Consider the following 288,358-nt stretch of genomic DNA (forward strand, 5'->3'; position numbering starts at 1 on the left):
AGGCATAGATTGTAAATTTACAATTAATACATTCCCCCGTTTTTTGTCCAAAATCTCCCTTGTTTAAGTTACATGTTGGCATTCACAAACTTTCTACTTTTGTTTTTAATTCCTGCCTCTTGACGTTGGAGCTTGGGAGGCAAGCAGAAGCCAGATGAAAGCCCAGTTCGTTTTGAGCCTGCGGGTCCAACAGGACCTCGAGCTAAACCAGAGCATCCATCTGACTCGAGCTTTCGGTGATTCGCCGATCTCTTTCTCAGATTAGTATGTAAGTAAATACATATTCGGTGCTTACTTTTGTGGCTTCCTGCATACCACTCAATATATTCTATTTGTACAGATAAAAACGTATGATTTATTAATGCATGCTAAAGAAAAATTAATTCTTTTTTTTTTTAAATTGACTTTCCCGTTTTATAACATTCTTCGTGATTTTGAGGGCTGGGCTTGTTTTCGGCCTTTTTTGGTGGGACTTGCGCTTTTTTCAAACTTCTTTTCAAAGGGAATGGTGCTTGTTTTGGTTCTCAGACTTGGCAACTTGGCTCCAAACGAAGATGGCGCCGCTGCTGCCACAGGGGCGGGGGGACACATAGACAGTATCGGAGGGGCCGTCTGCTTCCGGGATGCTGGTCAGGGGGGAGGGGGGAGAGTGGACCTTCCACTTCCGGCACGGTGTGTTCCGGCGCTGGCCCGTCCGCCGAGACCCTACAGGTAGGGGGCAGCAAAACCGGGTGTAAGGCGGGGGTAATTCGAGGCCGGATGTGACGTCATTAGCGGTAGGGCAAGGGGAGGGACCTGACATAGACCCTGGGGTGACAGCAGGAGAGGACCCCATAAATGCCCCAGGGACCTGGTACCTTTGGCGCCAGTGTATTCTGGGAACTGTAGTCATGTGTGATGACAGCAGGAACCCCCTAACTCCTGCTGACATTGACCTAGTACCATTCCCCAAAATTCAGAGACCCATGCTCCGTTAAAAGGTGTGACAGCAGGCAAGCCACAACACGAGCCTTGCGGTCGTCCCAGTGCCACCAGTCGCGTGGGATTCCTGGGCTCTTGGCCTGTAAAATGTGTGACAGCAGTGGAACGCGTACACCCTCCGCATAAGCTCATTAATGTGGTCAGTATTGATATTATAGAGTAACAGGAACCATGGGGTGACAAAACCACGTGTTGTACGAGCTGCTGGGATATACCCCACACCTTGTCCTACCCTAAAGGGGGATGAGGAGGCATGTTACGCAGTTGGCCGCAGAGTATTTTAATCACTTACAGCGACAGACATTCAGTGGTTGGGGTGAGGGCATTCGATATACTGTACATCCTTTGAACTCCAATCCAGTAAGAAGGGAGGCTTAGTTTTGGCCGTTAGTTCTATGTAGTCCGAATGTTGATGGTCACCAAACTAAGGCACTTTTCCTTTTCTTGTGGGACCCTGTGTTTTATCTTTGACGAGTCTCTGACTTCGGCTCCTCTATTAAAAATAAATAAATAAGGTGTCGAGCATCTATATCTTCTGTCTGAAAATGCCGAGAAAAATGGTCTTTGCTTTCATTCCCTTTACCTTTGCGGTATGTCCATCATTACGTCACGCCAGCATTTTTATCTCAATCTGCCTGTTTACTAAATAAAGATCATGCAGAATGCTGCTGTCCGCCTACAGTTTTTTGTAACTTTATTTACCACGGGTATTAGAACACAATAATTAGAGCTCATATCTACAGAAGACAAAGTTACTCTATGGGGTAGATATGGTCTTCGAGGATCCCAAAAGTGCTAATGGATAGTGTGGATGAGTATTTATTTGCTAAATCATATCAATGGGTTTAATCTTTCAGGCATTGCTGCAATGGCGCGCATCCTTGGTATTGCAAGTCTATGTTTGGAAAGAGCATTGCAGCCAGTCTTCTAAACCATTTTGGAATTTTACGAACGTATCATACAAGGCAACCGTTTTAGACCTATTGTATTGCACCATTTATATAGCCCTTAATATGCCGGGGGGAGGGGATGCACGGAAGCACTTACTTACATGTGTAGCAAGCTACTTCCTGTAGGGGATGTGGCTGGAATGGTGTTGTCTTTGTTTTGTTATCCTATGTGGGAAGTGTTTCCATGTTATGTGGGACCAACACTTAGGTGTGGTGGATGATGAGGTTTAAGGGACACGCAGTTTTATGGGTTTCAGTGTGCTGGCAGCACTGAACAGCTCTGCAGGTCCCTTCAGGCTATTTTTTAAGATTGTATTCTGCTGAGCTGGTACTGTACTGGATTGTCCAGGCTGAGATTGTGTGTACAATTTTAGTCCTAAAATGGCATGGCTGGTGGGAGAGATCTTATAAAATGGCAGTTTTTACTATCATCCCATATCTGAGTGTCATTGTGAGATGTAAGGAAGTGGTTAGAATGTATAGATATTTGGAACCTGCAGAGGTGGACTGGAATAAAGTTCTCCAAATTGTCCAGCAGTGTGTTACATATCTCTTCAGTTATTCCATGTTTAGCAGATGTGTCTTATGTGAGAGTAGGAGGTGTAAGTTACGATTGGCTGCTGCCCGCTGAGTATAATGGCCTTAGTAATATTGTGGGCCATAAATGTTCCACATGAAATTACATAAGTATATAATTCCCCAGCGAACCACAGGCCAGCCCTTCTTAGCTTACCTGCATATCTAAAGGAATGTGCTGGTTGGATTGTTTCCAATGTGTGGGTTGTAAGCTGAAGGTTCTGCTGTCTTTTCTAGGCTCTGTTGCTGGGATTTGGGGTGGTGTAGTTATCTTAGAAATTGCCGTGTGTTCAATTGTTATTTGAAGTGTATATGCTCCTGAATGCATCCAGGGCTGGCTGGTAGTGAGTTCCAGAGCTTTTTGGCTTTTCCTGAGAAAAGTGTCTCCTACAGATTTCTTATGTTAAGATGGTATGATGAGAACTGGAACAAGCCTAGAGCGCAGTAATCTGTTTTGTTTGTATTGCTTGAATTTTACTTGTAGGTATAGCTGTCTTTTTCCTTGGGAGGCTCAGTATAAAATACCTAAGTGCCTTGAGCATTGCCCTTCTAGCCAAAGTTAGCCAGTGAAGCGATTTGCAGGACTGGAGTCCTGTGTTTTTTTGGGGTTAAGGCTGAGGAGAACCCTTTTGGTTGAATTGTATTTTGCATGTAATAATAATATTCATAATAATACGGCCATTTATAGAGCGCAAAACAGCTACCTCCCAAAGAAGGTGTCCCGGAGCTATAACAACAAGTGACAGCGAATTAAAAGGTCAGAGACCAGCCATCCATCGGAATTAATCCAAGTTAAAAAGCCAAGTCTTAACTGCCTTCCTGAATAGGCATTCTGATTTAATTTGTCGCAAGGCTGGCGGCAAAGAATTCCAAAGCTTAGCCACTCTCACCACAAAGGATCTGCCACTCCATCGCTCCTTCCTAACTCGTGGGGTGGCAAGCAGATTCTGATTATTGGACCGCAATAGGCGAGTCTGTTTGTACGCACATAATCGTTGATTCAAATATCTGGGACAAAGACCATGGAACGGCCGAAAAACTAAGGTTAAAGCTTTAAATTTAATTCTGCTGGCCACCTGTAGCCAGTGAAGTTCCTTAATATGCGGAGAAATATGTTGACGCAAAAGTATGCGTCTAATCAATCTCGCAGCCGCATTTTGAACCAATTGTAGTGTCTTAAGCATGTAAGCAGGTAGGCCCAGATAAAGGCCATTCGCATAGTCCAGTCTGGACATTACAGTTGCATGAACTACGGTTCAACAGCAGTTTTCTGGTAGCAAATGTAAAAATGTCCTCTTGTACCTCAATTTTCCAAAACAGGAGGATGTTACTTGGTGGATTTGAGAGGAAGAAGACAGATCTGCCTCCCATTGTACTCCTAGATTTCTAACAGTGCCTGTTGGGGTGGGTGGTATCCCCATTTCCTGTGGCCACCACAGGTCCGAGTCTGGGGGCTTGTTGGTCCCAAAAAACATCACTTCTGTCTTTTCAGCATTTAATTTAATTTATTATTATTCATCCAAACTGCAACATCTTTGAGGCAACTCTTGAAGCTCTTAAAGGATTTAACTTTTACAGGAATCAGCCGACTGGTCTTTAAAAGGGAACACCAGCTGGCTGTCATCGGCATAAGATATTGCCTTGACCCCCAGTTGGCAATAAGTGAAAACAGGGGGGCCAAATAGATGCTGAACAGCAGTGGGCTTAAAGCTGATCCTTTGGGCACCCCACACCACAAGCGCTTCTGCTCAGACTGATAAGGTTGTGAAGCCACCCTTTGAGTTCGCTTGTGGAGGAATGACCTCATCCACTCAAGGGCGGTTCCCCTAATGCCGAAGTCCTGAAGGCGTCGAACCAAAATATCATGGTCCACCGTATCAAATGCGGCAGATAGATCCAGGAGCACCAGCATGGCTGATGCCCCAGAGTCTATCGCCAACCTCACTGATTCCGCTACCTCTACGAGGGCCGTCTCTGTACTATAGCCGGCGCGACAGCCAGATTGAATGTCGTGCAAATGAATGTGGGGTGCTATGTTAAAGGCTGTTGGCATAGTAAGGCTTGGAGATAATGAGTGTGAGGCTGGCTTGCTGTTTTGTTGGTTGTAAAGGCTATGGGAAGATGCAATGTAGTGTTTTCATTGTGTAGAAAGCGCTTTTTATGACATTGTTAACATGCATTATCAAGGATTGGTCTGAATTCAGGGTTACCCCAAGGTTTCTAACCAGGTTCATAAAGCTTTATTTGATTTTTACAATCATAAAAGCAATGTGCAAAAACGGCAAATACATCAGAATCCCGCTTAAAAGACATGTATCAAGGTATACATTTTAAGCACATCCCCTTGAATAAAATACAAACAATAAAACCATTAAAACCGCAAGTTAAAAAGATAAAACATTAGAACATGTGCACATACCACATCATAAAAAAATCATTCTTTCTGATATCAAAGACACTATGTAATTAGGCGAGCCCTCAAAGTCCATGCCCAGCCTAGAAATTTCGTCATAGCTAATGCATTGGGTAAGTGTGGTATTGGTACGCAAAATACGTTCAGCCTTCGCCGCCACCCTTGTGCCTAGGAGCCTACAGATTGATGTCAACCAAGCCCGACGTGGGGCAGCATAGGTATCACAAACAAAGAGGATATGTGCCGTAGACTCAATTATGGCACTGCACCCGGACACCTAGTTAGCGATTGAGATGACCACTTTATTGTAAAAGATCTTACTGGGAGTGTCCCCACCCTATACTGAATGTACAACTTGCGATCCTTGGGTTTGGTGATTGCGTCCCAATATGATTCCAGCTTCAGGGCGACTTTATGATCCATAAACCGGCTGGCAAGGGAAGTTGACACTTGTTCCCTTGCGTTTTTTACTCAAAGCAATTCCCAATACTTAGCCTTCAGCACGGCTTTTGATGGAAAGATGGAATTTACAGGATCAGTCCAAAATGCAATCAACCCTAGCTCTCCTAAGAGGTTTCGGACTGCCCCATGACATTTAATGTGATGCAATGTGTCAGCCTTAATAATATCTAAGAAACCCTGAGCATAGCCAACAAGTTCAGGAGTAGACCATAATCTCCTCCAATACAGGAGGGGGCGCAATTTGGCTACAGCTGCAATGGGTCTCTTACCCAGATCCAATAACAGCGGACACATAGGGGTACTCTGGGGAAGTGCATTAATATTTCTTAGAAACCTATTTTCAGAGATAGTAAGAGCTACAAGGTTCTCACAGCCCCAAACCTCCGAACCATACAATGCTGAGCTGACAGCTTTCAGATTATAAATTTCAAGGGCTTGGCTGATAGGCTTAAAATGGGAGCGATTATACTCCTGACAAAGAGCCCCTAATATCTGTCTAAGTTTAAGTGAGGCTAAGTCAATTTGCCGATCCCACTTCATGCTACCTTGGAAGTTTACTCCTAGATAGGTGAACTCGTTAACTACTTGTAGGGGTCCATCCTTCATGTTAAAATCCCTCATATTTGCCTTCCGTGCGTTGAACGCCATTAGCTTTGTCTTAGATACGTTGACCTCCAAGCCCCTCTCGCATCAAAAATCCTCAAAGATTTTTAGTGCTTTGTTAGTCCACTAGGGGTCTTGGAGAGAATCAACGTGTCGTCGGCAAACATCAGGATGGGTACTTTTTCTCCAGCTAATATAGGGGCATCAGTTGGTGTTCTACTCATGCAATCAGCTATTCCATTGATATATAGCGTGAATAGCGTAGGTGCCATCACACAGCCCTGTCTAACGCCACGTTCCACTGGGAATGATTCAGTGACTTCCCCGTGCCCCCCATCTAATTTGGGCCTTGTTATCTTCATGCAGTCTACGAATCAAAGTTAGAAGGTCCAGCTTAAGCCCAAGCTGCTTCAGGACAAGCCATAATTTCCAGCGGGGGACTTAATCAAATGCCGCCCTGAGATCTACAAAGGCGGCATAAAGACTACCTTTGCCTAAAGTTACTAACTTACAGTAAATTAGAATGAATCGAAAAACCAATTATTTTCTGGGAGCAGTCAATTAGGCTAATTGGCCTGTAGTTCCCCGGACAGTCTTTGTCCCCTTTTTTATAGACGGGATGATTTCTGCATTTTTCCATGATGTAGGGATCGAGGCCCCTTGTGCAATTGCGTTGGAGAGCAGAAGAATATATCGGCTCCAGTTGGGTTTGTCATGTAACAAGGTATCGCCCGGGATACCATTGGGCCCAGGAGCTTTCCCCGGTAAGATCGAGTCCAATGCTGCCTCAACTTCCCTCATTTTGTTTGAATATTTTTATTGCATTTTTGGCAGTGTAGCTTATTTACACATATGAAGTAATAACCAAGCCGTAATGCAGGGTATGCAGTACATTCTGCAACAGTGGTGCATACGTAGAATTAAACAGTACAATGAGGAGCGAAAGGAAAAAGAAACAACTCGATTAGTACAGCCTGACAGAATCATGGGCTACAGTCACGCTACAGTAAGAACATAAGTCAACAATAGCAGTTCGCAGGATAAATCAGCTGTTTCCTCACATCACTCCAGTGAGTTGTTCAGTTCGGGACACTTGCTATGTCATGGCCACAAATCAAGGCTAGTCCAGCCTGTCGGCAATGCAAATAAAACATATTCAGACCTTTTATATCAAACCTGAAAGAGAGAAGAAGAAAAAAAAAGGAAGACTGTAGCGAACAACCTGAGAGCACAGGAACAATAGACTAGGTGGCAACAAACAATGACTGTATGTGTATTTGTAGTGCCCACAGGACAGTCAGAAGGCAGGCACGTGCGGGATCACGGTCATAGTGGGGGTCGCTCAGCGCGACCAGCCAGACACGCAGCGGATGGAGGGTGGGGGGGAGGCGGGGGGGGGAGCAGCCGGAACAACGCCCACTACAGCATGGGGGTCTAAGTGATGCCCCTCTGTAGGCACACTTGGTGGTAAACTGCCAGGGCATTATCCCAGTCCTGCACTATGGGGTACATGCGGAGTCCCGCCGTCTCCTCTCTATGCAGTGCCACACTTTCCGCCCATGCCCAGTTATCAAATGAGGTGCGCCAGTGTCGCGCCTGGGGGGGTGCACTATTTTTCCAGCGCTTGGTTATGAGTCGTTTCGCAGTTATCAGCCCTAAGTCCCAGAACCTCGCCCGGATCTTCGTCTGTTTTGTTCGCTTAAATAAGCCCAACAGGCAAGCTTCCCATGTGCGTGGCAAGCTACCTCCCGTCGCCGCTGCCAGTGTAATCGTCACCGAGGTCCAGTAATCATGCAGGGAGGGGCACGTCCAGAGTATGTGTAGTAGTTGTGCGTCCACAAGTCCGCATCTGGGGCACGCCGATGAGTCAAGGCCAAAGTAGCGGCTGAGTTTATCTGGAGATAAATAAGCTCGGTGCACTATATAATACTGTATGAGCTTGAAACGGGAGTTGCGCTGTACATTCTGCGCCCCAGCTAGCACAAGTGCCCATTCTTTATCGGTCCAGTCCTGTCCTCTATCTGTTGTCCACTTGTCTCGCAAGCGCTGTGACGAGAACTGCGTGTGCATGCGTAACGCCTGGGCGAGCCAGTGCACTATGCTGCCTCAACTTCCCTCATAGTAAAGGTTTCGCCCTGATACATCAAATTTGTGAATTTGACTTCCCCCACTAGAGAGGTCGAAGCATATTGGGGCTTGAAGTGATTGACCCAGGCTGTTACTGAAACATGATTCTGGGGGCGCTCAGCATGGCCTCCAATAGGCCATTTGTAGATATTCCAAAACAGCTTAGGGTCTTTGGAAACGCATGCCTCCCTCAAATCCTGCCATCTTTTGACTTCCCAGGCTTTCTTGGCCTTTAGTTGTGTAACCTTATAAAGTGTTCTCATTTCCCGAACCTTAGATGGAACACCCCCCTTGATAGCTTTCCCTAAGGCCTCATGTGCCATCCGGCATTCATCATTATACCATCGACCCTCTATCTGGGCAGGCGTTTTGGGCTTCTTTCCCTTCTTTTGTATGTGCGTAGAAGATTAAAAAAAGCGGTGTGGGTACTCTCTATTCTGTCATGGACTCCTATCTGTAATACCCAGCCCTCGAGCTCTTTAGTAGTGAGTGGCAGACTTTGCGGTATATTATCTAACAGAGTTGGGAATTCTTTTACCTGTATCCACTTGAGTCTCCTTAAGTCATTGGTGGGGACAACCTCCCCAATATGATTGCTATCCCTTAAATGTGCGTCTGACGTAAGACAAGTCAAAAACACAGAACAACAAAGCGGGTTGTGGTCGCTTTCCAACCTGTCGGTGATCTTCATGTCCTCCACCAAAGACCAGAGACTCAAACTTACCAGGACATAATCAATTCTACTAGCAAAGTACCCGTTGTTAAACGTTGATGCTCTGCCCTATCTGATTTAGTGCGCCCATTCAAAGCCCTGAGGCCTCGTTCCATACAGATGCTATTTAACTGGATAGCCACATCGGTCCACTTCCTAATAGGCAACAACTCAAGCGATGGAACACACCACATTCTAACTTCTCTTGATGTTATTGGTGGGACATAAAGTTCCTTAGGCCATATGGTGATAGGCTAGTATTTTGGAAATTGTCCACAGGTCATAATCTCTGACTTTGTGGTATTGAGCTTTTAGATGGTTATTCTTCACTGGATGTTTGTCACAAAGGCAGTCATTACGTTTTGAATTGTAGAGGTCTTCCTGGTTATTCATTTTAGGTTTAAAGCATTTTTATTGCAGTTTAAGAAACAGGGAGAAACAATACATACAATGAATACAGTCATCGTAAGAACAAAACGCGCAATCTTTGCTCCAGAAGCGCCATCAGAATTCCATGCAGTACCATCTGAGCAATTGTAGAGCCTCAGTCTAGGTGGAAGCGCCATGATGACCAATTCCAAAACTAACTCCCCCACTCAACTCCCCCCCCACCATGCCCTCCCCCCAGAATAACCATCCCCCCTCCCTCCCTTGTGCCGAGCAAATGTCTTACCCAATCAGCACCAACGCAAAGGATCTAGGCCTCCCATCGCGCCCTACCTCCATTTCAACTAGGCAATCGGGGACGTCCGTCTTAGCAGCCTAAGGTATCGGGGACAAGTAATTTCTTTAAATTCCGATTGTAGCAGAGTGTGGAAAGGTTGCCACAAGTCCTCAAAGCTGTCCACCTCGCCCACCACCGTGAGGGACAGTTTCTCCATTCCCAGAACGTGCCATAACCTGTGCAGCCAACCTATGGTGGTAGGGAGGGTGGTGGAGCGCCAATATATAAGTATGTTTTGGATCGCCGAGCCCAAAGCAATCGCTATCTGTCTGCCCCTCCTGGACCGTAAAGGGTACATCAAGCCATTAGGTAACCCTAGTAGGACATAGGCTGGGAAACGGGGTAATTTAATGTTAAAGCACTGGTCTATTTCGTCTAGAACCTCCTTCCAGTAAGGACTTAGCAGCGGACAATCCCACAAGATGTGTGTAAGCGTGCCAGGCTGTCCGCATTCGCGCCAACAAGTGTTTGGGATGTTATGGTTCATGTCATGCAACCTCTGAGGTGTGTAGTACCAGTATGTGGAGATTTTAGTAAAGGTTTCGGTGAGCCCAGTGTGGTATGCTGAATGACGTGCCCGGTAGGAAATATCGTCCCATTCCTTGTGACTCAGTTCCCTCCCCAACTCCCGCTCCCAGCGAACCCTCCCTGGGTTATGGATGTGGTATATCGTCCCATTCCTTGTGACTCAGTTCCCTCCCCAACTCCCGCTCCCAGCGAACCCTCCCTGGGTTATGGATGTGGTAAGTGGGGGGTTGTAAGAGACGGTACAGGTCCGAGATGAGCTTGGCGTCCGATGAACACGTCGCCAGCCACATCTCGTATGGGGTAAGTTTCCGGTCAGCCAAAACCCGTATTGGCGGTTGGAGCGCCCAATGGCGTACCTGTAGATACCAAAGCGGGATTTGGGATACGCACTCTCCGTTTACTGATTTGTTCAAAATGTCTTTGTAGGTAGGTGGTGCCCGTGGGGTAAAAACCCCTGTACTAGGATTGCGATACAAATGTGTTGCTTGCGTTGCTCCCTTGAGAACCACGTCTCCCCAGAGCACTCAAAAAATATTTCAATAAAGTTTTACTGCTTGTAATCAGAGTTCATTGTATTTTTATTCAAATTTTCATTTTATCTTTTCTGAACATAATATTGGTCTTCTATTTCATGGTAATAATAGCCCATGTGGCCCAATGCATTTCGGGCGTAGCCCTTCCTCAGGGGCCTTGTAATTCCTTGTCTGCCGAGTTGGGTTCATTAAAAGGACGATTGCCGTGCGTGTAGACGAGTCATGAAATGGTTCGATGGCGCGTTCAATGCTCCTCGTTTACCGGCGTACCTGTAGATACCGCATACGCTCAGTCTCGGGCAGGTGGTAGTCCCGGCGGAGGTCTTCAAACGACACGGCTCCCTCCGGGCCATATACGTGAAACAGAGCGCAGCATCTGGCTGTCTGCCAGAGCGCGAAAGCGCCAGGCTCCATCCCGGGTCGGAAGTCAGGGTTCCCAATCAGTGGTGTAAGCGGAGACGGGAAGGTGGTAAGTTCATGCGTAACATTCACGGCGTCCCACACGAAGCGGGACCTGCGTGACAAAAGACGCATAGAGATTGGGGGGGCGGTGATTTCTGCGCATGAAGGGTACCTCTTGTAGGGTCCTGCCCGCCACAGCCTGGTCCTGAAATAGCCAGTGTCTGTCTGATTCCCATTTGCTCCACTCCACCAGATACCGTAGCTGCGCCGCCTGAAAATATTTATGCAGGTCCGGAATGCCAAGTCCACCAGACTCGGGTGCCAGCGTGGACAAGGCCCTCCTGAGTCTGGGCTTGCGGCCCTGCCAGACAAAGCGGGCGATGTCGGACTGAGCCTGTCTTATCCACCCCTTCGGTGGTTGGAGCGGCAGGGCTCGGAACAAATATAGCACCTGCGGCAAGAGAGTCATCTTTACCGCAGCGACCCGTCCCAGCAACGACAGCGTGCCTTTGCTCCAGCGGGAGAGCTCCTCCTTAAGTTTCTTGCCCATGGCTGCGTAATTAGCGGTCACCATGGCAGGCAAAGAAGGTGCCAGGAGTATGCCCAGGTACGGGACCAGATCCCTAGACCATTGCATAGGGAATCGTCCTTGCAGCTCAAGTCTCGTGGCCGTGGTGAGAGACATCCAGGGCCGCCGACTTTCTCATATTCATCTTGAAGCCAGCAACCGCGGCGAAGGCGTCCATCTCGGCAACGCAAGCGGGGAGCGCCTCCTTCGGATTGTCAAGCATCAGGATCACATCATCCTCATACAGACTAATGGCGTGGATGTGGCCCCCCATCCGGACGCCGGTCACAGACGGGTTTCGGCGAATTCTCTGGGCAAACGGCTCCATGTATAGAGTGAAGAGTAGCGGGGACAATGGGCACCCCTGTCTGGTACCCCTCCCTATCACGAATTGGCCGGAGCTGCACCCGTTTACCCGTACCGTCGCGGCGGGAGATTTGTAGCAATTAAATATGAAGGTGCGAAATTTCTCTCCCACACCCAATTTGCAGAGCACTTTCTCAAGGTAAGGCCAGTGCACCCGATCAAACGCTTTCTCCGCGTCAACCGAGAGCAGCATGCGTTCCCCGGGTATACGGGAGGCTTTTTCTAGGACATGGACCACCCTCTTAGTATTGTCTATCGTTTGGCGGCCTGGAACAAACCCGGCCTGATCTGGATCCACCAGGCCCGGCAAATATGGTGCCAAACGTGCCGCTAGGATCCCCGTATAAAGCTTGAGGTCAACATTCAGTAACGAGATCGGCCGGTAGGAGTCGCATTCAGTCCGGACCTTCCCCGGTTTGGTGATAACTGATACTGTCGCCCGTAGCAAGTCCGGGGGGATAGCTCCCGGCTCAGCAAAGGAGTTGAAGAGCCGTGTCAACAGTGGCGCTAGCTCCTGACAAAAAGTTTTGTAAAAAAGGGGGGTGTAACCGTCGGGTCCCGGGGCTTTTCCATGTTTGAGTCGCGAGATGGCCGCAATCACCTCCTCCGGCCTAATGTCACGTTCCATGTATTCCGCCTGTTCCGGGGTAAGGACAGGGAGGTCGACCGACGCTAGATAGTCATCCTCGGCCAAGGCCGAGGAGGGCGCGCCCGCATATAGGTTAGCGTAATAGCGACGGAACCCGTCCGCAATCTGGTGGTCCTCCGAGGCCAAAGTACCGTCAGGAAGGGACAGCTCTTTAACCCGTTGGAGTTGGTGTTTCACCCGGAGTTTGTTCGCGAGTAGCCGGCCGCATCTGTTGTCGCCGCCAGTGTAATACGCGTGTTTCAGGCGCAGCGCCGCGTACTCCGCCCTGTCCATATCGAGCGCGGAAAGAAGCTTCCGGGCTGCTTTGAGTTGCCTCCAGACTCTGGGGGCCCCCGTCCTCTGATGCATCCGTTCCAGTTCTCGTACCATATTCGTAAGTTCGTCCCTTTTCTGTTGACGTTCCCTATTCTCCGCGGAGGAGATGGCGATAAACTCACCCCGTAGCACCGTCTTTAGGGCAGCCCATTGCGTCGCCCAAGAGGTATCCTCATTCTCATTATGTGTCCGGAACTCAGAAATCGCGTCACGTATCTGTTTCACGACCGTCTGTTTATGTAAGAGGGTATCCCGTAGACGCCAGACCCCTCGTGAGGGAGACATCGGCGGTATTTGGAAGGAGCCTGACACTGAGGCGTGGTCAGACAATGTAAGGACCCCCATATCGGACGCTGTCGCCAGCGCGGCGACCGGTCCTGTGACCAAGAGATAGTCTAGTCTAGCGTATGTTCTGTGTGCGTGAGAGTAGTAAGAATAGGCCTGCGTGGTGGGGTGTAGGCGCCTCCACAAATCGTGCATATCAAGATCCCGTAAGCGAGAGGTACTCAGCTGTGAAAATTCCCCTGTGTGTGGACGTCGCTGCGCAGATCTATCTAAGGAAGAGTTAAAGACCATATTCAGGTCCCCCCCCAATGATTATGTGCCTGTCCGGTGTAATCGCGATATCCTCCAGGGCTGATTGTAGAAACAAATCTTGGCGATCATTAGTGCTATATATTGAGCCCACCGTGAACAGCAGTCCCCCCAGCCTAACCCTGTAAGCTAGGAGCCTCCCCTTCTGTTCCGCCACTTTGCAGAGGACCTCCCCTCTAAACTGTCTAGACACCAAAATTGCACCCCCTGCCGTTTTAGTAGTCCCTGAGGAAAAAAGCTGTATCGGGAATTTGGGAGACCTCATCCAGAGACAATCTCGGGCCAAAAGATGAGTTTCTTGTAAGAGGCAGATGTCTGCCTGGGTGTTTTCTAGGAGGGACAACATTGCTCTACGCTTGATCGGGTTGTTTAACCCCTTCACATTAAGGGTAACAATCTTAAGGGCCATGAATATACCGTGAAGTATCGCTTAGTGAACCCAAATCAGTAGGGAAAGCGGGGCAGACAAGCAATACGGGTCGGAACAAATGCGTTAACCGCGCAGCATGCCATTCTGAATTCTGTACCTGTTGAGGAAGGACATGGCAAAAACAGCAGCAAGAAACGAAAGCACAGCACAAACCCCAGTTCCCTCCCCAAACAATCCTCAACCAACCCTGAGAAAGAGATGCGAGGATAAAGCATGCACAGCAGCAAGACGATTCAGCCCAGCAGAAACCCTGTACCCCTCCCATCCCCACCCTCCAAACATCCCCTGAACTTCCCAACTCCCCGCAACCCCCCCCTCCCCCCTCAACCCCAGCCCCAACTGCTCAAAAAACTCCATTGTCCCAGTCTGGTCCCTAACGGACTAGTCCGTGGAAAAGTATTTGAGTGGACGTCCAGCCACCACCTAAGCCCTCTCTGTCAAGTTTCTTGCCCATGGCTGCGTAATTAGCGGTCACCATGGCAGGCAAAGAAGGTGCCAGGAGTATGCCCAGGTACGGGACCAGATCCCTAGACCATTGCATAGGGAATCGTCCTTGCAGCTCAAGTCTCGTGGCCGTGGTGAGAGACATCCAGGGCCGCCGACTTTCTCATATTCATCTTGAAGCCCGCAACCGCGGCGAAGGCGTCCATCTCGGCAACGCAAGCGGGGAGCGCCTCCTTCGGATTGTCAAGCATCAGGATCACATCATCCGCATACAGACTAATGGCGTGGATGTGGCCCCCCATCCGGACGCCGGTCACAGACGGGTTTCGGCGAATTCTCTGGGCAAACGGCTCCATGTATAGAGTGAAGAGTAGCGGGGACAATGGGCACCCCTGTCTGGTACCCCTCCCTATCACGAATTGGCCGGAGCTGCACCCGTTTACCCGTACCGTCGCGGCGGGAGATTTGTAGCAATTAAATATGAAGGTGCGAAATTTCTCTCCCACACCCAATTTGCAGAGCACTTTCTCAAGGTAAGGCCAGTGCACCCGATCAAACGCTTTCTCCGCGTCAACCGAGAGCAGCATGCGTTCCCCGGGTATACGGGAGGCTTTTTCTAGGACATGGACCACCCTCTTAGTATTGTCTATCGTTTGGCGGCCTGGAACAAACCCGGCCTGATCTGGATCCACCAGGCCCGGCAAATATGGTGCCAAACGTGCCGCTAGGATCCCCGTATAAAGCTTGAGGTCAACATTCAGTAACGAGATCGGCCGGTAGGAGTCGCATTCAGTCCGGACCTTCCCCGGTTTGGTGATAACTGATACTGTCGCCCGTAGCAAGTCCGGGGGGATAGCTCCCGGCTCAGCAAAGGAGTTGAAGAGCCGTGTCAACAGTGGCGCTAGCTCCTGACAAAAAGTTTTGTAAAAAAGGGGGGTGTAACCGTCGGGTCCCGGGGCTTTTCCATGTTTGAGTCGCGAGATGGCCGCAATCACCTCCTCCGGCCTAATGTCACGTTCCATGTATTCCGCCTGTTCCGGGGTAAGGACAGGGAGGTCGACCGACGCTAGATAGTCATCCTCGGCCAAGGCCGAGGAGGGCGCGCCCGCATATAGGTTAGCGTAATAGCGACGGAACCCGTCCGCAATCTGGTGGTCCTCCGAGGCCAAAGTACCGTCAGGAAGGGACAGCTCTTTAACCCGTTGGAGTTGGTGTTTCACCCGGAGTTTGTTCGCGAGTAGCCGGCCGCATCTGTTGTCGCCGCCAGTGTAATACGCGTGTTTCAGGCGCAGCGCCGCGTACTCCGCCCTGTCCATATCGAGCGCGGAAAGAAGCTTCCGGGCTGCTTTGAGTTGCCTCCAGACTCTGGGGGCCCCCGTCCTCTGATGCATCCGTTCCAGTTCTCGTACCATATTCGTAAGTTCGTCCCTTTTCTGTTGACGTTCCCTATTCTCCGCGGAGGAGATGGCGATAAACTCACCCCGTAGCACCGTCTTTAGGGCAGCCCATTGCGTCGCCCAAGAGGTATCCTCATTCTCATTATGTGTCCGGAACTCAGAAATCGCGTCACGTATCTGTTTCACGACCGTCTGTTTATGTAAGAGGGTATCCCGTAGACGCCAGACCCCTCGTGAGGGAGACATCGGCGGTATTTGGAAGGAGCCTGACACTGAGGCGTGGTCAGACAATGTAAGGACCCCCATATCGGACGCTGTCGCCAGCGCGGCGACCGGTCCTGTGACCAAGAGATAGTCTAGTCTAGCGTATGTTCTGTGTGCGTGAGAGTAGTAAGAATAGGCCTGCGTGGTGGGGTGTAGGCGCCTCCACAAATCGTGCATATCAAGATCCCGTAAGCGAGAGGTACTCAGCTGTGAAAATTCCCCTGTGTGTGGACGTCGCTGCGCAGATCTATCTAAGGAAGAGTTAAAGACCATATTCAGGTCCCCCCCAATGATTATGTGCCTGTCCGGTGTAATCGCGATATCCTCCAGGGCTGATTGTAGAAACAAATCTTGGCGATCATTAGTGCTATATATTGAGCCCACCGTGAACAGCAGTCCCCCCAGCCTAACCCTGTAAGCTAGGAGCCTCCCCTTCTGTTCCGCCACTTTGCAGAGGACCTCCCCTCTAAACTGTCTAGACACCAAAATTGCACCCCCTGCCGTTTTAGTAGTCCCTGAGGAAAAAAGCTGTATCGGGAATTTGGGAGACCTCATCCGGAGACAATCTCGGGCCAAAAGATGAGTTTCTTGTAAGAGGCAGATGTCTGCCTGGGTGTTTTCTAGGAGGGACAACATTGCTCTACGCTTGATCGGGTTGTTTAACCCCTTCACATTAAGGGTAACAATCTTAAGGGCCATGAATATACCGTGAAGTATCGCTTAGTGAACCCAAATCAGTAGGGAAAGCGGGGCAGACAAGCAATACGGGTCGGAACAAATGCGTTAACCGCGCAGCATGCCATTCTGAATTCTGTACCTGTTGAGGAAGGACATGGCAAAAACAGCAGCAAGAAACGAAAGCACAGCACAAACCCCAGTTCCCTCCCCAAACAATCCTCAACCAACCCTGAGAAAGAGATGCGAGGATAAAGCATGCACAGCAGCAAGACGATTCAGCCCAGCAGAAACCCTGTACCCCTCCCATCCCCACCCTCCAAACATCCCCTGAACTTCCCAACTCCCCGCAACCCCCCCCTCCCCCCTCAACCCCAGCCCCAACTGCTCAAAAAACTCCATTGTCCCAGTCTGGTCCCTAACGGACTAGTCCGTGGAAAAGTATTTGAGTGGACGTCCAGCCACCACCTAAGCCCTCTCTGAGCCACCCCTCCCCCCCCCCCCCCCCCGAACCCTCGCACCTGCAATGATGATGAAGCTACTATGATCTCCCCCCGGAGTCCGCTCAGGCCGTCAAGGCCACTTCACCAGACGACGTATCTCTGGACGCCTCCCGTATGGCGCTGTCCATCTCAGCCCTAATCGTAGGAGAATCCGGTCGCGGAGACGGGAGCGCAGGTCGCCGTCGTCGGACCGTCTGCCATCCCTCCCTGGAGGCGCGGCGGCGTCGAGGCGTTGAGACATCGTCGTCAGCCACGGTGAGACCCAGCACTCCGCAAGTGTCCTGGAGGGACGGAAGCTGATGCAATGTTCCGTTCCAACAGAAGATGAGCCTGAAGGGGTGTCCCCATGAGTATTGCGTGTCGTGCTCCCGCAGAAAATCCGTGGCGATCTTGAAGGACTTGCGTTTCTGCAGTGTGATCGTCGATAAGTCCTGAAACAGGGCTATTTGATGACTCCGGAAGCTCACTGGTTGCTTCCATCGTGCTTTGCGCAAGATTCGTTCTTTCAGGGGAAAATCCGTTAGATAGGCCAAAATGTCCGGGGGGGGGGCGCCGAAGGCCGGCGTGGCGGGCCCACTCTGTGCGCCCTGTCAATTCTCACCGGGAAGTCCGCGGGCTCGCCTAAAATGACACGGAACAGGTCCCCTAGGTAGGCTGCAGTGTCTTCTCCCTCCTCCCCAGATGGAACACCGCGAACTCTGATGTTGTTGTGCCTGGACCGGTTCTCGAGATCCTCGGCGTGGGACTGGAGGTCAATCTGCTGTTCTTGGAGCCGCAGGACCTCCTGCTGCAGATGCGCAATCTCCTCGTCCCGGGATTGATTAGTGTCTTCCACGGTGGATACTCTTTCCCATAGCGCGTCGACCTCTCTCCGCACCTCCCGGACCTCCCCGGCCACCTCCTGCTTCAACGTCTGGAAGTCCTCTCTGAGGGTGCCGAACAGCGATTCCAGGAAGGACCTGGTGACCGGGGGCTCTCCCCCTTCCGCACCCCGGGAGCTAGTGGGGGGGCTCGGGGCTGGTTGACTCCGGTCCTGTCTCGGTGCCCCTTTGCCCAGCATTTCGGGTAGGGTACGCTCTCCTTTCTTGCCCCCTCTGTTGTTCGACATCATAGGAGTGGGGGTGCGTCGCGGGGGGGTAGCCACAAGATTCCGCTGGGCGCGGTGGCACCGAGATCGGGGGTCGTGCCTTCTCGCCTCTCTCGGCGTCTTGTTCAGTTCGAGTCAGCGGGACTCCGGGGCTCTAAGGCGTCGGAGGGGGCGCCACGGTCCCCCTCAGCAGGTGCCCAGCCCAGCTGCGCGGGAAAGAGCAGAGTCCAGGAGTAGCAAGTGTTCCCCCATTCGTCCAGGGCCGAGTGACCACGTCGGTATGGCCCGGTGCTGGACTACGGGCCGGTGTCGGAAGCGCCTCACCACGAGGGCTTATGAGAGGCACACTGCGCCACAGGGAGGGGCAACACGGGCCGGACCCCTCCTGGTCGAGCTCGCCGTCTCAGGCTGCTGGGGCAACGTGCGGTGGGTCCCAGGGCGCCCCTCGCACTTGGCGATGCGTCCGGTGGGGGACCGGCTCCACCGCGCGGTCCCGACACCGGGAGGGGCCGGGGGGACGAGGGCCCGACGCGAGTCTGGGCCGCCGGCACGTAGGTCTGCTCCGCTGCGCAGGCCGGGCACTAGTACTCCGGTTCCGGGTAAGGCAGGCTCCCGCACTGCACGAGGGGGCAGCCGGGCCCCCCCGCCGTCCTTTGCTATCGGCAGTCCCACCTCTGCACGGGGGCCTTTGGAGGAAGTGCAGGAGCGCCGCTCATGGGTAGGCCTCGCGGGCCGTTCAATCCCTGGAGTTGCGTGGCGGCCTCTCGCCGGCTCCTCCCCCGCCGGCTCCTCCCCCGCCGCAGTCCGGAGGGGAATCTTCGCTCCACTCGGAGCCTCCGCAGCAAGCCACGTCGGCGGCCTGGGAAAGGTGCGTCGTCAGGCCGCCGGTTCTCGTCAGCGCCCCAGAATGCCTGTGGCTGCGTTCGCGGGTCGCAGTTTCCGGTCTCGGGCCCTCGCCGAGTCCGCAGCTCACATCGGCCCCAGGGATGTCCGAGGCGGGGCGCCGCGCTGTATTTACGGGGCCACCAGGGGGTCCAAACCGCCCCGCCGCCTCCTCAGCCGCGCCGGGTCTCTCCGCACTTGATCCGGGGGAGATCGGCGGTGTAGAACGGCTCAAGGGCTCCGGGGTCTCGGGAGCTCGAGACGAGAGCGTCCGTTCAGCCCTCCATCTTGGCCATCTGGTTATTCATTTTAAACATGATTTTGGTGTCATCTGCACAGTTGTTATAGGTGAAGTTGACTGATTCAATCAGATTTGGTATCAGGGTTTGTTAGATGTTTAATAATAGGGGGATGTGATAGACCCCTGAGGGACACCACAGTGTTGTTTCGGAGGATCTGTTGTGAAAGGTGGTAGGTAAACAGCACTGTGCCTGTCTGTAAAATAAGAAGCAATCCATTTTATAGTATTTTCTTGGACTCCGAGATAGTGAAGCCTTTGTAGTAGCATGAGGTAGTGGACTGTAGCAAATGCAGCTGATAAATCAGAAGCAACAAGGCAGCTACTCTATTCTTGTCCACTGTGAGTTTTAGATCATCCCAGATGGACATGATGGTTCACTCTATGTCTCTGCCTGATCAGAAGTTGGACTGTTGGTCTGGCATATCTGTCTGGCAGGTAGTTATATTGCTAAGAGTCCCAAAGATGGATTTCCAGAACTCTTGTATGTTGGGGCAATACTAAGCTCGATGAATAAAGTCAGTCACTAGGTCTTAGCAGTGGCAACACATGGGGGCAATATTTCGATCTGTCTTACTGAGCTTCCTTGCTTGGAAATGATATAGGAATTTATGTGTCTCTAGTTTATGGAATTCCGTCTATCTGCAGCAGTAGAGCAATGTGTAATAATCAGTTGGGAAGGTAATGTCTTGGTGCAACTGCTCTGCAACTGGACATATCACCAACACAGTTCTCAGTAAACATTAACTATAGCCTGGGCACTGAGTGTTTCTAGTTGTTTGATGTAATCGTGCTTTGCAACGGGACAAAGGTGAGTTGTTAACAGATGAAGGATGAGAATGAACACTTGGCTGATGCATATAGTCGGTAGTATAGGAAAGTGTGATATAGTGAATCAGATTCTCTGTCAATAAATTATTCATTAGTAATGTATTGACCTTCCTTAAAACAGTCATCCACGCACCTTAGGGTTTTGGCCATCAGTATTTCTTTGGCAGCTTTCTCCGTTGTCATGGACAGTAAAACATTATCTGCTGGTTGTTGATTAGGGGCATTTGCAAAAGCCCGGCCTTTCTACTAGTTTCCCACATGGCCAAATATGTGGTTCGTACTATGTGCATTTGTTGTACGGGTCTGCGAAGTGAAATGAAAAGTAAAGTTTTTAATTTACCAGGTGCAATTTCTGTCCACCTACTCTTGAACCTTCCTCAACAATTAACCATTTCTAGCCATCTCGCCACACTTCCTTGGCTCCCTGTCACTTAGCTAACACTGTCTAAGTCTTTGCGTATGTCATTGGCTATAAATATCATGGGCCCTACACATCTGTTATCCCACTTTCCGCTTAAAAATTGCTGGAAACCTAAGTTACTGCATTCAGTGCTAGAACACGCTAATGGGTAACCATGTGCTCTTCAAATATCTAAAATAAATTCTTGAAAGCTAATACTGGGATTATGTACCCTGTTTCTTGATGCAATATATTAACTTTGCTGCTGCATGTGGGTCTGCTTCGAGCGCTGAGCTGGATCCTAAGGATGCCCATGAGAAGTGACTTCCCCGTAATCAGGCCAGGAGATGAGTACAGCACCGGCTGCTTGTTTTAGAGCATCCTTCGGTTTGAAGCATTAGATGAATATTGAAGATTTAAGCTTTTTCCAGGATTGCTATTGAATTAGTTACTAAAGGTGACGTGACTGCAAAATAGAACCCTTTTGTCATAGGCTGAATTTTTTGCAGGCAGTAAAATAAGGATGAGGCGACTATTGCAGATACTAGCGATTGGTTAAGGTTTGTCTGATAAAGATGAATTCAGGCAGTCAAATGTGAGTCTTGTAGATTTATTCAAGGAGATAGGTCTCTTCATGAAAGGGGTCCTGGAGCAACTGCTAACAATCAGAATGCAGAGCTTCAGTGACTTCATGACACATTCTAACTACTGGACATTCTAAGCCAAAGGCTTACATTACCACAGTTTGTGACAAGTGGTTTTCAGAGACGCAAGGTAGGAGTTTGATAAGTGAGATGCTTTTGCTTTCCAGACAAAAGATGACAAATTCATGATGGAGGATTTAAACGCCATGGCAGAACGAGCTTCTCTAGGCAGTGTGGTGAAGGGAAACCTGGCCCAAGCTGTTGAATGTTTGGAACTGATGTGTGAAAGGGTGCAGCAGGGTGCAAAAGGCAAGTTGATACGTGAACTTTTAGAAATGCACAGTTATTTTAACCAAACCAATACTGAGTTGTCATATCATTTGGTCCTTGGTTTTCAGTTTGTTTTCCACCCAACTTGATTCAGGTCTTTGCGGAGAGGTGTGTTTTTTTTACATGTGGAACTATTATCTCAAAGTACAGATGTATGCCAGTTCTCCATGAGAATAGGGCAGAATGAGAATCCGAAATGACAAGTTGCCAAGTCTCAGGTGAGCGCCTTGGCGGTCTGTCAGAGGCTGCGAAGCGAGGCGTTGCTATTAAAAGCCATCAAGCACCTTGCCTAGCTTTGAGCCATTGAAATAAATTCACTCTAACCCTATTATCATTGTGTTTTACAGCCCGTTGGAACTGCATCCTACAAGAAGTTTTTAGCTGTTGTTCCCGAGTAGCTGGATGACGTTTGCTTAAAAGTGTTTCTCTTTTGCTCATATTCCCTTAGGGTTCTGAGCCTGAAACTGGCGTCGCCATGGAGAAGAGTGGGAACATTCAGCTGGAGATTCCCGAATACAGCAATTCGGTTCTGAGCCACTTAAATCAACTGCGCATGCAGGGACGTCTGTGTGACATTGTGGTGAATGTGCAGGGGCAATCGTTCCGTGCACACAAGGTGGTGCTAGCGGCCAGCTCGCCCTACTTCCGTGACCACATGTCATTAAACGAGATGAGTGCTGTCTCCCTCTCTGTCATCAAGAACCCCACCGTGTTTGAACGTCTCCTCTCCTTCTGTTACACGGGCCGGATCTGCCTGCAGCTGGCGGACATTATCAGTTATCTGACTGCTGCCAGTTTCCTGCAGATGCAGCATGTCATTGACAAATGCACGCAGATTCTGGAGGGCATCCACTTCAAAATCAGCACTGAGGACACAGAGCAAGAACTTAGTCACCCAAAACCTGCAGAGCGACTGCCTGATTCTCACAGAGTGAGCCAGAGCTTGAGCCCACGTCACAGCACCCCACGTGGCAGCCGGCATGGTCAGGTCAGCACAGTGCTGGACCTCCGGGAGCTGAGCCCCCCTGAGGAGTCCACCAGCCCTCAAATAATTGAACAGAGTTCGGACGCAGAAAGTCGTGAGCCAATATTGCGCATTAACCGGGTAGGACAGTGGTATGTTGAGACGGGGGCAGCTGATCGCAGTGGGCGGAGTGAGGACGATGTGCAAGTAGTTGATGGGATGAGAATCAAGAGTGAGAACATGGAGGAGTGGCTTGGAGTGGAAAACCAACCATCTGGAGAAGATGGGAGCAGTGCTGAGGAGGTGACGGCTATGGTGATTGATACCACGGGCCATGGATCTGGGAGTCAGGAGAGCTATGGACTGGGGTCATCTGGAATCAAGGTAGCCCGGCCAACTAGCAGTGAAATGGACAGGTGAGTGTGCATTAGTTTTTATCCACACACAATATTGACTTCCGTTTGCAACTGTGTTCTTTCATTTTAAAAGAGGAACTATACGTCTGCGTTCATTATACAACTTACTAAAAGCAGTCCACCGCTGGTTGTACGATCGAGTTTCATGTAGCTTGATAACATAGTAATGTAGTATTTTGATTGGAAAAAATCATGACGCTATTAGACTTTTATTAATTGGACAAGTGTACAATGGGACCCAGTCCTTAATAGGACTACGTGTGAGTGAGTCATCTTCTCTGAATAAATTAGCAAATGAGCAGCTCTGCTTCTTGTGAGTAGATAAAAAAAAGCGTGTACATTCTGCCATTTTGATATAGGATAAAAACCATGTGAGATTGTCCTTTGATTGGATGATAAGTAGGGGTGGGCGGTAAACTCTGCTCCTCAGGCGGAGTTTTGCCAGCTCCGCTTAGAGCACAGAATTCTGGAAAAACTCCGACAACTGCAGCGTGGCAGAGTTTCTTCTCGTGCATGTCTCGCCGACGTTAAGTTGGTGAGCGCGAGCGGGAAAACTGCGCGCTTATCCGCCTCCTGGCAAGATTTCTCACCGTGGCCTGCCACTGAAGGTTGCTACTGCTTGCGTTGAGAAAGCTGCAGCTCGAATAGAAAGTCAAGTTGAGCGTTGGAAAGAAGCACCACCCTCTTGCTCGCCACGTGGTGCCATTTGCGTTAATTGTACAACACGGGACAAGCTCCTGGAGCAAAAAATTATTGTGAGCAGCGCGACGGACCCAATTCTGCCGCACGCAGAACTCAGCTGAATCTCGCTGGGTTTTTAGGTAGCTCTGCAAGTTCCGCCCACCCCTAATGATAAGCTTGTGTAGGTGTATATTCTGTGTTTTTATCGAAATAATGTGTGACGGCGCATCCTACGGTAGACATAGTGATGTTTAGTGTGATAGGATAAGAGGATAGATAATGTACGATTTTCACATGATTGGATATAAGCAGTGTGAGTGAGCAGTGAATGGTTAAGAGGAAGCCATAAGTTTATTATTTGTTTGGATGTGCTATATGTAACTCAAAATAATGTAATCCTTTCATCTTTTTTTATAACAATATATTTTTATTAAGTTTTCATGGTACATACTGGGCCATGGCCCTATGTATACATTTTGAAGACAATATATATCAGAAATATCATTACAAACACAAAATTGTAACCCCTGCATAGCCTGCAGGTAAAACAGCGAAAACATTGCGCGGTTGGTCTCAAATCCCACAAGTCTAATTGGATGAACACACAAATGATTTTATATTGTCGTCCGGGTTGTTCAGTGTCCAATAATATCAGGGGAACGTGTCCTATCAGGGGTCCGGAGATGGAAGGAGGGTAACTCTATGCCCCTGTAAATCGAATCCTTTCATATTTACTACTGAAATAACAGAGGGCTATTCAGTTTCCTGAAAACCAAGAGACTATCGATGTTCCAAGGTAGGAAGTACTAAAGCAGAAATAAGAAAAGCCCTTGCTCCCTTTACTAAAATGTGACATGATCACAAGTTATTGTTGGCAAGTTTGACAGTGCAAGAAGGAAGTCCAAAATTGTAATTTAGAAAGAATAATTATAACTCCATGCTGTGTATTTCTTTCAGGATTTCTATTGACTTGATGTTAGCAGCACCTCCCTGTACAACCTATGTCTGTGACAGTAACTCCAAATCCCACTTTTTACATTCTCATGATTCACCACCTATCTACTGTAACCTTCCTCTTCCCTTTCCTCACACATTTCATCACAATGCGGTTTGTGTAGACTCGCTCATGTGCCTGATGGATGTTTAACAAAGGATGGTAGGACACGCACAACCAGATACTATCAAACTATCAATGTTATTAACAGTGTGGTGTGCTACTGGGGATTCACTTTCTAGTCCCAAAAGTGTAATCCCCTCAGGAGATGTCCCCCAATGCACAACCTCAGGGTCCAAATAAAATTGGGTAAAAGTTTAACCAAAAAATATAATAGTCCGCCACTTAGGCCAATTCGTACAAGTTGTGATGTTTATTCACATCAACATGTAGGTTTCATATCACATTCCATGTTCAAACCAGAATACATCAATCCCAATGCATTTCGGGCAATTTAGTGCCCTTCATCAGGGAAAAACATCTGCAGTGAAAACAAAATGGGAACACTCTTATATGACATATTAGAAAATAAAACCCCTTTATCAGTATATACAAATTTCCCAGAAATGTTTCATTAAAAAGAACCAATCATGGTAGTTTTTAGTCGTTATGTGATTTTATAGAAATTGATTCTCGTTACTGCTTAAAAGTGGTGAAATTAACGCACCATGTACTGCCTGTTGCTTTAAGTATCGGTCTCTTTAATTTAATGTTGGGCGCATAATGTTAGTTAGGTACATTAGAGAATAAAATGATTCCAATTTTGTGCAACAGTATTTCTCCAGGGCAAGAATGAGAAATTTCAAACTGTGCCCAACCTTGAGAAAACGTAGAATGTGACACCTCCGAAAACTGAATAATGTGTGAAGCTTATTCTCTCTCATTTTTTTCTGAAGGTTCATTTGTTCATCAAAACACAACATTTATTTCATATAACAATTATACTGTACAAATTAAGTATAGTATATACTCTGATTATAAAATGATAGTTATATAATATTAATAGGGTTGAGAAACCTTAAATAAAATTATTAAGAATCTGATTCAGCATATATCCTGACTGTAGGCTGCCCTCTCAGTTGCCACTGGGTGGTCTAATAATTGACCTTCAATAAAATCCCCCTTATCCTGAAAGTGAATGCTTCTTAGTTTTTCCTCTCTGGTTATCAGCTTTCTAGCAGTCATGTCCGCATACAGTGTAAAAGTCAGTTAACCAGATTTGTCATAAATGGCTGACCACTATTCCTGTAGAGAAGGGTTCCTTGCTCTCTGCCAACAGTGTTGCCCACCTGGTTCATTCTGAGCATTCCGATCTATCCCACTTTACTCCTCAAGTAGGTGTGACATAAAAGTAAAACATGTGCAGTATTGTTGGGGTGTAGGATGCACAAGCATCAGGAAGTGGTGCACGTCAATTTTTTCCCCTGTTTTAACCTGTCATCTACCTTCTAATTAATTAAGCACTTAAAACAACCTGTTAAAATTGGTGATGTATCCTTCATGAATTCAATTAACAACTGAGAATTAATGCAAGATATCCTGGATCAGTGGATCAGAGGATCAGAGGGTGTTTTGTGAAATTGTATGAAATCTGTAGAAATGTGAAGAAGGTTGAACGTTTGAGATTGACAACTCTTGCTTCACTACTTCAGATGCCTGAAAGTTGTGATCAGTTAAAAAATAACCATCTGCACGCTGTGATTAAACCGTGCCCCAAGGATTACAAAATGAGCCAATGAAAATTTCTGGAAAGTTCAGGGGTTTGGAATTTAATACAATATCTACGTGCCCATGGGACAGGTTTATTTTATTTATTTATGAAATTTTATATAGCGCAAACTTGACCCCGAAGGATATCTGGCTTCATAAATGGACTTGTCCTCTAAACAAACCTACTTGCCCGTTTGGTGCCAGGTAGTATGGTGAAAAAGTATGGCAGCAATCTCATTAAAGAGCTCTGATAACCTCTCTAATTATGCCAGCCCTGATGTTTGAATACCAGCAAATCACTGATTTAGCTACCTTCCCGCAGATTTACATATTGGGGAGGTAGCGGTTAGCAATGGTTTTAGGGTTGGAATGCCCTATTGAGTCTGTGCAAACCTACTAACTTGCATGTTTTAGGGGTTTTCACCAGCTCTCCTCTACTCATTTCTCATACTGAGAAAGTTTGGAAATGTATTCCTGATCAGGGCAGAAGTGGAACATATTCCAGGGTTGTGAAAAAAAGAAGTTGGAGGAATAGTGAATTTGTAAGCGTTCATCAGATTTTCGCATTAGCAAATCTACACATGCATATTTGCTTGGGCTAAAATGTAGCTCACAGATATTTTCTATGAGGACCATTTCCTGGTCTATTTCTGTAAATTCATAAAATCCGTACATCTGCACTAATGCAAGGACTTATACCATGGGGCAGTTTTGTGACTTTCTTTAAGACTTGGGCCCCTAATTAGGTTTGGCATCAAAGAAGACATTTTTTTAAAAATTAATATTCTCTCTCTAGCGGCTAGCTTCACTGCGAGTGAAACATTCTGCTCTTTCACAAGGACGATATTGACACACAAAGTAGTTTTTTTTTCAATATCGGGGACTACTGTGGCAATGGGTGCATTTTAGGACCAAAACATATTTTTGCCAATGTTTGTTACAAGGGTGAGTACCAGGCAGCTCCAGCACCGTTATAGTTTTATTGTAACCAAGGCAAAAGACGACATATATTGACAAAAACTAAAAGGCTGGCCAGAAATGTCAGACCTAATGTATTTGCCAATGCTGGTTTATTTTCATGTTTCCCATAATCTTGTTGAAACTGGTTGTACTGATTTTCCGTTCTGAATATTTTTGGAAATATTTTTGGAAATACTAGCATGTATCAGCACATTTTACTATATGATGCTTCAAAAAAAGTATTCCAAAAATGTTGCAGTAGTTTAGCAAAACATTTTATTCCTAGTTACATTTTTGTTGTGAACATTTAATTGTGAAAGCAAAGAACCAGCCATCTTGCTTTCAAGCTTCTGCAAATGTTTGCATCTAATTCTGAGAGCATTATGTGTTGCCTCATTTAGTTAATCTTTGCAAACGTGTGCACATATTTTTATACTGGAACCAATGTCAGTAGTGCAGTCCGCGCTTACATTTGCCTAGAGTGCTTACCATAATAATTAAGAATCCAAAGATACACACACTGGCAGTGAGGGCTCAAAGCAAGGGTGCACTGATGTATTGGCAAGACAAATTATGTTAGCACACCTACACTCTCTACTTTCTGTGGTCCCCTTGCCCCAGGTCCACGTCAAAAGAAAGTCCAACTTTAGAGGAAAAAAAAGGAGCATGGCTAAATTGGTCAAAACTTTTTCTTTCAGAGATTCCAAGAATAGTCGTTTTCATTCCAAAACTCATTCCATCCAAATAATTACTTGGGAGTCTTGCGTTTCATTTCAATCCAATTGTTTTATTCAATCAATGTTATTCATCAAAAGTTGTCAACTTAGCCCAGCCAACGCGTTTCGTCCAAAAGGACATCATGAGGGCTCTAGATTCACGATTTGAGTCGCTATACTCTATTCATCCTCCAATTTAGTATGTCCGGGTGCAGCATACTCTAAGGCCATGTGTGGCTTCGTGTTTCCTTGGTATTCTTTGGAAAGGATGGACACGAGATGAGCAGCGGTTAGGAGGCCAGTATGGACTGGATGTGGAGACTTGAAGCACGAATACCAAGGGAACACGAAGCTGGCAGTCAGAGTGTTAGTGCTGCAGTAGGGAGGGCCTACTTGACCCAAGGACAAAATAAGTATGAAAACTTGTTGTCTTTGTCCCCAAGCAATATGTCCTGGGCGTCTGGATATAGGAATTGAACACCCCTGCATGTTGGAGGTTTTCCCTGTGTATGTCGCTAGTTTGAACTGGAGATAGCTTAAAATATCTTGTAATTGCAGCATAGAAATGAGAAAAGCGATTAGTGTAAATTAAATTTCAATATAAAAAGTAAGATATCTCAATTAAATAGCATTTGGCGACGGCTAGGTGCCTAAGAGATGCCAAAAATAGATGGAGTTCAAGGGGGGTTGTGAACGTAATCAGTCTTTTCACTAAGGCATCTCAATAGTGAAGCTGTCTGCTGAGAAGGGCAGCACTTCTCTTAACAAAGCAAGCTACCGCAAACAAATGTCTTATGTGGCTGCTTGTCACCCCAAAAAAATGCCTTGTTTAATTCGCTAAAAAAGCAATTAGGGACATAAAGTGGTTGTATGTGAAACAAATAAAGAAATTTACATAGGATGATAATTTTTATCATTTTAATACAATCATGGAGTTGTCTGCATTCCTCATGAGTGTGCAAAAGCTACACAGTTGGTAGCAGTTAGCTTTAAAGCTGGATGCCATTAATTTGTAGTAAAGTAATTGTTTACATCAGTGCTTCCCAATTGGTTTAGTACCAAGGCCCAGTTTTTAGAACGACAAACGTGCGCAATCCACCTAGGTTTAATGAACATGAGATGGAGGAGATTTTTTGATGTAATAGTAGACATGCCTTAAAAGTTATTTGAATTACCAAAATAATATACTCTTTACAGTTGTTTGTGTTCCTCTCTTAACAGCAATTGTCTGTAAATGTCACTTCCTTGACCACAACCTTCAATGTGTCTTTATCTGACTGTGGCAAAGTTATTGATCTGCCCATAAACGTGGCAGATGGTTAACTGCACTGGAGGTGGAAAACTTTTCTAAGTGGAGTGGTGGACTGTGGAATCTGTTATCTAAAATCACAAAGATTCTAAAAGATCTTTGCCTTTGTTGGGAATTGACTTACATAACAAGGCGTGTCTGGGTTTGTTCACTCTTTTATTTCATAGTGACTCTTAACAGTGCATATATACAGAGTCTCGTCTATCTTTGCTCCTTTTGACTGGCGTCGCGGGTCGACCTCTGAAATCTTCCACGTGGCGGGAGTACCTCAGGAAAAAGATACCTGGGTGAATGGCCTCTTCGTTGGTCTTGGGGTCGCTGGGTGGTTAGTGATGGGAGGGGTTTACACCTTAGTAATCCTTCACCAGTGCCAGGGTGTTTTTCCGTCCGAGCTCATAACTCTTTTCCTTCTCCTCCCCCTCTAGTTAGGTTTTACGTCGCTTTATAAGCCCACCTCCACCTTAAATCCTTTAAGCGGTCCCTTACCTGTCTTAGCCACGCTCCTCCTGGAACATGGCTGGCTTCTGTGTGGGGTCTTGAGTCTGGTCCCGTTTTCTCACCCACTGCTGTGGCTTCCACCGTAGTCTCCTCTTGGACTGAGCCGGGCCTGCTACTCCTAGCGTCCCTCTGACTGGAGTCGTCTTTCCGGATTCTATACCAGGTTTCAGCTGGGATGTCTGTTTCATGCCACGCGACTGGTGGCATCTCCTCCGGAGGGGGCAAGATGGCAGCCGCTCAGTAGTGGCTGAAGCGGAGCTGCGGTGAGGCTCCCGACTGAAGGAGCGAAAACGGACGTGTAGCGGCAACCAAAAAACGTCGAAAAACGCCGACCTGCTGCTCACCTCACTTTGCAGGATCTGGAGGCAGAGAAACAGTTGGGGACCCCCGGGGGCATGCTAGCAGCTTTGTCCTGCCGCGGATCGGCGGCTCGTGTATTGCAGGGGCTGGTGGCTGCACTGACTGCTCTCTCTCCCGGCTCGAAACGCCGCGGCTTCAGGGGAGGGCGGAGTCATCTACAGAGACCGCTGTTGCTGCGGGAAAGCCGGGAGAGGAGACTAGAACGCCCGAAGTTGAAGCCGTTTGGAAGCTTGTGCAGGCGGCAGAGGGGAGGCGGAGCGCCCAGCCTGATAATGGCCCCAAAAATAAATCAAAACTCTAAAGCGGCATCAAAGAAGAAAAATCTCTGTGAGGATGGCGCTGTAAAGATGACAGCTGTGCAAACGCCGGAGAACCCCAAGGAGAAGCACAGCCTATGACCCGGACCCGGCAGGCCACAGTCTCAATTGCGGAGATGCTCGCAAAAGCCGGTAAGGGGAAGGAGGCAGCCGGGGGTACGCCTGAATTGGCAGAACGGACTTTGGTTGTGACTGAGACTGCGGCACTTCAGGTACCCCAGGTTGTGTGCAGCGAGACGGCCAATTTGGGAAATGATGCAAAAAAAGCTGCTATTAATGCTAATAATGCTAATTTGGAAACCGATGCTACCCATATCGAAGTCGAGGCGTCGACGCAGGGCAAAGTGGGGGTGCTCGAGGGGCCAGAGAAAGGAGGGGGGGTCAGCGCCCTCACCGAAGTTCAAGCAGTAACTCTAGGGGTAACATCTGACCCCCTAAATCAGGCGCAGGCACAAGCTCAGTCACATAGACGGTATTGAGGCTGGTGGAAAGGAGCCTGTGCAGCTGAGTCTGGGTGAGCCCACCGAGGTAGAGGGAGCCGGTGCAGGGGAAGCGGCTCAAAGCGAAGCCTTCTTCTCAGCCTCTGACGGCCTGAAATGGTCTGAGGAGGAGGAGGAGGGGGAAGCTCCCTGGAGGACTCTGAGAGTGAGCCTGAGACGGATCATCCTGCAACCGCATTGAAAACATCAGTAGCTGCAGCGAAGGACTCGAGAGACCCCCGATGTGAGCTGAGCTGAGGTCACTCCGCCTCTGTCTGTACAGGACAGCCCGGGCATTGAGAGAGCACAAATGTCATTATTAGAAACAATCCATCAAGAGATCATAGCCCATAGAGAATAGACACGCCAAGAGAATCGCAAATCACAAGCAGCTATGAGGAAAATGAGGGGCGTGGTTAGGAAGCTGTCTAAGGCCTGCATTAATACCGGGGACAGAGTATCAAATTTGGAAGACAGGATTGTCTCAACTGAAGCTGAGGTGGAGGTGGCTGTGGCCAAGGTTAATGCGCAAAGCTCTCGGGTTGTACACATTCAATGGAAGCTCGAGGAGATGGAGAATAGGCTACGTAGAAACAACCTGAGAGTTCTGGGAATCCCGGAGGGGTCAGAAGGGTCCGACATCAGGTCATTTATGATTAAACTTTTCGAACAGGCCTTCCCCGAACTAAAGAGCTGGAACTGGTCTAAAGAGCTGCAGAGAGTCCATCGTACCCCCTTCAAGGTCAGAAAGAGTATGAAAGAAGGGGACAAACCCAGGGCGATTTTGATCTTTCTAGGAAATTTTATTCTGCGACAGGCTATTTTTGATTTAGCAAGACCTAATGCCAAACGAGTTTGTGAGGGGTTTTCATTCTTCGTGCGGCCAGATTTCTGCCACACGACGGTAGAAAGACGCTGGCGCTTAAGCATGATTAAACAATTTCAGGACAAAAAGATGCAGGCATTTCTAATAAATCCTGCGCAGCTGAAGATTATTAATGAAGGGAGGACATTGTTTTTCTCATCCGAGATCAAAGCAAAGGATTATTTGGACTCCATAGGAAGATAAAATGACTAATATCTGTTAGGACGACTGCCGTACTAATAAGCGTTGGAATGGGCTGCTGGCTTATGGTTGTTGTTGCTGAATTTATTGTTTGCCTTTTTGTAGACTTATAATTTTTTCGAGCTCCAAATGTTTGCTAATTTTTCGGTGTAATGAAATGGTAGCTCTCCCCGCACGCACCGTAGTCCATCACACGCTCAGACCGGGTCTGAGCGCCTCACAGAGTAGGGTGGTTGGGGGGTGGCAGGGCAGGGGTAGGGGCCGGGCTGGTTGCAGGGGTGGGTGGTTGGGTGGGGGGAGGGATGGCGGGGATGGGGTGGGAGCTGGGGTGGAAAAAAAGGAAAGGAGGGAAGAGTGCAATATCAAAAAAAGTACAAAAAGAGCAAATGAATGTAAAAAAAATACTTGATCAGTTTCTTGATGTAGAAGATTATGTTCAATTAGATGTTGAACATTAGAATTTGTACAATGAATGTGGGCGGTCTAAATGATTGGCAGAAAAGGCAAAGATTAGAATATGTGGTGAAGCATAACAGAATAGACTTTCTCTGTCTTCAGGAAACCCATCTCCCCTGGGCTAAGAGAAATCTATTATTTTTAAAAGGATTCGACCTGGTGGCATGCTCCACTCAATCCTCAACAGTTAGGGGAGTGGCCATATTAGCAAGAAGCGCCCTGGGTAAGGCCAAGAAAGTGAGAACTGACAGTAATGGTAGATGGGTAATCGCCGAAATGGATCTTGGTTTTACCATTTGTGTTATCTACGGCTCGAATGATGATGAGCCCAACATCTTTGATTATTTAGAGGTAGAGCTGGCTAGCTGGCCTACCCCCTTAGTTGTAACAGGAGATTTGAATATTTCTTCAGATTGGGGTGATGGAATATTTTACACAGGACGGAAACCTAGAGTTTTTAAATCAGTCCAGGCTCTTATCAGCTCACATGGGCTTTTGGATGTTTGGCGAACTAAAATACCCCAGAATCCTGGCTACACATATTTCTCAAACCCAGCTCAGAAGTATTCGAAACTAGATTACCTCTTCATCTCTTCTTCAGAAATAGAGAAGGTAGAGATTATTAAACTCCCAAGAGCGATCTCAGATCACAACCCGCTGTTGCTCATATATGATCTGGGAAGAGTGGAGAGGTCAAAATCTTCCTGGACATTTGAAAGGAGATTGCTGGCAGATGTTAGGTTTGTAGATCACTTGAATAAATGGGCGGGAGAATACTTTGCAGCAAATTGGTGGCATCTCCTCCGATACTCGCAGTCTTCCTAGTCCTTAGGAACCTCCAGGATTTGAATATCCAGTCCCTTCTTCATCGGCTCCTATTGGCAGGAATGCGGGGGCCATCTTTGTGGGCGTCATCTTTGCGGGCTGAAGGCAAATCCAGGAAACCCTCACCCTTAAAGGAACCGCCGTAGCTCTTCCTGTGTGTGGCAGAAGTAGTGTGCAACATAAGAAAAGGCACAGCATGAACCGGGAGGAGGTCGGGCTCCACATCCTCGGGCCATCATTCACAGGGAGATTAGGGACCTCGTGACACACCTCTTCAACAGACTTTTCCCGATCAGGGAAAAAGGGTATACGGGACAGAAAGTCAGCATTACCATTTGCAGAGCCTTTCCGATGGCGGACCTAAAAAAGGAAGGGCTGATGGGAGAGGAACCAACGGAGGACCCGGGGATTATTCCCCTTATTCTGACTCATCTATAGCAAGGGCGCAAGATCTGTAAAGCGCGTAAAGGAGGACCCCCCCAAGTAATAGCAGAGTTTTTCAACGGCCCATTTGATTGCCAGACACTCCTTCTGTATAATGTGGTATAACGTTCCAGAGGAAAGAGTTTCCAACTAATAAACAAAATGGGGAACCCAACGCCATAGTCAGAGAGTTGGGAAAGAACTGCTCCCAGTCCCAAATCTGATGAAAGTTTTGTTGAAATTTGAAGATGCCAATATGGAGCTGGATGTTATTGCTCTATTTAACTCAAAGAATGCCCTTCTGGCTTCCGGAGGGGGTTTTGTCAGATCTCTGTTCTTCACCTCTTTTTTTAGATGGTCGGTTATGGGAGTTGTAATGTCTGAATAAGCTTGTATAAATCTATGATAGTAGCCCCAAGAATGCCCTGACTTCTGGCTTAGTGGTAGGAAAGGGAGTCTTCACAATGGCTTTGATTTTATCCTTCTGGTGTTCTATGACTCCCTTCCCCAGGAGATATCCCAGGTTTCTCACCTTTTGGAAGGCCATTTGGGATTTCTTGGCATTAATGTGAAGTCCCGCGGTTTCTAATGCTTGGAGCACTTGTCGACAATGTGCGAGATGCTGCTTCTAAGAGGGGTCTGGATATGCAGAGGTATACTTCTGGTGTTCCTGAAGGATTTTGTTCATGAGCCTCTGAAACGTAGCAGGGGCTCCGTATAATTCAAAGAGGAGTACTGTAAACTCATAGAGACTATTGGGTGTGACAAAGGCGTTTTTTTCTTGATCTTCCTTCTTTAGCGGTGCCTGCCAGTAACTTTTGGTTAGGTCTATGGTAGATATATATTATGCCTCTCCTAATCACTCAATCGGTTCGTCTATTCAGGGAAGTGTATAAAAGTCTAATTTGGAAATGGAGTTGACAGCTCTGAAGTCAATACAAAATCGTATTGAGGCATCCGATTTCGGTACTATGACTATGGGAGACAACTAATTGCTCTGTGAGGGGCATATGACATCCATTGCCAACATGTCTTCTATCTTGTCATCAATAGCCTTCCTTCTGGCATCGGGTATTCAGTAAGGTCATTGCTTTACCACCTTGGTTGGTGACTATCATGTGTTCCACCAGGGAGGTTCTACCAGGGAGGTCTGAGAAGATGGCAGAAAAAGGATGTTAACTGTCCTGTATTTGGGATGCCTCTTCCGATGTTAAGGTCTCGTTGATGACCAACTGTTCTATAGTAGGAGGACTATTTGTGGGAGGGGTTTAGACTAGGTTGGTGGACCTTGGAGGGGGTCCTATCCATTTCTTTAGGTTGTTAATGTGGTACCTCTCGGTTCTTCTAGGAGTCATTTGTACCAAATAGGATGTCCTTCGATTTTCCCCACTGTTTTATACAGACCTCTCCATTCTGTTTTTGCAATAACTTCTCCTCTTCTCCGCAGCCAACGCCCATAGTCTACCCCTTCAAGAGGCCTTGTAAGCGTCCCAGGTCACTCCAGAAGCTGTGGATCCCCAATTGTGCTTGAAAAAAGCTTCTGTCTCTCTATTTAGTAACTCAATAACTCCCTCGTCCTGCAATATCGTGCGATCGAGAGTCCATCTTGATTGTGTGCCCGCCTTACTGATCTTTAGTTAAAGCATCACTGCCGAGTGGTCGGACAGATGAATTCCTACATGGTCAATCTGCTGTACATCATCTTTTATTTTGCAATCTATGAGGAAGTAATCTATCCTAGACTGATGTCGATATTTTTTATTGAAAAAGGTGAAACCTTTTTGTGACCCTGCTTTTTGCAGCCATACATCATGCAGACCTAGTTGTTCCATCATTTTTTTATTAATCCAGACATTTTAGGATTAACCAGTGCTCTGCTGTGTGAAGACTTCTCTAAAGCGTAGTTTAGCACCACATAAAGTCTCCGGCTAAAATAATTGTGTCGGAAGAGTGTAAAAGTTCGGCCATCAATTCGCATAAAGGTTTCACTTCGTCCTGATTTGGACCGTAGTAGCCTGCTAGAGTGTAGGGGCGGGTTAAAATGTTCACTTTAGCTACTATCCATCTTCCTGCTTTGTCTGATATAAAGGAGTCTAGGTTCACTTATAGCCCTTGTTTAATTAAGATGCTTCCCCTTTTGTTACGGCTGATTAGGGCTGTGCATGCCACGTGGGCAATCCATTTCTTTGACCTAAACAGTTCCGTTGCCTCTTTCTCCGTTAGATGAGTCTCCTGAATTATTATAATTTTTGCTGGGCAGTCTTTAAGATACTGTAGTATTTTCACCCTCCTTCCACTTACCCTAAGGCCATTTAAATTCCATCACAGAATTTTAATAGTTCTCTCCTTCCTCTCACCCATCATTGGTACCAACTAAATAGATAACTAACTTCTGAAAAATTATAAGAGACTTCGGAGAAAATATTTTTTTCCTTTTTTCCCCACTGCACCCCCCCCCCCCTCCCATGTAAAACCCCCTCCCTACCTCTACATGGCCGAAACCCATATGGGTATGCCCTCAGAGCGAACTATGCTTTAAGATGTTTAACATCTGAGTAAGCTTATAACCATGTTTAGAGCTATCAACTATGGGAAAACATAGATAGGAAGAAGGAAAAATCTTTTATTTATGTGTTTTTTAAAATTTATTATTGTTGTTTTTATGTATGTATATTTTTTAATATATTTTTTTCCTTTTCCCTCCCTCCCTCCCTTCCTCTTCCCTTGTCTTTATTTTTTCTTAACCTTCACTCCCATTGATTTCAGTGCACTAAGCCGAGTAAGTTGAGATTAAAGACCACCTGCTTGAAGGTCTTTAATGAATACATCTACCTTTTTGCAGGAGTGAAAAATGTGCATTTTATTATCATGCATCACCTTTAAAAAGGCCGGGAATCTGAGCTGAACCACTGCATCTAAACTTTTAAGTTGATCCATCCTTTTTCCTAAATCCCATTGCCTATTTGAGGTAGCATTTGAAACGTCCAAACTAAACTCATATTTAGCCCACTCAACCTCTATCTTTTTCAAACTGAAGGCTTTTGATAATATCTTCTCCTTTAAGGTGAAAGTTCAAAAGTTGAGCAAAATCTTTCTGAGCTTTGTCCTATTTGCATTTAGCCTGTATGGGTCTCTATGCACGTGTTGTATATCTCTCCCTATTTCCTCTCCGGATTCTTCTATCTGTAACTCTTTTTGGATCAGTCGCACTACATGGGTTTTGATATCTTCGCCCTCCCTACCTTCAGGCACCTTCAAAATCTTTATATTATTCCTTCTCTGCAAGTCCTCCAACTTCTCGACTCTGTCGATGTACTCCTTCTCTGCAGATTTGAATTTTACGATTTCGGCTGAATTTGTGACTACCTTCTCTCTGAGCTCTTTAACTTCGCCCTCTAACATAATTGTTCTATTGCTGAGGTCATCTATCTTTTTCTCTAGAGTGCCACACGCCTGCCTTATTTCCTACTGGCTTCCTTCCGAAGTCTTAAACCTACTTTTAATCTCAACAGTCAGAGCCCTTAAAAGCATAGCTAAAGCTGAGCCCTCCCTCTCCACTTGCACTGGAATGTGCTCCGGAGTTGCTGGCGTAGCCTTTCGCTGTCTCACCTCTACCAGAAGCTGATCCTTACCAATACATTCTTCTGTGGGGAGCGTGGCAAGCACTTGGTACCTATTTGGAGATGCAACTTGACTCCAGTCTGACGCGTCCTCTGATCCTGTTCCTGCAAAAACTTCGGCCTGCTCTGTGTGAGCTTCCTTCTCTGTAATTATATCTCCCTCCATTCTATTGTCCGCCAGTATTATTGTTTGGGGCAAGACTTTAAAATATGTTTTTAGGGATGGATTGACCTTTATGTTCTGATCTGCTGTTTGCTTTCGTACAGATTTCTTTTCTTTAAACTTGCCTTGCTTTTGGTTATTTCACCATTGTTCTCAACCCCAAGTACTTGCGAGTCCCCAGTTAAGCTTATTACATGCCCTTGCTTTTCCTCCTTGTCTTGCCTCAATTTCCTAAGGGCATACCGTGGGGGTATCTCACCTTGTACAATCTTCTTGTTGCCTCTGAGAGCTTTTACCTGGGTGTGAAGCTCCTTGCCACTAATGTTCCGTATTCTCAAGTCTCCCGTTGCATCAGATTCTAACTCTAATGCCGGTTCTTGGAGAAGGGGCCAACTTTGATTTCCTGCTGACGCCCCTCCACTCTCCTCTGGCTGCTATTCCAGGCTGTGGCCTCTTGCAGTCGCGTACCCAAGCCCGCTGGTGCGGCGTCCTCCCATCCCCCGGAAGGAGATCCTAACAGTTGCCCCTCTGCGGAGCTCCAGGGCCGCCCTTCTCCACGGCCGCTCTGTTGTTGCCGCTGCTCACACTTCCTTCATTTCCTTCGCTCCTCCACAACTATCCTTGATCCGAATCACCGCACCAAGCTGCTCCAAACCTTATGTAAGTGTCGATTTTATGTTGGTTTTGTTGCTTTTCACAACCTCCATTTTACTCAGATTTCAACGCATTTCCTTCGCTCCGAGGGTGCTCCCACGACCGGCTACACACTGGCCGCCATGTTTTCCTCCAGGCTGTCTCTGGTTTTCCTTTTGCTAGAGAAGGGGGAATGAGTACCAAGACCCAAGACCCAATCATCGACTTGGAGGGGTCTCCCCTTCTTCCTTTTGTCATTGAACATTTTCTGCTTTCTTTGCGCTCGCTCTAAATTGGAATAGGCTAAGTCTCTCAATTTCCCCAGGCGGGACCTTAGGCCTTTCATATAGTCAAGTAGTTCCTGTGTCTCCTCCAGCTTTCCTGTTCCCAGGTTTTTTTTGTCATTTCAAGAAGCATCCTGAGTTGCCGTCCATACAGCAACTCGAATGACGAACATCCTAGGCTACTCTGTACATGTCCTCGAATGATAAATAGGGCATGGGGTAGGAGTAGGTCCCATTCCTTTCCTTCGGTTGTTAACATCTTTTTAAGCGTTAGCTTAAAGGTCCCGTTATACCTCCCACAAAGACCGTCAGTTTGGGGATGATAGACAGAGGTCGCTATGTGTGATATACTTAAAGAGCGGCATACCTGTCGCATAAGGCATGATACAAAAGGAGTGCCCTGATCAGTTAAAATACTTCACCAGAGTTTGTGCTATGTTGGTTGTGGTAGGGGCTCTTAGTGGGAAAGCATCGGGATACCTGGTTGCATAGTCTACAATTGATTCCCTTTTCTTGATCTAGGGAGGGGACCTATGAAATCCATACCTACTCTCTCAAATGGTTTCCCTATAATAGCGAGGGGTTATAAGGGAACAGCTGGTGGTTTATACAGGTTTTGCTTCTGGCACACCTCACACTCTTTGCAGTACCTAACGATGTGTTTGAAGATACCGGGCCAGAAGAAATGCTTCAGGATATTCTGTCTGGTTTTCTCCCCTTCACTGTGACCTGTGAGTAGATGAGAGTGGGCGAAAAAAAAAAAAAAAGACCTGGAAGCTCTTTGGATCGACCAGCTGGGGAGGGTCATCCCTTTTCCGTACACGATATAGAAGGTCATCGTGGATCTAAAAACGGGGATATCTTTGCAGATGGTTGCTTTTCTTGGCCTGTTCCCAAGCGGATTTGAGTGTAGGATCATTGGATTGGGCATACCTGAAACTAGGTTAGAGGACCAGGGGGTTTGGGTCAATAGGTTTGAGGGAGGGACTTTGTCCTTGATATGGTCTTTAAAGAGAGCAATGAAATTGGTGTTATCTGTCCCTATGATGGCTTCCTCGGGGAGCTTATCCATTACCCCTACTCTAAGTAAGGAAACACGACCATCAGGATTTTTTATGGGTACCTCTTATAAGGGGTAATATTTTATATCCCCTTGAACACATCGTATTTGGACTCTCAATCCCGAAATGAGCTGTGACTTCACTACTAAGTGGGACTGGATAACGGATTGGCGACAACCCATATCCAGTAGTGCTACTACCTGCTTACTGTTTACCCAGAGGCTTACGTAAAAGCTTGCCCCAAGTTCTTCCGAGAAGAGGATGGAGCTAGAGAGGTAACTAATGTCCATAGGCTCTTCTGTTCCTTTCCTTTGAGGGCAGAACCGAGCACTATTGCTCCAATTACCTCACTCAAAACATTGGGGCCCACGTGAGGAGATGGTCTCTGCCTTCTGTTGATGTGTCTTTGCAGATTCTGGGATGGCTTTTGTCCCTTCCTCTCAGGTTTTGATGTTGGAGCAGCCTTATGGATTTCCACACTGTCCCAGGGGAAAGTGTGAGGTTGGGCCCGTGAAAACGTGGTGGCCATGTCGACTGCCTGTTCGGTTAGGTGGATGTGTTGCCTTAACCATCATGTGTAGGATAGGGGAGGGCCTCCAAATACTGCTCCTAAATAAATGAGATCCATTATCTCTTCTTTCGTCTTCTCATGGGGTTTTAGCCACTTATCAGCAGCAGCTTTTAACTTTTAAAAAAGTGTTTTGGGGTTATCTCCAGGAGTTCCTCTCTCCTTTCTGAACTTAATGCGGTATGCTTCTGCATCCATACCTAGATGGTCTAGTATCAACTCCTTCATCGGCAACCTGATAGACGGACCGGGCTTCCCCAGTCAGGAGAGGAGCTAAAAAGAAAGGCCATTTTGCTATGGACCACCCAAATGCCCTGGCGGCCCGCTCAAAATTCAGGAGGAAGGCATCCAGATCCTCCCCTGGAACGTATTTTCGCAGATCAATGTTTGGTACCCCTGTAGTCTGTTGTGGGCTCCGTAAGCGGGTGGTAAGTTGGACATGGTCCTTCGCAACCTTGTGGATGCATTCGACACGTTAGGCCAGCGTATCCATGAACATGTCTCTGTCCGTCTGTGCTGAGGACATCCGTCTCTCCAAAGCCCATTCTAATTTCTCTTGTCCTTTTATTAGTTGTTGGATCAGGTTTTCCATTATTGTCTCCTAATGGTGTTCTGCCCACATTCTCCTCCACTTGTTGGGGATTGACTTAAATATCGAGGAGTATCTGGGTTTGTTCACTATTTTATTTCATAGTGATTCTTAACAGTGCATATATACAGAGTCTTGTCTATATTTGCTCCTTTTGACTGGCGTCGTGGGGTCGTCCTCTGGAATCTTCCACGGGGCGGGAGTACCTCAGGAAAAAGAAAGACCTGAGTGAATGGCCTTTTCGTTGTCCTAGGGTCGTTGGGTGGATAGTGATGGAAGGGGTTTACACCTTAGTAATCCTTCACCAGTGCCAGGGTTTTTTCCGTCCAAGCTCGTAACTCTTATCCCTCTCCTCCCCCTCTAGGTAGGCTTTATGTCATGTTAGAAGCCCCCCCTCCCCCTTAAATCCTTTAAGCGGTCCCGTACCTGTCTGAGCCACGCTCCTTCTGGAACTGGCTGGCTTCTGTGTGGGGTCTTGAGTCCGTTTCCCTTTTCTCGTCCACCACCTTGGCTTCCACCGTAGTGTCCTCCGGGACAGAGTCGGGCCTGCTCCTCCTAGCGTCCCTCTGACTGGAGTAGTCTTTCCAGAGCCGATACCAGGATTCGGCTGGGATGCTGGTTTCCTACCACACAACTGGCGGTGTCTCGTCTGCTACTCGCAGTCTTCTTAGTCCGTAGGAACTTCCGGGATTTTAATATCCCGTCCCTCCTTCATTGGCTCGTATTGGCAGGAACGCGGCTGCCACGCCATCTTTGTGGGCTGAAAGCTAATCCAGGAAACCCTCCCCCTTAAAGGAACCGCTGTAGCTCGTCCCTTGTGCGGCAGAAGCAGTCTGCAACATAAGAAAAGGCACAGCATGAGCCGGTAAGAGGTCGATCTCCACATCCTTGGGGAAATTAGGGACCTTGTGGCAACCTTGATGCCAGTGATTTTATCACATTTGAAAAACCCCTTCTACATCAGAGTTTGGGTCAATGCCTTGTAAGGAAACCGGCCATTAGGTGTGTGACCTGCACAAGGAAAGGGTCCACATTTGCCCTAAATTGGTGTCCAAACATCCCATTGTAGGGCTTGACTCTCTAAGTGTAGCGAAGCAGAGCAGTCCAGGGCCTATTCAAGGGAGGTGGTATTGGCTATTAAACACCATTCACTGGCACGCAATAATAACACTCAATAAAGGATTGTCCTGTCTGTGCATTTTCTTTAAAAAAAAGAAAAAGTGAATTTATTATACACACACCACTCAATATTACGCAATAATTTACAAATATACAGAAGGCTGATGGGAATACCTTTTTAAGACCTCATTTAATCACCTCTGAACCCCTAAAGGAGTCATACAACTACATCGGGTAAGTACCTTGGCTTGGTCAAAGGTTCAAGATCAACAAACCACATATCAAAATATAATTTTAGGAGAAAATGCAATAATTGAAAATAACTATGAATGAACTGACTTATTACTGATAATGAAGCATATCCATTATTATACGTAATCACTCCACATTCTTATCTAAAAAAACGCATTTTAATAAATCATTTAAAAGAATGAACTTCACATCTGTCTGTGCTTTTTAAATACTGCCAACCTTTGGAAACACAATTTTTAAAATAGCCCGTAGAGGGCATCACATGTTGATCACAAATATGTAACCATAAACTTCACCCGTAGAGGGTGTTGCCCAATTTGTACATTATTTTAGACACCGTCAGGCCTCACCGATGGTGACCATACTTGCCTCCTAGATGGCATCCGATTTCGATCACAAACATGTAACCATAAACTTCACCCCTAGAGGGCGCTACACAACAGTATATTTCTTTAACCACCGTTCAGTAATTGCAGCCATAATCTTAGTAGCCCCTAGGCATAGGTCTTCAAACTGTGGCCCCCCTGGGGGGGGGGGGGGGGGGGGGCGCCGCATCCCTTGGGAGGGGGGGGCGCGCAGTTCACCCCACATTGTTGCTTCCAGGTGCGAGACGAAGACGTGCATCTCAGCCCTGGCTGCTGGGGGCTCGGCTGAGAGTGTCAAGGGAAACGGGTCTTTAAAGGCCAGAGGCCCGACGATTTCGGGGGGTGGGGGGAGGGGGGCTAATTCTCATGGTCTTGGAGATGCAGGCGCTTAAAGAAAGGGTGCCAAACAACAAAGCCTCATTAAGCGGTAAATGGTCTTTTAAAGACCTGGGAATTACTCTGCTGGCAGCTCCAAAACTGACAGTGTGTGTGTCCGGGAATTTGTATCAGCCGACAGGTGGGGGTGGGAGGGAGGCATGCTGAAGCCTTTTGAGCACATGGGCAGTGTGCGTCTGTTAAAAACCATGGGGCTTATTTACAAGCCCCTTGCGCCACTTTTGCGTCACTTTTAACATGGAAAAAGTGACGCAAAAGTGGCGCAAGGGGCTTGTAAATCTGCCCCCATGTGCATATTTACATACCTTTGTAAACTAATTAAAGAGGCTGTTTGTTTTCTGGTTCCAGTACCCCCTGTGATCCCACTGCCTATTCCTGCATTTTACTTTTTACTGCCTAAATGTGAGAATGCATTTCATGAAACGGAATATAAAGTAGGGTTACCAAAATAAAAATGACAGCATGTGCTGTTTAAAGAGCCTGCAAAGGCCTTGTCTTGCCACTAAATAGGGTTATAACTAAAATAGTATGCATTCCTTTGTAATGTGACGTTTCAATCTTTGTTCCCTTTAATTATACGTCTTAGATTATTCAGGCAGCCTTAGAACACAATTAAAAATGCTTTCTATGTATTTTTTAAGTTCTAAGTGTGCACCTATCAGTGCTGAAAATCGGCTTTAGGGGACTGCTTACTTTTGTACCTTCTTGGACATCAATATAATAAGCTGGCAACCCTAATCGCAAGACTGGAAGTTTATTGCAGGATGAGCACAATATTTATTTCCTCCACTCTCGATCGCTGGACCTTGCATAATGCCTTAAAAGCAATAATTTAACTTATATCTGAAACCCTATGCCAAGCCTCAATGACATGCTGAGTAATTTCAACTGTGTCTGGGAATGCACCCTGCATTCAGACAACTCACTCCTCATTCTCGCCCTTCACTTTCGCACTCACCCTGCACTCACAGGAATCACAATGTACTCACACTGATCACTATGCACTCAACCCATCCTCTCACCCTGAACTCACAGTGACCACACTGCACTTATGCCACTCACCATGAACTTACACCATTCTCCCTCCACTTACCCTGCGGTCACATGAGCACACCGCACACTCTGCACTCACAGTGATCACCCTGCACTCACAATACTCTTGCGCCGTTTACCCTGTACCTCACCCTGCAGTCATACAAGTTCAACCTGTACCTTACCCTGCAGTCACACAAGCACACTACTCACCCTGCTCATGCGACACTACACTCACCTGTCCCTCTCACATGTGCGATCAGTGTTAGGGCCAGCCCTGTCTGAGAATCTTAGACCCCCCCCCCCCCGAAGTTCTGTCCAGTTGCACCCCACGTCCGAAGAACGTTTCACTGCAAGGACTTTACAACGGTTACATCCTTCCTGAAGATTCCATTCTCTGGCAGGTAAGAGTGAAGATCTTTTTGTATTTTTTTTAAAGCCTCGCTCCTTTCCCCTTCGTCCCAATACTAGTGGGAACGTTGGATATTTCAAGGAGGAGTGGATTTGGCATTAATGCCATAGGTGCTGCCTTTTGTTCTGGAGACCCAGGTTCGAGTCCTGGGTTCGGCTCAACATTGTGTGATCCTTGGTAAAATCACTTAATTTACCAGTGACTTACAAAGAAAGTATAATTTGACCTTGATTAAAGTCGCTGGTGCTTGTTTAACATGTTCCAATCCCTAGAGCTGAGTCCACAAGTAAATATAACAAATAGTGTGAAGTGTGCCTACCATCTGTCCTCGCTTCTTTCGTAGACCAAATTTAAAATGTTTTCTTGTGCAGCTATTTCTGAAGCTTTGAAAGGCGATCTTCTTTATAAGCCAACTATGCTAACAAATTGACTCTTGATGCTGCTAGAGAATAAATATGTCTATATCCTCTTGAATCACTTATATCACATGTGTATGATGCAAATGTCCCCTAGGCCTTCTTGATAAACTGTGGCTGGCCTCCTACTGACATGGCAAAACCTGACCATACTCCACATACTCATAGATTTTTGAACTGTGTCAGAAAGCATGTTTTGTGGAACTTCTTTTTCTGATATCTTGTTTAGGGGCAAGGATGTGGAACAACAGCCGGAGCTGATGACTGTAGAGCTGGGGAAACCAGGTTCAATTCTTGTTGTCTGCTCAACATCCTGTGATTCTGGGCAAATCACTTAATCTCCCTGTGCTTACAAAAAATGAATGTGTGCTTGTGTAATGTAAAAGATGCTCCTGTAAAATGCTCCAATACCTTTAGGTCATGTTCGCCCTATATAAAACTACAAAAAATATATTGCAAAATGTTGTGAGCATTCCCGTTTCCAGGCACTGCTCAAGACTGAAAGTGGAGCACAGTCTAAGGATGGCAGAAGTAAGAATCCATCCACACATTGTCTCTGTGGAGTAAAACATGCACTCCCACACCTATATTTTGGGAGTGTTTTTGCTAATCTATCCTACATTTTGTGTTTTATGTGAAAAATAAAGCACCAATGTGTTTTTTTTGCTAATTTTTTTACTTGGAGACTTTTCATTTGAACTTTAGAATAAGCACATGCACTTCAAAAACTTCAGTTTACTAAACACTCTTACTTTATTTAATAGTATTTGCCCTATACAACCTGGGCTCTGCAGGAGGGAATGGCCATCAACGATGCAAAGTACCAGCTTCCAGAACTTTTTTGTCAGGTGGTAGTGGCAGTGAGGGGGCTCGACGTGTAAAAAGTTTTAGATGGGGGGCTCGGCCGACTAAAGTTTGAAGACCTCTGCCCTGGAGGGCCTAGCTGTAGAGCACATGATTCGGCCCTAGGAATGCTTAAAACTTGCAGGAAATCCTGGATTGGTCATCCCTTTTCTGGCCCTGCTGACTTGGGGTCAGTACAGTTTCAGTTTTGTGGTGGAGGCTGCTCCACTCCTGCAGCTCCCCCACACTCTTGAGTGAATGTTTGGTGGTGGCCCTGCCGTCCTGGGGCCACTACAAGGGTACTAAAGATGGAAAATCAAAGAGCCCCGCAGGGCATTATGGGGCGCTCCCTCGGGAGCAGTGAATATGATGAGTGACTCTCCCGCTGCTTGGGGCAAAGCTGTCTCCCCTGTCTCAGATTTCACCACTGTGCTGCCTCACCTTTTTTCTTTGGGGTGCCCGGTCCCACCTAGGCACCTGCGCATTGCCCATGATGGGGGGCGGGGGCGTCCCTTGCTGCCCCCAGCGGCTCCCCGCATTCTCAGCACTCTTCCGTTCTGCTGTGGGAGCAGAACCTGATCCTGCGGGCACGTTGCTGGTGGTTGTGGTGGCCTTCCACTCCTCCCGGACACAGGCAATGGGAGTGGCGCGGGCCAGCCACTACTGGGGGAAGCAAGGCAGCGCTTCCCTGGCAACTCTTTGCTTTTGGGGCCCACAGATGGGGTCCTGGGCCCCTCCACCTCTGGTCCTTGGGGGTGCGCAATGGACCTCCCTGATTTCTTCAGTCGGCAAGGGTCCAGGGATGGGGTCCCGGACCCCCTTTTCATGGCATGACCCGGGATTAGAATCCCCTGGTCTTCCGGGCTGTAGAGAGGGGGCTCCACGAACACCGCCTCCCAGGACCGTAGATTAAAAAAAAATTCATTGAGGCGACTTTCGGGCCATTGGACTGTTTTGCATGCTTCTGGGCTCATTTTGTTCCTGGTGGCGATCCCTAGCCACCTAGAGCACTTTCCTTGGGTCTCCTGGCCTCTAAGTTGACAAACTTTGCAAGGAGCTGGTTCCACTGGCTCCCTGCACCAGCCTTTGTCCCTGGATTCCTTTGGGCCTTCTCTCATCCTTGGCACAGAAAGCACATGCTTTCCCCAAACTAGTTCTCAGGGGGTGTTAAGGGACCAGCTTCCCTGGTCTTAGGGAGAGCCCCACTGGTCTTGGGGTCAACTGATGTCAGAGTTCTTAGTCCAAATGGCCGTCTGTGGGTTCTTCCTTCTAAATGTTTATTTTTGCAGCCTCTAGTCCCAGAGTCCAGCAGACAATTATTACTAAGAGAGAGCTCTCCCCCTCACGCAAAACCGTTTAAGTTGGGACAGGAGGTTCCATTAGCGAGGTGCCTCTGGCCGATCCTGGGGTGCCACATCACCTCTCCACCCCTGTCCCAATCTTCCTGCACAGCTTGCTGGGACATTTGAAAATAACGTCACCCAGGAGTCACTTGCAACATCTGCTCTGGAGGCCTCAGCTCCGCCCTTTCTGATATCACTGCCAGGGCTTTTCCCAGCAAATCTTCACGGGGAGCCCCTCATGTTGGCTCCAGAGGTCTAGGCCCCCTCCATTGTTTAGTGGGCTTGGGTAGGCCCATCCTTGGCTCAGTGTGACAGCTGATTGATTGATTGAGATCCTTCTTCCCCACCCCTTCTTTCCTCGGGAGCTGAGTCAAGTACTGTTAATTGCTCCCTTTGTGTTGGGAGGCCTTTGTTCCTGCAACTGGTAATACATGTATCTAACCTAGCACAGAAGGGCGACAAAAGGCCTGGACTTGGATCCTGAGCTGAGTCAGAGAAATATTGCATTCCTGGATGACCCATAAGCTATACAGAGATCTTTTTGGAACTTAAAGAATTGATTTTCCCACACAGATTACACCCTAATTAATGTTTCTGGTCTCTGTGGGCCAAAGGGAAGCGAAGCTGCACTCTAAGGCAGACCTCTCATAGGTGTGTAATGGAGTGTCACTGCAGACAAGATGGACAGTAAACCACAGTGAATTCCCTGTGAGTGTACACTAACCTTCTGAGGCTTATTCCAAGTCAAGTTCCAATCCTGCAGAGTCTCCTCTGTTACTGTGCTGCGCACAACAGGAATGCCCCCTTACCACATCACTGCAGCCTTATTCTAAAAGTTGGACACTGGTGATAAAAACGCGCAGTCCATTTACCATAAGCATGCTGTGTGTGAGTCACAACGTGGTGAGGTTCGGGCACAGTAAAAAGGTCACATACCAGGTGGTCAAAAAGCAAAAAATCTGGGATGATTTAATTGGCAGAACCCATTTCCTTACATGCCTCGTATCCATTTTTGTGTTAAAACAAGGCTGAGTGGAGCATTTTGGACTCCACATATATGTGTATTTATATTGAAGTTTTATATAGCACGCACACTGCTCAAGGGCTTTGAAGCACTTTACATGAGCAGCAGATTACATTATATTAGGTCAGATCAATTTTATTTTAAGCAGTGGAGATCAGGTGGTGTGCCTGGAGCCAAGGCCATGACTCTAATATGGTTCCCCAATCCAAAGACGGCAGCTCTGGCCTACAGGATACATCTATATTTCTCAATTTATGTGTGAAAGTTTTACACACAAGTGGGATGATTGTGTATGATCTCATATAGTAAGCACGTTCTCCGTCGAAATTGCTTTGTGAAGTACAAAAGCAGCAGCAAAAAATCCTGAGAGGATCACCCATAGTCTTGTTCAGGAATATTTGCAAGGGCCCGTTTTAAAACTGGACTTAGGGTCATAGTTCTTTGCACTTATGGTGCTAAAACAATTTTCAGAGTGGGGCTGCTGATATCAATATTACATTACTGGCTTAAATAATTATGAAAAATTCCAGCTTCACACTGTGTAGCAAGTGTGTTCAGCAGGAAAGTGGGAGAGGTGTAGTAAGTAACTGGGGATGTATTTTGGCGCACACTGTCGCAAGTGTTCTACTGAAGCACTGTGCGGTAGCGCACTATCATTTAGAGACAGCACATTTTCCATTTTAATGGGCACTAAATTTGCAAAGACATAAAGACTTACTGATAAAACATTATAGCAAACAAATGATAATGCGTAGAATCTGGTTTCAGTCAATATTTATCAATTGCATGTAACCAACTAAAAGTGTCTAGATTTGCTTTGATCCTATTAAAGTCTTTGTTTCCATCACACTTAAAAATTACAAAAAAGTGCTTACCACCTGCTGATATATTCTGAAATATGTGTACAGTTAATTTGCAGGTATTTAAATTTTGTTTCGTGTTACAAAAACAACAGCCTTTCCTTTCACACAAGATTGGAATTGTCACGCTAGATTGTCACTTCGTTCACTTAGAAAACTCCTATCATAGTCCATGAAAGAAATGTAAACCAACCCCATGTTAAACAACTAAGCAGCAATCTGTCAAAGACCTAGCCTGACTTTTGACCTCTGACTTTGAAGCACAGGAGGTGACAAGATAAATACAAATATAATGAGGTCTTCCTTTATTGCTGTTTGGCAACCCAGCAATTCAACTGGTGTCTCACGAGTGGGTCACGTCCTACAGTTTAAGACACAGTTGTCCACACCTTTCATGCCTGGTTAGCATAGCATTGGGTACAACGTTAATTCTGCCAAATGCCCGGTTTCTTTTTCAAATCTTGCCTGTTCAGGACCCAAGGGGCTATTTAGTCTATTGTTCCTGAAGTAAGGAGGTCCAAGCTACACCCGTTATGACTTATTACCATAGGACCGCTCATTGATATATGTGGAAATGGTCAAGGAAGAAAACAGTGGTGATTCTTCGACCAAGGACTCGCAGGCTGTTTCCTTGTGGGTGCTCTCGTACATCCGGGAAAGAGCCAGGGCAACAATTGTGCTGGTATCCTCTGTTTAAGGTACCATGTTCGACACACTGTTACCTGTCTTCTTTCATTCTCCATTCTTAAAAATTAGATTGTTGCCCATGACTAGCTAGAGAGGGCTTCAGTAATTTGGAGACTAACAGGTGCCTGGAACCGGGAGATCTGTTTGATTAAGGGGAAAGTGAAATCTGTTAAACTAGATTGCCTTTTAGAGGAAAAGGAGCTGTTTCCCTACACTTAATGATGCTGGGCCTTACGTAATTCAATCTGGGAGTGTCTTCTCCAGGATGTCCGCCATCTGACACATGATGGACGATGAAGAGACAGTAGAAGTGTATTGCATGCATTCAGATTCGAACGGAGCAGACCACTACACCGAAGTAAGGGTAATTGAAACAGGACTGCCTTTAGAAATCCTATGAGCCCTTTATAGGTCTCGCCTGCGTTGCAGCGCATGCTCTGCTGACCTTGGCGAGATCTTTAGTTGTTGGTTTTCTGTCCGGTTTCTTTGGAAGTGGGGTTTGTGTCCGCCCTGTCTCCCTTAGCCCCCGCCCACCCGGACTGGAGATTTAGCTCGCACACGCCGTCGCTTTTGCTCGCGCACGGCGTCTCTTCCAGACACGCGTGTCTATATGTGCATCACGCTTTCACTGAAAGTGAACGCGTGATGCAAATATAAACAAGCAGCTTTCGTTGGCGTAATGGCGGCGGAGACAGCATTATTGCCACACGGCGATCGCATGATGAGAGGTCCGAGAGTGCATTATCAGTCACACTGTCTACACGCGCCAGTCGGCTCTCTCAATGATTTCTTATCAGTCACGCTGTTTACACGGCGCAGGAGTGCTGAGAGAGAGAGAGGGGACAGGAAACCACACAAAAACTTTCAATTGTCATTACTAAGCGGGACAGACATCGCCGTTTGTGCATCCCCGGAGGAGCCCTTCCCCAGGCACACATAGATTTGAGTCCTGGCTTGCCGTCTTTGACACCTTTTGCTCTTGCACACGCATCGGAGCGGCCTGCCGGGGTTTCTCACAGGGGAATACCAGGACGGGTTCCCTAAGCAAGCGCGGAGATGCCCCAGGGTAAGTCCTGCGCTATATAAGTTTCATACATTTACATCTATGCCTCGGAGTTGCCTCCTCGCTTCACGCGGGATTTGCAACCATTCTCCTTCCCTTATTAAGTATTTGTGTAACATTAATAGTCATGAATATCTGCTATTAGGAGTCAAAGCTGAGCAGCCGGCTCTACAAGACTGGGAGCTGCGCCAGGAGGGAGAGAGCAGCCGGCTGTCTGCACAGGAGCACACAGCGCAGGAGCGCTGAGGAGAGAGAGAGGGGGGACAGGAAACCACATAAAAACTTTCAATTGCCATTACAAACCGGGACAGACAACGCCGCTTGCTCATCCCCGGAGGAGCCCTTCCCCAAGCACACATAGATTTGAGTCCTGGCTCGCCGTCTGTGACACCTTTTGGTCATGCACACACAGCATAGCGCTTGGCTTTCTTAATATACAAATATAATTTTGTTTTTATTTGTGATTGCCTGACACTGTTTATGTTAACTCAGTGCAGACAATTACCTAATGTTGTTGACTGTGTTGAGGTAGTTGTCAGTTACATCTGCAGCCCTTCGTGGTGGTATAGACTTTATCCAACTGTGTGGGCGGTTGTGCGTCTGCGAAGGCTTCCAAGATTCATTGTGTCACTTGCACACGGCTTTGTGTGTGAGTCAGCCCAGGGGCTGCCGGTCTGGTCGGGTGTAAACCTAGAAAGACAGGGTATATATCTGGGCCAGGGAAGCAGTTGTGTGACCCAGCCACAATTTAATTTAGTGTAGTGCATTCGGAGGTGTTCACTGCCTTCTGTGCACACTCAGGCCCTGGCAGACGGTGCACACACACACTGGCGCGTGCAGTGGCGAGCTCCAGAACAATGCACAGATTTTATTCAACATTAACGCCATAGTATTGAGCTTAAGTTTTATTCACGTATAATTCAATGCTATATTTTACAGAATAAATTTGGGCTTAGCTGTCGAACTCCGTGTAGCCTCTCCTACAAAGATTAGTTGTTTGACCAGATCATAATTAAATGACATTAACAGCGTATTTATTATATATATTATATATATTATATCTCCCCATGAAATAGGCGCACACTTCTAATGTAAATATTTCAGGAAATGCGAAGGAATTTAAGAGTAGAACTATTATTGTGAATACGTTGAAGGTTTGGAGTACATATTTCGAAAGCCATATTGAGTAATTATTACACAGAGTATAGTGGCTGGTACACACAGCCTAGCGATACTAACACTATGGTGCAAAAGTAGCTGGGTGAAGATCTCCCTTTTGTGTGTCCCTGATTACTCCTTCAGTTGGACTGATGACAGTCCGGTACAGAAATCTCACACCTCTTTGTTTCTCTGTTAGTGATTGAGGATGGAAGCAGCCCCAGTTCTCCATGTTGTGAGAAGCATCACTTTAGACCAGAGCTTTCCAAACATCTTAGAACCATGACCCAATTTTTAGGACCGCAAACTTTCGTGACACACCTAGCTTTGATGGGCATGAAGTGAATATTGTTTTTAATGTAACTAAAGCATCGTGTGATTGCACAATATCATTTACACATCACATTTTCCATTGAAATAGACACTAAATTTGCGCAGAAGTCCATTTTTACTGATAAACTATATTGTTCATAAATAATAAGCAGTGGAAATCTGGTTTCTGTGAATATGTATCATTTGTAGAATTCCAAATAAATTATCCTGATTTGTTTTGATCCTATTAAAATCTTTGTTTTTCTCACACTTAACACCTTGACCGCGGCGCCGATTCCGCCCCTGTGCTGGACATTCCAGAACAGGGCGCGGTCGTGACGGAACCGTTCCGTCATCAGCACAGCTCAGCCGTGACTGATGACGGAACGGTTCCGTCACCAGCATCGAAGGGGTTAAAAGATGTGCTTAACTTTTCATTTCCTAACTGCTGAATGTGTACTGTTCATTTACAGGCATTTACATTTTTTTAGTGGTACAAAAAATACATCATACAGCCTTTCACTTCACTTTTCTTTCCCTGACTGCAAAGTGAGAGGAGTTTAACACCAGTGTTCAAGTACAAAAAAACGAGCAGCAAGTGGTCAGAAGGTGTAGCCTGATATTGACCTATGTCTTGAAGTACATCAAATGTGACAAGATAAATACAGAATTTAAAGGCTTTTTTATTTATTGCTTGGATTTTCGCAACCCACCAAAAATCAGCTTGCGACCAACAGTTTGGCAAACTGCTCTACACAAAGGTGGTGTGCATAGAGAACAACCTGTAGAAAACAATTGAAAGGGTAACCGCCCGAAACCGTTCCTAAAAAATTGAGATACCAGATCCACATTCCCTGTCTAATAGTTGTTTTTAAAAGTGGGATCCAACGACCTCACTTTGTTCCAGTCGTTTATGAAAAAGAAAAAAATGCTCTGCAGAGTACTCAGAGGACTGCTGGGCAAAGAGGACTGATGTCTGCCTGCGAGTCCATTTCCCAGTAATGTGGGGAAATCACCGGAAGTATGAGCTTCCTACTTAAAAAGCTTTGAACCTGCCCAGAAGTGCCCGAAACCCTACCTACCTGATGAGAGAGGGAAGGAGTATGCCTGGCCCTGCAGAAGGAAAGACTTTCTAGGAGGAGTGAGGCCATGCATATCCCTGCAGCTGTGTGACATTCAGGGAGAGCAGACTGCTCGAGAATTAACTAGAGAGAACCCGGCTACAACTGCCTGATTGACATAAGCCGGGACAAAACCTACAGCTGCCTGATTGCTATAGGCCCCCTTCGGGCCTGCACCTACCTTCGTCCTGTTGAGACTGCAACCCCTAAAACTACCACCACCCGACCTATGGCTCTCTGCTCCCCCTGCTGGTTTTGCTGGTGGTCTGCCCTCATTGCAAGGTAGCAAGAGAATACTCATAAAATATTACCTATCCCGGGGAGTGGGTAAGCGGGGAAAAAAGATGAGAGCAATTGACTGCGGTCTCATACAAACTCACCGGAGTCTGATTCGTGCTACTCCTGAACTCGCCAGAATTGGAACCCAGAGCTAGTGGGATCACCAGGTCATGAGTAGAGGGAAAATGGGAAAAGGTTAGCACCTACAAGGACATCACACTCCAGAATAATGGCTTATGTGATCATTAAATGATGTAATCTTTAATGCAGCTGTGTAATTGAAGTGCTTTCTTTCCTGTAAAGGCAAGCTTTGAGCAGGGCATTAGGATAGTGCCTGTTGGTTTATTTTTGAGTGTGTTATTGACAGTGTATTTCAGATTAGTTGTGAGGTTCCCAACCAGTCCTGCAAGTATACCCTTGCTGTGGGTTCAAGAGAATGAGTGGGCAGCATCCAGGGATTCCTGTAGACTGACCATGCTGTTACTCTTGATGGTTAAGCATATACTAGTGGAAATGGCTAGGTCCCCTGCTGTGCTGGAATGGTGCCATAGACTGTGGCATACGCCAGAGAGTAAAAATCACACAGCAGGGCAGACATGAAGCAGGAGTTCATTGAGATTTGGTTGCACGTCTTGGACGTCTTCACCAGGGACGCTAGCTTGTTTACTTTTGCAAAGGCTCTGTGGACTCTAAGCACATTACTACAAGAGTGGAACATTAAAGTGAACTCATAGATGAGGGTGGAGTGCTCTGTATCATCCCCAGGTCAGGTATATGGAAACATAAAGATATTCTGAGAATTCTACATCTGTCGAAAGAAGCAGCACTCTTTGGGATGGGCTTCGGGAAGTGGAGCCAGAAGTTATATGCGTTCATCTTGTCACGTTAAACCTAAATACCAGTCAATATCTTATTGAGTCTTTGTTTGATGCAATATTGCCAATCAGAATTATACCCACATACATTGTAATAGAGGTAAACTTCTGTAACTCACTGGTCCCCTAATTACATGTACATGGCAAAAAAGATGTGTGATATAGTTTGGCTATGTTGGCTGAACTCAATGACATTTGTATTTTTATATAATGATTAGCATTTCTTCCAAGTATTTAGGATACAAAGGTTTGTCAACAAATTAAGCAGTGACTATAACGGATCAGCCAGGGAATACATCTGGAAGATACTTGCAGCTAGTTACAGCTAGCTACCTTACTAGTGATCCATATATATATATATCTATCTATATATATCTATATCTATATCTATATCTATATATATATATATATATATATATATGCGCATCAGGTCTGTCTTCTATGTCCACACAACTATGACCCAATGCAATTACAGCACCGGCACTTTAAATATTCACCCTTCACTACGACACGCTGTCATGTGATCAAGGCTCAAGCGAGCCGAAACGTTATGGCGACAGTAATGAAATAAAATACTCTTCATCCGAAATCAGTGGTCCGTGTCTGGTTCCTGTTCGCAGCTTCATGCAAGAAGGCAGCGCGAGGAAAAGGAGGTCTTTATATATATATATATATATATATATATATATATATATATATATATATATATATATATATATATATATATATATATATATATATATATATATATATAATACATGTACATATGTGTGTATATGTGTATGTATGTATATGTGTGTGTGTGTGTGTGTATGTATATATGTATATATATATTCACTGAAAAAACCATAGGTTATAGACCATATATAGTTAGGAATTAGCATTTACAAAACCTTGAAAATTCACTGAAAAAACCATAGGTTAGAGACCATATATAGTTAGCTGGACATTTTATTGACATAAAACCAATGAAATTCCATATATAGTTAGTTGCACTAACTATATATCGCGCACCCGCAATCCACTGCTGATGATGTCACATATTACATCATTCATGACATGGTCAGTGACATCACTGATGACATCTCAATTGACATCACTGATCACAACACTGATGATATCATTCATGTGATAATACGATGCACGTCCTCACACTCTAATATTACCTTTGATACACCCAGTGTTAAACACAGACAACCATTCTTGAAGTCATTGACACACCAATACCAGTTACTACATATGCACACACTGATTCCTAGGTCTATACACACATCCACTCATTTACCCATAGAATTACTCATACATATAGTCACTCATCAATACAACACTATCATCTGCACTCAAACACCTATACAGACACTCACATTCTGCCACTCATCCATTGAGTTACTCACACATCTAGTCAGTCATGCAAAGATTCAATCACACTTCCATTTCCTCAACTATACAGTTATACACAAAACACCTTACTTATTAAAACATATACTAACATATACTTACTTTGGTATACAATTACTGATACAAGTACACAATGATCCATACATCCACTCGCACAATTAGTGGCTCTTATGTATAGTCATTTATATATGCCAGCTACCTACACACACACTCAGTCTCCCATACAAATACTCGGGCAACCAATCAATAACACATATAGCCTGTCATATAGCTACTGATCAACACATGCAGTAGCTTACACACCAGACATACTGTTGCCCACATTCAGACAGTTTAGTCACTAACCCATGCATTCAGTAAGACACATTTAATCACTCAATCATACAGTCAGTCACGCACCTACTGAATCTTTCATCCAGACACTTATATATCCTCTCATTCTTCAATATGTAAAACATATTTAAACTTTACAGAAACACACAGTCACTGGATGATGTCATCAGTGATGTCATTTGAGATGTCATCAGTGATGTCACTGACCATGTCATGAATGATGTAATATGTGACATCATCAGCAGTGGATTGCGGGTGCGCGATATATAGTTAGTGCAACTAACTATATATGGAATTTCATTGGTTTTATGTCAATAAAATGTCCAGCTAACTATATATGGTCTTTAACCTATGGTTTTTTCAGTGAATTTTCAAGGTTTTGTAAATGCTAATTCCTAACTATATATGGTCTATAACCTATGGTTTTTTCAGTGAATTTCAATGTTTTTTTAATAGCAAATATCAAAACCTTTAAAATGTATTCTTCTTTAAATCGAAAAATATATTTTATATGTTTTTAATAAATTTTTTTAATGTTTATTTTTAATTATTTTTTTTGTTTCGCTCCCGGTATGCGAACCGGTGAGCTTCCCGTTAGCTCAATTTCTTGCCGCGACCCGGTCCGCGAACCGGTAAACGTTCCGTTTGCGCAACTGCCGCGTTAGGAAACAACATGGTGACGCGTCGCGTAACCGCAACGTATCGCGTTGTCGCGTAATGCGTCATATGACGCGTCACGTTAGCGCACCCGGGAGTGCTCCGGTACGCGAAGCGCAGCTTCCCGGAAGCGATCCGGGACGCGGCGCGGAGCGCGTAACGTAAGCATAACAGGTCATGTGACTTGTTAATAACACTTTTCATTGGTTCATTTCACTTTTGGTTTCCTAATGTTGTTAGGCTAGGTCATGTGACCTAAAAATAACACTTTTCATTGGTTTAGAACTATTTTTTTTTCCCAAATGATGAAAACCCCTCCTTGTTTTTACCTCATTCTTACTTTATACTTCCAGAGAGTAAGACCTATTTTTGACAATGGCTTCTGTAATAGCTGCAGCTTGTGCTTCTCAGCAACCACCACCACCACCACCACCACCACCACCACCAAAAGGACCACCTCCAACACTGGACTTTGGTAGAGAGGAAGATAATGATGACAATGAGGAGGAGGAGGAGGAAGAGCAAGTAAGGCAGTTCCTGCCAGAAACACCAAGGCAGAGCCATATTAAAGAGCACTACATATGGCAATTTTTTAAAATTCTACCTGGACAAAAGAAGGTCAATGCACCCCAGGTGTCTTGTTTGATATGTAAAAATATACTTTCTCGTGGCAACCCCAAAAAGAAATACAGCTTTGGGAATCATACAATGATTCGCCACATGGAGCGATGGCATCCTAATAATTTTTCCCAAGCACAAGTAAGGGATCTTGCTGCCAACCCCCCAAATGTCATCCCCAGCACCTCCAGTGGACAAAGCTCATTCGCCGGACCAGAAGGCCGAGAAATAATCCCCAATATTCAAGCTCCTTTTGAACACTACAAAATAGTTTGTATATATTGTGGAGGAACTATTTGTTATGGAGAGAAGAGTATTACTTTGATTAACCGAGCTGGAGAAAATCATAAATGCAACAAGATGAGAAAACAATGAATCCTTTTTATTTTTTTTTGCTCCTGTTGAGACATGTTCAAACCCTGCTTTTTTGTTATTTCCCCTAAAAAAACACAAAATAGTTTTCAAAAATAAAAAAAATAAAAAAATTGTTCAGAAAATTAATAAAAAAGAATAAAAAAACAGTTCTTTTCAGAACTACCTTCCATTTATAACAAAATTGCTAACATTTTTATACCCTGTCTTTCTTTTTTCCTCATAGTACGCTCCCCAGACTGCTTTCCGGTGCGCGTACCGGGCGCTCCCCACGCAAAAAAAACATTTTTTTTTTTTTTTGCCCCGCGGGGCTCTTTTAAAGCCTCCACATCAAACCTAGGGGGTCAGGGAGGATCTACTATGCCCCCTTATGGTCATTTCCCCCTTTGTTTTGGCCTCCTCTTGTCTCTCGATCCTACCGAGAGACAAGATGGCGGCCGCTCCGGACTGTTTAGAATGTTGACAGACACCGGAGAGCCAATCAGCTTCGCTTCGCGAAGTTCCGTTATGCGTCGGGTACGCGAACCGGGGGGCGCTGCCCGGAGCGCGCTTACAGATATATATATTTTTTTGAACGTTAATTTCTCAAAATCCACTGGAGCACATATATTGAGACCTAGCAAAGGCACATCGGACTAACAGTCCCTACAATTTTGCCAAGTTTCGTGCAAATCCATTCAGCCGTTCGGGCTAAAAGTGAGGCCAACCGCCCTATGGAAATTAACATGGGAAAAACGCGTTTTGGGAACCCCCTTTTTTCTCGGCCCCCCCTTGACGAACCCCCCCCAAATTTTCAGGGGCTGCTCAGAAACAAAATGTTCCATTTTCCTGAAAATTTCAGCCAATTCCGTCCACAAACGCCAAAGTTATTAGACATAGAATTTTCAAAAATCCCATAGAGAAAAAATCCTAACTATATATACCTACTGGTGACCGCCAGTAGGTAATATATATATTATATATATATTATATATATATATATATATATATATATATTATATATATATATATATATATATATCCACCAAGACAGGAAACACAATTCGAAGAAAGCCGCTCGAGGTATTATCTTTTCACATGATTTAATGGCAGCATGCTGACAATTCACAAGACGGAAAGTCACATAAACAGTATTCCCTCGCCAGACGCGTTTCAGGAATCAAAAGTTCCCTTCCTCAGTGGCGTTGTGCTGTGACTGAGTAAAAGCGCTGTTCATCTCACACAGTTCATTTAAGCCACCTGTCGACCAGGGCGTGGCCGGCAGCACGGCATTCTGGATATGATAGTCCTTAAGTTGATCCCCAGTGGGAGCGCTATTAAACTGAAAATAAAACACATTTCATTCCCAGTGGTAGATGTGAAAAAAACGTCAGTTCGTTGTCCTGCTTTACTGTTACCATTGTGAATTGGGCAGGCGCTACCCTGCATAGACGCCTGCTCACCTCCCTTCCGTGTAGCTAGACACCCGTTTGGGAGCTAGCATGGACTCTGCACTCCCGCGGCGGGCTTTCCTCCCGACCGGGAACAGCCGGTATACATCCACCAAGACAGGAAACCCAATTCGAAGAAAGCCGCTGGAGGTATTATCTTTTCACATGATTTAATGGCAGCATGCTGACAATTCACAAGACGGAAAGTCACATAAACCGTATTCCCTCGCCAGACGCTTTTCTGGAATCAAAAGTTCCCTTCCTCAGTGGCGTTGTGTTGTGACTGAGTAAAAGCGCTGTTCATCTCACACGGTTCATTTAAGCCACCTGTCGACCAGGGCGTGGCCGGCAGCACGGCATTCTGGATTATGATTGGTTCCTTTCCTGGGAACCGTTGGCACTTCTCCCCAGAAGGGCAGAAGGTTGTCTTGTGACCAGCAATTGTGAATGGCCACTGGAAAACCTAGGCAACAAAGTCGCATGTTCCTACAAGTTGCATTAATTCCAAAGCTATATTAAATTTGACTTGGCCATCAAGTCATATTTAATGTGATTATTTTGATACCTTGAAGTACCAACTTCAGTAGTCCCGTTCAGAAGTTAGCATAGCCTAGTTGTCAGCATGTAACCCTGCACTCACCAATAGGGCAACTAGCCTTTCCACAAACAATTTGGGTTTTTTACTGTTGGGACATATAAAAATGCATACTGTAGGGGTGACCTATGTATTAACAGGCATTGGCATAGTCAATAGGTCTCGTCTATGGCTTTGTCAATATGTTTGTCATGTTGTACAGTAGTGTGGCTGCTATTCAGTATGGATAAAAGTTATTGGTGTAAAGGAGTGTGCAGTGAAGTGTTGTAAAGTGGAGAAGAGTGTAGTGTTATGGAATGGTGTGGCATAAAGTGGTGTAGAGTTGAATGGTATGGTGTATTTTGAAGTGACGTGTTGTGGAGTGTAATGTAGGGAGTACAATGCCTTCCAGTGAAAGGGCGTGGAGTGGAGTGGAGTGGAGTGGAGTGGAGTGGAGTGGAGTGGAGTGGAGTGGATTAGAGTGGAGTGGAGTGGATTAGAGTGGAGTGGAGTGGATTAGAGTGGAGTGGAGTGGATTAGAGTGGAGTGGAGTGGATTAGAGTGTTGTGGAGTGCTATAGAATGTTGTGGAGTGGTGTAGAGTAGAGCTGAATCGCATAAAGGGGTTCAAGTACATTGGAACAGAGTATACTGACCATTGGTGTTAATGGATCCATAAAATATCAAAATCTGTGTAAGCAAACTCCATTTAATCTCAGTAAGCAGATTAAATGAAAGATCGCAGCACTTAAAAGTGAATGAACGTGTCATTATGCCTAATGTGCATTCATGTTAGTACTGTGTGGTGAATGCCCTCTTTATTTTAATAAAACACCACTATTTGTCAGTAAAATCGGACTGTGGAAGGTGTTGTAACTTCTTCGGTAAAAGGAAAGGAGGGTGCATTGGTATAAAACAAGGATTTCTCTATCTAATAGTGATAAACTGACTGAGCTGTCAAGTGAAACCTTAAGTTTGTCACATTCATTTTCCTCGTTACTGCAAACTAATATTGTTTGTTAAAACGAGTCCACGCTTGATTGCAGCTATGATGAAAAATAGATCAACATAGTTCATGTGGCTGGTTACGACTGACTGATATTATTTGTTGAAACAAGTCCATGCTCTATGTTCTGCAGGTAATGAAAAAAATATTGGTGACAGCGCCACCCACTGGATGAACAGGGCTTGCTAAAAGCCCCTATATGTAAGTAGATTTTATAATTAATTTCAGTCAAATGCAAGGCCATAGCTAATGGCCGACCTGAAAACGGACTTCTGAAGGCGACTGGCTGCACATTAACCATTCAGTCCTAGAAAAAAAAAGCTATCATTGACAAATTCAATAGGTTTGTGTTTATGTGGTGGATGCTGAGAACGTATTCAAGCAAACAGTCCATCCGGCATAAAGAAAGAGGAACCCTTACACAGACCAAAATACCTATGACATGGGAGCCCACTTAACAAAGCCTCAGAACCTGAGGGCAGTGCTTACTGAACTGCGATCCGGAGCTATGCTCTGTACAAATGAGACCCCGAACCATGATCACCACCACTTGTTCTGTGGGAAGTGTCATAACACTGGCCTATCCCGGAGTGACAGGTCCGGAGAAAACACTGTGCTCAGCCATCGCACACCAACCACAAAGTACACGACCTGGGCAGGGCCGGGGGGAGGATGAGTGAGGAAATGGCGCTTAGGGCACATACTAGGGTGTAGCGGAATGAAGGGTCGACAGAAAAGGGGAGAAACAAAAGATCAATTTTAGATCTTGCGAGAGCAGGTCAATGTAGAGCCAAGAAGGCGGTGTATTTAAGGCAAAAAAGGGGGCGAGGGAAAACCAATACCTAAAAGAGATAGTAAAAAGCTATTGTGCAATGAAAGAGAGGTAGGTAGTGAAGTGGTGGGACAGTTAAAGGAAGACAAGGGAGCAGGCAGTGGGCGGCAGGACAAATACCGAAAAAGAAGGAGGCACACAAGGTAGAACAGAATGGGAGGAGGAAGCCAACAGGGGAGTGAAGGAGAGAGAGCACATATAGAGGAGAGCAACTGCCAGGATAGAAGGTAACACAAAACGAGCATAGATCAGGAGGAGCGTGAAGATCATTAACGGGACTGGAATGGCAGATACAATGGGAACAGCAGATACAAAGGCGGGGGATAGACGAAGAAGAGTAAACAGCTTCACTATACAGGAAGCAACAGTAGAAATATAAAGAAATGAAACATGAACACAGGCGCCGCGCTGAAATATGAAGCGCAGCGGCTGTGAATCGGGTGCATGCGTGCGCTGTGTAGATAAAAGTTAGGCGAGCGGCCGCCATGCTGAAACATGAAGCGAGGGGGTCATGAAGCGGGTGCCTTGCTGATAAGATAAAAGGAGTGCAGTCTCCTGATGTGGATGCAGTGGTGACACATGAAAGCTGGCGCCTTGATGATAAAGAAAGGCACACAAGATTTACAGGGCCGTCGGAGCTCGAAGTGACACGAGCGCTCCTGTTAAGAGCTCAAAACAAGAATTACAGCCCTGTTTACAGAAAAGTAAGTCGGAGAGACTAAAAAGATAGAGTGCTTGTGTGCAGTGCTCTTGGACAAAGGTAAAGGAGTCCCTTTTAAATTTTTTTAAACGGGACAAGTGGAAAGCTACAAGACTAGAATGCTACTCCATGGTAGTGAACAACCGATGAAAAGGAGGGACAAATAGAAAAGATTAACCACTTGAATTTTTAAACGACACTGAAAGAAACAAATGAAATGCAATGGGCGGGCTGTAAGCCCACAAAGTCTATACAACATGTCTCGAAGAGACCGCACAAACGCTGTCTAGGCTCGTCCTAAAAAGGAAGATTTGGCTTTGTCATTAGTTTAAATGGCAAAGTCGAGTTAGCAAATCAAAACTGCTCTTCCAGTCTGCAGTGGTAGACCGGGAGACCTGTTTTACCTTGTGGCACTCAAGCTGGCACATAAGTGCCGTCAACCCTGAGGGGCACATTAACTTTCAGGCCCTGGGTACCCCTGCTACCATTTACTGGGGACTTATAAGCAATGTAACTTATTCCAATTGAGTATAAGCCAATCAAACATACACTTTATGGTTCAGAGCACAGGCACAGAGGTCTGATTAGCAGGCCTCAGTGCAGTCGGAGTCAATACCCCAGCGCCTAACAGTCAACAATGGGTTTGAACCTAAAAAAGTCTGTTTCCTCACAGTCCACATCTAACAAGATAACTGCTATAGGTTCCTGGATTATTTGTATGCAATTAATGAGGCATGTCACAAGATTAGTGTGGGAGGTGGGACAAACCCATGTGGAAAGCATCAGACAAGAGTATCTAAGATCATGGTCATTCGGTGTGTCAGAAATTTGGAAAATATGTTAAAATGGTAGTTGAGCAGGACCAAGAGTTGCCCACATCTTTCTTGTTTGTTAAGAATAGAGTAATGGGTGCATTGGTCCCTTGTTTGGGTGCCCTACCAGTCTAAATGCCTCTCTTGAAAACTTTCAAGGACAAAGGGGAGATTTCTGCAAAAAATGCTTTTTATATCATAGAAGGAATTAAGTAAAACCATATTGATTTCCGGCAGCTAGATTTTGTATGTCCGTCTGACCTAAACCTGCCCCTGGGGCAGCAAACTCATTTTTTATTTTGCTCTTTTCCAAAGTGGCATTGAGCTCAGCAGGCACTACTTTTTTGTCAGAATTGCTAGGCCTACCTCATCACTTGCCCATGTGCCCTACGTTACGTGGGAATGACAAGTAGGAAAGTTAAGCAGAGGATCTGCGAGCACAGATCAAACATCAGGTGCAAAAAAACTACTACCAAAATGAGTAGACATTTTCTGGAGAACAATCACACCACCAACGACATGCGGTGGACTGTAATTGAGCAGTTGAACATTGGCAACAACATAAGTAATCGTCTGTTTGAAAAGGAGCAAAGGTGGGTTTATAGACTGGGGACCCATCAAACTGGACTTAATGATGATATCCCTTGGACCTCTGTATTAAAGTAATTTTTAACCAAATTACTAGACCATGTCTTAACATCCACTATTAATTGATACATTAACAGCCCTGCAAGGTTATACAGTGATCAACACCTCACGTTAACCTACATCAATAATAATTAAACCTGGCTACTAGCCCCCAGCATACCTTGGATCCACCACGAGGGGCTACTTCACCTTTGGCTTATGAGTGTCATTGTTCCAACCTTCTTTAACAAATGGTCCCTTATAACCCACCTCCGTATTCCAGTGTCATTTGCATGTCATCGCTTCAAACCAATCGATGCATAACAGTCTAGCACAAATATATGCGCATCCCGCATTTACAAGCTTAAGTGATCCCTCTAACCTCTCCTGTAAAATCAAATAACACGCATCACAGCGTTTTAATTTGGTCTTCTAATAAAGTTCTTCCTGTTTCTAAAAAAAGCCCGGAACAAGTTTTGCCCACGCTTGCCACGTGACTACTCACGTCACGCGACATGCCCTGATTGGCTAACCTTTCCCGGCCCCATGCCCTGATTGGCTAACCTTTCCTGGCCCCGCCCCCTCACCGGCATGCCGTGACCCCTGAAGACACCGGTTATATTCCACTACTCCGTCCCCGCTCACCATCGTTGGGGTCCGGCCAGAGGGTTTTTGCAGGTACACTGCGGGTGCCGAGCTTCAAGGGCGTAAGTGGACTACAACAATAAGGCAGTGACTACCGTGTCGCCATTTCTTTGAGCTAAGTACCACCCTATGTCTGTGTCTTTCTGAGTCTGATTTTATGCCGCTTTCTCTCCTTCAAAGGGTGTGCCAAATACGCTCCCACCCCCCTCCTGTGACCCATGGTGTCCCCTCGTTACACCATATAAGTGAGACATTTTAATTTGTGTGTTTAGCGATCGCCATGAAAATTACGTTACTCCATTGATCGCTATTAGGAAATGATTTTCCTTTTTAACATACCCAGTATCACCTTTTTTACTTCACCTTTAGCACCGCGCACATCCCAGTGACTAGTGCGTATTACCCCGGGTATAGAGGTGGTGTTAAACATATTGTTATGCCGCTGCTCACTGCCCAGCCACCATATATGGAGCACCAAAAAACCGACCTGTATGATCAAGACAGCCCACTAATTGTTTGTTTTGTCCTACATGTTTGTCCTTGTCTTTTCCTTCTACAGGTGCAGAAACCTAATGTGTAGAAGCCTCCTAAACCAGGAGTTACCTAGGAAGATAAATCTCTCTATTTTTCTTCCTTTTTGCACTTTTTTTACACCAATTTTTCACTTTCACGTCCCTAGGTAAGGGTGGGCCTTAGCGCGTCCATACCACCAGGGTCTAGTACACCGTTTTAAAGTCCTGAAGAATGCCTGGTAACCTCACACCGTTTTATAGGCAGAAACATGTTGACTGACGATATTTATTGGAAATAACCACACAAATAATTGTGGACGATTTTCCCAACACATAATTTTAAATCTATGCTCTAAGTGACCACATAATAAATCATTTTTTGGTTACACTTAGACTTTTTTATACCCCTCACCACCATTTAATTTATCTTCACTACACGCCCTAAACTCACAAATCCTGCTCCGCAGTAGTTCTGGCGTCGCAGCACACTAAAGAGGCACTCTGCCTCTTTAGTGGGGCCCAATGATGAAGCATGTCACCACTAGGTGGTGAGTGAGGGCCTTCCTAACCTACCTAAATGAGGCCGGTTCCCCTCCTCTTTTGCTCCTATGTGTGGTCTCACATAACCATACAACACTCTTTTGTTGTTTGATCAGAATTGCTAGGCCTCCCATGATTGATTGCAGCCTCGCCAGCTTTTCCATCCAAAATGCCTGAATCTGGGGCAGTTTAATTATGTAGTAATCCGCGGTAAATCCGCCATCTCTGAGACAGTTATATGAGTGCCTGGGATAAATCCTCCTCTGTGTCACTGGAGCAAGGTAGGTATTATGTTAGTAGTTAAATCGAACCAATTTGAGCCTGACGTTGTTGGTTGTCTTCTTTACCTATATGCAGCCCCTGTCCCACTCTTCCCACATAATAATAAGCTCATTGTAGCCTATCTCCCATTTATTTTTCATCTTTGAAGCGGTGTTTCTCCCCACACCCCCTAGCCTTAAGTGCTCTATCTGAAAAGGCCAAGCCTTTGAAAGCAGTATGAATCTTAGAAAGAGGCAGCCCATACCTTCTTATTCTCCTATCTACTCAATCCCTCCTCTCATCAATAAAACGTAGAAGGACGAATGGGGTTCACTTCATTCTCTCTATTCTCTCTGTCTCTATATATCGCAAAAAAAAAGTTAAATGTGACATTATAGTTAGTTGCAAATGTCAGTTTTACCGTAACATTTTAAACAAAAAAATACCAATTCACCATTTACAGTTAACTAAAGTAACTCGTGCTCCCACCGTGCGCAGTGTTGTTGTCAAAGATGTAATTTTCGGTGTCGTATTGATGGTTATCAATAATGTCATAGAATATGTCACAAGTGATGTAAGGTCATAAGCAGTGCATTGCGAGAGTCAAAGTTACACTGAATTTTCATCTGTTTTTTTTCCAATAAAATTTTTTTTTTCTTAACTTAAAGTAATATGTTATTGCCATAGGTAACTATACCAACCCCCCGCTGTGCATATAGCCAGGGCCTGCACCCTACATCCAACAATCAACCAACGCCCTGCCACACACAGCTGTCGGATGTGTGCAACGTGGGATTGGCCGCAAGGCTTGGCCTGTGGGTGGCCACCCTACCACACACAGCTTTTGATTATGTGCTGCGTGGGTTAGCCGCAGATCCAACCACCTGTATGTGGCAAAACCCACCACAGACACACCCTCTGCCTCCCACCTTTTTAGGACTCGCTGAACCAACGCGCATGCGTTGTTCTGCGAGAGTATAGTAGGGCTTTCAAAAATGCTCCCAAAGTCTGCAGAACGGACACAGTGCATGTGCGCCGGGCGCGCGCATCATTTGTCCGCCTGCAGGCTTTGGGAGAAATTTCGCAGCCGCTTTGATGTTCTCAGTGAGCCGCTCGGCCACTGACAACATTAAAGCGGCTGGGAAATGCTCACCATTTGTCACCCCATCCCTTCCTGCTGGCATTCCCACCTCCCTTCTCGCCCAGTCCTTGTTTCCCTTGTTTTCTCAAGAGACCGGTCAGCCTACATCTACGACAAGATAACAGGCCACACCTAACGCCCCCTCTGATATCAGAACCTGCTCGTTAATCCCCAGTCCAAATGAATTGTTAGAGGAAATTGGCCTGTTGTACGTGCCTAGAAACCCTTTAAGAGTCTCATGCCCATACCAGATGACACAGGATTTCCTGAGCTACCTCTTTCCTAAAGCTGTCGTTTTAGTTATCCCCATCGACATTAAGTTCCCTTCTTCCCACTTGGTGTATGTCCTGACCTTGCTGTTTCTTGTAAAGCAGTGACATTTAGTGTTCTCCGCAGAGAAGTCACTGCCGCACCAATGTGTAATAACAAACTGTTTACCTCAGTCACTTTCTGGCTGCCAAGCCTTGGCTTGGTTCGACAATAACTGCCATACCACGCAGGGGGGAAAGGCCAGAGGACACATCTGCACGATCGTTCGCGGACGATTCTGCAATGTTTTAAAGGCAGCAGTGTAAAGAGGTGTGTTTGTGTGCGCCTGGTACGTGACTTTTTACATCTCCTCGGCGTTTTTACTTTACCAAACCGCGGCGCTATATATGCGCAAAAATTTACATCACGGCGCTTTAAATTCTGGTATGTGACTTTTTACATCTCCATGGCGCTTTCACTAGCTTTACCCCGAATGCCATACCACAAATGTGGCACGTAATGCCCCCATCCCCGCCAATTTACGACCTATTTGAGGACATTCTTCTTAAATGTATTTTCGAATTATTCATCAACTATTTTTTTTATAGGCTAGCCAGTAAATATTATAGCTCTTTACTAGGAGGTGCTACAAAAAGGAAAATGGAATGCAAGTTCTGACAAGCACACGGGGTACAGATGTACGGAATACGAGCAAGCCACTGGTCACTTCATTAAACCGCAGCGCTATGTTTGCGCAATGATGTAAGCGCTATAGTTCAGATATATATCAATGTGGAAAGGATCACTGGTCCTGCATAACCAAGGTCTGCAGGTGGATCGGTAGGTGTCTCCCAAATAAAAGACCCTCATACACGTGTTTTTTTTTCAAAGTCGTGTAGCGGTATATGATGTGTCCCCGCTTCTTGTAACACGTGTCCGTGCGTAATCCTTGGGTCAGTTTTTGTTTGCACCCTCCGCCAGGAGGTTGTACCATTGGTTAAAACAGTAGTGATGATAAGTGAAATAGTGCTATAAAGGTGTTCTAAAATACCCGGACAGCCAGAGGTTCAATTTTAATATTTCTGGATTCGGGTAGAAGGTTAAGGCGTGTCGCTATGGAATTATTTAGGAATTCTAGCGTACTAAACTTGTGAGGTTAAAAGTGGTCGACATGTTTATTACTGAAAGGAGATTGAAAGGATCTCTACTCTCTCTTCCTCCACCAATTGATGATACATAGTTCAGATATAGACAATAATTACCATACCACATAGGGGGAAACAGCCAGAGGCCACTTCTGCCGGATCGTTGCTGGACGCTTCTGCAATGTTTTAGAGGCAGCAATGTAAAGAGGTGTGTGTTTGTGTGCGCCTGGTACGTGACTTTTTACATCTCCTTGGCGCTTTCACTTTACCAAACCGCGGCGCAATCGGTGCGCAGTGATGTACATTGCGGCGCTTTATATTCTGGTTAGATAGCTGAGCGTACTAGTGTGCCTACGAATTGCAGGAATATGTGCCACACCCAATAGTCACAGGCTCAAATTTGTGCCAGTCCGCTTGGTTTATCAGCCTCCCAATGCCCTGACTCTATCTATCTATCGCCCTGACTCTATCCATCTATCGCCCTGACTCTATCCATCTATCGCATTGACTCTATCCATTTATCGCCCTGACTCTATCCATCTATCGCCCTGACTCTATCCATCTATCGCTCTGACTCTATCCATCTATCGCCCTGACTCTATCCATCTATCGCCCTGACTCTATCCATCTATCGCCCTGACTCTATCCATCTATCGCCCTGACTCTATCCATCTATCGCCCTGACTCTATCCATCTATCGCCCTGACTCTATCCATCTATCGCCCTGACTCTATCCATCTATCGCCCTGACTCTATCCATCTATCGCCCTGACTCTATCCATCTATCGCCCTGACTCTATCCATCTATCGCCTTGACTCTATCCATCTATCGCCCTGACTCTATCCATCTATCGCCCTGACTCTATCCACCTATCGCCCTGACTCTATCCACCTATCGCCCTGACTCTATCCACCTATCGCCCTGACTCTATCCACCTATCGCCCTGACTCTATCCACCTATCGCCCTGACTCTATCCACCTATCGCCCTGACTCTATCCACCTATCGCCCTGACTCTATCCACCTATCGCCCTGACTCTATCCACCTATCGCCCTGACTCTATCCACCTATCGCCCTGACTCTATCCACCTATCGCCCTGACTCTATCCACCTATCGCCCTGACTCTATCCACCTATCGCCCTGACTCTATCTATCTATCGCCCTGACTCTATCCACCTATCGCCCTGACTCTATCTATCTATCGCCCTGACTCTATCCACCTATCGCCCTGACTCTATCCACCTATCGCCCTCACTCTATCTATCTATCTGTCTATCGCCCTGACTCTATTTATCGCCCTCATTCTATCTATCTATCGCCCCTCTCTATCTATCTATCGCCCTCACTCTATCTATCTATCGCCCTCACTCTATCTATTGCCCTCACTCTATCTATCTATTGCCCTCAAAACCAGTGAAATTCAGCAGTTAGAGTTATGTGAGCTAACTATTGCTTACGTCCCCGCAAGGTACTACTTATGATCTCACATATTATATATCACTCTTGACATGGTCAGTGACATCATGGATGACATCATTCAAAGAACCACTCACACACCCATATAAGTAATCACAAACCCACTCACTTACCCACACACCTACTCACACACCCAGTTCATCATCCATACAGCCTCTCATCAGAGCCACTCCGACGCCTATGCAACTACTTACATGTCCATTCACACATCCATACAGGCACTCGCACATCTACTCACTCACCCATACAGCCACTCATACATACACTCAATTAGCCAAACAGCCAATCACTCACCTATACAGCAGCTCACACACCCATTCACTTACCAATATAGGTACTCACAAAGCCACTCACTCACACGTACAGCTACTCAAACACCCACTTATTCACCCATACAGCTTCTCACACCGCCACTTATTCACCCATACAGCTTCTCACACAGCCAGTCGTTCACCCATACAGCCACTCGCGCGCCCAGTCACTCACACATCTACTCACACACAAATATACATAGTCACACAGCCACTCACATGATATTGGTTAAAAAATTGAAGCACTCAAAGTATACTAATTTAACTGTTGTGGTACCTTAGTATATACTTTTACACTCTGAAACTTTTAGAAAATACTGTTAGACCTGGCACCATTGGCGTGGGTCTCCTTTCCATTTTTGCTGTTGCCTCATGGGTTTTTGCTGGTGTTAGATGCTTTGAGCACTGTGCCACTGCTGTCCAGTGCCACAGTGCGAGTGCTCTCTACTGTAAATTGATGTAATGGTTGGTGATTCCATGATTGACTATTTGGTTTACTTGTCAGACCCTAGTACAGTGCACTGAGTGTGCCCAGGGCCTGTAAACCCAAATGCTGCTAGTGGGCTTGCAGCACTGGTTGTGCCACCCACAGAAGAGGCCTTGTAAAACGTGTCTAAGGTTTGTCATTGCACAGCCTGCGTGCAGTCTGGTACTGTCATGCTGACTGGGCAAGTACACCCACTTCCCAGTCCCTAAACCTTCCCTGTTCTTCATATTAGTCACCCGTATGGTAGGCCCATGGGCAGGGTGCATTGTAAGTATAAGGTAGGACAAGCCCTGATGTGTGTGGCATGTCCTATAGTGAATTACAGCCAATTTCGTTTTTCACTATTGCAAGGCTATCTGTTCTCCATAGGCCAGAATGGGCTGTTAGATTATTACATGTTTATAATCCTAACAGACTCCGAGAACAAATTCGAGTTTAGTATGCCTGGACTCAGAATGATAAAATACATATTTTAGTGAAGTTTATTTTAATATTCTGTGTTTGCAAATACTACTTTTAGAAAGTACGTATTTGCTTGCCTGACCATTTCAGCCTGCCTCTGTTAGGTAGTGTATTCCTTTGTCTCGGTTTGTGAGTGACAGGGCTGGGAGATTCCAGGAGATAGGCTGGGGCAGCCCCGTGGTGAATAGAGAGATCTGCATCTAGATGGGAGGGAGGAGTTGCACCTGAGACCTGAATATGGCTGGGCCTTCCCTCTACAATGCTGGCTCCACCCCCTGTGGTGCGTCTGATGTCTCTGCCCTGCACACTGAAAGAAGAGAAGGAAGACTGTCAACAAAGTGCTCCAGGACTGTACTTGCCTTCCACAATGCTGGCTCCACCTCATGTGGGGCGTCTGATGTGCCTGCCCTGCGCTGTGAAAGGAAAGGAGACGTCTGGTAAACCGAGTGCTTCAGAACTGGTATTGACTGAGCACAGGCCCCTCTCCCCTCAGAGAACAACGGATTTTGGGGTATAAATATTGGGACCCTGATCCCAAGAAATTAGATCACTTCTGGACTTACAAGACGAAACCTTTGCTGAGGAGAGGAACCTGAAGAAACTGAGGAGAGACTATTCCCAAGCTGAAGTGCTGCTTGGAGGATTGGCCTGCAGTGGTTGCCTTACTGCCAAAGAGAGGAGAAAGAACTTTGTGGACTTTACTTTCAACTTGTACAAAAGATCTCCAAGAGCTTGGAAGAGAGCTTGCCCCCCTGACCGAAGTCCCTGGACCAGTGGACTTCACCAGCCTTTGTGAATTGCTGCTGGAAACGCTGTTTCAGTGGCTACAGAGGCAGGGAACTGTGACCGACTCTCACGACCGGCCTGGTGTCCTGTAGACACCGCATCAAACAACGTCCGCCTCGAACAACGCAAGCTCTGAGCTCACCGAGCCGTTGCCAGCACCGCGACTGGTGGACACCACGACATGCAACGCCTTGCTACACCGACTCGTACTGGTCTGTCTGACGCTGTCACTGCTGCTGACTTCGAGTCCTGTGAACGCACCGGAGTTGGGCACCGCCTCGCACGCTTTGCGCCGCACCGCCCGACTCGCACCGCTGTCCCGACTGATCGACGCCAGCTCCCGAACTCCGGCTCTGTCGCCGCACCGCAAGCTGAAGGCACTGCATCGAAGCACCGTCTCGCCCTGCAACGCACGCCTTGGATCCACTGACTCCATCAACGGGCCGCTGCCTGCACCGCATCGAGGGACAACGCGTCCTGCAACGCTTTCTTTTTTGCACCGCCCCGGAACCGGCTCGCACATCCGTGCCGGCCGCTTCAAGTAAAAGTTACTGTGACTGAGTCTGTCGACATTTGAGTGGGCCCGGACCGACGCCATCCACTGGATTAGTTAGACTCTGTGTTCTTTCAGCAACGCTGTAGCCGGACAGGGCTACCGACTTGCACAGAACTTTGATTTAAGCCTTTTTAACCAGAACTCTTGAAATCTAATAGTAATAGTTTTGTCGTTTATTGGTCTTGTGGTAACTATATAAAATATGCTTATTTTTGATAGACAACCTTGTGTGGTGTCCATTTGTAGTGTTGTCACTGGGTTACTGTTTGTGGGCACAAATGCTTAACTTACAACGCCTCTGAGATAAAGCCTTGCTGCTCGTGCCAAGCTACCAAGGGGGTGAGCAGGGGTTATTTTATGAGTGTAATCCCCTTAACCTGACTAGAGGAGAGGGTCCCTATTTGTCACAAGTATCTACCTGTGCCAACTAGAGACCCCCAATTCTAACAAATACTCACATTCACTTTTTTTTTTTTGTCCTCATTGTGCAACAGATTAAAGTAAGGAGATTCTCGGGGTCCTTTCTCTTTTTCCAACCTTTCCTTGTTTGTGAGTTTAGGGCAACATCCCTCGAGGATTTCAGAGAAAAGGAACCCCTTACTTCCATATACTTTAAGAAGAAGGTTTCTTTTCCGGTGGGGGTGAGCTAGCCATTATGGCTACTCTTTCAGGCCATCATCTGATGTTGTGTTGCTCACACATAATCATTGGACTTAATGGAGTTATTGACTAAACCAGAACCGATATACACTAATACTTTTAAATACGTTGTCAGACCCATTGTGTTCAAATAAGTTTACCCTTCTGAAAATGTTCCCACATTCACTGCATGATGTCATCAGTGATGTCAAATTAGATGTCATCAGTGATGTCACTGACCATGTCATGAGGGCTGTAATTGTAGTATTTCTAGAGCCCATGAAGCCCGCAGACATCGAAGCGCTAAAACCTAGGAAACTGTGTGAAAGGCGAGGACCCAAAGGAGAGAAAACCTCCTCTATCTGACAACTGTGAGGGAGGACTAGTACGCAAATAACCACTTTTTCACCTGCTTACGAAAATTCAAGTAGGAGTTTAAGCTCCTGATGTGTTCCAAGATGGAGTTCCACAGCCTTACGGCCCTCACTGTGAAATCCCCTCCCCACCTTCCTGGCTTTTCTGTACCTAGGAACCACCACCTTACATTGTCCAGCTTATTTCAGAGGCCTCAACGGACAAAACCAAAAAGTCGAGCTCTGAGAGTGGAGCGCCTTGTGAGCCAAACGAAGATCTTTAAAAGACACATGTTTCTTTACTGGCAGGAAATGAAGGGATCTAAATTCTTCCCTGACCGATGAGTGTTTAGGTAATTCCAGGACCAAAAGTGCTGCGAATTTTGAATGATTTGGAGCTTGTTTAGTGAATACTGGTTCGCATGTAGACACAGGGCATTGCAGTAGTCTAAGCGAGAGGTGATAAGTGCATTGACTACTGAGATACTAAGCTCTTTCAGGGGAAAAAGCTGCATTTGATTCAAGATCTTAATAACCCAGAAACAGGAGCTCACTGTTCTATTAACCTGGGCATTGAAGGTCAAGGTATTCTCAAAAATCACACCCAGGTTTTTGGCCACAACCGCCGGAGCAAGTATCGTACCACACGTTCTGGTCACCAACAGTGGTCCAAATTGAGCCATCCATTCTAAACTCCATGATCTCGGTTTTCTTCCCATTCATTTTGAGCCAGTTCTCCCTCATCCACCTGCTGATCTCCATCATACAAGTTTTGTACCTGTCAGCCACCTCTTCCCAGTCACCAGAGATGGAGGTGATGATCTGAGTGTGATCCGCAAAGGACGATACCTAGAATCCAAAATAAAGCACCAGTATCGTCAGAGGGGCGACATGCAAAATTAATAAGGTAGGGCTCAGGGAGGAACCCCACAGGGGAGCTGAAAAGTATTGGCTCTGAAGTCACCACATTTGACTGTAAGCATCCTACCCCACAAGAAGGACTCCAGCAACTTAAGAGCCACGTCCTTCAGCCCGTCCAGATGCAGCCATTGCACCAGTAGACATGGTGATATGGTGTCAAATGCTACGGACAGGTCTAGCAGTACCAGGACGGCCACACCTCCCTTGTCAACTTGCCTGTGAATGGAATAAGCAGTCGCTATAAGTGCCGATTAAGTGTTGTGATTCTTCCTGAACTCGTTTTGAGAAGGGTCCAGGAGGTCTTGATCTAGGAGATACTGAGCTAATTCCTGGTTAATATGCTTCTCCAGGATCTTAGATGGAGTAGGCAACAATGAGATTGGGTGCAAGTTTTTTAAATCGCTAGAATCTCCTTCAGGCTTTTTTTTCACTGCCTCCATCCAGCCCTATAGGTACACCCTGGACTCCAAGACCTGCGAGTAGATCTTCTCCAAGGCCTCCGCCATAAGGTTATGGACCAACTGCAGTACTAGGAGGGCAAGGGTCGTCCTGTGAGCCTGAGGTGGTATCAGCTAACAGAGTCTTGATTTTTGCTGCCGGCGACGGGGAGAATCTAGCTAAGCAGCTGGGGTTAGGCGGTTCAGACTCGCCCCTCCCCCACCGGAAGTTATATGTCTCCTCTTTCCTTCTACCATCCCAGAATCCCAGGGGCTATTAGTGAGAGCAGGGAAATGTGCAAAGATCTTGTCTTCAAATAACTCTGCCACCTTATTGCAGAAAACCTGTGATTTTTCTACCGCCCGATGTATAGGAGGTGACATAAGGGTGCGCACTGTATTAAAAAGTTCTTTCGGAATATTGATAGCCAACCTAAATTTCTAGGTGAAATACACAGATTTTGCCTCTTTGATCGCACTTTTATATTTGAGAGTAAGCTCCCTGTGTTTGATTTTCTTTTCCAACTTCGGAGCTAGTCTCCATCTCCGTTCCTGCCTCCTGCCTTAGAAGCTCCTTGAGCTCCTCAGAAAACCACGGGGCAGAGGGTTTCTTACTACTCTTTTGGAAAGGTCTTGCCAGGGTGGGTAACCTCCTTAACTGCCGACCAAGCCCACTTATTAAAATTCTGTGTGAGTAAGCTGGGGCCCCCAAGGTCCTTCTCTTTTGAATTTTACAAGCGCATCCTCAAACTCGCCAACTGTGATTTTCTTCCCTCCAGTTTCTGATGCTTTCCACCACACATGCCTTGTGTAAATTAAACAATATCAAACTGTGGCAGGACCAGCTTAATGGCAGACAGTCGCGTATAGTCCGGGTCTCTTGATTGGAAAAGATCCCATCTAACATGTGTCCGATTTTGTGAGTCAAGATATTGACCGTTGACTCAAGCCGAAACTGAGCATGAGATCCATGAAAGCCCTGGAGTTCCAGTCCCTCCTTTCTTCAAAATGAAGGTTAAAGTCCTCCAGAATGGTGAGGCTACCACCAGGGATAAAGGGTTCAAACACTTGGTGCCAGATCCAAATAAATTGCTTTTTAGGACCAGGTGGACGGTAGGTCACATGCCCTGCCAAAATCACTGAATGTTTATTTTAAAGTGGCCCACCTCGCAGCCTTTGATAGCGGTGTTAACGGGCTGTAGTGTGCGGTTGAGCTGTTCGCTAAAAAATAATGTCTAGGCCTCTTCCCGCTCTGTACACTCCTATCAAGTCTCACTGCCACATAACCTGGTGGATTGGCAGCTGCAAAGTCCTGGCCGGCGTCCTCCTTGCCCCAGGTCTTAGTGACAAACAAATAGTTTAACTGTGCTGTCCTAATCATCTTGCTAATTTCTAAGCTATGTTTTATGAGGGAGCGGGAGTTAAATAATGCACAGCGTAGGTCCTCCTCTATCCTTGATACCCCCCAAACCAGTGTTCTTTTCCCAGAGATTTCTAGGGGGTACCCTCTCTGGAGCCAACATCCCCCTAATTTAGTTCTCCCGGTAGTCCAGTTGCACGAAGAGCAACACCATTGTCCCGCCATCCTAGGGTCCAACACTTCTCCCCCACACCTCACCCTCTGCTCAAGGTTAATAAGGGCCAGCCTCGTGAAGCTCAACCGGTGCTTAACTGTACCCAAACCGGCAGCGATCCTGGCCCCTGGTCCTGTTCGGTCGCAGAAATGCTTGTCTTAGGTGCACCTGAATAAATCAGAGGTTCAATGACTCCCAATAATCTGATTTTCTGGTCATAAGCAGTACATTGCAGGGGGCGTAAGTTATAGTTAGCTCAGGTAACTATACCTGCTGAAATTTACAGGTTTAGTACCAGTGTAACCAGAACCTAACTAGAACGTCCCTGTATGTTTTATTTTTTTCTGTGTGTGTGTTCAGATGCTGGGATTGAACCGGATTGAAGTATAAAAGCAAAGCGGTCTTTGCCTCAGACTGTTAGATTAGCATTGGCTGCAGAACGTGAGAATTGTGGATGCACTGGCAGAGGTGTGTGTTGTGGTCTTAATGCTGGAACTGCATAGGGTGCTACAGGTCCAGACATATGGTACATTGGTGTTTCCTAGTCCAGATATTGGAGGATTGGTTGTCAGTCTGAACCACAGAGGTGCATGGAGCAAATCTGGTTAGGACTAAGAAGAGTTTAGCTGTGTTTTACTGATAGCAGGAGGGACTGTGGGCCATAGTGTATGCATTTTACAAAGGTGTAAGTAATTGATGTAATACAGATACCAATAGTTACTATGTACAGTGTAAATTTCACAAGGATCTTTCTTCTCCACCATTTTTGATGCAGTGACTGGACAGATGTTCTTCCTACTGCCTAGCTTCCATTGCACTTATTTTGGTTCCTTAACTCTCCCATCACCCCTTGCAGGTTCAGCCCATCCGACAGTGTGGTGACCAAGACAGAGAGATTTCGGGCAAAAAGCGAGTCACCGATCCCCACGGATGAGCCCAAGCAACACAGCTCTCAGGTTTGTGAAAAGATCAATTGTTTTATTTTATATTCATTGTCAGAGCCCCTTTCAGAGGACCATGTGGCAAGGAGCGGATCCTGGGCCCAACCCCAGAAAATGTGTCCTTTTTAGGTTGAGCCTCGCTCTGAGAGGCAAGCTGTATTGGAGTATGCTCTTAAAGCCTGCCCACTCTCCGCCCATATTTGTCATTGGCTTATGTCATTGCCGTTCGTAAATGCTGGCTTCTGATTGGTACATAGGCTTGTTAGCCGCTACATAGTACCACCTTGTCTTCATTGTAACCCCCCACAAGGACTGGTCCCTTTTACTTCAGTTGTTACACGGTCTGCTTTATAAGTTGGTGAGCACTATTTTCTTTAATGCTCTTCCCCCTATTCCACCCACTGCATCGGGGCACCCGTACCGGCATCAGAGCCCCTGCCCACTTTGTTTTAAATAGTAATATATTTTTATTCAAATTACAGTGCGATCGGCTTTATAGTGGCCACGCTTATTTAATTATTTAATGCACAGTGCTGTCTGCATTCACTTTAGTGGCAGCGCCTATCAAATTATATAATTACCAGCGCAGGCCATGCTACAGAACTTTTGAAATAACTTTTTTTTATTTTTACTTTGGGTGAAAGCACCATACTTGCTTTCACTATAATGGTGGCCATGTCCCTCCGTTTAGACGCTGCTCACGGTAACCTGAATATGCGAGCAGCGTCTAAGAAAAGGGGCGTGGCCACCATTATAGTAGTCTCCCATTTGCGAGAGTTTGAGCTCTTGGCATTAAAAACAGTGCTATATATATATATATATATATATATATATATATATAATATATATATATATATATATATATATATATATATATGTGTATATGTATATGTATATATATATATTTTTTTTATTAATGTATTTAAATTATTTGCAACACAAGAAAATGCAAAATAGAAAACAATACAAAACAGAGACCATTTGTCTAGGATATCAAAGCAGGCAATATAAAAAAAACAGAATATGTAGCTGCAATTTATTTTAAGAGTGCTTTCAAATTATGACGGTATGCAATCACGTTTTATAGCAGGCTACCTGGATATCGCGAAGGCCGAAAGAACCTTACTCAAAGCGGCCTGTAGTCACTTACTACGCACGTGACCCAGTCGATTAGTCTACGCCTGAGCCCCAGTCCCACAGGTAATAGCAACTAGGAACATTTTCTGTACAGCCGCCCCCTGCCAGCATCTGCATCTCAGTGTACAGTGATCTACCTATCATCTATGCAGTGGCCTCAGCGCCCCCCTCTTCCTGTTCCTTACGTGGGGGAGTAGGTTCGCTGTAACTCTCCGTCTGGGTACAACAGTATAGCATGTCTCTTGACCAGCATGCGATGGTAGGAGTTGGGCCCCGGAACCAGCATTTGGCCACTCTGCGTCTCGCTATTAACAGCGCCATGTCTACCAGTCGTCTAATAGTTTATAGTTTTAGGTAGGTATTTGGAGAATCCCATGAGCGCTTTGCGACACTGTAATATAGGTCGAGGTCCGGGGCACCTAGTCCCCCCATGTGATATGGAACCATGAGTATGTCCCACTTTACACATGCCTGCTTCTCAGCCCAAGCTAGCCTTATAATTAGGGAAGATAGTTGTCTTGAAAATGTGTAAGGGAGTACCACTGGCATGTTGGTGAACAGGATCAAGAATCGAGGGAGAACCACCATCTTCATAAGATGACTCTACCTGCAAGGGAAAGGGGCAACTTAATCCAGCGATCGATATCATCTTCTAGTTTGCTGATCGCGACCCCATAGTTCTCCCTGATAACTACCTCAGTGTCAGTGTGAACTTGAATACCCAGGTAATGGATCGGTTCAGTAGTCCATTGCAATGGAAAGTCCGAGGTAAAGGGGATATGGCGGGGGTGAGCGGGAAGATGGTCGATTTAGTCCAGTTTAATCCTGACAGCGCCCCTAATTAAACAACTTTGCCGAGTACGGGAGAGAAGATTTGTTCTGGGTCTCTCACGTATAGCAATGTATCATCAGCGTACATTGATATGATCAACTTGTATCCTTTAATACATATCCCTTTGAATCTATGATACTCTCGCAACGCGCAGGCTAGTGGTTCCGCCACGATCGCATAGAGCATTGGGGAAAGCGGGCACCCTTGTCTCGTACCTCTAGTTATTTGGATCTGGTTCATGACCATATCGCTCATTTTTATTCTAGCTGTGGGGCTGTTATATAGGATGCTGACCAATTGCAAAAATATCCCCCCTAACCCTAGTCTCGTCCGGAGATGCATCATTAATGGCCATTCGACTGAGTCGAACGCATTTTCCATATCCAGGAACACTGTGACAGCCTGCGCTTCCTGCCTCGTGTGTTGGATTGCACCGATTACCGTTCTCAAGTTGTAGGTCAAGTTTCTGCTCGGGACAAACCCGGCCTGTTCTGGAACAACCAGGAGGGGGACCAGAGGGGCTAAGCTATTAGCCAAAATATTGGCATCAATTTTTGTATCCACATTTAAAAGAGATAGTGGATGATCTGATGCGCATGAAGTCGGTAGCTTATCCGGCTTGAGAATGAAGATGATTAGTGCATCCCTCATAGAGGGTGGCATCTGGCCGCTCTCACTGATTTCTACGAAGAGCGTGCTTAAATGCGGAATTAACATATCCTTAAACTCCTTATAGAAGTAGACCGTGAGGCTGTCCGTACCAGACGTGCTGCCAGATTTCATGCCGGCCAGCGCGGCCGAGATTTCCTCTGCGTCCAATGACCGCATAAGGTATTCGCAGTGGGTATTTGTCAACCAGGGAAGATTGATGTGCGCCGAATAGTCTCATATTTCTACGTCCAAGCCCGCACCTCTGGAGGTGTATAGAGACTAGTAATACTGCTTAAACCTGTCAGCTATTTCTGTGGGTTCCGACAGAGGGGCACCCTCAGCATCATCCATCACCGCCACTCCAGCTGACTCCCTACGCTTCCTCAACAATGAAGCCAACACTGAGCCCGGCCGCTCACCCTCCCCGTACGCGCAGGCCGTGTCATATTTACCCATGTGTTTTAATTCAGAGTCAGCCATTTCGTGATATTCTTGCAGTAGGGCTAGGAATATTTTGTTCGCACCCTCATCTGTGCCTGACTGTAGCCTGCCTTCAAGCGACTTCAAGTCTCGTTCCAAATCAGATAGACGCTTACGCAACGCTCGCAGCACGCCCAAGTGTTTAGCCATAGCTATCCCCTTCTATATACTTTAAAAGCCTCCCAGACCACCGCAAATGTGTCCACTGATCCGATGTTGCACTCAAAGTAAGTGTCAGTCGCTTAATGATTGTTCATGCTCCCTCTTATTTGTACTACTTGCATTGATGACCTACCTTCCTAACTATGCTCCCTCGTGTACCCACCCTACCACTCACCTACCCCTTGCCTTTGTAAAGCGCTCTGTTATCTGCAAAGATCTTGTTCGCGCTATATAAAACTTTCAAAATAAATAAAATAAAATAAATTAATCTAACTCCATTTTGAAGACTGTGTCAAGGAGTGAATAAGCGGGAATCGCCATGTGAAGTGGGGTATTCGCTTATGAGGACCTGTCAGAACCAGCAAGACGTGTGAATGGTCTGAGAAAGTGTGAAGGAAGACAGTGCAGTTACTAATTTGGGCAAATAAGTCCCTGGAGGCTAGCCAGTAGTCGATCCCAGTGTGCAGGTTATGGTAAGCCGAGTAGTGAGTATACCCTCCCCTACCCGGGTTCCGCATTCTCCTCACATCACAGAGTTACTCCTGTATTGGAACTTTCACAGATTCCCATAGCTTGTATCATTCCCCGTCGTCGAAATGGGAGTCTCGGTAACCAAAATAACATAGCAGTAGGTACAAAAGAGAAAGAAAAAAGGCCTAGGCCTCATTCCCTTTTGTAGCATATCCACCCCTTTTTGCAAAAGAGACCAAAGTACAGCAACAACCAATCAGATTAGCCTCACCCCATAGAACCCTCCTGAGAGAGCCTCAGATTTTCTACCGCACATTAGGCTAAGGGAGTCTCCTCTGAGCTCTGCTCACTTCAACTCTAGTTGAATATTTTTCAGCAGTTTTTTCTTCAGAATTGTTTAATATCTCATCTTGGAATGTCTGACAAGGAGAAGAAAGCCCTTTTTAAGGCTTGTTCCACCTGTGACAAGAAAAGGTTGTATGTGGAGGACAGGCATAAGGACTGCATTTATTGCCTGTACCCTGACCACAAGGCAGCGGACTGCAAGATCTGCCGCACCTTGTCAACAAAGACTCTCCGGGACCGTGAGTGTCGCCTCCACACCTGACTCCAAGAGCTGAAGTCGAGGAAGGAAACTCTGTCAAGTGACAGCGAGATTCATCATCTGCCACTTCATCCAGAAGGTCAGTGAGGAGGGGTAGGGCTTCCCCTTCACCATCCACAGACTGTCCTGCAAAGGCCTCAAAAAAGACCCCCCGTGAGTCTGAGAGCCGAGTCCTAGCAAATCTCCTCACCGTGGTGCAAAGGAGGGGGAAGGACTATCTTCAGCTACAGCAGTGCTGGAGTCTGCTAAAGCTTTCAAAAAGCCTTCTTCTCTAACATCTGAGAAGTCTGATAAAGATGCCGGGCTCGTCAACGGTTCCTTCAAGTCTCCCCTTTATAACGTCCGTGTCGGGTGCATCGACAACAATTATGGCGACGTCGACGAAGATGTCGATGAGAGTGTTGACGACAGTAGCGGCCACGACTGTGTCGTCGACGAAGGCATCTACGATGGCGATGACAACGACGACGGCAGGAGTGTCAACGGTTTCGCTGACGGCAGTGTCGACGACGACCATCTCTTCGTAGACTATTCAACCGTCGACAGTGGATCTCCCATCGACGACCTCGTCATCTATGATTTCTCTTTCACCGCCAACGGTACCGTCAACGACATCTTCGTTAACGGAGAGAATAACCATTTCTTTGAAGAGAATAACGCCGGATAAGACATCTCCAAGGAGGGTTACCCCCTTGCCTTCCGCACTGTTGCTTGAAGAAGAAGAGGATTCTGAGGGAGATTAAAATTATTCTTTTGGCTATGCCAATAGTCCTTCACAGCTTCTGGTCAAATGCCAAGACACTGATTCTAAAGGCGAATACCTTCACGAGCATTCACACCAGCAGGAGATCTTCAGGGCATGTTGCTGGACTATAGGAAGAGATTCTCACAACGTCCTCCTACATTTTCTGCTGTGCAAGAAGTGACTTCCATCAGCTTCTTCGGTGGTTTCGCCAAAAGCACCAGCCCAGATGGTGTCACAGCTGCAGGTCTCCAGCCCAGGTATCTCCAGTGGTTCCAGAGATATAGGACGATTCCTCAGACGAGGATCAGGATGATAGCAGGCCTAACCAGTGTGTGGAGTGGGATGACTATGTGATTCCGGATCCAGCTTCTCATACTCCGGATACAATTGATTCTCCCCCGGCAGACATTGGGAGGTTTCACCAACTGATGGAAAGAGCCTCCAGTAGATTTAAACTTCCCATTCCTTCTGTTCAAACAGAGTGTTTTCTTTATGATTTTAAAGAACCTTATTGGAAAACAGTCAGTTCCATTCCGATTGTCAGCCACGTCTGGGACGAAGGATTAAAGGCAATGAAGAATCTGGCTACTGTCATTCCAGTCTTGCCACGACTGGAGAAGAAATACAAGGCCCCTGATGATAGTCCAGCATCCTTAATAGGTCAACCGAAGCCGGATTCGGTAATAAAGTCCTCTCTCTGCCCGTCCACAAAGGCACGATTCCTGGGGGCCATCCTTGACACGTCTCTCAGCAAGGCTTCTCCATCGTTCGAAAGGCAAGAGAAACTGATGTCCTTGGCTCATCTATGGCGAAAAAGAAAGTATCTTTCAGTACGCCTTTACAAATCCCTGCCAGGAGTGATTTCTTTGTGCATTCCTCTAATACCCCACTGCAGGTTGAGGATGCAGTCACTTCAGGAGCAGCTTGACATGCAATAGCAGCAAGTTCACGGATCGTTCAACGACAAGATAGTAGTCACTATGGCAATGAAGAAAGCAGCCTTGTGGTGGACAAAGGAAGAAAATGTATCCCAAGGTCTATCCTTCGTCATCAATCTAGCTCCTTCAAGTAGTAACTACAGATGCCTCGCTGGAAAGCTGGGGTGCAATGCTTCAAGACTTGCATGTAAGCGGACACTGGTTGCCTCTGCACGTCCTTCTTCATATCAATCTCCTGGAACTCAGGGCGATTCATCTGGCACTGCAAGCCTTTCTTCCACGGTTGCAGGGTTCAGCGGTTCTCGTCCGCACGAACAATACCACGGCCATGCACTACATAAACAAAGAAGGGGGTACCAGATCTCTTCCGTTGTCGCAGGAGGCCCAAAAGATTTGGAAGTGGGCGATCCTGCATGGAATATCGCTACAGTCAGAACACCTTCCAGGAGTGCTAAACGAAAAGGCGGACATGCTCAGCAGGCTTTCGTCAGTCAGCCACGAATGGGAACTAAACAGGCTGTCTTGGAGGAGTTTTTCCACCGGTGGGGCAAACCCTCAATAGATCTCTTTGCCACCCCGGGGAACAAAAAATGCCAGTTTTACGCCAGCAAGCTACACCATCGCGGATCACTAGGGAATGCGCTTTCAATAGCCTGGTCAGGCGCATTTGTCTACACCTTTCCCCCCATTCCGTTAATACCGAGAATACTCAGGAAGATCAAAACGGAGCCGTGCAGGATGATTCTAATAGCTCCAGCTTGACCGAGGCAGTTTTGGTTCACAGAGCTTCACCTCCTCTCTCTGGACCCTCCACGTCCTCTACGGACAGTCCCGGATCTTCTCACGATGTCCCAGGGCCAGGTATGGCATCCGGACCCTCACTCCTTACACCTGTCAGCATGGCTCCGAAGCAGCCAGAGTTTCTTGGTCTCGATCTCTCTGGAGAGATAAGACGAGGTTCTCTCTCAGGCTACAGCTCCGTCTACTAACAAGACATACCATTTAAAATGGAAACTATTTTGTATCTGGTGTCAGCAGGACGACATCGACCCCTTTTCCTCTCAGCCTCACCAGGTACTTCTTTATTTCCTGTCTTTGGCTAAGGCGGGCTGGCTCATTCATCCATAAAGGTTCATTTGGCGGCAGTTTTTCGCTATAGGCGCACTGCATCTGGGCCTTCCCTTTGGTGAGCCAGGATTATTAAGCAATTTCTCAAGGGCCTATTTAGAGTCTTTCCTCCAGTAAGGCCTCTGCCTCCCACGTGGCATTTAAATCTGGTTCTCACCCAGCTGATGAATCATCCCTTTGAACCGATTCATCGGGCAGATATGAAATACCTCTTGTGGAAGATGGCCCTCCTTCTGGCTCTCACTTCGGGAAGAAGATTTGGTGAGTTACAAGCTCTAACGAACCAGGAACCCTTCCTCTAGTTTAAGAGAAATACAGTGATTCTAAGGACTAATCCAAAGTTCATACCTAAGGTGCCATCGGACTTGCATTTAAACAAGCCGGTGATTCTTAAGGCTTTATTTCCTCAGCCTTCTACGCCCGCGGAAAGGGCACTCCACTCGCTGGATGTGCAGAGATGCTTGAAGTTTAATGAATTTCTGAAGTCTTCTCAGTTGTTCATTGCTTTTAGTGCTTCCCGCAAGGGCTTATCCCTATCCAAGCGGGGTATTGCTCGATGGGTATCCAGTGCTATACGATTCTGTCATGCAGCAGCAGGCAAGCCTCTAGAGGGCACACACTACAAGATCCATGGCTTCATCTACGGCTCTCTTTGCGGCAGTCCAGATCAAAGATATCAGCAGGGCTGCAACTTGGAGCAGCACACACACCTTCACAAGACATTATTGCCTGGAGACCTCGACACAAGACGGCACGGCTGTTAGCCAGGCATTACTGAGGAACCTCTTTCATTGAGTGGTGAGCTTTCCTTTCTTCCCTCCTTCCTTTCTTTGTTATGACTATCACATTTTGCTATGTGTTTTTTAATATTATTGCATGGTTGATTAATGTTTTGCTTGATGTAAAAAAAAAAAATTAAAAAAAGAGGGTGAATAGAGAATGGTGAAAAGAGAGGGAGAGATGACAATGAGGGAGCAAAATGTGCTTCTGACTGCTATCTACTGTGATACAAGCTATGGGAATCTATGAAAGTTCCAATACTGGAGTAAGAAAACAAGTTACATACCTGTAACTTTGGTTCTCCAGTATTGGTTACTTTCATAGATTAAAAAAACAACTTTCAGAGGAGGGTCAAAAGGGAATACATTTAAAGACCATTCAAGTTTAAACCCCCATTTAGACTATAAGAAACACTAAACAACTTGAAGGTCTGGAGTGAAGCTGAGTCTGCTAGGTCCTCAAAAGAAACAAAATAGACTGAACATGCATTGAGCCAGCCCACAGATGATCAGAGGACACTGTGGAATAGACTTAGATTAAAGTCCTATCAGCCCACCCTCATGGCGGAGCATCATCATTTAGGACATCAGGAACCAAACCGGTGTCTCCATGCCCAGATGTATTGGCTAGATACCACACGATTTAGGGTTCAAAGTTGATGAAAGTGTCCTCGCCATTAGCGGTGCTGGTATAATGCAGTGCAGTGTGAATATAGTGAGTGAAGTTAAAATGACGGTCAAGGCAAAAACATTTTTTATTCGTATTCACCTGGACGTCACATTAAAAAGGGTGAAAGAACAGTGTGAAAAAATCACTGTAATCTTTGCTTAAAGGTGAAAAGGGGCCAACATGTTTCTGCCATAAGGTGAAAGTACACCGGCATTCTTCAGGGCCAATGATGTATGCTACTGCAAAGATACACTCTAGATTTGAGTGACATAAAGAGTGAAATATGACACTACAACAAATGTTGGCGAATGTGGTCACTAGACCACCCTACCGTATCCTTACGAGTTCTGTGATAAGTGAAGGATACCGTCCCCAACTATTTGTGGGAATCCAGCCTCACCTCACCCGGCAACGGCTCGGAGGATGAGGCCCCGCTCTCTCCGTCGGGTGCCTTGTGTGTGGACCGTGTGCATGTCATGAGCCAGCCTGTGTGCCCTTTCGACTCGAGTACTTACTTACTTGATGATCAGGTATTTTAATTTAACTACTGTCTAAACAACAACTGTAGTTCCGAATCTGTCCCCAGTTTCTGAGAGGGCCGTGTAACTTAAGCCTGTACAACACTACGATCGATGTATGTGCAGGTTCACCCTACTCTCCGTTAAAAACTGGGACATTTGATTTTAGGAGGAAGTCTGCAGAGGTTCCGTTACTGCCTTCATGGCCGGCTTTGATTCTCTTCGAGACCAGCTCGGCCTTTCATCCTTCCTCGGTTGCCGTTAGGGTACCAAGAGATGGTTCCTTTTGTGAAGTTTATACAGTTTTATGGATCTCACCAGCCTTGCCTGGGCCCCTGGGGGCCCTGGTGGAACCACAGACACAGGGGGGCCTTCGGGGTTGCCAGCTCCTAGAATTAACGCTTGGAAAGTTGGCGGAAATTAACACCTTTAAAGACAAATAACACTGAGCGTTTGTTTGCTTTGAGAGCCTGGAAGGGATTGCAGTCGGTACTTGAATACCATTTTTGTAAAAGTATTTGCAATTTTCAGTATGACAACTGTGCCGCTGTTTGTTTTAATTATAGTAAAGGAACTGTTTAGAGAACGCTAAAATAATTTTGAACTAATTTCTTCAATAAAGGCATTATTTGAAGTTTATGTTCAAAATGAGGGAAATCCCAGTTGTTATCTGGATTTACCAATATTTTTACTGCCTTTCACATAAATATATTGCCTATGGGTAAAATATAGGGCAAGTAGCAAGGGCACGAGGCATTGTAGACCCCCCCCCCTTGTGCTCACTTACCCCCCCACACCCTTCCTGGCCCCTTTGTCCATACCCCCCTGCCTCTTGGCATTGCCCCCTTCCAGAAGCCCCCCCTGCCTCTTGCGTGTCGCCCCCTGCCCTGTCCGTGCAAATCCGGGACATCTAGTCACCACACACCTGCCTCTTTTCCATTTTGGAAATATGTCTGTCTAATCGAGTAGTATGTCTGCCTGGTTTAGACCCCGTTGGTGGCGACTACAGCAAGAAACGTGGGTGCAGCAAGGCTGGAGTGGAGTGCAGCTCCAGTTGCCGGGGCGGATCTGTTGCTTCCCTGTGACACTTTACGATCCGAGGAATGCCGTTCAGGAAAGGGAAAAAAACATTCCTCCGATATATGCATTTTGTAAAGGCTGCTTGTGACAGTGAAGGAAAGTGGAACAGGGCCCAAGTGAATACGAGAAATAAATATTGGATAAGAGGAAGGGAAAGGCAAGATCTGCCTCACGGCACCTGGCTGCTGAACCAGGGGGTTTCCGCGTTTCACTTCTCCTCTTCCCACACGATCAGCTGCAAAGTGCACCAGGCAGGAAGACGACTCGAAATGAGAGCACTGGGCTTTCTTTCTTGTTTTAAATTGTTTATCTGTCATTTACAGTAATGTAACAATGGATTCAAATGTAAGTTGTGCAAAGTACTAAGAAGGGGCAGGAAGGAAAGCAGGGCCGCACTGAGTACGTAAACTTGTCCTGGCATTGGGCGTCCGCGTTACTTAATTTGAAAATGTAGTAGAATACGATTTAGTTGCTTTGGGCTGTCCAGCTTGAGTACATCTCTCTCGTGGGCATCTCTTGTTTACTGGATCCTTCCGAGTCCTGCCTCTCTGTAAACAAGCCTTTAAATCTTATCTTGTCACATTTGCTGTGCATTGAAGACAGAGCTCAAATGTCACGCTCTGTCTTCCAAGGGAGCTTGGTGTTTAATTTCTTTCTCTGACTTCAAAGTGATAGAAATGTTTTTATGTGACAACCCTGCACAGTGCCCATATGAGACTAGAGGGTGTAGGATGTTATTTTTTCTTGCACACAACAAAAATTATCTGTGCTGATGTTATATCGGAATTAGGAAAGTACAAATGATGTACATTTTCTTTGTAATTCTGAACTGGGATGAAAACAAATATTTGAATATGATCAAAACACATCATTACAGTAGGTGATGACATTTCCACACATTATCGTTTGTGCGCAGTAGAACTGTATGTTGGTGCAAATGTAATGGTCATTTCAATTGATAATGTGTTGTCTGTAATGGCAGTGCACCAATCCAATGCTTTGTGAAGGCTGTTTCCCAACTGCTGTGCAACTTCTTCTACTCTTAGAGCTGAGATTTTCATGAAAGTCTTATAGTCTGAATTCAGCACCTTACTGTAATAGGACGGAATGTATGAAGCTCTGTGGTTATCCTGAATAATCAGCTACCTATGTTATGCCGTCTATTAATGTAATAACTGCACTTTCACAATTGCTTTATTAACCTTCCTGCTTTTTCAAATTTGCTTGAAAATGCACGATTTTTCTTCTTTTTTTTCAACATTTTCTTGGGGGGGTAACCCCCAAAACTCCCCTTTTGGGGTTCGGGTTCGCTCGCTGCGATCGCTTGCTACGGTACTGTATGCAAATCACTCTGCGCCACACCACTTTGAAATGTCACCAACCGCCCCTGACTTTGAATTCTGGGATTTGAAGTCATGTACTTATAAAGGGTAAAACACAAATAGACCACCTGAAGACTCTTATAATGGCACATGGGTCTTCAATCTCAACACCACACAAGATCAGTAAGAGTGTCGTCATGGAATCTTATTGCACAAACCGCACACCACATCCAACTGCAAAGCTAATAACAAAAGACGCATTTCTCAAACACGTGGGGCTGCTGTAAGTCGCAAGACCAGCCATGAGTCCGGAGGCGTGGCTTCCGTTGGTGCAACAGGTGCATGGGCACCGTGACTCAATGAACCATGATTATTGCTGTATTTCACAGTTTAAACATCGGCGTGGGTGGTAGCCGCTGGGGGTGCATGCAGTCTCTGGGGCACACAGAAAATGGTTTCCTAAGAGGCACACGTGTGCACTCTTTTTCATACTCAGCCACACGTGCATACATACAGACAATCTTTCCACAGACACTCAGAAACACACACATTCACGCTGACTTCACACGCTCTTCACTCACTTCAAATACACACTCACACACGCACAATTTCTTCCACAAACCTGCCTTTCCCAGCTGCACGTCTGTGAATGCACTTTTTACCCCCAAACATTCATTACTACAAAAAGACATTGAACAACGTTTTCAAAGACACCGACGGATTGCACTTGTGGGAGCCGCGGGGGCTTCTGCCTGCTTAAGTTACTGACTTAAGCCCTGCGTTCCCAGCCGTTCCTGGGAAATACTGACTGCCTATTTAAGCAGCACATCCCCTTTATTAACTTTGGACAGAAACTCAACACCTTGCTAACTCCTATAAAATGTGATTTATATTTTTTGTTTTATTAATATTATTTGTATACTACACAGTAAATATGGCTTCTAGGCGCTTTCAAGAATAGATTTCGTACAATGAAAGAGGTAAGCTCGATGCACCTCCTACACGCAAATGAAGCAATCTGAAACCCAACCTACTATACGAACTGTCAAGCAAACACCAGTCCAGTGTGTCTTTTGATTATGAACAGCACCCTGATGTCCTCGAAATGTGTTTTGTGTTATGATACGCAAGTGAGTGAGTGAGTGAGAGAGAGAGAGAGAGTGTGTGTGTGTGTGTGTGTGTGTGTGTGTGTGTGTGTGTGTCTGTCTGTCTGTCTGTCTGTCTGTCTGTGTGTGCGTGTCTGTGCCTCTCGGTGTGTGTGTGTGTGTGTGTGTGCACGCGCTCTGTTCATTCTGAACAGCATGGAGTCACCACTAATTGGCATTGCTGCTGCCGGTGTAATTGCAGCGGGGACCAGGCATATACAGGCTCACCTGCCCTCCAATTTCGTCCGCCTATCACTAAATATCCGGTGGGCAAGGGTGGTCCATTCCCCCTGATTTCACTCGGGCCCATGTCAATTTTGCTGGGACTCTGTAAACTGTGTAAAAGACCAACAGAGAACAGAAAGCTCAGAGGCTATGACCAGTTGCTGAGTTCCGTGCGTGTCCTGTAGTTTACACTTTCAAATGGCGTCCTCTCTGAAATAAATTGTGGGTTCGATAAACTGAGTACCACACTTTTAGTTAATAGAAGGCTCTGACATATTTACGGAGCTGCAGGATGCATACATAGAAGCATACATAGAAACACCTGCACACACTAATAATGTGTACGTTATTACATATATTATCACTCCAAAAGTTGTCCACCTTTAAGTAGCACACGACCAGCAGCATGATTTATGTGTAGGTAATGACGGGATCTGCTTGTAGATACCGCTCCGTAATGGATTTGTCTGACGCGTTTCGAAGCTCCATATGCTTCTCTTCAGAGGCTTTAACGAAGCGGTGTGCGCAATCGCTGACCCACTTCACCATTTTCCATATGACACACCCACCAATTGGAGGCTCAGATGAGACTGTGTATTATGGGAAGTGTAGTGCGGAGAGCACACAATGAAGTCCTGTATGGACCCTGCAAGTGGGCCCGTCCTGTATACGGCTGCTGTTTCACTTTCGTGACCCCCAAGAATTATGGGGTGGTGCATACTCCACGGCTGGACGACCGCGTGTTAATTATCGCTCCAAAAGTTGTCCACCTTTAAGTAGCACACGACCAGCAGCTATATATATATATATATATATATATATATATATATATATATATATATATATATATATATGTGTTTTTCCTAAATGCGAGGCAATGAGCACCCCTAAATGTGTGTGCAGTGACAGGTGTGGTTGTCAATTTATGGGCGATTGGTGTACTTCAAGGCGTGTGAGCTAATTATTTCGAAGCAATGTCTGCACTGGGAGGGGGGGGGGGCGAGGCCCAGGGAAATCACGAGTTGCCCCGAATCACACGAGGCGTCTGGTTACTAGTGGAAGCAGGGAATAGATTGCCCTCCTGCAGGATGATGGACAGACCGAAACACTGAGTTACCCTATGCTACCTTGATGTAGCTCGCCAGTCCAGCTTTTTTTGTAACAGTTTGTAAGCTTGCTTTTGCAGCCCACCAGCTGTGAAGAAAAAATCAAACCAACCAGTGTCAGATTGAACAGAAACAAGGGGTTGCCATTGTCTTGTCAGGGCGTGTGAGCTAATTTTTTCGAAGCAATGTCTGCACTTGGGGGAGGGGGGGCGAGGCCCAGGGAGATCACGAGTTGCCCCGAATCACATGAGGCGTCTGGTTACTAGTGGAAGCAGGGAATAGAATGCCCACCTGCAGGATGACGGACAGACCGAGACACCGAGTTACCCTATTCTACCTGGATGTAGCTCGCCAGTCCAGCTCTTTTTGTAACAGTTTGTAAGCTTACTTTTGCTGCCCACCAGCCGTGAAGAAAAAATGAAAAAATAAAACCAGCCAGTGTCAGATTGAACAGAAACAAGCGCTCACCATTGCCTTGTCCTTCCCGTGAACTTGTGCGCCTCTGAGCTCGATCTCTTGTCTTTATGGGGCCATGTGTTTATACACATGGCCCCATAAAGATAAGAAACCTTGTACGCCAGAAGGAAAACAGGAAAGCCCGTCCAAGTGGGCCGTCTGAAAAAGCCAAAAATACACATCATAAAAAGCTCTTTTCCAATGGCTGGCCATCGTTTAGCATAAACGGTGATGCCAGCCAATGGAAAAGAGGGGTGGGGCTTAAAGCCCTTTACTGAAGCTACTCAAAAACATTAAATCTTGCCGAACGAGCTGCGCATGTGCGCAGCTACGCTAGCCAAGACCTAAAAATAGGAAAGAAAAAAAACCTGACAAAAGCAGGGTTAAAAAGCACTTGGAGCACTGAGATGAAAAGATTTGTGGCTCAGTTGACTAATGCATCCACCCCAGAAACCTGTATGTGGCATCAGGGGCACAAGTTCAAATCCTGGCTGGTTCGTTTAGCCTTTAATCCTACAATTGATTTGGGTAACAATAAACACCTGTTATTCAGCGCTAAGATACCCCAAAGGGACAACACATACTTCACAAACACATGTTGGGTTATGTCATGTTATGGTATGGGATTTTATGCTGTGAAAAGTAAGGTGAGCTAATCAAGACTAGGCAACCTTGACATTCGGCTATGCTGGCATTCAGGTGTACTCGCGGCAGACTCCTAAGAAAAACTTGGACCCCTGCACACATGTTTTGTTTACATATTAAGCACTTGCTTAATGTACCCCATGTGTAATCATCCACAAGAACAACATCTCTGTAATGGAAACGGACTCCTTCAAATATAACTCATTTGAATATCTAACATCCACCATTAAGACGACCGACAACAAAACGCTATAGTGCCATCTTCTTTACTATCCGCTGGGAAACACCCCTGCATTTGGAGAACACCTCTCTGCACTGATAACACACTGCTCACTATCGGACTTTAACAACATTAAGCTAGGTGACCTCAACCTTCATTGGAATGATGATAACTCCCTGTTCCTAATCATGAAGGAACTTCTACGCACAACAATTTTAGCCAACACGCCACAGAGCAAACACACAACAAAGGCTCAATACCAGATGCCCTAATAGCTCATAAAGAGATAGTCACTATTGTCCACATCCTTCCTGTTGACTGGTCAGACCACCACATCATTCTATTTCACATCAACGAAAAGATCCATTGCTTACCCCGCACACATTAACCCCTACACTGGGCGAGAAATCTTAGACAGATTCCCCTTACCAACCTGGAAGAAAACATAAGTTCAATCCTTCCCACCACCACATGCGTCCTATCTACAACAAAACTTACTTCACACTACAATGCAACTATGGCCCACATACTTGACCAAATAGGCCCCTTAAAACAAAAAAGAATCGGCAGCATTCCATCAAAATCCTGGTTCAACTCAGACCTAATCTCGGAAACAAGAAGACTAAGAGCTGCAGAAAGACTCTGGAGGAACAACCCATCCACAACCTACCTCGACCCACTCAAAACGGAACGCAGGAATTACAAAGAACACTTAAAAAACGAAAAAAAATATTTCTTCCAGGGGGCACTAGATAAATGCCAAAAACCACCCCAAAGAGCTCTTTAATCTCATTAGGCAACAAACGACCAAGCCCCCCTCAACCTCCGTGCAGGCTTCCAAAGACCTATGTGATAACTTTGCCAACTCCTTTAACAATAAAATCACCATGATAGAGCTCTCCCTGGACGACCACCTCGGTCTCCCCATTGAAAGCCCGCCCCATGGCAAAGTAGGGAACTACCCAACCAGGCACCCTCCTACCGAATGGAAATTGTTCAAACCCATCTCTGAAACTGAAATCATCTAAATGATTACCAGAACCTAACCCTTCATCACACTTCGAGAACCCCATCCCGGCCCAACTGGCTAAAAAGCTCAAACACACCCTAGCCCCAATCTGAACCAAGATCCGAGATAGGGTTGTAGCAGAAAAGGTGGTCTTACAGTGGTTTACCTCCTTTCTACAGAACCGCTCCCAAAGAATAAAAATTAAAAACTTCACGTCTGACCTTCTCCCCATAAGCAGAGGCGTCACCCAAGGCTCAATTCTCTCCCCATCACTGTTCAACATCTATATGGTGCCACTCACCACCATACTCAAAAAAGCCAGCATCCCCTTCCACCTATATGCAGACAATACACATATCTACCTAGAAACTTCCTCAATTGGTGACATTCGAAGACTAAACAACACTCTAAGAGAAGTCCAACAATGGCTATCACACAACCACCTGAAACTCAACCAAGATAAGACGGCAATCCTTCTCCTTGCCAACAAAGAGCAGACCCCCCTTAATCACTGAATGGCTTAAAACCATCGATGCTCTAAACTGCAATCTCAGTAAAATCACTGGGAATCATTCTGGATCCTAACTTGGACATGATCAAACATATCAAGAACACCGCAAAGAGCGCTTTCCTCAACCTAATACTTCCCAACAAAATAAAGCCCTTCATCCCTCCCAATGACCTCAAACAGGCCACACAATCCCTAGTTTTAGACAGATTGGACTACGGAAATGCAACCCTCACAGGCACGGCAAAAGCCCACTTAGCTCCCCTCCGATCAACTCTAAATGCAGCAGCCAGGATGGTCACGGGAGTAAAGAAATACGAACACATCTCTCCCGCTCTCAAGGTGCTAAAATGGCTCCCAATTGCAATGCGTGCAAGCTTCAGAACTGCCTGTCTCACACACACAGCGCTGCACACTGGCATACCTGCCTTACCTGGTATCCAAACTCAACAAGGCTGGTCAGAAAAGGAATCTCAGGAGTATAAACACTCTACTTCTCATCCCTCCATAAACTCACAAACAAAAACCATTATCATGCTCCTTCTCTGGAAATGCACCGAAAGTGTGGAATGCCATCCCAGTCCACATCCGGACAAACCTCTCCTTCATAAAATTCAAAAGCCTACCCATTGGAGTATATAATCACGTTGATAATAAAATCTTACATCACAGTCCTCTTGATGCGCCACTCTGTCCCCTCTCTCTGATCATTATTCGTCACGTATCAATGTGTTTTCTACTGCTTTTCTTTGTATTAGATTGCTACCTTTGTTCCCCCTCCCTGAATAGGATTTGTCACGAATCAATATATTACTATTGTTCCATAGTATTTTACTCTGTACTCGACTGCTACATGACTTGAGGCTGTAAAGTGCTCCGATATCTTCGGGTATGGCTAGCGCTATATAAAACCCTTAAAATAAAATAAATAAATAAATGTGTCTTGTCCTAGTCCAATCACTCCAGAGGTAATGGAGGGGTCCTTACCATCGGAGTTGAGGCTTTTTACTCCTGATGTCCTCGGGTCCAACCTACTATAAATTATAAGCAGCTGAACCCAGTACCCATTCAACACTTGACTCTCAGAAATAACGTGGTCCGAGCAGTCCAAGACTACCTCGGGGAGGGTGGATACAGGGCGGTGGACACCGGCTCCCAACTCAAAGCACATGCAATAGCAGCAATACATTATTGTCCATCCAAATACTCTTTCAGGATAAAATAACTGTTTTATTTTACCGCTATCAACACAAATGGAAATGGGACATTCACAAACTACTGCACAGTCCCCCTGTGTTTTCGTAGTCAGTTCTGTGTCCCACTCCCTCCTCCCTTAAGCAATAATGGTTAGCACCTATTCACTGAAGGCAACATCCAGGGTAAACCCCACTAGTAGTCCGAGACTCAAGAGCCCGCTCCAACTCTATTTTAAAATCAAAAGTGTACCAACGCCGAAGCACTATCTAGCAACCAATTTCCCCCGGGCCCGACTGATGGAATTCAGTCTTGCCTGCACCAAACGTTCCTAAGCGCGCCCCCTTTGCGAGGTGCAGAGAGTCTGGTTCAGGTGAATTCACTGCAAGCACCCGGGTGGGCCCGAAGATCCCAGAGTTCCTTACACACTGTCACGCACCCACAGCAACTGGAGGTTCCTCCTGGCTCCTCCTTGCAGAGTAAGTCTTTGGTCTAACCCTTGTGGGGGAGAAGGTGGTGCAAAGTTCTTGATGCTGACTCGTCATCCTGTGATAGGTGCTTAGGAGTTACTACAGGGGCCTCACTCTGCTGTCAAGGTTCTGGGTCAGGTCCCACTCCTTGCTAGTTCCAGTGACCCCCTCTGGCGTACAGGGTCACTCTATCTCTGCTGTACATGGGCAATGGCTCGATCGGCATAACAGATGCCTGCACAGCATCCCCTCCAGACACACGTGGTCACCGGTTCTTCGCCGTGCAACTGTCTAGGGCTCACTCTGCCAGGCAATCCATCAACGGCAGCCCCTCTTGGCATACGGGGTCAGCGCTCCCTCATTGCACATTTGGCACGATCAGCACAGAGATAGTAACACACCGTGGTGACCCCTCCTGGTATCCGGGGTTGCAGACTTCTCACTGCCACACACTATGTGGTCCGATCAGCACAGCGATATCCCAGGCTCACGTTACGGCTGCCCTCCTCTGGCATACAGAGGTCATTGATTTTGTCCTGCACACGGGCAATGACCTGATTGGTGCAGCGTCTGTTTCCTCATGCTCAGTGAGTCAACTCAACAGGATTGACCACTGGAGCTTGCTCTCTCAAACGTTATCCGCTTCCTCACAGGGCACACTGATCTTGGTAAGCAGGCAGGTGCTGGTGTGCCAAGCTCCTGGCCAGGTGGTCATGGACTCCCTGGGTGATGTCCCCTCACCCAGCAGGGAAACTAGCAAGCCTTGGCCTCCGTCTGGTCTCAGGTAGAAGTCTTGCAGAGCTTCACCTCCTCACAGTCCATCTGGCTGTTTAGCAGTTGCTGATTTTTAGGGTCTCAAGCTCCCATTTTCAGACATCGAATGTGATTTCGGGTCTGAACTTTTAAGTTTATGTTGGGTGTCAGCTTCTTTTTTAAGTGCCCACTCCTCTGCCTTCTCTTCCTCTTAAAAGCAGTCTGTCACAACAGGAGCAACTCCAAAGCTGATAGAACCACACCACAGGTCATGGTAGTGACAAGAGCTCACGCATGTTTGTCAGTCACAGTTATATGTGTATCAAAAGTTTAGCCCAGGGCCTCAACCCTGTGCTTTGATTCTCTTATCAGCCTCATCTCCTTTCTGAGGTGTGCCAATGCCCCTTCCCTGTGACCAATCTGAATCAAAAACCTCCATTTGAGTGTACAGGGGAAGCTTGGTTCTACCCTCCTCAATGTGTCCCACCCAGCTTACAGGAATGCAGCAATAGTCAAATCTGTCTGGGGAGATACCTCTGCCTTCTCTCCATGTTTCACCATGCAGCCCTAGGTCTCCCAAGATGGAAACTATTGGACCATTCATAGGCACACATACACCCTGTCATACGGCTTGTACCTGTCTGGTAAAACTGTGTTTGTTGGACAACATAAACGTCAGGATTGTGCCAGACTGAATCCGTGCACACTCTCAGGATATGTTGGCCTATAGTCCTGCTAGCTCACAGTGCACCGTTCTCACCCATAACCGTAGAGGGTAACTAATGTGTGTGCAACCTAAGAAGATGACAACCCTGATACCCCAAGGAAATTGTGATAACAGATCTAGAACCCTTTAGTTTGGACTTCCATGCATAACTAAAGAATTTTACAAGAAACACTCAGCAAGGCGTTTCAATATTTATTGAAAGATTGTGATTCTTGCATATAATACGTGCACTGCGATAATCAACAGATTGAAACCGATTTAGCGAAATTAGCATCGCAAGAACAGTGAAAAAGATGAACATTTCCACCAAGCTGCTAAGACAGTGAATATAATGCTGGCATATGAGTACTGTGCTGTGGTGTACTTTTGCCTAGCGCTCTCTAAGCTGTTCATGCATGGGGTGGGTATTCTGCTAAGTCCCTGCCAGGTGCACTAACTCCCTATTACCTGTGAGTAAGTGTCATCAGGCTGTCCGTCATGGTGTAGAGCTGGACATCCATCATGTCGGTAAACAGAAATCAGCTGAGAGCTGGAATTCCGGCAGGTAGTGACCTGGCAGTGTCATCTGAGTGCTCCTTTCCGTAACAAGGAATTTGTTCTGTATATGTAATAAACAGCACCCATGTGGCCATGTCGCAACCCCTGTCAGGCCGCAATTGTTTATTCTAGTTGGATAGCGTTGTCGTCTACCGGACAATAACTATGATGACATTTGCACAGTGATCTTTATCCCTTATACTAAATGTTCAAGGTGTCGTGATGATGTGCCTACGAAGTAGAAATGTAATCAATGCTGATTCATAGGATGTTATCCGGCATGGTCGCACATGTATGTCAAAAGTCATTGTGAATAAAAGAGTAGGCAACTTAAACATGAGCATGTAAATGGCAGTGTTCCTTACCAGGCCTATCGTGACCACTTGACCACCCTGTACATGTATTTTACATGTACGCACGTCACAGCGCTCTATCCTTCATGTGCTGTTTGACTCGCAGACACAACCACACCCAGTATATGCACATGAATGCATTACACAGTACTGCATTATCCCTGTATTGTACCCTTACCAGGCACATATACACCCAGCGCAGATACACCACTAGTGCCAAGAGCTGCAATCCAAATCAATCTGATGTAGGCCAAGGGGTAAGTTAAACACACCATAGCTGAACTTTGAGCGAGTGAGCCTGTAGGCCTCACTTCAGTGGCACAGGTTAAAAAGGACCTTTTCACTCTTGCTGATCACTACACGGTATGCTGCCACCAACGCACCTGTACTGATAAACTCCTGATAAAGGCTATAGCCTATCACCACTAAGAAGGCAGTTTTTGGGCACCCCTCCTAGTCCAGCAAGATTGCAATCCGTGAGACAGACCTATGTCATGGCGCACACCCTTGATCCGTGTTTGTATATGATAAGCAAAATCACTATTGGGGGTCAGACATCCGTATAGTTGGGGCACTCAGAGTAGGGGTGCATATCTGTTACCATGCAGAGGAATTTCCGTCCCAATAGGGGAAATGCTTGCTATAAGCCTAATCACTGGCAGTCACTTGAAGTAGCATTCCAACACATCGTTCCTTTGCCCACCATGCAACCTTAGATGAGACCCAGCCGCATGCAAATCAGTCATCTTCCTGCTCCAAAAAGAACAGTCCAGCCTAAATTGCCAAGCAAGGTCCTCTCTAAACCTGAACCCAAGCAACCCATGACCCACTCCATAGTGTGGAGAAGTGTGGCTCAGGGGTTAGAGGCAGCAGACCCGGAAACTGAGATTGGTCCTGGACCAGGGTTCAATTCCCCGCCTCGGCGGGTCTTGGGCTAGAAATTCCACGGACTCGATAATTCTCGCCCCGGTGCCTCCTCGACTCATGGGTTCACACTCTGCGACTCTGGGCAATAGCTTGCTTAATCTCCACAACGGCCCCTCGCGGCGGGATGCCTGACCGTAATTTGTGCTTGTTCTCTTCTCTTTCTCCCCGTTTTGCCTGTTTTTACCGTAATTTGTGCTTGTCTTCTTTTTCCCCGTAATTTGGGCCTGTTTCTGTGACTTTGTATTTCTGTGCCACGCCTTCCCGTTTCCCGCCGCCCTCGCCGCTCTCCCTCCCCGCTTCCCGCCACCGCCAGTTACCCCGCCCCTTTCTCTTTTGTTCCCTCCCCGCTCCCGCCTCCCAGCTGCTCCGCCCACCCGCGCACTTGGCCTTATATGGCGACCGTGCGACACAGGTGAGTGTGACCCACTTGTGGGACACCCCCCGCGCCGCACGGCCACCAGCTGCTGCGTGTGCCCCTCTGCCCCGTTGTGCCTGACTGCCGAGCCGCCGGCCGCCTTGCGTCTCCCTGTGCGCTCGGCTCCAGCTGCTCTGCCGGAATCTGTGCTTGTTTTCTTTTCCCCCTAAGCGTTGCCTGTTTTCACCGTAATTTGTGCTTGTTTATTTTTCCCCGTTTAGTCTGTTCTTGCCGTAATTTGTGCTTGTTCTCTTCTCTTTCTCCCCGTTTTGCCTGTTTTTACCGTAATTTGTGCTTGTCTTCTTTTTCCCCGTAATTTGGGCCTGTTTCTGTGACTTTGTATTTCTGTGCCACGCCTTCCCGTTTCCCGCCGCCCTCGCCGCTCTCCCTCCCCGCTTCCCGCCACCGCCAGTTACCCCGCCCCTTTCTCTTTTGTTCCCTCCCCGCTCCCGCCTCCCAGCTGCTCCGCCCACCCGCGCACTTCGCCTTATATGGCGACCGTGCGAACGCGCAGCGGTCACGCGCAGCGGGCGCGCCGATTGTGCGCCGAAGGCGCGCCAAAGGTAAGCCCGTCTGCGCCCGTCCGCGCCTGGACCGCGCCCAGTGCCAGAACCCCTGGTCCCCACCGACGGAAGCCGACCCGACGAACCTACAACGCCGCGGACCTCCTCGCACTCAACGCCGGCCGCACCCCAGGATGTCACCAAGCCGCCCCGAAGCACACCCACGGACCCTTCAGCTGCCACGCCTGCAGGTTCACCTGCATCCGGACCTGCCCTGCACCAGCACTCGCCAAGCCGAACATCAGCAGCAACCACCTCAAGTGCTTCCTGCTCAACACCCGCTCCGTCCACAGACACGCCGTAGAACTCTGGAACCTCCTCGACACCACCGCCCCTGACGTTGCCTTCCTCACCGAGACCTGGATGAACGCCTCCTCAGCCCCAGACATCGCCATCGCCATCCCGGAGGGCTACAAGATCATCCGAAGAGACCGCGACAACCAGACGGGAGGAGGCATCGCCATCATCCACAGAGACACCATCCGCATCACGACCAACACCGACGACACCCTAACCACCGCTGAACACCTGCATTTCCAGATCCACACCGACCCGAAGACCACCCTCAGAGGCACCCTGATCTACCGACCTCCGGGACCACGCACACGATTCAGCGAGGACATCACCGACTTCGTCAGCCCGCATGCCCTCCCCTCCGCCGACTACATCCTCCTGGGGGACCTCAACTTCCACCTGGAGAACAACAGCGACCGCAACACCATCAGCCTGCTCGACAACCTCGCCAACCTCGGACTCAAGCAACTGGTGACCTCCCCCACCCACCTCGCCGGACACACACTCGACGCAGTCTTCTCATCCAGCAAAGACGTCACCTTCAGCCACGCAACAGGACTCCACTGGACGGACCACAGCTGCGTCCACTTCACCTTCAAAAGAACGACGATCCACCACCACCAGCAACAGGCTGCCCGAAGAAGCTGGAACAAGATCACAGCCGACCAGCTCACCGCTTCCCTGAGCCAGCACCCTCCCGCCAGCTCAGCGAACCCCAGCCAGGCCGCTGACAACCTCACGAGGTGGATCAACAACTGCGCAGACGAACTCGCCCCTCTGAGAACCCCACCCAGCGGACCCTGCAGCAGAAAAACACCATGGTTCACCGAAGAACTCAAGAGCTCCAAGAAGAACTGTCGAGCCCTCGAGAAAGCCTGGAGAAGGGAACCAACCACGGACAACATGACCACCCTCAAGCACGCCACCCGGAAACACCACCAACTGATCCGCGCCACCAAGAAAAATACCTACAAGGACCGGCTGGACAACAACGCACACAACTGCAAGGAACTCTTCAACATCGTGAAAGAGCTCTCCAACCCGAACGCCGCTAACAACGACATCACCCCGTCGCAAGACCTCTGCAACTCCCTCGCGTCCTACTTCCACAACAAGATCGCGGACATACACAACAGCTTCAGCAACCAACCAACGGAAGCCACAACCGCAACAACGCCACCCACCACCACCCTCCGCACCTGGACTCCGATCAGCACCGAAGACACCATCCGCACAATGAACTCCATCCACTCCGGATCGCCGACCGACCCCTGCCCTCACCACGTCTTCAACAAGGCCGACGCTGTCATCGCACCCCACCTGCGGGACATCATCAACACCTCCTTCAGCACCGCCACCTTCCCGGAGAGCTGGAAGCACGCCGAACTCAGCGCCCTTCTCAAGAAACCCACAGCAGACCCCACCGACCTCAAGAACTACCGTCCCATCTCGCTCCTCCCGTTCCCGGCCAAAGTCATCGAGAAGACCGTCAACAAACAACTGGCCGCCTTCCTCGAGACGAATGGATCCCTCGACCCCTCACAGTCTGGCTTCCGAGCGAACCACAGCACCGAGACCGCCCTCATCGCCGCCACCGATGACCTTCGAACTCTGATGGACAACGGGGAAACAGCGGCCCTCATCCTCCTGGACCTCTCCGCGGCTTTCGACACAGTCTGCCACCGCACCCTAGTACAGCGCCTCGGCAACATCGGAATCCAGGACAAGGCACTGGAATGGATCACCTCCTTCCTCGACGGAAGAACACAGAGAGTCCGTCTACCACCGTACAAGTCAGAGGCCACCGAAGTCATCTGCGGCGTACCCCAGGGATCCTCGCTGAGCCCAACCCTCTTCAATGTCTACATGAGCCCCCTCGCGACCATCGCACGCCAACACAACCTGAACATCATCTCCTACGCCGACGACACCCAGCTGATCCTCTCCCTGACCAACGACCCCGACGCCGCCAGAGCCAACCTGCACGAAGGGATGAGAGAGGTTGCCGAATGGATGACGACCAGCCGCCTGAAACTGAACGCAGACAAGACGGAGGTCCTCATCCTGGGCTCCTCGCCCTCCGCCTGGGACGACTCCTGGTGGCCCCCCGCCCTGGGCACCGCACCCACACCGACGGACCACGCACGCAACCTGGGCTTCATCCTGGACTCCTCCCTCTCCATGACCAGACAAGTCAACGCCGTCTCCTCGTCATGCTTCAACATCCTGCGCATGCTACGGAAGATCTTCCGGTGGATCCCCACCGAGACCAGGAAGACTGTCACCCAGGCCCTCGTCACTAGCCGACTGGACTACGGCAACGCCCTCTACGCCGGAACCACCGCCAAGCTCCAGAAGAGACTCCAGCGGATCCAGAACGCCTCAGCCAGACTCATCCTCGACATCCCACGAAACAGCCACATCTCCGGACACCTGAGAGACCTGCACTGGCTCCCGGTCAACAAGAGGATCACCTTCCGCCTCCTCACCCACGCGCACAAAGCCCTACACGACCAAGGCCCGAGCTACCTCAACAACAGGATCAACTTCTACACTCCCACGCGCCCCCTCAGATCAACCAGCCACGCCCTCGCCGCCGTCCCCCGCATCCGAAGAGCGACAACAGGAGGAAGGTCCTTCTCCCACCTGGCTGCAAAGACCTGGAACTCACTCCCGTCCGACCTGCGCCTGACCCAAGACCACCTCTCCTTCAGGAAGAAGCTCAAGACCTGGCTGTTCGAGCAGTAACGGCACCCCCCCCCTCCCAGCGCCTTGAGACCCTACGGGTGAGTAGTGCGCTATACAAATGACTTGATTGATTGATTGATTGATTGACTTTCACCTTGTGGATACCCTGCTATCTCACAGGGAAATACCAGGAAGGGTTCCCTAAGCAAGCGCCGGGAAACCCACTGCGGGTAGCTGTGCGCTATATAAGCTCAACTACATTTACATGACCCGTTTTAACCTGATTGGGTCTCTTAAGTCGGGTGTAGCTTGGTTAGCAAAGTCTGGGTCCTTCTCCGATAGGAATAATCCAGCCCGAACTGCCAAGCCAGGCCCACTATGAACTGAAACCCAAGCAATAGAAGACTGGTTTTGGTGTGATTGGGGCTCTTGAGGCTAGGATAGCTTGGTTCCAGTGGCACAGTGTGCCAGCGACACACATCTCAGTTTACTGAGGTCCACTTAGGGTGTTACATCAAACACATAAAAGGTTTTGAAATGAATGTTTACATCAAGTCTAACCACTTGTAGGCAAACTATTGCCAATTATTGCAACATTGCTTTCATCATTTTTTGTGTGTTCGATGTAACGCCCTAAGTAGACATGGTTATGCCCAGATGTGGGTCCCTTGCTCACTGGGCCACTGGAGCCAAGTTACACCTGACTAAAGAGACCTAATCAGGACAAAACTGGTCTTGGGTTACTTGCGTTCTGGTTCAGAAAGGACCTGGCTTGACCGGTATTATATAGCAGGACAAAGACGGGTTGCATATGGCTGGGCCTGATCTGAGATGGCACGGTGGGCAAAAGAACAGTGGGTTGTAATGCTACCCTGAATGATTGCCAGTGGTTAGACTTATTGCAAGCATCCTTCTCAACATTTGTGTGTTTGATGGGACTCCCTAAGTGGCCAAGGATATGCCCAAATATGGGTCCCTTGCCTTAGGATCCTAGCTATACCTCGCTGACGAGATCAAAACTGGTTTCGGGCTGCCTGCGTTCCCCTCTGGAGTGGGGCCTGCCTGGCATTTTCAGATAGACTTATTCCCATGTTGAGCAGGTCCAGCTGCAGGATGGTAGTGGTCTTAGTCTAGAGTAGCATAGTGGGAGAAAAGCGATGGGTGAAGATGCTCCCCCGATCGACCGTCAGTAGTTAAAATATTTGCAAACTTTCATCCCATCACCTTTTGTGTAATTCTTGTCCTAGTCACCACAATCTGAACCTATTAAAATTGAGAGCTGGTATGCTAACTTTGCTTTCTTTGTGGCGCAAGATTAAAAAGAGGGTCTAATGCAGTTGTCTCCAACCGGTTCAATAACGAGTTACTTTTGTTCCACGAAAATCATACTGAGCTACCAAAAGTATTAGTGTGGTAGACATAAGACAAGAGTACATTAGTGCAAGATTACCAGTAGTGATCACCCCCGTACAAGATTGCCAGCAGTAAAAAAGACTTAGTCAGTTTGGAATACCTCTACAAGGGTAATGCATAACCGCCACAGCTGTAATGCACCCTAGCACAAAGGGAATAATGTTAGTAAAAAGTCTCCAAATGCTGCATGATTTATGATTCAAATATCAGCTTTAAATATATTTTTGAAACTATGGGTTCTGACAATACACACGTTTTCATCTCATGTACACACTTTTCAATTTTGACATACACATATTGATTCGACCAAGCAAAAGGTTCTAATTTGGTAGGCTGGGCTGCACACAGGAGAGCTACTCTCAGGTAGTTGGAGAGCTACCAGTAGCTTACGAGCTGCTGGTTGGAGAAGTCTGGTCTAGTGTTTACATGTTGTATTAGTTGACATGTTTTTGTGGTCCATTTATACAGGTGTCTTGGTCAGGAATGTTGGCATTAAGTCTTCGTGTTTGTAAAAATGGTTAGATGCCTCCATAATATGCAGGCTAAAGGATTTAGACCATATTTATTCAACCATATGGCATCTTAGATGTTCTAATGCCATATTTTATTCAAGTTAAAATGATTTGCCTATTTTGTTCAGCAAGCCAGGAGGACCCAACAGGGTTCGGTATTTATAAAAACCTTTCCTGTTAGGTTGAAGACATCCTTGCTGTCTCATTTAGAAGAAGTCAAGCAAGAGGGCTTCATTTCTCATCATTCATCTTCACAAGGAAGTGACATCACTGGTTTTCCCACCCACCTTACCCTGCGCTCCTTCGAAGACCTATTTATTAGCAGCTGCAGTGCTGACTGGCAGTGGTTGCAAACTATTTGTGCCTGTTTGCACCTGGATCACAACCAATGCCAGGCACCCTGGTTCACTCCCACTCACCAATACCCTGTTGTGCTTCTCTATGCTGTTGACCCTGGCTGCCACTCGCTGCATTAGTGCCATACCGCACCACAGAACACACAAGGAGCATTCACTTGCACCCCTTGCAAGTTCTCAGGCACTCTCCCACACCCTACAACCAATACTCGCACTCCAACAGCACCCTGCTGACTCACACTCACACAGAACAAACACTGCCCTGCCAAACGGCACACTTACATGCTCCACAACACCCTTTCTCTCACCAAACAGGCCACAGAGATATGGGAACAACTTCGACCCTCAACCGGACCCCATTACTGTTAAAACTCAACTTCCCATCACAACCGATTAGCGAGTCCTGACCTCATGGCCTGCTGTCACCACTGTCAAAATCACTGCCACTATGAAGACCATCCACTCAGGGGCTCCATCTGACCCTGTCCCCCACCACACCTTCACCAAAGTACTACCAATCAGTGAAGCACTAACACCCATCTTTAATGCCTCCATCAACTCAGCCCCATTCCCAGACACCTGAAAACATGCCGTCATTCCCCTGCTCAAGAAACCATCCACTGACCCAGGCACACTTTCCAACTACAAACCCATCTACCTCTTACCATACCTGGCAAAGGTCTTAGAGAAACTAATCAACTGATGCTTCACTGACCAATGGAGCAACTACCACCTCCTCTATGCCACAAAGTCTGGATTCAGGCCCAACCACAGTATAAACAAAACACTACGGTAGGGGGGGACCTAGGGGAAGTTTATAGACCTGGCTCTGGATACAATCCCCAACAAGCATATCAACAACAAAAGGTACCAGAGGGTCTCGGGGAGTGTGCCCAAAAGAAACAGAGAGCCAACCTTTCCCAGCAGACCAAAGTGATACAACACAGAAAATTCTCAACAGGATGAGGAGAGTACCCATCAGTCACCATACGGATCCGCCCTTCATCATTTGGGATTTTATCCGTACCACCCGTCTGAGAAGCTCGGAGCCACACTGTGAGGTCAACCCGGTGGTAAGGGGGTTCCTCAAAGGAGAATGGCAGTGACAGTGTGGTAGACCACTCGATATAGGTAAGTGGCCCTGGATGTGGGACTGGGGTGTGCAGTGCTAGAAAAGGTGATAAAGTGAAAGAAACCCATAAAGTGTGTGTTTAAAATTGGTTTGAATAGGCACTTGAAAGAAAGTTTATTCCGTATTTGCCTAACATACCAAAAGTATAAAAACAATATAACCTAAGGCCTTCTCATTAGGTAGACTGCTCTAGGTCAAAGTAGGTCGACTAGTTTCTGCAATAATGGGACTATAGTTCCCTTGCATTCTTCAGGACCAATATAAATAAAAACTACTGCACCAAGTGAATTAAAAATAGTAGGTGAAAGATGACACCAGGGTAACAGTGCAAGTGCTAATAAGTCACCTGAACGCTCCCGGTGCCCTTACAGTCTGTGTTGATCACTAAGGAGAAAAAAGGTGGGTTAGGTATGGTTAACAGTATAAACTGGGCTGACCAGAAAGTCCAATTTATGTGGATCAATTCTTGCATCACATTAACTATGTTGACATATAGGCAATAAATGATCAAATGACCAGAATTAGAATTTATTCGGAAAGACAATTTCATAAGCCGAATATATCGTCGTCCTTACCTAGATCTGTAAGGATGACTAGCCTCACCCCACCTGGCAGCGGCTCAGGGGAAAGATGAAGCACCGCTCTATAAAACATGCAAGGAACACGTAAAAAACACACAACACACACACCAGACATAAAGCATTTCCTCTGAAAGATTGCCGACAAAAAGTGGTATCTGTATCTCTATCTCATGGATATTTATAGTATCCATCATTCGCGGAGCCAGGACTGTGTTTGAAGGCTGCTGTCGTTTTTTAGAAAAACGCGGCTCTGCGCGTGTAAGGGCAGCAAGCGCGAGATCTGAGCTCAGTTTCAGAGTTAAGTAACATAAAATGAAGTAAAGGGAAAGAACGCGGAAAAGCGCGTGGAACAGCGACATGCTTCTCCTACCTCTCCGTCGGTACTCCGTGCCGGCGTCCTGGCCGACTGGGGAGGTGACGAGAGGCGGGGTGGCGGAAGTATATAAGCCGCGCTCCTATCGGTCGCCAGGTCACATGGGGCGACTAGCGGACCTATAAGCATCTAGCAGAGTTGGACGGGCCCTCTCTTCTCATTGGCTGATGCAGCATAAATCGTGAGCGTACATTGGCCAAACCCGCGTGAAATAGTCATGGTAACGCGGGTCCGCACCAAATGTAAACACAACTCGAGCCGGATCCCACAGGGAGGGTGAACTACAAAACGTCATAGAGATAGTCTAATATCTTTCAAAAGAAGATGAATGAATTAGTTTTTTGTGACTGTCGCCTAGTCAGGCGTCCACGGAGGAATTAGACACGATGGTTACTGCGGTTAAATCTAACCGTAGGTGCATCTAATGAGGCATAAGAGATACCTAACATTACTGTTTTTAGTGAAATAACCTAGACACAGTGATCCATACATATTGCTAGGATCAGTATGGTCTGGTCCTGTTTATGGGGACTGCATCCCAAATAGGGTCACGTGGTGATCAGGATGGACAAAATCAGCCACGAGCTGTGGCTTAGCCAAACTGGCTACATTTAAAAGGGAGAGAGATAGAGTGACGACAAACTTATCATTCGTCATTGCAAGCCAATAATGCGGGTTGGAACAAAGGGCCCTACACTATTATTATGGGCAGAGTCAAAAAGAGGACCAAGGGATATCATCGTTCAGACCCCCTCTGTGTGTCTTCAATCTCAGCACCCACCTTTGCTCTTTTATCAGGAGGTACCTTGTCACATCAGCTGTATGTTTCGGAATAAATGGTTGCTCCAAAATTGTCCATTGGAAATCCGTGGCTGAGTGCTTAGCTTCAAGAAAGTGAGCAGTTAACTTAGTGGCTTGTCTGGCACACCTGATGGTGCTTTTGTGTTCAGATATGCGTATGCGGACCTTACGGGTAGTCATGCCCACATACCTGTAGCCACATGGACAAGTAATCAAGTAGATCACATGATCACTGCTGCAACTCGTAAATTTGATTGGTTTCCACGGTCTGGCCGTGCCAATATCTATCTCCTGTGATTTACTGGTTTGTGCACAAGCCTGGCAATTCCCGCAAGGATGATGCCCCTGGACGGGCGGAAGGTTCCAAAGTGACCCTACCGGCCTTGGTGGTTCTTCATGTGGCCTCGTGTGTACCAATCTGTCTCTGAGATTTGGGCCTCTCTTAAAAGACACCAAAGGACGAGCGAGTGTAAGGCTACCAGAGTTTAGGATAGGCCAGTGTTTCTTAACCAAGCTTTGAATGTTGTTAGAAAGACTCCCAAAAGTCTGGACAAAGGTGAGGCGTTCTAACTCGGGCTTTGGAGGTCTGGGCTCCAACAATGCCTCACGATTATTATTCATCGCCCTTTTCAAAGACCTCTTCACAAGTTTAGGGGGGTATTTCCGAGCCACCAGTTGCATACTCAAGTCCTTTGCATGTTGTTTGAAGGCTGTTGTCGTGGAACAGTTCCTCTGAACCCGTAAAAATTGGCTGAAGGGTAGACTCTCTCTCAATGCTTTTGGATGATTGCTATTAAATAGCAGCAGAGAGTTCCTTGCGGTGGGTTTCCTGTAGAGCTCTGAACGTAGTCCTTCCGGGCCAGCAGAGATCAATAAATCTAGGAACGCCAGTTGGTGGTGCCCGATTTCGATGGTGAATTTAAGATAGTTGTTTCTTCCATTCAACCACTCCAGAAATTCAAGGCAACTCGCACTTGACCCTCTCCACACCACAAAAATGTCGTCGATATACCTTTTCCAGGTCATTAGGTTATCGACGAAAGGATTCTCATTGTTCAACACGTGACTCTGTTCGAAAGAATGAACATATAGGTTAGCCAGGCTGGGGGCATAAACGCTCCCCATGCTGGTCCCCGATATTTGCAAGTACACCTGTTCTTCAAATTGGAAGAAGTTCTGTTTCATGGCCATGGTGGCACAAGCCATTATGAATCTAACGGGAGTAATGCTGTCCAATTCCCTGGATTCTAAGAGTTGGTGCACTACGTCCAACGTCTCATCCTGAGGGATGGAGGTATATAGTGCCTCCACGTCAAAAGACACTAGGAGGTCCCTCTCTGTGTCGAATTCAATGGCAGGTAGTAGCCTCAATAGGTCGGTGGTGTCCTTGAGATAAGTGGGCATCTCCAGTACCAGAGGTTTCAGGAAGTGGTCCACGAAGGTGGAAAGGGGTTCCAAGGCTGATCCTATCCCCGAGATTATGGGGCGCCCAGGGGGCGGTCGTTGCTCTTTATGAACCTTAGGTAAGGTATAAAAGTAGGGCATTTTAGGGAATTCCGTGCACAAGTAACGGGCTTCAGCTGGTGTGATCCATCCCTCAGACGAAGCTTCTTCAACCATGATTTTGATGTCCCGTTTCAAGCCTTCTGTAGGATCATGATTCACAGGAGAGTAGGCATGCCGGGCACTCAATTGTCTCAAGCACTCAGCTCGGTAGACCTCAGTGTCCAAAAGGACGATTGAGCCGCCTTTATCCGCTGGCTTTATAGTTAACTCTTTATTTTCTGTCAGAGATTTCAATGCCAAGTGATGTGACTTAGGCAAATTCTGGAAAGTCTTATGCTTGGTGCTGAAGAGCTCATCCAACTCCTTCTCTACTGCTTGTTCATAGGCTAACACCTGTGGAGGCATCAGATGAGTGGGGGGAGTGAAGGTTGACCACAGTATAGACACAGCACTCATTGCCACCACAGTCGACATTCGCATGATCCTTGACAGAGGAGACACTGCAGCCCTCATTCTTCTGGACCTTCCTGCAGCATTTGGCATTGTCTCACACCTCCTCCTCATCAGACGCTTACATGAGATTGGCATCCAAGGACCCTTACTTTGCTGGATCTGCTCCTTTTTTTTTTATATAGCACGATTTTATTGCAAGTTTACATGTTAACAATAGAACAATGCCTTGCTCGTCATTAAAACCAAAACCCATTATATCGCTATCTCCCTAAGATCCCGGAATTAAGTCTGGCTCCATAACTTTCCCAATACTACGGGTCATCCCTTGAGGTTCATCTATTCGATAAGCCATCGTAGTCCCACCATTGTTTCCGAATTCTATCGAATTTGCGTGGGCATCCCCAAGCTTCATAAATGGTTTCCTCTAATTTACCACACCAATCCATGCCCAGAGTCAATGCCTTTATCGAAGGGGCCGTTGGAGAAGTCCTACCTCGGGCAATGTTCAGTTTGGCTATTAACGTGCCCACCCCCACCAGTATTCTGTCCCCCCTGGATCCTCCCATATCATAAAGCATACCAAGCAGAGCAATTCTGGGGTCAGCAGCCACAGTCTCACCCACCACAGCAGACAACACAGCAAAAATTGCACTCCTGAATCACTGGCCATTGCCAGAAAATATAGAAAAACTCCCCCAGAGTGTTGTTGCACCTATAGCACTCTGGAGAAGTGATGAGACCTGTTTTTTGCATACGGAGGGAAGTCATGTAGGCTTGGTGTAAATACTTAAACTGTATAAAGTGGAGTCTAGCAGAGATCGCTAAAGTATGATGGGCCATACAGGCATCTCTCCAATCTGCTATGTGTATCTGTGGTGTCCCTCGAGTTCATGGCTCAGCCCCACTCTCTTCAATGCATACATGATCCCTTTGGCTTATGATATCCGGGCACACAACATCAACATCCTCTCCTATGCAGATGACACACAACATCTACTCTCCCTCTCATCCTCTCATACAAGACCGCCAGCACAAGAAACCAGTTCACCGCCTGGGTGACTGAAGTCGCTAACTGGATGAAAGCCAACTGCCTCAAGCTCAGAACAGACAAGAGAGAAGTAGTGATCTTCTGCAAGAACTCTTCACCATGGGACTCCATCTGGTAGCCAGCAGAACTCAGACCCACACCCTAACCCACGCCAGTAACCTTGGATTAATCATTGGCAGCAAACTGGACATGACTGTACTAGTCAATGCCATGACTGCATCCTGCTTCGACACCCTTAAGATGCTGAGGAAGATCCTCAAATGGCCCTCAAGCAACACTAAAAAAAAAACCTGTCACTCGTGTCCTATTTACCAGCAGGTTGGACCATGGGAACACTCCATACCGGGATCACCAAGCAACAGACTAGAAGACTACAGACCATCCAGAACTAGGCAGCCAGACTCCTCCTCAACCTCCCACGCAGATCTCACATTACACCACACCTCCGTGAACTACACTGGCTTCCAATAAACAAAAGCATTCAATTTAAACTCCTCACACACACACTCAAGGCACTCCACAACTCGGACCCCACCTACTTGAACAGTCATATCTCCTTTCCCTAACCAAGCAGGTAATCGTGCACTTTACAGATACACATAACATTTACATGCATTTCATAAAAATATGCGTATAGATGACTACAGTCTCTCAGTCTAATTCCATACCTCTCACTCCCCCATGATATTATTACAGGTAGTTTGCTGATTTTATTAAACTCTGTAAGCTTCTGAGGCGTAGACTATTCTGGGCCATCCATAGACCCTGAGGAAAATCTGCAACTCTTGGGTAGAATTAATCTCTCTGAAATATACAAGACTACCACTTGATAGTCTACCAGTGCCTTCAGAAGTAACAGTTCTATTACCCTTGCAGTTTGACCAATGGATCAGACTGCTCCGAGGCTGTTTTTGCGATAGTCCATTTTTACTTCATCCTGCTATCTTAATATTTATGGTACCACTAGACACTTGACTTAAGCATCTGGGAAAGATCCAACCTAGATTGTAGAAAGAATATTACATATTTTAACACCGGTTCTTCAGTAAAGGCATCTTTTTCAGAATCTCATGCACCCGGTCCTTTCTGCACAGAGATTGACTGGAAAAATAGAGGGCCTGATTAACTGTGTGAAAACTTCACTGATGTCTATTAAGTACCAATTCCTTCCTTGTACTGTTCAGTTTTTTTGTGATGTATACGTATAGTTTTCCACATGTAAGATGGTTACATAGTGATGTCATCACGCACCTCCCTGCGACTTGTAGATGCAGTTGGCTGTCACTAAAAAAGGAAAGTTGTGCCATGTGTTAAACAAGAGACCTATACATTTGAATGAAAATGCTGTAGTCAAAAAGGACACTGACAATGTGCATGTCATAGACACAGTTATGTAACCTCACCTAGTGCAGGTCCAAAATAATGGAACCAACTAGATGTTTCTGAACTGACACCCAAGTGACCACTTTATAATGACCTAGAAGAATGGAGTGGGTGAACCTGGCAAATGCATAAGGGTGTGGCAGGTGCTCCAGTGGACCTGTATATAAAAATTCACATAGGATCAGTACAACCTTAATCCATTTGAACAAGAACATGTTCCCATTATTCTGTCTTCGTATGTAACGTGTTAATATATTGCATATATTTCTTTAAATCTAATGTTTAGCATATTGTGTGTATGTCTCAGAACTAGTGCTGAGAATTATATTTTGAAGGGCAGTGTTTTTCGTGGGGTATTTAAAATACAAATTAGATACAATTAATTAGCAGAATGGCAATCTCCAGATATACCTTGTTACACTTAAAGAACAAGTGATCAAACCCCAAGCTTCTATGGAAGAACGCCAGGTGGGAGCTTTAGGTAATGGCTCCCTTAGCTGAGCTAAGCGAGGTAAAACCAGGAGTGCAGAATTTACCCCAACTTCAAAACCCTAAAACATAGAGAAATATTTTCAGCAGTTCAATGTCATGCGGTCGAAATAATTAAAAATGCAACATTGTTTTTACAGTGGCGATTTTTGGCAGCGGCTTCCCATTGCATTATACACACTGGAATAATTTAAGATAAGACCGAGTTTGTTGAGGAGTGATTCGTTGGTGGAAAAACTTTGTCGAAATGGTTAATTGTTTTACTTGGTTCCTCTTTTTCCTTTCACTCAGTTTATCTGTGACTCTAAGGCACATGCAGCAGAGTATTGGGTCTGTTCAGCAGGTATGGCAATAAAGAAAGTACCCTAAGTTGCCATGCTGTTTGAGGCAGATCATGAATATCAAGATCTTTAATGATTTAAGTGAAAGGAGCGTCTTCTCAGTATCCCCAATTATATCAGTCCATACTTAGCATATGTCCGTAGAATAATCGACAGGCCAGGTTCCAGTTGTAATGAACCTTTTTTCAGTTTAATTCCAGCAATCTTAAAAAGACAGTATCATGTTCAATATAAAACGATCTTGACAGCCTACGCGTTTCATCCTGTGCTGGACGTCATCCGGGCTAGATTTAAATTCTGCATTTGATTGTTCCTTGATATGATAACACGTCTTCCTCTGATAGGTTTAACTCATACATTTTGATTTCTAACTCATAAATTTTGATTTCTAATTCGTTACATTGTCCGTATTTATGTTGATTCCCATATTGTTTTACTTAATCTCCATTCTTCACTGTATTTGATTCCAATGTGGCAGTATATATTTTTCCACATGACACTTAATAATCTTCTTATGAGAATATACTTCTACAGAACTTTCTTTATCCTGAATATGTGCTCTTCCAGTCAAAATCCTTATTATTCTTTGCAATCATTAGAACGCAACTGCCACAAAGCGCTCATGTCCACGAACAGCCAGTCCGATAAATCCCGCTGTGGCATGAGCAGTTGCGGACTAATGATTGCAAAGAATAATAGGGATTTGGATTGGAAGATCACCTATTCAGGATAAAAGAAAGTTCTGTAGAAGTATATTCTCATAAGATTATTAAGTGGTGTGTGGAAAAATATATACTGCCTCATTGGAATCAAATACAGTGAGGAATAGAGATGAAGTAAAAAAATGTGGGAATCAACATAAACACGGACAATTTAACAAATTAGAAATCAAAATGTATGAGTCAAAACTATCGGAGGAAGACGTGTTATCATATCAAGGACCAACCAAATGCAGAATTTAAATCTAGCCCTGATGACGTCAGCACAGGACGAAACTCTTAGGCTGTCAAGATCGTTTTATATTGAACAGGATACTGTCTTTTTGAGATTGCTGGAATAAACTGAAAAATGTTCATTACAATTGGAACCTGGCCTGTCGATTGTGCTTTGGACATATGTTAATTATGGACTGATATAATTGGGGATACTGAGAAAACGCTCCTTTCACTTAATTCATTATTTGTCTTTTGAATTAGTGGCCTGAAGCGGTGGACCACTGAGAGTAGAGCGTCAACACAAACTACTTTAATAATTGAAATTGTGACTAGTGCACACGTGGTGTATGCCCTCATCGCTTATGTTGTATTATGTTATAATATCAAGATCTTGTCTGTCTCTATTATTACACCCTGTATCACACCAATCACAAGCCTTCTTTAGTCACACATGTGGCAATTTCAATTCCTTAACGTCTACCTGTAACAGTATAATTATACTTTCCTATTGAATATAATTGTTTCTTTTGGTTGTTTTATTATTGTTCTAGGGTGATGAGTCTGCTGTCGGCGGAGTGAGTGGCTATGTGGAATACCTACGTGAACAGGAAGTATCAGAGAGATGGTTCCGTTACAACCCGCGTCTCACTTGTATCTACTGCGCCAAATCTTTCAACCAGAAGGGAAGCCTAGACCGCCACATGCGACTGCATATGGGCATCACACCCTTTGTGTGCCGAATGTGTGGCAAAAAGTATACACGAAAGGATCAGCTGGAATACCACATCCGGAAGCACACTGGCAACAAACCGTTCCACTGCCATGTCTGTGGCAAGAGCTTCCCTTTCCAGGCCATTCTCAACCAGCACTTTCGGAAGAATCACCCAGGCTGCCTACCTCTGGAGGGGCCTCATAGCATCTCTCCTGAAACCACAGTAACCTCGCGAGGGCAGGTGGAGGAAGAGTCACCACCACAGGAAGAGGTTGCTGTGGGGGCATCATCTGCTGCTGAAACATACCCAGCAGAGACTTATAGTGGGGAGACAGTTCAGGGGTCCGTGTCCACAACTGGCCCGGATTGAAAAATAGCCTTGTGTAAATTTAAACAGAAATGAAATGGTTCTATTGTCATTTGATTCACTGTGGCAAATATCCCTACACACAAGAGCTGGGGTAAAAATGTTCCATGGAACAAGAACTCTGAAGATTTTGCCAAATTGAGGATCAAAAGAAAAAAGTGGTGAAAAGCCGTTCCCAATTTCATACCACCCTCCATCATGTGATCAACAATTGTGGAGTTGAGGACAATGTTCATTTGTTGGGGCCTCTCTTTTTTGTTTTTAATGTTCAATGGATTTTGTTTTTAACATGGTCCAGGAAAGAGTTGTTTTTTTTATTTGGTCATGAAAAGAAAGACGTTTTCTTTCCATCTCCAAAGCACACTGAGCAGATGGGTGGAGGCTCTGGTAGGCGGCTATAGCCGATGTTTGCTTCCAGAAGGTGGCACATGAATGCGAGTTGTAACATTAAGGATTACGCTCCCGCTTACCCTGAAAAATGTGACGTCCTGACATCTCCATACTGATAAGTGCACATAGGTTGTGCTGAAAGGTCATCTGCCCTAGTATTGTTTTTAATTCCTTTTTAGCTTCTGCCACCCCAGTATTCTTCATTTTTCACATTTAAAAAAAATCCTGATTCTTTTACTTTTATTTAAAATCTTCCCTGGAAAGGAGAGAGAATACTTTTGTCTCTGTATGTAACACTTTTAGAAAACAAATTGCTAGCAGAGATGAAAAAGGTACATACGCAAAATCCTTAATCGTGTATTTGAGGGGGCAAGAAGTAACAATGGGGATAAATGAGGATTAAGTCAGCAAGTGGAAATGCGGTCAGACTATCACTGTTGCCATTAGATCATGAGATGCTTATGTAACCAAAGGATAGTTTGGTGGCATTGTGTGACAGAGGGAACTTACCTTTGGGGGGTACTCAAAGCATGGGGCTAGTGCTATTCGCTCTTGTTAATTTATTCGAGCAATGCTCTCGAATTGAATGGTCTCTTTGAGAGTTCATTCTCAGGTAAAGCTTATTTGCCATGTAACAACTAATGTCAAGGTGATGCGTTGCAGTTAGAAGTCCATCCTGGAGGATTTTCTTTCCTTCATTTGCACACGTATCCAGTTATGAGAGATTCTCCCTTTTGGACAATGCATGGGTAGTAGGAGGGAGGATTTGGGGTCAGGATTCTGCAACATAGACACACCAACACACTAATCATTTATTTTTTGTGGAGTTGGTTGTCTTTGTCTCTTGTCAGCATCAGTGCATCTATGTAAAATAGTGCATGTTACTTGGGTCAACATAAGCAGTTCATTTTTGATCAGTATGTCCTCTACAGCATCACTGACTTCAGTTGTAGGTCATTTTAAAGCGTGGTCTTCAAATAAGATGGAGCAGTGCACTTCCACCTGTTGTTAAATCTAACGTTTTAATTTCCATATTAGCCCAGGCTATGAGTGAGAGGCTGCATGTTTAAAGAATAATTTGAAGGCAAAGAGAGTCTAACCCAGCTGAGTTTGTAGGTACTTTGGTGCAATTTTACTAGAGCCTGTAGTTCTCTTTCTCCACTTTGGGCCTGTTGCATGTTATCTGTGTAGTGGTGGATAAAGTAATGAACCATGTCCTGTACTAGGCTGCCATTTCTCAGGTATAGACAAACTGATACAGACATCCTTTTTTTACTCTTCAGTGGGCTGAGGACAAGGCCCTCCATGTTCATATTTCTCCAGTTCTTTACAATCAGAGTACTCTTCTATGGGCAGCTACAAATCTCCTCATTGACTTTGTGCTATTCTCTGTTGCATGGTATTTCATCCTATTGATATTTTACATTATTTCCATGCTTCATTGAGGACAGTCATCCAATCTCCTCAGATTGCATTCTTGGGCAATTAGTTCGACTAATGTGTCCCTCTTTTTTTTCGCTCTCTTGGTTGAGCTACTGCTAGATGTAATGCCGCCAGTTGAACTGGCAGAAGTGCCTCTCGAAATGGCTTCTAATTACGTGGAGAGAGAATGTGGTCTAATTTGAGTCCGACTGCCCCTTGTGAGGGCATATTGGATAGATTTGCAAATGATTAGTCTTTTCTCTAATGCCAAATCCCATTTGTTGGTACTGTTTGAATATAATGTATTGCTGCATTTGTAGGGAGGTGTGCTATGAACAAATGTGGTAAGTATATTCTAGGCAAGCAGTCTTCTCATTCTGACTTTGGCAACATGAGCAGGATGATGTCTCTTATAATAAGAGCTGTCGTCCCCCCACTGATTATAAATCCTTCAGGGCTGTGAGGTCCTCTTTGCCAGAAGAGCAGCCTCTTCATGCTACATATAACATATAGTTTCATAATTATGCATTGGAAGCGATGGTCTTTTTGGGTATAAAAGAATTTCACTCCCCAGCTATTATAAATTGCTAAGCTCTGTCTAATGTTTCTTTTAGTACAAAATCAATCTTGTTTTTTTATAATCTTCTATAGGCTCTGTGCACGATGCCATCTCTTGCTGCTAATGTGAAGCTTATAATAAGGGGTGCTACAGATGGACGCCTCTGACATAAGAGTTTTTAAATTACATAGGTGCTGTGAAAGAGGTTTTTTTAATGGAATTATGCATTATTACTTTGTGTTGCTAGTTAACTTTGACCCCATGTGTCATTAACTAGCAGCATGGTGGTGCTAAATAGCTTCCCCAGTTGTCCCTTGAGTGCCACAGGTGAGCTGTGTTCCAGTATGCTTTTCCTGCTATCGTCTAACACTGGCGTGTCTCATCATGGCTCCCATCCCACCCACTTTGATCATCCCAAATTGTTTGATTTCTTTCACTTTGCTGGGAAGTCAAAAGATGGGATTGGCACTTTTGTTACTTAAGTTGTGGATTATCTTGTAAATGCAGATGGCAATGTTGATCATGGACTGTACCTGCGTGTGGCCTCTAACTGTAAGCTCTATTCCTTCTGATGATGTTAAAACAGTTGACATTAGTTCTCCAGTTGTCCCTTCCTTTATAAAACTATAAAATATTGCCCTGCTGTTCTCCTATAAGGTATGGTCTCCAGTACCATACTGTTAGGTTAAGAGCAGTGCTTGTCATCAACTCACAGACTGTGAATGCACGTACCCTAGGCAGGCACATTAATTGAAATTGAAGGTAAACCAAGGCTAATTCTTTCAGATGCTCGCACTTTTGATGGTGTTTGTATTTTTAAGGATATGACTACTACAACCTTTCAAATAAAATGGCTGGATGGTTGTTTGCTGTTATTAAACTGTCAGTTCCACTGATCACCCCAGTGCTACATACTCCGATTCAACACATTGACTTGCAGGGGATTTTGCCCTACATACCTCAGAAGCTGTTGCCTTAAAACATCATCTTGACACTTCTATGATCTGGCTGCCCGAAAACTTATAGACTGCGGTGTCTCCGTGCCAAATGTAATTGTCTGTAGAGTGCTCAGAAGAGCGAGGACTGGTTCTTGTAGAACTTCGACTAATAGTCTTTGATCCTGGCTGGGACTCACTTCTTCAGCTTCATGCTTTGGAAATGTAAACACCTGTTTTAAGGTCCACACATCCTTTCTTCTAAATCCCTTGCTGAGGAAAATCACGGTATAATTTAGATGGAACACAGCTGCATGTTGATCAGCGAGATAGTAAAGTTATGGAATAGTAGTGGGGTTTTCCTCTTTACATGGCTGACACTCCGGATTGGACTTGCACATGCTTAGTCAGGAAGGTAGTTGCCTATTTTGTAAGAAACTGCTTTAGACCTCTGCCTTTTAGTGTAAAAGTTGTGCTGTCAAACTGCTTATATGAATCCCGCCTCTGAAGGAAGTTGAAAGAAATGTAATTAGCGAGACTTAGTATGAGTAAATATTTATAGTTGGCATGGTACTCAAATGTACTTCATGTTAAGCTTCAGTGGGGCATCCAGGCTGTGTAAGGAGGGGGCACGTTTGGTGTAGATTTTGCCTTTCTAGGTTGGACACAAACAAGTTAGCGTTGTGCAAGCCCTTTAGGCTGCAGGATGTTCATTAGAAATGACTCCTTTAGGGATTTAATTGTTCTTCTCTTACTGGTTATTCATTAAGTGCCATGAGTTTAATCTTTTATGTTGTAGTGAGATGTTCTCTCAAGTGGTTATACAAAGTGCATTATGATTAATGACTGGTAAATTAATAGGGTGGACATCTTTGGCTGGTTTGTGAGTTTTGGCTGCCTTTAAGACAGCATTAGTCTTCATTGCTCGCTGGATGGTAGATAATGCTGACAATGATGTCCCAAGTATAAGCAGGCCTCCTTCAAACATTATAAGATACTGGGTCATGTGACTGATGTTTGATACCATGGGATATGTCTTCTTTCAGTGGTTGTCTGTTAATTGGTGCTTGGAGTGATGCATCTTGCACAATATTAGTGGTTATAGCAGTGGTTGTAATTAAGTCTGTGGGTGGTGAGAGTGGGTTTTCTTATACAATGTGAGAGGTCATCTCGATGGCTGTAAGTCAATAGACCATGAAAGTGATGCCTCTTACAGATTTTAAAATTGTGCAGCTTGGATTGTCCAGTGGTTGCTATGCTTTTCGTTTTCTTTGCCCATTTGGAAGGATCCAGATGTTGCAGGAACCTAACAATAACTTTGCCTGTTGAAGCCATCTTCAGATTTATGTTCATGCTTTCACAGTCAAGATTCAGTCTGATTATGTACTCTTAGTAATTGGGACTAACCATATATTCTGTTTCTGGTGTCTGATCCGGTTGACTGCAGAGTGTTGTTATGCCATAGGAAAAATAGCTATTTAAACCTTTTTTGCTGATTATGATCTTTATTTCACATATCGTTTCAGGGACTTGACATATAGTGTGCTTCTTTCAAGTTCTGCTTAAAAAGAAAATGGGCAGCTATGCTGTCCATGAGGATGAAAAATTGTCTAGCAGACGCGACAAAGAATTTTCAATTCTATTAAGGACACGGAGGCGAGGATTATGCTTCTCTTTGCTTTACTGACAAATACAGCAGCCAATAAAAACTTTAAACTGGCATGACCCCGGAAGGACAACCCCCTCCAACAGTCTGCACCAATCACTATCAAGTCCATGATATAATTGTCCATGTTAACCATACGACCTCCTCTTTCTTTGCGAGTACATCATCCGTCCAACAAGACCGGAGGCCAACGTGGCAACTATCGCATCCAATGTCGAGGAAATCACCTCCTGCACAACTGCAAACAGTCCCAGATCATAGGCTGGCCGTCTCAAGTCTGCTTCTGCTGATCACCTGAAACAAGAATATATGTCGTAATGGCCATTCCCCAAACTGGAAATACAATCAAGCCATCATAAACATTCGGGTGGGTACAATACATCACATAATCATCCAATAATGCACGAAATCACAGTTCTGCAAGCCCGGGTGGGATAATCCTCGCCTCCGTGTCCTTAATAGAATTGAAAATTCTTTGTCGCGTCTGCTAGACAATTTTTCATTCTATGTCAGTCCACGGAGGCTCAGATTATGCTAGTTTAAAGTTTCTCCACCACCACTGAGGCCACATCCACAATAGGCTTATGATAAAACATCTTAAAAGTGGATTCAGATGACCAATCTGCCGCAGTCATAATATCCTGAAGCCGAGAACCGGCACCAAAGGATTTAGAGGCCATAGCCCCCCTCACCGAATGAGCCCCAAATTTAGAGGTATCAATACCAGCAAGGTCCAACAACCAGGTAACCCACCTGTCCAGAGTCGCACAGGCGACCGGGCGGAAAGGTCTCTGCAATGAAATCAACAATTGACCAAAGCCAGTCCTAAATTCTCTAGTACAATCCTCATATACCTTAAGACATTTAACTACACACAATTTACTGTGATGAGGAAATGCAGGATAAGTAATACATTTTGTATGTGTCTTCGTACGTTTAGAAATCGTAAAAGAAACTCCCGTGGGAGTGAATACTCTACCTGCCAAATCCAGGGCCCGAATATCCGACACTCGCTTGCACGAGATCAAACAGAGCAAAATCGTAAGCTTCGCTGAGAGTTGTTTGCGAGATAGTCCCTCATTAGCCGGCCAGGCCGCCAAAAAACGCAGGACCACTGAAACGTCCCAAAGCTCAGAGTACTTGGGTTGAGGGGGATTCACCAAACGGATCCCCCTAACTACTTTACACACCAGGGGGTGCTCCCCGACAGGTTTGCCCTCAACATGCGGATGTCCCGCCGAAATAGCTGACCGGAAATTATTCACCGATCTATAAGCCATTCCTGACCGCGCCAATTCAGATAGAAAATTCACTATCACAGTGATATCTGGTCCCATCGGATCTCCCTGCCGTTCGTTACACCAACCAACCCATCGTCTCCAAGCTGACTCATAACGCTTGTGTGTGGAAGATGCCCATGCCTGTGACAAGAAAAAGAGAGCGTCTTGCGAAACTCCCGGCACTTGCCAACGGCGCCGGAAAGTCTCCACGCCATGAGGGACAACTGCTCTTGAAGGACCAACGGATGGCGAAGACCCACCGGGTCCGTAAGAAGGTCCGGAAATGATGAGATCCGCACCGGCGATGCACAGGCGAGACTCATCGCCACCGGGAACCACGCTTGTGCTTTCCAACACGGGGAGATCAAGACCACCTCCGCCTTCTGCCTCCGAACCTGAGCCAGAACCCTCGGGATCATGATAAACGGAGGAAACGCATATAGAATGCCCGTCGTCCATGACTGAAGAAAGGCGTCCGAGCTGATCGCCAAAGGATCCGGAAGCCAACTGTAAAACTGGGGCACTTGTCTGTTGAGCCGTGAGGCAAACAGATCCACCACACACGGACCCCATCTGCGGTCCAATGCCCTGAAGATCCTGGGATGCAACCTCCAATCGCTGGCATCCCTCAAATACCGAGAGTTCCAATCCGCCGTCACATTGGCGGACCCCGGTATATACTCCGCCGTCACCGAAATTTGATGGGCCAGGCAATAATGCCAAAAGTCCTTGGCTATCTCCGCTAGGAGACGCGACCTGGTGCCTCCCAGGCGATTTATATAGCGCACCGCGGACACATTGTCCATGCGAAGGAGAATGCAGCACGAAACTTTCTGAGGGAACAGAGTGCGAATCGCAAAAGAACCCGCCAGGAGTTCTAGGCAATTGATGTGGAGACTCAGCTCTTCGCGGGACCATCGACCCCCCCGTCTCCACTGAGCCGCAACGGGCTCCCCAGCCCCAACGGCTGGCATCAGACTCTATCACCACCTCCGGGGTGGCCGCGAAAATGGCTCTGCCATTCCACGCATCCATATGGTCTAACCACCAGTTTATCTCTGTACGAGCCTCCGCCGAAAGGGAAACTTGTTGGGCATAAGTCAGGCCTTTGCGCAAATGCAAGGCTTTCAAACGCTGCAGGGCCCTATAATGTAAGGGGCCTGGAAAGGTCGCCTGGATCGAAGAAGCCAGTATCCCTACCAGGCGTGCCAAAGTCCTCAATGAGATTGTCGGAGAGGCAAGCGCTCTCCTCAACTCCTTCCTGACCGCCACTCTCTTCTTGAGGGGCAAGAGTAACTGAGCTTTCACCGAGTCGACCTGGAAACCCAGGAACTCCATCACCCGAGAAGGTTGCAAGATTGACTTCTGTACATTCAGAAGGAAGCCCAAGTCCTGAAGGAGGTGGATCGTCCATGACAGATGGAGTGACACCACCTCCGGTGACTGTCCTAAAATCAAGATGTCATTGAGGTAAATAATGAGGCGAACGCCCCTTTCCCTCAACCTCTGCACGATGGGTTTCATCAGCTTGGTGAAACACCATGGGGCGGATGACAGACCAAAGGGCATGGCGGAAAACTCGAACCACCGGTTGCGCCACTGAAATTGTAGGAACCGCCTGTGTGGAGAATAAATGGCCACTGTCAGGTAGGCGTCTTTTAAGTCCAGACGCACCATCCAATCCTGCGCCAATAGGATGTCGCGCAGGAGGTGTATCCCTTCCATTTTGAAGTGTCGATACACAACCCAGCCATTGAACTCTTTGAGGTTTAACACCAGTCGATACCCTTGGTCCTTTTTCGGGACCACAAAGACGGTGCTGACGAAGCCTAGATCGTGTGGGGTGGATTCCACTATCGCTCCCTTCTGGAGCAAGGAGCATATCTCTGCGTCGATGAAACTCTGCTCTGTTTGGGAAAAATAAAGGGGTTCTGGCGTCCGCCGCTGTACTGGGGAGGCATAGAACTCTATGTGAAAACCCTGTACTGTTTGTAACACCCAAGGGTCGTTCGTGAGTAGGCGCCACCTGTGGAGAAAAAGAGACAGTCTGCCTCCCACCATATGTTCTGACGGGCATAGAAGCCGTACCTGAATAGGGGTAGTCTCCTGAAGTATTCTGCTGTCCACGATAGGTTCCTCTCTGCCCCTTGCCTCGACCTCCTCTATCGCGGGAGGGGTAGAAATTGGAGCGTCGGTTGCCTCTGCCTCTCTGCTCTGCTCCACGCGAGGTCTGTGCATAACCTCGGCCGGACCCTCGACCTCGTGGGCGTCCGGCCCTATCGAAAACACCACTGTGGAGTACTCTCTTGATGTTGGACTGCGCCTTGTCCAGCGCGGAGAAGGTGGCAACGTACTTGTCCATTTCCTTGACAAATTTGTCTCCGAAAAGCATACCATTAGCCAGGGAACCTGGTTCGGAAGGGGCCATCTCCGCCAGTTGGGAATCTAGTCTCATAAGAAAAGAGCGTCTCCGCTCTGTAGATAAGGCCACATTCGCATTCCCCAAGAAGCACATGGCACGTTGTGCCCATTCTAGAACCTCCGATACATCCAGTGGCACATTTTTATCCTTCGCCATAACTGCTGCGTCTAGAATCTTCGTGAGGGGTCCGGTGACATCCAACATTTTGTCCTGAACACCCCGCCACGCTCTATCCAGCCCCTTCTTTGGATCCTTCGCAAACTTCCTCATAAACGCCGCCATTGTGGGATCCAAATCCGGTGTATCTGCTACCTTTCCTGTCAAGGATGGCCTGGGGCATTCAGATCGCAGTGTGGCTCTCACCCCGTTGTCGAAACCCTGTCGCAGGTTGTTACCCACATAATGTGCCACCTCCGGACACGGTACCCATTCCGTGGACCTAGGGTGCACAATATTGTTAGGATTAAAAAGAAGGTTCTTTGGCACCTGACTATCGTCTGCTTTATGGGTGTGTTTCACCTTCCTAGATCTCTTTTTGGCAGCCACCGATTCCACCTCAGAATCAGAGGAATCAGGCGGAGTCGGGGAAGAATCCCCAGACGTGTCGTTCGCCATTGAGCCATGATCCTTCATGACATTCCTGGCCATCCGAGCCAATACCTGGGCCGAGGAGTGAGAAGAGGTACCGCCCTTTCGGGCTGATTTGAACTTTCTCTTGCCATAATTCTGAAGGGGTTTAGCAAAAGGCTTGAGGGCCTTGATTAGCGCACTATTCACTGACCCTTGGACATGGGTATCCAGGGCCTCCACCAAATTTTCCTCCAAATGCTCTTCTTGAGGCTCATACTCTTCATACTCGTTATATTCTGCCCATTGGGTATCCTCCTCGGCATAGTACGCCATAGCTCTAAAGCAGGGAGGTGTGGAGGAACTTCTAGGGGGGAGTAGCCCAGGGGTGCCTCTAACACACACACAAACACTGCAAAACTCAAAGCTCAACTTTCAATGAGGCTAATTTTAAGGTGGAAGGAGACCCCTTTATGCACACAAAAGACTCCCCTAGAGCTTAGCTCCAATCCGGATACGCTCCGTTAAGCGTTAAATGAGACCAGGATTTATGCAGTGCAAAGACGCGCGATGTGCGAGGAGCCGGTAATGCCAGAAAACGAAAGTCGGCTCCTCGCGCATGCGCGTCGCGTGTGGGGCCGAACTCGACTGCCTCCAGAGCGCGAGCGTCTCGCGTCTGTCTCCTCCTGCTCCACCGCCCCCTACCGAGCAAATCGCATGCTCCGGCTCGCGCTCCGACTGGAATAAAGGGAAAACAAACGCGCGGGCATAAACCACAAAAACGAGGCAATTACGTCGATAAACGAACAATGAAAGTCACAAAACACAGTAACAATAAGAGCGAGGACACGCTCAGCAACAACAAGAGCACTGGCACGCGCGCGCGCCGTCAATAACCACCGCCCTTATAACAATCACCCACAATAAAGTAGTAATGTAAAGGGCACTTAACTCGCTGCTGCAGCAGCAAAGAAAGAGGAGGTCGTATGGTTAACATGGACAATTATATCATGGACTTGATAGTGATTGGTGCAGACTGTTGGAGGGGGTTGTCCTTCCGGGGTCATGCCAGTTTAAAGTTTTTATTGGCTGCTGTATTTGTCAGTAAAGCAAAGAGAAGCATAATCTGAGCCTCCGTGGACTGACATGGAATTGAATGCATCTAATCTAGCTGCTTTATGGAATATGCAGTGTAGGCTAATGCTATAGTTTAGTGACCCTGAACTCCAATAAAACTGCTTAGCTAACAGAGAAAATTAAGGGAATCATCCAGGCAATGACCTTGCATTTCGAGCTACCTCCTGCATCTTCTAAATTGAAGACTTTATTGTTGAAAAAAGCAGCAACCCTATCAGTTATCACATTTCAAAAGATGATTCTTAAGTTTCCAACCAATCTACTACCTCAAAGCTATTAACCTCAGTTTGCATTGGTTGTATCATATAGATGTCTGCTTTCAAACCATTTCTTGTGCCAAGATAACTAAACTTGACAATACTAGAACCAACAAAGAACTTTCCTCTCATGCATTGCTTGACAGCTTCGTGCCTAATGTCAAAGCACATAGGTGCTGGTTATTTCTTTGATATTACGCTGTTTGAGCTGTGTTTTACAGGATAAAGTTGTAGTGAAGCCCACGCCCCAGATTTAGAACATACTGAATGCATGCATTACAAAAATGTATGGAGATTTGTGTCTTTTTTTAAGTGTAAGTTCTGCCATTAAGCCTTTGCTCCTTATGATTGCATTCAGAAGCATAATAAAAAGAGCAGCTCCTAAAATATAACCTTCTGTTTTGATAACAGACAGAAACACATTTATTGTTGGAATCGTTGAAGCCTCTTCAGCAGCAGCCATTCTGTTGCTGGAAAACTTGCCATAAAAAACATGAAATCACTGCATGCCTTTTGACCAGAACTACATGATCCTGCCATTCATTCGCTATTACCCTGATCCAGAATATAACGTTGATTGTGCAATAGAAAAGCTACTGAGGGAATCTTAGGACATGGGGGAATCTTAGATAATTAGTGCACATTCCACATGCATTCATAGTAGAAGGGACATAATCATGTGTACTTCCATAGGTCTCTTTATTCACTGGATCAGCAATGCCAGTGGCTTCCACAACTGAGTTGTGGATGACAGCAACAGCCCATGGGACTTTGCTTTTGCCTACGAAGTAGTTAGATGACACAATTCTGGTAAGCTCATTCCCAGATAGTGTATATTTCATGAGTCAATTCTTTCCCCCCAAGATTCAAGATAGATTGGAGACTAACATTTTGCCTGCAACAATAGGAAAACCTTTCTACCATGACATAGGTGTTAATGAAATTCTGTATCAATCGCCTTAAAGTGAATATACAAGGTACACTTAGAGTGTGAATGTATTTTTCTTTTGACTTAATGAGTTTATTCCCTTTATTTCCTTCTACTCTAGGAGAATGAATGATTATTTCTTACCTTGGATCTCAATCAACTTAACAGTAATGTTGTTGGACAAAAAGTCAGTACCCACACTTGGCAAGGGATTATTAATTTGTTCCAACAAGATATCATGACTGTTAAAGATTTCAGAGATGCTTACTTCCAAATTTCTATTTCAGACCATCACAAACGTCATTCACATTTGTGATGGAAGAGGTTTTCATTTCCGTAAATCATTGAGTGTATAGTTGTACTCAACATGTACCTTGGGCGAGTAGGTGTTCAGGCACCTGGGTCAAGTTAGAGTGTACACATTGGGGCAATATGTGCAGGTTGTGTAAGCAATGCTTTTGTTCCTACACTGAGAATTTTCTCTAGTTTGGTTTGTTCTCAGAAGGCAATTTCTAGACACCTTTGAAAGTTACTGCTGTTTACTTTAATGACCAGCAGTACATGACTAGCATCGTTTGAAAGACTGGATATATTCCACTGTTTGTCTTGACAATAAACTGATCAAACCATTGTTTGACTAGGAATGCAGGTGACTTTCACAAATACCTCCACTGACCCTTCAGTTATCAAGTGTTATATTTACTATGCCTGGCATACAATAACCTTGCACACCCATATATTAGAAGTGTTTAAATTCCTTCAACTACTTATTGTATGAGACCTACTACGTTCCATTAGTTATGCTGCCATTAGTGAAGGGATTGAGACAAAATACCTCTCCTTCCACCTTCTGGTTTAGGCAGTCATGGTGTTTCTGGAAGACCTTATTTGCCTGCATGTGCAGCCGAATCTAAGGTTTGATAGCAAGTTTCTGACCTTTAAATTCAAGTTGATCGTAGCAAATGGTTAGGCTTGTTGCGGATCCCTTGACCGTATCAGTAGTCCACGAGGATGAAGTAGGGTCCATTATTTCCACTCAATACAATTTCATAGTTGTTAGTCTTATTTACGTGTTAATCCCTTATTTAACCAGCCATTTTCTGCCAAGACATTAAAGGGTTTTGTAGATCGAACCTAAGATCTAATTTGTGTATTTTTTATGCTACTTATCAGTTCTTAATAGCAGTGGAACTACCAGGGACCAAGGAGATCCTCCTTAAGAGAACTGACGACCGCATGACTGCACTCATTAGAAATATATACAGATTTGTATACATTTACTATAATCTTCAAAGCCACAGAGTGGTGTATGCTACACATCTTCACAGAACAATGGTACTTTCATTTGAATGTACATCAAAATACGTATCATTGAAAAAACAATGGTCTACTTTAAGTCTGTCCCATCTCCTCGGAAAGTTACCCAGACAGGTGAAACTCCTGTAAATTCATGTTACTTATCTGAAATAAATTATTTGCAGTTTATTATATTTTTAGATTAACATACAGCACACAGTTCCACCTACATGCAAAGGAGCTAAAGTAAAATTAATTGTTCCCTAGGTGCTATATGTGCGACATCTGAAGATGGTTTGGGAGCTAAAAATATCCTTGAAATCTCAGGAATGTTATTTTGTCTGCCTGAAGGCATTGTCTCTGTTGATGCTCCCAGGGTATTTTTAATTTTATGTGACAGTTCCACGTCCGGTCTCAAAATAGCAGACCTATGATTAGTATGCCACATCGTTTCATAGAACAAAGCATTAAAACCGATGTTATCGATAAGTGATGTATCGTGCTGATTATAAGTCAGCAGGTGCTAAGTAATGTCTCTTCAATAAAAAGAGGTCACACTCAGTTGATTTAAGTTGTTAAATGTCTTGCACTTGCCAAGACGTGGCTGTGAATTTTCTGTCATGCCAAGTGATTTTTGGTGCTCTTGTTTTAGAGAGTGATGGATCATGATGATGTTCTCACATCAGAGAGCTCTTTCTTTGCTGGGTAGATGGTAGGCCATTTCCTTCGTTGTATTGGATCATAAGAAATCTGCAAATGGAGGAAAGTATGAGGGAAAGAATTATTAGTGTTCTTTACATATTACTTCAACTCTAAATGGATGCCCCTCGTAATTGTAGGCATCAGTATTTTTCCCGTCCTGTGGGCCACTGTATCCACACTATCCTTAAGCACTTTTATAATTTATGCTTTCAGTGCTATACAATAGTAATTAACCTAACCTTATGTTTCGTGTAGAGCTGTGATCTTCTAAGTAACTGAGCAGAAAGTGTTGCAGTAATGTGATCTCTGTGTTATTTTTGTCTAGTGTTAGGCGGTTGCATTCGCTATAAACAATCTTTTTTATTTTTTTGTATTACTGAATAGTAACTGAATTGAACTATTGGTATACCGAAGGGATCTGTGACAATGCTAGGGATTAAGGTGGGAACACGTATGGTCTGTGTCATTTAGAATAGGCAGAGAGTGGACACACTAGTAGAAATTGCCATCATATAAGCGAAGTTAACTTTACAATAAGTTATCTGCCATGTGCTGTGCGCCAAAATATTTTGTTTTACCACTACAATTTCTGCCACAAAAACTCGTTGATCTAACTGCAAACATCCTCACGACTTGAAAAACAGACATCCCCCATTGGTACATAATATAATTAAAGTTATACAGCTGGGCTAGTGCAATGTTAGGATGGGTAGATATTTATTTAAATGTGTCCTCAAGGCACTGTCGAAGCATGTCTTGGAGTACTTTTGTATTGTAAACTTTTAGTGACTTTATTATTGAGTTGAAAGTAAAAAGCTTTTTAATAATGTGCCTAAGGCATTTCAATGGTTAATGCTTTATGTCCTAAAATGATTTTTCCGCACACGATGTTTGTGCGATGGACATTAAATGCTTTACGACTTCCCCTCTAAATCATCCTTTTGGGATTTAGGAGTCCCTCAAATGAGTCAAGGTTTATCCTCAGTTGTGTTTAGGCCTTACCTACCAAACAGTGTATGGTTTGTCTGTTGTAAGACTATTGTCCACTTACAGTGGGCTTAGAAGCCTGACCGTTGCTTACCATTGGTTGGCTTTATTGTCACTTTTGCTTGATAGCTTGTATGGGCTTTACTTTCTCTTCGTGCATGTGTCCCTTCCCTTGAGCACTGACGCATTACTTGTATCTTGTCACTGCTCACTTTTCGGACAGTACTTTTTTTTTTGTTTAAGCACTCTATAAGTGTTTGTGTTTTTCTAGCTGTCTCCCTCATGCACTAACCCCGTTGCACTTCTTTTGCTCTTACTCCACTCATTTGCTTCTCCCCTCCCCTCCCCATCCGTGATGCGATCGCCCTCGTGTTCTTCTCCCCCTCTTGTTTTCTACTCATGTGATTCTCCACCCCAGCTCCTCTTTGCGCTTACTCTCGTCCACTTGCTTTCACTGCTCCACACTCCTCCCAATGTTTGCTTCCCTCCCAATGCCCTATGTGTTGCTGCCCTCACTCTGCCCGTTTTGCCTACACCCACACCTTGCTGCTTCTCCACTCTCCAGTTGCTTCCCGAGCTCCCTATCTTGCTTTTCTCACCTGTGATACTTTTTCTGTGTTCCTTTTTACTGATCCAACACAGATCATTAACCCCTTCGATGCTCATGACGGAACGGTTCCGTCATGAGCAACGGTTGGCCTGTGCTCATGACGGAACCGTTCCGTCATGAGCCCGTTGGCTCATTAGAACGTTCAGCACAGCGCAGGAATCTGCGCCGCGCTGATGTGGTTAAACAAAAAAAAAATGTGTTTGCATCATTTTGAAGGCATGCGTACACGCATACAAAATTACTTTTTTCCCCTTTTTTTTTTTTGCAATGGCCGAAATCCCTGCTAACCCTCCCTGATTTTCAAAATACCTCTTCCAGACTTACAGAACTCAGGTCAAACTTTACCTAATTAAATGTTGGTTTAATAAATATACATTTCTCATACAGTTTACATGTGAATCAGGTGTGCTGTAATGTTAGGTGGATCGAATTGCTTTGAAAGCTTTGCCGAGGAATCAACTCTCTCCCGATCTTTTGTGCTTCCTACATTTAATGTTAAAACTGCTGTACTCCTACTAAACAATAAACACCACATGCATATAAATGAGAGAAGGGTCAGGGTATCTTCGCTTTTGCTGTTGCTATGCTGTGAAGGCAGTGAGCAGTTTTCTCTGTCAACTCTATCTATTTACACAGTTAATGTGTTTCTTTTTTAGTGTTGAAGCACTGTATTTTCCAAAGTAGATGTTTTGTTCCGCGAGTCAGCCACAGTGGCCTTCGCCTCTATTTTCTGGTAAACCTAAATGTGGCAGATTTGATTATGTTGAAGGGATCTCAGAGCAAGAGTGTCTTGAAAAAAGCTAAGACATCAATTAAAGAGAAACGTGTGCGTTATTTTAGGGTGTCATGCTTAGAAAGTTTAGGAGTTAGTTTGATCCATGAAAATGGAGGGACGCGAATAAATTCACTAATCCCAAAATTTTTAAAGTAATACTATCATGATCAATTTCAAGTGATCTATCTCAGAACTGAGTGTTGAAATAATGCCCTGAATTACTATGCTCGCTTCAAGGGCAAGTCCTAGCTTCATGCTACTGATAATACTTTGTTGGTGTTAATGTAGTTTTAGCTGTATGTTCTGTTTTGTTACATGGTTTTTGTATAGCTTATGATTGCCTATTAATCTGCATTTTGGAATGGAGCTTGTCTGTGGTTTTAGGCGTGCCTTCATGGTGTGGATCAGTGGGAGCAAGGAGGGTGAATGTCCATGGACATTCCTTGGTATCATGCATCAGTATTATTTGAAATGACTGTAAGGCTTTCCCTTTGGATGCGATCTTAAGGGTTTTGACGGGGAGGGGTGACCATAAGGCTGGGGAGAATCTTGCAGTCTGCTGTCCAAACACTTGTCGATTTGGTATGTTTAGATTGTCTCTGCTGGGTGTATTGCAGTGGAGAGGGGAGAGAGGGTAAGTATTCTAACCTTCTGATCAAACCTACTTGAAAGTTCGTCTTTACAACCTTGTGTTTACATAAGACATTTGCTACAATTTCAATATTTACTTCTCAGTTTTGTCAGGATTTAACCATTTCCCGTAGTCGAGATCTGTTTCAATAATGCTGTAGTAACAGATTCTCAAATTGCCCCCTAGGGTTCTAAGTGCTCGGATTGCACCATCATAAAATACCCTCTCTGTGGATTAGTAAATCTGTTTTCTGTTTTAAATAGGGTTGTATGCCTTGACTGGAATGTTAGTTTCATTGAGTCCGGACTTGTCACAATAATGTTCTGCACTATGTTTCATAAATGTTTCCATTGTGTGCTATTCCAAGTGCCTGCATCGCACCAATGATAGTTATGCTGTGACATTTAATGACAGAAAGAGGAGGACCATAGCATCTAAGAAATGAGGACTACATACTCATCGCAGACCTCAACTTCTACCTCAACAGGCATACTCATCGGAGACCTCAACTTCCACCTCGACAACCTCTGTGACTCCAACTCTGCCACCCTCCTGGACAACCTCGGACTGAAACTGCTCATCCCCACCTCCTCCCGCAAGGCAGGACACACCCTTGACCCCATCTTCGCAGGAGGGAACAACATCCGCTTCAGCCACACCACCCAATCCCCCTGGAAGAACCACCACTGCGTACACTTCTCCTTCAACAACGCCACCGCTCACAAACCAACACCATGCCCACCGCGAAGGAACTAGAGCAAGGTCTCAGAGGAGCACCTCAACTCCACCATCAAGAACGATCCCCCTCCATCGTCGTCCAATGCCAACTCTGCAGCCAAAGAACTACACCAATGGATCACCAACTGCACAGACAAGCTCACCCCCCTCCGCAACCCTGACAGACAGTGCCGGATGAAGGCCACTTGGTACACTACCGACCTCCAAGAAACCATACGCACCTGCAGATGTCTCGAGAAGCAGTGGATTAAAAGCAAAACCACTGAAGACTAAACAGACCAACAAGAACGCTGTGACAGAATACCACCAACTTATTAGATCCACCAAAAGGACCTTCATCCTGAACAAAATCCTCGCCAACTCCAGCAACTCTAAAGAACTCTTTGGCATCATGCAGGAATTCACCAAACCCCCCAGCGGAGCCACGGATTTTGCGCCCTCCCAGGACCTCTGCAACAAGCTTGGCTCCTATTTCCTTCTGAAAATCAAGGCCCTCTACGACAACTTCAGCGAACAGACTCCAGAAACCACACCTTCCCCAGCTACGACAGCCAGCCTACCATCACCACCTGCACCCCGGCCACCACCGACGATACCGCCAGGACCAGAAAGAGCACTCACTCAGAAGCCCCCATGAACCCCTGCCCGCCGCACATCTTCCACAGAGCCACCGCCGCCATACCCCTCGAGCTACAATGCACCATCAACGCCACCTTCGAATCAGGCACATTCCCTAATGACTGGAAACGTGCAGAAGTCCAGCCCCTCCTCAAGAAACCCTCTGCAGACCCGACAGACCTGAAAAACTACCGACCCATCTCTCTCCTTCCCTTGGCGACCAAAGTCACCGAGAAGATCATCAGCTGACTAACTTCATCGAGGAGAACGCCATCCAAAACCCTTCCGAATTCCACAGCACCGAGACCGCCCTCCTCGCCGCCACAGACGACATCTGCCGCTCCTTGACCTACACCACAACGCGGCCCTCCGCAGCCTTCAAAACCATCTCCCACCACACTCTCACAACCAGACTCCACAACGCCAGCATACAAGGAACCGCCCTCGACTGGCTCCGCTCACCGGAAGAACTCAAAGGATCAGACTCCCGCCCTTCCTCTCTGAACCCACAAAGATCAACTGCATCGTCACTGAGTCCCATGCTCTTCAACATCCTCATGGCCCCCCTCGCTGCCATCGTCAGACCGCATGGACTCAGCATGGCATCCTATGCCGACCACACCCAGCTCATCCTCTCCCTCACAAAGGAACCCAATGCCACCAGACTCCGCTTCCAGGAAGGAATGAAAGACGTCGCATCCTGGATGAGCAGCAGCTGTCTGAAGCTCAACTCGGAGCAGACTTAAGTCCTCGTCCTCTGACCTACCCCCTCAGCTTGGGACTACACCTGGTGGCCCACCGCCCTCGGCAACCCAGCCACCCCCACGGACCACGCCCGGAATCTCGCCATCATACTCTACTCCTCCCTCACCATGACCCGCTAAATCAAAGCTGTCGCCTCCACCTGCTTCAACACCCTGCGCATCCTTTGCAAGACCTTCAAATGGACGCCCGCCAAATCCAGGAAGTTCATCAGCCATGCACTCTTAACAAGCAGACTGGACTAGGGAAACGCCCTCTACGCTGGAATCAACTAATCCCTGCTACGCAAACTCCAGACCATCCAGAACACTACGGCCAGATTCGTCCTCGGCATCCCACAACATGAACACATCACCCAAACACCTGCGAGACCTCCACTGGCTCCCCATCGAGAAGAGTGTAACTTTCAATCTACTCACCCACGCCTACAAATCACTCCATAACACCGGACCCAAATACCTCAACGAAAGAGTCTACTTCCACGTACCCAGAAGAAACCTCTGCTCCGCCGACGATGCCCTCTCAGAATCCCTGCGCATCCGCAGAACCAGAGCGGGTGGAAGAGACTTCTACATCGCGGCAAAGACCTGGAACAAGCTCCCAATCAACATCAGACGCTGCCCTACCTTGCACACCTTCAGGAAGAGCCTCAAGACCTGGCTCATCGGCTGACCTGGAGCTGCACGTCCCACCCCCCTCCCCCGGCGCCTTGAGACCCTCACGGGTGAGTAGCGCGCTTCACAATTCCCTGATTGATTGATTGATTCATACTGTCACTGTTCTACATTTGGATTTTCTCTGGTATTAAGAACTCTAGTAAACATTATTCAGCCTATACTAGAAGGGCCCTATCTGAAAATACCCAATTTGTTGTTGCTTAGTGATGGTCTAAATGAGTTCAGTGTATCAAGAATAAAATAAGTCTCACTGGCAGTGTTGGTCCCTCTTTAATTTTTTGAGGAATGGTGGCGCACTATGGTAATTTGATTTGTTGCCTTTATGTTGATGAGGGACTCCTTTGGAGATATAAAAGGCTTGATAACCCATGCATGTGAAGAGTAAAAACATTACACCATACCGATGGATAGGACCAATCTCTCTGAAACTTTTGCTGCCTTTTTTGAAAATATATATTTTATTTGAAAAGTTTTATATAGCGCTGGCTAGACGCGGAGGTATCAGAGCGCTTTACATGAGGAAGGACATTGTTTCAGAACATAGTTACAGAGTTGCATCAGTTGTTGGAGCGTTGCATGATATAGAAAGGGAACAGTATAATGTAGATACATGAGTTACAAAAGCATAGAATAAATGTTAGAAAAAAAACTGCAAGTGGGAAAGTAGTTCAGGAGAAACAGGAAAGTCAGGCTGGAACAGGGGAGGCAGACCAAGAATCATGGAGGGAGGTGGTGGGGAGGGGGAAAAAACTCAACGGGCAGATGAGGAAAACAATGTCCGATGTCCGGCTGGATAGGTGGCGGCCGAGGGTGAAGCAGAGCCAAACTCTTCTATAGCTGCAAAGGACAGCTCCACTGGTCATCGGCCAAGGTTGCTCGGGCACCGCAGTAAGTAAAGAAATATTTTTGGAGAGTAATGAGAAAGTGGCAATAATACATGTAAGAAAAGTCTCCATGCTTTACAAATCCTAAAGGCAACCTCCCGCTTTCCTGAGTGAACAGATTGTGCCATCCTCTGGCCCCATGTATGTTACTGCTTTCTAATCACTAATCTCACATGTAAACGGCAGGACCATGACCTGCCATTTTGTTTAGGAAGAAGCACAGCATCATACTGTTTTAGTGTGTTGTCCTGTTTAGAGAACTTGTGGATGTGCTGCAACAGTTTAGAAATATGGTGCCACCATACATCATGAGTGACTGCCTCAAGCCAAAGTTATGTTCCTATGTGAGGCTTTGTTGGGGTTCAGCACCGGACCCATCCCCCCCCCCCTTCTCTAAATTGGCAGATGCTGGCCGCTACAGGGGTACAACGGACAACAGGCGCAGCAGGGGAGCACCGCGGGACGAACACCGGACCCCGCCTCCACGCATGAGCTGAAACAACGGACCCCCCTCCACCCAGAAGCCGCCGATTGCAACGGACCCCCTCCCCCCACCCAGAAGCCGCCGTAGCCGCCGAAGCAACGGACGCCCTCCCCCCCCCAGAAGCCACCGACTGCACACCGGGATGAGGACAGCACCCCCCTCCCCGCAGTAAAGGAACTCTCCCACCCGCCCCGCAGTAAAGGAACACCAACGGACTAGAGGGCTGAGAGGAGCAGCTGACGCCGGCATAGAAATAATTTGCAGTCACTGGTGAGCACATTAGCGTGCAGCGGACACAGTCCTTATCTACAAGAGAAGGTATTTATGTACATTTTCTTTGGCTCTGAACTTTGCTGTACTTGTACAAAATGGCGGGGGTCGGAAAAAACAAGAACCTAAGGCCATAAATCACCTTACTGTGCCCACGAGAGTCCATCGGGATGAGTCTCCCCCACAGAGGGAGAAACGAAACTTCTCACTGCTCACAAGCATGGAAATAGAAAGAGGACTAAATGTCTGATCTCATTGCTCACAAAGCATGGAAATAAATAGTGGACTAATGTCTCTTCTCCCCATATGTGGTGGCCATTTTGACACAGTCTCCCCCCTCGGACCACCATCGTGGCTAATCATTCTTTTGCACCTTATGTACTAAGATCTGGTCTCCTCAGGCTATTTCTAATCGTATTTGACACTGTCCCTGTAACCCCCTTTCCTTCACCTGTGACACAACGAACGCTACCTCACACCCAGCTTGGAACTGGGCTTGCTTCAAACGGAACCTGGAACCTCTCCACTCTGCTCACAGGCAATAACAACAAATAAAGGACTAGCGTCTCCAGGCGGCCATTTAAGACTGACCTCTCTCTCTACTCAGCGGCCATCACGGACTAGTCATTGCCTTTTACCGCAGGCTCCAATTTTATTTCAAGTATTTTATCTTACTGTCCTATTACTTACTGGATCATCCTTAGGCTTTAGGCATTGCTTTCACACTGCCATCGTATATTCTAGTGTTATATTGTTATTGCTGCTATATATATGCACTCTTATGGGACTTAGTAACTCATTAGTAGTTTAGCCCTATTACAGCCTGTATGTTATTGTATTTTTTATTGTAGTGCTATATTGTTATTACTGCAATAAGTATGCACATTTAGGGGACTTAGTAACTATTTAGTAGTCTAGCTCTATTCTAGCCTGTATTTTATATGCGACAAGCTGCACATATCTCACCTCTATCCCCATCATTCACTGTCCGCTTCCACATTTATTTATTTTCTTATTGGGTTTTCATTGTAAGCTACGTCATGATATTGCACTGATTATTACTACCTCATCCAACTCTCTCTGGTAGGCAAACCGCGCCCAGCCACTTTCTAAGCCCAGACTACATTGCTGCTACCATGTACACTCTGATATGTAACTAAGCCTCCACCTAATAGGCCTTACCTCGCATAGCTGGTCATACGGTGTAAGTTGACTGCTACCTTGTATATAGGATACATCTGATAAGATGCTCCCACGCACTGGCTGTTCGGGGATCACACTGACCTCCACCCCCTACATCTATGCTCACTCACAAGTGTCCTCCCTGGCCTTGTAACTAGCGGCTGACAGCGTGTACTATCGCCCTAGTTCAGACACCTAACACCACAGCCTCTCTAAAATGGAGCTCAACGGCAAGCACACTTTTAGAATTAACTACCCCTCCACCCCTCTCTCCAAAAATGCCACTAAACGTTTCAAACACAACTTCTTGAGGGCGCACCCGGAAACACCCTTTGCCGACACCTACTTCTCATCGGGCAATGGAGCCCTGAATACTGATTTCATCTTCCACACCTCACGCAGAGCCCAATGGAGAAAAACTTTCCTATCTCTACTCACAGTCTCCATCACCAAGAGAACAGCCCATGGCTCAACTCTCACCATCACACCTTCCCACCTCTTCCCTGGCAGGTCTACCATTACAATCTATAATACCGGGATTGTCCTGATCCAAGCCACGGACAAGAACCTGGAACTACTAGACAACCTGTTCCCCAAGTTCAAAGAGCACCTCTCCAAGCTGCGGACCCGAACCCAGAAGTCCGCCAGCGCTATCCCCCCCGACCTCGCAGCCACCACCTACTACACCTCTACCCCCAGCACCCCAGTAAATGGCCCACCTGCTGTTAACGCACGCCACTCCCCAAGGACAGTCACGGATATCCCCGCCGCACATACTAGTAGCCCCTCCAACACGACACTTCTTATCCCCACCCACACCCCCTCCATCCATCTCCCCTCGGACAGATCATCCCCCACCCACAACACTCCACCATTTGAACAAGCCATCGCCCAAAGTTTATCCACCCCCTCTCATCCCCCCCTCGACAGACACCTTTCCCTCCCCATCTCTCTCTCCACTCCCACCCACGTATCTCTCACACCCGACACAACAACTCCCACCCACAACACGCCTACATCTGCACACACCATCACGCGGAGTTTATCCACCCAACAACCCCATCCCCCCCACGGCAGACTCCTCTCCCTTCCCCGCTCCCTCCCCACTCCCACTCATAACGTCATCCCCCTCCCAACACAAGATACAGAACATACCTCCTCCCTTACCCTAGCACCCCCCTCTCTCCCACCTCCTATTCTTAGCCCTCACTACCCTCCTGTCTCCCCCACTGTCTTCAACCTTCACTCACTCTTCTACTCACCTGTATCGTCTCCCACTGAAGTCACTATCTATGCTTCCCACCCACCGCCTGCCTCACCTTCACCACTCACACCCCTCGCCCACAAACACGTCCACACCTTGAATACCATCCCACCCATTAGCACCGCGGAACGCCTCAACAACCCTCCTGACTTGACCTTATCCACACTCCAACAAGTCAAGGAAGAAATTTTACAAATCAAAAAGGACATCCACGCAATCAAAGACCTTCTCTCCTCACAGCCCAGTCTACCTCCCACCATCCCATTACCCTACAAACGACGCACCCTTCCTACATACACTCGCCCCCGACGACTCCAGCAATGGTCCACTATCCCCGTTCGCAATAACTCCCACCGCCCCCGTCGTGTTCTCAGCCCCTTGTCGGACCTCGACCTTTGCTCTCTCCTACACTCTTATGGCCCAGGTCCGGTAAAAGGTCTTTCCAATTCCCACATCCCCATACCCACAATTCCCACAAACGCTCTGAGGCTCCCAACACTCAACAACAGAGGCTCCGTCCCTAACAACCTCAGGAAAGTTCCCATCACACTAGAAAGCTCGTCCACCCTTCTCTGTCCCAAACTCAAATGCATCCTACTAAACTGCAGATCGGCCCAGAGACATTCCTCCGACATCGCGGATCTTGTCTCAAATAGGGAGCTAGACCTAGCCTTTCTAACGGAAACGTGGCTCACTGAAGCCTCCACCCCGATTATGGACATACTAGTCCCCCCCAATTATCACATCATTAGGTTGGACAGGTCTCCTGGCAAGACGGGCGGGGGAATCGCATGCATTGTTAAGAGCAACATCTCCGTTACTCAAGTCACCTCCCCCTCCCTTTCCTCCTGTGAACTTCTCTGCCTTGACATCATCAGTGAGGGCAAACAAGTATGTACTTTACATCTCATTTATCACCCGCCTGGTGACAATCTCGTATTCACCCAACAAGTCATGGACCTGATCTCTTCCAACGCCGGTCGGCAGATCACTCAAGTCTACCTGGGTGACTTCAATCTCCACTGGAACGATCAGAAAGACACTGCAGTGAATAGTCTAAAAACTTTCCTCAACGCGCTTGACCTCACCCAATTATGCGATAAACCAACACACGACAAAGGCGCGATACTCGATCTCATCATTGCCAAAGAGAACGCTATTCTATTGGAAGCGATTCTACCCTGCGACTGGTCAGATCACCACATTATCACCTTCTTTATCAACGAAAAAGTTAAACCTAACTCTACTCAACCAATCAAATCCAAAACATTGAAAAGGGATCTGAAGAATCTTAACCCCTCCACCCTACCTCCCCACATCGGCAACCTCCTCCTTCCCCCTTCAGGTGCCTCAGATGTTCAATCACTGACTGACCACTACCTTGACTCGATGAATACAATAGTCAATGAAGTCGCCCCTCTGCAACTGAAGAGAGTCTCCACCAAAACCTCTAACCCATGGTATGATGACAGTCTCAATGACGAAAGGCGTAATATGCGAATGGCAGAGCGCACCTGGAGATCGGTCCCTTCAGCACTGCATCTCAAAAAGCTCAAGAACAAGAGAAATGCCTACTTTAGGAAAATAAAGCGCACAAAGTCGGACTTCTTCAGCCGCCAGTTGGACCAAGCGAAGAATAGGCCAAGAAAACTGTTCGAGTTAATCAAGACCCAAACAAAGGCACAACCCACACAAGCAAATAGCACAACAAACGACACTCCACACTGTGAAGCCTTCTCTGCTTTCTTTAAACATAAGACTGACAACATAAGAAATGGCCTCATAATGGATGTAAATAGATACTCCAACTACACCAGAATGGCTGACACTCAACCTAAAAACAAGGCATCTTGGCAGTACTTCGATACCTACTCGGAAGAAGCTATACACAAACTGCTCTGCACTTTGAAGCCCTCTAATCACCTCACAGACCCTCTACCTGCTAATGCGGTAAAAGACTTTATCCCCTTGCTCCTCCCTCTCTGGACCAAGATCATTAACAGCTCGTTGCGACAAGGACACATTCCAGACTCCCTTAAGGTGGGGCAAGTCACGCCTATACTCAAAAAACCTACAGCTGATCCGTCTGACCTAAACAATTATCGACCCATCACCAATATCCCCACCCTGGCCAAACTGTTGGAGAAATGTGTCCAACTCCAACTAACAAAACACATTGATAAATTTGACCTCCTCAACCCTCATCAATCAGGTTTCAGAGCGAAACATAGCACGGAAACAGCTATGACACACATAATTGATGACGCCCTCCAAATTCTGGATCGTAATGAGTCCTGCCTCCTCATCCTTCTTGATCTCTCGTCAGCATTTGACACGGTCAAACATGAGAACTTGTTGGAGCTGCTAAGTACTAGGATGGGGCTATCGGGAACTGTTCTCAAATGGTTTTCGTCTTTCCTTCACAACCGGTCTCAGAGGTTCAAGATCGACAATGTACTATCTACACCGGTGCCTGCAGATCTTGGGGTTCCACAAGGATCCACCCTCTCTCCTACACTGTTCAACCTCGTTATGGAACCCCTCGCCACCTTGCTTCAAGCATCCAATGTTCAATTCCATATGTATGCTGATGACACGCAACTCTACCTAAAGTTACAGTCCCCGGAAGATATCAAACAGCTGAATTCCACGCTTATTAACGCCCAATCCTGGCTGGCCGATAATCACCTCAAACTAAATGCTCTAAAAACTGAGTTCCTACTCATCTCACCTCCGGCGAAAATCTCCACCACCCAAACCTGGCTCAACAACCTAACAGCACTCAATGTCCAACCTACCATCGTGGACTCGGCGAAATCCCTAGGCATCACACTCGACGCCAAGCTCGACATGCAGCAACACGTCAGCAAAGCCACAAAAGCAGCTAATTTCCAAATTAACACGCTGAGGAAAATTAAACCCTTCCTCCCTGCCAAAGACTTCCAAACTGCTGTACAAGCTCTAGTCATCCCTCGAATAGACTACGGAATTGCGACCCTCAGCGGTCTCCCGCTATCCACAACAGCACCCTTAAGAGCCTCCCTGAACGCTGCCGCGAGACTCATTACTGGCTCAAGAAAGCACTCGCACATATCCCCAGACCTAAAGTCTCTAAAATGGCTGCCTTTTGAAGCCAGAATACACCTAAAAATTGCAACTATGACACACGCGGCCGTGCACCACAAGGCACCCTACTACCTCGCTCAAAAGCTGTCTATATCAGGAGGGTCGAGATCCAATAGGAGTACTAAAAATCTACTCCTGAAACCTCGTAGATTTCGGAAAGCGAAAACTTACAAACGCTCCTTCTCAGGAATGGCACCCAGGATCTGGAATGCGCTCCCTCCTGAAACAAGGCTAATCACCTCCACTGCACTCTTCAAGAAAGAGGTGAAAACAATGCTTCTGGCCAATATTTCCTGATCGCTACAGATGTTGGGTCAGAGACTCTGCATTGCTTGTATCGCTGCTCTGCCTATCCTCGACTTGTTGGGGGCACTATTACGCTACTCTATTACTACCGACCAAGATATGATACACGTTGGTTTACTGATCCACCTGTACGCCATGGTAGTGGGATCAATGACCTGTGCTGCTATATAATACTCCCTTACCTGATCATATATGGAGTGGTTTTATGTTTGTTTTTTCATCCATGTTATTACCATGTTACTTACCATGTTATTACCATGTTATTACCATGTTACCATGTTACCTACCTGATCATATATGGATTGGTTTTATGTTTGTTTTTATCACCCATGTTATTACCTTGTCACTGATTATTATACTGTTCCCATTATCTCTGTTTACTCTGTTGCCCCTTCCCTGTCTTTGTGAAGCGCTCTGATATCTGTAAGGATCTTGTTCGCGCTATATAAAACTTTGAATAAATAAATAAATAAATAAATAAATGCTAAGAGCTGTCCTTCACTTTGAGCCATCTACTTTAATGCGGTTGTATTTCTTTGCATTTTTTGCTATTGGTTTTTGACCTCCTGATCTACATCTATAACTGATGCTACATTGTCTCTTGTAACATGGGTACATTCTGTAGTGCTCGATTGATCTTTGCAGATCCTTCATCATCACTCATTAAGTCTGAAACTAGTGGTAGGTTTTCAGTTTTGGAGAATGAAGGGGACATACCTTTGTGATAGACACATCCGTTTGAAAGCCTTTTTGGTTCATTTCTCAGAGTTCTGGTCTTGTTGGAAGGAGCCATTCTTTCAGAATAAAATGTGCTTGACTTAAAAAACGGCAAACATGCCCAACTACCTCCTCATGTTGTGAAGCAGTAAACCCCTAGTGGGGTGGGTATCACTCTTTCACCTACAGGCAACAAAAGTCCACAGCTGAATAACGGGTGTTTTGTGGCCTGAACAATCTTTTTTTTCTCAGAGATGTAGCTGGTAGGCTGATCATAAAACAAAGGATATTGCCATTGTAGCCTCCTCACAGAGCTAAGGTTTCGGGCCTTGTAAAGATTTGGGATTTGTAGATCTGTGTAAGAGAACTGTAGGCCATTGCGTGGTCAGTGACACTCCTTCTTTCTCAGAAATGAGGGCTTACCACACATTTCAAATGAATCTCTTGGTAAGTACCTTCTGATGATTTGCCAGGAACACACTTGTTTCTGTTTGGAACCATCTCTGACCATTGGTAGAGCTCAGAATGCTGCCCAATGACAGTGGTAGGTACATGTTTGTTTCAAAAAGGGCAGTAGGTGTTGGAGAGGAGAGAAAGATATGTGGTATCTAACTGCTGCAATATGTTTGAAAAGAGGCATAGAGGGTAAGCTGCTGTTGTTCAGCAATTCCTTACTTCATTTTCTCTGTTATTCGATTCACATTGTTTAATCCGTGTGATTCTGCTCTAAAAAGAAGCCACTGTTCACAAGGAAGTGGAGACTTTTGCTAGTGGTTGCGGAGATTGCAAGTTACTAAACATATCTAAGGCACGCAGGTGCTTTCATGTCATTTACTCTTAGAAAGTTCCAAATATATTTACAGAAAATGACTTGGTAGCACTCAGCAATATTAGCACATTTCCTTTTCACTGAACTGTGAGAATCAAGAGGAATTTGTAGTTTTAGCCAATCAATTTTGTGGTTGGTTGAATGGAGTACCCATTTTCTTTAACAGCACCAAGACTTATCGCTGATATGTGAGCAGCGTCATTCTTATCAAACCAAACACACGTTACTGTTAGTTTTTTGTTATTCAAGTTTACAATTTCAAAAGGGGTAGCAATATAATGTTTGTGCAAATATTAGTAAGGTATTTACTAAAGGTGAGAGCATTTGCATGGGACTTTCACAGCACAGAACTCACTTTGAACTGAATCTCATCCGGTCGCTTGAGAGAATTTCGGGTGTGATTTGGATGATGATCAGTCTTGCTAAATTATAGGAACTGAACTTTCCTAAAAGAAATACCAGCTCCTCGCCCAATCCGATATTGCCAGTTCGTCAAGTTGTAATCTGTTACACATCAGATGTGCTCTGGGAGTTATGAAAGGAGTCTAGGCATTTGACCCTGACATGATTTAATTTTTTCCATCTCGTAATGATGATTTTTTGAGAGAACCGTGGTATAAAGTGGTCAAATATAGACTGTACTGCAAGGAATTGAGGAAATTATTCTTAAATGACGAACAGTGAAAGTTGGCATGAAGTGAACGACTCCTCACTTTTCTAGTGCCTGTGGGGCATGAGATTTATGTCGCAAGCACACATTCAAGGTGCCACATTACTAAAGCAATAGGAATGTATTTTCAGGGGAATCAAAATGACACGATGGTTTAAAAATGTAATTGAATCATGTGAGAAATTTGAAAATAATGACGGGCTTTCAAGACAGTTAAAGAGAACATTTTGCCAGGAGGGAAGGACAATCTTGAAATCAGAATATGCATAAAGTTTAAAAGAGAAGGACAGTACAGATCTTTCTACCACCTCTTGCATTGGCAGCGCAGGTCTGGCTCCGTCAGATCAGGACTCATTGGCTCTAGGGATATTCTTGTATGTTCAGCCCCATTGACGGCTCCAGTTAGTTCCGTTGCTGGGCACCACAGTGTTTTCTGTTCTTTCCCTTAGAGGGAGCGAAAGGCAAGGGATTGCTTTCTGGCACGTACCATGTCTCTGTATTGGGCATAAGTTGAGAAGGAAATGAGGCCGCAAAGAGATGACAAACAAGTGTAGCACCACACCAATGCTTTAAATTGGAAAAGATGCATTGAATTCTACTTCCCATCCACACAAATCCACTGTCTCCCCTTTTTTGAGACCCCAAACCTATCCATTTCACCATCATTTCTTTGTGAAGTGCTCGGTGAAACTTCCAAAGTGGAACTAGTTTAAAATTAATTTCAGATTATTAGTTTAGATATTTTTCCCAACAACCTCCCAGTTGGCCACTTGAGTCTTTTACTCTGCCTTAGACCTATAATGCACACGTAACTCTGTAGGTTACATACTAAGATCTGTAAAATTAATTCACAATATTTGGCATCACCTATAGCAAAATGTAAAGTATTAAAGATTTATAAAATTTGGGATTGCCTACCTTTTCTTCAAGTGGGACCCCTCATAAACTTTACATTAGTTCATATAGTTGGGAAGGTGGGGCAGCTACTATAGGAGCATCATTATCAGAGTGTATTGCCAACCCAGTATGGTGACCCCTATATGGTTTCTACAACATAGGTGAAGAACACTGGAAAATATTGTGTTTCCGGTGCTTGTGTGAGATGACCACTCCATTCAGAATGTAATAAGTTTTTTTTTCTTTTTGTTTCCCAAGAAAGCTTTTGGAACTTGATTTTCTCCATTGAGGGTGATGCTACCTGTCCGGCTAGCACATTTTGGTGGAGGCACATTGTGAACACAGTTGCACCTCGGAGCAACCAACACGATATATATTAATACCTACACTGTGAGAAGTATCATTTTGAATATTTACAGCATTTCAGCCTAGCTGAGAGTGACTGCCCTGCTGCAACAGTTGTGTGGTTAAGATGGAACTATTCAGTTTGCTTTGAATTGAAGCATGTTTGCATTATGCATGCAGAAGCATCATCTTTGATAGGTTCAGTGCATTGTACGGCCTGTCCTGTCCTGATAGCTGCTTTTTGGTTTGCTGTAACTCCTTTCCTCCAAACAAGGGTCTGGAAGGTTTGCAGTACTTGGTATTTCCCATTTGAAGTGGCAAGGCAGTACATTTGGCGAGCCTTGTATGGAAAACGATGGGCACTCTACATGCAGAGGTTTATAATAGGGTGGGCCATTGGAATTTGCTGCAGGGGAGGAGTAATTTATGTGGCAGGGTTGAATAAATTATGCAGTAAGAAAAGGCAAATTATGCCTCATAGTGTGGCACATTTAGTGTTGGTAGTACCTAATTTGCTTTTCATTTTTGCACATGTTTACACTGTCTGAGCAAAGGTGTCACCTCATTAGTACCACGTTGAAACCCAAAAACAGAAAAAAGCAACAGTTAGGTGACCAGTCAACCTTTGCCAAAGGCCTTCCATTGTGCAGCAATACGTTTTTGTTGGTGTGCTTTTAGTAATTTCTGGTCCATTCAAGCTAGATACACTTTTTTTCGTTGTAATCTAGAGAATATGCAGAAAATTGTGTGTTATGTGGCAAATGCAGCAAATCCATAGATATGCAGGAAATGCCACAGTTCAAAATCACATAATTACAGTGGCCCTGATAATAGGACAACACTTGCTGTTCTAACCTTTACAGTACTTTGTATGCCCTTTTCTGAAAGTTCTGGCTCATTAAAAGTTTCCAATACTTTGTGCGTCTCATACAGGCTACGGTGGCTCCTCTCGAATTTATAGCACTTATTGCAGTCCTTACCAAGAATATTAACACGTTTAAGGATCCCACCCTTTATTATCAAACAATTCTGGAGTGGTGGCACTTTGACAGCCTAAGAATCTCTAGGGAAACCCTCTCAAATACTTTTCAGCAAATACCTATCTTTGAGCCCAGCAATACTTGAGCACCAGTGGCCGACTTTCTTTTGTATAATCCTCTCTTGGAAGGAGCTTATGTATTGTAGCCACTGGGTATGAGATCTGTTAGTGATGCAACCGTCGACATGCCAAAAAAAGCCCCACTTATCCAGTCTTCGAGCTGCAGCGGCTCGTTTTGAAAGCTGCAAGCACGTTATTCTTTGTTTAGAAGAGCACTTGTATGTTAATTTTTTTGAATTGTACCCTCATCTGTGTTTTATTTATTTCTCATATTTAAAGTAACTGGAGAGATTGAAAACTCTGTCATACTTTAGTATATTAAGCTCTTTTTTTCAACTGTGAAGATGATGGAATGCTGGAGTATTTAAAGTGGAAGTACAACATTTCTATCAAAAAATTAAGTTGCTATTGCTTGGCTTTTTATCTCCAATTTTATTCACGTGTGCCATTTTAAGTTGTAACCGATGCCTTTTGTTTTACTTGCAGACTAAGAGTGTTTGGTGATTAAAAAGAGTTGCCCTTCCATTCTGTCTAAACTGAGTTCTTTCTTCTGCTCTTAGGCTGTTTTTTGCTTGTGCAAAAAACTGTTTGTTTTGCTAAAAAGTACAACCGTGGGATGTATTACCCATGCATAAAAGTGAAAGACGCAGATTCAAGATGGCTACACATGAAAGACTTTAGCCTACTCTGGAAGCTCCTGATTTGTCTAGAGCAGAAAAAAATACCAATTGGGAGGTTTGGTTCCAGACTGTGGGACAAACGTCTTGCTCAGAGGGCAGTAGGCTTGCGTTTCTTGCTTCATAGCACCTTTACTTTTTTTAAGTATTTTTATTGATCTGCAATAGTTCGTACAGCATTTACAATGTGTTATTCATGTGCAGCATCAGGATAGTTTTGACTGTACATTTACATGTATTTGGCAATAGAAATTTTGCAGTTTTAGATTTTATACTGATTCTCTATACAACTCAACGTATCCCCCCACCCTCATTTCCCCAGCACTTGTACATAACAATTATATTGTCCTAGTTGCACTGAATCAATTTTAAACTGTTACATAAACGTCTGCCTCTCCTCACATGTATGACAATCCCACTATCTTTATAATGCCCTTTTTGAATTTCATGCACTGCACCTTGTCGCGTGGCCTTTTGTCCTCTTCACTATCGCCATTACAGTTGCTCTCACCTGCCACCAGAGTCTCGTATGGTATGAGCTCACCATCCCGGTAGAAATCTCCAAGCATATAATAATAATAATAATAATAGGGGCAGTTATAGAGCGCTGAGTTACGCACACCGGCGTGTCCCCGCGCTGACAGTGGGAGAGGCAAAAAAACAGGGCAAAGCTACCAGGCAGACTATTATCTGGCAAAGAGGAAGGTTTTTAATTTAGCTCGAAACCTCGTTTCTGCTGGTTCCAAGCGAAGGTCTCCTGGGAGTTTGTTCCAGTACTTTGTCGCCAAATACCTAAAAGATCTACCTCCCATACGAGCTTTCTTCACCATAGGGATCCTCAGCAGTCCCCCACCCGTAGATCTAAGCGCTCGGGCAGGTTCGTAGGCTTCAATTAATTTCTGCAGTGGTCGAGGTGCCCTGTCATTCAGAATACGATGACAGGTGCAAAGAGCCTTGTAATCAACTCTGCTCTTCACAGGGAGCCAGTGTAGCTTCTGCAGGGCCACCTTCGAGGGCGCCCTTTTGGGCAGCCTGAGGATCAAGCGTGCTGCCGCATTTTGCAGCACTTGAAGTCGCCCCACAGCTTTCCCCGGTGCCCCCAAGTACAGCAGGTTCGCATAGTCCAGCCTTGCGGTCACCAGAGCATGTACTAGGGTTTGCCGGGCTTCCATCGGCAGTAAATCGAGAACTTTCCTCAGCCTCTTCAAGACCCCAAAACACACGCCTACCACACGGTTGATCTGGGGTCCAAAAGTGAGGCCCGCGTCGAACCATACTCCTAGATTTTTTGCCTCCTGACCAGGGGTGGGAATTGATCCCAAACAGGACGGCCACCATGCCGACGACCAAGCAGACTGGGCTCTCCCCACCACCAGCACCTCCGTCTTGCTACCGTTGAGTTTTAAATAATTCATGGCCATCCAATCGGCAAGATCTTTCATGCACGATCGGAAGCCATCCGCAGCAAGACAGGGCGCATGCGACAGGGAGATAACCAGTTGCGTATCATCTGCATAAGATACCATTTGGAGACCATGATTCTCCACAATAGAGGCAACAGGCGCTACATATAAATTAAAAAGGGTCGGGCTCAACGCCGAGCCCTGGGGCACTCCCTTGCCCAGTAATACCCCTTTAGAATAGCAGTCGCCCTGCCACACTCAGAAGCTTCTTCCCGTTAGGAATGCCTGGATCCACCTCAGCGCAGTGCCAGCGATGCCACCTCTGTTCAGACACTGTAGCAAGATGGAATGTGCTACAGTGTCGAACGCCGCGCTGAGGTCTAACAGGATCAAGGCCATAGTTTGCCCTTCATCTACACCCTGCCTCAGATGTTCTGTGGCCATGAGAAGGGCGGACTCCGTAGAGTGGCGTGGTCTAAAGCCGAACTGCGTAGCATGGAGCAATCCCGCCTCCTCCACATGTTCCATAATTTGGGTGTTAACCACCTTCTCTGCCACCTTGGACAGATAAGGCAGGAGTGAGATGGGCCTCAGATTTTCTAGCACCTCGAAACTGATGTGGGATTTCTCCCGGAGAGGGAGCACCACTGCCTGTTTCCACCCCTTGGGTAGCATGCCAGACTTAAAGGAGGTCTCCAGGACATGCCTTATATATGGCTCCAGGACTTCCAAGCTGTCCCCCAACCGTTTAGGGGACACCGGGTCCAAAGGGGAGCCAGATTTTATTGAGAGACACACCCTGACTAGCTCTTCAGGAGGGGGAGTACTAAAACTTTGGAGGGTCCCCGGAATCTCCGAGCCCTCCGATATTACCTCAGACTCAACCCCTGTGGGGGGGGGGTTAGAAGAAGTCGAGTAAATTTTCTCGACTTTGGTAGAGAAGTAGTAGGCGATGCGATCGCATAATTCCGTTGAACAACTCTCTGGGTCCGCAAACAAGTCTATAGTAGTCAGAGACTTGTAGATGCAGAATAGCTCTTTTGCCGAATTTTTTGCCCCTAAAATTTGTCCTGCATAGAAGGCCGCCGTCGACTTTTTAATCAGCCTATGATGGAGCCTTCTTTTTTCTAAAAACAGTTCCCTGGCCTGCGAATCATATGCTACTCTCCACGCTCTTTCAGCTCGCTTACATTCCGCTTTGGTCCGCCGCAGCTCTCCACTAAACCATGGAGCTGATCTCTCCTTGCGGCCGCACGCAGATGTTCGGCAGAGCGGAGCGGTCTGATCTAGCGCCGCTGTAATGCGCCTATTCAAGTTAAGAACCGCCAATTCTATGTCCTCGCCTCCTGGCTGGCCTTCCCTAGTCAGTGCTTCATTAAAATCCTCCACGGAGAATTTTGCCCATTTTCTCCTTAGATAATTCAGGGGTGCCTGACTGTGTTTTGTGGCTTTAATGCTATCTATGGAGAATACCACTAAAAAGTGGTCTGTCCAGGGGATTGGCTCAACTGTGGTGACCTCAACCCCTCCCCAGTTTGCAAAAACCGGGTCCAGAAGATGGCCTAGACGATGCGTGGGACTTGAGAGCTTGAGTTCAAGCTGAAGGGCTTGAATATCCCTACAGAACTCCTTCACTCCTTTGTCCTCAGGGCTGTTCAAATGCAGATTCAAATCTCCCAGTAGGAGGAATTTATCCCTGCGTAATGCCGCCTCTGTTGTGCTCTCTAACAGACTCTCCCTGAACTTGGTACAGGACCCAGGGGCTCTATATATAAGAAAGCCTTTAATCGTCATACCCCCATTAACTTGTATGGTGAATGCTCCTGCCTCACTCTCAGTAATCGGGGTGGGCTCCAGTAAACATCCCAGAGTCATCTTAAAAATAATAGCTATTCCCCCTCCCTTCCCCACTGGCCTGTCTTGCCTGACCATAGAGTAGTTCTCCGGCATAGCGTCGATAATATCAGAGTCGGAGAACTGGTCCAGCCATGTTTCCGTGAGGAATAATAGGTCGAACTTTCTCTCCGTGAGCAACTCGAATATATCGAGTCTGTGCTTACGCAATGATCTCACGTTGAGAAGACCGCATGTTAACGCGGTCCGCTCCCCAGTACATTGCAGCACGGTGGTAAACCGAAACCGACAGTGAGCACATTCCGCATCTTCACTTGACATGTCGTGCCTACATGGATAGGGGGTATCCGGGCGTAGACCGAGGAGCTGCTCCCTGTCCCAATAGATCTTATCATCAGGAGCAGGGTCTACCGCCCCGGGCCGCAGTCGGCTGCGGACGGGCCTAGACGGGCTCGACTTTGGCGACACTTCGGCGCGCCTTCGTCGCGCCCGCTGCGCTTCCGGGGGTACATCCGCCTTTTGTATCCCTCAGCCCGTCAGCCTCCCAGCCACTAGACCGCTAACCGGCCCCTCGCGCAGCGGAAGTGACTGCCTCTCACCTCCACGCCCTCCGCTCAACGGTGCTAGCCACCCTGTCGGAACGAGGCGTGGAGGAAGGATGGACAAGGCAGCCGCCCGAGTGCGTCCGGTGAGTCAGGGGAGTGCGGGGGGGAGGTGAGAGCCTCAGCCGCTAAGGTATGGCCCCACCAGAGTGTCCTAAGCAAGTGCCCTGCAAAGTAAAAATAGTTAAAAGATACTCCGGTATCTGATTTAAAAACCAAATGGCAGACAAACAACAAATTGAAATGTCAGCGCGCTAGCACCACGCAAGCAGCAATGAGCCCTGCCACATGCACATATGCACAACGGTCTCCCGCCAGTCTGCAAGCACAGGAGCCGTAAGCACCCCTCCACCGCTCGGGGAACCCTCCAGGGGTATGGCCGGTGCTTACGGGACAGCAGTGCGGTTAACATATAGGGCCCTTCGGTAGCACCTGTATGCCACCTCCAATAGGAGTGGCGTTGGTCTCGTGGCTGGAGCAAGAGGATGAAAAAGTCTTGTGATTTGTTCTAACGAGTAAGGCGGCATTATTGTGGCTGTATCATCCCTGCCCCTGTCCACCAGCCAGCGAGCAACCCACTGCAGTTGAGCCGGAAAGATCGTAGTGCTCAAAACAGGGAGCAGCCAGGCCACCCCTGGCAAGTGCCAGCCTGTGCCTAGCTGTGCCCCAGACAAAGTCCCACAACATTCTGTTGAGGCTGTTAAAGAAGGGGCCCGGAATAAACAGCGGCAAATTAACAAAGTAGTACAGGAGGTGGGGGAGCATGACCATTTTGGCAAGCGCCACCCTACCTGTTGACGTCCGAGGAAGTGTGGTCCAAAAGCGCACCTGCGATTGAGGCGCCGTGACTGCCCTTCCCACAAATCAGCTGGGCTACAGTAGATTTGTATCCCCAGGTATCGAAGGTGTCCCCTTTCCACTGGACCTGTGAACCGTCAAGACAGTATTCCAGGTCCGCAGTCCCTGCGCTAAAAGCATAAAGACAGGATTTACCCGCATTCACGGGAAGCCCCGAGATAGTAGCAAAGGTCTGCAGCAGCTGAGGCAGCCACCCCGGCATGTGCCCCACGTCTCACATACACCAACAGGTCGTCAGCGTAGAGCGACACCTGGTGAACTGCATCCCCCAGTGGTATACCATCTCCTAGAGTCGCCCGTATAGCCACAGCTGGGGGTTCAATTGTCAGTGCGAACAGCAACGGGGACAGAGGAGGCTGCTGGGTGAGTGAATGCCATTATACCAAGTGAAAGTCTTGGTGGAGAGCATGGCACTGTGGAATCTGAAGCACCACATGGAAGGTGTGGAAAAGGGATTAAGAACTTCATTGCTTCGTTACCCCAGAAGTAAGGAAGGGGAACATTGAATAGGTTCAGGAAAGAGTGCAATACATCTGTTGGATTATTCTGAAATGTTTAAATGTGATACATTCTTATGCCGAAAATTAGTATTTGTACTTTGCATTATATTCTCTTTCTAAATGTCTAGAGTAAGATATCTGGTAGAACCAATAAATGAACCGCCTGATCTCTGGGAAGGATTTCCAGATGTTTGTTCATGGATTGTGCTTTCGGGATTTAGCTGCCACGTCCAGTTTATGATTTTACTCTGTCATGAGTAACCAATTTACTTTCCCCCATGCTTGGCCACTGGCGATAAACCTATTCCTGTTGGCTATCTTTCAGACTGCAGACTGCGGAGAAGAGGAAGCCGGTGGCAGTGGCTAACTCGATCTGCTTTGCGCTGGGCGACGCTGTAAGCGCTGAAAACGAGCGTATTTTAAAAACTGGCGATTTACTGCTAATTTTAAAAATTGTATTATGTTACTGTGAAAACTGAATTTTAATTTGTGTGCACCTAACCTCTGGGCTGAGTTATAGCTCAGGGGTCACTCACCCTCGCTAATCCCGCCGCGTCCATTCTGGGCTTTTGTTGCGGAGGGCGAGGAGGAGCCCTGCACTTCCGGGTTCTGTCGGGACAGGTCAGCGCTCTAGCTGACACTCGTCTCTCTATAAATGTGCATGGGAAAGCGGTCGCGCAGCGGACGCGTGCAGCGGGCGCGACGAAGGCGCGCCGAAGTCTCGCCTAAGTCAAGCCCGTCTGCGCCCGTCCGCGGCCGACCGGGGCCTGGGGCCATGACCCCTGTGCATTCCGTATCTTCCCACATACGCTATGAAAGACAACAACTGCTTGATTTGTGCCCCGCAAATATGGGAATATGCTGGCACACGATGGAAGCACTAACTCTTCATAACTGCCCCACCTGCCCCTTTAAATTTCTACGAGAACCTACTAGTGAAACTGACAGAGGAAGGGTCAATGGTGGCTTGATAAACTGTAGATCTCTAAGCAAACACAATACTCACATATGGAACCTTCTCCTGGATGAGAGGATGGATGTTCTCTTCCTGACGGAAACATGGCTCAATGAACATTCAGACCCGGATATAATTGAAGCCATCCCGCCAGGTTACTCTCTTAACAGACTAGATAGGCAGGGCGGGAGGGGTGGAGGAATCGCCATTGCCGTAAAGGCCCCGCTTGAATGCTCTCTGGTGCCCCTACAAATAGACAACTCGGAGGCCGGGCTTTTCACTCTCAAATTGGGACCCCAGCTTACTGTATCGGGAATCCTGGTATACAGACCCCCCGGGAATCTGAAGGAATTTAAACCCAACCTAGTGGAGGCTATAGCTCACCTAGCCATTAGGAAAAGTAGAATTTTGATATTAGGTGATTTTAATATCCACCTGGAAGATGATCGATCCAGGGAAGCTACTGAACTAAAGCAAGACTTGCTGGCCCTACAAATAGAACTAAAAAATAAGGCCCCTACTCATATACATGGACACTTATTAGACCCTATTTTTAGCAGTTGGAAGGGTGTGAGCGTGAATCAGCCCGCGCCGGTTCCCTGGTCGGACCACTTCTTAATCCCTTTCAAAATCCACTGCCCGAGTACCGATACTCACAGGGGAGAAAAAAACAACTATCCAAGACGTAAATGGAAGCAATTCTCACTAGACACCTTTAGTCAACGACTAGAGTTAGGAGGTCCTCCAGGAGGTGATAATTGCGAAAGTGCAAATAGCAATCTTGAGAAGCGCATTCTAGACGCACTTGATGAGTCAGCCCCGATGTGTCCATCAAAGACTAATACCCGAGATAAAAAATCTGCCCCGTGGTTCACGCCTGAGTTGCAGATAGCTAAATCAGAATGCAAAAAATTAGAGCGCAAATGGCGGGTTGATTTCTGCCCTCAAATTAAGAATACTTACAAGGAGGCACAGAGAAAATATAAAATCACACTTCGAAGATCTAAGGCTGTACATTATAAAACTCGTATTGAGGAGGCAGATAATTCCTCGCGAGAATTATTTAAAATTTTTAAAGAAATCTCTGTAGTAGCTAATAGTAACATTTCAGAAAAAGATTCAGTCGAGGAATGCAACAGAATAGCGACTTATTTTGCTGGAAAAGTCCAAGACATCTACGCCACCTTCTCAGGCGATATAAGCTGTGGCCGAGACTTTGAGGAAAATATAGGAGCAAGCAGGGTAGATGACTGTCTCAGAATCTTTGTGGTACCCCCTACAGAGATACTCACCAACATCTGTCAGAGTATTAAATCAGGTTCTCCGAGAGATCCTGCACCTCCTCGGGTGTTGGGGGAAAGTATCACGGTGCTAGAACCCTATATCAGGCATGTACTTCAACTCTCTTTTGCCTCCGGTACTCTCCCTGCTGATTGGAAGAAAGCGATAGTTCTCCCTATCAAAAAGAAACCAAACGTTAGTTTGGAAGCGCTTGAAAACTTGAGACCCATTTCACTACTACCCTACTTGGCCAAAGTGGCTGAGAAAGTGGCCAATATACAACTTATGGCTCACTTGGAGAAAAACAACCTCCTACACCCCTCTCAGTCAGGCTTCCGACCGGGCTTCTCTACTGAGACGGCCCTACTGAGAGCAACGGAGACTCTGCGGCAAAAGGCGGACTCCGGACATACCATGGCACTGATAATGCTTGACCTCAGTTCAGCGTTTGACACTGTAGCTCACTCCATCTTGCTACAGTGTCTAAACAAAGCAGGGTTCACCGAGGCTGCACTAAGCTGGCTTAAGGTGTTCCTTACCGACCGCAGCTTTCAGGTCCAAAGGGGCTCCTTTAAATCCTCTGCCATCGCACTTGAACAAGGGGTGCCGCAGGGCTCGGCTTTGAGCCCTAGTCTGTTCAATCTTTATATGGCCCCCTTGGCAGAAGTGGTACTAGCGTTTGGAGTGGAGTTAGTTTCGTACGCTGACGACACCCAACTGCTGATCTCTCTGTCCCAAGCCCCCGACACAGCTGCATCCAACTTCAAGGCCTGTATGCAGGCCTTAGCAGGTTGGATGAACTCTCACTGTTTAAAACTTAATGGCTCTAAAACGGAGGTCGTGGTGATTGGTGGTAGCAACTCCAGTTGGACAGGGGACTGGTGGCCAACATGCTTGGGCCCCACGCCCAATCCCAGCAAAGAGGCAAAGAATTTGGGAATTTGGGTTGATCCCAAACTGTCCTATGAGGGCCATGTGAATCGCTTAATGGGAAAATGTTTTGGGATACTGAAAACCCTCAACCGCACATTGGATTTACTCCCTCTGGAGGCCCGACGAACCATGGCCCAAGCCCTAGTGACATCCCGCATGGACTACGGCAATGTGCTGCTCTTAGGCACTACGGAAAAAAACCTAAGACGAATGCAAGTCCTCCAGAACACTGCTGCTCGGTTAGTGTTGAGACTCCCCAAAAGAGCAGCATCCAGTCCAGCCCTGGCGTCGCTACACTGGCTTCCAGTCAGAAAGAGAGTGCTGTATAAGGCACTCCTAATCTGCCACAGGATTGTTTGGCATAAAGCACCATTCTATCTCTCTGACTTGGTTCAGATCTATGAACCTACTAGAGCATTACGCTCAGTCGGGATAGGACTACTAAAAATTCCCCATGTCAAAAAAGCAAAAATGGGTGGACGCTCCTTCAGACGGCTGGCAGCCAGCAACTGGAACAAACTCCCGGTCAGCTTAAGGCTAGAAGGATCTGAAATGAAGTTCAGGAAACTCCTTAAGACCCACCTGTACAATAACTAAGCCTCCTGGTTAGCCCGCTATCTGTATCTTTCTCTCTCCGTAGCGCGGGGACACGCCGAGATGGCGTCACCAGGCGCTTTATAAATCCCCTTTATTATTAATATGTTCTTCTCCTTTTTGAGGTCCGCCTCAATGTCTTTTCTGTATGATTCGCCGTTTGAGACTAGGGCCTCCACTGGTAAGTGTTGCTTTAGCCATGAGTGAAGCCCTTCTGGTTCCTTGGATGGAGGGCAGTCTCAGCCAGATGGCACGGGTTTACCACATGTTGCACTTAAAATATTACTTGCACTTAGAATATTGCCAGTTACATTTATTTAGATTTTTTACTAACAGGCTGAAGACTCATATGGACAACCCTCAATAGGTTTGGGTTCCCAAGGGCTCTGTCTCCTGCTTACTTGAACCCCCTTAGGCTTATAACAGGGTAGTACAATCGATGGTAGCCACCCCCAGGCTCCCATTTCTAAATATCGCACTTAATTATCAAGTACTGTGGAAATGCTAAATTTGTATTTATTTTATTGTACGGATTTTTATATAGCGCAAATTTGACCCGAAGGGTTTGAGTTTCAAAGTGCTTTATACGAGCACCAGTTGCGTTACATGAGGACATATTCATTTTTGTTAGGCATGGGGAGATTAATTTATTTACACAGAATCACAGGATGTTGCGCGTCCTTGCTGAGACTCTAACCCGATTCCTCAGATTTGAGGTCGACTGCCCTAGCCGTTAGGCCAACACCTCTCCCCTAAATTGGCATTTCTATCCTCTGTTCTGATAAGAAAATATCTTAATAAGTGGAGCTGCAACCAGGAATGTCTTGCCTCACTTAGTGATAAGTATAAATTGTAGAACTATTGTTCAACTACTTCACTAGGTCTTGAAAAATATGCTTTTGCCGCAGATATTATGAACAATGTAAATCAATTTGATTCAAAGCCCAACTGAAATGCCTGTATATGTTTCTGCTGCCTTTGTTAAAGTCAGTGAGCATGCACGTTTTTCTATGTGCCTATGCTGCTTAGATGCACAGGACAATTACAACTGACCAAAGAGGATGTAAGAAGTAGACGCCTGTTTAGGACTTATCAACTCTGATGTAATTGCAAGTTACCCCACTCCTAATGTACAAGATAAGGCCCTGCATTGCCTGTGATCTGGCAAGTTTTTTCGACAGACCTAGCTTTCCAATCCAGCATGCACAGGTTGTTCTCACCCAGATTTAAGCAGTCATATAATTTACAGGTTCAGTATATCTAAACTACGCCTCTGTATTTTCAGGTGAATATATCCACACACTCTTACCCCCTACTCCTTCACACGTCACACAGTGAAACATAGGGTATAACATTACAGCAACATCTCTGTGATCTCATCTGATAGAGACTTCTAGTCGTAGATTCCTTACCTTAGAATTATCCCCAGGCGTCAGACTGGATCTGTACATTTTTCATGAGCAGTACTCTTGCGCCAGTAGGTGGCGTCATCCCCACTGGAAGTGACATCCACGGTGCCTATATAGGTGCCACCAGGCACTAACGTCCGTTCTTTTCTTTCTGCGCCACCCAGCACAGATCTGGGAAAAGTTACCCCATAGTCTCGTTTTGACCAAGCTTTTTTCAACAATTTGTCGAAGTCTTTTTGAGGTCCTAGCTCCTGGTGTGGCAGGGATGTCCTCCAAGAAGGCCAGCTTCAAGCCCTATGGCGCCTATCACCGGCAGATGTTTATGATGAACCCGCCCAGGGTCGGATTGGGATCACAATTTGGCCCGGGCACTGACGAAAAAAGTGGGCCACATTAAGGGGGCGTGACCTCCATTTAAGGGGCGTGGCCCACATTCAAGAGGCGTGCCCTTTCATGAAACACCATTTGGTTACTCTTTGAGGTCTAATTTGTAGAGAAATATTTAGGAAATTAAGCATTTTAAAGCTTACAGAGCAAGTAACATTGGTAAAGACTAGGAGCACTGCAGTTCAGATAACTGAATACTTACTTGCAGTCTTAACGCCCTGCACAATGTCGTTGGATACTCTTTCTTAACCAGCTACCACAAACATCAGCCAACAAGATCCCCCATTGAGGAGGGAGTCACTGGAAATTATGAATACTATGAAATGTTATCTTAGGGCAAGCTTAGACTCTCCCAGAATAACAAAAAGAACATAGAAGTAGAATGGTGCACTCAACAAGAGGTGCCGAATGACTTAGGTGTCAGAGCGCAGCCTCCACAACATAAAAAAACCAGATAGTGAAGCACTAAGGGGAATTAAATGGACATTTTGTATCGGAAAAGCTGTGTTAAAAATATGGACATGTTTTTATAAAGTGTCCTCTTTAATTATCATGGTCCCTTTGCAGAATCATAAAGCATGAACAAATGGTTATTTTTTATAGTTGTTTTACCATTTGACAATTTTATATAGTGTAAATTCAGCCCAAGACATAGGCTATTTGAGTTCTATTCATGAGTACCAATTACAGTACACATGATCCGATTTTTTTATTTAAGGGCCTGGGCGATGAAGTGATCTGCCCAGAATCACAGGGTGTTGAGCAGACGCTGGGATTCAAACTTGAATCCCCATCTCTGCAACGCTGGCATCAGGCCACATATGCCTATGCACAGACAAGGAATGAAAGTGGGAGGATACTGTTCTTGTGCAGGACACAGGACCAAGGTGACAATGGCCTACATGCTGAGCAACTAAAAAACCAGCAAGGCCCCTTTCTGTCACAAAATTATTTGAGCCCTCCAGTGCAGGAGCACCTGAAAAGAATTGAAGCCCCTGCTATTACTAACCTACTCAGCCCTCCTCAGACCTTTAGCTCAGGAGCACATGAACAGCAGTATGGCCCCTGCAATTAGTAAATTAATCTGCCCTCCCCAGCCCTCCAGTCCCCAGGGCAATGTCCTGGCAGGGGAGCGCAAAACACAGCTGCTGGGTCATCCACGGTAGCCAGGGGGGGGGGCGAAGGTGAAGATGGTGCGAGTTCAAAACATCACCTAGCCCCCACAGTCAGACCCATTCTTCCTCGCCCACTATGCCCTGAATCTGAGGGGCTGTGGGCGAGGTATTAAGATTAACACTGTTTCTCGACTGTGTGGGCCCCAGGGGGGGCGAGGTGAAAATGGCTCAAGGCCTGAGCAACACCTGGCCCCCAGGGAGGCCGATTTTCGCAAACAATCACCCCTCCCCAGCCCACCCTTGGCGTGATTGCTTTGCAGGGGCAGGGGGTGAAGTAGAGGCCACAGCTAATAATCACTATATGGCGCACAGTGAAGCGCTTTCATTTCTGTCTCTGTCTCCGTGCCCTCTGTGGGCCTTTTTTTTTCTCCCCTTTCCCAGTCCACAGAGAGCAGATAGCAGAGAGCACTCTCTGTGAACTGGGAAAGGGGAGAAAAAAACTGGCCCACAGAGGGCACTGAGACAACGGCCCTTCGGCTGATTCCCGAATGCCCGCAGTGCCAATCCGCCCCTGGACCCGCCCCTTGTTTGCCTGCGGTGCCTCAAGTGGGACCATGACCCAAAGCGTGCCCTGCCTGCCACGCATCCAAAGGCCTTCAGGGAGTGATCCCTCAAGCTCCTGGTGGCTCGAACCTGCAGTGCTTGAGTTCCTGGTCGAGAGGAAGGTCCTGGGAAGGGTTGCGGAGTCAGACGTTGTCGTCCCATTCCAGGTCTTAGAGTTGTTCAGGTAAGTCTTGGAGCCACAAAAAGAAAAGAAGTTGAAGCGCTCTTCGACTTCACTTCATCCATCGGCCAAGAAGACGAGTAATCGTCCCACGAGGCCTGGCTCAAAATTTGAGCTAGCGTCTGGGCTGTCTCCATACCTCCCTGCATTTCTGGGAGCCAGAGCGCCTCCCACTCACATACAGGAGTTTTGTGAGACCATGCCCTTCATAGCTGAGCGGCCCGTTCCCTCTGGCGTGTTTTTGGGCCCGCAAGGTTCGGGAGGGGCCACTACTGAATCCACGCCGGCAGCCCCACTGCCAGTCGGGCCTCAAGGATTCAGAGATTGATCCAGATTGGCGCCAGTCGTGCTATGTTGACTTTCCACAGCACCAGTCCCAAGGCTGATGCTCACGGAGCTGCCGCCATCCTCATTCTCATTCCTGACTGTGACAAAGCTGGAGGGGCATCTTCCGATGCCGGCTCCGGTGCCAACTGGAGCCATGCCTTCCAGGCCTGAGCCCTATTACTATGGGCTAGGACTCTGAAAAAGCTGGCCTCTGAAGAATACCAGCCTTATGACTCTTTGGACTGGTGTGGCTCTGGAGAGGGCGGTTGAGGTCGTGGGCCTTAGCTTGCCCTCTGTGATAATCAAGACTGATGTCTTGATGTAAGTGCCCCAGGGGGTAGTGTCCCCTTTCAAACCTCTTCTCCCATTCAGTGAAGCACTTACTGATGTCCAGGCCCAGCACAGGGGCTCCTGTGAACAGGGCAATTGCCCACCGCCCCACTCCTGGGGACCCCTAATTCCCCTCGGAACACCCTACCAGGGACAGCTTGGATGTCCAATTCACCACTTCTCATGTAAATCATGGTGCACTCCCAACCATCCCCTCTGGATGGGAAATCCAAGAGGCTCCACAATTTAGGCAAGAAAATGTTTTCTTCCACCAGCCTGGCATTGCGATTAGTCAACACTGCATGCCTTCCCATGCCCTGTATGATACCGTTGCTCAAGTGCTACCAATAGTCCCAGAGGAGGCCCTGGCACCGTGCTTCTCCGGTTGTTGCCGACAGGAGGGATGCTGCTAAGTTCAACATTCGCTGTGGACTAAACACCACCAACTCACTATGCAGAGCGTTTTCATTGACAATGGTCCTGCGACACCATGCCTGGTTGAGAACTGCTGGTTTTTCTAGGAATGTCCAGTCATCACTCATGGACATGCCCTTTGATGGCTCCCGTCTCTCTGGAGACAAAATGGATTCAGTGCTGGAGTGCTTTGAGGACAGCAGGGCTACGGCAGGGTCATTGGGCCTTTCTGTGGCCCCTCATCACCCTCAATCTGCCTTTCGTGGCCCTGGAAGGGGCATACAGCTGCGTCCTTACCCGCCCAAACACTGCGGTGCACAAGCTTTCCAGCCTATGTGTGGCTGTTGACACTGTACCTACAAGCCCTGTAGGTTGAGTGGCTAGTGGTTGGGTTAAATTCCCCCCCCAGCAACCTCCAAACCATCCTAGTCGGCCAGTTTACTGTCATGGGCACCCAGTGGGTGGCAGGATTCACCATCCCCTACCCGCTGGCAATCCATAACATCAGTCAGGTGGGTTTTGCAGATTGTCGGAAGGGGCTACTCCCTCCCTTTCGAGACTATCCCTCCCTCCATGCCATCTACTTACAACAAGCTGACTAAGGACAAACTATCCCTTCTACGCCAGGAAGTGACATCTCTTTTATCCAAAAGGAGCCATAGAGAGAGTGCCAGCACCAGAAGTAGGTTGTGGTTGCTATTACTGGTACTTTGTGGTGCCCACCAAGTACGAGGCCGTCGTCCTATACTCGACCTGTATTCTCTCAATTTCTTTCTCAAGAAGGAGAAATTCAAAATGCTTACTCTTGCTCAGGTCCTGTCTCCCCTGGATCCGGGAGTCTGGATGGAAGCATTGGACTTGCAGGATGCATATTTCCAAATTCCCGTCCTGCCTGCCCATAGACAGTCCCTGTGGTTCACGGTAGGCTACGAGCACTTTCAGTTTGCTGTGTTTCCTTTTGACCTTACCAGTGCCCCTCGAGTGTTAACCAAGGTGATGGCGGTGGTGGGGGTGCCAGTCTTCTCCTATCTCAATAAATGGCTGTTAAAGGCGGGTTCCCCCAGCCTGTTTTCTCCACCTCCAGACTACAGCGGACCTCCTGCGTTCACTGGGGTTCACTATCACCGTGCTGAAGTCACACCTGACTCCCTTTCAGATGATACTTTTTATTGGAGCTGTTATGTGCATGGTGCAGTTTTGGGCCTATCTGCCCGAACGGCGAGTCTAGGATATTCAGGATATGATACCAATGTTTCAGCCTCTAGCCTAGATTTCGATGAGACCGACTCTGAGGCTGCTGGGCCTCATGGTCTCCTGTATCCTGCTTGTGGCACATGCGCATTGGCATATGCGGGCTCCGCCGTGGGACCTTAAGTTTCAGTGGGCGCAACATCAGGGGAATCTCTCTGACCTGGTCCAGATCTCAGAGGGAACTGCAAAGGACCTACATTGATGACTTATGAACCGCAATTGGGTCATCTGCAGACACCTCTCCCTTCCCCAACCAGATCTGCCAGTAGTGACAGATGCGTCACTCCTGGGATGGGGCGGCCATCTGGGAGAGGTAGGTAGAGTTCAGATCACTCAGGTCTCTGGCGGAATCCGAACTCCAAATCAACCTGTTGGAGCTTCAAGCGATCCAATTGGCATTGCAATCCTTTCTACCCTCCATTCAGGGAAGGCTAGTGCAAATGTTTACTGACGTCACCACTGCCATGTGGTACTGCAACAAGCTGCGCGAGGTGGAGTCTGGAACTCTTTGTCTCGACTCTGGATGTGGCTGGAATAGCAGGGCACATCCATGGTGGTTCAACATGTGGCAGTTTCTCTTAATGCCAGAGTGGACAAACTCGGCCGAAGATGCCCGATGGATCACAAATGGCGTCTCTATCCGGAGGTGGTGGAAGGTCTCTTTCAGCAGTGGGAAGAGCCTTGGATAGATCTGTTTGCCAACTACGATAACATGCAATGTCCTTAGTTTTGCGTGCTGGAGTTTCCAAGGCAGATCTCTCTCAGATACGCTTTTCGTCTTGAGTGGAACTCAGGCCTCCTATACACCTTTCCCCTCATACCACCCCTGCCCAGAGTTCTCAATAAGATCAAGAATGACTGGGCTCAAGTCATCCTTGTGGCTCTGGATTGGGCACGGAGAGTCTGGTATCCCAAGCTGGTGAGCATGGCCATCGGTCCTCCGATCAGGCTGCCCCTTTGGTAGGATCCTCTGTCATAGCAGCAGGGGAGGGCTCTCCACCCAAACCGGTCAACGCTCCGTCTTCTTGCATGGAGATTGAGGAGTGACAGTTCACAGCTTTCGACCTTCCACCGAAGTCTGTAACGTTATTTTGGCAGCCAGGCGTCCCTCCACCAAGACGGTTTATGCCTGACATTGGACAAAATATGTGGCATGGTGTACAGCATGACAAATTGACCCCCTTTCTGCCCCCCTTGCTCAGGTTCTCCTGTTCATTCTTTTCCTTGTCCAGCAGGGCTGTGCTCTGGGCACTGATAAGGGATATCTTTCTGCAATCTCTGCTTTTCTTTGGTTGCCTGACCAACCTTCCCTTTTCCAATAGGTTTTTGAAAGGTTTACAACTTATGTTACCTCCCTCTCCTTTCATTATGCCTCTGTGGGACCTTAATCTGAACCTGACGTTCCTGATGTGTGCTCCATTTGAGCCTTTACATAACTGTCCTCTGAGGCTCCTTACCATCTAGACGGCCTTCCTGGTGCCAATAACATCTGCCCGGAGGGTCAGTGAGCTTCAAACCTTGTCATCCAAGCCACCATATCTTAACATCAATCGAGACAAACTGGTGCTTAATACAAAAGCTTCCTTTCGTCTGAAAGTGCTCACTCCATTTCACGTAGGCAAAACCATCACTCTGCCTATTTTTTAAGCTCCGCCTCATCCCTCCAAGAAAGAGGAGCAACTTCACCGGCTGGACCCAAAGAGAGCGTTGGCGTTCTACCTTGACCGCATTCAAGAGGTTAGAGTGGATGACCAACTGTTTGTAGGGTACGTTGAGGCGAAGAAAGGACGGTTTGTTCAAAAGAGGACCATCACATGATGGATTGTTCCCTGTATCAAAATCTGCTAGCTTTGGCTAAGAAGCAAACCCTTGAGGGTTTGCCTGCTCATTCCTCCAGAGCTAAAGTCGGCACAACTGCATTAGCTAATGAAGTTCCAGTCCTGGACATCTGCCTCGCCGCAACGTGTGCTTCCCTGCACATGTTTACCAAACACTGCTGCCTAGGCATACAGGTCCATAAGGATGCTAACTTTGCCCGGTCCTGCAGAACTTCCTTGTGTGAGATAGATCTGCAGACCCACTTCCAGGGATGTATCGCTTGGGTCTCTAAGGTAAGGAGTCTGCGGCTAGAAGTCTCTCTCAGATGAACAAGTTACTTACATTTGGTAACTCTTTATCTGGTAGAGACTCTATTGAGCCGTAGATTCCTTACCAACCCAACCATCCTCAACCTCTCTGCAAACTGATTTCTAGGGACAGGGCCAATCCCTTTCAGGGCCCTAGTTTTCCACACCAGTGGTCAGTGTTCTTTATGGCTCTGCGCTTCTGTCATGGAAAGTCGTGAAAAGAAACTTCCGGATCCAGTCAGATGGCTTGGAAGTTCAAAGGTTAGACAACTGCAGTTGGATAGTCTCTACCATATAAGGCATTACTGAGGCAAGTAACTTGTTCTTCTCAGCAATACATACATTTTCCTTTTACCTACTCTTCCTGATCCTCCATTTCCTGTTATCATTGAAACTCCTACCTCAGAAACGTCCTGGATCTCGGTGTGCAAAGGTTGGCCATGACCCTCATCCATTCACTTCTTGTTGAAAAATAGAGGTATGTAACATTTCATGACACCCAGTTGGGTTTGTTCATTCTCTGTTAGTGTTTTTCTGTCTCTGCCTCACTGCACATATGTCAGATGTTAATGTACCTTATCAGTGGGATTGCCTATTTTGCTATGTATGTTTTCCAATTGACTGCTGTTTCTTACTTGCACTTTTGCCACTGTTGTTGTTAGGCACTTCTGTCTGAAGCCCTCGTTACGAGAGCAGGTATTTTACCTAAGGGATAAATTCTGGTGAAAAACAGCAGCTAGCAATTCCAAGTGTGTGAGCCTGCAATGATCATGTCCGTTAATTCCGGGGATGGAGACACAAGAGACTTTCAGATTCAGATGCTGCAGGGCTGGGTAGGAGCATGGCCTAGCCCTGCCTACCCCTTGCAGGTCAGAGGGAATTGGGGAGATGGACAGACATTTGATCCCACCCTCCCCTGAAAGGCCTATCACTGCCCTGCCCACGACGTTGCCCAAGCCCCACTGGCCCTCATGCTGACACGTTAAACAAGTGGAAAATTTCAGCAGTTTTCCATTGCAATATGGGGAAACCAAATGGTAAAAGGCCCGGTATCTTCAGGTCTGTGTGGATATTCCCCATTCCGGGGAATACCCTGATAATCACTAGAATTTAGTAGATTTGTAGATTCTGCCTTCCACCCTCCCCCATATCCCCATACCTATTTCCTTCTAACCTATAATAAGGGCCTCAATTGTGTGTTTCCGCTCTTGTGTACCTGTAAGTCAATCTACCAAGGGCATTTTTCAGAAACTTGAGTTTGGCTGTGGAAGTTATTTCCCATGAATCACACGTTTTGGGGCAGTTCACCCAGTCCCTTGTTGCCCATATTGGGAATGATGTGCATTCAGCTACACATAACTGAATATAGGAGGAATTTAATGCTGTTTCCCACTTCGCTTGGGTTCCCTGGCAGGGCAGCATGAAAATTGTTTTTCAGGTACTTAGGAGGCTGTCCGAATATACTCTTAAGGGTTAACATTAAGACTTTAAACTTCACTATTGCCATTACTAGTAACCACTGCATAGCCCTCCTTGCTCGCAGCACATCGTTTCTGGTGGTAATATCCTCCCTCGTTCCAACTGTGGAGTTTTGAGTTACTTGCATTTTGGCAGTGTGATGATGATATTTCACTTTTAATATTTTCACCTCAATCAACTGAGAAATGCTGGAAATTGAGGTGGCACGGCCTTAATATTGTGTAACTTTGCTTACTAAAAGAAAAGAGGGTCATGTTACTACGTTTTAGGAACCCTGCCTTAGAGAGGTTTACATGATAATTCTCTCAATTATTATATCTTATGTGTTGATAATACCGAGTGAATTCACGTACACAGTTAATGTAGGCTCACATCCATTTGCTTTTCAAGTGCTATCCGCTCAGTGACAAATACTAGGCCTGTTCACAACCAAAGGAAATCCAGATGTACAAAGGGCCTCCCATCCGATCAGATTAATAGACTTGCTTGTTGGTGTTTATTTTCATCTGCCTCATTTTTAGGCCTCTCCTAGGCAGCACATGCACTGTCTCATTGAGACATGCTGTGTTCAGTATATGGTCTTTCATTCCACCCCTCGCTGCCGATTTGTTCAAGTGTGTGTTGTTCCTAAAAGCTTGCTTTTCTATGGTTTACTGTATTTCTGTCCCACCTTCCTGTGTCTTGCTCCTCCCCTGGAGCACTGGCCTATTACGGGTATTCTTTTCCTGAAGGCTTTATGTTAGCCCATTCTTTTTTTTTTTCTTTTTTTATTTGCCCTACATGTTTTTTTCTAGATGTTGCTGTTCCTTACGCACATACATATTATATATGATGTCTTTTGGGGTGCCACTGTTTTTGTGATGCTTGTTTAGGTTGCAGTCTGCAAATTTTTTTTATACGCAAGCCACTTTTTTCATTAAGCTTGTGCATCATGTCTTGGACAGCTTTCTTTGTATAATATACTATAGTGTGCACCTTTTTCTAAATATTCCTTTTTAGTTCAAGCCTAGGCAGCGCGCATGCGCTGTCTGAAAGACCTTTTGTTATCTCCTCTGTAGGCATTTGACATGAATTGCCATTTGTTCATTGTTGTGCCATTTAGAATTACAGGGTTTTTTATTGGAGCATTGGGTACGATTCTCCCGGTGCTTGGGTCAGGTCATGCCCAGACTATTTCACTCCTTGTTTGCTTGATTTGGCAATCCCAATCCGTCTGTGGTTCCTCCTTGGCATTCCTGATCTGCCTTTTTATTTTGTAGGCTATCAACGTTTTAGGCGTTCAAGCACCTTTCACTGAGCCATGCTCTGTTTGGCACCAGCAAAGTGGCAATTTCTGTCTGGTAGCTGTTGAGCTATGCCAATAGCTCTAACTATAAAAATGCGAGACTTATTGCATTTCTAATGCTTGTTTGTGTAGCTTTCTTTCGTCCATCTTGTGCGCCATAATACCAACCCAGTTAGCCTATTGTGAAGCTTTTGCAAGTCTCTTTAAATCTGAGTTACTATCACTGAAGACAGTTTTCTGCAATGTTCCCCTGCTCAGATCGGGTGTTCCTGGGTCAGTTGTTTCACACTCTGATCGCGTGTGTACTCCACAGTTCCCCCGAGGCACAAGCAGGGAGCTCCTTGCGGGCTCCCATGTGCTCTGAGCACTGCGGTGCCGCCTAGGCCAAAGCATGCATCCGTATCCATGTGCCTTTACGGTGACAAGGGATTCTCTGTCTACATTATTCATTGGGGCCATTGTCATTGCCTGTTCCTGGGGTGATGGTTTGTTGAGTCGGAGAAGGAACAGCAGCCCCTTTGTGTTACAAGGGTGCACGCAAATTAACACATTGCGCACTTTTATCGCCCCTTTCTTCTCACAAGCAGGGCTTTAAGTGGGCCGGGTCTCACTGGGTCTGAGCACCGGCAGTGTTTTTTAAGGGGGGGCTCAAAACGGGTCTCTATCGAGCTCTGTTTTGTGCCCTGGCACAGGCGGTCCGTTTTTTTTCCCGGGCTGAGGTGACAGCAGGCACATGGATGTGCGCTCGGTGAGCATTGTAGGCGAAGGGAAATCCTTTAAAGAGAGTCATTTTCTCTCTGGATTTCCCTTCTACTTTTGAATCTCAGGAGCAGCAACATTGTCGTGGTGTCACCACCAGGGCTTTAAGTGGAAGTGTTTTCAATATTATATACAAGCCATAGTTGCTGCTTATTTATCTTATGCAACTAACAACCATTGACAAAGCCAATAGTCCTGACTTGTAGGTATGATGTGACTTGTCGTATCATATATCTGGACACAATGACAGGAACAGCAAAATACAAGTGGGGCGGCACACTGTGCTGAACACAGATTTTTAGCTTACGTGTTTTTAAGCCACACCCTTAATTACATTGACCACGCCCCTTTGAGAGACCCCCCAGTTTTTTCATCCCACTTAAAGCCCTGCTCACAAGGATACATTTCCTGTGAGGCCAGGACCTGATGGGATTCCACATACGGACGCATGTTCGGCATTAATGACCTCTTATCTCTTCTCTGGGAAAACGCCTTTGCTTCCACCTCATGCCATAAAACTTTGTTTTGTGTTTATGTGGGCGCGCTCTGAAAGCTGGAAAGTGAAGTGAGCGCACACAGTATTTCATTTGCGCATGGACCCAACCGGAAGTGTCGATTGATCCAACACCGTGATTCATGGGTTGTGAGGGATAACAGTAGTTGTAATCCGGTCTCAGCTGGACCCATGATTGGAGATATCATTGACTGAAGTTCTATGCGTCGCCGATTTCTGTTCTTGCCTAACTGTTCTGCAGCATAATAACCTAAACAACACTTCACTAGGAAACAGTGTATTGTTCTGAGATTAGAACTGTTCCTTAATTACATGTAAATACATTTTGTACATCCATCCGCACTTTGAAGATGAGAGAGGGACAATTGCTGTCGATTTATTCATATTTTATGTTTTCCATGCCAGTGGCGGCTCTAGGCTCAAGGCGGCCCTGGGCAGGGAGCGTAGGTAGGGGGCCCCGGAAGAGGGGGTCCGGGCGGGGCGGATCGCAGAGACCAGTGAAGAGGGGGCGGGTCAGGGTGTTTGGAAGTCGAACAGAGCCGGAGTCTCTCTCTCTCTTAATCTCTCGTAATCTCTCACACCACTCTCTCATGCACTAATCCAGCATTTCTCTTATTAGTTTATTCAGGTCTTTCAGGACAAACTGTTTACCATAACTGTAATGTCGTGGTTTGCCCCAATGAGGACGCTGCAACATTTGTAGGTTAACTGGTCTTTATTAATTACAGGTGCCCTAAAGAGCGCCGAGCCGCAGCAGCTCTCTGTCGGCTTTTCGCGCTTCTGAATGCGCGCTGCGCGCGCAGCCCTAAACATGGCGATCGCACGTCACGTCGGTACGTGACGTGCAACAGCTAGACCGCCACTACATATCTCCCCTTTTTCCCAAACAAACATTAACTCACTGTCCGTCGTTCATGACAAAGTCTCGAAACCTTGCGGGCTTAATCACCGCCCTGCCACTCCGTGTAAGTCTCAGGGGGTCAGGCGGGATAACTCTTTCCTGCGTCTCTTCGCTCCCTCCTCCACCTTCTAGCGCGGTCGCGCCTCCATCTCGTCTGCTCCTTCCCGCTTCACTAGCTGATCCCTGTTCGCCATAGTCCATTCTATCTCCTCGCTGTTCTCCTCTGCTCACCTCCAACTCTCCATCTGGTCGTTCTTGTTCTTGAGACCCTTCTTCTACATCCTCTGGGTCTTCTCCACCTCGGTCCCATCCTTGCACTCTGTTGCATCTTGCCATGCGGTCTTGTGACCACACGTTGCCATCACTCAGCAAAGCCGCTCTACCCATCACTTCCTTGACTTGCAGGGGCTTGCTGTATTTGCTATCTCCCTTCCTCCTTAGCGTGGCCAATTTTACTCGTACCTATTCCCCTTTCTCCAGCTCTGTCTCTTTCACATTTCTCCGGGTGTTGTAGTGTCTGGAGTAAATGGCCTGAGCCTTTTCCAGGTTAGCTCGTACTACCGCGGGGGACCATTCGCTTGTTATGATTTTGTCCTTCCACACGCAGTTGTCCCGGGTGAATGGTTCGCGGCCTCTCAGTATTTGAAAAGGGCTGTACCCTGTCCCTGTGGGGGTGATCCTGTATGCCCACACCATGCGTTCAATCTCTCTTTCCCAGTCCTTGTTGTTGGAGATGGCTGCCTGCACCGAGCCCATCACCACTCTGTTAAATCGCTCCACAAGCCCGTTCCCGGCCGGGTGGTATATGGACGTGTGCTTTGCTAGAATCCCATTTCTTTGCATAAAGTTGCTCCATTTCTCAGATCTGAATTGGGGGCCATTGTCGCTTAGGATGGACTTCGGGATGCCTTCCCTCACAAAAGTGTCCGCCAGGAACTTTATGATGGTCTCTGTATCCATCGCCTCATCTATTTTCAACTCAGGCCATTTCGAGTACCTATCCACCAAGACACATACGTACTTCTGGACTCCATGCACATCCAGGATAGGGCCCAGTATGTCCACTGACAACTCCTCCCACGGATTCCTCGGGGGGTCGAATTTACCAAGGGCAGGGCGGAGTGGTTTGAGCGTTTTGTCTGCCCCTTGCCACTGTGGGCTGTCCCTGACGTGCCTCTCGGCCCTTACGTCCATCCCTGGCCACCAATAGTTTTGCTTGGCCCTCAGTTTCAGTTTTCCTATCCCCAAGTGTCCCTCGTGAAGCATGTCTAATAGTTTGGGGATGATTTCTGCTGGGGGGATGACTTTCTCCCCTCTGTATACAAACACTCCTTGGTCGTCCATCGACAGCTCTTCTCTGACTTCGAAGTATGGGTTGAGGCCTCCACGGGTTAGTCTCTTATCAGGCCACCCCCCTGTGATGTATGTCTTCACTTCTTCAAGGACCTGATCTTTCCCGTAAGCCTGCCTCCATTCCTGAAGCCCTATGGTTTTTTCTTGGTCTTCCATGAGTGCCATCATTTCTTCTGCTCCTGTTTGGTCCTCTCCACTCTGGTCCATGGCCGCCGCTCTACTTAGGTAGTCCGCTACCCTGTTCCTACTGCCAGGGATGTGTTCCACATCGTACCTAAATTCTAACAGTTTGAGGGTCATCTTTGAGATCCGTGGCGTGGCACTTGCATGTCCGCTGGAGGTTAGTACCTTCAGTAAGGGTTTGTGATCTGTTTTTAACAAGAACCGTGTGCCCCACAAGAACTGCCTGAACCTGGTCATGGCCCATACGACCGCCAGCATCTCCTTTTCAATTACACTGTACTTCTTCTCAGTCTCGCTGAGTGTGCGGGATGCAAAACTGATCATTTCCATTTTTCCTTGACCTCGATCTTGCATAAGGACGGCACCCAGCCCCTTGTCGCTGGCGTCCGTAGTTAGTACAGTGGTGCCGTGGGGATCATAACCTTGGAGTGGAATTGCTCCAGCCACCTCTCTCTTGATGATTTCGAATTCACCTTGCGCTCCCTTCGACCAGCAGAATTCTGTGTTGTCTCGTGTCAGCTGCCTCATGTGATGGGTTTTGGAGGCGAAGTGCTGCACGAACTTGATATAATATTCCGCCATTCCGAGGAACGATCTGACCTCTTCTTTGTTGGAAGGCAGTGGCGCCTCGCAGATGGCTCTCACATTGTCTGCTTTCGGGGTAACCCCTCGCACTCCTATCTCATGTCCCAGCTAAGTCACGGACTCCATTCCTATCCGGCACTTGGTCCATTCCGCTGTGAGGCCCTTACTCTCGAGAATCTTTAGCACCTTTCCTAGTTTACTGTCGTGATCCAGTCTGTCTCGTCCCATTACCAAGATGTCGTCCTGGAAATATTGGACTCCATCGGTGTCTTCAAACAGTTGGTGCATTAACTTTTGGAACACTGCAGCCGCCGAGGCTAGCCCGAACGGCATGCGGCGGAACTGGTAGCACCCGAATGGAGTGATGAAGGAAGTGAGTTTTCGGCTTTCCGGATGCAGGGCGATCTGGTGATAGGCGGAGGTCAAGTTTATGGTGGAGTACCATTTGACTCCCTTGGTTCTGGCCAGCATTTCCTCTATCCTGGGCAAGGGGAACTTTTCCACCACTATGCTCTTGTTCAACTCGCGTAGGTCGACGCACAGTCTGATCTTCCCGTTTGGCTTTTTCACTACCACTAAGGGCGCGAGCCACTCCGCGCACGTGATGGGTTCAATGATCCCTTTCCTTTCCAGATCCTGTAGCTCCTCCTGCACTGCATCCCTCACCGCCAAAGGTACATTTCTCACTTTGTGGGCGACCGGTACTGCATCGTCCTTCAAGATTATCCTGTGCGCGAACTTCTCCATTCTCCCGACTGTGCCTCCGAACACCCTGGGGTATTCTTCTTTCCATTTGTCTAGGTCAGGCCAGGTTCCAGGTTCCGCGAGCAGTATCTGTTCCTTGCCCCCTGGGTCCAGCTTGATGCCCAGGTCGCCTTGGTCGAGCCATCCTAGGACCGAGGGTCCTCTCTCAGATATGTACAGTTTGCAGAACGCTGACCGGCCTCTGAACTAAAAATTTAATGGTCTGAATCCTGCCATAGGAATGCGGTTCCCGTTGTACGTCACTGGGCGGATGTCCATCCTCTCCAGCTCCGGGCCTAGGTGTGGTGCGAAGCTCTCCTCCCACACCGCTCTTTGGATGATGGTGTAGGGTGAGCCGGTGTCAGCCACAACCTTTATCGGAATTCCGCCAATCAACATCTCCAGGACCGGTTTCATCGTTCTCTTGCCGTCGACGTTCAACACCTGGCCCTCCACGCCTAGTACTTGATCCTTAATGTAAATGACTGTGACCACGTCTTCCTCTGCGCCCTCTTCCTGTTCTTCGCTGTCCTGTCCGACATACTTCACCACGCTCTTCGAGGCCTTCCTCCGGCACACCTTCTCATAGTGGCCCACTATGCCGCAGTATAAACATTTGGCGCGGAATGCTGGGCACTTCCTGTCGTGCGCCTCGTGCGACCAGCTCCCGCATCGATAGCATGGTTTCTTGCTACTTCCCGCTTGTTTCCCAGGAAGACCCTGGGTTGCCTTGCCATTTGTTGGGCCCCTTTACTGCCGAACCCTTGTTCTTGTAGTCCCTGTGGGGCTCCTCCTCGTCTATTCTGTTCACCATGGCATTGGGGGTTGTCTCTTTCCTCGTTGCTTCCGCACACTTGCGCGCTAGTTCTACCCTTTTGACGATTACCATCACCTCCTTTAGGGTGGTGTCACCACTGGCCCACAACTTGTCCTGCACTGCTGTGCTCGTGGTATGCATCACCACCTGATCTTTGATGAACTCCTCTTCCCAATTGTCATATTTGCACGTGGACGCTAGTCTCTTTAAGGCCGCAACATATTCCTCTACTGTCTCTTCCGGGCGTTGTTTCCTTTGCTGGAAATTGAACCTGTCCACTGAGACACACACCGCAGGCCTGTAGTGCTCGTTCAGGTCCTCGATGGCATGGGCATACACGTCCCTGTCGGTGCTCCCTCTTTCTTTTGGCACTAGGCTTTTGTAAATTCTCAGGCCTTCTGGGCCCAGGTTGAGCAACAATATGCGTTTCTTCCTCTTGGGATTGAATTGTTCTTCATTTTCGTCCTCCAAGACTCCTATGAAATTATCAATGTATTCCCTCCAGTCCTCCCACTTCATTAGCGGTTCTCCTGGTCTGGTCAGGAATTGCACTGGCGCCATCGCGTACCCCGCCTGCGCACTCATTTTCTCGCTCTTGACCGTGGGATGCGCGCTCGTTTGGCCTCTGGGACTTCCTGGCGTGTTGTCTCGCTCTTCTTTGCTTGCTTGCGCCTGGGGACTACCTTCGTCAGCCCCCTCGATCTTGCCTGGGGGATCCAGCGCGGTTCCCCCCGTCTGGTGGGTCGTCGCGTGCTCAGGCGCGCTTTGCTTGGCGTCTCTGGGGCTTGGGCTACCCCTTCGGGTTGATAATTGCTTCCCTTGGCTGTGCTGAGCTCTGCCACGCTCTTTAGGGTGTAGTACCTATGTGGGGGGCTGCAGGACACTTCTCGACGGCCTGCTCCTCCTGGCACCGGGTTTCCCGTGGCCCTGTTCTTTGCTGCGTGCCCTCTGGCCACCGGTAGTTGCTGTTTTCCTCGGCGGTCTGGATCTCTGCGGGGGGCAGGGGGTCTAGAATCCCACCTTCGTCGCCATTGTAATGTCGTGGTTTGCCCCAATGAGGACGCTGCAACATTTGTAGGTTAACTGGTCTTTATTAATTACAGGTGCCCTAAAGAGCGCCAATTGCAAAAACAACAAGTGATGGACTGAATGTGGATCAATGTCACACATATCGCCATTGTCTAACCCAGGGTGGTGTGGAGTGCAAAAAAACGATGGATTTGGGCCCAGATCTTTTGACTGGGGGAGTGTGTGACATTGATCCACATTCAGTCCATCACTTGTTGTTTTTGCAATTGCCGCCCTAAGTGCGCTGGGGATGCCCAGACGTGGGTCCCAGGCACTCCACACCACTTGGAGTCAAGCTAGCCGGGCTGAAGAGAGGTGTTACCTCGAAACCGGTCCGGTCCTCGGATGCTTGATTCCGTTCTGGGAAGGACATGGCTTTTGTAGTTCGGACTGGACTGTTCCCATGGGGCAACAGGGTCAGAGCTGATTTGCATATCGCCATTGTCTAACCCAGGGTGGTGTGGAGTGCAAAAAAACGATGGATTTGGGCCCAGATCTTTTGACTGGGGGAGTGTGTGACATTGATCCACATTCAGTCCATCACTTGTTGTTTTTGCAATTGCCGCCCTAAGTGCGCTGGGGATGCCCAGACGTGGGTCCCAGGCACTCCACACCACTTGGAGTCAAGCTAGCCGGGCTGAAGAGAGGTGTTACCTCGAAACCGGTCCGGTCCTCGGATGCTTGATTCCGTTCTGGGAAGGACATGGCTTTTGTAGTTCGGACTGGACTGTTCCCATGGGGCAACAGGGTCAGAGCTGATTTGCATATCGCCATTGTCTAACCCAGGGTGGTGTGGAGTGCAAAAAAACGATGGATTTGGGCCCAGATCTTTTGACTGGGGGAGTGTGTGACATTGATCCACATTCAGTCCATCACTTGTTGTTTTTGCAATTGCCGCCCTAAGTGCGCTGGGGATGCCCAGACGTGGGTCCCAGGCACTCCACACCACTTGGAGTCAAGCTAGCCGGGCTGAAGAGAGGTGTTACCTCGAAACCGGTCCGGTCCTCGGATGCTTGATTCCGTTCTGGGAAGGACATGGCTTTTGTAGTTCGGACTGGACTGTTCCCATGGGGCAACAGGGTCAGAGCTGATTTGCATATCGCCATTGTCTAACCCAGGGTGGTGTGGAGTGCAAAAAAACGATGGATTTGGGCCCAGATCTTTTGACTGGGGGAGTGTGTGACATTGATCCACATTCAGTCCATCACTTGTTGTTTTTGCAATTGCCGCCCTAAGTGCGCTGGGGATGCCCAGACGTGGGTCCCAGGCACTCCACACCACTTGGAGTCAAGCTAGCCAGGCTGAAGAGAGGTGTTACCTCGAAACCGGTCCGGTCCTCGGATGCTTGATTCCGTTCTGGGAAGGACATGGCTTTTGTAGTTCGGACTGGACTGTTCCCATGGGGCAACAGGGTCAGAGCTGATTTGCATATCGCCATTGTCTAACCCAGGGTGGTGTGGAGTGCAAAAAAACGATGGATTTGGGCCCAGATCTTTTGACTGGGGGAGTGTGTGACATTGATCCACATTCAGTCCATCACTTGTTGTTTTTGCAATTGCCGCCCTAAGTGCGCTGGGGATGCCCAGACGTGGGTCCCAGGCACTCCACACCACTTGGAGTCAAGCTAGCCGGGCTGAAGAGAGGTGTTACCTCGAAACCGGTCCGGTCCTCGGATGCTTGATTCCGTTCTGGGAAGGACATGGCTTTTGTAGTTCGGACTGGACTGTTCCCATGGGGCAACAGGGTCAGAGCTGATTTGCATATCGCCATTGTCTAACCCAGGGTGGTGTGGAGTGCAAAAAAACGATGGATTTGGGCCCAGATCTTTTGACTGGGGGAGTGTGTGACATTGATCCACATTCAGTCCATCACTTGTTGTTTTTGCAATTGCCGCCCTAAGTGCGCTGGGGATGCCCAGACGTGGGTCCCAGGCACTCCACAACACTTGGAGTCAAGCTAGCCGGGCTGAAGAGAGGTGTTACCTCGGAACCGGTCCGGTCCTCGGATGCTTGATTCCGTTCTGGGAAGGACATGGCTTTTGTAGTTCGGACTGGACTGTTCCCATGGGGCAACAGGGTCAGAGCTGATTTGCATATCGCCATTGTCTAACCCAGGGTGGTGTGGAGTGCAAAAAAACGATGGATTTGGGCCCAGATCTTTTGACTGGGGGAGTGTGTGACATTGATCCACATTCAGTCCATCACTTGTTGTTTTTGCTAAAGAGCGCCGAGCCGCAGCAGCTCTGTCGGCTTTTCGCGCTTCTGAATGCGCGCTGCGCGCGCAGCCCTAAACATGGCGATCGCACGTCACGTCGGTACGTGACGTGCAACAGCTAGACCGCCACTACAATAACTTTTTTAAACTCCAACCTGCAAACACACACACTCCTCTTTTTTCGGTCTCTTCTGCGTACACAAATGCAACCTCTATACATCTATAAAGGGGCCTGGTAGTTTAGTGGACTAATGCAGTTCACTTTTATGGGCCTGTGTTTACCCTCTTACTCACAGGTTCAAATCCTGGTGGGTCCACTCAGCCGTTTATCCTTCTGAGGTCAACAAAATGAGTACCATTGAGTTAGGTGACAATAAACATCTATTATTCAGCACAAAAATGCCCACGGGTGAACGTGCACTTTACAAATGCATGTTATGTTAACTTATGTTATAATCTTCTCTCCCATTCTTACTCTCTTTCTCACACACTATTTCTGGTACTGTAGCTAGACTTCATTCCCCACTTCATACACAAACTACCCCTCTGTCTTACTTTCTATTTTATACAACTCACCCCCATTGATTGAAAAAGTGTTTTCTCCACGAACATTACAGCGCACACCTAGTTGTTGTTTGGAAAGAAGTGGGGGTGTTGGGTTCTAGACTCATTAGTTGGTCAGCCACTGGCCAGACTATCCCTCTTGGCTTGTGTAAACGTCACAGAATGATAGAAGCATCAAGCTTCTGTGTTGCACCACCCTGGTTGCGTAGCTGCTTGGCCTGGTGGTTGTTTGACTGGTGTCTGTCTCTCCTGGTGCCTTATGTAGGCCAAGTGAGTGAACCTCTTTGCATTCAGCCTGGAATTCTCCATATTGTTTCAGTTACAATGATTTCACAGTTTCACACCCAGTGCAATGCATCAATGCTTGAGTACCTTGTTATAAAAACCAGCGTAATGGAATTTGGAAGATGTTCATTCGTTTCTGTGATTGCTTCAGACAGCTCTCTACAGCCTTTGATCGTTTGGAGATAAATAAAAAAGTAAGTGCCATTGTGTGGCTAATAGTAAAAACCTTTTGAGTCAAGACCCAACAAAGAAGTCATTTCATTGTGTGGTGAGAACTGCATAACTGGTTAGTGTCGAAACTAAAAGTATTTTGCCAATGACATTTGTTTAACATTTGTTCTTGCTGTAAACTTGGTAGACTCTACCTAGCCACTAGTGTTACCCCTTTTTCTACCACCATTGTGTTACATCAGTTGGTGACACTTGGACAATGCAGTGTTGTGCCTGTACTTAGAAGCGTCCCACCTGTTATGAGACATCAAAATTAGCCATTGTTAATGTGTAAGATTTTAGGTGGCCCTTCCAGGATAACACGAAAATGTGTGTGACAGAAATTGTATTGTGCTCCTGTTGTGTTAGGCTGCCACATGGTGCCGCGAGGCTTACAGTATGTAAATATTAAAACAACTAGTAGCTAGAGATCTCAGTTCTTCTGGTTGTGTGTCAGAATATCAATGTTTAAATATTGTGCTACCAAAAATATCATTGCAAAATACTGACAACCAAAATATTGATGAGTTAAGTGTAAGTAGTGAATGAATCAAGGGGAGATGAGAAAGACGCAAGAAGGGGATCACTCCGCTTCCTACAATACAGAAAAATCAGAAGGGTTTCCCTTCCCTTTGACTTTTTGGTAAACCAAAGTAGGCAAAGAAAGATTTACTGGTTCTAATTCTCACATCTACCTACTGTGAAGATACATATATTGTCAAGGTATATATGTGGAGCTAGGTGTAGGAAACCTGTGCCCACCTTGTTTATTTTTTGAATTATTGATATTTTTACTACGATATGTTGATAGCACAATATTCAACACTATATTCTGGTACCTTACCACTCTGTCTGCTGTATGTACTATTTTGCAACATTTCAAGAATGTAAGTGTATTTAAAACATATGTTCTTGTGCTACAATTCCCCCGTTTGTGGTTTGTTTTTTTGGCTTCTGCGCAGTTCTCTCATGCCCTCTTCTTGCTAGGGTTAGCAGTGTAAATAGAAAGAACCATTGTAGAAGCAAAGAATTTGGATCGTTTGATAATTACCAGCTCCCACATGCCATCTCAGATCTGTGAAAGGTGTGTAGATGAATACTATGAGATGTGGCACCTATTCATATTTTTTAAATCCCTCAAACGTTAACATTTTCTAATGAAGGACCCTGTGCGCCTTACTGATGGAAATCCTTTAATCATAAAATACCACATGCCTTCTTCAGTAACTTCAGCAAATAAGGTGCATGCCTAGAGCAAGTTGTTTCTAGTAAATGTCTTTATTAACATTGGAGAATGCAATCATTACATCAGGATATATGAGCTTTTCTAACATTCAACGTCCTATATTATCAATGTCCTTACCTTTTATAGCCCTCCATATCTCATTATAAAAAAGCATCACATTGAGATAACTCCCTATCGTATTTTCTGTGACAAAGGGAATGGCATGAAGAAGCAAATATGTTATCCTTGCTGTAGATCGTGTTGAGGAGGAAGTGCAACTGGAAAAAGGCTTATACTACTTTGTGTAGACCACATTTAGGCGATATTTTTTTCTATAATACTTAAATAGGGTAAAGCATCATTATACGTAATATGGTATTTTGCATGGTATTTATATGGCACACGTCTGCCATCTGCTTGGCCTTGAAGCGCTGTGGGATGACATGAATTTGCAATTTTCTCATGGCACTGGATTTCCTGCAGACTGAAGTTTCATTGTAATGAAATTATGTTGGTTGGTTTGGGAATATGTTGATATATAAATATCAAGCTTTATCACTATAAAGGAGGAGCAAGAAAGAAGGCAAGGTACATTGACCATTGCTGTTGGGGTGGTGCCGGTGCAGTTTGGAAGGATTGTGTGAGGCAAGGGTGGGAAGGCACAGAGCAAACACAAGAAGATAATTGACGGAGCGCTGAAACTTTTCCCATTGCCTTTTATGTTGGAGGTGACTGGGAAACAGCCCTTGCAACAAAGTTTTTACCTCCTTGTGCCTTTCCCACACATTTTTTTAGTATGCATATTTTTACTACGAATATGCATTCACAACTCATGCCAATACCACAAGGTAAGTTGGGGGAAGTGGGGGCAGTCTCCCCCCCACAAATACATTGTTTTTAAATCTAAAAACAATTTGTGGTATTGGCATGCATTGTAAATGCATATTCGTGGTAAAAACATGCGCGCTAAAAAATGCGTGGCAAAGGCATGCGAAGTAATTACCTGCGTTGTACAACCCAGGTGACCAATTATTTGTGAGTTTTGTTTTGCTGGGTGTCTTATGGTCTAAATGGGCAGAAATGAGCATCTGTGTTTCGTCTGAGAGTGAGCCAACATGGTTAGGATGACTTCTTGTATCTAGAAAGTGGTATCTAGTGTGTGGTGAAGCAGTGCAGTAGGATAAAATGAGTGCCCTTTGGGAGTCTTTCGTCCATTCATCTTGCCTTTGGTATAAGAGGGAGAGCCAACGTGATCCAGAGCAGAAAGCGGCAAAGGAGGCACTTGGGGATCTACCAGTTAGGAAGACTTGATCACACCTATGACTCTGTATTGCACTTTCATGAGTTGTAGTTGGTCTATTATAGTGGTATGATGTAGTATTATATCTTTTTATATTGTATAGCTTTTCATACCTCCGCTTTTACTTTCAATGTTGCAAATGCTGCTTGTTACTAATACCCAATTTAAAGGTAGACAGTGGTGTTGAAAGCTTTTAAGAGTTTTAGTGGGATGTGTTTACCTGTGCTCGACTGCTTGTCTCTTGAGGTTGTTGTCCAGATAGAGATGAGGCTGACTCCATAGCAGGGAAGCCTGTAAATGATTTTGTTAAGGTTGAGAAGATTGTGGATTTCCAAGATGTCTTATGGAATGTTGTAGCCTCCTTGTTGACGTAGCTAGTTATAAAGGAATATTTCACAGCATAGTCTATTGGTTTGAGTTTAAAAAAAAATATTTATTAAAGCTTTACTTGGGCAGTTTTGAATTTACTTGGAACAGAATCGATTCCGAAAGAGACAAGGTTAAGAAAGTGGGTCGAGGCAGTTTGAGGACTTGCCTGAAAAAGAAAGATGGGTACAAATCAGGCTGGCAGCCTACTTTGCCATAAGCAACTAGTTATTGGATTTGAGAAAAAGAAATTAGAATAAAAGACTCAGTATTGTGAGAGATTGTTTATGGTGTTAAAACTAATACAAGTGTGCTGTGTGTATGTGTGAATGTTGTCTTTGAAGTGGCTAACTAGAGTCTTTCATAGGGCTTTTAAGTCAGTGGTCTTCAAACTTATTAATGCCACACCCCTGTGTTAAAAAGAAAAATCATCAGGGCCCCCCTCAGCTCAATTTGTCACGATTATTCTCTTAAATTGGCTATGTTTAAATAGGTCTTAACATATTTACACATTGCAGTTCATTCAGTTCTATTGCCCCTTTTACACCCACTCACAGTCAGGATATAAATGTCAAAAGATGTTCGTGATGGCCCATTACAAAGTGGCTTACTGCCTCTAATTTGTTATTACTTAAAACAAAGCATGATGCTTCTCTAGGCCAGAGCCTGGCGCCCCCCGAGATCACTTAAGGTTCCCCCACGGGGGCCCCCCCCCCAGTTTGAAGACCTCTGTTTTAAGGGGATGATGGACATGGTGCATGCAGCTTTGTTGTGAGGGGCGGGCGGAGCCTCCAACGCGTCCAGAATGCCGCGGCGAGAGCCATTGTCGGCCTACCCCGAACATGTTCCATTTCCAGCACCTTGAGACCTCTGCATTGGCTGCCTATCAGGTCAAGAATCCAGTTCAAAGTACTGTGTCTGGCCTTTAAGATTTTGAGGGGTGGGAGCCCTCAAATTCTTATGAACCTTCTGTCCTGGTATGTGCCCGCCCGATCTCTAAGATCCTTGGGTCAAGCTCTTATAGTGATCCCCCGTTACAGGTTGTGCCGGGTAGGTGGCCGTTCTTTCCGGGTTAGAGCGGCTGAGCTCTGGAACTCGCTCCCCGTTGATATGCGACTGCTTTCTGATCTTTTAACCTTTCGTAGGGCTCTAAAAACTCTTCTGTTTAAGTAAATTTCCTTCTTTTCTCTGTTATGTTCCCTGTAGATGTTGCTGATTACTTGCCATGCGCCAGGACGCCCCTTAGCTGGGGCAGCTGTGCGCAATACAAAAATTCGTAACGTAACGTTTCTTATCTAATGGAAATTGAAAACACCTTTCTGCAAAGACTGAACCAAAGCTACTTTCTTGAAATAACTATGCTTGTTTTTAGCTTTTTGCATTAAAGGATGTTAATACCTTGAGCTGGTGCATATTTGTTAGCTTTTTGGTAGGATCATGTACCTTTGCCAATTTTGTTACACTGTTATTTGTTTTATTTGGTTTAGGTCTGGGTTTAATCATTTGTTTATTTCTTTTTTTATCACACAGAGGTGATTGAGTAGTGATAGGAACATGATGTTATGAGTATTTATTTGCAATATCTGGGTTATCTACGACAGAGAGGATAAGATGTGTTGGTTTGTGTCCACAAAAGAGTTGTCTTGTTGTTCGATGATTGGTTATGTTAGATTTTGGTGGTGATGCAGGCCTTGTGGTGTGCAAAGCTTGAAAGCACAAGGGAATGGCCATATGGTCAACTTCCATGAGAGGAGTGTATTGAAGGCTTATTATGAAGTTATATGGTGAAAAGTATAGCATCTAGATAGTGTGTGGCTGATTGGGTAAATCTTGTCATCAGCTGATATCGGTTGAGATTCTCAAGGCTGACCATTAGTCTAGTCTGCATATCATTGTGGTTTTTGGGTTTGTTACACCAGGTACTGAAGTAGTTTAGCTGGACTGTAGCAAATAATGGTGTATTGGTGAAATCAAATTTGGGATTGGGTCTTGAAGGTCTGCAGGTAAAGACAAAAGAGAGGGAGTTGTTGGAGTGAATTTGCATTAGATAACCGGTAATAAAAGCACTGAGCTGGAAAGGGTGAGAAAATGCTTCTGTTTCTGCATAAGCAGAACTGCTTTTAATCCATCTCTTCTTTCTGGGCAATTTGCTATTATTTGCAGTCGGGGGGGGGCTTGCTTTCGGCAATATAAAGGCACACGAAGCAGAAAACCTAGCTTTGTTTGAGAAGTGGAAGTCTTTAACTATTCAGATGAGAGGATGGGAGAAGGTTATCTATGTCTTTTTGATTTCTGTGCAATGTTTTGTGGCCTCTCTTGTGTTAATTTCCTTGTTGGTGATGACTCAGAAGATAGTGTGCAGGTGTTTTTAAATGCAGGGTTGCCGAGTGTGCTTGGCGTAATCTGCGTGTATGGGTGAAAGGGATGTGGTGGTGTATGTGGGTTGATCATGACATCGGGGATATAGTGCTTAAGTCTTCGTTTTGTTAGAGATGAGGAAGGAAATACATCTTTTACCACTGTAAGTATTGGAGGACTGGTTTGTAGATGCTCCTTGATGTGTGAAACTTGTCACAGGGGAATCAAACAATCAAAACAAATTTCTCTTGACCTATAGAAGGGTAGTTAAAATGATAGCCAGGGCTCACTTTTACATTGCTGATAACCCTAGTTCTGTCAGCGAGGTTCACGCAGAACTCCTAAAATAAATAACCCATTTTCTGTTCAATTGAGCAGTGCTCATTAGAATCAATCCATGTTTAAAGGCAAAGTTTCAAAAATGTGCTTATAGGTGCTTAGAAATGGGCAGTCCAACGTTTATGTAGCACTTTACTGTGGAACAGCATTGACACAAATAAGCTGTTGTGCTGCCAGCTGTCACAAGCAAGGTTTAGTCAGTTCGCCACCTGAGTTACAATCACGAATGTATTTTGTTCAATGGGGACTTCTAGGCTAGTCTTTAGACAAGACCAAGTGATAGCTGGCGGTGAAAGCTTTGGTCGGTACAGGAAGGGATAAGAGATGCAGACATTTCTGAAGCTAAGTCCATACATGTTGGTGGTACTAGTCTATCTCCGACATCTCGGTCAACCCCAGGTATGTTCCTAAGCAGCAGGTAGCACTTAGTTAGTTGACCACTCTTGCACTGCAAACCATGCACTAAATAAACCATTATAGCAAGTAAAATACGCATTTTCCTACATAAAGTCTTTTAATTTTACAAGAGGCCATGAGAGTCAGCGACAAATGCATCATCAATAAAAAACGTCTTTCACAAACCAGTCTTGACTAATTGCCTTTGTCAAAAGCATATAAACTTGATAGCTTTCTTGTTTGTGTATCTGGTACTTGCATTCTGTTGATTGATGTTGAAAGGGTATGTTTCCATTCTTAATTGGCAAATATTGAAAGTTGGTTGGGTGTGGCATTGCTTTTGCTGCTTCAGCATACAAACGAATTGAGAACATTTCTCACACATTTGTCCCATTTACCGAAATTGCTAAACCTGATCAAGTTCACACCTGAAAAGAGATTTTCTTGTTAATGGGACAAACACCAGTGTGGAAAACCTAAAAGTTTGTGTTTGATATTCAGTTGCTTTGCTACATGCTTGAACCAGTTAATGCCTGATCGGGACAGGCCAACCCACCTTCCAGAGTTTCTGGGAGCCCACAAGAACTCTATGGCCTTACCCAAGAAGGACAAGGAACCCTGAAGACCAAAGTCCCCTGCAGTAAGGCTCTGACTACAACAGGAGCAAGAAGATCATGAATGGTGAGGACCATCCCCACTGAAGCCCGGCTCTGTCTATGCCTATCAGGCTGGGCTGGGTGGGGCCTGGCCACTCCTCTTAGCTGTCCATTAACATCGCTTTTAGAATTTTTCTGGCTCCTTTAAAGTACATCGTATTTAATTTACATTGTATGCATTTCATCAGTTGGGCCTAGTTGTAATGGCATCTTGCCTGATAGTCATGCTAAACTAGAATCACTTGAAAGAATTTCTGTAATTTACTGACTTATCAGCTTTTAGTTGTATCTATTGGCTTGTCTCCTAGCCACTTGCTTGATTAAGCCTAATCAGTTGTGTTGGGGAGACCCCCCGAACCAAGTTTTACCTGATCCAATCCTGCTCCACTCAGGATATTGAAGCTGTCCGTGGGTATGTGAGAGGGTGTTGCTTAGATCTAAGGATGTCACTCAAGCCATTCAGCCGTCCCCCAGCCCCCAAAAGTCTTGATTAAATGCCATCATGATCCTGTTTTCTTTGGACTGCTTGCTTTTGTGCACCAGAGAAGCCTAATCGGAGTTAAGAATAGTGCTGTGGCAGGAATAAAGGCTATCTTGGACAGTGTAAACATCTGAGCTAGCAGGCCAGTAATACAAAATAGTAGTTTGGTTAGCAAACGATTTTTCATAAATTGTTTTTTTGTCTTTTTTAATTTAAACTTCATTTTACAGTTCTTGTCTATCTACAGTGATATGTGTATGTATTTTAAGAATTGAATACATTAGTGAGATGGGAAAGAGTAAGGAGAACAGAGCTCCACGTTTGGTAGGAATGCAAAGAAAGCGTTAACCCGCTCCAGTGTCCAGCTCTCTAAGATGTCTCTCCTACTTGAGAAAGTCAAGTCAATTTTCACTCCAATAGACTTGAGTGAGTCTCCAAACACGCCCATTGCTAGGCAGTCACTGATGGGAGTTCCTATGGATAGACCTGGGGGTGCTATCCCAAAGTAAAAAAAGTGTGTCTGGTGTCAAAACTAGCTAGCATAGGAGAACCAGTTTAATAGAAGATGTTAACGCCAGGAAACCACCTGTGACATCCAAAGGGCCCACTGCATCTAAGTATTGCATGAAAAAAGGTGCAATTTCAAATCAAGACTCAGATAGTACTAAACAGAATGTGTTATGTATTTGTAGCGGGGTCTGAAGGAAAACGAAGAATAGTGCGTCTGGGTAAAGATGGCTTTATTTTCAAATAATCTCGTCTCTTATGAGAAGCCAGTTTTATCAGTACTTGTGGGTAGATTAGGGATGAAGGAAAAACAAACAAGAATGTCACGAGGGATCCTCCTCTTCTTGGGGCTGGTTGTATTCTGTTCTGCTGGTCTGGTCAAGGCAGGGAAAGTTCTCCGTATACCCAGAAAGTAAAGATAAACAAAACTAAATCAGTAACTTGTCCCGGTTGTCTCAGCACTCTCGGGGAGGGGTGTGAGGAATCACTCTGGTGCACCGGTGAACAAGCAGCGAGGGCGCGAGTGTGACAGGAGTGAATGTGAGGGAGGGGTATTTACAAAATGTACACGGGGAGAAGGTAGACGGCACAAGATCTTAGCCCTCCGATTTCCCCCGCCTCCCGACCCAGCCTGAGAATCTGGCCCGTACCTGGGTCAGCCACGCTCCTCCTGGCGCGTGGCTCAGCGATACGTTTTCCCGTTGGCCTACTGGCTTTAGCTCCCAGTCTCGTGGCGGGTCTTCTCTCTCCAGGCTGGATACCTTCTCCGGTCGTCTCGGGTTCCCTTCGGCTGCACGGTCCCAATGTCCTTCTTCCTCACTCTCCAGACTTCCTCCGGTGTCGACGCACACCGTGTTCCGTATTCTCTGGCTCCTTATTGGACGGCAACTCATGATATCAGAGGGGGCAGCATCTTCCCAGTTAAAGGGACCGTCCTCACAAGTAGAGAGCTCCGCATTCGAGCCTGGCCATGTTTCTTCCTGGCGATGAGAAATCAAAGGGGTTGAGAGTTCCCGGGCTTCCCACCAGTCGCCCCATTGGTCTTTCGTTTCCCTGCTACCCTCGTGACAGTATTCCAGAGGAAAAGGTGACTTATGAGCTTAGTAATGAACCACCCTTGGCTCAAAAAATCTTTTGGGAAATAATGGTGCTCTACTTGAAGCTGTGTGGCATATATTCCTTATGATGAATGTAACAGCTGCTTTTCTGCTGTAGCAAAGGTGATGTTACTGCTGAATTATTGAAAAACAACCCATGTTTTTCTAAAGCTGTGGTATTACTGAGGTATTACTCCTAGCTCTGGCTAAGTTAACACAATCAGTTAAATATTTATACTAAGGGAACATATATGCTGGTCAAATTAATGAGGAGCCAGTTGCTATGTAAAAGGAAATCTGGTCAAACACACATATAATCCTAATAGGTTCAGTTGATCTACACCAGAAAATCAGACATATTCTTTAAGCTTTCGACCTTGGCACATGCTGAGATTTGTCAAGGGTCTGCACAACATCCTATAAAACTCAATTTATGCCTATCCATATAGTTGAGGCACAAATAAGTCTTCTGATAGAAGTGGTGAATGACTAAGATACAATCGTACAGCCACTCTTGGACACAATGTCATAACAAGGAATCCAATGAGTGAAGAGCGGCATTTAGGATGTTATTATATAAGACCAAGCGTATTCAGAGTTGGCCAGGATACACAATTTATATGGTAGGTGTGAGAAAATTTGGGATGATTGTGAAACCTCTCACGGTAATAATGTCATTATTCCGTGTCAGTTTCATTTAGAGTTCTTTAAACCAAACATTAACTCAGTCCTGGGTAGCTGTGGCACAGTGCAGGCTTAACTCAAAGGTAAGAAGTGTAAAGCATCTATCAGTACCCAACAGTCAATAAGTAAGAAACACAACAAAATTTAAAAGAACTCACTATTTTTTTTTTTTTATTGGTTCAGTTCAAAGCCACACAAAACAGACAGATTGCTAGAGCAGGTATACAATCAAAAATACTCAAAGAATAAGAAACAGTATCTAAGCATGTTGTATAAGCAGCGATATCATCATATTAACCAAAAGAATGAAAGAAAACAATCATTTTTTTTATGAATCCAAATGATCTATCATTGCCTGCCAAATTTTATACCCTTTTTGCATTTTCCTAACTGATTTAATCCGATAAAGATTAAATTCTAAATAAAAAACATTGTAAAACTTTGCTCTCCACATTTCATATATAGGTGCTTCTGGCTTCAACCACTTTGAAGATATATATAGGCGAGCTACCGCCATAGCCATAAATACAACCTATCTGTTATTTTGATACCCTGGAAACGGATTGTTATCATTAGATAAACCAAAAATAATCATCTCTCTTGAGATTGTAACATCACACTTTGTAATAAAAGCCAGAAATGTTTCTATAGATATAAAGAAAGGTTTTAACACAGGGCAGTCTGAAAATATATGTACAATATCTGCCTGATCAGATTGGCACCTATAGCATTTCCCATTATTAGCGTTACCCCATTTCATCATTTTAAACGGCGTATGATAAAGGTTAAATAAAGTTTTATAATGCTGCGAGTATAAATTGGCAGACAAAATAATTTTAGCGGCTATATTAATTGACTCTTGAAAGGGCACAGCCAATGTACCCAATCTATTACACCATTTGGATTCCTGCATTCCCATATCATCCTGTTGTAAATTCACCAGATGATTGTATAGAGTCCCAATACGTGATGGTTTTTTAAGTATTTCAATAAGGTCATTATGACACAGTGGTAAAGCATTTGGGTGTTTAAGAATAAAATCACGTATTTGTAGATACTTAAAAAAGTCATGTTGGGAAAGACTATATATACCTTTTAACTCCTGAAAAGAAGCGATTGTACCATCTTTAACAATATTGCCTATAGCTAATATGCCTTTTCCCCCCATGTACACATAGTATGATCCCAAAATATTGGCGGGAACAATTCTATAGAATTACATGGAGTATAGAAATTAATACGACCAAGGGAGATAAGCTTCCGTATAGACCGCCATCCTTTAAATGCAGACAATACCAATTTAAATCTGGTTCTTTTAGACCCCGTGCTTAAAGAAGATTTAGAGCTGCCAATTACAATGCAAGAACTTGAAAGTGCCCTTAAAGAATTGGCTCTGGGGAAGGCTACTGGTCCCGATAAACTTCCTTTAGAGATATACCATACCCTGTTCCCGTTTATTAAAGCGGATATGTTGGCGACGTTTTTAGATGCCCAAAATGGAAATCCCCCTCCATCATGGGACTACGCTAGTATAATTGTGTTTAAAAAGAAAGATAAGCCTTCGCATCTTCCTGGGTCATATCGACCTATTTCACTCATTAATGTAGATGCGAAACTATATTCCAAAATTCTTGCGAACCGGTTGATTCAAGTCGTGCCGGCACTTGTCTCTGAACAACATCATGGCTTTCTTCCCGGTCGTGGCACGATCAATCACATACATCGTGTTATTGCAACTTTAGATTATGCTACTGCAAATCATACAAATGTTGGTTTGGTGCTTTTAGACGCCGAAAAAGCGTTTGATCGCGTTGCATGGGCATTCCTATGGGCGATCTTGGGGAAAATGGGGTTTGGACCACGATTTATATTTGCTTTACAAGTCATATATCGACATCCCAGGGCCAAGATATGCTTGTCAGGTCAAGAATCAACAGTAGTTAACATCACCCGGGGCACACGGCAGGGGTGCCCATGCTCACCATTACTATTTACCATGTACATAGAACCACTTTTAAAAATGCTGATGTCATCTACACACATACAATCTATGGTTCTACCTGGGGGTAATGTACGAGTGTTAGCCTACGCTGACGATGTTGCGATTATAACATCGGATCCAGAATCTGCATTATGTGAAATCGAAAGCCTGACTCGTGAATTTGGTAATGTGTCAGGGTATAAACTCAATATCCAGAAAACACAGGTTATATGCTCACCAGGACTTTGCCCTAATGACAATCGGGTTACCCCAGAGGCTAAATACCTGGGCATTAAAATTAGATTATCGCTTCAAGAGTTAGTCATGGTTAACTGGTCAGATATATTGCAATCGGTTAGAAATCAACTCGAGAAAATTGAGTGCCTACATTTATCATTGGTTGGGAGACGTAATGTTTTAAAAATGTCCATTTTGCCAAAAGTTTTATATTATTTCCGCGCTGTACCATTGGAGATACCCGTATCACAACAGAGGAAATTACAATCTATAGCTGATAGATTTTTATGGGGTTGGAAATCTGCGCGTAGGGCGTCTAAATTTATGACATTACCAATATTACGTGGGGGTTGGGGAGTTCCAAACTTTGCATTATATTATTTGGCGTGTCTTATGCAGAATATTAAGTATTTTGCGATTGGTGGAACTCCGCCTATATATGAGAGCCCTGATATTTTTTCTCTTTTACTTGGCCCACAATCTTGTCAAATGCTGCTTCGTTTTTTAGCACTCTATTTATAAAGGTAGAATATATTTTTATGTTTACTTAGAATACGATAAATCACACCTTTTTACTCCAAAAAGTTTGGAAAAGCTTTAAAAACTCCTAGTGATTGTCTATGAGCCCAGAAAACTAGGGCCTCTGGCAAAGTCAAAACTTAAGGGTGACCGCAATGGAAGTCAGGTTCAGATACTGACACTGGGTTGATTGTTCCTGGTCAATATTTTACCTTCACACTTTGAAACTTTTCAGTTTTTTCTTTTCCTCTCAACGACGGCAAATCGGTGGGGTTCTCTGCAGCCTTAGACCGGCCTTGAGTTTGACGTCAATAGATCAGCAAAGTCCAGGGCTCTGGTGAAAGCTTTAGTTCTTGATGGCGTTCGAGGCTACCCACAAACCTGCAAATAGCGTTAGTCTATGAACTTCAGACTGTGTGTACAAAAACTGTTCTCTTTTGCTCACAAACTGAAGTCCTATGGCAAGAAGGAGTACACTCTAAAAACAGCCGAGGGCCTGCTGAGAGGTACCTCTGGAGAACTAGGAGTTGATCTCTTGGCTACACTAGTTGTAAGAAAACGGGGCATTTTGCAGATTTCCCCCCCCCCCCCCCCCCCCCACTTTCTACTCCCATTTGGTGACAAATACCATACCTCCCTTGTAGGTCCCTGGTAAGTGGTACTGTGGTACCCAGGGCATGGATTGCAAAAGGATACTTGTAGGAAAGTGGGATCTGCTTTTATGGTTACCCCCACTTTTTGCCTGGTGCTATGCTGTTTCTGAGTAGTCTAACCGGGATCCTGCTAATCAGGACCCTAGTCTCTTTGCTTTCTCCCCTTAATTGGTTATGGTAAGTACTTGAGTACCCCCCAGATTGGATACTTGTACACCCTTCTAAGTCCCTAGTATATGGTACTGAGGTACCCAGGGCTTAGGTACACCAGGGGTCCCCCAGGGCTGAAGCATGTATTATGCCACCCATGGGAGACCACTCAAACTGTAACTACAGGCCTGACATTGCAGCCTGTGTAAGCTGGTGCGGACACCACTTACAAAAGATATAGGTTTCCCTATATCTAAGGTAACTGCACTTAAAACCTATAATTCACCCCTAAAGCAGGCCTTTCAATCCTGAAGGCAGGGTGCTTGGTTCTAAGTGTTAGGGTGCCCCTGCATGAGCAGGACACCCCTACAACCTTAGGAGTCCATTTTCCCGGGTTGTAAGTGCATCAGTCATTACGATGCATACAGTGGCCATTTGTCATTAAGCGATGACCATCTCTTAACTGGCTGCAACAAACCCTGTCATGTTTAGTATCAAACATGTTGGGATCATACCCCCACACCATAAACGGTGTGGGAGGTATGATTCCATGCCATCAGTGCTCCTGGGCTAGTCTTTTAGACCTGGGCAGCACAACATGGCTGCTGCTAACCAGAGACACAATTCTGCCCTCCTGGTGCTGAGCCAAGCTCGAGCAGGGGGAGGCAGAACAATAGGTATCTTGTCACAGGGAGGTGTGGCCACCTCCCAGACAGGGTTTAGTATATTGGGGCTGGGTGGGAGCGGTTGCCAGCGCCACTCAGTCTGCTTGAAGGGCACATTTGATGCCCTCCTTGCATATTCCAGTTCAAGCCAGCTCAGGAAGCTGTTGGCTCCCGCTTTGGCAAGAACCTGGACAAAGGACATGGGTGTATCCTGCCCACTGTCCAACCCCTCCCCTGGGAGGGAACCCTGAATCGTCCCAACTCTTTCCTTAGGGTACTTAAGGGCTTACCTGTAGGTGGGTCCCTAGATTCGTCGTTGGACAAAATTTATATCAAGACACCACTTCTTTGACCGTCTGGGCATCAAGACTGCAACTAGGAATACTCCTGCTGCTCCTGGTCTCGTCGCCTTGCTCGTCTGCTGCAACGTCCGTGCCTGTGCTCCATACAGGAACCTTCCAAGGCCTGTGGACATCCAAGACACCTGAAGGAATCTCCCTTGAAGTGAAGGAGTAACTTCCCTGCATCTGCAGGCACCGCAACGAAGCGGACCCGTCTGCTGATCCCGAGCTCCTTCGGACTCCGAAAGGCTCAGCAACACAGGTGGTGGTTCTTCACATCCCTCGAGGCCTGCCCTGTCCTCTCACCAGTTTGATGCCAGTATCCCTCGTCAGAGCCGCAGGAACCGAACCCCTTTGCACCGGGTCGACTTGCCATTGCAAAGGCTTGTTGGCTTCCTTCCATCAAGATCTTCGGGCTACAAGTAGCCCCAGCCGTCAGCATCTCTAGTGACCCAGATGTTCGTCCTCACTGCAACTCTTGCATCTTTGGTGAGCTGCTTGAGGTCCTCTCGTGACTCCAGTGCCTCTGGCCTGTGGGACCTCTTGAGGGTCATCTTTGAATTCAGCTTGCTCCCCTGATTGTTCGGGGCCTGCCCTGACTCTCCTGGTTGTGGTGAGTCCCCTGGACCTGGCTGTTCCCGACACTGTACCTGTTTCACTTTCCACGTTGGTTGCAGTTGCCAAGGCTTGTTGGTGCTCCAGACGGACACCAACCTCTCAACTCTCGACATCCGGCGTGGGACAGCTTGTGCACAGCTCCTGGTCTCCCACAGCGTCACCTGGTCCACACAGCTGTAGCTTCAAGGCCACTGTTGGCTCTCCTACAACACTATACATTGGTGGGCATTCGTCTTCCATGCTCCTGGTCACTCCTGAGTGGCATTGAGTGTCTCCTCTTCTTGCAGGTACTTCTAAACTTGAATCCACCTTTGAGATCCACCGGACACTTTCACCTTCTCCAGCAGCGGCATCTTCCTGAAGTCCTCCGTTGAGTCCGACAGCTGTTTCCAACACCACTTCAAACCTATGCTCCTGGCTTCCCTGGTGTAGGTATCCTGGTTCCTAGGGTATCCACAGTTTGGGTGGCTCTCCAACCTTCTTTCTTCCACTGGGTTTCTTCAGGGTCCTCTGGGAAGGGTCCTTCCTTAGAATTGCAACCACGACTTTCCCATTGACTTGTATTGAGCCGATTGTCGTGTTCCCACTCTGCACACGGCCTTCTTGGGGTGCCTGGTTACTTACCTAGGGTCGTTCCTTGGGCCCACGGCACTTATATGTCTTATGGATATAGTCTTGACTTGAGTCATGGTTTGCATACCACAGTTTTGTCATATGGTTTGGTCTCCACCTGGCGACCATGGTGTATTTGTGCTTGTGGGAGGGCAGGTTTGATAAACAAGCGAGGAGGGCTTATTATTTGGTGTAAAGAAGGATTTTTATTTTCAATATGAGCAGTGACAGGAGTTATAGGTGATTTTTCCTGTTCTTCATCCGAAGTGTTCTGTGAAGAATCTGAGCTGGGCTGGGATCCCATGGAAGGCTGGACTGGCTCCTCTTGCTTGGTGGAAGGGTGGTCTCCCCGAAGGCTCATAGGAGAAGAAGAAGAGGAGGAACCGTGAGATAAGGGATTGTTTCAATAGAAGTTGTAATAACCGTCACCACACCGTTGTGTAGATAGAATTCTATATGTCCTCCTGGGGGGGTGGAGGAATAGTGAGGGAAGGGCATTTATTCAGTGCCTAAGGAATCGGGGATATAGTGATTTGTGCAGGTCTTTAAAGTTGGTGAAGAATATATAACCTGAGGCAAAGATAACATCAAAATGCTGCCGGGATATTCGTGCAGAGTCTTCACCCCCGACTATGCAGAACGCTCTCCCTTTAATCGTAGCCTGTCCCAGTTCTACCACTCGCTTCCCACAGCCCACCTTCCCGTGAGCCATTATCACTCTCCGGCTCCGCCGCAACTCTCCAGAGTTGCGGCCGCTCCCCAGCCTCCTCCGGACACCACCAATCTACGCACCAGCTCTCGTCCGGTTCTCCGGTTTCGGCTTCGGGTCCCGCGTCTTCTTTTCCAGGTCTCGCGTCTTGGCAGTTCCACGCCCAAGATCCGTCTTCTCTCCTCGACTTGCTTCCTGTTTCCAGCGCGCCTACCGTCTCCGACTCCTCCTCTTGCTGTACGCTTCCTTTCATTGGTTCCAAAAGAGTGTTTCCGGCGTCCTTATGTGTTGTTTCCGGGTCGTTGGTGTTGCAGACGTTTTGCTGTGGACAGACACGAGAGGAGCATGGTTGTGGTAGTTTGATTAAGTCCCGGTTTCGGGGTGTAGCTTGATGTGGCGGTTCTCCCCAGGATGATGTCCCGGTAAGTCCATCCTGATTATCCCACCTTTCCTCACATCCCCTTTCCCTTGCTGTCCTTCTTCTAGGGCTTTGGTTTTGGGGAAATCTGGACAAGTAATCAACATTTCCCTGTTCGCTCCCTTTTCTGTGCTTAGTCTGGAATCTATATGGCTGTAGGGATAGGAACCATCTCAGTACCCTTTCATTGTTTCCCTTATTTCTAGCTAACCATTCTAGGGGCGCATGATCTGTAAAGAGGGTTAATTCTCTTCCTTCTAAATAATAGCATAAGGATTCTATGGACCATTTTATGGCTATGGCCTCTTTCTCAATTGTTGCATAGTTTTTCTCTCTGGGAAAAAGTTTGCGACTGATTTATGGTATCGGTTTCTCTCCCTGGGGTGTTTCCTGAGATAATACGGCCCGAGACCCTGATCAGAGGTGTCTGTTTGGAGTATAAAGGGACGGGAATAATCGGGACTGGTCAGGACCGTCTCTGAGGTCAATGAGCTTTTCAGTTTTCCAAAGGAGTGTACCACCTGAGGGGAGGGTGATTTCAAGATTTCTTCGGTTCTGATGTTTTTTTGAAGTAGATCAGTCAAGGGGGACGCCACTTGGGAAAATCCTGGGATAAATCGCCTATAATAACCAAGTAATCCAAGGAAAGCCCGTAGATCCTTTTTGGTTCTAGGTAAGGGTATTTGGGAGATAGCTGTTAGCTTTGAAGTTTGGGGTCTTATAACTCCTTCCCCCAATAAGTATCCCAGATATTGAACTGTCTGGGCAGCCAAGTGACTTTTGGCGGGATTTATCTTTAGACCGTGTACTCCTAATGTCTGTACAACTTGTGATGGGTGTAACAAATGTTGCTCCCAGGTATCACTATAAATGACTATGTCGTCAATATAGGCGCCTGCATATTTCTCATGTGGTTTTAACACCACATTCATAGCCCTTTGAAATGTTGCAGGTGCCCATGCAAGCCGAAAGGCAACACTTTGAACTGATATAATCCATCTGGAGTAGAGAAAGCCATTTTTTCTCTATCCTGTCTCCGGAGTGGCACCTGCCAATAAGCTTTGCACAAATCCAAGGTACTAATATATTGTGCTCTACCTATTCTCTCTACCATTTAATCTACCCTGGGAAGGGGATAGGTGTCCAATTCTAAGATCTTATTGACCTCGCGAAAGTCAATACAAAAACGTACTGACCTGTCTGGTTTTGGTACGAGAACAATGGGTGAGTTCCACTCACTCACAGATGGTTCAATGATGTCCATTTGCAACATCTTTTGTATCTCTTCCCTTATGGTTTGACGCCGGGCTTCGGGTATCCGATATGGTTTTAACCGAACCCGCTTCCCAGGTGGTGTTTTTATAGCGTGCTCGATAAGGGTGGTTCTACCTGGAGATGTTGAAAAGGTATTGCCCAGGGGTTGTAGTGCTTGTGACAGCTCCTATTTTAGCAGTGGTGGTAACTGAGGATCAATACATTGGTGGAACAGGGGTGTCTGTGTCTCCACAATGTTTACCGACACCGGCAAAGGACCCTCCCATTTTTTCAGCAAATTGATATGATATATCTGGGAGAGGTGCTTGGCGGGATCTGTCTCAATGTGGTATGTCACAGGAGTTACCTGTTCCATGACTCGGTATGGACCCTGCCATTGTCCTAATAGTTTCTGATCTGAGGATGCCATCATCAGCAATACAAGATCTCCCACTTGGAATGATCTTTCCTTAGTTCCTTTATCATACTGTCCTTTTTTAGCATTCTGGGCGTCTTCTAGGTTGGTACGGACAATGGTCCGGATCTGGCTCAAATGTGTTCTCAAATTGGATACATACTCAGTCAAAGGTTTGGTATTATTGGGTTCTGCTTCCCATCTCTCTTGGGCCATATCTAGTAAGGTGCGGGGCTTGTGACCTACAATAACTCAAAAGGGGAATACCCAGTGCTTTTCTGTTCCTTACATCGAATTGGGAACAAGGCCAACGGCAACATATCTTCCCATTTTCTTGATTCTTAAGCCAATAGTTTTTTTAGCATGGTTTTTATGGCGGCGTTATACCGTTCTACGAACCCATCTGTTTGTGGGTAGTAGGCAGCTGTTCGGATCTGCTTAATCCTTAGTTGAGCACAGACCTGCTTCATCATTCTGGATACAAATGGTGTTCCTTGATCGGTTAGGATCTCTTTTGGGAAGCCTACTCTTGAAAAAACACCAATCATAGCTTTGGATATATTGGCAGCATCCGGACGACGTAGGGGAAGGGCCTCAGGAAAACGCGTAGCGTAGTCTACTATGACTAGTACGTATCTGCACCCACTTCGTGATGGCAGTAAAGGCCCTATTATGTCCATACCTATGCGGCGAAGCGGCTCATCGATAATAGGCAGTGGTCGTAATGGCACCCGGGGAGGTTGGTATCTGCTCTGTCTTTGGCATATGGGACATTCCCTAAAATATCGCTTAACTTGCTGGTATATTCCTGGCCAATAGAATTTTTCTAAAATCAGTTTTTCAGTCTTCTCGGTTCCAAAATGACCTCCTAACAGGTGGCTATGGGCTAGATACAATACTTTTTCCCTGAATGGACCTGGTATCAGCAATTGGGCTTTCTGAGTAGGGTTCCCTTTCCTGTACAATAACCCATTATTTATAAAGAAGTAAGGACCTACGTGTTGGGGATCTTCGCCATCAAGGGCCTTATTCCAAGCTTCTTGTACCACGGGGTCTTCTCGTTGGGCCGCGTGGAAATCTCTGTCTGTTTCCCAAGGGTTGTCATCGGGTATGATAGGAAATACCAACTGCTCCTTTCCCTTTTCAGCTCTCCTTTGTCTTCGGCTTTTTCTGGGTTTGGGAGGTTGCCACTCTTTATCTGCCTCTTGGGCAAATGGAGCTGTTGATAACCGCTCTTTATTTTCATCTGCTGGGGAATGAGTACCATGTAATAGCTGTGGTAACTTTGGATAATCGTTTCCTAGTATAGCTTGTTCAGGTAATCGTGGTATTAACCCTGTGGTCAACGTGGTTCCTGGATCCTGGGAATGTTGTATATGGACTTGAGCAGTGGGGTAGGGTTTTGTGCCCCCAGTGGACACACCTAATGACAACGATCCCGTCAATTGGTCCCACCTTGTTACCTAGGTCCTGGGGTCTTACCACGCTATGCAAACACCCCGTGTCTGATAAGGCAGTTACTGGATGTCCGTTTACTGATACCGTGCACCTGTTGGGAGGTGGTTTCCTTTCTGTATGTGAACAATAGTAGTTTCGAGCCATCCCTATTTCCATTGGTTCTTCCTTTTGGGGACAGAACCTAGCGATGTATCCTATCCCTCCACATTGGAAACACTGAGGGCCCATAGAAGGGGGTCGGATAAAAGAGGCACTAGGTACAATAGCTAATGGTTCGGGTTTCTTCACTATCTGTATTCGTGGAGGACGATGAGTCGTCTGTCCCCCAGATTTTCCCGTGGGTTCCTCTCTTCCTTTTTGTATCTCCTGTGCTCTGTTATAGGCACTAGCTATTTCGACGGCTGTTTTTAACGTGAGATTAGCCTGTTGTCTAACCCAACGTTGTGTGGGTGGGTGAAGAGAAGTTAAATACTGCTCTAGATAGATTTTAGCCATAATCCCGTCCTTGTCAGTGGTAGCGGGTTTTAACCACATATCTGCCATGTCTTACACCCTAAAGTATAAGGCTTGAGGAGTTTCTTGGGGGACCTTCCTTCATTTATCTCAGTTTCAATCTATAGGTTTCATCATCCACTCTCAGCCTTTCCATGATACACCTTTTTATCTCGGCATAGGGAACTGTTCCTTGAAGGGTAGCAGCCTGATATGCTGCCTGTAGGTCTCCCAAAAAATAAAATATTGTAAATTGATACTTGTATAGCGCACTACTCACCCGCAAGGGTCTCAAGGCGCTTGTACGAATACCGCTGTGGAACCCATCCTTGCTTTCCCTGTGAGGTGTCCACTCCTGGGCATCCCCAAGGTGGAGGCCAGGCATCCTTAGCGTTGTGGGGGCCGTTGTGGAGATTAAGCAAGCTATTGCCCAGAGTTGCAGAGTGGGACTCCATGATTGGAATAGGCACCGAGGCGAGAATTATCAGGTCCGTGGAATTTTTTAGCTCAAGACCCGCCGAGGCGGGGAATTGAACCCTGGTCCCGGGCTAGACCTCTGCATCAGGGTCTGCCACTCTAACCATTGAGCCACACAACAGGAGTGGACCTAAATATTGGCCCTACTTTTCTACGGGCCAGGATGTGGCGGTGGCCATTCTTTCAAAATTATTGAAGAAGTAGTCTGAGTCCTCCCCATTTACATATCGCTGTAATACTACAGAGGGTAGGGTAGTGGGACCGAGGATTTTTTTGAGGGTATTTAAAATCTCAAAGCATTTGCCCACCAAGGCTGTAATCTTGTTATCAGAGGTGAGCTTTGCATCAAACCATATGCCTAGGTTCTTGATCTTAGGCTTTGGGACAGGTAGAGGTCTGAATGAGTCTGGCCACCAGGCCGAGGACCAAATCAAAGGCTGCTTGCCTAAGATAAGGACCTCTGTTTTCCCAGCATTAAGTTTAAGACAATTGAGATCCATCCACTGAGTAACCTCCAACAGACCATTCCTCAGTAAGGCAGCCATTTGCCAACATTCTGTGATAGGGTACTGATCAGCTGAGCATCATCGGCATATGATATGATGTTAAAACTGTGATGCTCGATGACATCAGCCTGGGGTCAAATACAAATTGAATACGGTAGGGATCAAAGAAGAGCCATGAGTCACCCCCTGCTGCAGTAGTAAAACCTGAGAGTGGAAAGGTTTTGAGACACCTGAAAGGTCCGATCCAGCAGTAAAAGAAGCGAACCACTGCAGCACCACAACCGTTCAAGAAAGCGGTTGTGGGATACAGTGTTGAAGCTGCAGTGAGGTCCAGCATCAGCAGTGCTGCAGTGTCACCTCATCAAGGATTTGGCAGATGGACTCCAAGGCAAGCAATAATGCAGACTCTGTACTGTGGAAGGGGCGAAAGCCCGACTGTGTCCTGTGGAGAAGCTCCTTAGCCTCAAAGTTTGAAAGCGGCTGATTAACATATTTCTCTGCAACCTTAGAAAAAAATGGAAGTAGTGAAATAGGCCTATAATTTTCAGACTTAGTGGGATCCAGGTTTTTTTTTTTTTTTTTAGACCACTGTAGCGTGTTTGCGGCACTGTGAAACCTGACCCACTATAAAGAAGTTGTTGAGTAGATCACAAAGCACAATAAGCACCACTTCCACTCCTCGTTCCAAAATGGCGGGAGAATCGGATTCAAAAGGGGAACCAGACTAAACTGATGTGGTCAAGGGGGACAGTTCCTCAAGATCAAGGGGTTTGAAAAGTGACAGACTCGACCTGTCGACAGAAGCTTCAAACCAACAATTAAGACATCATGCATCCCTAGAAGACTCAGGAAAAGAGTAATAGATGGAAGCCATTTTATTGAAGAAAAACTGCACAAGGGCATTACAGCCCTCCTCCAAAGGTGGAGTGGAAGCTGAAACTCAATCCAGTGGCGATAAGGACTTAACAATTGAGAACACTTCTTGAGTTCTGGGCAGCCACAATTTTGTTGATGTTACAATTGCGACGGAGAAGCCGGATATGACTGTGATATGCCATTAAGGCTGACCAATAGTCGGCCTTGCTAATAGGATCAAACTGTCTGCTCCATACACGCTCTAGGCATTTTCAACTCTCTTTCAAAACGAGCAGTTCATCACTGAACTATTCAGCCGAAGGCTTGGTTCTTCTAATAATTTAGTCAACCAAAGGTGCTTTTCGGTCTAGTGCACCAGATATCCAGCCTTCCGCTTGAAGGTTAGCTTTATATACACAGCTATCTAGGATAGGGCGATCCGCGTCCAGAACTTGGGTGAAATTATCAGAGGTCACCCATGCCAAATTTCATGTCTATACAGACTGACCAGAGAAGGATACAGGCATGGGTTAAGCTTTAAGGGCATGAAAAAGTATGGCAAGATGATCAGACTACAAGAGTGGAAGAGGGGAATCAACAGATAAGTTGGAAAAAATGAGATCAAGAGTGTGTCCCAAACTATGTGTTGGGGACGAAACCAATTGAAAAAGCTGAAGACCTTCTAGATCTGCAATCAGAGCGGTTGTCACAAGACAAGTACTGTCATTATAATGGAGATTGCGGTATCCAATGACTGTAAAATTAGAATAACGCAAGACGAGTGGTGGCAATGCATCCCCTAATGACATTGCTGTAGCAAGTAAGAGAGGAAAAAGGTGCCTCACACACTGTGATGGCTAACTCGGTGAGCATGCAAAGGGCAGGCTATTTAAAGATAATAGCGATCCCACCGCCCTTTGAAATTGCCTATCCCGTCTCGCAATCGTATAGACTTGAGGGATAGCTGAAAGAATGTCTGGCGGAGAGTTTTCGGGAAGCCATGTTTCTGAAAACTGCATCTGGAGAGTGGTCAATCAAAAAGTCGTATATCTCAAGCATATGCTTGACTAATGAGCGGCAATTAACAGAAAAGAAAGAAGCAGCATCCAGGGATTGCAAAATTGTGTTCACTTCAAAGCTAGGTGCCAGAGAGGTCAAGCGTATAAACTCACACCTACCTCAGTGTGGTGTCAAATGGGTAAGGTCCAGCATACAGTGGCAAGTGTTCGGAATGGAAAACACCAATTTTCTTAACCCCATAGAAGAGTACTGTTTAAGGGCTGTCCCACAACGACCAGGAGTCCCGGCGCCATCCGGGCGTGGATGGGCGCAGATGGGTTTGCCAGCACCTAGTTAGCAGGGCGTGGATGCGCATCTTGCCAAATAGCCTGCCTCTGAAGGGGGCATGTCTATGGCATAACGAACGCTAAAAACCGAGGGGCAAAAGAATATCAACTGAAGCCCAGCAACTCTGCTCTCTAATGGAAGGTTTCCCCCCGCTAGGGAGGAGTACTGGTAAAAGTAACAATAAAGCAGAAAACAAAAGGTGAGCAAAGAAGGATTAAATCCAAGGAGCACTACCACTGCTGTGGAGGTGTCTCTCTGGGCACTGGTGCTTGGGTGCTGCAGATTACAGCAAAGTTCGAGAAAAATCTCGGAGGCAAATATAGATTTATCTGTTTTTACTTGTCTTTTTCAAAACATAAATCCATATGAATTTTTATCTTCTGTTTTCATCTTAAATGAATGAAGTTAAAGTATTCCAGCATATGTCATCATCACATAAATTCCATCCCTATGCATTTCGGCGCTGGGCCTTCTTCAGGGAAATAGCTACAATAAATATAACAACAATAGTAATTTGTGAGGAATCGCCACTTCGTTAAACCATCACCACTAAGTGCTGCATGAGATCTAGTGAAGGTGGTCTCTGATATTCACTCAACGGTGCTGTGCATTATAACAAAAAACGGCGCAGCAAGAAATAACGGTGCTCGTAGAGATAAGCTCGATGGTGAAAGTAATATCAAACTAATCGCGGGTATTAAAAGTGAAAAGTATTGTGAGGAGATGGTGAACCATTTCGTGGTAGCGCTCGTACGGTGAAAACGGCTATGAAGAAGCTCAGCGGTAAAGGAGTGCTCTTCTAAGTGAAGCTGTATAACAGCATGAGTCAAACCCGTAATCAACGAAAAATAGTACGACCATAGAGTGAGGCAAGGCAAATTAGATGCGATGCTTTAAGCAGCCGATAACAGCTTCATTAAACTCGAAGTTTTGTGCTCCAGCAAAATTATACTGGACGCTTACCTATGTGAACAGTGTAGAAATTCTGCGCAGAGAACCGGCGGCTTCGTGTCAGTCATTCGGAGGACTAGTCGGTGTGTGACGCGGTGGGTGTGGTTAAAAGCGGAAGTGTCATGACGCCTATATTGGAAGAAAGGTGCAGAGACGCAGTAGACATGTTTGTGCTCAGGTGTAAAGCTAATAAAGTTAATTGGCATAAAAAATGCAGTGTAGGTGATCGGGTTAAACAACGTGTCAGGTGACAGTGTAGGGGCTGGCTCCGACGTAAAGTGTGCCCGATAAAGCAGCGTTGGGTGAAACAAATAAAATGCAGCATGATATTAAACACCATTCGGACACGTCAAATGCATGAATTTTAAACAACTGTAATGAATGCTACGATCAGGTATAATGTTTCTTCCTTGCCCCCACAGAGTTCACTGTAGCCAGGGTAGTTGGAGAACTATTTATTACAAGTGGAAATAAAGTTATCTCTAGCATAAAGCGCCGAGCGTCTAAACAGCAGAGCTCCGGTCGCTAACTACGTCTCTCTCCGTTTCGCGCCTTCACTCTCACTCCTCTGCGCATGCGCGCGCCTTCCGCTCTCCTCTACGGCGTGACGCGTCATCGCGTTCACGCTCGTAGACTAGAGCGCACACCACATATCTCCCCCCTTTAACCTTATCACGATTAACCATGCCAGTCTATGTTCTAATGTCCATTCATTTCAAAGTCTCTATATCTGGAAGGCACCTTAACTGCTCTGCCGCTGCGGGTGCACCTTACCAGTGTCTTTTTCTCCTTTTCTCTCTCTTCCTGTAATCTCTCACCGTCACTCTGATTTTCTCCCTGTTCTTCGCTGGCCGGTGAGTCCACTTCATTGGTCGACCATGTGGTAGGAGTTTCCATTTCTCTGTCCTCACTTGCTCCTTCCCACAAGCCCTTTGCACCCCGCATAGCGGGAAGTCTGGTTTCATCGGACCCCTCCTGTATCTCCTCCTTCACTGATTGGGGCCAAGATATAATCTTGTTGACTTTGGCCATGCGGTCTTGTGACCATACCTTGCCGTCGCTGAGGAGGGCTGCCCTGCCTCGCACCTCCTTGACCTGCAGGGGTTGACTATACTTGCTTTCTCCTTTCTTTTGTAAGATGGGCAACTTGACCCTGACCCATTCTCCTTCTTCCAGTGCTGTTTCCTTAGTGTTGCGTCGTTTGTCATAATGGGCCGCATAGATCTTCTGGGCCTTCTCCAAGTTGTGCTGAACCACAGCCGGGGACCACTTGCTGGTGATGGTTTTCTCCCTCCACACAACATTGTCCCTGGTGAATGGGAGGCGGCCTCTCAGCACTTGGAAGGGACTGTACCCCACCACCGTGGGGGTGATCCTGTACGCCCATAGCATGCTCATCACTTCCGTCTCCCAGTCTTTTCCTTGCGAGATGGCTGCTTGAATGGAGCCCATCAACACACGGTTGAACCGCTCCGCTTGGCCGTTGCACGCTGGGTGGTAGATGGCTGTATGTTTCGACTCAATCCCATTCCTCTCCATGAATCGCCTCCATTTGTCCGAGACGAACTGCGGTCCGTTATCACTGAGTATGGATTTTGGTATACCTTCTCGTAGGAACAAGGACGTCAAAAAACGTAGCACTGTGTCTGTGTCCATGGATTCTTGTATATCGACTTCACGCCATTTCGAATACTTGTCAATGACTACACACAAGTACTTGTTCACTCCTCTGCTGTCCAGGACGGGCCCTAGTATGTCAATAGCCACATTCTCCCAGGGGTTTTGTGGAGTGTCGAACTTTCCCAAGGCTGGTCTGAGAGGTCGAAGAATTTTGTCTGCTCCTTGGCACTGCTCACACTCTCTTACTTGCCTTTCTATTTGGGCATCCATGCCAGGCCACCAATACATTTGCTTGACTCGCGCCTTTGTCTTTACAATGCCTAGATGTCCTTCATGTAGCTCTTTCAATAATCTGGGTATCAGGATTTCCGGTGGTACTACCCTTTCTCCTCTGTATAGAAAGACTCCGGAGTCACTCAAAGACAGTTCTTCTCTCATCTCGTAAAACCTCCTTACTCCTTCTGTGAGTTTCTTCTTGTCTGGCCATCCAGACGTAAGGTGTCTTTTAATTTCCTCTTTCTCCGTGTCTTGCTGATAAGCAGCCGCCCATTCCTGACGGCTAATCGTCATCTCATGATCTTCCATACTGGCTACCATCTCTTCCTTGTCAGGGACCACCTCCGGGGCTTCCTCCATCGCCGCAGCTCGACTGAGATAATCCGCCACCCTGTTTCGCGTTCCTGGCAAATACTCAACGTCATACGTGTAATCCAGTAGTTTCAATGTCATTTTTGCAATTCTGGGTGTCGCTGTTTCATGGCCCGAAGATGTCAGTACTTTGACCAGGGGCTTGTGATCCGTTTGGAGCTTGAACCTGGTTCCCCATATAAACTGTCTAAATTTGCCCATGGCCCAAGTGACTGCCAACATTTCCTTTTCGATGACACTGTACCTTTGTTCCGTCGGGGAGAGGGCACGTGAAGCAAAGCTGATGGTTTCCACTGATCCATCCTCCCTTTCCTGTGCAAGCACCGCCCCTAGGCCTTTGTCACTTGCGTCCGTCGTTACTACTGTGTTGTCTTCGGATACGAAGCCTTGCAAGGGGACCGCTTGGCTGATGCAGTCCTTCACCATCTCAAATTCCTTTTGCGCATCCATGTCCCACTCAAACTTCACTTTGTCTCTGGTGAGCTGTCGCATTCTGTACGTTTTGGTGGCAAAGTGTCTCACGAACTTACTATAATATTCGGCCATGCCAAGGAATGACCGCACTTCCTCCTTGGTACCCGGGGCTTTGGCATCCTTTATGGCCTTCACGTTTTGTTCCTTCGGGGATATACCATGTGTTCCTATCTCGTGTCCCAAATATGTGACAGAGGGCATCCCAATCTTACACTTGCTCCATTCCGCTGTCAAGCCTCTATTTTGTAACACCTCAAGGACTTTGGTTAGTTTGCTGTCATGGTCCCTTTTGGTGGAGCCCATCACCAGAATGTCATCCTGGAAATACTGTACTCCGGATATGTCCTTAAACAACCGATGCATCAACTTTTGAAATACAGCAGCCGCGGATGCCAGCCCAAAGGGCATCCTGCGGAATTGATAACACCCGAAGGGTGTGATGAAGGAGGTGTACTTTCTACTCGTGGGATGCAGTTCAATCTGATGGTATGCAGACGTGAGATCTATGGTGGAGAAATGGGATATGCCTTTTGTTCTAGCCAACATCTCCTCTATCCTGGGAAGGGGAAACTTCTCCACAATCAGGCTTTTGTTGAGCTCCCGAAGGTCCACGCAGAGACGAACCTTCCCATTCGGCTTCTTGACCACGACCAAGGGGGACAACCACTCTGAGCTGTCCACCGGCTCAATGATGCCTTGGTCCTCCAGTCTCTGCAGTTCCTGTCGCACAGCTTCGCTGGTGGAGATGGGGATGTTCCTGACTTTATGCGTCACCGGTATTGCTCCCTCCTTGAGGACCATCTTGTGGACAAATTTGTCCAGTTTTCCTACCATTCCTTCGAATACTTTGGGGTAGGCCGATTTCCAATCATTTTCTTTCGTGAGGGGCCACTCATCCGTTAGGAGTATCTGTTCTTTTCCCCCGGGATTGAGTATGATCCCTAGATCCCCTGCATCTCTCCATCCAAGCACCGATGGGCCTCTTTCCGCTACATACAATGTGCAGGTGGCTGACCTTCCCCTGAATTCAAACTCAAAGTCTCGGCAGCCCACCAAGGGAATGGCATTCTCCGTGTACGAGATGGGCCTGATGTCCGGCGGCCATAGGTCTGGCCCAACCACAGGCGCAAAATCTTCTTCCCATATGGATTTTTGTACAATGGTCCAGGGAGAACCTGAGTCGACCGCCACATGTACTTTCACACCTCCTATGTGCATGTCCGTGCGGGGCTTATCTCTGCGTTTCCCTGACACCTCCAACACTTGATCCTCCACACACAATACCATGTCTCCGTCGTCTTGGTCCTCATCCTCACTTGCTTCCAACGTCGCTGATTCCACGCACTTGACAATGGTTCTCACACCCTTCTTGCGGCATACCTTCTCAAAATGGCCCACCAGGCCACAGAACGCGCATCTGGCGCGGAACGCCGGACAACGTTTATCCTGAGCCGAGTGCGCCGCGCTGCCGCATCTATAGCAAGAGAATTTGCTATCTGAGTTGGGGCGGCCTGTCTGTTTCCCAGTCCATTTGGATTCCTTCCTCTGTTCTCCATACGCTCCTTTTTGTCTGTGGGATGTCGAGGCTTCGTCTATCTTGTTAACCATCTGCCTTTGTGTGCTTTCTCTTTTGGCCGCTTCTGCGCAGCGTTTAGCCATTTCTGCCTTTTTAACCATCGCTATGACATCCTTGAGTGAGGTCTCATTCTGCGACCATAGTTTCTCCTGGACCGCCCTGTTGGTGGTATGCATGACTATCTGGTCTTTAATATACTCCTCCTGTAGAGGCCCATAACGACATGTGATGGCCAGACGTCGGAGCGCCGCCACGTAGTCATCTATTGACTCGCCCACCTCTTGCTTTCTTTGTTGAAAATTATAGCGGTCTATTGAGACACATACTGCGGGGCGGAAGTGGTTGTCCAGGTCATCTAGAGCATTTTTGAAGACGTCCGTCTCAGTTGCACCTCTTTCCTTGGGCACAATGTTTGCGAACACTCTCACCCCCTCAGGGCCTAAATTGTGGAGTAGCAGTCTCTTTTTCCTTTCTGGCGTGTATTCTTCTCCATTGTCATCCTCACGTGCCTCAATGTAATTCTTAAAATATTCCCTCCAATCCTCCCATTTTAACTGGGGTTCCCCTGGTCTGGGCAGGAATGGAATGGGAGCCATCAGGGATGAAGTTTGGTTCGCCATCTTGGTTTCGCCTCTGTGCTCTGCTTCTTGGGCTCTGGCCTGGTCAGGCACTCTGGGTGCTCCTGCGCTTTCTGCCGTTTCACTTTGGCCTCTGGGACTGCCTGGGGTATTGTCCCTTATTTCCTGCGTGGGGTTATCTGTTTGTACCCCCTCCTCTGGTAGTGGGGCGGTGCCCTTGGTTGCCAGGGTGCTGGGTTATGGGCTTTTGTCCTTAGGGCAGCACTGACCTGGTGCCTGTTGTGGCTGGAGTCCTGGCACGTCGTGCTGTTGCGCTGCTGCCACGCTTTATGCTTGTGCTGGTGAGTTTGCTGTTCTTCCTACCGGCTGGTGTGGGCTGGTGGGGGTGGTGCTTCTTTCCACTGTGCTCGGTGGTGTTCGTGTCCCAGCCTCGTCGCCAATATAATGTTTCTTCCTTGCCCCCACAGAGTTCACTGTAGCCAGGGTAGTTGGAGAACTATTTATTACAAGTGGAAATAAAGTTATCTCTAGCATAAAGCGCCGAGCGTCTAAACAGCAGAGCTCCGGTCGCTAACTACGTCTCTCTCCGTTTCGCGCCTTCACTCTCACTCCTCTGCGCATGCGCGCGCCTTCCGCTCTCCTCTACGGCGTGACGCGTCATCGCGTTCACGCTCGTAGACTAGAGCGCACACCACATCAGGTACCATGCAAATAAACAGTGAAGTTTAAAAAATAAACATGATACAGGCAAAACACAAAAGAGGTTCAGAAGAATAATAAGTATAAACAGTCAATTAAAGATAACACGAAAATTCAATCCTTTCGTTCATCCCATTAGGCTTCAATGTATTGAGGTTATAGATCCAAAAGTTCTCCCTTATAAGTAACATTTTCTTATTATCTCTTCCTTCTTGACGTTGGATAATCTCCAATATGCATGCTTTGATTTGGCTTACATGATGGTTTGCTTCAATAAAATGAGCTGCTACCACGGACTTCATCGATTTAGTTCTAATGTTACTTTTATGTTCGTTTAGTTGGATTTTCAGTTTGCGCTCAGATTGGCCAATATATGCTTTCCAACAGGGGCATTTCAACAAATATACAATGTTTGAAGTATCGCAGATGGCATCTACAAATAGTGGGATTTTGTATCCCTTCATAGGGTGAGTGATGAAATTTCCTTTAAGAATGTTGTGGCAATTATTACAAATCCAACATGGAATGGTGCCTTTATGTAGATGTTTATCTTTGACCTCAATGGGATGCTTCGTGATTTCCCCAATGTTCTTGGATCTCGTGTATGCAAATAAAGGTGTATCCTTGAAAATGTTGTTAAAATCTTGTTCCATTCTTAAGAGTCCAGTGCCTCTTCATGATTTTTAGGTTTCGCCCTGGGCGTTGCAACTGCGTAGCAGTTGCTCCGCCCACGGCGAAACCTCATGATCCTACATATCGACTTTGGTTCTGCCTCTGTCTCCCATTGGCTAGCTCCATAAATGGAGGCTAGCCATTGGGAGACAGAGGCTGTCAATCACGCTTTCTGGTGAAAACGCGATTCGGGGGCGTTTCTGGGACTTTTTTAAAGTCCCGCCCCTTTGTCCCGGGCCGCGCTGTCAGTGGCTGCCGGCCCGGGACACCCCCGTGATGTCATTCCCCGGGCCGCGCTGTGATTGGCTGCCGGCCCGGGACACCCCCGTGATGTCATTCCCCGGGCCGCGCTGTGATTGGCTGCCGGCCCGGGACACCCCCCCTGACGTCATTCCCGGGCCGCGCTGTGATTGGCTGCCGGCCCGGGACCTGACTTGTTACACAAGCACCCACACAAAGCGTTATAGAGGTTGCACACTCTTTTGTGTATACCTGGAGGTGCCCTTGCCGAACCCTTGGAATGCGATGGCCTCTTGAGGACTGAACTTACAAAACGTTGCATTCTTCCTTAAAGATTTGCAGCTGAAAACAGACAGACTTCGCTGTCAGTGATAAAGAGTCGTCACTCAATAGAAATACCGTCGCTTCAACAGCCTCACAGCTGATTGTTACTGTCTCGAGAGCTGCGCGCGCACAGACTATTCCTGGCGTAAGGCGGGGTAGAGGAGGAGATCAGCTGACGCCATCCAGTCACGTGACCCGCACCTCGCGCTTGTCCTGTGTATGGAGCCAGTCACTGCAGCTCCTGGGCAGGGATAGGACGTCGCAGTGTACGGCGAGGGGCAGCGGCGGCCCAGACCAGGAAGTGAACAGCAGCAGAAACTACCGCCACAGCAGCAGCACCATGGCCTCTCTCTTCAAGAAGAAGACCGTGGATGGTAAGTGTGGGGCCATTCAGCTGCAGGCGGGTGGTGTTTTAGAGAGACTTCCTCCCTGGGAACAGAACTAGGTATGTAACTAGAACTATACACCCCGAGCTGCCCTCCACCACACGAAGGGTGCCCCCAGCCCCTTCAGATCTCACTGTCAGAGAACTCCCAACTGATAGCATTTTTCAGCTCTCAAGTTGCCCCACTTGTAGTTTCGCAAGCCTATCCTGAACTCTATGAGGATTTTCTGGTTTACTGTCAAAAAAATATTAGACCAAAACATTTCAATTAAAAGTGAAACATCCTTCTAATGTCAAGAGACCCTCAATTCTAAAAATCTGTGACATGAGGGTTATTTATATTTTTGCTGCGATTTAGCTACCCCCCAAGGTACCACCTGCCCTTCCTGCGTTTACTTTGCTGTTTTGGGGGAGCTGTGTGGGTTTCGGTTCTTTGGTCGAAGTTATTAAGCAGATCCAGGGTGATGTTGTTCTTGCCCCTAATAACGTGCTCCTTTTTGGGAGGGACTGTCTTTCTACCTGTCGATCCACTTCCTCCTTCCCTCCTGACTCATGTTCCTGTGGCTCTGATGTCACCCGGCAACAGGATAAAAATAGACATTTGTATTCACTGACGCGCCTCTCTGACGTTCTTGTGCTGCCTGCCGTTGTGTGCAAACTGTTGTAAAGGCGTGCTTTTCAAGGAACCACGCTGCAGAGTTGCCGCTGCCCATGAAGATCGTTTTATAATTTGCTCAGAGTTAATATAGTAAGGTGTCATCTCAAACAAGCAAATACAAAGCACACAAAAACCAATACTATCATTACCAGCTCCGCTTACCTTCACTTCACGCTCATTTGTTTATATAGAATCATCATGTGATGCGGAAGTGGTGCTCATGATCCTTTTTTTTTTTTTACTGCTCTCATCCAAACACTTTAATATATATTTTGTTCTCGTTCCCACATTGGAATTTCTGTCAAATGATCTTTGGACAGCAGATCTTTTAAACAGTTCACCTATCGCACAGGGTTGTTAAGAAAGTGTACACATTCGGTAAATTACAAACTTTCTCCAATCTCACGTTGAACCCCGTGACCTGGATCCGAATTTGGTTACCTGTAGATGGTAACCAAAAGCTACATATAAACGTATTTAGTAACTAACTCCTTTTGTATTGCAAATAATGTCACGGATATACACTAACATAAAGTGATGTGCCCAGGATTAAACCGTTTGGATAAACTGGAAATCGAAATTGTAATGCAGAACTCTTGGTTTCGCTGTCAGCAGTCTAGTAGAGAACATAAGGAATGTGTGATCGTGCCAAGAATGACCCTTATTTTATGTTTCACCTGTGCCAAGCGATTAGTCTCTTTGGTTACTACTGCAACTACTTCAATTGAGCATGGTCACTGTATGACTAAATCCAAAAGTAATGCTCTTGTACTGATTAGACATTTGTATAACTAACGTGATTTTTTTACGTTGAGCTTCGAATTTACATTAATATTTATTCTCTGAGGGCACTTTCACAGATTTTTGTTGTTGTCTGATTCTTCTTTGAAGAAACTACAGACACAATGACAATATGTGCCCTGATCATTTTGAATATTTTCTGCAACCAAAAATTGCTCAAACTTCATTTCAGTCTCTAGAGTTAACCTGATTTGTCACATCACGTTACGACCATTGCTTTTTGTTGCGTTAGACAATTGCTTCAATGGAAGAAATGAAAGATTTTACCTTCTAGTCTAGGTTATGTTAGCTAGGCAAATGAAAGACCATCCCTGGAAATAAAGTGTTTTGGCAACGTTATGCTAGATTGCAGCCCTAAAACAACATGAGGAGGCTACAATTTTTATGACGTTGATATTGCGTTAGTCAAATTTGTAATTGTACACTTAGGAGAATGAATGGTTGGCTTTAATTAGTTGCTGCCTTTAAATAGTTGCTGCCTTTAATATGTGAATGTCTGCATCCATCTTTCACTTTAAAAGAAAAGTTAAGAACAGTGCTTAAATAAGGAATCTCAGAACCACCGTTTCCTCATGCCTTTTCCTTGATGGAAATTTAAAGAACACTAAATGTTACCCCATGTGTTTTTGAGTGATCAGATTGCTTCATGCCACGGGAACTCCAATTTTTCAGTTATGCTGTTTCCCTTGGCGATTATTTCTGTGGGAGTTGCTGTCTAGTGGCTACAGTGTTAACTGTAGAACAGCAAGGAGACCCGAGTTATATATAATCTGTTTTCTCTCCTGATTAGAGTAAATCATTTTGGGCAAATATTTGTACTTCCCTATGCTTCAGATCCGATATGTCAACCAGACGCCTCCCTCTAATAAGCTACATGTACATACTGTATATTACATTGATATGGTAATCCAGCTTTGTACTAATTTGTTCTATTAGCCTTTATGGGAAAGGACATGCTTCTCTTCTTTGCGTGCCCTTCCCATCATAACTCTTAACACACTTCTGCACACTGCAGATACACTGTTGAACTTTTATGAAAAATCGCCTGCAGTCAATAAGGCAAAGAGGAGAGTGGCTTTCTCATGTCCCATCCTCTATCTGATGAGTGCAGTTGACTAATGTACCCAACCACATTGATTAAGTAAAGGAAACATAGGGGCGGTGAGATGTATTTAGACCATTCATTTGTAATGGTGTGTTATGTAATCTTTTGCGTTATGTTTTAATTACCATAGCACATAAAGTGCAGAAGCCCACATCAGTATTAACCCTATTTTTGTCAAGGAGAGTGGGAAGTGTTTTTAAGCCGTTAAAATTGGAAAAGTACACATGTATGAAACCGCATATATTTATTGTATGTGTTTCATGCTCTCTTTGTAGCTGTGAATTGCCATGAATGCAGAAATGTATTTTTCACCTGCCATTCCCTCACCAGATCAGGCTGCTGTGTCATTAGCATGTCACTGCTAATCTCGGTGATTAATGAAATTAGGGCTTTCGAAATGAAAGCTTGGGTCGAAGTCTCTGTATAATTTTATCCCAGTTATTTGGTTTTATGAGTATTTGCCGGATTATAAGGGCAGACAATGTCTGTATACCACGTTTCTGATACAGTACTAAAAATATACTTTTCTATCAAAACCAAAAACACATGTGGAGTGAGCCGTAGGAAGATGGTGCGGAAAATGACACACTATGTTAAGGCAAAGCAAGGTGAAATTGAGACAATAATGTTTTACGTTGTTAAGGCGATAAAGGAAGTGATGGGAGGGCTACCAGCTGGCCACAGTCCGACTTGATCACTCTTATTAACTTGCATTGTGGTCTCCACTAGTTTCTTGCCTATTCCTTGCACATGCAGGGTATTGGTTCTGCTGGGGCATGGAGCATTACCTGTTTAGGATTTATCAAGAAGGAGATTGTCTGACTTTAATAGCATATGGCGCAAGAGAGAAGTGTGGGACGTGAGCCCTTACTCAAAATTGATCTCTTATTGGACAAATTAGGTGCATCTTTAAAAATATGAACCGGCTAGAATTCCCTTGTTACCAAATATAGCTGTGTACTAAGATTTTAACTCTTTTATTGTGAATATATAGTTTTCGATTGCACATGTAGCTTGATCAAGGCCTTTTAATAAATAAAGTGTAAAGATTTTTAAATAGATGAATGTAAAACCTTTGTAGCCGTTAATGGCCACGGACTTGCTACTTTCTGTCGATCTCTGGTCGCAGGGGCGGGGGGACACATAGACAGTATCGGAGGGGCCGTCTGCTTCCGGAATGTTGGTCAGGGGGGAGAGTGGACCTTCCATTTCCGGCACGGTGTGTTCCGGCGCTGGTTGTTAGCCGTTAATGGCCACGGACTTGCTACTTTCTGTCGATCTCTGGTCACAGGGGCGGGGGGACACATAGACAGTATCGGAGGGGCCGTCGGCTTCCGGGATGCTGGTCAGGGGGAGAGTGGACCTTCCACTTCTGGCACGGTGTGTTCCGGCGCTGGTTGTTCGTGTATCTGTCTGTCTCTTTCCCTGTACTTTTCTGTTGCCCGTGCCTGCCTGCTAGTGAGAGTCTGTGTGGTGTGCCCTTTCTGTGTTTGCTTTTCTGTCAGCGTCCGTGGGGGTTCTCTCTGTGTCCGTGCGGGTTCTGTCTGTGTGTGTGTGGGGGGTTCTGTTTGTGTGTGTGTGTGTGTGTGGTGTTCTGTCTGTGTGTGTGTGTGTGTGTGTGTGTGTGTGTGGTGTTCTGTCTGTGTGGTTCTGTCTGTGTGTGTGTGTGTGGTTCTGTCTGTGCGTGTGTGTGGTTCTGTCTGTGTGTGTGTGTGTGGTTCTGTGTGTGTGTGTGTGTGTTCTGTGTGTGTGTGTGGTTCTGTCTGTGTGTGTGTGGTTCTGTCTGTGTATGTGTGGTTCTGTCTGTGTGTGTGTGTGGTTCTGTCTGTGTGTGTGTGTGGTTCTGTCTGTGTGTGTGTGGTTCTGTCTGTGTGTGTGTGGTTCTGTCTGTGTGTGTGTGTGTGTGGTTCTGTCTGTGTGTGTGTGTGGTTCTGTCTGTGTGTGTGGTTCTGTCTGTGTGGGTGCATGTGGCTCTGTGTGTTGCTCTGTGTGGGTGCAAATGCAATACGTCTCGCATTTGCAAGAGATTAAGCTATTGGCATTGTAAATGACAATGCCATTTATTTATCTATTTTCAAAACCAACACATAAATAAAAATGTTGTCATTTACAATGCCAATAGCTCAAACTTTTCCAAAGGCGAAACCATTGCATTGTAAATGCTTGTTTTATACTGGTGAATCATGGTGGACAATTTACTCACGCAGGTAATTCTTTGTTCCTTTCTCAATGTTTGCGTTGCCAATAGTTCCGTTCTGCTCTTTCTATTGGCCTCACTGAGGGATTGTGTCAAAATTTCTTCCGGATATCCTCTATCAAGAAAACGTTGGATCATGTTGTTGGATTGTTATATGCTCTTCGCGGGGTCTGAGACAATCCTCTTTACACGTAGCAATTGAGAAAATGGCAGATGTTGCTTGAGTGATTGCGGGTGAAAACTGGTATAGATCAATGTGTTGTTACGATCTGTAGGTTTTTGATATAAGTTAGTTTCAAAACCAGTCTGGGTTCTTGAAATGGCTACATCCAGAAAGTTTATGGTGTGAGTCTGTATATCATGTGTAAATTGAATCCGTTCATCAATTTTAATGAGATTTGCGATATTACTCTTCAAGTTTTCTTCAGTGCCCTTCCATACAATGAAAATATTGTCTATATAACGTACATATAGATGGATTTCATCCTTCCATACAACAGAATTCAAAATATGTTGTTCTTCATACTCAAGCATAAAAATATTAGCATACGTGGGTGCTGCACAATTCCCCATGGAAGTGCCACTCTTCTGTAAGTACCAGTTCCCTTCCCACTTAAAATAGCTATGAATGAGGGTGAATTCGAGTAATTCCATGAGAAAAACTTTCATATGTTCGTCATATTCCATCTGCATCAAAGCTTTCTCCACTGATTCTATACCAAGCTGGTGAGGTATCGAGGTGTATAGGGATTTGACATCTATGGAACATAGAAGTATCTTTTCATCTGTGTTTATTTTCACTTCACCTAGTTTGTTAAAAAAATCTGTGGTATCTTTAATGAAAGATCTCATGGACTGGACAAACGGTTGAAGATAACGATCTAGCAGTTTACCAACTGGCTCATGGATGCTGCCGCGCGTAGATAATATAGGGCGGCTGGCAGGTTTTTGAGGATCCTTGTGGATTTTTGGCATCATATAAAAACTCAGACTTCTGAGGTTGGTTTTTGATTTGATTTGATTTATAGGTTTATAGAGCGCAACGATTGCCCCGAGGTGTCTTGGCACTAAGGACTCAGACATGTGTGGAGCTAGCATGTGAATGAGCATTAGAGGTCAGATTGGAATGGCCAAGTTTTTACTGCCTTCCTAAATGTTTTCAGATCTGCACTGTTTTTAATTGCTAATGGAAGAAGGTTCCAGGATTTGGCAGACCTCAGCAAGAAACTCCTGCCTTCCCATCGTGCTTGCTTAAACCTAGGAATTTGCAACAGTTTTTGTTGTGTAGATCTAAGGATCCTATACTGAGCGTAATATTTTATACGTGCTGTCAAGTACAAGGGACCTTTCCCCTGGAGTGCTTTGAAGGTGATACACATAGCTTTAAATACTATTCTTTTCTTGACTGGTAGCCAGTGCAATGCATCCAGCTGCGGGAAACGGACTCATATTTAGGTATATCCAAAATCAGTCTAGCCGCTGCATTCTGCAGTCATAGTAGCTTTTTCAAGAATTGAATTTGGATACCCAAATAAAGTGTGTTGCCATAATCCAGCCTGGAGATGGCAAGGGCAGTTATCACTGTTTTTAGAGCCTCAGAAGGAATAAAGGCACGAATCTTCCTAATCATTTTGAGGATGGCCCAGAAACTGGAAGAAAGGCAGTTGATTTGGCTGTCAAACGGCAGCCTGCAGTCAAAGGTAATCCCAAGGTTTTTTGCCTTTGAGACGGGTGTAGGACATTCACCCAGCTCTGAAGGCAACCAATTCGGAGACCAAGCAATGGGGTTGGCACCCAGCAGCAATACTTTGGTCTTACTGCCATTAAGTTTAAGACAGTTGGATTGCATCCAAGAGTTAATGTGGCACATGCAGCGATCGGCAGTATCCTCCACATTATTGGTTACTGAGGCGACTACCTGCGTGTCATCAGCGTATGATACTACCGAGAACCCATGCTCTCTTATCATCGCTGCCAAAGGTGTCACGTAAATGTTAAATAGCGTAGGGCTTAAAGAAGAGCCCTGCGGTACTCCACATTGCAGATTGAAAGTTTGAGAGCTGGATTCATTAAGTTCGACTCTGAAGGATCTCTCAGTGAGATAGGACGTTAAAAGAGTCGTGGCAGAATCTTGAATGCCCATTTCAGACAGTCTGAAAATTAAGGTGTTATGATTGACGGTGTCGAAGGCCGCCGACAGATCTAATAGTATCAGGGCGGCCTTCCCGCCTTCATCTAGTGTCTTCCTGAGCTTCTCGCTAGCGGTAATTAAGGCAGTTTCGGTTCCATGGCCCTCTCTAAAACCAAATTGAGAATGGTCGAGTAAATTATTGGTGGAGATGTAAGCCGAAAGCTGGATGTTCAGCAATTTTTGCAGGATCATAGAAAAAAACGGGATTCTGGAGATTGGTCGGTAATTATTGGGTTCGACAGGGTCCAGATGAGGTTTTTTCAACAAAGGTAGTACAGAAGCTATCTTCCATGTTTCAGGAAACTGCTCATGAAGTATGATCTCAGAGAAAAGCTCAGTTAACTGTTCGCTGAGGATATCTGGAAAGAGATGGAAAACATTTTTGGGGGGAAACGGATCAGATGGTGCCCCTGATTTAGTACCTAATATAGTTTCAGTAATGTGTTCTCTGGTTGGGGGGGTAAAGGAAAAGCCAGATGAATTTGGCGCAGGGTCACTCCTATTAGGAGGTGAGTCGCTGGGGAGATTGGAAAAAGTTCTGTAGACCAGCTCCACCTTGTCCACGAAAGCCTGGCCAAGGATGTTGCAAAAGTCTGGATTATTGTCAGATTTAATTTTGGACGGCAGTTTTGCTAATTTTCTGACAGTAACAAAGAGCTCTTTACTAGAGTTTTTAGAAGCCAAGATTTTCATAGTAAAATAGTTACTTTTTTCCTCTGTGATCAATTTTTTATAGGTGACTACTACCTGTGCGTAGAGCTTTTTCAAATCTTTACTATCATTTTGTGTCCATTGTTTTTCTGTTCTCCTACAGAGCTGTTTTTGTGTCCTTAGTCTATAGGAAAACCATGGCTCTGAAGGTTTATTCCTTCTCGAGACAGTGGTCTTTAGAGGGGCTATGGTATTGGTTGCATTGGTAATCCAGGAAGTTATATTCTGTACTGCCAAATCGGTTTTAACCTGTAGATTAGGCTTATTTGTTAGTAGAGATGCCTGAAGGCGGTCAGCGTCAATTTTTGCCCAGTCACGGTATGTGTGTGTGGCTGATAGATTGGTCTCTGTCTACGGCTGAGGTGCGACCTTGATGGTAAACTTAATGGCTCTATGGTCTGACCACACCACTTGTAAAACCTCCCTAATTTTGATGTTGGGGTTGGAGGTAAAAAGGCCGTCCAATGTATGTCCAGTGATATGAGTTCTCTCTTTGTTATGTTATGTTATGTTATTTACTCTTTTATAGCGCAGAAATCACCCTGGGGCATCTCGGCGCTGCCTAGAGAAACATCACTGGTAGCGAGGTATGTACTCTAATAGAGGAAAGCCTTTAGGTGTTTCCTGAAGGTTTCATATGACGGAATAGCCCTCAGGGCCTTAGGCAAGCTGTTCCAGTACTTGGGCGCCAGATAAGAGAAGGCTTTGCCTCCTGTACGTTTAAGACGGATACGAGGGATCTGGAGCAAATGCAGGGAGCCAGATTTCAGATTGCGGCCTGGAATGTGTTTTTTCAATTTCTTTTGTAAATAATACGGGCCTCGTCCATTTAACACGTTGAATGACAAACAGCAAATTTTAAAGATGGATCTTTTTTTTACCGGTAGCCAATGCAAGTCTTTTAGCAGAGGTAGGGAAGGGGAGCCTGCTGGCATATTTAAGATCATTCTGGCAGCAGTATTTTGGATGACCTGTAATTTATTTAGTAATGTCAAACCCAACTCGGCCAGCAAGGCATTTCCGTAGTCCAAGCAGCTGATCACCATCGCTTGGACCAACGTTCTACGATGGGCAGTCGGTATATAAGGGAGGATTTTGTGAAGCAGTCGTAAACTGTAGTAGCAGGAGCTTGTGGTAGCTGCTACATGATCTTTCATTGACAGCGATTGATCCAGATTTACGCCCAAGTTTTTAACACTCTGCTTGGGGACAGGGGCGACACCCAGCTGCAGGGGCCACCACTCATTAGACCAAACTGCAGAGGCATTTCCCAATAGCATGACTTCAGTTTTACCGGGGTTCAACTGGAGGCAGTTGTTAGTCATCCAATTAATTGTCCGTCCGAGCACTCGTTCAATATCACAAAGTCTTTGTGGTTTTCACCAATCCATTTAATATCCAATTCTTCAATTGTATTCCAAATCATATATCCAAAATTTGAAACGATGCAGCCATCATATATCCAAAATTTGAAACGATGCAGCCAACACGTGTTTCGTCTGGTCAGTAGGACCATTGACTTCCTCAGGGCTGCAACCCAAAATAACCACAATAAGTGACAATTTCTATATACAATATTTACAATATAACCAAAATATATCCAACTCTCCAATAGGTTTTCTAGAGAGAAAAAGGGGATACATCCACAAGCCATTTACTGTACAAGTTGCTCCCTAGTAAGTGTTGAAAGAAAGAACATGTAAGCCAAAGTCGTGCTTGCATCAATAATAACTTATGCTTAAACATAGAGTAAATTCTTATAAACAACTATCATTCTATTACAGTCATAAATCCTAGCTATGGGTTACCGGTGATGCCACAGATGTTCGGCCCACGCCCAATGAGACTAAATAAATCAATAGAGTAAGTAGTCACTCTAGCTCAACAATATAAATGTCAGTACACTGTCTATAAAAACACCAATTGTCCCTCAATTAAGTATCTATGTCATGGCGACCCTCACCTCCAAAACGTTAGTATCCAGCACCGAACTCCAAATTGTATGTAAGTATCTATTCACGTAGCATCCTGCAATCATTTCAAAAAATATATATGTATATAAATCGCTAAGTTGTCTACATCTTAGTTGGTCACTGTTTGACCACATAATGTTCCAATGTTACAGGTCCTTACCTCATAATCTTGAATTATTCTAAATTCCTTTGTATCCAAATCCTATCTCTATCAGCCGCACGTGTACGTGTCTGTAAACAAAGTACACAATGATAAGGTATCTGATCTCACTGTCATCTTTAAAGTAAGAGTTTCACCCTTCTCCCGCTTACCGTTAGCTTAGTCCTCTCGCGTATAAAGTGGCGTTCTGCGCCAGCGCCATCTTGTAATGGCTATTTATACTACGCTCCGACTTACGTCCTCTTTTCACTGTCCACACCTATGTTCTCGTAGTACATTACTTAGAACTGTCCATAAAGTGATAAACATATATAAAAGTCCGGTCTGATTTAAATTAATCACAAAACCAAAGCCGTATTCGTAGTCATACAACTTCCACAATCAATCCCACTTGAACACGTAATTTCAAAATCCAAAATCCCATGTCATATATCTATGTTGTTCACCATCATAGTGAACCACGATGGTTAATTATACCATATTGTCTTGATATTGTGTATAGATTTGATTTCATAATGGAGGTATAACTATAACAACGTGTCACAAAACCGCGCCATCTTGGGACAGGCAAAGTATATATCCTCCAATAGTAATTCTCATTATTTACAAGGTTATCTGATATCATAATCGTTGAGGGTCTTCATAAAATTATGTCATTACACAAATTATTGTTTCGTGTATTAATTCCCCAGTCCTCAAAATAGTAACGAAGTCTTCAGTACTCATTGTTTGTGCGACCCGGGCATCCGCAGCACCCTCAGCCACCCAATCCACAAAGCAATTATTTAACAAACAGTTTACATGCACAAAAAGATTCGGAGTGGTACAACAGATTAGCGGTAGGTAAATTCTATATACAGTATTTTTCAAAGATTATTAAAGATTTTTTCTTTGTAACATTATGTGTCGTCATATGTTCACAGAGATTAATAAACCTCCATAGGTAATTAGATGCACAATATACCTAAACCAGAGCTGTCAATATGTTGAGACAAGGTAATTAAAGTCTTACTTCATCATCTTGCTGGTAACTAAGATGATTGCGGTAGGTGTATAAGTGGGGACCATAGTACTGATATGTCAATGTTATCAAAAACAATAACCAGTTGTTAGTTCAGCCCTTCTTGACATATACATATACCTACTGTCCTAAGTAGAATTCAAATTCGTGGTCAACATTGAGACCACATTCCACGGCTTTCAATTTAATCAGCCATAAAACTTCCCTTCTCCTCAATGTTAAGAGTCTGTTCCCCCCCCCGGGGATCAGGCTTGATGTGATCAATTCCATGATAGGAAAAGACGTGTTGGTCTTTGTTGTCGTAATTCTGTACTATGTGAGATGCAATCGGATAACGTGTATCACCATTTTTTAAGGCTCTGAAGTGTTCAGCCATTCGATCTCTCAGCCTCCTGATTGTACTCCCCACATATATCTTACCGCACGTACAAGTAATAACATATACTACGAATGTAGTCTCGCAGTTAATGAACATTCCAATCGTGTAATCACCTGAGTCATTATAGTTAAACTTTTGAACCTTCTTTTTAGCCCATCTACATGACACACATCTCCCACATTTGTAAAAGCCTTTAAAACTGTTTAGCCAGTCAGTTTTGTTCAGTTTGTCAGGGTAACTAGGACTCAACATATTCCTCAAAGTAGTTCCCCTCTTGAAAGTCAGACTTGGTCTGTCGTAGATATATGGTCTCAAGTCCTGATCCATAGAAAGAAGATGCCAATGTCTATTTAAAATGGAAAAAAGTCTAGAGCTGCCCAGACCATAATTGGTTATTAGTTTGACCTTCTGATCCCTTACTCTTGATTCTTTAGTTTGTCTAATTAGGGTAGATTTCCTTTTGACTTTTTTAGCTCTGGATACTGCAGTTTTGATTACATCTTGTTGGTATCCACGATTCAAAAATCTATCTGTCATATCTGCTAAGTTTTTGTCAAAATCAAGATCAAGAGCACAATTTCGTCGAGCCCTGATCAGTTCACCATAAGGTATGGCGTTTTTCTGACTGCTGGGGTGGCAACTCCCAGCATGCAGAATCGCATTACAGCTAGTTGGCTTCCTATACATCCTACTCTTTATCTTGTCTCCTTCTATAAACAGCTCCACATCCGGAAAAGTAATACATTGACTGTCATAGACCGTTGTAAATCTGAGATTATATACATTGTCATTCAGATAGTCAAAGAAACCCTTCAGTCTCTCTACCGTACCAGTCCAAATTAACAGGCAGTCGTCTATAAATCGACCCCAATAATGAATATGTTGTATCCACTCACTTCCATCTGGGCCCCAGATCCGCTCCGCCTCGAACCAACCCATGAACAGGTTGGCGAAAGACGGAGCAAATCGTGAACCCATAGCTGTACCAAGGCGCTGCCTGAACCAATGCCCATCAAATAAAAAAACATTGTTCTTCAGTACCAACTCAGTCATTCGTAAAATCATTTGAGTATGATCGTACAACTCAGCCGCTCTGCGGCTGAGAAAATGATCCAAAGCACGTAAACCAAGATTGTGGTCAATGATAGTATATAAGGATACTACGTCTAATGTGACTAATATCATACCATCCTCCCATACTATGTCTTCCAATAGATTTAATACATGCTTAGTATCCTCAATAAAGGATGGCAGATTGTATACATATTGTCTGAGGAAACAGTCAATAAACTCTGATAGATGTTCCGTCGGTCCACCTATGCCGGAGACAATAGGCCGTCCCGGCGGTTTGTCCCGGCATTTGTGGACTTTGGGAAGAGTGTACAAGCATGGTGATCTTGGTGTATTCAGGGTTAGATAAAGATATTCATCATGATCAAGAAGTGATTGTTCATACCAAGCTTTAATTTCACTGTTGATCTTAGCTATTAAATCATTCATTGGATTAGAGACTAGTCTCTCATAAAAATCTGTCTCATTAAGTTGAGAGTAGACCTCATCGTTATAATCCTTTGTATTTAAAACCACTACGTTACCTCCTTTATCCGCACTACGTATTGTTATGGACTTATTATTGATGAGTTCCTTTAAGGCCTCTCTTTCACCTTGAGTTAAATTATCTTGTCGTCTCTCAATACTCTTGACACGAGACATATCTATTTCTTTATCAATGTCAGCACTGACCATCTTAAAGAACACATCAATGGTATTACCAGGTATAAGTTGAGGTGTCCACTTGGATTTAACTCTGAGTCCACTACCCTCCCTCTGATATCTTTCAATCTCTAAATCTTCCAAAAGTCTCAACATAGTTACAGGATCGTCCTCTTTTTCAGTTAGGGATAAAAGAAGTTGCGTATCTCTCAATTCTTGAATCGATAAATCACTCAATACTTTATTTGCTGGTTGTTTCTCTTTATCTGACACATGTGCAAAGAATTTCTTCAACTTAAGGTTTCTAACAAATTTGTAAAGATCAATTTTCGTCATACACCAATCATGTTTTGTTACAGGACAGAAGTTTAAACCTTTCTTAAGTACAGAAATCATATCAGCAGACAATTCACATGTAGATAAATTGATCACCTCGATATTACATGCATTGGATTCATCCCTAGTTGTCATTGTTTCCATGACCTTAGGCTCCTTTTTCTTGCATCTGGATCTCCTACCACCCCTGCTCCCTCTCCTTGTCTTTTTGTACTTAAGTCGCGATTCCTCATCTCTGAGTCCCGATTCCCCCTCCTCAGTCTCTGCACTTCCTCTAAAAAATTATTCTCAGTTACCGGGACCAATTCAGGAGTATCTTCATTTTCACTGCTAGATATCAGTGAAGATGCATCCGTATCACTAACCAGCGGGGTGCTGCCACTAGTTTTGGTAGAAGGACTCTTCTTCATTAAGTAATCAAACCTTTTGGCAAAGGTATATACCCTGCCTGTACGGTAATCTCTCTCATCACGTTTCAATTTGTGGGCCTTCCTACTCTTAATTTCCATTTGGAGATCATTAAGTTTATCGTCAAGAATTGTATAATTTTTAACTGTAATTTCAGGCAAATTCATCTCTTTGATCTCATCTTCTATTTTGTTAATCTCAATAAGTAGTTTGGCTATCTTTCTCTCTGCATTTTCAATTAAAATCTGTATAAGATTACGTGAGCTGTTGTTTAATTCCTTTTCCCAAGTAATGTACAGGTCAGGTTCCAGATCTTCGTATGTCGGTATTATTTGAGATCGTAAACCACGTGGTACTCTATTCAGTACTAAGTACTGTTTGAGGGTGGCAGCATCCCACCATTTGTTTAGTTCAGTACGTTTGAGTAATTCTAATCTCGCGAATTTGGCTCTCAGCCCTTCTTTCTTGGTATCTTTTGGAGGACCAACAGCTCTCCCAATGGTTCCTCCTGCACTTAAATTACTAAAAAGTAATTCAGCCTCCTTATCTCTATTCATCATACACACCCTGGGGCTGTGGTAACCATCCCCCTCATCCTTGGAGCACCACACTTACTTCAATTTATAACTTTATACATGTACCTTAACTGTGCTGAGCGCTCAGATTAACTGTTACCACCAGAATTGTGTTATTTATAGTTAAGTGAGCTGCCGCAGGGTGTGTATGATGAATAGAGATAAGGAGGCTGAATTACTTTTTAGTAATTTAAGTGCAGGAGGAACCATTGGGAGAGCTGTTGGTCCTCCAAAAGATACCAAGAAAGAAGGGCTGAGAGCCAAATTCGCGAGATTAGAATTACTCAAACGTACTGAACTAAACAAATGGTGGGATGCTGCCACCCTCAAACAGTACTTAGTACTGAATAGAGTACCACGTGGTTTACGATCTCAAATAATACCGACATACGAAGATCTGGAACCTGACCTGTACATTACTTGGGAAAAGGAATTAAACAACAGCTCACGTAATCTTATACAGATTTTAATTGAAAATGCAGAGAGAAAGATAGCCAAACTACTTATTGAGATTAACAAAATAGAAGATGAGATCAAAGAGATGAATTTGCCTGAAATTACAGTTAAAAATTATACAATTCTTGACGATAAACTTAATGATCTCCAAATGGAAATTAAGAGTAGGAAGGCCCACAAATTGAAACGTGATGAGAGAGATTACCGTACAGGCAGGGTACATACCTTTGCCAAAAGGTTTGATTACTTAATGAAGAAGAGTCCTTCTACCAAAACTAGTGGCAGCACCCCGCTGGTTAGTGATACGGATGCATCTTCACTGATATCTAGCAGTGAAAATGAAGATACTCCTGAATTGGTCCCGGTAACTGAGAATAATTTTTTAGAGGAAGTGCAGAGACTGAGGAGGGGGAATCGGGAGTCAGAGATGAGGAATCGCGACTTAAGTACAAAAAGACAAGGAGAGGGAGCAGGGGTGGTAGGAGATCCAGATGCAAGAAAAAGGAGCCTAAGGTCATGGAAACATTGACAACTAGGGATGAATCCAATGCATGTAATATCGAGGTGATCAATTTATCTACATGTGAATTGTCTGCTGATATGATTTCTGTACTTAAGAAAGGTTTAAACTTCTGTCCTGTAACAAAACATGATTGGTGTATGACGAAAATTGATCTTTACAAATTTGTTAGAAACCTTAAGTTGAAGAAATTCTTTGCACATGTGTCAGATAAAGAGAAACAACCAGCAAATAAAGTATTGAGTGATTTATCGATTCAAGAATTGAGAGATACGCAACTTCTTTTATCCCTAACTGAAAAAGAGGACGATCCTGTAACTATGTTGAGACTTTTGGAAGATTTAGAGATTGAAAGATATCAGAGGGAGGGTAGTGGACTCAGAGTTAAATCCAAGTGGACACCTCAACTTATACCTGGTAATACCATTGATGTGTTCTTTAAGATGGTCAGTGCTGACATTGATAAAGAAATAGATATGTCTCGTGTCAAGAGTATTGAGAGACGACAAGATAATTTAACTCAAGGTGAAAGAGAGGCCTTAAAGGAACTCATCAATAATAAGTCCATAACAATACGTAGTGCGGATAAAGGAGGTAACGTAGTGGTTTTAAATACAAAGGATTATAACGATGAGGTCTACTCTCAACTTAATGACACAGATTTTTATGAGAGACTAGTCTCTAATCCAATGAATGATTTAATAGCTAAGATCAACAGTGAAATTAAAGCTTGGTATGAACAATCACTTCTTGATCATGATGAATATCTTTATCTAACCCTGAATACACCAAGATCACCATGCTTGTACACTCTTCCCAAAGTCCACAAATGCCGGGACAAACCGCCGGGACGGCCTATTGTCTCCGGCATAGGTGGACCGACGGAACATCTATCAAAGTTTATTGACTGTTTCCTCAGACAATATGTATACAATCTGCCATCCTTTATTGAGGATACTAAGCATGTATTAAATCTATTGGAAGACGTAGTATGGGAGGATGGTATGATATTAGTCACATTAGACGTAGTATCCTTATATACTATCACTGACCACAATCTTGGTTTACGTGCTTTGGATCATTTTCTCAGCCGCAGAGCGGCTGAGTTGTACGATCATACTCAAATGATTTTACGAATGACTGAGTTGGTACTGAAGAACAATGTTTTTTTATTTGATGGGCATTGGTTCAGGCAGCGCCTTGGTGCAGCTATGGGTTCACGATTTGCTCCGTCTTTCGCCAACCTGTTCATGGGTTGGTTCGAGGCGGAGCGGATCTGGGGCCCAGATGGAAGTGAGTGGATACAACACATTCATTATTGGGGTCGATTTATAGACGACTGCCTGTTAATTTGGACTGGTACGGTAGAGAGACTGAAGGGTTTCTTTGACTATCTGAATGACAATGTATATAATCTCAGATTTACAACGGTCTATGACAGTCAATGTATTACTTTTCTGGATGTGGAGCTGTTTATAGAAGGAGACAAGATAAAGAGTAGGATGTATAGGAAGCCAACTAGCTGTAATGCGATTCTGCATGCTGGGAGTTGCCACCCCAGCAGTCAGAAAAACGCCATACCTTATGGTGAACTGATCAGGGCTCGACGAAATTGTGCTCTTGATCTTGATTTTGACAAAAACTTAGCAGATATGACAGATAGATTTTTGAATCGTGGATACCAACAAGATGTAATCAAAACTGCAGTATCCAGAGCTAAAAAAGTCACAAGGAAATCTACCCTAATTAGACAAACTAAAGAATCAAGAGTAAGGGATCAGAAGGTCAGACTAATAACCAATTATGGTCTGGGCAGCTCTAGACTTTTTTCCATTTTAAATAGACATTGGCATCTTCTTTCTATGGATCAGGACTTGAGACCATATATCTACGACAGACCAAGTCTGACTTTCAAGAGGGGAACTACTTTGAGGAATATGTTGAGTCCTAGTTACCCTGACAAACTGAACAAAACTGACTGGCTAAACAGTTTTAAAGGCTTTTACAAATGTGGGAGATGTGTGTCATGTAGATGGGCTAAAAAGAAGGTTCAAAAGTTTAACTATAATGACTCAGGTGATTACACGATTGGAATGTTCATTAACTGCGAGACTACATTCGTAGTATATGTTATTACTTGTACGTGCGGTAAGATATATGTGGGGAGTACAATCAGGAGGCTGAGAGATCGAATGGCTGAACACTTCAGAGCCTTAAAAAATGGTGATACACGTTATCCGATTGCATCTCACATAGTACAGAATTACGACAACAAAGACCAACACGTCTTTTCCTATCATGGAATTGATCACATCAAGCCTGATCCCGGGGGGGGGAACAGACTCTTAACATTGAGGAGAAGGGAAGTTTTATGGCTGATTAAATTGAAAGCCGTGGAATGTGGTCTCAATGTTGACCACGAATTTGAATTCTACTTAGGACAGTAGGTATATGTATATGTCAAGAAGGGCTGAACTAACAACTGGTTATTGTTTTTGATAACATTGACATATCAGTACTATGGTCCCCACTTATACACCTACCGCAATCATCTTAGTTACCAGCAAGATGATGAAGTAAGACTTTAATTACCTTGTCTCAACATATTGACAGCTCTGGTTTAGGTATATTGTGCATCTAATTCCCTATGGAGGTTTATTAATCTCTGTGAACATATGACGACACATAATGTTACAAAGAAAAAATCTTTAATAATCTTTGAAAAATACTGTATATAGAATTTACCTACCGCTAATCTGTTTTACCACTCCGAATCTTTTTGTGCATGTAAACTGTTTGTTAAATAATTGCTTTGTGGATTGGGTGGCTGAGGGTGCTGCGGATGCCCGGGTCGCACAAACAATGAGTACTGAAGACTTCGTTACTATTTTGAGGACTGGGGAATTAATACACGAAACAATAATTTGTGTAATGACATAATTTTATGAAGACCCTCAACGATTATGATATCAGATAACCTTGTAAATAATGAGAATTACTATTGGAGGATATATACTTTGCCTGTCCCAAGATGGCGCGGTTTTGTGACACGTTGTTATAGTTATACCTCCATTATGAAATCAAATCTATACACAATATCAAGACAATATGGTATAATTAACCATCGTGGTTCACTATGATGGTGAACAACATAGATATATGACATGGGATTTTGGATTTTGAAATTACGTGTTCAAGTGGGATTGATTGTGGAAGTTGTATGACTACGAATACGGCTTCGGTTTTGTGATTAATTTAAATCAGACCGGACTTTTATATATGTTTATCACTTTATGGACAGTTCTAAGTAATGTACTACGAGAACATAGGTGTGGACAGTGAAAAGAGGACGTAAGTCGGAGCGTAGTATAAATAGCCATTACAAGATGGCGCTGGCGCAGAACGCCACTTTATACGCGAGAGGACTAAGCTAACGGTAAGCGGGAGAAGGGTGAAACTCTTACTTTAAAGATGACAGTGAGATCAGATACCTTATCATTGTGTACTTTGTTTACAGACACGTACACGTGCGGCTGATAGAGATAGGATTTGGATACGAAGGAATTTAGAATAATTCAAGATTATGAGGTAAGGACCTGTAACATTGGAACATTATGTGGTCAAACAGTGACCAACTAAGATGTAGACAACTTAGCGATTTATATACATATATATTTTTTGAAATGATTGCAGGATGCTACGTGAATAGATACTTACATACAATTTGGAGTTCGGTGCTGGATACTAACGTTTTGGAGGTGAGGGTCGCCATGACATAGATACTTAATTGAGGGACAATTGGTGTTTTTATAGACAGTGTACTGACATTTATATTGTTGAGCTAGAGTGACTACTTACTCTATTGATTTATTTAGTCTCATTGGGCGTGTGCCGAACATCTGTGGCATCACCGGTAACCCATAGCCAGGATTTATGACTGTAATAGAATGATAGTTGTTTATAAGAATTTACTCTATGTTTAAGCATAAGTTATTATTGATGCAAGCACGACTTTGGCTTACATGTTCTTTCTTTCAACACTTACTAGGGAGCAACTTGTACAGTAAATGGCTTGTGGATGTATCCCCTTTTTCTCTCTAGAAAACCTATTGGAGAGTTGGATATATTTTGGTTATATTGTAAATATTGTATATAGAAATTGTCACTTATTGTGGTTATTTTGGGTTGCAGCCCTGAGGAAGTCAATGGTCCTACTTACCAGACGAAACACGTGTTGGCTGCATCGTTTCAAATTTTGGATATATGATGGCTGCATCGTTTCAAATTTTGGATATATGATTTGGAATACAATTGAAGAATTGGATATTAAATGGATTGGTGAAAACCACAAAGACTTTGTGATATTGAACGAGTGCTCGGATGGACAATTAATAGTTTGTACCCTTGTGGTTGATCTTTGGGGCTGTGGTAACCATCCCCCTCATCCTTGGAGCACCACACTTACTTCAATTTATAACTTTATACATGTACCTTAACTGTGCTGAGCGCTCAGATTAACTGTTACCACCAGAATTGTGTTGTTAGTCATCCAGTTGGATATCGCCAATATACCCTTGGAGAAGCGGAGCTTGTCGGATTCTGGATTAGGGCCGATGGTGAACAACAGCTGGGTGTCGTCCGCATATGAGATTGCTTCAAAACCCAGGGCTTCTACTGCCTTAGCCAAAGGGGCCATATAAATATTAAAAAGGGTTGGGCTAAGGCAGGAGCCCTGATGAACACCCTTGTCCAGTAGTATTTTATCAGATTGGAAAGTGCCCAGGATGAGTGTTTGAGATCTATCCACCAGAAAGTTCTGAAGCCATTTAAGGGCTAATCCCTGAATGCCATAGGAAGTTAACCTCTCCGCGAACCTGGTGTGGGAGATGGTATCAAAGGCCGGGGAGAGGTCAAGAAGGATCAGTATAGATGATCCGCCTGCATCTATTGTCATCCTCAGGGAGTCCGTCACGGCTAATAGAGCAGTCTCCGTACTGAAACCTGGGCGGAACCCTGATTGCGAGGGGTCCAAGATAGTATTGGTTTCAAGGTAGCTACTCAGTTGCCTGTTAATAATACTTTCCAGCGTTTTGGCCAATAATGGAAGCAGGGAAATTGGGCAATAGTTGCCAAGGTCGTGTGGGTTTGCCAATGGTTTTTTAAGAATAGGGCGAACAAACGCTTCTTTCCAAGCTGTGGCTTTGACTATTTGCTCCATCCCTAAACTTGACATGGTGTCGAAAAACTCAGCATTCTTAGAGTCCAGAATGTTCTCTAAGTGGTGTTTGAAATCGCCTAATATGGTATAATTTGCATAATTAATGCTCGTTTCTAGATAAGGAGTAAGTTTGTCCACCAGAGGTGCCTGAGCTCTGGGTGGATAGTAAATTAATAGGCCGTTCCACGAGTCATTAGGACTGAGTGGTATTTGAAAAGATAGCAATTCGCAGTCCTGTGTGGTGCCTAATGAGGATGTTGGTATAGATATACCATCTTTGACAAGGATGGCTAGTCCGCCTCCTCTTTTATTATTTCTATCTGCTCTGATAATCTGGTAACCAATAGGGAGTGCTTGTAATAAATCTGGGTCAGATGCATCATTGGCCCAAGTCTCAGTTATAAAAACTAGATCCAGGAAATGACTGTCTATCATCTCAGCCATCTCTACATTATGTGTGATTAGAGAGCGTGAGTTGATTAACATGGCTTTTATTTCTCTGGCAGTTTCTGACTGTTTTACTTTGGTTGGAGGTAATATCTGTTTAAAATTAAACTGCAGTTTGCAGTTTTCTCATTCTTTAGGTTCCAATGATAGGTGAAGTTTGGAGCAACAGTAGGGAGCTGACCTAAAGCTCAGATTAGTTAGGTCCGCTCTAGTGTATGTTATACGTGCTGGGTTTTGTGGGGCAGGGTTTCTGGCCCTCGGCTCGGGCCAGGCGAGGATGGGCGCAGACGGGCTTGCCTTTGGCGGGCCGCTGGCGCGCATTAGTGCCTGCCTAAATAGTATGTTGGGGCAGACAACTAGTGCGCTGACCTCGCCTGTGGTGAGGGTGTCCAGGAAGTTGCAGTGCTCCTTCTGACCCTCTGATCAAACGGCACTTGCCGCGTCGGAACGGGGTCTGGAGCTTACAAGAAGTTGTGTGCAGGTAAGGTTTGTAAGGTATTTCTTAACCTTCTCATTAACAATCCTATTGTCTACTGCTTTCTGGATGATATTAGACAGTGTTTCTTGGATCTTAGATGTGGGGTTAAATCCAGTTTCATATAGATGTTTTCATCCCGCAAATGCTCATTAACTTGTTCCAGATAGTATGATGTGTTGAGTATGACTAAGGCACCACCTTTGTCGGCTTTTTGGCACGTAATAGCTGTGTTGTTAGCTATTGCTTTAAGGATTCCAAACTCTTTATTAGACAGGTTTTTGGCCTTTGATCTTTTGCGTTAATTGAGTTTAGATAGATCCTGTTTGACCAGTTGTTCAAATAAATCCAGAGTCTTATGGCTAACGGGAGCCATAAATGAACGGGTAGATGTTAAACCTTTAAGTTGATCTTCACTTTCCGTTCTTTGTTCAGTCACAATGTTTTTAAAAAAAATGCCTCAGTCTTAGTTTCCTCATAAGTTTAAAGAAACTTATGTGAACAGAAGGATTAACACAATGTGGTTAGCCAACCTAAGATGGCTCCCAGAGAGTATGAAGCCAGGCAGCTCCAGCATGCTAGAGCGCTTACAAGGAAATTAAAAACACGTCGTAACAGCTAATAATGCAAGGCAACATTGTATCCGCAAGGAAACTCCGGCGCTCCTCATGGGACCTAAGACCAATGTGGGTGTGCACCTTGCATGACTAAGTAGCCTGCCTCTGAAGGGGGTGTGGCTATGGCGTAATGAATGCTAAAAATCATCAAGGGGAAGGGGCAGCAAAATTACACAAACTACTGGAGCACAGTAGTTCTACTCCTTCCTGGAATGCTTCCACCCCAGGGAGGAGTACTGGTGAAAGTAACAATAAAGCAGAAAATAAAAGGTGAGAAATGAACACAAAAGAATTTAAACAGTGTGGGTAGCCAACCTAAGATGGCTGCCAGAGAGAGTGGAGTCGGGCAATTCCAGTGCACCTAGTAGTTGCCCACCTAGTTAACCTTGCTGACATGTGCTTTGGCTGGAAGGCCCGGGTTTTCCCTCCCCAGCTCCTGCCAATACAGGCTTTTGATCTCCTACGAGGCAGTGTGAGCACACTTAATAGTCAGAACAAAGGCTTGGCCAGGACGGAGGTCACTCCTTCCTCCTCCCTCCTCCCAAGTGGGCTAGTGAACTGACCCATCAGAGCAGTGAGCTACAAAGGCTGCACCGTTTCTAATATGCATCTGGGATGTTCCCCTGAGGAGGATACAGCACTCCCCTTGCCCCAAGCACTGTTGGACCCTTGCAAGGTGGGTACTTGGGTATGCAGGAGGTGTACACCTCCAAGAAGACTGGCCACACCTCCAGGGTGAGCCGCCTGAGCTGTACAACTAAAGTTGATTTCTGCCATCTTTAGGAGGGCAGAAATGGTGGGCTTTGGGTAGGAAAGGTGACTTACACCATCCAATGTGGTCATCTCTGAATTGGATTAGCTGTAAGGGACTTGCTGCCCTTTGGCTACTAGCACCCACACCCCTAACTACCCATAATCCAGGATTTAAGAGACCCTCCGACACCAGAACCTCAGTTCTGATTGACTTACTTCAACAAAGGACCAAGAGGAGACCTGTGTCACCAACAACAGGACTTTGTCCACCAGCACAAAGCAAAAGAAGAATATTATGTCCCTGAAACAACAGACTTGGAACTGAGTGAATGACTCTTGTCCTTGGCTAAACCTCGAAACTACAGAAGAGAAGGATCCTTGTGGAAGTCAGAAGCACCCTCGGACTCCACTGGACCGGTGGAACCTGTCCCCTGCAAAGTGCAAGTAAAACAACACTTGAAATCCAAAGAATTGCTGGCCATCTGGGCCTCCGAGGGATCCCCCGAAGTTAAATGGTGTAGTGCATTCTGGGAGTTGTATTCTAGCTTTCACCGAAGTTTCAAGCCACTACCTCACTCCCCTGGACCTCCAGACGTCAAAGTTCCTTTCAGTTACTTTTACTGCTACCAAGCCTTGTTGGTCACCAATTCGGTAACCGACCCTTTAACTATACGCTACATTAAGAGGGCATTGCACAACACCTGCGACCAACGTCAACAACGACTCCGCTCTTGTGCGTTTGCATCCCCTTTCTGGCAGAACCATCACTGTGTGAAAAGCAGCTTTACTGTAGGTTCCGTTTAGGACCTCTGACAGCCAGGACAAGCACTGCACCTGGGCTCCACAGGAAAGGTAAAATTAAACTCACTGTTGTGGCCTGGTCCTGGGACCCCCACCACCGCTGAGCTGCGAGGATGGAACACAAATCAACCTCCAAGGGACCAATTGTCACTAGTAGTTTTTGCCAAGGACAGCAATGTTAAATGACAGCTGTATTTAATGCACTTATTTTCCATTGCTTTTTAAAATCCATAACTCTGGTACTTTGGTGGCTTGTGAACTTTAGAAGTGGTGGGATGTAAATAATGTCCTCAAACTGGAGCTACCTAGCTAGGGTAGCGAGTCAGCGTGAAGTCCTCCTAGAATGCTTTTGAGGTGGATGTAGTTCTGCTCTGATAATATTTTAAAAGAATCAGGGTAAAATTGGATATTTACAGCACAATTTACACATACACGTGTTAAAACTCAGTGGTTCTCAACGGGTTCCTCTAAGTTCTGCCAAGTCAGCTTTACGTCACTAAGGGGTCTTGAAACTCCCCAACAAAAGCATCACAAAATGGAGGCAAAGCCATGCACTTTGTAATGTCATTTCCTATAAAAGTAGGTTAAGGCAATGTTCATTCCAGGCAGTAAAGAAAAATAGGGTATGCAAACTCACCCTGGTCTATAGTTCTATCCAGTCTCTTCAAGCTTTGCCATATGTAATGGCTGAGATTCTACAAGGAAGGGGGTCGGGTGCCCAAGTCAAAGATCATTCAGAACTTGTAATGAAAGTCCATAGGTAAAACAGCTACACATTCTTACAAGCTCCTGTAGCAGTGCTACCGCTCTGTTACAAAGACATTCCATGATCAGACAACAAACAAATGACATCATTCTTACATGCTCATTACAGAGCTGCTGATAACATAATAAAACCTTTATCAATAAAGATAGTAAAATACCTCTACACAAAAATATCACGAATAGACCACAAAGGTGCGTACACTTACCAGTGCTCAAATATATGCACACATACAGGTGCACATACAGTAGCACCTATTCATCTGCAAACAGAGATTCACACCCACTCCAGCCTGAGCTGAATTAATCATAAATCAACTAAATACCTGGGTCCTAGACCACACAGAGGTTGCTATTGTTCTACTGAGTGATAGGCAGTCGCCTCACAAAGACTATAAGGTTGAGTACAGTCTTCTAGCATTCCAAGCTGTGCACTACACAAAGTTCTTTCAATACAGCAAACACTATTCCACCTTATTGTTACAAGGTTCGTAGACTAATTTCACTGCTTTCTGCTTTCTTTTACTTTGGCTGCACTCTACAATCGAACTGCAATAGGTTAAAATATTACCCACAAATTGTTTATCTAGCAGCTAGCCATTGAACATACTCTTATTCAGAAGGAACATGCAAAGGAAAATGCAATCGGACAGAGGTCTTTCAGGCGGAGATGCAAATCTGAGGTCTAGAATATATCTGTTAACAAGCATTTGCAATGCAGTCGGTCTCGCATTTGTCAAAGTTATAGCTCTTGGTGTTGATATTGAGAATGTTTTTAACTTTTTCTTTTGTTGTATGCAGTGGAGTGACCACGCAGCGCGGGAGAACCAGAAAATGGAAAATAAGTAACGAGGGAGGGGAGACGAGTAATATGTTTGCTGAAGAAAAAAAATTTAGCAAAATCCTAGAAAAAGAAAACACTCATAGGGAATGCTAAATTAAGTAAACCATGTGAAATGTAAGCAGGAACAACATGGTTACCTTAACACTTTTACACTTATTATTCAGAAATCAATGAGTGCTTTTGCCTGAAAAGTTAAGGACATGACTACAGGGCCCGGAAAAGACCCGTTTCATGTCCATTGATTATTTCCTTAGACAACATAGCTGTATGGTTTAAAAAGACCACATCCCTGAATACATTTTATAAACTAAAATAATTTAAAACCGCTGATAAGGATCACATTACTCACTCTATGCATCAACGAGGTATTGCAGTTACTCCTGGAATAGTGCACTTTCCCACCTAGGGGAAATAATGTTGTTCAAAGAAAGACGAGAAAACGAAAGTAGCGCATCACAGGCACACTCTGTAAAGTGGCGCTAATGTATGTGGTTGTGAATAAACCCAATCTGGCCACTTTGTGAGCACTCTGTTTTTCTTTTTTTTTTTTTTTTTTTTCTGTATGTTGATACTTTGTTTTTCTCTCATCCAGAGGCTGCACTTTAGAATAGAAAAATGTCAGAAAAGATGACATTTGCAGCCAAAGTGTTTGTTTCTTTTGTGGATCCATTTCACAGGGGAACAAATAAAGGAAATGAAAGGGAGGGAGAGAGAGTAAGAGCAGTTTGTTGAAGTAATGGTTTTCAGCAAGTGAGGAGGACAGAGACAGAGACAGAAAGAGTGAGAATAAGAGGAAGAAAGGGGGGCATCAGCAGATCAGGAGAAGTGAACACTGTAAGGAGATGGGTGGTGTGAGATGAGTGTGGTGAGGGGGGTTCATTATATTCAGAAGTGGGGCCCCTACTCTGTTGTGAGACTGATAAATCAATGCGATTGGTTGGATTTATTGCAAGTGAACCAAAGACGAGCTGAGGAGAAAACGTAAACCTTTTCCACTGTAGGCATCCACCAGGTATTGCAGTATCTTCAGGACTGATGCACTTCCCCCACCCGGGAAAAAACTAAATTGGTCAAAGAAAGACGAGAAAACGAAAGAAGCGCTTCACTGGCAAAATCTGTAAAGTGGCGCTCATGGGTGTGGTTGGGATTATAACCAATCTGGTCACTTTACGACCTCTCTGTCTTGCTTTATTTCGTTTTTTTGTTTTTTTTTGGTATTTTGAACCTTTTTTTTTCTTTCCGTTCCGAGGTTGCACTTTGGAATAGAACATTTGATTAAAAAACTACATTTGCAGCCAAAGTGTTTCTTTCTTTTTTTGGATCCATTTACCAGGGGAACAAAGAAAGGAAAGAAGCGGAAAGAGAGGGTAAGAGCTGTTTGCGGGAGTCATGGTTTTCAGCAAGTGAGACCGAGACAGAAAGAGAGGGAATAAGATGACGAGGAAGAAAGAGAGAGAGGAGTGGGGCAGCTGCCAGTGGCAGAGCAGAAGAAGTGAACACTGTAGGGAGGTGTGAGGTGAGTGTGGTGAGGGGAGGGGTAGTGGTTCCTCATATTCAGAAGGGGACCTCTACACCCTGGTAGGGGCGGTGGGTGACATTTGAAAGTGGTGGGGCGCATAGAGATATCACCACTAGAAAAAAGTGGGAGGATGCTTGGGGTAGATGGGCTTTAGTAGAATGTCTGGTTGGAGAAACATGGGTTACCCTTGGCTCTATTTACGGATCTACAGGAGACGATCCGGAGATTTTTGAAGAAATCGATATTGAGTTGGCGACTTGGGCTCCATTTATATTGATAGGAGGAGATTTTAATATCAATGGAGCAGGGGGATTGGGGCTGGGGCTAGGACCGCCAGTCAAATACAAGGGAAGAAAGAAAAAAGTTTTTAAAGCAATCCTTAATTTAGCTAGAAATAATGGTTTACTTGATGTATGGGATACCCTTAACCCAGGCCAAGATGGCTATACATATTATTCAGCACCCCATAGAATAAGCGTGAGACTAGATTATTTTTTAATTAGTAGTCAAGGCATCGATGGGACAGACATTGAAAGAATACCGAGGTTGTTATCGGATCATAACCCTCTTATAGTCACCCTAAAGGGGATGACAGCGGTAAGGAAGGTCTCGGAGTGGACATTCGAAAAGGCATTGCTAGTGGAGGACACATATATTCAACATATGAGGAGATGGATAATTGAATTTTTGAATATAAATAGGCATACAGCACCCGTAGGGATAGTGTGGGATTGTTTTAAGGCCGGAGTGAGGGGCGAGACTATTAGCTTTGGAGCTAGGAAAAGGAAACAGGAGAAAGAAAGAAGCGATGGGGTAAGGAGGGAACTGTTGCTGGCAGAGGAGGAATTGAATAATAGGACAGACCAAACTGGCAATGGAGATACACCGGACTCTGCATATATCAAACTTGTAAAATTACGAATGGAAGCAGAAGAACATATAGCTGAGAGGGCAGCCAAACAATACACAGTGAATAGAGAGAGTTGTTATGAGATGAGTGAAAGAGTTGGCAAAATGTTAGCAGCTAGAACTAGACAGAAGGTATCTCTTGGTGAGATAAAAGCAATAAAAGACAGCTCAGGGGTGACTGTAACCAATGTACAACAAATAAGGGAAGTCTTTAGGAACTTTTATATGGACTTATACTCTGAAAGTCAAATAAAAGACCCTGAAGATATAATGGAGTATTTGAACCATTATGAGGGGAGGCAGTTGGAAGAAACAGAGAAGCAGAGGGTTGATAACTCGTTAGATTTAGAGGAGGTGAAAGCAGCTATGAAGAGTTTATCATCAGGAAAGGCGGCTGGTCCAGATAAAATCCCGTTAGAGTTCTATAAGGTGTTTTGGGAGGAGGTAGGAGGAGATATGCTTTACGTTATGAAACAGGCACAGAAGGGATGTTCAATACCAAACACCTGGTCCGAGGCTGAAATTGTGGTTATCCTTAAGAAAGGGAAAATACCAACAGATCCGGGGTCATACAGACCAATTACTCTTATGAATACAGACACAAAGATATATTCAAAGGCACTGTCAACAAGACTGGCTAGCGTAATAACACCTTTAGTTACTACCACCCAACATGGTTTTATACCAGGACGTGGGACTACGCACCACGTAAGGAAGTTAATTACTCTTATGGACAAAACAGAGGCTAGCGGGGACCCATTCGCGGTACTTTTACTGGATGCTGAAAAAGCTTTCGATCGGGTGTCATGGGTATATGTGTGGAGTGTCTTGGAAAAATTGGGATTTGGTAATGGCTTCTTGATAGCGATAAAGACACTGTATAGAGATCCTGTAGCGGCAATTAGAATCAATGCGGGCTTAACGGATAAAGTAAAAATTAATAGGGGCACAAGGCAGGGTTGCCCATGTTCCCCGCTATTGTTTGCAATATATCTAGATCCGCTAATCCGGAGACTGGAGTCAAATAGGAACATTCCCCCAATTGTTACATCTAGGGGGGAGTGTAAGATTTTGGCCTATGCGGATGACGTGGCGGTTATAACAACATCACCCACAGAGGCGATAAGATATGTGGAACAGGAGGCAAAAGAATTTGGGAATGTTTCTGGGTATTCTTTAAATACCGGAAAAACACAAATTATAAAAAACAATTGGGCTTTATGTCAAGATCCAAGAGTGGCACAGACGGGAACTTATTTGGGAATAACCATAACCTCAGACTTAGATAAGATAGTAGAATTAAATATTGATCCTATTGTGTGTAAAGTAGGGGGAGAATTAGACAGACTGAACAATCTCCATTTTACTTTGGTCGGAAGAGTGAATATAGTAAAAATGTTAATTATGCCGAAATTTCTGTATCTTTTCCGAACAATTCCCCTATGGTTTGATAACGTGTGGTTTAAAAGGATTGAAAATATGACTAACAAATTTATTTGGTCCAAAGGCAAGACTAGGAGAGCGGCGAGATTTCTGGCACTTCCACGGGAAAGAGGAGGATGGTCATTACCAGATTTTAAGCTTTATTATTGGGCTGCTGCTCTGCAGTATATGGCAGGATTAATAGGTGGAGCTGAAGCAGAAGGAGAAGACCATTTGGGGTCATTAGCGATATATGGCATATTGATGGGTGAAGAAGTTAAAAATATTTTTTTGAAAAACTTTGACACTGCATACTTTAAAAGAACACGTTTCAAGACTATTTTGGCTGCACATAATATATGGAAGGCTTTTATGAAAAAGTTTGGTTTGGGGAAATTCAATAGATACACGAGAATATATGAGAATAATTTATTTCCGGGAGATATATTTTTTGACTCAGTATACACAGAGTGGCATCGGAAAGGGGTAACAAAACTGGGGGACGTTATGGGGACACAAGGGGTGAAACAATTTGCAATAATACAGAGAAAATTTAACTTGTCTACAAATCACTTCTTCAAATATTTACAAGTAAGAAGCTTCCTACAAAATAAAAGAGGTGGAACAAGAGGATTTGAAAAAAATAATATATTAGAAATAATAGAGACTGGAGTAGATTGCACAATTAAAAGGTTTTACGCCGAGCTAAATGATCAAAGGCCAGACGATATGGCTAAATGGGGGGAAACCTGGAGAACGAAGTTGGGCATAGAACAAGAATGTTTTAATACATCATTAGAATTAGGGAAGAATATTCTATGCTCGGCGTCACTACAGGCACAGCATTATAAGACCATGTATTGGCTATACTACACACCGGCCAAACTAGCACAATGGGGGGCAACAACCGGTACAAACTGCCCTAGGTGTATGAGTGTAGAGGCAGATGCGATTCATATGTTTGCAACATGTCCATGTCTAGGTATAATATTAAAGGAGATAGAAGGGTTTTTACAAAGGGCATTAAAGCTATCTGCTAACTTAACACCTGCGATTATTTTGCTGGGGGTAGATGGAAATAATGTTGATGAGGCAGGGAATTACTTTATTTTTGTCGCCATGGCAGTGTACAGACTGTGCGTTGCCTCTGCATGGCTAGATCAAATAGCACCATCATTCCAGCAATGGTTAGCTAGGTTGCTGAGTATATATAATTTAGAAAGAGCGATCTATTCAAGAAGAGGTAAAAATTCGAGAAAATTAGGTCTGAAAATATGGGAAATAATAACGAAATGGAAGGAAGAAGGATGATTTGTATAGGAAATGTATATAATGTGTATATAATCTGTAAATAAGGTTTACTGTATATAGTGTGTATAACTGATGTCAATATGTAAGTACAAGCAGAGCGATTCCATTCCATTCCAATAAGGATTGATGTAACACTGTTGGTATGAAGAAGTTTCCGGTTTAGGCTGATTAAGTATCACTTTTCCGAAATTATTATTATTATTATTTTTTTTTTTTCTCTTCCCTGTATTCTTTAATAATTGCTCCACGCCCCCTCTGTGCTCCAGAGGGTGTAAAATATGTAAAAACTGTTAATAAAAAGAATTAAAAAAAAAAAAAATGAAAGTGGTGGGGCGCAAAGTGATTTGCATACAGCACCGTAGCGAGCGAGCGAAGCGAGCGAGCCCGAACCCCAAAAGGGGGGTTTTGGGGGATTACCCCCCCAAGAAAATTTTGAAAAAAAAGAAGAAAAATCGTGCATTTTCAAGCAAATTTGAGAAAGCAGGAAGGTTAATAAAGCAATTGTGAAAGTGCAGTTATTACATTATTAGATGGCATAACATAGGTAGCTGCTTATTCAGTATAACCACAGAGCTTCATACATTCCGTCCTATTACGCTCAGGTGCTGAATTCAGACTATAAGACTTTCATCTCAGCTCTAAGAGTAGAAGAAGTTGCACAGCAGTTGGGAAACAGCCTTCACAAAGCATTAGGAAAATGAGAGGCAATTACTTGAAAGCAAACTGAAAGCAATGCATCAAGTAGTAACTTAAAGCAATGCATCCAGCAAAACAGTGCATGCAGTCAACCATACAAAAGTAAACTAAAGCAAGTGTGAACCTGTGAACTTCACTTTGAAAGCAGGGTGCTAGTCAACAGGCCGGTCACATACATTTAAACTGAAGAAGAGTACACCTCAGCATGCAGGCACCAACATAAAAGCACCAAGCAAGTCAAACAGTTTAATGAAAGAAAAATGAAAGCAATACATCCAGCAAACTAGACAGTGACTCAAAAAGTAAATTGAAGCAAGTGCACACTGAAAGGAATGCGCAGTCATAAGTCAGACATTCACATAAAAGCAACTTACCAAGACACCCAATCAATTACATGGGAAAAAACTTGAGCCAATGCACCCAGGAAACCAGACCAGCACACCAAAGCATCCCACCCCTGATTGGATGGCAGCTGTGCTCTTAGGGTCACCCCCCAGTTTTTTGGCAGGGTTGAGCACCCCCCAGTTGTATGCCCTGTGCGTCTGAAGGGGAGACAGGCAAAAGGGGTCATAATGGGACATCTGGCACAGCCACTTTGTAATTGAGGTCACCCACCCAGCTCAAGAGTGATTTACACGCTGATCTTAAATCTTTAAACAACCACAAGGGTCTCCAGCTAGTTGGTTCTTGAGCCAAAAGAGTCCTCAGCTCACTGGGAGTCTTTACATCGCGCCTGAGATGACATGACAATGTCCCTTAATCCGGAGCAACTGTGGGGACTGGTCTGGGTCTGGATCTGACTTGGTACGAGCAGGATACAAAAAGTAATGGGTAGGTGGTAACCCACTTCAAGTGAAGGAGCTGTAAGGAACCTAAGCGCACTGGTGTTGATACCACTAACAGGGCAGCTCTGGCTTTCTCAGGGTGGGTGTCAGCTGTGTGATGAAACCAGCATGTGAAGCCGTTACCTCAAACAAACTAAAACCAATGCACTCATCAAGACAAGGAGTTACATGAAATCAAATAGAAAACCACCATCAACCCAGGTAGTCACCTAAAGGCAAATTGAAGTGACTGCACACTATGGGAAGTGCACTTCACCAGCCAGCCTATTACACTAAAGGAAAATAAAAGCAATGCTCCCAGTAAACAAGACAACATAAATTGAAAACGTTTCCCCGCAGGACCAACAGTCACAAAAAGTAAAGAAACAGAACGAAGTCAGAGGCACTCCAGGAATCCAGGAGAGTGGTCTGGTGGACTGTTCATGAAGGCTGAACCTGGTTCCCCAGAACGAAATTCGGCAGCTCTGGCGTAGTGCCACATCCCCCAATGAACACCATACTATCCCACTGAGACACCCACACTGCCTTCAGCTATAACCCAGTTGTGCCCTGCTAGGCTGCTACATATACCTGGATGCGGCTCAATTCAAATTATGCACAAGAGTGATATGCTGCCTGGAAAAAAAGTACCTTCCTGGAAAAAGCAAACCCTCATATGGATGCAAGATTAAGTAAAGCATATGAAATGTAAGTAGAACAACATGGCTACCTTAACACTTTTATACTTATTATTCAGAAATCAAAAGTGTTTTTTACTGAAACTTTAAGCACCACTACAGATCCCTGGGGGGACCAGTATCACGGTGTATTGCTTATATCCTGTGAACCGTGAGCAGTATGGTTTAAAAAGACTACATTACTCAACATAGAGCCACTGCTTGTTTTTCTTTTTTTTTTCCTGTTTCATTATTCTATGTGTACCTTAAGTATAACAACATCTGTGCTGCTTTGCAGGAGAATCCAGACAGCTATCACTGCAGAGTCAAGGAAACAATGGGACACTTGGCTAATTTTTATATGTGATAGTATCTATGGCCCTGGGACAGAGACTAGAAAAGGCAATGGCAGATAATGATACTACTTAGCACGATCTGGTGAACTGGTGTGACCAGGAGAGAGCCTATTAAAGATGGCAATAAGCAACATCGGTGCAAGGCCATAGAGACGGGAGCGCCAGGACTGAGTTAGCAACAGATGGGACTATCAAGGCAGGAGTACCAAATCTAACGCTGTGAGAAGGAGCGGACTGGTGTGCTGTGAACCATTCCTCGGAGCCACGGGTAGGAATTGAATGGGTGAGAGAGCTTTGATGGTTGTGCGACTGCAAGCGCCCCCTCCCCTCCTGTGATAAACTCATGCGGCCTTAGGTAGGCATCGAACATATTGCTTACAGGAAGTATACAGATTAGGTACTGTATTTATGCATGTTTTAAATGCACATTCCACCTTGATATTTATCAGGTAGACCAATTAGGTTAACAAGGAGTGGTTAACCCCTTCGACGCTCATGACGAGCCCAGCTCGTCATGGAGTTTCCATTGGTTTCAATGGAAATTACATGGGAATCAACAAATAGGCTTAGCATCCAAGTGGTTAAAGGGATCTCACTTTGGTCCTGAAGAAAAGCATAGGGGAAGGCTTGAAACATGTAGACCAGGGAGGAAACCACTCCTCATAGTGTACATTTCTCTTCTCCCCTTTTTAACAATACCAGCCACAGGAATTAATAAAGTGTAGGTTCCACATAGCCAGGTATTTTTAACACAATTTTTCTGACTCTTCCACTCTAACAATAACACATAGTATCACTTCACAAAAGTGCTCCCACGTCTTCGGCGGTCGCAGCACGCCCCGTCCCGCAGCGGGTGGGAAGAACCCTATGATGAAGCATGCCACCAAGGGACTTTTTGGTGGGGGGAGGTTTATTTTAAGAAAACGAATCATTTTCTTTGACAAATTTAAAGAAATCACTGGAAGGACAGTTTTTTCCATGAATGATGGGTGGACTTTTTGTTTTTTCTTCATTTCTAAAGGAGGCGGAGCCCACAACGTACCCAACCTCTTTCTTCCTCCCTTGCTCTTTGTTGGAAATAGGGATCCTCAAGCTCCACGGAGCGCATCCAGTCACTCTATAGAGCTGCCCATATTAAAGCTAAAGTGAGCATCTTGAACTTGTGCAGGAGCGGGATCTGGCTGACATATAGCGTCGAAGCAGGTACTCTGTTGTTACTTTAAACAAGGAAATAGTGAGAGTAAAGGTTCTGCTGCCCTTGCAAGAGTGGGAACAGCATGAGTTATCCAGAACGGAGCAGCCTCCAGTTCCTGCAGAAGGCATTTCAACCTTAAACAGAAGGTCTCACTGCATGGCCCGCAGTGTGGGGCACCGAGCTGGGCAGTCAATACCCTGCACTACTACTGAGAATGAAGAAGAACCTGGATGTTACCGTAAAAAGCCTTACCATTGTGAAAACATATTGAGAATCTGTATATTTTATGTTCATATATTCCTAGGAAGTGTCATGTTAACCACATATGTAGTGATTAATGTATTAACTAATAATCAAAAATAGCTGTTGCCTTCTATTTGTTTGAGGCTTCTTATGACATTGAGTTGTTTGCTAGACTTTTACAGCCTTAGCAGAGCAGGAAGCCACAGAGCTCAGTATTGCACTTTGCACATTTTCAAACCTGGCAAGGGAAGAGGTATTTTGAGAATAATGAGGCCAGTATTGTACATATAACTTCCCCTCATGACCATTCTGTGCTCCCTTGAGGCAAAGATTCGGACACGAGCACATTAGTCAAGTTTTTGCTGAGTGTTAACACCTTCTGTAACTTGGCCACATTGCATTGAGAGAAATTGTGTATATCTACTAGGTTGATTTTACATTAATTTTAGCTCTTTCAACTCGCCGTTTTCTAGCAAGAACCAGGGTCACTTGAAAAAACAATTGCCTTTTAAGTTTTGCTTTGCTTCTTGCTGTGTTGCATTATACGCTACTTGGACTTTAGGCTACCAACGTGCTGTGTTTTTACTTTTAACACCAATTTCCATACCAGGGTAACGTGCAATTAATTGTCTTGCAGGCCAGAGGCACGCATCACAGGGACGAGGAACATTCACACATCACAAGGAGAAGAGCTGCGCAACCGTCATATAAAACATGTTTGAATGTTGAATAAAGGTGGCAAAGCGAACTATAATAAAAGACAACACATAAATAAGCGAGCCAAATGAAGGTGGCACATGCTAAACAGTGTCAAAATGTAATGAGATTTCTGGCAATTATTTACCTGATTTTCATTTATTTACATGATTAATAAAAAATATTCTGCCACGGCAGTATTTGCAGCACGAGTTTAACCATATTTACAACGCATCTTTCATAAAGTATTTCACAAGATGCCCAATGAGAATCGCTCGCATCAAGCATGTATTTATAGCCTTAGACATTTGAAAATTAATTAATCTACATTTGATGGCAAACTACAACAGCGTTACTGCCTGCAGCATTATTTCACAAACAAAATAAGCACCATTTAAAGACTATCATAAAAACTTGTTAATGTTGCACAGCTTATATATCCCCTTCTATAACGGTCAACATATCTAAGTAGCATTGTCTTCCATTAAAACGGCAAATGCAAATGACATCTGTGAAAGAGTTTCAAATGTTAATAAGACAACTGTTTACTATGAACAACGTTCTTTCTTCTAAGCCATCTGTAAACAAGTTTTAAATTAACAATGTGCGGATATCGGAACAAATCGTGGAACAGTTGGACTTTTCCTTAAAACAAAGTGACGGCTTGCTTTGAACATTCGTTTCTGGTAATCGGAATTTCAGATTTAAAAGCATTAATACGATCTTGTAGGCTTGCCAACCACTAGCGTAGAAGTGTTTGTGAAAGCAAACTGAGCAAAATTGTCCTGAGGGCAGAAGAAGGTCTTTAGGAGTAGACACCCGCATTCCTGCAACACATGACCGCAACACAAACCTACGAGGCTTCACTGTGGACTCGGAGCGACAACGGTCGTGGCTCGGGGGGGGGAGTGTCTCGCAGGGTTGGGGGCCTGGGGGGAGCTTTAAAATAACAGATCTTACCTGACCAGGTCCACGCCGCCTCGGGTCCGTTGGCTCTGAGTCCTGAGACGAATGCCGGGCCACCCCCACGCGCGGCATCCAATGGGATGCTGCGCCGGTGGACCAGCCAATCCTGGCGCTGCATGCAGCGCCAGGATTGGCTAGGGTGGCACATTTGCTGCTCGCCCTGTCACCCTTATGAAACCCGGGCTGTGGCAGGCGAACAGCACGGTGAAGCACCCCTGGGTCCCACTGGGGAACTTACAGTGCGCATGCTTGAGAAAGTTGCCAACTTTCTCAAGCATGTGCACTGTAAGTTCCCCAGCGGGACTGCGCACTACGGTCTGCTGCAGCCTGAGTGTGTGGACTGTCACTCAAGCTGCAGCAGGCCACCCCCCCTGCGCAATGTATTTTATTTGGAGATACGGCCGGCGGCCGCGATGCGGGTCCATGGTGGCTGGTGGGGCTACGCCCCTTCGCCCCAATGGACGCACCGCTGCTGCACCCTGGTGAGGCAGATAAATTAATGCGATTGGTTGGATTTTTTTGCGAGGGGACCAAAGACGATGCCATGAAGCGCGGCATCCGTGAAGCGGGAGCCGTGCTGATACACGAGCTGAGGGAAAGCAAAAAAGAAAAGTGCACAGGAAGTAACATACATAAAAAAAAGAGTAGGACCACACGTAACAGGGGCAGTCGGCTGGGAGGGTGTAAAACACCAAAAGGCAGGATAAGAAAGCATATCCACCAAACAAAAGCAGGCATGTAGGAAGGGCACTAACAGGAGCAATAGAAAAGATGAGAGGTGCTTTGGGGCAGATTTATGATGGGAATGCGCCACGTTTGCGTCACGCAACTGCGGCGTAAACGTGGCACATCCCTACGACCCATTTACAACGTGACGCATCTAGGCAGATGCGTCACGTTGTAAAGCCCTGCGCCACTTGTGGGCGTTCCGGCGCAGGGTGGGCGTTCCGGGGCAGGTGCGCCTCGCAAAAGTGGCTGAGTGAAATCTATAAGATTTCACTCAGTCACTTTCAGGCCAATGCTGCGTCAAAACCCTGCGCCTGCTTGAAGCGTATCTATTGTATAGATAGGGCACCCCTGAGCCTTGTTGGAACTGCGTCGTGCTTGCGACGCAACTCCAGCAATGCGCCACCTTTACGGCACAGATGCGTCACGCATCTGTGCCGTTTTTGCCCCATGGTGCGCCGCATTGTAAATGCGGCGCATCATGGGTGGCGGAGCAGCGGCGCTAAATAACTGGCGCATCCATGGGTATGCGCCAGTTATCATAAATCTGCCCCTTTGAGTACATATTCTGGATACAGCATGCCTCACAGAGCAGCGCATACGCTGCCTAGGCTCGACCTAAAAATGTTATTGTAACTTCAAAAGAGAATATTGCAACTGGAAGAGATGGGTGGAATACGGGGCCCTTATATAGAGCCCACTACCCCGATAAGAATAGATTCATAATCATTGGGACAACAGGAAGACGGACAACGTTAGAGATATGTGACTCGTTAATACCTAAGGCATATGGGCTAAGGTGTACAAACACGAGAGGTAACAGAACAGATTCCGCACATTTTGGTTATATTTCTAAATGTTTAACCATGCATTTTTTCTATATTGTGTGGTTAAATTAGATGTCCTCATTATAGCTGTACGGTATAATGTATCTAGATCATCTTACAATCATAGTCAATCCAAATTGTTTTTTGGCTGTTGGCACAATAAAATGTGTTCTTAAAAAAAAAAAAGACAGAATATTGAGCTTCCACACTTTGCACTCTCACACTTTAACTTTGTTTCCATGTAGCACACACATTATGAAGTTAAAAATGTATACATATTAAAACAGTGACATGATTGTGAAAAGACTGACGGTAATTCTAAGACTGTCTTTTCACAATACAGTGTGCCCATTCTTCTCAAAAACAGTGTAGGCAATCGGGCAAGTTAATTCGGACCACCATACCGAAATCTCAACAACTGCTGTCTAACACCACTGTAAGCAGGTGCACTATTTCATCTGTTCATCCAGTATCAAAGGCCATTAGGTTTATTACTTGAAGAGGAGAGACAGAGTGTGTGTGCACAAAAAGGTTGAACACGCAGGCCACAAAAAGTCTCTTTAACCACTTTGCCGCCGCCGCGTACATTCCGCCGGGGTGCTACCGAATCCGATGCGTGCGCAGATCGGACAGCCCTCGGCCGTCCGACGGACACGCCCACCGTGGCGTCGGATGGCTGGGGGCCGTCCGACGCATCGAAAAGGTTAAAATGTTTTCATACAAGGAATCAGAGGAGAGACGTTGGTGACTGATAAAACGTGTAGGCGAGTGAGATCAGGCTTTGCTGCCGTTTCAGTTCATTTCAATGAATTAAAACTCGCTTTGCTGCTATTATTTATGGTTTAAATCTTTTTATTAATTATAAGAGTGCAAGAGTAACAATAGCCGTCAGCAACATCCACTGGCCGGTGGGGAACAGTAAATAAAACGTAACATCGTCAATGGATGAGAACAAGTAGAATATCGAGGAAAGAAAGAAAGGATAGAGCGCAGGTATCTAGAGGTGATCTGTGTCCCAGTGGTGTAACTGTATATCCACAGAAGGAGTGTTCTATCATGTGTGGGCATGGAGGGATCTGCCTTAGGGAGCCGGAGGACCCAGAGGAATCTCGGGCACGTGAGCACCGTAAATTCTGAGGATAAAAATTCGATGGTGGTGCCTCAAGTTTTGTCAAGTCTGGAGAGTGTGCGTGTAAGACTTGCCGTAATCCTTTCCATGCCCAATATCTCCCACACTTTATGTAACCAGTCCAGTCTAGTCAGGACCGCCTCTGCTCCCCATTTGAGCAACAATAACCTGCTTAGCGGCGCTCAGCGCTAGAGTGATCGCTCTCCCTCGACAAGATTTGAAAGGGTATGTAAGAGCGTTGAGGAGTCCCAATAAAATGTTGCTTGAAAATCGGGGTATTTCCGTGTGGTAGATGGTAGATGGTGTCTATGTCCCGCATGACTGAGTCCCAGTAAGCTTGTATCTTCAGGCATTGCCATAGGATGTGTGTGAGGGTGCCAGACATTGCGCAGCGGCGCCAGCAGAGATTATCCCCCCTAGGTTTCCACCGTGCATTTCTAGAGGGGTGTAGTACCAATTATGCACTATTTTTAGGAACATTTCCTTTCCATCAGTGCTACAGGAGGAGGCCCTGGTGCAATGGATAATATCATGCCGCTCTCTGGGGGAGAACTTGCGTTCAAGTTCAGACTCCCACCGACGCTGCGTGGGGGATTTAGTACTATGCTTAGCTGTATTTAGAAAGGTGTATATATCTAATAGCTGGTGCCTATCCGAGTTTTGGGTTATATACCATAGCTCAAACTTAGTTAGGGAGCGGCTAGCGTGGGGGTACACCCGTGCTTGAGTCACCCAGTGGCGCAAAGCAAAGTATTGCCACTACGCATCCCTAGGGACTCAACAGTCTGAAATAAGTTGGGCAAATTCCATTACTCCCTTCTCGTCGAAGAGATTGCCAATTCTTTTGCAATTTACCTCCTGCCATTTAAGATAGCTCTTCCCTTCTCTAGCCGGGAGGAGGCCCTGGTTGCCTATAAAAAGGGTCAGTGGCGACTTAGAAGAGGAAAGTCTGCAAGGATCTTGCACCCTGTCCCAAACCCCGAGGGTGGCCTTCAGAACCGGAGAAACATAGACCCAACCAGTCTGTGTCGTTTAAGGTGCCAGGGTACCTTCCGGATATGCATACCCGCGATCGAGCGGTCTATAAAGCACCAGTGTTTCTCTGACTCCAGTTTATACCACTCAATCATTTATTGCTATTGCGCTGCCTGGAAGTATCGTTCTAGGTGCAGAACACCAAACCCCCATCCTCCTGCCTCCAGTACATCAGTAGTCGTGCCATGCATGTTCTCTTTCCTCCTCATATAAATCCCCAGATAAGGTGCTGGAGCTGGGCCACTAGCCGGGGTGGGGGTTGCAGTGGGAGCGTCTGCATCAGATACAGGATACGTGGCAAAATAGTCATTTTGATTGCAGCCAGTCTACCCAACCATGACATTGTGTGCTTCTTCCAGTTCAAGAGCTCCCATTCGGATCTCAGCTAAAAGCGTTGATAGTTCACCTGGGCCGTCTTGTCCATCGTGGGGAATATCCGCAGCCCCAGGTAAGGGACACCCTCGGGGCCCACGTAAATGGGTGTCGCTAGCTGCTGTTGTTCAGCTTTTGGAAGGGTTAAGCTTAGAGCTTGTGTTTTCTGGATGTTGACTTTAAAGCTAAGGCCTGGCTAAAGGTCTCAATTTCACCTAGAAGGGGAGGTAAGGAAAGTAACGGTTGTGTGAGGAAGAGCACCACATCGTCCGTATAGAGAAAAATGTTGTGTTCCCTGTCTCCCATCCTGAACCCGGAAACGGCGGGGTAGTTGGCGGACTCTTTCAGCAAACAGCTCCATGTAGAGAGCAAATAACTGGGGTGATAGTGGGCACCCCTGTCTGGTACCCCTCCTGATCCGAAAGGGCCAAGAGGCGACTACGTTCACCCTGATGTGCGCTTCTGGACCACTGTATATGCAATCCAGCCACCGTAAAAATTGTTTGCAGACCCCAAACCTATAGAGCACCTGCTTCAAGTATGGCCAGTGGACCCGATAAAATGCCTTCTCTGCAACTGCTCCCCGGCATAAAACCCGATTTGTCCGGGTCCACAAGGCCCTGCATGTAGGGGTATTATCCACAACTAGGAGCCAAAGGGGTTGAGAACAGGAACACGTCGCCGCCACTCAATAGCTACACCTCAACAAAGGACCTGCTCCTACTATATGTATGGACAATTGTAGGAGGGTGGATACCTGACTATGGTTACCCCAGATTTTTTGCCTAGTGTTTAGCTGGTTTTCGACTTAGTTGGCCTGGGATCCGGCTAATCAGGGTCCCAGGCTATCTGCTCTCTCCTTAAAATGGACTCCATGTACCCTAGGTGCATAACTAATTGGTATTGGATCACCTTATCAGCCCCTGTGCAGTGTACTATAGGTACCCAGGGTATAGGTGCATTACAGGCCTACCAGGGGCTGCAAAAACAACAATTGATGGACTGAATGCAGAACAATGTCATACATTCACCCCAGGACAGAGATCTGGGCCTAAATCCAAAGTTTTTTTGCACTCCACACCACCCCAGGTCAGACATGGGCATATGCAAATCAGCCTTGACCCTGTGCCTCATGGGAACAGTCCAGCCCGAACTGCCAAGCCATGTCTTTCCTGGAGCGGAATCAAGCATCCAAGGACCGGTTTCTGGCTATCAGCCTTCATCAGCCTGGATAGCTTGACTCCAGTGGTGTGGAGAGCATGGGACTCACGTCTGAGCATACCCATCCCACTCGGGGTGACAAATGCAAAAACAACAATTGATGGACAGAATGCAGAACAATGTCATACATTCACCCCAGTACAGAGATCTGGGCCTAAATCCATTGTTATTTTGCACTCCACACCACCCCAGGTCAGACATGGCCATATGCAAATCAGCCTTGACCCTGTGCCTCATGGGAACAGTCCAGCCCGAACTGCCAAGCCATGTCTTTCCTGGACCGGAATCAAGCATCCAAGGACCGATTTCTGGCTATCAGCCTTCATCAGCCTGGATAGCTTAACTCCAGTGGTGTGGAGAGCATGGGACTCACGTCTGAGCATACCCATCCCACTCGGGGTGACAAATGCAAAAACAACAATTGATGGACAGAATGCAGAACAATGTCATACATTCACCCCAGTACAGAGATCTGGGCCTAAATCCATCGTTTTTTTGCACTCCACACCACCCCAGGTCAGACATGGCCATATGCAAAGCAGCCTTGACCCTGTGGCTCATGGGAACAGTCCAGCCCGAACTGCCAAGCCATGTCTTTCCTGGACCGGAATCAAGCATCCAAGGACCGGTTTCTGGCTATCAGCCTTCATCAGCCTGGATAGCTTGACTCCAGTTGTGTGGAGAGCATGAGACTCACGTCTGAGCATACCCATCCCACTCGGGGTGAGAAATGCAAAAACAACAATTGATGGACAGAATGCAGGACAATGTCATACATTCACCCGAGTACAGAGATCTGGGCCTAAATCCATCGTTTTTTTGCACTCCACACCACCCCAGGTCAGACATGGCCATATGCAAATCAGCCTTGACCCTGTGCCTCAAGGGAACAGTCCAGCCCGAACTGACAAGCCATGTCTTTCCTGGACCGGAATCAAGCATCCAAGGACCGGTTTCTGGCTATCAGCCTTCATCAGCCTGGATAGCTTGACTCCAGTGGTGTGGAGAGCATGGGACTCACGTCTCAGCATACCCATCCCACTCGGGGTGACAAATGCAAAAACAACAATTGATGGACAGAATGCAGAACAATGTCATACATTCACCCCAGTACAGAGATCTGGACCTAAATCCATCGTTTTTTTGCACTCCACACCACCCCAGGTCAGACATGGCCATATGCAAATCAGCCTTGACCCTGTGCCTCATGGGAACAGTCCAGCCCGAACTGCCAAGCCATGTCTTTCCTGAACCGGAATCAAGCATCCAAGGACCGGTTTCTGGCTATCAGCCTTCATCAGCCTGGATAGCTTGACTCCAGTGGTGTGGAGAGCATGGGACTCACGTCTGAGCATACCCATCCCACTCGGGGGACAAATGCAAAAACAACAGTTGATGGACCGCATGCAGAACAATGTCATACATTCACCCCAGTACAGAGATCTGGGCCTAAATCCATCGTTTTTTTGCACTCCACACCACCCCAGGTCAGACATGGCCATATGCAAATCAGACTTGACCCTGTGCCTCATGGGAACAGTCCAGCCCGAACTGCCAAGCCATGTCTTTCCTGGACCGGAATCAAGCATCCAAGAACCGGTTTCTGGCTATCAGCCTTCATCAGCCTGGATAGCTTGACTCCAGTGGTGTGGAGAGCATGGGACTCACGTCTGAGCATACCCATCCCACTCGGGGGACAAATGCAAAAACAACAGTTGATGGACCGCATGCAGAACAATGTCATACATTCACCCCAGTACAGAGATCTGGGCCTAAATCCATCGTTTTTTTGCACTCCACACCACCCCAGGTCAGACATGGCCATATGCAAATCAGACTTGACCCTGTGCCTCATGGGAACAGTCCAGCCCGAACTGCCAAGCCATGTCTTTCCTGGACCGGAATCAAGCATCCAAGAACCGGTTTCTGGCTATCAGCCTTCATCAGCCTGGATAGCTTGACTCCAGTGGTGTGGAGAGCATGGGACTCACGTCTGAGCATACCCATCCCACTCGGGGTGACAAATGCAAAAACAACAATTGATGGACAGAATGCAGAACAATGTCATACATTCACCCCAGTACAGAGATCTGGGCCTAAATCCATCGTTTTTTTGCACTCCACACCATCCCAGGTCAGACATGGCCATATGCAAATCAGCCTTGACCCTGTGCCTCATGGGAACAGTCCAGCCCGAACTGCCAAGCCATGTCTTTCTTGGGGGTCCATCACCACCCCCTTTTGTACTACCAGGGGCTGCAGCATATCTTTTGCCACCCCTGGCTGGCTATCCAAACTGACACAAATGGCTGATCACTCAGCTGGGGCAAGGTCGTGTAATCACCCCTTGCTTAGATATAGTGGGGCAGATTTATGAAGGCCTTGCGCCGCCGGTGCGTTATTTTTAACATGGGAAAAAGTGACGCACCGGCGGCGCAAGGCCTTCATAAATCTGCCTCACATTGGGTGGGTGTATAACCGGATGTCATTGGAATACACCTTCTTTGTTAAAATACCCCTCACACACCAAAAGGGCCCTTGGTGTCATGCTTCATCATCGGGGTCTTCCCGTCCCGCTGCGGGGCGGGGCAGTGCTGCGACAGGCGGATACGCCGGAGCACCTTTAGGTGGAGGTGCTATGTGTTGGGAGTGAGTGTCAGTGGGGTCAGGAGTGATATAATTGTGAGTCGTTAAAAAATACCTGGCCTAGTGGAAAAAGAAAATTTTATTAAACACTGGCTGGTATTATTAAAAGAAAAGTGAAGCGGAGAGATAGAGCAGATTAATGGGCTCTCTCTCCTATGTGGGTCAACATGTTTCGAGGCACAGGGCCTCTTCGTCAGGACCTAGGGGAAGATCCCCCTGTCACTCACTAGTGCTTTCTCCACAGAGGTAGAAAAAGTGTGTATACAAAAAAGTGAAAAAAGAATTGACTATGTGTGTAACTACAATTAATAATTACAACACATTTATGCTACCACACTAATCATGTAGTATGCTTATCAATGGAGGAATCAATGCCTCATGAGCCAGCTTAAGACAGAAGGGTATGGTGGGGTCCCAATGAGCCCCTTGCACGCTCGTGCTTCCTCCTTCGTCTGCTGCTTCCACGGAAGCAGCAGACTTTTTTGTATATACACTTTTTCTACCTCTGTGGAGAAAACACTAGTGAGTGACAGGGGGATCTTCCCCTAGGTCCAGACGAAGAGGCCCTGTGCCTCGAAACATGTTGACCCACATAGGAGAGAGAGCCCATTAATCTGCTCTATCTCTCCGCTTCACTTTTCTTTTAATAATACCAGCCAGTGTTTAATAAAATTTTCTTTTTCCACTAGGCCAGGTATTTTTTAACGACTCACAATTATATCACTCCTGACCCCACTGACACTCACTCCCAACACATAGCACCTCCACCTAAAGGTGCTCCGGCGTATCCGCCTGTCGCAGCACTGCCCCACCCCGCAGCGGGACGGGAAGACCCCGATGATGAAGCATGACACCAAGGGCCCTTTTGGTGTGTGAGGGGTATTTTAACAAAGAAGGTGTATTCCAATGACATCCGGTTATACACCCACCCAATGTGAGGTGGCCCTTGTTTGATTAACCTGAATCCCTGATAAGAGGAGGACGTGCCCACCTCGGTGCCCAGCGGCACCACCTCTTCACTCCCCCTTTTTGATTTCCTTAGTTTTTTTTACTTTTACTTCATAAATCTGCCCCAGTATACCTATATCTAAACCTATGTCTGGACACATATATGCCTATAAGTCACTGCTATGGCAGGCCTTAACAATCCTGGAGGCAGAGTGCTTGGTTTTATGTGAGATGGTGCTCTAGCATGAGCTGAGCCTGTCTGCAGCTTTCAGAACCATTTCCTTATAGCTGTTCCAGGGTATTGCCATACCATATACTCTTAAGTGCATTATAATCCTCGCGGTTATTGCTAACTATGTCGTGTAAGGTGTCATACACTTTGGAATACTACCCCCTCGTCAGTTCTGGCGACGGGGGTAGCATTCCACCCTTCTAGAGGGAGAAGACATGTTACTTTACTTAAACGCGGTTAAATCTAACCAGAGCCTCAGCATCACAAAATGGATGCTGCTGCCACAGACATGGGTCTGGCCACCTGCTGCTGACCGAAACTCCAGCAGGGGAGGCCTGGATAAAAGGTTTCCTGTCACAGGGAGGTGTTACACCACCCCAGACAGGAGATAGTGGATTGAGGCAGGCAGGGCGAGTGAAACTAGACACTGCCTAGGGCGCACAAGGCTCCCCATGCATAGCCCAGTTCAAACCGGTGCTGGGACACTCCAGTCGCAGCTCTGGTGCGAAACTGGACAAAGGGAAAGGGGTGTAACCACCCCCTTCCTGAGTCCCACCCATAGGAGGGACCTAGCAGGTAATCCAGCCCCTTGATTTGGAATAAAGGTAGGAGCTGTGCCCAGGAGCATTAGATTATAATGACTGAAACTTTGATACAGAATGTGAGAAGTTGGCCTGATATGCAGTGCTCACTATTCTAGTGATCACTATGTATCAGTCCAGACAACCCTTATTGATGATTGGTTGTAAGTCAACCTGATAGACCAGCTATCCTAGTAGCATGGATACGAGCAGTCTAAGGCTAAGACTCTAGAGGGCGTGTTAAGCCAGCTGTTTTACCATCACATTACCCCTTGAACACCAAGTGAAAGGACACCACACAAGTTGTTATCAAAAATAAAGTATATTTATTTATAACAAGGCTACCCTGGCTCTTTATGAGACAGGAAGCTAAGCACACAACAAAACTCTTAAAGAAATACTGAAAGTCGCACAATTTACACAAATGCCCGAGGGGCACGAAAAACCATATACACAAGAAGTGGAATGCGAAGTTACTAGCAGGTAAGTAATACTTTTCTAGACTGTAGAAACGCTAGGCCTACAATGCTGAACCCTTAGATTAGAAGCAGGAGGCCTAGGGACGCCGTGTGCAGAGTGGGAACTCTCACGCGTAATGCGGGAACAAGTCTATGGATACTAGCACTTTACAAAGTTACTGTTCTCGGGCGAACCCGACTAGGTGGGTCGAAAACAAGGGTGGATCCGAACACTTAGGGTGTTGGACTATGCTGGAGCACCGGAGTACTCAGTTTACCTAGCCCAGGGGCTGCGGCTGCATAGGGTTCAAGTTGCGTCGGAAACCCTCGCTGAAGATCCAGGAGCCTGAAGAAAGAAGTTGCTGGCAGGCGGCCAGTGAAGAAGTTCGTGGTGATCCAAGCCTGGATCAGGGAAGAAGAAACCTGTAAGCAGAGGGGACCAAGTTCTGAATCACTAGCCAGTGATTTGAGTGGGTGCTGCTGGGCTCTGCAGTCTCTCGGACCAGGAGGCGTTGTCGGCGACCAGGATGGAGGTGCGAGCTGTCCCACGAAGATACTTGCTGTCGACGTCGCTGGACCCAGGATTGGGGCAACAAGTCTTGGCAAATGCAAGCCCACGCGGTGGACTTAAAATGGCGTCTGGAGTGGACCAGGAGGGTCCAGGGTGCTTCTCTGATGGAGGGAAGCAAGGGCCAGTCTGGAGCAACCAGACCAGCGGTGTTTGTCGTTAGAGTTCGTCGTCAGAGGGTCACTAGCCAACGGGCAAGTGACCTGGACAACGCGGTGAGCAGCAAAAAGCAGAAGGGCCCCACGCAGATCTCGTGGATGCAGGGGGGCTGAACTTCGGTGCTGGAGCTGCTCAGGGTCGGGGCTTCTCTTACCCCGAAGCACTCAATCGAGGGTCACTCGGTGGTCGTGCTGGACAAGCGTCGTGCAGTTCTGAAGATGGCCGGTCCCTCGAGGTCTCGTTGCACCCACGGATCACAGCTGGGCTGATGATGTAGGTTGAGGTCAGAGGTGCCAGGGAAGCCGGTTCTCGTCGTGCTGGAGCAGTCTTGAACCGGAGGAGAGACTGGCAACAAACCGCGATGCTTGGTTGGTGCCTGCTGCTGCAGGGTGACTACTCCTTAGTCACAAGGGAGAAATCTTGAGAAGAGTCTTGAGTTCTTCGTGTAGAAGGTCGGTTCAGGATTCAAAGATTGATCTAATTTGGAAGGGGGCCAGTTCCTACCTTTATCCTGCAAAAAGGGGCTGGCACGCGGCTAAGTCCTGACCTATGGGTGGGACTAGGAGGGGGGTGGTTACACCCCTCTCCTTTGGCGGGCTTTCCCCAGATCAGGGGCTGGAGTGCCCCTGGAACTGGTTCCAGCCGGCCTATGCACAGTGAGCACCGGGGTGCCACTTGCAGTCACCTTCCTCTAAAGCCCTGCCTCCCTAGGATACACAAAATCCTGTCTGGGACGGTGCTGGCACCGCCCCTGGCAGGAAACCCTTTGTCCTTGCCTCCTGGGCTGGGAGGACTCCCAGCAGCAGGAGGGCAGACTTGTGTCTCGGTGGCAGCATCCATTTTGTGGAGCTAAGGCTCTGTCTGACTTTAACCGGGGTTACAGGTTACATACATGTCGTGTCCCTCTAGAAGGGTGGAATGCTAACCCCGTCGCCAGAATTGGCGAGGGGTTAGTATTCCAATTCGTATGACACCTTACTCGACATGTTTTGATAAAGCGATACCAGAGTTGGCATATAACCGCGAAGATTATAATGCACTTAAGAGTATATGGTATGCGATATCATGGAAACGGCTAAGGGATGGATCCCGAAAGCCGCAGACAGGCTCAGCTCATGCCAGAGCACTATCTCACACGATTCCAAGCACTCTGCCTTCAGGATTGTCAAGGCCTGCCATAGGAGTGACTGATAGGAGATCTGTGTGTCCATTTAGGTTTAGATATAGGAATACTATATCTACAGCAGAGGGTGAGTACACCACTCTGCCCCAGCTGTCAAGCAGCCAGTTGTGTCTGATTTAGTTAGTCAGCCCAGGGGTGGCATAATACATGCTGCAGCCCCTGGGAGACTTCTGGGTGCACCTCAGCCCTGGGTACAGGGACTTGGAGAGGGCCCAGTGCCCATTTAGTACCTGGGTACAATTTGGAGTAGAGAGAACAGCTAGGCTGTGGGTCTGATTAGCAGGCCCACAGCCAGGGAAAGTCGTAAACCAGTGAAGCAAAAAGCAAAAATCTGGGTGATCATAGGATTGCAGACCCTACTCTCCTACATGACCCCCCCCAAACTTTGGGACAATAAGCTAACCTTGACCAGGTGAGTCTTCTTGCTCTAAGTGGAAATACCTGGAGAGCCCATCAGCATTGCCATGATCAGTACCAGGTCTATCCATCCCCTGTAGGGAAATGGACCACCTAAGTAGTTTGGGGTTTTCACCCTTCATCTGATTTAGCCATAAGAGGGGCTTGTGGTCGGTCTGAATCTTAAAGCGAGTGCCAAACAAGTATGACCTCAACTTTTTCAGGGCCCACACCACAGCAAAGGCCTCCCTCTCAATAGCTGACCAATTTTTCTCTCTGGGGGTCAGCCTTCTGCTAATAAAAGCAATTGGCTGGTCGTTACCATCAAAATTCAGCTGAGATAGAACAGCTCCCACACCCAACTCAGAAGCATCTGTTTGGACAATGAAGGTCTTGGAGTAATCTGGACTCTTTAGGATAGGTGCTGTGCACATGGCCTGCTTTAGGTCATTGAATGCTTTCTGACAGCTTGCTGTCCACTGAACTTTCTTTGGCATCTTTATATTTGTCAGGTCATTAAGTGGAGTCACAATGGACCCATCATTCTTGACAAATTTCCTATAGTACCCAGTCAGGCCCAAGAAAGCTCGAACCTGAGTCTGGGTGGTTGGAGGAGCCCAGTCCTTGATGGCCTGTATCTTGCTCTCCAAGGGTTGAACCTGGCCTCCACCTACAAGGTGGCCCAGGTATACAACCTGTGTCTGCCCTATCTGGCACTTAGTGGCCTTGATAGTGAGACCTGCCTTTTGTAGTGCCTCTAACACTTTCCTCAGGTGGACCAGGTGATCCTCCCAGGTGGAACTAAAGACAGCTATATCATCACGATATGCTGCACAGAAGTCATCCAACCCAGTGAGAACTTGATTCACCAGCCTTTGGAAGGTGGCAGGTGCATTTTTCAAACCAAAGGGCATTACCACAAATTGATAATGCCCACCAGGGGTAGAAAATGCTGTCTTGGGCTTGGCCTCCTCAGCTAACCTGATTTGCCAATACCCAGCTGTCAGGTCAAATGTACTTAAGTAGTTGGCAGAAGCCAATCTATCTATAAGTTCATCTGCTCTTGGTATTGGGTGGGCATCAGTCTTAGTGACTGCATTGAGTCCTCTGTAGTCTACGCAGAACCTCATCTCTTTCTTACCACTCTGGGTGTGAGGCTTTGGCACTAGAACTACTGGGCTAGCCCAAGGGCTATCTGAGGGCTCAATGACTCCCAGCTCCAACATTTTCTGCACTTCTGTCTTGATGCAGTCTCTGACATGATCAGGCTGTCTGTAGATTTTACTCTTGACAGGCAGACTGTCTCCAGTGTCCACTTCATGGGTACACCAATCAGTTTGACTGGGTGTCAGAGAGAACATATGTCTGAAGGATTGCAGAACTTGTCTACAATCCTGTTGCTGATGTTCAGAGAGGCTGCCACAAAAGACAACACCATCTACTGATCCATCATCAGGATTCTGAGTGAGCAGGTCTGGGAGAGGGTCACTCTCTTCCTCCTGTCCCTCATCTGTGGCCATGAGCAAGCTCATGTCCTTCCTGTCGACATATGCCTTGAGCCTGTTCACATGGACCACCCTGAGGGGGCTCCTGGGAGTTCCAAGGTCCACCAGATAGGTAACCTCTCCCTTTTGCTCAATGATGGTGTGGGGCCCAGACCATTTGTCTTTGAGTGCTGCTGGGGCCACTGGCTCCAGCACCCACACCTTCTGTCCAGGCTGGTACACAGTCAGGACAGCCTTCTGGTCATGCCAAGCTTTTTGGAGTTCTTGGCTGGCCTCAAGGTTTTTAGTTGCCTTCTCTATGTATTCAGCCATCCTGGAGCGGAGACCAAGTACATAGTCCACTATGTTGGTTGCAGGCTTTTTGAGAGGTCTCTCCCATCCTTCCTTCACCAAACACAGGGGTCCTCTTACAGGATGCCCATACAGAAGTTCAAAAGGGCTGTAGCCAACCCCTTTCTGTGGGACCTCTCTGTAAGCAAACAAGAGGCAGGGTATCAGGACATCCCATCTACGCCTGAGCTTTTCAGGTAGTCCATGAATCATCCCTTTGAGGGTCCTGTTGAATCTTTCAACAAGCCCATTGCACTGTGGATGATAGGGTGTGGTGAACTTGTAGTTGACACCACATTCCTTCCACATTGCAGTCAGATATCCTGACATGAAGTTTGCACCTCTGTCAGAAACAACCTCCTTAGGGAAGCCCACTCTGGAGAACACTCCAACTAGGGCCCTTGCCACTACAGGTGCTGTAGTGGTCCTAAGTGGAATAGCTTCAGGATACCTGGTGGCATGGTCCACCACCACCAGTATAAACTTGTGCCCTGATGCTGTCTGGGGTTCCATTGGACCAACAATGTCAATCCTCACTCTTTCAAAGGGAACCCCCACCACAGGTAGTGGTATAAGGGGGGCCTTTGTTGTGCCACCTGCCTTACCACTGGCTTGGCAAGTGACACAGGAGCGACAAAACTCCTTGGTATTCTCACTCATGTGAGGCCAGTGAAAGTGTGAGACAAGCCTGTCCCAAGTCTTTGTCTGGCCTAAGTAACCTGCAAGGGGAATCTCATGGGCCAAGGTGAGAAGGAAACCCCTCTGAGACAAGGGGATGACCAGCCTCCTGGTTGCACCAGGCTTGGGGTCTCTTGACGTAGAGTACAGGAGTCCATCTTCCCAGTATACCCTGTGGGCACCTGTGGCATTCCCTGCAGCCTCAGCAGCAGCCTGCTGTCTGAGGGGTTCAAGGGAAGGGCAGTCTAACTGTGCCTTCCCCAGGTCTTCTCTGGAGGGTCCCCCTGAGCCCAGAAACTCAACTTGATCAAGTTCAAGCTCTTTAGGCTCAGTTTCCCTCAGCTCTCTCAGATCAGCCTCCTCAGAGACTTGATCCTCAACCTGGGGCAAGGGGGAAGGCAATGCCTTAACCCTACTGCTCTTCTTCTTGGAAGGTGTCTGGTCCATTCTTCCAGGATCCAGCACCTGTTCAGTGGGGCATCTTCTGGCCTGTGACCTAGTCACAGCAAGCACATGTGCTGGCAAGCCTAACATTTCCATGTGAGTCCTCTGCTCCACTTCTGACCATAGTGATGACTCCAAATCATTGCCCAACAAACAATCCACTGGGAGGTCTGAACTAACCACAACTTTCTTTTGGCCACTTACCCCTCCCCAGGAGAAAGCAACAATCGCCATACTATGACTAGTAGTGACGTTGCTGGCATTGGTCACCAGGAAATCTGTACCTGGCATGATCTGTCCAGGGTCCACAAAGTTAGGTGTCACCATGGTGACACTGGCACAAGTGTCCCTATAGGCCTGAGCCATTTTGCCATTTATCAAAGGTGTCTGCCTGTATTTGCCCAAAGTATTGGGACTTACATTAGGGGACATATCCATATCCCCTGTACAGACAAGGACAGCCTGAGTGAGTGTGCCAACTAAGTTGTCAGACTCCTCCGTTCCCAAGGTTAACCCAACTAGTCCCTTGGGAGGTGCACTACCACTACTGACTGTACTAGGGGGTGCAGTTGCCTTAGGGGCTGTAGTGGTAGGAGTTTGCCCTCCTCTTTTGGTGCACTCACTAAACCAGTGAGACTTACTTTTACAGTACTGGCACCACCGTTTTGACTGTCCTTCTTGAGTCTTCTTTTTCTGCTGTGAAGCCTGACCCCCACCCTCTTTGGTTTGTTGGGGACCTGTTGAAGACTTCTGGTCATTTTGTTCACTCTTGGTATTACCCTTCTGGTCTGCTTTCTTCTGACCACCCTGGTTCTGGTTCTGGTTCTGCTTGATCCTTGTTCTGACCCATTTGTCTGCCTTCTTTCCCAATTCTTGGGGAGAGGTCAGATCTGAATCAACAAGGTGCTGGTGCAACAACTGGTTCTGACAATTATTTAAAATCTGTTCTCTCATCATGAGATTATACAAGCCTGTGTAATCAGTAACCTTGCTACCCAGCAACCAGCCCTCCAAAGCCTTAGTGGCACAATCCACAAAGTCAGACCAGTCCTGAGACTGAGTTTTCTGGGTGTCTCTGAACAGCAACCTGTACTGCTTAGTGGTTAAACCAAACCCATCAACCAGTGTATTTTTCAGGACCTGGTAATTGTTAGCATCCTCCACTCTTGTAGTGAGGAGCTTATCTCTACCTTTGCCATCAAAGGAGAGCCACAGTATAGCTGCCCACTGACTTTGGGGAATGCCCTGCACAGTGCAGGCCCTCTCCAAAGCAGCCATCCATTTCTGGATATCATCCCCTTGTTTAAAGGGGGGCACTATCTTTGTCAGGTGTTTAGTATCTAAACCCTTCTCTTTTTCTCTTGGGAGATTGCTGCCACCAGTGGGTACTACCCCGCTCATCTGCTGCTCCCTAGCAAAGGCAAGCTTCTCTTTGGCCAGGGCAAGTTCTTCCCTTTCAATCCTCAGATTAGCCTGTCTCATCCTTGCTTCATGCTCTATTCTCTGAGGGGAAGTCAATCTCCTCTGGGGAGAGTTCCTTCTCCTCTGGGAAGAGGCATTAGAGTGCAGAGATCTATTGGAGTCCCTAGAAAGAGATCTATCTCTCTTAACTCCAAAGTTAGGCCTCATTAGGGTCAGTACTGGGGGTCCCCCAGATCCTTCCCTAAGTTGGTCTAAGTTGGCCCTAGTAAGTCTGCTGACTAACTCAGACCTCTTGTCTGCCTCATCCCCAGAGAGGTCATCTTGATCCCCCTCCTCAACTCTGTCTTCAGTGTTAAGGAGGTCGGGATCTCCAATGGTACCCTCTAGGGCTGGCATATTCCCATCTAACTGAGAAATCTTTCTCGCATCATATGTCTCTAAGAGACCTATTAGAAAGGGAATGGTGGGGTTAGACCCCTGTTTCAGTTTCCTGGAGGTACACACTTGTCTCATCTCCTGGAAACTGAGAGCTGCATATCTTGACTTGACCTGTGGAGGGTCAATATCCACAAGGGGAGTCTCAGTAGACTCTCCATGGGTAGACATGCTTTTCTAGTGAGGTGTAAGTGGTGCACTTACCTACACTATATGTTTACCTACTGATCCCTTGCTAGAGTTGTAGTTTAGGGTGTGCTAGGCCCTAGGAGCTACAACAGCTGGTTCAGTAGAACTCAGAGTATTCTAAGCTAAGTTATATGTACCTTAGTACTTATGTGATCTTTCAAATGATATTCTTAGGATATGTGTGGTAAAACAACAGCAAGCTCAAATCCCACCGCTGCCACCAATGTGAGAAGTTGGCCTGATATGCAGTGCTCACTATTCTAGTGATCACTATGTATCAGTCCAGACAACCCTTATTGATGATTGGTTGTAAGTCAACCTGATAGACCAGCTATCCTAGTAGCATGGATACGAGCAGTCTAAGGCTAAGACTCTAGAGGGCGTGTTAAGCCAGCTGTTTTACCATCACATTACCCCTTGAACACCAAGTGAAAGGACACCACACAAGTTGTTATCAAAAATAAAGTATATTTATTTATAACAAGGCTACCCTGGCTCTTTATGAGACAGGGAGCTAAGCACACAACAAAACTCTTAAAGAAATACTGAAAGTCGCACAATTTACACAAATGCCCGAGGGGCACGAAAAACCATATACACAAGAAGTGGAATGCGAAGTTACTAGCAGGTAAGTAATACTTTTCTAGACTGTAGAAACACTAGGCCTACAACGCTGAACCCTTAGATTAGAAGCAGGAGGCCTAGGGATGCCGTGTGCAGAGTGGGAACTCTCACGCGTAATGCGGGTACAAGTCTATGGATACTAGCACTTTACAAAGTTACTGTTCTCGGGCGAACCCGACTAGGTGGGTCGAAAACAAGGGTGGATCCGAACACTTAGGGTGTTGGACTATGCTGGAGCACCGGAGTACTCAGTTTACCTAGCCCAGGGGCTGCGGCTGCATAGGGTTCAAGTTGCGTCGGAAACCCTCGCTGAAGATCCAGGAGCCTGAAGAAAGAAGTTGCTGGCAGGCGGCCAGTGAAGAAGTTCGTGGTGATCCAAGCCTGGATCAGGGAAGAAGAAACCTGTAAGCAGAGGGGACCAAGTTCTGAATCACTAGCCAGTGATTTGAGTAGGCACCAAGATGGCACCGGACGAAGTCACCTCAACCAGGTGAGTGGGCGCTGCTGGGCTCTGCAGTCTCTCGGACCAGGAGGCGTTGTCGGTGACCAGGATGGAGGTGCGAGCTGGCCCACGAAGATACTTGCTGTCGACGTCGCTGGACCCAGGATTGGGGCAACAAGTCTTGGCAAATGCAAGCCCACGCGGTGGACTTAAAATGGCGTCTGGAGTGGACCAGGAGGGTCCAGGGTGCTTCTCTGATGGAGGGAAGCAAGGGCCAGTCTGGTGCAACCAGACCAGCGGTGTTTGTCGTTAGAGTTCTTCGTCAGAGGGTCACTAGCCAACGGGCAAGTGACCTGGACAACGCGGTGAGCAGCAAAAAGCAGAAGGGCCCCACGCAGATCTCGTGGATGCAGGGGGGCTGAACTTCGGTGCTGGAGCTGCTCAGGGTCGGGGCTTCTCTTACCCCAAAGCACTCAATCGAGGGTCACTCGGTGGTCGTGCTGGACAAGCGTCGTGCAGTTCTGAAGATGGCCGGTCCCTCGAGGTCTCGTCGCACCCACGGATCACAGCTGGGCTGATGATGTAGGTTGACGTCAGAGGTGCCAGGGAAGCCGGTTCTCGTCGTGCTGGAGCAGTCTTGATCCGGAGGAGAGACTGGCAACAAACCGCGATGCTTGGTTGGTGCCTGCTGCTGCAGGGTGACTACTCCTTAGTCACAAGGGAGAAATCTTGAGAAGAGTCTTGAGTTCTTCGTGTAGAAGGTCGGTTCAGGATTCAAAGATTGATCTAATTTGGAAGGGGGCCAGTTCCTACCTTTATCCTGCAAAAAGGGGCTGGCACGCGGCTAAGTCCTGCCCTATGGGTGGGACTAGGAGGGGGGTGGTTACACCCCTCTCCTTTGGCGGGCTTTCCCCAGATCAGGGGCTGGAGTGCCCCTGGAACTGGTTCCAGCCGGCCTATGCACAGTGAGCACCGGGGTGCCACTTGCAGTCACCTTCCTCTAAAGCCCTGCCTACCTAGGATACACAAAATCCTGTCTGGGACGGTGCTGGCACCGCCCCTGGCAGGAAACCCTTTGTCCTTGCCTCCTGGGCTGGGAGGACTCCCAGCAGCAGGAGGGCAGACTTGTGTCTCGGTGGCAGCATCCATTTTGTGGAGCTAAGGCTCTGTCTGACTTTAACCGGGGTTACAGGTTACATACATGTCGTGTCCCTCTAGAAGGGTGGAATGCTAACCCCGTCGCCAGAATTGGCGAGGGGTTAGTATTCCAATTCGTATGACACCTTACTCGACATGTTTTGATAAAGCGATACCAGAGTTGGCATATAACCGCGAGGATTATAATGCACTTAAGAGTATATGGTATGCGATATCATGGAAACGGCTAAGGGATGGATCCCGAAAGCCGCAGACAGGCTCAGCTCATGCCAGAGCACTATCTCACACGATTCCAAGCACTCTGCCTTCAGGATTGTCAAGGCCTGCCATAGGAGTGACTGATAGGAGATCTGTGTGTCCATTTAGGTTTAGATATAGGAATACTATATCTACAGCAGAGGGTGAGTACACCACTCTGCCCCAGCTGTCAAGCAGCCAGTTGTGTCTGATTTAGTTAGTCAGCCCAGGGGTGGCATAATACATGCTGCAGCCCCTGGGAGACTTCTGGGTGCACCTCAGCCCTGGGTACAGGGACTTGGAGAGGGCCCAGTGCCCATTCAGTACCTGGGTACAATTTGGAGTAGAGAGAACAGCTAGGCTGTGGGTCTGATTAGCAGGCCCACAGCCAGGGAAAGTCGTAAACCAGTGAAGCAAAAAGTAAAAATCTGGGTGATCATAGGATTGCAGACCCTACTCTCCTACACAGAACTCTGGACCCTTCGACATCCCACTCGACGTGGAAAACTGAAGAATCTCCCTTGTGGTCAAGGAGTGGCCACCCTGAGCAAACAGGCCCATCCAGCGCCCAACTGTTTGCTTTGTTGCAGTTCCCGCCAGAACTCGAGCGACAGAGATCGACAAGACCCAGCTTCCCTGATTTTTAACAGCCCCATCCACAGTCCCAGCGAATCTGAGACCCGTGGAGGCGACGTGAAGCGTGGGGCCGGCCATCTTGAAAAGGCTACGAAGTGCTGACCGTGCAGCTCCTGAGGCATCCTCGAAGCTGTGCATTGGGGTTTGAGAATCCCCAACCGCGAGCAGCTCTTGCATCGAAGATCTCCCCTCCACACTCATCGAGTGCTGCGTGGGGCCCTTTTGCATTTTCCTGCTTGACGCATTGGTCCGGTCACTTGCCCATTGGCTAGTGGCCCCAGTACCGACGAATCTTTGAATCTACTCTGCTAGTCTGGTTGCTCCAGACAGGCCCCTGCTCCCCTGAAAAGGAGCAACCTCTCTGACCTTGCTGGTACGAGTAAGAAGCGATCTTCAAATCCTGCGTGGGTTGCATTTGCCAAGGCCTTTTAACTCCGATCCGGAAGCCGACACCGCCGACAGCGAGAGCCTTCGTGGGACAGCTCGTGATCCACTCCTGGACATCCTCGATGCCCCAGAGTCTACGTGGCAGCAGAGACAAGCTTCTCGACAACCACCTGATTGCGCCCGACATCGCCTGGTTCCTTCCTGTTTCCATCCTGGTCACTGGCTAGTGACCCAGACTCTGTCCCCTCTGCTTTCAGGTACTCTACATCTTCGATCCACCCTTGTATCCAACCGGACTCTTCTCTCCTGGCCGCCTGCAGCATCTTCATCTCCAGGCTCCATAGAGCTCCACAACGAAACTCGACACACTTTGGCACCTATGCACCCACTTCCTGTGGGTGAGGTAACGATCTAACACCGGTGCTCCTGTAGTGGTTTACACCTCTAGTGTCCTAGTTTAAAGTGGTTTAATTCTATTCCAGTCGGAAGACTTCCAAAACAGTGACTTTCTAACTTTTACGCACCATTGACTTTGCATTGGTACATGCATGTGCTTTTAGCGCTGCACCTGAATCCCGCGGGCTACTCCCGTCCTAACTGCTGTTAGTCCAGTGTAGTCCCAGCGATTCACAAGGCCCTATGCCTTACCATTGTTCGAGAAGTGGTACTTATACCACTTATTTAGTATATGGTTTGAGTGGCCACCGGCCCTATCCATAATCGTGCAACTTGTGTATGTTTAACTGTGCTTTTGTTTAAACGCTTGTGCCTCTGGACTAATAAAGAGTACAGAGCATTATTCTAGTAATAAATACATATATTTTTATAATATATAACTTGTGTGGTGTCCTTTCATTTGATATTACAGGATTGCATATGGTAAAACAGCTGGCTTCACATGCCTTCTTGAGTTTAGCCTAAGACTGCTTAGTCCATGCTACCCCTAGGATAGCTTGTCTATAAGGTTGACTTTACAACCACCACCATAAGGGATTGTTTGGACTGATACAAGGTGCTCACTAGAATAGTGAACATCATACATCAGGCCAACTTCTCACATTGGTGTGCAGCGGTTGGGATTTGAGCTTGCTGTTGTTTTACCATTGAAATCGTTATATCATTTGAAAGATCACATTAAGTACCATAGGTACATATAAACAAAGCTTACATACTTAAGGTCTACTGAACTTAGTAGTTGTAGGCTGTTAGACCTGGGATTACCAGTCTACATAGGGTAGCCTGACACAGAGCAGGTCAGCTAAACTCCAAGGCCATTGTGTTGTGCTCACAATTCTCACTCACAGTAACCCAGCGCTCCACCACTAAAAATAAAGACGCTACACCAATTTAGAAAAATACGGCTTACTTTTATAAAACTCTGTTTGGAATTTTCTGGTCTCTTATCAGAAGCTACATTCATACAGTAAAGTGACTCTACATTTAATCACTGGCAGTCTTAGGATTTCACTTTTTATAATTAAATACTTTTTCTCATAAGTGGAAAGACTTCTAATATTCCCCTTTGGTATTTCACCTTTTGGCTGTTTGTTCCAAAGACAGTTATTGTAAGTAGTAAAGACAGCACTTCCCTCTGAGGAATTTAGTAGCACTTTACCCCTCACGGTCCATTCGCCACTTCACTTTTGAAATTCAGGGTTCATCAAATAGCGCTGCAGATAATTCAGTGGTATTCATCAACATCTCTGAGCAACCAAATTTAGAATTGGAATAGGCAGATTACACATGAAGCACAATTTAGCCTTCTACTTCCTGCTGCAATTGCCTGGCCTGTCTAGTTCACCACCTGGCGTTCGCTATTCTCATGTTACATACATACGACTGAATCACATTCCCCCTTATGCCTGAGAACAAGTGCCAGGACCCCCCTTCGTGTGCTTTTATTTGTCCACACTTGAGAGTTCCCTCATTCAGCAGCACAAGAACCTTCCCTCCGCCCTCCAAGAACGGCACTGTTCACATGGGGAAAGTGTCTCAATCAGTCAGTTTAGCGTTCGGGCATTAGGCGGCCAGAGTATTTCAGTCTGATTAGATCTGCAGCCTCCGCCCACAGTATGGCTCCCAAATCGCAGCCACAGCTTTCTACTGCAGGTCCCGCTCCCTCCTTATCCACAAAACTTAATGGAGTCGGCCCACCTCAAGGTTGTTGCCCGGCGGAATTCCGGTCAGCAGAAAAGACGCTATGCTTAAACGCTCCCTCGGTGCCTCCCTCGCCGGCTGCGACAGTACTTCCCGGTTGCCTCGGGGTTCCTCCCCCTGACGGCTTCACTCGGGGCAGTTCCCGCCCAGGTCCGGCCTCCTCTGGCTTCTCCCCTCCCCTTGCGCTTCTACACTGCTTGGGAAGGCGGGGACGACACTCCCACCTTCCTTCTCGGTGGCCTCCCTCAGTAGCTTCCGCCTCCCCTCACTGGTTCCGCAACACTGTCTGGAGGCTCCGCTCTCTCAGCGCGACACTCCTCACCTCTATCAGCTGTCACCTGGAGATCCGCCACTGCGGCACAGCCCCGGAGAGTCGCCGAATCTCCTACCACTCTGGTGAGTTCTCGGGGATGCTAGGCCTCCTCAGGCAGAACGCGACCGCGGGCAAAGTGGCTCTTGCCCCAGAGTCACGCAGCCGCAATGCTCCGTTTAACTGGATGTGAGGGAGGGGGGGGTCAGTCCAGTGATACTGCGATCAATTCTAGGGTGCACACACCCTGAGTACTTCCAGGGCTTAAGTCTGGCACTCTCATTTGGGTCAGGTCGGTGGCTGTGGGGTAACGTCAGGAAATAAGAAGAGCAGCCCCAAAAGGCGGTCAAACTTCCCACACTGCGCTGACCTCCTTCTGCCACAGCCTGAACTCCAACTGCCCTCTGAATGACAAAATGGCCGCCCAAGTAGTGGCCTTATATACTCCAGGTCCCCTGTGTCCAGAACAAGCCAGACGGTTCTAGAACCCTCCCATAGGTCTCTATAGCCCTAGTCCCTGAGGTAAAATCATGGCAGTTATAAGCCACCATTTTGTGAGTTTACACAGTTTGTCAAAAAGGCATTTTTAAAAGGGACGCCAAGGCCTAGAAAAATCATAAAGACCCAGCAGCAACTAGCCCCTCTGTGAACAACCAAAAATCCCAGTGGACATGAAAAAGAAAAATGTCAAGAGTTAGGAGGCAAAAAGGGGACAAAAATAAATAAATAATTGGTAGGGAACACCCACAGGCGGACAGGTCTAACACGCGTCCCCCTCAGCTGAAAGTGGGGAGAGCTACCCAACCCCTTGGGAGTTCTCATCACTAAGGCGGAAATACCTAGAGAGACCGTCTGCATTGGCGTGGTCCACTCTAGGCCGATGTTCCACCTGGAAGTCCATTCCCTGTAGGGAGATAGACCATCTCAACAACTTGGGATTCTCTCCCTTCATTTGCATCAGCCAACGAAGGGTCCGGTGGTCTGTCTGTACCAGGAAGTGCGAGCCAAATAGGTAGGGTCGCAGCTTCTTCAGAGCCCAAACCACCGCAAAAGCTTCCCGCTCAATTGCACTCCACCTCTATTCCCGGGGAAGCAGTCTCCTGGACAGGAAGACAACCGGTTGATCCAGACCCTCTTCATTGAGTTGCGATAACACTGCCCAAATGCCATGTTCTGTAGTAGGGGATCTCTGTGTATAGTCATAATCTAGTGAATAGTCCCGCCCATGTGCGTGGACCCCGGAGCAATCAAAAATAATCTCTTACAGTGTCAAAAAATGCAGAAATGCATAGACACTTGAGAGATAATTTAAAGACAGATAATGCAGCCTAAAAAGGCTACACTGTCCAGTACTTCAACTAGAAATTCCACCATAAAATCCACAAAACAGCAAAAGCCTGTACAGATTTCCCTTGCTTTACCAGCAAAATCCCTCAGGAATGATAGAGAGAAGAACCTGGACAGACAAGCCCCATAGGCTGCCATTATGTGGCTCAAAACAGGATACTGTGCCTTTAAGAGAATCTTTCAGAACCTTCTCCCAGTATCCCAGAATGCATAGCAGGTCCAACTTAGTTTCAGTTCTTTTTTCCGGCTCCTGCAAGCAGGACCCTGGAGCATTGAGCTCTCCCTTTTCAAGGGTTTTGTTGGTGTTTTCTCACTAAATTCGATTTTGTGTACTTTTAAAGTACTTTGGTGACTTTCTTCTTGGTTTCTGCACTCTTTTGTTGTCCATAATGCCTGCATTGTTTGACAAATGCCCGGAGTGCTCCAGGAAGAAGGCCAAGTCAGACCCCCATGAGGTGTGTATCCTCTGCCTTCCCTCTTCCCACATCCCAGAGGAGTGTGTGATCTGTAGAGGCTTCTCTGGCAGGACCCTGGAGGACAGGAGGAAGATCAGACTTCAGGGACTTGAAGAAAAAAGACTGAAGGCTCAAGGTGGGTCTGGAGGGGCTTCTACTGCCCATGCTGAGGCCTCTGGGGGGCTCCCCAGGGGCAGGAAGTCCAGCAAACGTCCAAGATCTCCGTCTGGGTCGGTTGCAATGACCACGACGTCGAGAGGACGGTCCACGGCCAGTTCCCGGTCTCCCCAGGGCTCTGGGTTGAGAAAACATCGCCCGTCGATGTCGAGGGACTTACACAGGCCACCGTCGGACCCGGTGTCGATTTCCTCGTCGTCGCCGTCGGCGTCAAGCGGACGGCATCGAAGGGCCCGGCGTCGGCGCTCGCCGTCGAGGCGACACCGCCGTTCGCCGTCAAGGGCGAGGACATCGTCGTCGTCGAGGCCGCCGTCGAGACGGAAGAGGTCTCCGGCGCTGAAGAAGTCGACGTCGAGGCGATCGAAGAGGTCGACGTCGAGGCGTTCGAAGAGGTCGCCGTCGAGGCGATCGAAGAGGTCGTCGTCGAGGCGGTCGAGGTCGCCGTCGAGGCACCAGCGACCGTCGTCGAGGTTTAGAGGTTCGTCCATCTGGTCGGGGTCGACGTCGAGGCATAGAAGCCGGTCGACGCCGAGGAGTGCGAAACGGTCGACGCCGAAGGGCCGCTCGACGTCGAAGGAACGACGGTCGACGTCTGAACACCGGTCTTCCGCGTCAGGGGGCCGTAAGGACAGGCCGAGGACTGTGGGGGGCTCCCCTCAGTCAGAACAGGATGGTGGCTCGCCGGGAACGGCGTATTCAGAGGTGTATACACCAAGGAAGACTGTTATACAGCCTCCTCCCCCTCCTTTGCCTAGAGGGCCTCCTCCGAGGGCTTCGACGCCTCCTCCATTGCCTCCTCTACCTGCTCTTCCATCAGGACCGCAGGCCCCGGTGCCGGGTGCTCCTCCGCCGGTTCCACCGAGATCGGTGTCGATGCCCAGACTTCCGACACCTCCGAAGAAGACTCCGAAGTCGAAGGTTCCTCCTAAGCCCAAGACGTCCGACCCGGGGAAACCGGTGGAGCGTCCCAGACCCAGGAGATCGAGGTCACGCTCAGGGAGAAGGGATAGATCTAGGAGTGGACACGGATCCTCCTCGAGATCCAGACATCGCCATAGGAGGCATCGGTCCAGGTCCCGTTCGGCCTCTGGGACCCGTTCATATTCGCCTACATTGTCGGATTCACCGGAGACGAGGGTGTCTCCGATAGATGACATTGGCACGTTCCAGGAGGTTCTCCTGAGAGGGGCGGCGAAGTTGGGGATCAAGGTTACGGCCCCTGCGCCCACAACTTCTGTGATCTTCGAGACTTTGCACACGAAGCACCTGTCTCGCCCCCTACTGCCTTTGGTGCCGGGACTGGTTGAGCCGGCTGAACAGCTCTTCCTTACGCCGGCGGTGGTGAAAGCTGCTCCTTCCAGGCTTGTCAAGAAGTACAGGGCTCCAGAGTCGGACCCGGCCTTCTTGCGGAAGGACCCAGTGCCTGATTCGGTGATTGTGACGGCGGCTCAGAAACTACATGCTACCTCCCCGTCCTCCACTGTGCCTCCGGATAAGGAGAGCCGCTGGATTGACTCAGCTGGACGGAAGGCGTGTGGGACGTCTTCCACGACGATGAAGGCCTCCAGTGACTCGGCGTTGTTGGGGCGGTACGACCGTGCACTGTGGGATTCCATGGAACAGTTTGCGGACCTTGTCCCGCGGGACAGGAAAGAGGACTTCATGGAGATCGTCCAGGAAGGGATGCTGGTTTCGAACCAGGCCATCAGTGCCGCGGCGGATATCTCCCTGCTGGCCGCTCATGGATACTGCCACGGTATCAATCAGAGACGCCATGCTTGGCTCCGGCTGATGTCGCTCAAGCCTGAAGCGCAACAACGAGTGGCAAATCTGCCGTTTTCCGGCGACACCCTCTTCGGGAAACACGCAGATGACGAAATGGCCAGGATGAAGGCCGAGGCTGAAACCCTGACGGCTGTGGGCTTGGAGAAGCCGAAAGAAAAGAAACCCTACCGCCAGTTCCAATGGCGGTTCGGGTCGCAGGGTAGAGGAAGGGGACAGTCTTCTGGGCAACAACAGCAGCAGCAGCAGCAGCAGCAGCAGCAATACAGAAGACCCTTCCAGAAACGTCAGAGGGGTAGAGGTGGACAGCAGTCCTCTACCGCAAACAAGGGCCCGGCTGGGTCTCGCCCCTGAGCGGTTACTTCCCCTTCATCCGTTACCCGCTCCGGTGGGGGGAAGCGTTCAATTTTTTCTGGCAGAGTGGAGAAAAATTACTCAGGACAAGTGGGTGCTGAATATTGTTTGCAATGGATACAGTCTTCGGTTCATCAGCCCTCCTCCATCGATTCCTCCGGTCAGCTCGCAGTATCAACTGCGCGAGCTCCAGGCGGAGGCCGACATCCTTCTAAGGAAAAGGGCGATAGAAGCTGTACCTCTGTCTCAAAGAGGAAGAGGTCTGTACTCCCGGTTCTTTCTGGTCCGAAAAAAGGACAAGAACAAGTTCAGGCCCATTCTGGACTTGCGACAGGCAAACAAATGGATTCGCAGAGAAAAGTTTTGCATGCTGTCGTTGCATCAGATTTATCCTCAGCTGCAACGGGGAGACTGGCTTTGCGCCATAGACCTGCAGGATGCGTACTTCCATGTGCCCATTGCACACAAACACCGGAAGTTCCTGCGATTTCAGGTCGGCACCAATCACTATCAGTACACGGTACTTCCGTTCGGGCTGAAGTCTGCGCCCCGGACGTTCTCGAAGTGCATGGCAGTGGTAGCGGCACACCTGCGGAAGAACAAGGTGTTTGTCTACCCATACCTGGACGATTGGTTGATCAAGGCCTCCTCCTTCTCGGAAGCTCAAGCACACTTCCTGAAGACGTGCGTTCTCTTGAACAAGCTGGGGTTGCACATCAACATGTCCAAGTCTGTCCCGACTCCGGTCCAGTGCATCCAGTACTTGGGAGCCTCCATCGATACGCTGTCGGCAAGCGTGTCTCCTTCGGAAGAGCGACGTTTATCGCTCCTTCGGAAGGCTCAGGCTCTCCTGTCCGCTCCATCCACGACAGTGAGGACGGTGTCTTCTCTGCTGGGATCGATGGCTTCTTGCATCTTCCTGACGCCACATGCACGGCTGCATATGAGACCGCTGCAGGAGTGCTTGGAAGATCAGTGGGACCAGAGGAGAGGCTCTTGGGACGACAAGATACAACTGTCTCTGTATGCTCTTCAGTCTCTGAAGTGGTGGTGTTCAGCGGAGAATCTCCTCAGAGGGGTTCCCTTCCACAAGGACATTCCCACTCAGACTATCGTGACGGATGCTTCTCTCCTGGGATGGGGAGCGCACTCCGGAGATCTGCAGATTCAAGGGACGTGGTCCCCGTCGGAGTCCACGTACCACATCAATTTCCTGGAACTCAGGGCTGTTCACTTGGCGCTGAAGGCTTTTCAACCGTCCTTCCGGACCAGCTCTCTGCTTGTACAGACGGACAATACGACCACGATGTATTACCTCAACAAGCAGGGGGGCTCGAGATTGCGCACTCTGTCTCAGGAGGCGCAGGCGATCTGGCATTGGCTTCTGGCTCGAGGACTCTCGATAACGGCCACTCATCTGCCAGGTGTGCAGAATGTTCAGGCAGACGAGCTGAGCAGACTGATTCAGGAAAACCACGAGTGGGTCATAAACGACGACGTACTAGGAGAAGTCTTCGCAAGGTGGGGCACTCCAGAGGTAGATCTGTTCGCCACCGCCGAAAACAGCAAATGCCGAGACTTCGCCTCCAGGTACTACCAGCCGGGGACGCTGGGGAACGCGTTATGAATCAACTGGTCGAACAGCTTTCTGTACGCTTTTCCACCCATTCCCCTGATTCCAGCGGTTCTCATCAAGCTCTCCCAATCCAGGGCGAAGATGATTCTGATTGCCCCGGAATGGCCCAGACAGTGGTGGTTCACGGACCTGCTTCACCGGTCTCTCCTTCCTCACATGAAGCTGCCGTGCAGGCCGGACCTTCTCAAGAAGTTCGGGGGGCGGATGGTGCACCCCAACCTCTCGTCTTTGAGTTTGGCGGCATGGCTCCTGAAATAGTGCAATATGGCCATTTGAATCTCCCAGCGGATTGTATGGACATACTGAAGGAGGCTAAGCGACCTTCCACTCGGACTTCTTATGCTTACAAGTGGAAGAGGTTTTGCATCTGGTGCAAGTCTAAGAACTATGACCCTACGACATGCAAGGAAGATGTCATCCTTCCATATCTGCTATATTTGGCGCAGTCTGGCCTTAATGTCCATTCCATTAAGGTTCATCTGGCTGCTTTGACTGCCTACAGGAAATGCCCTTCACAGACTTCCTTCTTTCAGATCCCTGTGATCAAAGATTTTTTGGAAGGCTTGAAGAAAGTGTTCCCTCCTGTCAGGCTTCCTTCGCCTTCATGGGACTTGAATGTGGTGCTGTCCAGATTGATGAAGGAGCCTTTTGAACCTATTCATAAGGCTTCGTTGCAGCACCTGTCCTGGAAGGCGGCGTTCCTCGTGGCCATTACATCGGCCCGCAGGGTGAGTGAAATTCAGGCGTTGTGTTGCCAAGAACCTTATACTGTATTTCATGCTGCTAAGGTTGTTATTCGTACTCACCCTAAGTTTCTTCCCAAGGTTGTTTCTGATTTTCATATCAATCAGACTATATCTTTACCTACGTTCTTTCAGAATCCTTCATCTCCAGCGGAAAGGTCTTTGCATTTCCTGGATGTTAGGAGGGTGCTGAAATTTTATCTGGATAAAACCAGGGATATTCGTAGGTCAGACCAATTGTTCATCAATTATGGATCAGTCAGGACGGGTCTTGCGACCTCTAAGCAGTCTATCTCTAGGTGGATTGTGTCCTGCATACAGCTGTGTTACCAAAAAGCTAATAAGACCTTAGGAGGTAAGCCTAAGGCTCATTCCACCAGGGGCAAGGCTGCCACGACAGCATTGCTCCGTAATGTTCCGATTGCAGAAATCTGCAAGGCGGCCACTTGGAAGTCGGTTCACACCTTTGCTAAGCATTACTGCCTGGACACTGATGCCAGGGCAGACGCTCAGGTTGGGCAGGCTTCGCTGCGAAATCTGTTCGCACAGTAGTGGCGTTAATACTCTTTTTCTCCACCGCCGCTTTGGTGTGGGGATGGGCTTGCCATTCTATTCACTAGATTATGACTATACACAGAGATCCCCTACTACAGAAGGAGTAGTTTCTGTCCTGTAACTCCAGTTCTGTAGTAGGGGTATCTCTGTTATAGTCATAAGCGCCCCCCCTCCTCCCCGGTGGAGAGAGACATATTCCTTTATGGGATGCTACAGGTCTGGCGTGTTACGCCTTCAAAAAGAACTGAAACTAAGTTGGACCTGCTATGCATTCTGGGATACTGGGATAAGGTTCTGGAAGATTCTCTTAAAGGCACAGTATCCTGTTTTGAGCCACATAATGGCAGCCTATGGGGCTTGTCTGTCCAGGTTCTTCTCTCTATCATTCCTGAGGGATTTTGCTGGTAAAGCAAGGGAAATCTGTACAGGCTTTTGCTGTTTTGTGGATTTTATGGTGGAATTTCTAGTTGAAGTACTGGACAGTGTAGCCTTTTTAGGCTGCATTATCTGTCTTTAAATTCTCTCTTAAGTGTCTATGCATTTCTGCATTTTTTGACACTGTAAGAGATTATTTTTGATTGCTCCGGGGTCCACGCACATGGGCGGGACTATTCACTAGATTATGACTATAACAGAGATACCCCTACTACAGAACTGGAGTTACAGGACAGAAACTACTCCTTCTGATGCGTCTGTCTGGACAATGAATTCCTTGGAGAAATTGGGGCCCTGAGGACTGGAGCAGCACACATTGCTTGTTTCAAGGTGTCAAAGGCTCGCTGACAAGCCTCTGTCCAGACTACCCGTCGGGGTTGCTTCTTGGAAGTAAGTTCAGTTAAGGGTGCCACAATGGTACCATACCCCTTCACAAAGCGACGGTAGTATCCTGTGAGGCCCAGGAAAGCTCGGACCTCCGTTTGGGTCTTAGGGGGCTCCCAGGCCATGATAGCCTCAATCTTCGCCTGGAGGGGCTGCACCGTTCCCCTGCCCACCAAGTGACCTAGGTACACCACCGACCCCTGCCCAATCTGACATTTGCTGGCCTTGATTGTCAAGCCTGCCTGTTTCAGGGCCTGGAGAACAGCTTTTAGATGACACAAATGATCCTCCCAGCTGCTACTGAAGACAGCAATGTCATCCAAATAAGCAGCAGAGAAAGCCTCCATTCCAGAGAGGACCTCGTTCACCAGCCGCTGAAAAGTGGCAGGAGCTTTCTTAAGCCCAAAGGGCATTACACAGAACTGGTAGTGGCCCTCAGGTGTGGAGAAGGCTGACCTTTCCTTTGCTCCATCTGTAAGAGAGATCTGCCAGTACCCTGAAGTAAGGTCAAAGGTACTCAGGTATTGGGCAGCTCCCAGCCGGTCAATGAGTTCATCCGCCCTAGGGATCGGATGAGCATCAGTTTTGGCCACTGAATTCAGTCCCCGGTAATCCACGCAGAACCTTAGTTCTGGAGTGGTGCCCGGTGGGGTAGCTTTTGGTACCAGTACCACCGGACTGGACCAGGGGCTACTAGAAGGTTCAATTACTCCTAGCTCCAGCATCTTAGTGACTTCACTGTGGATGCTGGCCTTCACCTTGTCTGACAGCCGGTAGATCTTAGACTTCACAGGTAGGCTGTCTCCTGTGTCCACGTCATGGGTACACAGGGGGGTCCTTCCTGGGACAAGGGAGAACAGCGAGGAATATTGCTCCAGGACCTGGCGGCAGTCCCTCCGCTGTTCAGGAGTCGGGGATGGTAAGAGAATCACTCCCTCCACCGACCCATCCTTTTCCTGAGACGAAAAAAGATCAGGGAGAGGTTCACTTTCCTCTTCCTCTGCTCCATCAGTCACCATCATTAAGATGACCTCGGGTCTCTCATGATGGGGTTTGAGGCGATTGGCATGAAGCACCCATAGGGGCTGTCGGGGGGTCTTAAGGTCCACCAAGTAAGTGGCATTACCCTTTTTCTCCATCACCTCAAAGGGGCCTGTCCAGCAATCCTGGAGGGCACTTAGCTCTCCAGGTTCCATCACCCACACTTTCTGGCCAGGCTCCAATTCCACCGGGTGAGCATTGTGGTCATACCACTCCTTCATCACTGCTTGGCTGGCTTCCAAGTTGTCAGAAGCTTGCTTCCACAACTTAGCCATTTGGCTCCGAAAGGGCAGCATATAGCTCACCACATCCTGGGGAAGCTTCCTGGGAGTCTTTTCCCATCTGTCTTTCACCAGGCTGAGAGGTCCGCGCACAGGGTGCCCATACAGAAGTTCGAAGGGGCTGAAGCCCACTCCCTTCTGTGGCACTTCCCTGTAGGAAAACAACAGACAGGGTAGGAGGACGTCCCATTTCCTCCGCAGGCTCTCAGGCAGACTCCTTATCATGCCTTTCAAGGTCTTGTTGAACCTTTCCACCAGACCATTGGTCTGTGGGTGATAAGGAGTGGTAAACCGGTAGGTAACTCCACACTCCTTCCACATAGCCTGCATGTATGCTGACATGAAGTTGGTCCCCCTGTCGGACACAACCTCCTTGGGGAAACCCACTCGGGTAAAGATCCCCATCAGGGCCCTAGCCACTGCAGGTGCAGTGATGGACCTCAGAGGAATTGCCTCTGGGTACCGTGTGGTGTGATCCACCAGAACCAGGATAAACCTGTGACCAGCTGAAGTTGGTGGATCCAATGGCCCCACAATGTCGATGCCCACCCTTTCAAAGGGGGTGCTAACGACAGGAAGTGGTTCCAGGGGAGCTTTCATCTTCACCCCTGTTTTCCCACTGGCTTGGCAAGACACACATGTCCGACAGTACGTATCGGACGCCACCCTCATCTGAGGCAAATAAAAGTGGGGGACATGCCGGGCAAAGGTCTTGTCCTGACCCAAGTGTCCTGCCAAGGGTATCTCATGAGCCAGTTCTAAAAGAAAGGCTCTGTAATGTTGAGGGACCACCAAGGCCCGTGACGAACTGTGCACTGGTGCCTTGGGTTCACTGTAGAGGAGTCCATCCTCCCAGTAAATATGGTAGTTCCCTGTAACATTCCCTGCTGCCTGGGCTTTGGCCTGTCGCCTCAGTCCCTCAAGGGTAGGGCACTCCTTCTGGCCCTCACAGAACTCCTCCCTGGTAGGACCTCCCTCCACATGCCATTCAGCAGGGATGGGTAGATTCTCCAGAGAGGTAACATCCCCCTCTGTAGACTCCAGGTCCACCACCGCAGGTGGCCTATCCATCTCACGAGGTTGGGATGTTGAGGCAGGCTCCTCCTGTCCTCGGTCCTTTCCCTTTTTGGCAGCTGGCTGCGCCTTTGTTCCAGGCTCCAGCGTAAGCGAACTCCCCCTCCGGGTAGTCGCGGACCTTGTGCTGGCACAGGCCCAGTCAGGTGTTGTCAGGCTCCGACTCAATACTCCTCGGGGCTGTGCTGAAAGACCTATACCCACACCCACGCAACAATCCTGCCGCCTGACTTGGTTAATACAGACTAACAGAACGGTCCCGTGAGCGCGGGAAAGGAAGGGGACAGCGGGGAGGGAGATCTGAAACGACAAAGACAAGGTATTAGAATAACACCCCCCCCCTTGTCTATCATCCACTGGATTCCTATCTACAACTAGTGTTATAACTAAAAACCTCTATAGGTTTACACCCCTACCTGAAAGGGAAAATAGAGGGTCTTTAAGTATATACAGGAGAGAGAGGCAAGGGTACTATCTGAGACGGCAACCAACTGGAAAAGAACAATGAGTAGAATAAGGTGATGCTATTTTCATGACATGATGCATACACATTAGTTCAGTACCTTACCTACCACTTTAGTTCAGTGTTCTGCCTTGCGTTGCTCAATTCCCTTTGATTAGATACCCCCCTGTAGATTCTCTCCTGCACTGAAGAAAAGAAAACAATACGCTGTCGACAGACAAATAATAAGATAAACACAATAGGTTTCTTCACCCTTGTTTCCTGTAATCTCATACAATGATGATTTAAATGTTCCAATGAAATGCAGAGTCTTTGCAGCCCCTTCTTGAGTCACATATGTACCTAAATTGCAGTTTGAGCCCAAACTGCTTCTTTCAGGATAGCGCGTTTCTAAAACCACCAGCACTGCACAAACGCTAGCTCTGATCCTGAATGAGTCACACAACAGTATAAATATATACAAGGTTCTTTCCCCGCTAGAGAATGCAGCCGCACTTCTCTCTGCAAACCAGGAAAAGACAGACGTCGGCTCCTTGAGTTAACCAATGCACCCGGGAGAGAGAGGAAAACACACAGCCTGTCACCCCTCCGGGCAACTCCGAACAAACTTCCTCCCAGAATGTCCGTACTCACGATTGCGCCGACTCCATGTCCACTACAAACCTCCTCACCAAGACGGTACGAATTATCGGCACAGACTGCAGCCGCCGCGTTGTTTTATTTCCGGGAAGGGCGTGGCTGGCGTTGATGCGTCATGTAACCGCGTGCCCCTCTGGGAAGTGTAGTTCTATTTCAGAGGAGTGCCGAATGCCAAGCATTGTGCGGACAGCGGCACTCTCGTAATCCCAATCATGACAGGTGTACCCAGCATCTCAGTATGAGTCCGGTATTCCACCTCCTTCCAAGCATTGTGCTCCATATCATTCCCCAACAGACAATCAACTGGCACGGCAGGGTTTACGGCAACTCGAAGTAGACCTGCAACCCCTTCCCACTCAAATGGAACCTTGGCCACTGGATAGTGACCCAGTCTGCCGTCAGCCATCGCGGCGGGGTGGAGTACATTTGGAATCACCTGCTCTGAAGACACCAGATGACTCCTTACCATAGTCATACTGGCTCCTGTGTCTCTCAAAGCTTCCCCTCTTTGGCCATTGATGATGACCCACTGCCCATACTTGGTAGTATTTGGGGGCACCTGGATCTTAGGAACCATCTCCCGATCTCCCAGGGACACTAAGGTGACACCCGCCCACTCCCCCCCCCTTGTCTAAGGGCAACTCATCCCCGAGCACTACACTAGCTACTCCCGGGGCAATTCCTCCAGTGGGAGGGGGTGGTCTCTTTGGGCACTTAACATCTCCCTTATAGTGCCCAACGCCACCACACTCAAAGCAGTGGACAACCCTTGGCTGCTGACTTTGGCCAGGAGGAGGGTTTCTGGGCGGGTTAGCCTTAGAGGTGAATCCAGTTCCTTTTCCCTGGAAATTGTTTTGGGGACATTTGGAGAACTCCCTCTTTTTATCTCCCCCCTCTTTCTTCTCCGGTCCTCTGGGAATCCCCTCCAGTCCCCTTTGAAGACACCCGGGTACTAGCCCAAATGTCCGCCTCCTCAGCAAGTTTCCGGGGGCTGGTCAGCTTGCTGTCCACCAGGTGTTGTCGCAGCTCGGGAAAACATTTCTCGAGTAGGTGCTCCTTGAGGATGAGGTCAAATAACCCCTCGTAGTCCCCCACCTCGCTGCCTTGTACCCAACCCTCTAATGCCTTCTTTGCGTAGTCCAGAAAATCCACCCAATTCTGTGTGCTTAGTTTATGGCTGCTCCTAAATTTCTGTCGGTATTTTTCTGGAGTCAGCCCAAACTTTTTTATCAGCGCCACTTTCATGGTGGGGTAGTGGTTCTGCTCTCCCTGCTCTAGGGCCAATAGTGTATCCCTTCCTGCAGGAGGCATGTATTTATACAAGCCACCCCCCCAGTGTTTCTCCAGTATCCCATGGGCTCTTAAGGAGACCTCATAGGCAGCCAGCCACTTGGCAATGTCATCCCCTGCGCTGTAGCTGGCGACTATGTCCATTGGCAAATAAGGTCTGGGCTCCCTGGTTGTATCTCTGGATTCGCTGCCACCATTAGGAGTACTGGGAGTCCCTACTTGCAGGGCCTTAAAGTCTAACTCTCTGAGACTCAACTCATGAGCTAGCCTCTTCTCCTCCCTCTCCTTCTCTAATTTTGCCAACTCCCATTTTAACTGCCTCTCCTCCCTCCTGTCCGCTAGTTCAGCTTCAGTTAGACTCCTCACGGAAACATTGCTGCCCTCCCTTGAGAGTGTTCTGGGACCTGTCAGTAGGTTCTCCCCCTCAGGTCAGTACAATACATCTACCCCGATGACAGTGTCCCGGTCGGCCTCCTCCTCTTCCTTTCCATCTGGGTGAGCTGCCACCCATGCTCTCAAGCTGGTCTGGAATTCCCCCTTTTTAGAACCACGCTTGAAAAACACTCCCCTACTTTGACAAAATTCCCTGAGTTGGGCCGCAGTGTAGGTCTCCAACTCCTCCAAATCAAATTCCATCTTGTCAGTAGGGACTCAAACAACCACTTGGAAGTTAAAAGGAAAGGCGTTAAGTAAGAGCTACCTCCACCCACCACCAGGAGTAAATTTGGAAAAGCAAAAGTTTAATTAGGGAGTCCGCTTGGAGAAAACTCCAGGTGTAGGCCTGTGGTACGCACTGCGTTACTATTAAGTGGATGTAAGCACAAGCTCCTATCCCACCACTGATCACCAATTATGTTAGACCTGGGATTACCAGTCTACATAGGGTAGCCTGACACAGAGCAGGTTCAGCTAAACTCCAAGGCCATTGTGTTGTGCTCACAATTCTCACTCACAGTAACCCAGGGCTCCACCACTAAAAATAAAGACGCTACACCAATTTAGAAAAATATGGCTTACTTTTATAAAACTCTGTTTGGAATTTTCTGGTCTCTTATCAGAAGCTACATTCAGTACAGTAAAGTGACTTTACATTTAATCACTGGCAGTCTTAGGATTTCACTTTTTATAATTAAATACTTTTTCTCATAAGTGGAAAGACTTCTAATATTCCCCTTTGGTATTTCACCTTTTGGCTGTTTGTTCCAAAGACAGTTATTGTAAGTAGTAAAGACAGCACTTCCCTCTGAGGAATTTAGTAGTACTTTACCCCTCACGGTCCATTCGCCACTTCACTTTTGAAATTCAGGGTTCATCAAATAGCACTGCAGATAATTCAGTGGTATTCATCAACATCTCTGAGCAACCAAATCTAGAGTTGGAATAGGCAGATTACACATGAAGCACAATTTAGCCTTCTACTTCCTGCTGCAATTGCCTGGCCTGTCTAGTTCACCACCTGGCGTTCGCTATTCTCATGTTACATACATACGACTGAATCACATTCCCCCTTATGCCTGAGAACAAGTGCCAGAACCCCCCTTCATGTGCTTTTATTTGTCCACACTTGAGAGTTCCCTCATTCAGCAGCACAAGAACCTTCCCTCCGCCCTCCAAGAACGGCACTGTTCACACGGGGAAAGTGTCTCAATCAGTCAGTTTAGCGTTCGGGCATTAGGCGGCCAGAGTATTTCAGTCTGATTAGATCTGCAGCCTCCGCCCACAGTTTGGCTCCCAAATCACAGCCACAGCTTTTTACTGCAGGTCCCGCTCCCTCCTTATCCACAAAACTTAATGGAGTCGGCCCACCTCAAGGTTGTTGCCCGGCGGAATTCCGGTCAGCAGAAAAGACGCTATGCTTAAACGCTCCCTCGGTGCCTCCCTCGCCGGCTCCGACAGTACTTCCCGGTTGCCTCGGGGTTCCTCCCCCTGACGGCTTCACTCGGGGCAGTTCCCACCCAGGTCCGGCCTCCTCTGGCTTCTCCCCTCCCCTTGCGCTTCTACACTGCTTGAGAAGGCGGGGACGACACTCCCACCTTCCTTCTCGGCGGCCTCCCTCAGTAGCTTCCGCCTCCCCTCACTGGTTCCGCAACTCTGTCTGGAGGCTCCGCTCTCTCATCGCGACACTCCTCACCTCTATCAGCTGTCGCCTGGAGATCCGCCACTGCGGCACAGCCCCGGAGAGTCGCCAAATCTCCTACCACTCTGGTGAGTTCTCGGGATGTTAGGCCTCCTCAGGCAGAACGCAACTGCGGGCAAAGTGGCTCTTGCCCCAGAGTCACGCAGCCGCAACGCTCCATTTAACTGGATGTGAGGGAGGGGGGGTCAGTCCAGTGATACTGTGATCAATTCTAGGGTGCACACACCCTAAGTACTTCCAGGGCTTAAGTCTGGCACTCTGATTTGGGTCAGGTCGGTGGATGTGGGGTAACGTCAGGAAATAAGAAGAGCAGCCCCAAAAGGCGGTCAAACTTCCCACACTGCGCTGACCTCCTTCTGCCACAGCCTGAACTCCAACTGCCCTCTGAATGACAAAATGGCCGCCCAAGTAGTGGCCTTATATACTCCTGGTCCCCTGTGTCCAGAACAAGCCAGAAGGTTCTAGAACCCTCCCATAGGTCTCTATAGCCCTAGTCCCTGAGGTAAAATCATGGCAGTTATAAGCCACCATTTTGGGAGTTTACACAGTTTGTCAAAAAGGCATTTTCAAAAGGGACGCCAAGGCCTAGAAAAATCATAAAGACCCAGCAGCACCTAGCCCCTCTGTGAACAACCAAAAATCCCAGTGGATATGAAAAAGAAAAATGTCAAGAGTTAGGAGGCAAAAAGGGGGCAAAAATAAATAAATAATTGGTAGGGAACACCCACAGGCAGACAGGTTTAACATAGACCAAAGGGCTTAGCACACCCTGACTACAACTCACTAGCAAGGTTCTACCAGGAAAACACATAGGGGCAGATTTATGAGTTCTGGCGCATCTCTGCAAATCAGCAGGGATGCGCCAGAACTGACGCGTCACGCAATTCCCTCCTTGCGGCACCACAGATGCGCCGCATTTACAATGCGGCGCACCATGCTGCAAGGAAGGGCAGATGCGTGACGCATCTTGTGGTGTACGCGCGGCGCATTGCTGGAGTAGCGTCGCAAGTGCGACGCAACTCCTGTAATTGTACAGAGGCCACCCATACATAACGTGGTGCGTCACTCCTTATTTGACCCAGCAGCGTCGTAAAACTGACTCAGTGAAATCTTGTAGATTTCACTGCGTCAGTTTTACGGGGCTTTCCTACGAGGGAACGCCCATCCTGCGACAGAACGCCCACATGAAACCTGACGCAGGTTTCATGTGGCGCAGGGCTTTACAACGTGACGCATCTGCCTAGATAGAGTTAGTGTCTAGGAATTGTGAAAAAATAGGATGTTTGATGGGAGGAACATTCGGGCAGTTGTCTATGGGAGTTTCTTGTGAAAGATTGGTGTAAATGTCATTTACCTTATCAAAAAAAATAAGTGGCCAGGTTGTTACAGAATGCTTGGGAAGAATTGGGGGTGGATTGGGGAGGCAAGTGAGACAATTTGGCTACCACTTGGTAAAGTTCTTTGTTGGAGTTCTTGGCTAGCTTTATTTGAGAGGAATAAAATGTACTTTTGGCATTTTGGATAAGAGATTTATACAGAGTCATTTCTCTCTTATAGATAGCCTTATCTTCAGCGGAGTAGGTCTTTCTCCAGTGTCTTTCTTTATTGCGACAAAGTTGTTTCTGTAGCCTAAGATCCTCAGAGTACCAAGGTGCCGAAGGGGTGGTGCGATTTTTAATGGTTATAGTGGGGACTAGTTTGTTTAGAGCCAATGTAAGCCATGCAGCGTATTCTCTGGCTGCACTATTTGAGTCTTGGGGTGAATTAGCTACGGAGGCAGATAGCAAATCGCGAAGTTGTTGGTGGTCAATGTGTTTCCATGGTCTGAATGTTTTAAGTGGTCGGGGATTAGGTTCCTTGAGTGATGACGAATAGGATGGGATGGTAAAAATGACTGCGTGGTGATCTGTCCATCCCAATGGGATGATCTCCGTAATAAGTAAGTTGTTGTCATTTGTAAATAACCCATCCAAAGTATGCCCTGCTTCATGCGTGAGGTTTGTGATCCGTTGAGTGAGCCCAAGAGATTCTAGGTCGGTGATAAGGGCTTTGGTGTCATTATTAGTTTTATTTTCTAAAGGGAAATTGAAATCTCCTAGGATGGTGGCAGTATCCTCTAAGGCTAGAGATTCCATCATCTCAGCGAAAGAAGTTAGGAATTTGCTTCTACTTCCTGGAGGACGGTATAAGAGGACACCTTTAAAGCGATTTGAGGGGCCTAAGACTATGGTAAACTGCAGGGCCTCACATGTGGAGAGTGGCAAAGAATTGATCGTGGTTTTCAACTGACTGCGGTATATAATGGCGATCCCCCCTCCTGTTTTTGTTTGTCTATCTTGCCTAAGAATTTTATAGCCTTCCGGTACGGCTACTAGGAGATCGGGGTCAGATGCCGGGTTGGTCCAAGTTTCAGTAAGCAAGGCGCAAGAAGGAGCAGTTGGCCCTTGTTAAGGAGACACTGGAAGTACAGAAAGTTAGGAAGAATTTGGAACTGGAGTCCCATGGTGGCAGCACTACTTGTCCTTAGGATCAGGGAGCAACCTTTTGATACTAGGAACCTGAGCAGGATAGTCCCACCTTACCAGGGGGGGGGGAGGATAATATCCATAAATGGATCACTGCCTTGGACAGGGCCTGTAAAGTACAGAAGGTCCCTCAGGGGGAGTGGGAAGCTATCCTGTGGCATTCCTTTGCTAGCAAAGGATGAGACAAACTTCTTACTGTTGTGGGGCAGCATGTATTATATTGTAAATCAAAATGAGACTAGCTAAGTTAGACAAGGAAAAACAAAAAATTTAATTTTTCAAGGACTCAAGTATGTTTCGTCGCGGGTTGGTGGCACCTGGTAGGTGTGCTCATGAAGCCCTCACCCACCAACCTAGTTGGTGGCATGCTTCATCATCGGGCCCACCCAGTGACACCTAGCGTGTCCCGGGTGTGCTTCGACGCCTGATTACAGCGGAGCAGGTATGTCGCTGTGTGTGCGGTGAAGACTGTGATGATTAGTGAGTTAAAAACTGCTTGGCGGGGATCCCAGTGCCCGGAGGCAAATTACACTTTAATAGCTGGGTCACCGTCAGCGGTTAAAAATAAGGCTGTTGGATGTTAGAGGCGAGTTACGACCTCCCACATCCTGAAATGTGTCAACATGTTTCAGCCAGTGCCTTATGAATAAGCTGGCTTTCTTCAGGACGGATAAAAAGGTGTGTGTGGTTAAGAACTAGTGGGTGTATATTTCAGACTATGTGTATACACGCCCTAAAGTGTTTTTCTATGTGTGAGTGGGGGATTCCCATCTCAAAGAAAACACCTGTACAAATAACATATAGGACATGGACAAAAACATACAGGGAGAAAATAGAGTCACTTGACTGTATAATGTTATATACAGTTGGTTGCCGACTTTATAGCGGTTTGGGTGCTGGCTATAAGCGGCTATGGTGTAATGGTATTGGTGGTACCATTAGAGTGGGGTTCGCACTGGATTTCGGAGGTGGGGTGGCTAAAACACGGAATGTACATAGTTAGTGCATGGTGGTACAAAAAAAGAACATAAGAATTCAGTCTTACGCTAGTTTTTCAATAGTGCTACTTCAAGGTTTGAGAAGTGGCAAGGGTTGACCCTGTAGGATAAAAACAATAGTTTTGCCACTTGGTTAAGGAGAGAGAGAGAGAGACCTGTGGGAGAGAAACGCTTACCAGTGATCTTGGACGGTCATAGTACTCACAGAATTCTTGGTCAGAGCCTGCTGTGGACCTGTAGTGCCTCCTTCGCAGAACCGGTTAGGAATGGCCCTGGTGGTGGAGGTTTTTATACTGTTGGTTAATTGCCCAATTGAGATCACCTGCATGGTGGAGAAAGGGTAGAGAGACTCGATCTGTCGAGTCATCGCGCTCGCGAGCGCTAGGGATTGCAGCGGTGTGGCTTCGCGCATGTGCGTTGCAATGCGCCTTACCGCGCATGCGCGGGAGAGAGCTGTTTCTGCGCATGCGCGCCTGGGGGAGCGCGTGTGCGCTATACACTCGCGCATGCGCGAGCGAGATAGTGCGAAAAACGCTGTTTCTTGCACACATGATGGGGAGGCAATTGGAAGCCCATCATATATAGATGGCATAAAGTTGGGGGTGTTATCTGGCTAGAGTTTATGAAGTCAAAGACATAAGTTGCATGAAGTCAAAGACATAAGTGGAGGTATATAGTTAGTATTAGTATAAGGACATTGGATTCATAGTCAAACGCGGGGACACAGTCTAAGGGTCATGTATATATTACGTGTATGACAAGGAGTTCCAGGGAATGGCATCGTTCAGCCCATTGGTGGCTGTTGAAAGGCGATATATCCATCTTTGTTCTTTGCCCAGGAGTTTTTTGTCGTTCTCAACAATGCTCTCAGGGATTTGCTCGATTACTGTCCAATTGAAGTCATTGGGTGTGTGGCAGAGAGTGATGAAATGGTTAGTCAGTTTGCTCACGCTTTTCTTGCATCTTATGGTGCTTCGATGCTCAGTGATTCTGGTTTTGATCTTCCGTGTGGTCATCCCCACGTAGCGGAGGCCACACGTGCACGTCAGAAGGTATATTACATTGCGTGAGTTACAGTTAGTGTGATTTTGCTGTGTCCATGTTTTGTTGGGCTCAAGGTTCAGTGTTTTGGTGTGTGTGGTCAGATGACACACACTGCAGTCGTTGCAGGGGTAATGTCCAGTAACTTTGGGCAGTCCCCAAGCGTTCAGAATGGTGTGCGTAGGTTGTTTGGGTGGTGGTCTTGGTCGAGTGCTCACCAGTTGGTCCTTGAGGTTTTTGTTCCTTTTATAGGCAAATCTTGGAGTGTCCCAATTCCTTTGTCCTGAGTTGATGATCCTCCAATGTTTTTTTATGATTTTGGTCACTGCATTTGATGCCGTATTGTAGGTAGTGACGCAAGTGATTGGTTGCTCCTGGTCCTCCTTCACGTGGGTCTCTAGGAGGGCATCCTGGTTTTGATTTCTCGCCCTTTTCTGGGTTTTGCGGACGATGGTTTTGGGATAGCCGCGGTTTTCTAGTTTGGTTGCTAGTTCGGCTGATTGTGCTTTATAGTCATTCACGTTGGTACAGTTACATCAGAGCAAAAGATGGAACTCTAACCACAACGACTTACTACAAACCAACTGCGAGGAACGCTCTGCTCCACTTCACGAGCTTCCATCCCCGCCCCCTAAAGGAAAACCTACCTTTCGGACAGTTTCTACGCATCCGGAGAAACTGTACCAACGTGAATGACTATAAAGCACAATCAGCCGAACTAGCAACCAAACTAGAAAACCGCGGCTATCCCAAAACCATCGTCCGCAAAACCCAGAAAAGGGCGAGAAATCAAAACCGGGATGCCCTCCTAGAGACCCACGTGAAGGAGGACCAGGAGCAACCAATCACTTGCGTCACTACCTACAAT

At 46.5% G+C, this 288,358-nt stretch overlaps 2 protein-coding genes across 3 annotated transcripts; one reads left to right on the forward strand and one right to left on the reverse strand.

The window, feature by feature from the left end:
- Positions 1 to 532: 532 nt before the first annotated feature.
- ZBTB37 (zinc finger and BTB domain containing 37) lies at positions 533 to 120,248 on the forward strand. Of its 2 annotated transcripts, none has more exons than XM_078641834.1 (4): positions 533 to 711; positions 22,137 to 23,068; positions 77,049 to 77,148; positions 114,760 to 120,248. In XM_078641834.1, exons 2-4 carry the CDS (start codon positions 22,164 to 22,166, stop codon positions 115,288 to 115,290), a joined length of 1,536 nt encoding a protein of 511 aa, XP_078497960.1. In that variant the 5' UTR covers positions 533 to 711; positions 22,137 to 22,163; the 3' UTR covers positions 115,291 to 120,248. The 2 variants fall into 2 exon arrangements, with proteins under 2 accessions (XP_078497960.1, XP_078497970.1); XM_078641844.1 differs by lacking the exon at positions 533 to 711 and adding an exon at positions 853 to 1,120.
- A 906-nt stretch (positions 120,249 to 121,154) lies between these two features.
- On the reverse strand, positions 121,155 to 124,579 carry LOC144754249 (uncharacterized). Its single transcript, XM_078641856.1, has one exon. The coding sequence runs from the start codon at positions 124,574 to 124,576 to the stop codon at positions 123,002 to 123,004; it is 1,575 nt and encodes a 524-aa protein (XP_078497982.1). The 5' UTR covers positions 124,577 to 124,579; the 3' UTR covers positions 121,155 to 123,001.
- Between the last annotated feature and the right edge of the window lie 163,779 nt (positions 124,580 to 288,358).

The sequence above is a fragment of the Lissotriton helveticus genome, chromosome 1_1 (genome assembly GCF_964261635.1).
Source record: "Lissotriton helveticus chromosome 1_1, aLisHel1.1, whole genome shotgun sequence".
NCBI lineage: Eukaryota > Metazoa > Chordata > Amphibia > Caudata > Salamandridae > Lissotriton > Lissotriton helveticus.

Excerpts from the sequence above, each read along its gene's own strand:
- ZBTB37 (XM_078641834.1), top strand. The coding sequence starts at position 22,164 with ATGGAGAAGAGTGGGAACATTCAGCTGGAGATTCCCGAATACAGCAAT. Across the intron at positions 23,069-77,048 it reads ACTAGCAGTGAAATGGACAG|GTTCAGCCCATCCGACAGTG; the intron begins GTGAGTGTGCAT and ends CACCCCTTGCAG. Across the intron at positions 77,149-114,759 it reads CCAAGCAACACAGCTCTCAG|GGTGATGAGTCTGCTGTCGG; the intron begins GTTTGTGAAAAG and ends TTATTGTTCTAG.
- LOC144754249 (XM_078641856.1), bottom strand. The coding sequence starts at position 124,576 with ATGGCGAACGACACGTCTGGGGATTCTTCCCCGACTCCGCCTGATTCC.